Source organism: Drosophila virilis, chromosome 5 (genome assembly GCF_030788295.1).
Source record: "Drosophila virilis strain 15010-1051.87 chromosome 5, Dvir_AGI_RSII-ME, whole genome shotgun sequence".
Taxonomy (NCBI): domain Eukaryota; kingdom Metazoa; phylum Arthropoda; class Insecta; order Diptera; family Drosophilidae; genus Drosophila; species Drosophila virilis.
Window position 1 is genome coordinate 3,395,644 of NC_091547.1, and position 269,475 is coordinate 3,665,118.

At 41.3% G+C, this 269,475-nt stretch overlaps 52 protein-coding genes, 2 long non-coding RNA genes and 2 other non-coding genes across 85 annotated transcripts in view; 34 read left to right on the forward strand and 22 right to left on the reverse strand.

The window, feature by feature from the left end:
- Nucleotides 1-5,426, reverse strand: part of scb (scab) — a 12,768-nt gene extending 7,342 nt beyond the window's left edge. Inside the window, exon 1 of the mRNA XM_002059885.4 lies at nt 4,552-5,426. Coding sequence (XP_002059921.1) covers nt 4,552-4,733 — 182 coding nt within the window. The 5' untranslated portion in view covers nt 4,734-5,426. The remainder of the gene's footprint in view (nt 1-4,551) is intronic.
- Nucleotides 5,427-13,789: 8,363 nt separating this feature from the next.
- Fs (Follistatin) lies at nt 13,790-36,235 on the forward strand. The gene is made up of 8 exons (XM_002059886.4): nt 13,790-14,361; nt 21,409-22,189; nt 23,580-23,765; nt 23,864-25,038; nt 25,134-25,266; nt 26,495-26,770; nt 35,711-35,835; nt 35,906-36,235. The coding sequence occupies exons 2-8, from the start codon at nt 21,457-21,459 to the stop codon at nt 36,026-36,028; spliced, it is 2,751 nt and encodes a 916-aa protein (XP_002059922.2). The 5' UTR covers nt 13,790-14,361; nt 21,409-21,456; the 3' UTR covers nt 36,029-36,235.
- An 86-nt stretch (nt 36,236-36,321) lies between these two features.
- LOC6636474 (angiogenic factor with G patch and FHA domains 1) lies at nt 36,322-42,090 on the reverse strand. 3 transcript variants are annotated; one of them, XM_015168377.3, is made up of 9 exons: nt 41,714-42,090; nt 41,555-41,651; nt 38,909-39,045; nt 38,639-38,734; nt 38,464-38,554; nt 37,336-37,833; nt 37,167-37,284; nt 37,006-37,105; nt 36,322-36,948 (listed from the first exon to the last, which is right to left on the reverse strand). In XM_015168377.3, exons 1-9 carry the CDS (start codon nt 41,909-41,911, stop codon nt 36,781-36,783), a joined length of 1,503 nt encoding a protein of 500 aa, XP_015023863.1. In that variant the 5' UTR covers nt 41,912-42,090; the 3' UTR covers nt 36,322-36,780. The 3 variants fall into 3 exon arrangements, with proteins under 3 accessions (XP_015023863.1, XP_002059923.1, XP_015023864.1); XM_002059887.4 differs by lacking the exon at nt 38,464-38,554 and adding an exon at nt 37,940-38,399 and having other exon boundaries at nt 41,714-42,088; XM_015168378.3 differs by lacking the exons at nt 38,464-38,554; nt 41,555-41,651; nt 41,714-42,090 and adding exons at nt 37,940-38,399; nt 39,146-39,184.
- On the forward strand, nt 40,048-41,553 carry Hex-C (Hexokinase C). Its single transcript, XM_002059888.4, has one exon. The coding sequence runs from the start codon at nt 40,103-40,105 to the stop codon at nt 41,465-41,467; it is 1,365 nt and encodes a 454-aa protein (XP_002059924.1). The 5' UTR covers nt 40,048-40,102; the 3' UTR covers nt 41,468-41,553.
- A 323-nt stretch (nt 42,091-42,413) lies between the features above and the next one.
- Nucleotides 42,414-45,177, forward strand: tkv (serine/threonine receptor kinase thickveins). Its single transcript, XM_002059889.4, has one exon. The coding sequence runs from the start codon at nt 42,493-42,495 to the stop codon at nt 44,146-44,148; it is 1,656 nt and encodes a 551-aa protein (XP_002059925.1). The 5' UTR covers nt 42,414-42,492; the 3' UTR covers nt 44,149-45,177.
- On the reverse strand, nt 44,523-46,194 carry LOC6636327 (tRNA methyltransferase 10 homolog A). The gene has a single exon (XM_002059890.4). It carries the CDS (start codon nt 46,101-46,103, stop codon nt 45,183-45,185), a length of 921 nt encoding a protein of 306 aa, XP_002059926.1. The 5' UTR covers nt 46,104-46,194; the 3' UTR covers nt 44,523-45,182.
- Nucleotides 46,195-46,264: 70 nt separating this feature from the next.
- On the forward strand, nt 46,265-50,453 carry drosha (ribonuclease 3 drosha). Its single transcript, XM_002059891.4, has 3 exons — nt 46,265-47,814; nt 47,877-50,195; nt 50,260-50,453. Exons 1-3 carry the CDS (start codon nt 46,347-46,349, stop codon nt 50,391-50,393), a joined length of 3,921 nt encoding a protein of 1,306 aa, XP_002059927.1. The 5' UTR covers nt 46,265-46,346; the 3' UTR covers nt 50,394-50,453.
- Nucleotides 47,877-52,811, reverse strand: LOC6636329 (mitochondrial-processing peptidase subunit alpha). Its single transcript, XM_002059892.4, has 6 exons — nt 52,626-52,811; nt 52,170-52,551; nt 51,683-52,099; nt 51,477-51,617; nt 50,914-51,418; nt 47,877-50,853 (listed from the first exon to the last, which is right to left on the reverse strand). The coding sequence occupies exons 1-6, from the start codon at nt 52,676-52,678 to the stop codon at nt 50,684-50,686; spliced, it is 1,668 nt and encodes a 555-aa protein (XP_002059928.3). The 5' UTR covers nt 52,679-52,811; the 3' UTR covers nt 47,877-50,683.
- A 97-nt stretch (nt 52,812-52,908) lies between these two features.
- Nucleotides 52,909-53,410, reverse strand: LOC6636330 (uncharacterized). Its single transcript, XM_002059893.4, has one exon. It carries the CDS (start codon nt 53,270-53,272, stop codon nt 52,970-52,972), a length of 303 nt encoding a protein of 100 aa, XP_002059929.2. The 5' UTR covers nt 53,273-53,410; the 3' UTR covers nt 52,909-52,969.
- Nucleotides 53,411-53,821: 411 nt separating this feature from the next.
- LOC6636331 (protein lifeguard 1) lies at nt 53,822-56,153 on the forward strand. Its single transcript, XM_002059894.4, has 3 exons — nt 53,822-53,987; nt 54,347-54,621; nt 54,684-56,153. The coding sequence occupies exons 1-3, from the start codon at nt 53,939-53,941 to the stop codon at nt 55,281-55,283; spliced, it is 924 nt and encodes a 307-aa protein (XP_002059930.2). The 5' UTR covers nt 53,822-53,938; the 3' UTR covers nt 55,284-56,153.
- Nucleotides 55,627-68,203, reverse strand: LOC6636332 (uncharacterized). 2 transcript variants are annotated; one of them, XM_032436128.2, is made up of 3 exons: nt 66,887-68,203; nt 58,338-59,208; nt 55,627-56,602 (listed from the first exon to the last, which is right to left on the reverse strand). In XM_032436128.2, exons 1-3 carry the CDS (start codon nt 67,028-67,030, stop codon nt 56,349-56,351), a joined length of 1,269 nt encoding a protein of 422 aa, XP_032292019.1. In that variant the 5' UTR covers nt 67,031-68,203; the 3' UTR covers nt 55,627-56,348. The 2 variants fall into 2 exon arrangements, with proteins under 2 accessions (XP_032292019.1, XP_002059931.1); XM_002059895.4 differs by having other exon boundaries at nt 58,338-59,211; nt 66,887-68,202.
- On the forward strand, nt 56,600-58,112 carry LOC6636333 (protein lifeguard 4). Its single transcript, XM_002059896.4, has 4 exons — nt 56,600-56,812; nt 56,870-57,006; nt 57,068-57,307; nt 57,365-58,112. Exons 1-4 carry the CDS (start codon nt 56,782-56,784, stop codon nt 57,761-57,763), a joined length of 807 nt encoding a protein of 268 aa, XP_002059932.2. The 5' UTR covers nt 56,600-56,781; the 3' UTR covers nt 57,764-58,112.
- azot (ahuizotl) lies at nt 60,436-61,377 on the forward strand. Its single transcript, XM_070209752.1, has one exon. It carries the CDS (start codon nt 60,578-60,580, stop codon nt 61,031-61,033), a length of 456 nt encoding a protein of 151 aa, XP_070065853.1. The 5' UTR covers nt 60,436-60,577; the 3' UTR covers nt 61,034-61,377.
- Nucleotides 61,345-61,878, forward strand: LOC6636335 (uncharacterized). The gene has a single exon (XM_002059898.4). It carries the CDS (start codon nt 61,345-61,347, stop codon nt 61,801-61,803), a length of 459 nt encoding a protein of 152 aa, XP_002059934.1. The 3' UTR covers nt 61,804-61,878.
- Nucleotides 68,204-68,661: 458 nt separating the features above from the next.
- alc (5'-AMP-activated protein kinase subunit beta-1) lies at nt 68,662-70,450 on the forward strand. Its single transcript, XM_002059899.4, has 3 exons — nt 68,662-69,638; nt 69,944-70,174; nt 70,239-70,450. The coding sequence occupies exons 1-3, from the start codon at nt 69,012-69,014 to the stop codon at nt 70,383-70,385; spliced, it is 1,005 nt and encodes a 334-aa protein (XP_002059935.1). The 5' UTR covers nt 68,662-69,011; the 3' UTR covers nt 70,386-70,450.
- On the reverse strand, nt 70,365-74,844 carry Hydr1 (phospholipase Hydr1). Of its 6 annotated transcripts, XM_070209743.1 has the most exons (8): nt 74,640-74,843; nt 74,461-74,545; nt 73,821-74,210; nt 72,989-73,166; nt 72,748-72,917; nt 71,856-72,193; nt 71,567-71,799; nt 70,365-71,501 (listed from the first exon to the last, which is right to left on the reverse strand). In XM_070209743.1, exons 3-8 carry the CDS (start codon nt 74,033-74,035, stop codon nt 71,016-71,018), a joined length of 1,620 nt encoding a protein of 539 aa, XP_070065844.1. In that variant the 5' UTR covers nt 74,036-74,210; nt 74,461-74,545; nt 74,640-74,843; the 3' UTR covers nt 70,365-71,015. The 6 variants fall into 6 exon arrangements, with proteins under 6 accessions (XP_070065844.1, XP_070065845.1, XP_032292017.1 ...); XM_070209744.1 differs by lacking the exon at nt 73,821-74,210 and having other exon boundaries at nt 74,640-74,844; XM_032436126.2 differs by having other exon boundaries at nt 74,461-74,843.
- A 462-nt stretch (nt 74,845-75,306) lies between these two features.
- On the forward strand, nt 75,307-83,452 carry LOC6636338 (DENN domain-containing protein 1A). Of its 5 annotated transcripts, XM_015168468.3 has the most exons (10): nt 75,308-75,800; nt 75,987-76,187; nt 78,284-78,554; nt 78,623-78,676; nt 78,747-79,007; nt 79,068-79,529; nt 80,846-80,878; nt 80,968-81,468; nt 81,804-82,361; nt 82,629-83,452. In XM_015168468.3, exons 1-10 carry the CDS (start codon nt 75,784-75,786, stop codon nt 83,154-83,156), a joined length of 2,886 nt encoding a protein of 961 aa, XP_015023954.1. In that variant the 5' UTR covers nt 75,308-75,783; the 3' UTR covers nt 83,157-83,452. The 5 variants fall into 5 exon arrangements, with proteins under 5 accessions (XP_015023953.1, XP_015023954.1, XP_015023952.1 ...); XM_015168467.3 differs by lacking the exon at nt 80,846-80,878 and having other exon boundaries at nt 75,307-75,800; XM_015168466.3 differs by lacking the exon at nt 81,804-82,361 and having other exon boundaries at nt 75,309-75,800.
- Nucleotides 83,453-84,462: 1,010 nt separating this feature from the next.
- Nucleotides 84,463-85,450, reverse strand: GstE13 (Glutathione S transferase E13). Its single transcript, XM_002059903.4, has 4 exons — nt 85,282-85,450; nt 85,173-85,221; nt 85,021-85,082; nt 84,463-84,958 (listed from the first exon to the last, which is right to left on the reverse strand). The coding sequence occupies exons 1-4, from the start codon at nt 85,377-85,379 to the stop codon at nt 84,487-84,489; spliced, it is 681 nt and encodes a 226-aa protein (XP_002059939.3). The 5' UTR covers nt 85,380-85,450; the 3' UTR covers nt 84,463-84,486.
- A 188-nt stretch (nt 85,451-85,638) lies between these two features.
- On the reverse strand, nt 85,639-92,440 carry Su(var)2-10 (E3 SUMO-protein ligase Su(var)2-10). 7 transcript variants are annotated; one of them, XM_032436124.2, is made up of 9 exons: nt 92,176-92,438; nt 90,732-91,436; nt 90,189-90,429; nt 89,893-90,127; nt 89,661-89,827; nt 89,493-89,578; nt 89,254-89,422; nt 88,553-88,622; nt 88,246-88,487 (listed from the first exon to the last, which is right to left on the reverse strand). In XM_032436124.2, the coding sequence occupies exons 1-9, from the start codon at nt 92,278-92,280 to the stop codon at nt 88,460-88,462; spliced, it is 1,806 nt and encodes a 601-aa protein (XP_032292015.1). In that variant the 5' UTR covers nt 92,281-92,438; the 3' UTR covers nt 88,246-88,459. The 7 variants fall into 7 exon arrangements, with proteins under 7 accessions (XP_015023858.1, XP_002059940.2, XP_032292016.1 ...); XM_015168372.3 differs by lacking the exons at nt 88,246-88,487; nt 88,553-88,622 and adding an exon at nt 85,639-85,891 and having other exon boundaries at nt 92,176-92,437; XM_002059904.4 differs by lacking the exons at nt 88,246-88,487; nt 88,553-88,622 and adding an exon at nt 86,110-86,401.
- A 20-nt stretch (nt 92,441-92,460) lies between these two features.
- LOC138911333 (uncharacterized) lies at nt 92,461-93,132 on the forward strand. The gene is made up of 2 exons (XR_011416870.1): nt 92,461-92,578; nt 92,648-93,132. It is a non-coding gene; the product is annotated as an uncharacterized lncRNA (long non-coding RNA).
- Nucleotides 92,766-117,659, reverse strand: vimar (visceral mesodermal armadillo-repeats). 2 transcript variants are annotated; one of them, XM_070209742.1, is made up of 4 exons: nt 117,540-117,659; nt 94,975-95,883; nt 94,527-94,913; nt 92,766-94,459 (listed from the first exon to the last, which is right to left on the reverse strand). In XM_070209742.1, exons 2-4 carry the CDS (start codon nt 95,876-95,878, stop codon nt 93,855-93,857), a joined length of 1,896 nt encoding a protein of 631 aa, XP_070065843.1. In that variant the 5' UTR covers nt 95,879-95,883; nt 117,540-117,659; the 3' UTR covers nt 92,766-93,854. The 2 variants fall into 2 exon arrangements, with proteins under 2 accessions (XP_070065843.1, XP_002059941.2); XM_002059905.4 differs by lacking the exon at nt 117,540-117,659 and adding an exon at nt 108,988-109,339.
- LOC6636343 (dnaJ homolog subfamily B member 12) lies at nt 99,545-102,264 on the reverse strand. Its single transcript, XM_002059906.4, has 3 exons — nt 100,414-102,264; nt 99,933-100,099; nt 99,545-99,869 (listed from the first exon to the last, which is right to left on the reverse strand). The coding sequence occupies exons 1-3, from the start codon at nt 101,256-101,258 to the stop codon at nt 99,703-99,705; spliced, it is 1,179 nt and encodes a 392-aa protein (XP_002059942.2). The 5' UTR covers nt 101,259-102,264; the 3' UTR covers nt 99,545-99,702.
- Nucleotides 101,634-107,235, reverse strand: LOC138911328 (uncharacterized). Of its 2 annotated transcripts, none has more exons than XM_070209745.1 (2): nt 105,723-107,235; nt 101,634-105,645 (listed from the first exon to the last, which is right to left on the reverse strand). In XM_070209745.1, exons 1-2 carry the CDS (start codon nt 106,973-106,975, stop codon nt 105,540-105,542), a joined length of 1,359 nt encoding a protein of 452 aa, XP_070065846.1. In that variant the 5' UTR covers nt 106,976-107,235; the 3' UTR covers nt 101,634-105,539. The 2 variants fall into 2 exon arrangements, with proteins under 2 accessions (XP_070065846.1, XP_070065847.1); XM_070209746.1 differs by having other exon boundaries at nt 105,701-107,232.
- On the forward strand, nt 109,491-111,792 carry LOC6636344 (G protein pathway suppressor 2). 4 transcript variants are annotated; one of them, XM_070209747.1, is made up of 6 exons: nt 109,491-109,965; nt 110,023-110,354; nt 110,415-110,535; nt 110,740-110,790; nt 110,918-111,423; nt 111,485-111,792. In XM_070209747.1, exons 1-6 carry the CDS (start codon nt 109,839-109,841, stop codon nt 111,653-111,655), a joined length of 1,308 nt encoding a protein of 435 aa, XP_070065848.1. In that variant the 5' UTR covers nt 109,491-109,838; the 3' UTR covers nt 111,656-111,792. The 4 variants fall into 4 exon arrangements, with proteins under 4 accessions (XP_070065848.1, XP_070065849.1, XP_002059943.2 ...); XM_070209748.1 differs by having other exon boundaries at nt 109,493-109,965; nt 110,418-110,535; XM_002059907.4 differs by lacking the exon at nt 110,740-110,790 and having other exon boundaries at nt 109,495-109,965.
- Nucleotides 113,251-115,042, forward strand: LOC6636345 (uncharacterized). Of its 2 annotated transcripts, none has more exons than XM_015168469.3 (2): nt 113,251-113,388; nt 113,904-115,042. In XM_015168469.3, the coding sequence occupies exon 2, from the start codon at nt 113,941-113,943 to the stop codon at nt 114,658-114,660; it is 720 nt and encodes a 239-aa protein (XP_015023955.1). In that variant the 5' UTR covers nt 113,251-113,388; nt 113,904-113,940; the 3' UTR covers nt 114,661-115,042. The 2 variants fall into 2 exon arrangements, with proteins under 2 accessions (XP_015023955.1, XP_002059944.1); XM_002059908.4 differs by lacking the exon at nt 113,251-113,388 and adding an exon at nt 113,436-113,826.
- On the forward strand, nt 113,252-118,721 carry Tsp42Ea (Tetraspanin 42Ea). Of its 2 annotated transcripts, none has more exons than XM_015168470.3 (6): nt 113,252-113,388; nt 115,094-115,197; nt 117,580-117,771; nt 117,831-117,992; nt 118,053-118,247; nt 118,307-118,721. In XM_015168470.3, exons 2-6 carry the CDS (start codon nt 115,138-115,140, stop codon nt 118,376-118,378), a joined length of 681 nt encoding a protein of 226 aa, XP_015023956.1. In that variant the 5' UTR covers nt 113,252-113,388; nt 115,094-115,137; the 3' UTR covers nt 118,379-118,721. The 2 variants fall into 2 exon arrangements, with proteins under 2 accessions (XP_015023956.1, XP_002059945.1); XM_002059909.4 differs by having other exon boundaries at nt 113,257-113,394.
- A 1,183-nt stretch (nt 118,722-119,904) lies between these two features.
- On the forward strand, nt 119,905-121,000 carry Tsp42Eb (Tetraspanin 42Eb). The gene is made up of 4 exons (XM_002059910.4): nt 119,905-120,058; nt 120,192-120,383; nt 120,440-120,604; nt 120,675-121,000. The coding sequence occupies exons 1-4, from the start codon at nt 119,999-120,001 to the stop codon at nt 120,924-120,926; spliced, it is 669 nt and encodes a 222-aa protein (XP_002059946.1). The 5' UTR covers nt 119,905-119,998; the 3' UTR covers nt 120,927-121,000.
- A 1,092-nt stretch (nt 121,001-122,092) lies between these two features.
- Tsp42Ec (Tetraspanin 42Ec) lies at nt 122,093-124,052 on the forward strand. The gene is made up of 3 exons (XM_002059911.4): nt 122,093-122,278; nt 123,267-123,458; nt 123,526-124,052. The coding sequence occupies exons 1-3, from the start codon at nt 122,219-122,221 to the stop codon at nt 123,967-123,969; spliced, it is 696 nt and encodes a 231-aa protein (XP_002059947.1). The 5' UTR covers nt 122,093-122,218; the 3' UTR covers nt 123,970-124,052.
- Nucleotides 124,053-124,603: 551 nt separating this feature from the next.
- On the forward strand, nt 124,604-126,408 carry Tsp42Ed (Tetraspanin 42Ed). Its single transcript, XM_002059912.4, has 5 exons — nt 124,604-124,747; nt 125,191-125,382; nt 125,449-125,610; nt 125,678-125,875; nt 125,944-126,408. The coding sequence occupies exons 1-5, from the start codon at nt 124,688-124,690 to the stop codon at nt 126,013-126,015; spliced, it is 684 nt and encodes a 227-aa protein (XP_002059948.1). The 5' UTR covers nt 124,604-124,687; the 3' UTR covers nt 126,016-126,408.
- Nucleotides 126,409-127,319: 911 nt separating this feature from the next.
- Tsp42Ee (Tetraspanin 42Ee) lies at nt 127,320-136,508 on the forward strand. The gene is made up of 5 exons (XM_002059913.4): nt 127,320-127,461; nt 128,787-128,866; nt 134,921-135,283; nt 135,347-135,544; nt 135,611-136,508. Exons 2-5 carry the CDS (start codon nt 128,807-128,809, stop codon nt 135,680-135,682), a joined length of 693 nt encoding a protein of 230 aa, XP_002059949.1. The 5' UTR covers nt 127,320-127,461; nt 128,787-128,806; the 3' UTR covers nt 135,683-136,508.
- A 66-nt stretch (nt 136,509-136,574) lies between these two features.
- Nucleotides 136,575-138,375, forward strand: LOC138911331 (uncharacterized). Its single transcript, XM_070209753.1, has 4 exons — nt 136,575-137,463; nt 137,523-137,617; nt 137,676-137,782; nt 137,840-138,375. Exons 1-4 carry the CDS (start codon nt 137,337-137,339, stop codon nt 137,871-137,873), a joined length of 363 nt encoding a protein of 120 aa, XP_070065854.1. The 5' UTR covers nt 136,575-137,336; the 3' UTR covers nt 137,874-138,375.
- Nucleotides 138,376-138,421: 46 nt separating this feature from the next.
- Nucleotides 138,422-139,865, forward strand: LOC138911334 (uncharacterized). The gene is made up of 4 exons (XR_011416871.1): nt 138,422-139,240; nt 139,314-139,417; nt 139,481-139,607; nt 139,677-139,865. It is a non-coding gene; the product is annotated as an uncharacterized lncRNA (long non-coding RNA).
- A 1,005-nt stretch (nt 139,866-140,870) lies between these two features.
- Tsp42Ef (Tetraspanin 42Ef) lies at nt 140,871-148,365 on the forward strand. The gene is made up of 5 exons (XM_002059915.4): nt 140,871-141,414; nt 143,415-143,588; nt 143,666-143,827; nt 147,585-147,782; nt 147,857-148,365. Exons 1-5 carry the CDS (start codon nt 141,358-141,360, stop codon nt 147,926-147,928), a joined length of 663 nt encoding a protein of 220 aa, XP_002059951.1. The 5' UTR covers nt 140,871-141,357; the 3' UTR covers nt 147,929-148,365.
- Nucleotides 144,130-145,791, reverse strand: LOC138911332 (coiled-coil domain-containing protein 8-like). Its single transcript, XM_070209754.1, has 2 exons — nt 144,284-145,791; nt 144,130-144,208 (listed from the first exon to the last, which is right to left on the reverse strand). The coding sequence occupies exon 1, from the start codon at nt 145,789-145,791 to the stop codon at nt 145,435-145,437; it is 357 nt and encodes a 118-aa protein (XP_070065855.1). The 3' UTR covers nt 144,130-144,208; nt 144,284-145,434.
- Nucleotides 148,366-148,874: 509 nt separating the features above from the next.
- On the forward strand, nt 148,875-155,957 carry Tsp42Eg (Tetraspanin 42Eg). The gene is made up of 5 exons (XM_002059920.4): nt 148,875-149,185; nt 154,699-154,863; nt 154,924-155,100; nt 155,153-155,326; nt 155,409-155,957. The coding sequence occupies exons 1-5, from the start codon at nt 149,126-149,128 to the stop codon at nt 155,487-155,489; spliced, it is 657 nt and encodes a 218-aa protein (XP_002059956.1). The 5' UTR covers nt 148,875-149,125; the 3' UTR covers nt 155,490-155,957.
- Nucleotides 155,958-157,094: 1,137 nt separating this feature from the next.
- Nucleotides 157,095-159,536, forward strand: Tsp42Eh (Tetraspanin 42Eh). Its single transcript, XM_070209750.1, has 5 exons — nt 157,095-157,413; nt 158,195-158,383; nt 158,445-158,609; nt 158,672-158,869; nt 159,209-159,536. The coding sequence occupies exons 1-5, from the start codon at nt 157,354-157,356 to the stop codon at nt 159,284-159,286; spliced, it is 690 nt and encodes a 229-aa protein (XP_070065851.1). The 5' UTR covers nt 157,095-157,353; the 3' UTR covers nt 159,287-159,536.
- A 433-nt stretch (nt 159,537-159,969) lies between these two features.
- Nucleotides 159,970-161,950, forward strand: Tsp42Ei (Tetraspanin 42Ei). Its single transcript, XM_002059922.4, has 5 exons — nt 159,970-160,344; nt 160,421-160,461; nt 161,145-161,280; nt 161,341-161,703; nt 161,760-161,950. Exons 1-5 carry the CDS (start codon nt 160,285-160,287, stop codon nt 161,838-161,840), a joined length of 681 nt encoding a protein of 226 aa, XP_002059958.1. The 5' UTR covers nt 159,970-160,284; the 3' UTR covers nt 161,841-161,950.
- On the reverse strand, nt 161,145-162,798 carry LOC138911329 (uncharacterized). The gene is made up of 4 exons (XM_070209751.1): nt 162,613-162,798; nt 162,407-162,559; nt 162,187-162,348; nt 161,145-162,123 (listed from the first exon to the last, which is right to left on the reverse strand). The coding sequence occupies exons 1-4, from the start codon at nt 162,685-162,687 to the stop codon at nt 161,959-161,961; spliced, it is 555 nt and encodes a 184-aa protein (XP_070065852.1). The 5' UTR covers nt 162,688-162,798; the 3' UTR covers nt 161,145-161,958.
- A 447-nt stretch (nt 162,799-163,245) lies between these two features.
- Nucleotides 163,246-184,080, reverse strand: Tsp42Ep (Tetraspanin 42Ep). Of its 2 annotated transcripts, XM_002059931.4 has the most exons (8): nt 183,867-184,080; nt 183,632-183,805; nt 183,227-183,580; nt 180,841-183,152; nt 180,306-180,400; nt 175,038-175,652; nt 169,009-169,168; nt 168,170-168,923 (listed from the first exon to the last, which is right to left on the reverse strand). In XM_002059931.4, exons 1-4 carry the CDS (start codon nt 183,924-183,926, stop codon nt 182,997-182,999), a joined length of 744 nt encoding a protein of 247 aa, XP_002059967.1. In that variant the 5' UTR covers nt 183,927-184,080; the 3' UTR covers nt 168,170-168,923; nt 169,009-169,168; nt 175,038-175,652; nt 180,306-180,400; nt 180,841-182,996. The 2 variants fall into 2 exon arrangements, with proteins under 2 accessions (XP_070065850.1, XP_002059967.1); XM_070209749.1 differs by lacking the exons at nt 180,306-180,400; nt 180,841-183,152; nt 183,227-183,580; nt 183,632-183,805; nt 183,867-184,080 and adding exons at nt 163,246-163,382; nt 163,441-163,597; nt 163,668-163,820; nt 163,880-163,975 and having other exon boundaries at nt 168,582-168,923; nt 175,038-175,177.
- Tsp42Ej (Tetraspanin 42Ej) lies at nt 164,158-166,124 on the forward strand. The gene is made up of 5 exons (XM_002059924.4): nt 164,158-164,340; nt 164,411-164,496; nt 165,271-165,432; nt 165,496-165,858; nt 165,916-166,124. Exons 2-5 carry the CDS (start codon nt 164,431-164,433, stop codon nt 166,003-166,005), a joined length of 681 nt encoding a protein of 226 aa, XP_002059960.1. The 5' UTR covers nt 164,158-164,340; nt 164,411-164,430; the 3' UTR covers nt 166,006-166,124.
- Tsp42Ek (Tetraspanin 42Ek) lies at nt 166,239-168,533 on the forward strand. The gene is made up of 5 exons (XM_002059925.4): nt 166,239-166,404; nt 167,270-167,428; nt 167,513-167,674; nt 167,742-167,936; nt 168,001-168,533. Exons 1-5 carry the CDS (start codon nt 166,345-166,347, stop codon nt 168,076-168,078), a joined length of 654 nt encoding a protein of 217 aa, XP_002059961.1. The 5' UTR covers nt 166,239-166,344; the 3' UTR covers nt 168,079-168,533.
- Tsp42El (Tetraspanin 42El) lies at nt 169,167-171,420 on the forward strand. The gene is made up of 5 exons (XM_002059926.4): nt 169,167-169,380; nt 170,472-170,630; nt 170,696-170,851; nt 170,908-171,114; nt 171,183-171,420. The coding sequence occupies exons 1-5, from the start codon at nt 169,321-169,323 to the stop codon at nt 171,252-171,254; spliced, it is 654 nt and encodes a 217-aa protein (XP_002059962.1). The 5' UTR covers nt 169,167-169,320; the 3' UTR covers nt 171,255-171,420.
- lbm (late bloomer) lies at nt 173,119-175,937 on the forward strand. The gene is made up of 5 exons (XM_002059927.4): nt 173,119-173,232; nt 173,471-173,553; nt 175,079-175,237; nt 175,306-175,641; nt 175,713-175,937. Exons 2-5 carry the CDS (start codon nt 173,494-173,496, stop codon nt 175,782-175,784), a joined length of 627 nt encoding a protein of 208 aa, XP_002059963.1. The 5' UTR covers nt 173,119-173,232; nt 173,471-173,493; the 3' UTR covers nt 175,785-175,937.
- Nucleotides 177,048-178,019, reverse strand: LOC6636395 (ATPase H(+)-transporting accessory protein 2). The gene has a single exon (XM_002059928.1). The coding sequence runs from the start codon at nt 178,017-178,019 to the stop codon at nt 177,048-177,050; it is 972 nt and encodes a 323-aa protein (XP_002059964.1).
- On the forward strand, nt 178,732-180,847 carry Tsp42En (Tetraspanin 42En). Its single transcript, XM_002059929.4, has 5 exons — nt 178,732-178,999; nt 179,076-179,249; nt 179,570-179,725; nt 179,780-179,974; nt 180,633-180,847. Exons 1-5 carry the CDS (start codon nt 178,940-178,942, stop codon nt 180,702-180,704), a joined length of 657 nt encoding a protein of 218 aa, XP_002059965.1. The 5' UTR covers nt 178,732-178,939; the 3' UTR covers nt 180,705-180,847.
- Tsp42Eo (Tetraspanin 42Eo) lies at nt 181,303-182,987 on the forward strand. The gene is made up of 5 exons (XM_002059930.4): nt 181,303-181,439; nt 182,134-182,316; nt 182,376-182,531; nt 182,585-182,782; nt 182,852-182,987. Exons 1-5 carry the CDS (start codon nt 181,380-181,382, stop codon nt 182,921-182,923), a joined length of 669 nt encoding a protein of 222 aa, XP_002059966.1. The 5' UTR covers nt 181,303-181,379; the 3' UTR covers nt 182,924-182,987.
- Nucleotides 184,081-184,145: 65 nt separating the features above from the next.
- Pgant3 (Polypeptide N-Acetylgalactosaminyltransferase 3) lies at nt 184,146-187,801 on the reverse strand. 2 transcript variants are annotated; one of them, XM_002059932.4, is made up of 6 exons: nt 187,295-187,801; nt 186,561-186,661; nt 186,299-186,479; nt 186,064-186,230; nt 184,747-186,002; nt 184,146-184,683 (listed from the first exon to the last, which is right to left on the reverse strand). In XM_002059932.4, exons 1-6 carry the CDS (start codon nt 187,426-187,428, stop codon nt 184,522-184,524), a joined length of 2,001 nt encoding a protein of 666 aa, XP_002059968.1. In that variant the 5' UTR covers nt 187,429-187,801; the 3' UTR covers nt 184,146-184,521. The 2 variants fall into 2 exon arrangements, with proteins under 2 accessions (XP_002059968.1, XP_070065841.1); XM_070209740.1 differs by lacking the exon at nt 186,561-186,661.
- Nucleotides 187,802-188,156: 355 nt separating this feature from the next.
- On the reverse strand, nt 188,157-189,419 carry Tsp42Eq (Tetraspanin 42Eq). Its single transcript, XM_002059933.4, has 5 exons — nt 189,061-189,419; nt 188,832-189,005; nt 188,612-188,764; nt 188,362-188,559; nt 188,157-188,300 (listed from the first exon to the last, which is right to left on the reverse strand). Exons 1-5 carry the CDS (start codon nt 189,118-189,120, stop codon nt 188,226-188,228), a joined length of 660 nt encoding a protein of 219 aa, XP_002059969.1. The 5' UTR covers nt 189,121-189,419; the 3' UTR covers nt 188,157-188,225.
- Nucleotides 189,420-190,614: 1,195 nt separating this feature from the next.
- Nucleotides 190,615-192,093, forward strand: Tsp42Er (Tetraspanin 42Er). Its single transcript, XM_002059934.4, has 5 exons — nt 190,615-190,780; nt 191,154-191,321; nt 191,397-191,555; nt 191,616-191,819; nt 191,917-192,093. Exons 1-5 carry the CDS (start codon nt 190,721-190,723, stop codon nt 191,986-191,988), a joined length of 663 nt encoding a protein of 220 aa, XP_002059970.1. The 5' UTR covers nt 190,615-190,720; the 3' UTR covers nt 191,989-192,093.
- Nucleotides 192,094-193,315: 1,222 nt separating this feature from the next.
- On the forward strand, nt 193,316-196,109 carry LOC6636418 (dynein light chain Tctex-type protein 2B). Of its 2 annotated transcripts, none has more exons than XM_032436263.2 (3): nt 193,316-193,456; nt 195,362-195,703; nt 195,783-196,109. In XM_032436263.2, the coding sequence occupies exons 1-3, from the start codon at nt 193,440-193,442 to the stop codon at nt 195,946-195,948; spliced, it is 525 nt and encodes a 174-aa protein (XP_032292154.1). In that variant the 5' UTR covers nt 193,316-193,439; the 3' UTR covers nt 195,949-196,109. The 2 variants fall into 2 exon arrangements, with proteins under 2 accessions (XP_032292154.1, XP_070066184.1); XM_070210083.1 differs by lacking the exon at nt 193,316-193,456 and adding an exon at nt 195,109-195,296.
- A 25-nt stretch (nt 196,110-196,134) lies between these two features.
- Nucleotides 196,135-196,208, reverse strand: TRNAT-AGU (transfer RNA threonine (anticodon AGU)). The gene has a single exon. It is a non-coding gene; the product is annotated as a tRNA-Thr (tRNA).
- A 1,064-nt stretch (nt 196,209-197,272) lies between these two features.
- On the reverse strand, nt 197,273-197,346 carry TRNAT-AGU (transfer RNA threonine (anticodon AGU)). Its single transcript has one exon. It is a non-coding gene; the product is annotated as a tRNA-Thr (tRNA).
- Nucleotides 197,347-199,777: 2,431 nt separating this feature from the next.
- On the reverse strand, nt 199,778-201,034 carry LOC6636421 (uncharacterized). The gene is made up of 2 exons (XM_002059936.4): nt 200,275-201,034; nt 199,778-199,892 (listed from the first exon to the last, which is right to left on the reverse strand). The coding sequence occupies exons 1-2, from the start codon at nt 200,988-200,990 to the stop codon at nt 199,817-199,819; spliced, it is 792 nt and encodes a 263-aa protein (XP_002059972.2). The 5' UTR covers nt 200,991-201,034; the 3' UTR covers nt 199,778-199,816.
- Nucleotides 201,035-205,033: 3,999 nt separating this feature from the next.
- LOC6636422 (uncharacterized) lies at nt 205,034-205,953 on the forward strand. Of its 2 annotated transcripts, none has more exons than XM_002059937.4 (2): nt 205,034-205,152; nt 205,234-205,953. In XM_002059937.4, exon 2 carries the CDS (start codon nt 205,237-205,239, stop codon nt 205,774-205,776), a length of 540 nt encoding a protein of 179 aa, XP_002059973.1. In that variant the 5' UTR covers nt 205,034-205,152; nt 205,234-205,236; the 3' UTR covers nt 205,777-205,953. The 2 variants fall into 2 exon arrangements, with proteins under 2 accessions (XP_002059973.1, XP_015023959.1); XM_015168473.2 differs by having other exon boundaries at nt 205,047-205,152; nt 205,226-205,953.
- A 31,100-nt stretch (nt 205,954-237,053) lies between these two features.
- Nucleotides 237,054-238,083, reverse strand: LOC6636425 (uncharacterized). The gene is made up of 3 exons (XM_002059940.4): nt 237,697-238,083; nt 237,460-237,630; nt 237,054-237,408 (listed from the first exon to the last, which is right to left on the reverse strand). The coding sequence occupies exons 1-3, from the start codon at nt 237,895-237,897 to the stop codon at nt 237,262-237,264; spliced, it is 519 nt and encodes a 172-aa protein (XP_002059976.2). The 5' UTR covers nt 237,898-238,083; the 3' UTR covers nt 237,054-237,261.
- Nucleotides 238,084-242,500: 4,417 nt separating this feature from the next.
- Nucleotides 242,501-269,475, forward strand: part of esn (espinas) — a 28,324-nt gene continuing 1,349 nt past the window's right edge. The window contains exons 1-6 of the mRNA XM_070209667.1: nt 242,501-243,960; nt 257,888-258,467; nt 259,361-259,474; nt 260,569-260,697; nt 266,773-266,976; nt 267,214-269,475. The exon at nt 267,214-269,475 is cut by the window's right edge and continues 1,349 nt beyond it. Of these exons, the coding sequence (XP_070065768.1) occupies nt 242,882-243,960; nt 257,888-258,467; nt 259,361-259,474; nt 260,569-260,697; nt 266,773-266,976; nt 267,214-268,689 (3,582 nt within the window). The 5' untranslated portion in view covers nt 242,501-242,881 and the 3' untranslated portion in view covers nt 268,690-269,475. The remainder of the gene's footprint in view (nt 243,961-257,887; nt 258,468-259,360; nt 259,475-260,568; nt 260,698-266,772; nt 266,977-267,213) is intronic.

Here is a 269,475-nt window from a genome sequence, read left to right on the forward strand (position 1 = left end):
AGTATTTACACATTTATGCAAAAACAATCAACAAATATTTGTTGTTACTTAAGCGACAAGCATGAAAACAACAGCATTAAAAGCAGCAGCGCACACACATGCACAAGCGTGTGTGTAAGTACTCATTCATTCACTCGTAACTGCGACCGTCTTTACACCAACGCCAAGTTTTGAGTATTTCCCAAAAAAAAAAAAAAATGCTTATGAGTCACTCGCTCAAGAGCCGTGTAATGTGTCACCCAGTTATGCACACAAACATTCAGACACGAAGGCATCCGCACACGCTCTCATCCGTTTGTGTAGGATCAGCGGAGGTTTTGCTTGAGACGGAGTTAAGTATATACATTTTTCTTTAGCATTTTTAAGTATATGTATATAATATTATTATAGTCCAGTTATTACTAGGCGTTTTCCGGCATTTTTGAATAGATACATCAAGCTTTTTTAGTGCTCAAAAGATACTGTGAATAATTGCCTCTATTTTAGTGTTGCGAAGTGTACTGAATATTTTTATCATGTAAACTGTGCTGAGTGCAGCTAAATAATTTGTCTGAACTGTGGGTAAGGGGGGAGATAGTAACCCCCCCTCTCTCTCTCTCTCTCTATAAATATAAACGTCAAATCTGAGCGCGGAGCTATGTCGTCATAAGACGCCATATCTCTGCACGGTAATCTATTGTTGCCACTACGGCGGCGCTATGTCGTCTCTTAACGCCAATTCGATATGAAGTCGCCTTAAAGTGAACTTGGCTTGCGAATTAATTTGCATCATTTAATTTTCGTAATACCAAATATTTTCATTTCGCTTGGATAGAAAATGCGGATCAAAGGATGCTTAAATGAAAGTTTCTTTAACAAATTCTCAGGCACAAAGTGAGCGGAACCCGCTCGCACTTTCCAATATTTTCAAATATCTATGTAAGTGTAGTTTACATTTTACCTAAAATAATACCAAATTTTGGTTCTTCAAAAAAGTACGGAAACTGGATGATGAATGGATTTGCCAGGGGCTATATATATATATATATATATATATAAATATATCGATTTCTGTTTGCGTGTGTGCATATAATAAGAATAAGGCATGTCGTGGACCACACAAATCTTCTTTCTTTCGCGCCGTGATTTTTCCCATCTCCATCAACAACAACGTCAACAATAGAAACAACAAAAGCAGCAAAAGCAACAACAAGTTGCGGTCAAGAAATGTTTAAGAACAACAGCAGCCGCTGCAGCAAGAGTTGCTGCAGTTTTGTGTTGTTGTTGCTGCTGCTGCTCGTTTTGGAATTGGGTTTAATGACCAAGAGAAAAGCAGCTAAAAATATTTGTGCGGTGTTAACTTTGTGGCTGAGTGGCATCTCCGGCGTCGCGGGGGCGCCGTGCCATACTGACGTACTGGCGCCGTGGCAGCAGACAGCACTTTATGCATTACAATATGCAGCTGCTGCAGGCAGATCCAACCCCGGCAATTGTCGCCAAGCCAATCATGTGCCTTTTGCCTGTTGCCTGTTGCCTGTTCCAGCGAGTATTCATGTGTTGCGCAATTCATTTGCTGTTCACTTTACACACGTTTGATACTCGTTCAGGCGAAATGAATCATAATATTTCTTTCTTTCACAACGAACCAAAAGAAAAATGTCGTCGCGACGCTCATTTGCCCTGTGAAAATGTCAGCCGCGAATATTTGTTTAGCTCTGGTCGCAGTTCTTGAAGTTTATCTAAGTAAACTCTGTTTAATATTGTCAATTTTGTTCAATTATCGATAAAGTCAGTCAGTAGATGTCTTATTATATAATCCAATCAGCACACTTATCGATACAAAATTGTCATTAATCCTTATAGAAAGTGAATATTTACACAAACAAGTTTCTAGTTAAATTTTTCTTTTAAGAACCTTGGAACCTTTCAATTAGCTTCTCTCACTTTTAGTTAAAGGGTATTTCTATTCTCATTGTACAGCTCTATTTCTACTTGCGTATGCTGCTTATTCTTGTTTGAATTTTGTTTCTAACAACTTGAATTGATGTGAAATAAATTACACGTTGTCGTGATTTTACGCGTAATTTCCGTAAATAATTAGGCGCACTCGCAGCTAATTGCAGGGCGCAGTTGGCTAATCACAATAAAAACAAATTTGTGGCCCATTGCATTACAATTTTAAAGTGCGAGTCACAAAAAAAAAATAAATGGGCAGAGGAAGTAACCCAATTAGTTGTACGAGTGTCCATCCAAAAAAAAAAAAGCACTCAAATGCGAAACTCGTTATAAACACGTACTACTCATAGTCATGCATAAAAACAAGATTGTCAATTTGCCCCCTCCCAAAAAACAAATGCCACAAGCTATAAACTGAGAACAAAATTATTACTACTAACTGCACGCAAAATAAAAAAGAAAAAGGAATTAACAATAAAAAACAGTATGAAATTTGATGCTTTGTCATCTGAATCTGTGGCCCAAATTTGGCGACTCTTTCCTATGCCCTTCCCGAAAAAGAGACACTTCAAGTGCGTGAATCAGCTTGCCAAAATCAAGTGTAAGTTATTTTTTAAATAAGTTGGCATTAGAGTGGATAAGCGTGGCATAAATTGTCTCAGTAAGATTACAAATGCACATTTCAATAAATATTTTGCTAATTGAACGAATAAAAAGAAAAGAAAATCTTACTTACTCAAATAAAGATAACTTTTCTATATATGTATATATTCTTTAATTCACAGACTTGCAATATATAACACAATATCACCAAAACGTCTTTCCGACATGTTTTGACTACTTGATTCATTGTTGCAGTGAATCATTGCTACAAGGGGGCGGCTGGGGGCTTGGAAATATCATATTAAGCCCAGCATTGATAATGTGTATTGTGTTCAACTGAAATGTGCTGCATTTACTTTGTACTCCTTATCCCATTGTCAGGCACTACTTTGGGTAAGTTGTATAAGCCATAGATATATAGAACTGACTCATCTGCTGTGCAATATATATTCATATGAAACAAATCTGAATCAGAAATGCGCATTCACTTTGACATGGATTCTTATCAGAATATGCTGATTGAGGATAGGCTTACAGCATAAACTAAACTTTAATCAAGCTAAACTAAGATTTTGCATAATGATTTCAAGCTAATGATCAAATTGTAGCATGCCTATTAGATTGCATTATTCACTAAATGCAAATGTTGCTGTTCAATGTAGTTTTATTGTTATCTTCGGGTATTTTCGCAAACCAACTTTTTGTATATATTGTTTACTGCAAAAAAGAACCCAACAAAGTCGAAGCTAATGAATTGTAGCAATATCTAAGCCTAATACATTGTAACGAATGACTATCTTAGAGTATTTCCCTTGAGACTTCGCATACTCAACAGTTGATCTCCAATGTCTTGGGTTTGTTTGAATTTTAAAGCTTGATTTGATTTGTTGTGCAGCTTTTTTTTTTTTTGGTGTGATGTCATTGCCGGTGCCCGCGTATTCTAAACAAATGTGGACGCCATCAGGTCTACGTACAAGTATCTACCCGGAGCTATAACTACTTATATACTATATCCATAGCGTATGTGGGTCGCGGCGGCCAAGAAGTGAGAGTTTGTCAATTGTCGAGAGATCTCAGCGCTGCGATCTGTGGCAATTGGAATTGATGGCAATTGTAGTTGAAGTTTGTTATTTTTAGAAAATTCTGTTTGCTAAGTGTTTTTATTTTTTTTACTTTTCTACTTTTCGAGTGGTTTCCGTGCTGCGCGTTTTTTTAACTATTATTTTTGTTGGCTTTTGGCGTTGTTTTAGTTTTTATTTATGCAGCTGCCAAGTCGAAAATTTACGTCTGAGAACGAGTTTTTTCTGCCGAACTATCGCCATTATTTGACTACATTTAATTATGGGCCACATAAATGTAGTCAACGGTGTTAAATGCCGCCCAAAGTGCTAATTGATGCTAATAAATTTACTGTGTAACATACCCTGTAACAACTGAGAATTGCCATCTGTCAGAGAAGATAAAAACCATAGATAATAACAATTTCGAATACCCTACAGGGCATCTATTAGTCTGTCCCTTTCAGCTAATATCCTGATAAAAGAAGATAACAAACAATTTGAATGCATTACAGGGCATCTGTTAGTCTGTCAGTTTCAGCTAAAACTCTGGTAAAAGAGGGTAATGGCAATTTCGTATACATTACAGGGCATCTGTTAGTCAGTCACTTTCAGACTTGTTGACTGTTTGCGGTTCGAGTACAAAAAGAAGCTTCTCTGATTGCTCAATTTTGGGCGAGCGCTGAAATATTTTCGAGCATTTGTCATAAAAATTGAGCCACAGCTGCAAATTATTGACAAAGGTGTTTGCCGAACAGTAGTTCAATTGCAAACGGGGGGAGGGAAGGGAGGTGGTGGTGTGACGGGTGGGCAAGACTTAAAGGCGTTGCTTGTCTGGCGTCATGTCAAATATAAACTGAGTTTCTCACATTGTTTGCAAAAGGCGCATAGCAGCCCGGCTTGTTCGCACTCGTATTCATATTCATATTCAAACACTCACTCGACACTCACTCACCTGGTGGGGCGCATGACCAGTGTGTAGCCAAAGTAGCTGCTGCGCGCTTGGGGCAAATAGAATTTGAGGTCTTGGGGCGCGCGTATCACAAAATTGGCGCGGGGCGCGTAGTTGAAGGCGTTTGCCACGCCTCCGGGACGCAACAGCGCCAGCAGCAGACACACAAAAAGGCGGCACATCATTTTTGTAGTTGTTGTTGTTGTTGTTGGGCAGTTAAAATTCAATTTGAATTGAAAGACATCAAATTAAATTTGCGCATGCGTAATTTTTGCTTGCCTTTGAATTGAATTTTATTAACAATGCACAGCCATATACATATATTTGTATATATCACATATGGCTTAATTTAAGCTCATAAATCACAATTAAAACGAGCTCGAGGATTATATTTATGATTTATTGAATTTAATTGATGATTTAACACGCATCCACAATTTGGTTAATTTATTTTTATTGCATTTCAGCGACACGAGTTTTCCGTTTGTAAGTTTTAATCCTAAGCCGAAACTCGAATTTGTTGTCGATGTTGTACGCGACCCGCTTCACAACTGTTTCGCTTGAATTACACTTATACGAAGTAAACAGAAAAAAAAACTCTTGAAATTCACGTAATTCGCGTATGTTGCAAGCGCCTTTGCCGCAGCCTCAACTGCTGCTGATCTTTTATATAGAGATCATGCGTACGATGAATCCACGTCTTCAGCCTCCGCTCTTTATGTGCTCCGTGTTCACTCGACGAGCGCTTCGAATAAAATGAAGCAGCTCAATTGCCGCTGTGTGTTCTCTGGCCGCTTGTTTGGGTCTCTGGACTGTGCTTTGATTTCGATAGCATGTGTGTATGTATGCGTGCTTGAATGTGTGGTACAGGCGACATGTTTGTCGCAAGCTAAAACTCAAATGAGCGGCATTTCATGTCTTTCATGTGAAAGGGAAATTATTGTTCCCATTGAGTATTTTCCTTTTCATTCTTTTAATTTTTTGTCGGCTGGCATGCACTGAATTCTCTTTTAACAGTGCATGCAACCACCCGCGCTCGCAGCACACACTCCCGCATGCATTTTTACACCCTCTCTCGCACGCACACACACACACACGGACAAGCAGCGAAGAGCGTTGCGTTCATTATTGTCACCATTGAGCGAGTGGAATGCGTGTGAGTGGACTTGGTTGTTTCCTTTAATGAGGAATAACTCCGTTTGGAGCCCAGCCGGGCTATTTGTCAGCTTTTATTTTTCAAGATGCGCATTAATACTTATTTGCTTATAATTAAGAATAACATTAAGCATTCAAAATGTCCGTTCAGTTTGGACATGCAAATGAAGAGCACATGTCGGCCATAAAAAGCCAACAAAGGATGACGATTTATATAAGCACATCTATATATACATATATACTTATGTATAAGTATATGCATGTATATTAGTTGTGCATGCAAGTTCTTGCGGGCATGTGCTTTATATAGCCGAAATGCTCAGCTCAGTATGCTGTTGCAGTCATTGAACTTGTGGGCAAAGTAAATACCGGGAGCAGCGCTAAATAACGCATTGTTTATACACAATAAAATAAGCTTATCAGCTACACAGTGCGATACGAAAAGTAGCCCAATAATTTGTTAGGGTAGGTTATGTGCAGCGAGCGCAGTTTATGTGTCCGTGACATGAATGGTAGCCAAATATGCGTTGCCAGGCAGTTTGACATGCGGCTCAATTAGAAAGCACTTAGTTACGCCAGAGAATCAACAAATGAGAGAGGGAGAGTGGGAGCGCGAGAGAGAGGGAGCGAGTGTGCCAGCGAGAGCTCGGGGTCTAGCACAGACAGGGCCCTGATAAGACGCACGTCTTTCCATTTACTGCACTTGTCTCTGGCTCCCTTCTGTGTTTGTGTAATTGAATTAGTTTGCCGTTTATCAGCCACAATTGTAAAACAATAAAAACCTAAGAAAGTTCAAGCGCTGATAAGCCAATTGAATCGCCCCATAAATGTCAATTCACAGCTTGTGTTACGAGCTACGAAATACCAATTAAATTTACAATTTCAATTTACAATTTACAATTTCAATTTAGTATTCCAACTTCAAACTCGAATTTGAATTCGAGGCACATGCCTTATGCATAAATAAAATTCCTGTTAAAAGCCATAAATACGTAATACTATAGTTCGAGGTCTTAAACATCTGTGTTTATTTTGTTTTGGGGTTGGCGCGGTGAAAATACCAAACAACATTGTGCCCTAATACCCTGTAATAGTGCTTAGTACTAAAGAAAGTGTTTCTTTTCTTTAATAAAATAAAAACTATTTCCTAATTCTTTTGATTGAGCAAAAACCAAGAATCTTTCTTTATTCTAATTCGAACTTGGGATTAATATTCTTTTGGTATAGATCACCACCAGACAACAGTGTGCTCTAATACCCTGTAATAGGCTAATTAAAAACGATTGCCTCTTTTGTTTATTTCAGTGAAAACAAGAAGTTAATCTATATTCTGATTCAAATACCTTGCTGCTATATATCATCACATATTATACAAGTTATCTTTACGCTTTATTATTATACAGGGTATCTAACAGTTAGGCAATCGCTAGCAAGGAGCTTGTATATATTTTCTTTTTGAAGCTGGCACAATAATTTAAAAAGCTCCAAAGTAAACATTCGATGCAACTAGAAATGCGGCATTGATGGAATTGTTTTTTTTGGAGCACGCATAAAGTGTCGGCTGTGTCTGTGCCACGCCCACAGACACAAGTTAAAAATCATAATGCAATAGGCATAATTATGCGCTCGCCAGCTGATTTAACAGCAATTATGGCAGTGGCAAAGCCAGCACGAACTGCAGTTGGAGTCGAGCAGGGGCAAACGTGGCAACTGCGGGGGCAGCAACACATATTGTTGCATATAATTGAAGTTCATGCCCCAGCAGTCGCCCTCGCACGCGTCTGCCCTTTGGTGCGCCGCTCCCCTTCAATGCTGCTGCTGTTGCTGTTGCACTTGAAATGGCTGCAACATGTGCTTGTGGCAGCAACAAAAATACAAACGAACAAAGGGGCTATCTTCGGCACGCCGAAGTTTTAATACCCTTGCAGACGCAACCTTTTCATTATGCTCAGTGTTTTGATAAATAACAATGTTTTCGTACAAAAAACTGATAGATAGTAGTCCGATCCAACCGTGTCCGACATAAAAACTTCGTGCAACAGTAAAAGTCACTTTTACAAAGTTTCATGACAATAGCTTTATAACAGAGACTAGTTCGCACAGAAACAGACAGACGGACATGGCTATATCGACTCGGCTGCTGATACGGATCAAGAATATTATATACCTGATGGTGTCGCAGATGTCTTCTTCTATGCGTTACACACTGTCGGATAGAGTATAGAGAGTATAAAAACGCTCACAAATTGAACTGTTCAAAATGAGTTTCGCCTTCAAATGGGGTTCGTTTACTAGAGGCTGCCCTTGAGCTGATCTTTACTCCAATTCATTTTGAATGATGCAGTTGCTGCTGTTGCTGCTGCTGCTGTTGCAGTTGCAGTTGCCTTTTATCAGCACCCCCCCATTGAATTTAGCTCGTACTCATAATTATCTGTCGCCATACTTGACGGAAGTTTCATGCACTTTTCCACATTTACAACTTAACGAATGCTTCGCGCTTCTAGATGCATTTATCAATTTATCAGCACAGGCAAACAGGCCCCATAGCATATATGTATGTACTTGTATATACATGCTATATCTCCCCATTTACTGCATACGTACATATGTATGTCGTTGCAGTCGTATCAACAATAACTAAATAACTATAGCTACCTCTGCCCCTCCTCTGCTGTTGCCTTTTGTTGCAGCTGTGAAAATATTGTGAGCCGGCGCCTTATTTGGTCAACGCGTGGGGCGTGTACGGGCACGGGGCGGTGAGGTGGAGGGGAAGTGGCTTGCTGTTGCCACAGTCGAGCTGACAAAAGGAAGTGCTGTCTGCCATTTTAAAGGTGAATTCAATGCAGGTGTGCTGGCCTCTGACGTCAGCGACATTGATTTGTAACTGTTAAAAAAGTGAATTAAAAATCAAATTACAGTTGGCTTTCTTCTTTTTTTTTTTAAATAAACAATATTCACTTTACCTTGCAGTCCATTTTATTTAAATTATAATATTAATATATAATATTCTGATCATTATTGATTCTTAACAATATTGTCATCCGATATGGATTAGATTTCCTTGGTTCGGTTCACTTAACTGCCTGACTTAAAATTGAGTAGTTCGTTTAAGTGGATTTCCACATTAAATTACTTTTATTTTAGTGCTGAACAATTTATGAATCAATCTAAATATGAATCGTGTTCGTTCTAGGCTTAAGTTTTTAATACTCCCAAGCACTTTAGTTTATGCCCCGGCTTAACTGGCTCAATATTTTGCTTGGGTTGCGTTGTTTTTGCATCAGTTAGCCCGTAAAAACATTGTGTTTGCATTTCATAAATGAACCACGGCAATTTTGAGGAAACTGAATGGAAACTGAATGCCAATCAATGTCAAACAGTCTCAAACCCTTGCCATAAAAACCAAATGGCCAACCCCTTTGCGAGCCAGGCGCCGTCTGGCAGGTAAATACACTACATGCATATGGGTAAATATGTTATAAAAAAAAAAAGGAGCACAAATTGCTGTCGCTCGACTAATTGAAACAAAAAGTGTAGCAGTTGCAGGTGCGTGGTTGCGATCGCTTAATGTTGGGCAAATGAATAACTCAAGGCGAGGCCAAACTCTCGACGCCTACTTAATGTCACCTTTCAATGGAAATAATTGTAAAAAAAAAAAAAACAAAAGTTTTGATAGAAACAAATAAGAGACAGCGAGAGAGAGAGAGAGAGAGGAAGATATTGAGGGGGAGATCTCTTCGAAACACTTTCGCTGTCTGCCAGCAAAAAACAAACAAAAAAAAAACGCCGAAAATTGAATACCCTTGCAGACACAGCAAAAAAGTTGTTCATACAAAAACCTACTTTTTGACCGATCGTTTCTATGGCAGCTATATGATATGGAGGTCCGGCTATATCGACTCGGCTGTTGATACTGATCAAGAATATATACTTGATGCGATGTCTCCTTCTATGCGTTACATATAAGGCGACAAAATTATAAGAACCCCTGCCAGGGTATGATAAAAATAAAACCCAATATCTTATATAAAATTCAGGCGGCGCTTTCCGGTCCGCCCGCAACTGTGTCAAAGCCATAATCGGACGCGTAATCCGAGACGAGCAGCAAATCGAATCTCGGGCAGTTTTGTCACAATTCAAGCGCTTTTGGGACTATGCAAAAATACAATATTTGACTCGAGGTCGTGAATTGATCGTGTAACAAATTGAATTGAATATATAGCCAAGCGATAAGTACAACTAGCCCAATGTCAGAGTAGATCTTTTGTCAGCCCAACTTCTCGTCTTTTGTCACATTCGGTTCATCAGCTCGAATTGTAATTTCAGCATTATTTTATTGTCAACTCGAGGCACTCGTCCATTGCGTTTGGCACGTTGTCGTCATAAAATCATCAAACTATATGTTAAATGCTCTCTACACATCACATAAAAGTGTTCCTCGGCGTAATTAAAATTCAAATCAGGCGACCGGGCGGCAGATGGGCGTGGCTTGGCTCTTGCAGCTGCAGTCGCTTCGGGTTTTTGTTATAAATATAAAAAAAAGGGAATATAATCTTCATAAATAGTTATCGGCTTTATTGGCATGTGAGGTGCATAAAGAATGGCATTCTTTTAGCTCAGGAGATCTTATATATAGTCAGCAGTTAGTCTGTGCCAGCCACACTTGTTTAATGCCTAGTTTAAGTGCCACTTAGCCATAAATTTTATATTATATTATATCTAAAAGTCGAATTGCTTCCGGTTTTAAATTGAACGCAACCAATTGAATTTTGCTGGAATTGCCAACTACATCCATTTAGCAAAGACGCGCACCATCTGTTGCACATTAATGGCTAAGCAGCGCAGTAGTCCAGCCGCAAGCAGTCGTAACTGCTTTGCCAGCTGCTGTGCAAGTATACCAAATTTACTGCATACTTTTGTGCGCGGGCAGATAAATTCAAATTCTTGGCTTTCAAACGTAACGCACTTTGAGGACAATTTTTGAAACCATAAAACATGTTTGGGAATAAATTCCATACTTTCTAATAAATTTATTTAATTCTTTTCTGCTATATATTTCAATAAATAGGTAAAGCAGTCACACTATTCGGAACAAGCTCTTAAAATATAGCAATGGGTAAGCATGTAGACAAAGCAGTGCAAGCAGAACTCGAACGAGAATCAACTTTTTAAATTTGATAATAACTTTCAATATTATCAAAAGCAGCTAATGAAATATAAATCTGTTTAAATCTGGTTTGTTTTTTTGTAGCACTTCTTTATGTTTTCATCAAATTTCGATATAAATTGAAATGTACAAAACCTTTATGCAACATTTCACATAATTAATACGCATGGCACATTTACACACACACACACACGCACAAAGTCTTACCTGAATAATTTAAGTTGAAAATAGGCGCATCCATTAATTTATGCACATGCACACGAACATGCCGCACACATACAACTATGTTGCACATAGTCAAACACACAAACACACACACACACTCACACATGTGCGCTGTCCAACTGCAAACCGACTAACGAGGATTATAATGACGCTGTCTAGCCAATTGCAATGGCTTTTGCTTTGATGTAAAGTGCCGACAGCAGAACAAGCCTAAGCGGACTAATACACACACACACACACGCACACACATATGCATAAGCACACACGCACACACACTTTACACACAGAGAAATCAGTCTAGACGAGACAACGGGCAGACAGCTTAACACAAGGCAATTTCTTTTTGTCATCGAATATCCTTGAGGCAACGCAAATTGCCGCCACTTAAGCTGCCCCCACCCACGCCCCTCTCTTTACCTTTTACTAAATAAACCTGCCCTGCACTAATTAGCGTGAGAAACGTGTGCATTCAAATTGATAAATGCCGCATACGTGCATTGTGCCATAAAAATCTCGCTCTCCATCTAAAGAGGTTTTACTGCAGTTGACTTTGATGTTTGCCCAATAACCATTTCAACCATTTCATTTGATATATGATATGGTCAACGTGCCCGTCACGCCCACAACCGCCCCTTAAGCGCTTCCTGTTTGCGCATACCATAACGCATTTTGCTGTGGCAGGACCAAATATTACGCATACGCAGCGCATGACCCAAAGAGCAGGCTGCATAATTTATATGGGCATATTTTTGTTGCCATAAACTTATTTATTGTCATTGATCGAAAACTGATTCATTTCCTGTGCCCATGCTCAAACATTGCACTTTGATCTGCGACGTGGCATTTTGCAATTTTTGCATTTAATTTCGACAGCCGGAAATCTGCATTTACAATTAAAAATTTCGGAACTAATATATAAATAAAGAAAAATTGTTTCCATGAAATTGGCAGACAGCGCTATAAACATATATCTGAGCATTTAATGCACATATCAAATGTGGCACACAAATTGCAGGGCCAGCTGATTGCGCATACGTCATGTGGTACGCGCTTTATTTTATTTTAATTATATTTTGTTTTTTTTTGTATCAAAATGCCAGCACACGCAGAGCAGACTCCGGAGCCAAATGTGGCAGCCACATGCATTGCCGTTGTCCATGTCATTAGTTCGAGCAAAAAGATGCACGAGAGTGGGAGTGGACGGGGCAGCGAGCAGGCATGGAGCAAGTGCAGCTGAGCCCTAATGCACGCGCGGCACGCCATCGCCCTATAAAAGGGGGCCAAGAGCAGCTCATCGGCGTCTCCTTCTCCATCTCGCTTTCCTACTCCGTCTGTTTCTCGCTCGCCGTCTCTGTCCGTTGCACATCAAAATTTCTTAATTTTGAGGCAGAGTATCCAGCGCAAGACGAGTGCACGACGACGACGTGCAGTTTGCTTTAACAAATATCTGGCAATTAGATCTAAATTATGACGCTGTTTGCGCCATAAAGAAATCGCTTTTCTCGCTTGCCAGCTGCCAGTTAGCAGTTGCCCAGTTAGCAGTAAGCTTGTTACTGCTGCTGCAGTTGCTGCTGCTGTTGCAAACAATAGACAGTTAAGGCCAGGCAGATATTTTTATGTTTATGTTTATGCTGATGTTTACTATATGGCCGCAGCATGGCACTTGCTGCATTTAATGAGCCAAGCAGCTTGGCAACAACAACCCACACACACACACACATCTGTTCATAGCCGGAAATGCACACAGACACACATACACACAAATATTAAATGAAAAGAAAAAGTTGCGGCAGTCGCTGACTTGAAAATACCCTATAACGTCACACAAAATATTAATTAACTCTGTATCAAGATATATTATCAGTTTAACATGTTCAATATAACCGAAATTTATGCCTCGTGAGGATCGCCGCACAACCCAAGCCTCAAGGCCTAAAACAAGTCGAGCTACAGCTCCTCCCCAAGACGGCAAATACCAAAAGTCAAGGTCTATCTTAAAAAAGTTAATCCAATTGGTTTCCTCTCAGTCTGATCGTCTGCGGAGTAAACAACGAATTGGACAGCTCTAGTCTCTGGTATTGTGGCTGATCAATAACTTTTATACTTCTTAGAATGGCAACTGCCTGCAAAACTTTTGTGCTGCTATTATTCTAGGCATTTTTGATTGCTACAGGGTATTACAGACGCCAACTTAAGAGCCAAGAGCCACATCAGCTGTTCAGCAAGTCACAAACAACAACTGCAACTGCAGCAGCAGCAGCAGCAGCAACAGCAGCAGCAGCAGAAACTGCAGCAGGTTCCGCCAAATACTAACACAGACTCGCCCTCTCTCTCTCTATCTCTGTCTCTCTCGCTCCCTCTCTGTTTCTTATGCGCTTGCAGTTAACTTATTAAAATGAAATTTAAATTTTCAACGGCACACTTTAAAAATAAAAAAAAAAAACACTCGCAAATGGTTTTAGGCCCAAAAGCGAAGTAGTCCTTAAACACGAAGCAACAAGTCAACAGAAATAGCAACAACAGGAAATTCTCAAAACGTTTGCAAAGTTCTCGCTCTCGCACTCTCTCTTTCTCACTGTCTACCTAGCTGTCTCTCTTTTGCTCTCTCTCTCTCTCTCTCTCTCTCCCATCTCTCTCTGGCTGTTGGCTACCCAAACGAGAACTTTGGTTTTCAAAATTCAGTCGGCATTCGACCATCAGTTGGGGCGCACGTATTTCAATCCGCCCAAAAAGTCGAAACAGAAAGTTTTCTGTCGCGAAAAGTTGTTAATTCAAATGAAAACAAAACCAAACTCTTTGTGTAACAAATTATTTAAACAAATTGTCATCAATAAGTTCGTTTAACATTTAAATTTTATACAATTTTAATTTGTGCAAAGTTGGCAAAAGACGCGCTTAAATAAAAAACATAAACTTAATGCCCAGCTAGGCAGTTTGTAATTTATATATACATATATATACATATATATGCATAATTAAGTTCTTATATAAATATTTAATTTGACTGATAATAAAAGTTGAGCAACGTTTTATTAACTGAAAAGCGTGCGGCCAAAAAGCTCGCAAAACAACGCAAATTGACTGCAATAACAAATTATAATAATAATACTACGAAAAAAATAAATAAACTATATCAGCTATTTGCGTATGCTCTGTTATTTTCTTGGGAAAATTGAGCCATAAGAAATATTCATTTAAATTCATAAAAGTTGTCATAAAGCTGTATTTCAAAATTGCCTAACAACAATTTCTGCTAAAAATAAAAGGTGAGAGAAATTAAAGCCATATTTAAATGTTATTGTAACTGAAATAATCAAATTATAAATTAAATAAAATTGATAACAGAACTAAAACAGTTTTCAACTTTATAGTTTGAACTTTTTGCCTCGGCCCGCCAAGATCTGTAGACCTTTTGGAAATATTTAAAGATTATGGGAAACCTAAGTTGAAACATGAAAATCTTATTAAAACTTGATTTATATAGAAAGAAGTTAGAATCTTATCAAAACTTAATTGTTTTTTAAATGGAACTTTGTGTTGTTTTAATTTTGTAAGACTGTTTATTTGGCTTTGCCAGCATTTGATTGCCCGATCTTCAAGCAACACTTCAAGCTAACAAAAGACCAGATCTATGGGCAAAACCGTTTGTTAACACCTTTATGCTGTTTGCCAACAAGGTGTTAAGGTTGGGTTGTGTTGTGTTGTGTTTTGTTTTGTTTGCTTTTGCGGAAAACTGTCTGCAAATTGTTTCGATTTGTGCAGCTGCAACAGTTCCACCAATTGAGGAATGCAGTTGCAATAATGAAAACATCACAAGAACAATAATAAAAAATTCAAAAAAAAAAAAAATAATAATAATAATAATGAAAATAATTCCACGTACTATTGCGACTCTCAGACAATAACAAAATTCTTGCATAGTTGTCAACAGCATTATCGAAAGACTCAATAACAGATCCAATTTCAATGTGCGACGATATTTATTTTCATTCGCTCCGACAACGACGACGACGACGACGACTACGATATTAGATGGTTTATTTCTTTTATGTATTATGCTCCAAAGTTTTGACTGCTCTTCCGATAGAAGACGAAAACAACGGCAATTGTAAAACACACAGCACAGTGCGGGGGAGGGCGAGAGGGCGTAGAGTATAAGCAAACAACAATTTCACGCAACTAAGATGGCAAATAAACAACAACAACAACAACAACAACTAGAAAAATAAACTATCTGCAACACACCGAAAGTTAAATACGCTTGTTAGCATCTGCCTTAGTTTTTTGCAGATAATTGTTGACCTTGCTGGAAATGTTTTAAAAAATAGCCAACGGAACAATTAAACATGTTGACCAGCTCTAAGGAATGAGATTTCGGTAATATTAAATATATTGCCAGTTTTGTTTCAGATATCTTAAAAGCAACAGCTTTTTAGATAGGAATTTAATCTTTAAACGAGGCAGATCTATCAGAAAAAATCTTCAGCTCATAATTATGCACCTTGTATAGAATATTTTCTATGATAATAGAAAATGTTGACCAGCTCACGATTGAGATTATAATCGAATGCCAGTTTTGTTTAAGATATCTTTGATCGATGCCAATTTTGATATATGCATGCATATAACACTATGGCAAAAAATAGCTGAAACTGAGAGACTTGTTTGCATAAAAAAAGACGACCACGGCTATATCGACTCGCCGATTTGAACCGATCAAATTATATTCGAAGACTTTACACATTTCATGACAAAACTATGATACCCTCTATAAAGCTGTAGAAATTTTGAGCGCGCGCTTTTCTAAAACTTTGGCAGCGGCAATTGAAAATGCTGCTGATTTCCTGTTTACCAAAGCTGCGACTCGAGTCGCGAGTCTCGAGCTGGCGTTAATGAGGCGTTCCTCTTCTTCTTCTTGCTGTTGTTGTTCTCGTCTATGTGCATTAGATCACAGCAACAACAACAACAATTGGCAAATATGTGCCCAGCACTTTGCAAGTGTCGGGTTTTCGGCCAACGTTGCGTATGTGCAATGCAAACGAACGCGTGACGTTCGAGCGCAAAGAAAATAAACAAAACTCAACGTCCCAATGGATCACATGATGCGGCGGCTGTTTCTCTAGGCTGTGGGAGGCTCGACTCGCACGCACACAACCGCACACCCGCACACACACACACACACACACACACACAGAGCCGGCAGCGGGCAGCGTCAGTTTGGCTGCTTGATTGACCGTCGTCGTGTGGCTCGCTGCGTCGTTTTGATTTGATTTGTTTGTTGGTTTATGTATATTTATTGAAAATTTACTGCTTGCATAACAAACGACGACAGACCCTATCACTCGAACCCCTCCAACCCACCTCCCCAACGACCCCCACCCCGCAGCAGCTGCTGTCATATGCAAATTTTGCGTATGCGTAAGTGGGCGGCATTGCTTGACAGCCTGGGGGGGTGGGGTGTGCGAGTGTGTGTGTGCGTGTGTGTGCTTTGCCCAAAATGTCATTAATCTCGCAGCAGAAACTGTGCAACTTTACGCTTTTCGACAGCAGCGTTTACTTTAGCTTGATGAGTTTGCTGAAAGGAATTTCCTGTCATGCTAAAAAAACACAAAAAAAAAAAAGAAAATCCCAAAAAAATATATATATTTCCTAAGAAGCGATTTTGTTCGTTATTCATGAAACCATAAACGCGCTTGACCCTTTTTTCTCGTTAAGCATGAACCTACGCCTGATACACAGTTATGCCAGCGCGTAAGATACAGATACACATAGATGCAGATACAGATACAGATACAGATACAGCGACTGAGAGAGAGCCAGACCCAGACCCAGACCCGGGGCCAGACTCAGTTGGAGACCTGCAAAAGTGCGACGTGCGCTAAAAATAACTCAGGTCGGCGTCGGCGTTGGCGACGGCAACGGCGCGTCCTCAGTTATTGCGCAATCGCGGCGGCAACTTTGTTGCCCCACACCAGAAGCAGGAAGCGGCACAAATGGTCACAGACCCTGGCTTGTCAGCTTGTCGCGGAATGCCAAATAAAAATTGGTAGGTAAACGGATTACCTGCAGATAAGCTATCATCAAAACGAAAAACAGACTACAAATATTTGTGGGTGTGTGTGGGAATGCAGCATATATATATATAATAATATCTAAAGAATAAATTATATTTATATTATTGTGGATCTTGGATCGAAACTTAGGCTCGGGGTAGACATATTGTATTGATTTGGAATGTTAATTTTAATTGTATTCATATTAGGTATACTTTCTCATCTCCTTCATAAATTCATAGAAGGCTTAAGGTATTATTTTATATATATAAAAAGCTGAAAATGTGTGAAAATCTCTTTCAAATCAGATGCATCCATAAAAATGGATCTTGAATCGAAACGTAGGCTCAAAGTAAACATTTTGCTTTGGATCGGAATGCAAAGTTTAAATTGATTAATTTTATTATTTAACTTTTAAGTAGACTTTCTCATCTGATCTCCTTCACCCATTCATAGAATGCTTAAGTTATTTATTTATTCTATTTTTATAGCTGTTTGTTGCCTACTTAAGAGATCACATTACTAAGCGTAAAATCGATGCGTTTATTTACTTGTATATTTGATTAAACTCTTCACACTGCGTGTCTAATAGATCTGTTTACCTGTAGCACATGCTAATGAGCTTGACCTGGCCAAAAGCAAGCCGAAGACCTTGATAAGCATAGAACATGTTCAATGGGAAACTGAATATGTGATGCATATATCTAACGTGCAACTGCGACTTAATGCGATACACTGTGCATCTTCGGGTTACATGTATCTCTCATGTATATATATTCATAAACATGAACTGCAGTGAAATTTAGCACCGCATTCGAAGTGCAGCTTAATTTTCGCTCTCGGATAAAGTTTGAAATTCTTTAGTTTTGCTCTTCTTTTGAATATAATGCACTTGTTGCTGAAGTGCAGCAGCTACAACAACAACAACAACAACAGACGCCAGCGGATGCAATTCAATACAAACAAAAAAAATGGTTTTGCGAAAATCCAGAATAAATGCCCAAAAAACATGAAAACAGGTCTTTAAAGCCGACGGTCAAACTGCATCAAGAAAAAGGCGAGCTATATAAGAACATAGCAATGCATATATATATATATATATATACAGATATATATATATATATATTTATATATGTTTATATACACATATATACTATGTGTGTGTATGTGTGTGTGTATTATTGGGGTTTGGCAATGCAGTTGCTAAGCTTTTGCTTGCTGCGGTGAATGCATTTTATGCGGTTGCTGTTGTTGTTGCTGCTCCTTGCATTTTTATACTCTTGCTAAGGGCAGTATAATAATGTCATGTTATGTGTAACACAAACCTTAGACATTAGGTATATATATTCTTGATCAATATCAACAGCCAAGGCGATAAAGCCTAGTCTAGGTAGGCGGAACAGGCTGGATCTGACTATTTGAGAAATAAATTATATATATATCTCCTTGCCTCATTGTCATATCATATAATTTTTATACTTTTAACTTTACATTCTTTTCTTATTTATTCGCTTGGAAGAGATCAGAAGGCACTGCTCGATTCCAGCGCAAACTAAAACATATTTAATTAAAAAAAGAAAAAGTTATATAAGTTTCAGTTAAGGTTTAGAATAAACAGTGTACTACATCATATTGCTGATATAGGAACTATAATGTTTAGTTTTCAATAATGCCAATTTGCGTCCAAGTCTTTGGTAAGGATATTAAAGCTTCGGTTTGGAGTTGATAGTTGTTTTTCTTGTTGTTGTCGCTCTTGTCGTTTGCTTTGCTCCTTCAAACCCAATTTTGCTGCTGATGTTGTTGTTATTGTTGTTGTTGCTTTGTAAACACTGTGGAATTTCAAGCATTTGCGCGCGCAAAAACTTTTAGTACAGTAAACACTCGAAATTTGTGAAACTACGCAGACTACTCAGCCATATGATGCGGAAAAACTAAATCAATAATAACAGACGAGACAATAACAAAAACAAAAACAACGTGGAAAGCAGTCAGAATAACTAGCAGCAACTACAACAATAACAACAACAAAAACAACAGCTAGTATTTAAATTATATAAAAGAAACAAGAAAAATCGTTTAACTTTGGCACGCCGAAGAATAAATACAGTTTAATGAGAATATCACGAAAAGTAGAAGAGTTTACCAAACAAACAAATCTATATATTGGTCCAGACAGCTAGAAAAACAAAATAGATTTTCATATCATTCATGATTGAGAAAGACGAACCTGGTCAAAGTATCCTGCAATAGCTTTAGAAATAAAAAACAATCGCACTTGACCATATCGATTCGGCTATTGATCAAGAATATACTCTATGAAACTGGGAACGTCTTTTTCAATGCGTTACACATTTGTCGACAAATATTATAATACCCTCTGCAAGGGTATGAAAAAACCCACTGACTGCGCCAGATCTAAAAATAGCCAAGCTTCTTGCGTCTTGCACGAGGCACGACAGGAATGCAGCTCCAATGCAAGTGCGTGTGCTGCACTTGGACGTGGTCCGCGGCGGCTACGTCTGCCAATCTGTGTGTGTATGTGTGTGTGTGCAGACAGCGTCTGGCTGGCCGGGTTAACCTGGAAAGCCACTGGCCAGGCAACCGAGCGGCCAACAGGCCAAGCCGCGCAACCGTCATATAAAATGTCGCAACGCATGTTAACGCAATAATTTTTTTTATGCCCTGAACCCATTGCAAACGGGCAACAAGGGTATTATGGTTATGCGCAAATATATGTAACAGACAGTTGGAGGCATCTCCGTACTTGATTAATCAAAATAGGAACTTAGCTTCTAATGTCCAAGTAGTTCAAGTTAGTATCAAGTCAATATAATTTGCCGCGCTTGCACGAAATATACATAAGCTGACTATACACATATAATATAAAATGGCGGGTATTCCCCGGCATTGTCCGTGCTAAGTATAAAATAAAGAAACAAAAATCCAATTGGGAGTGCGAAATGTTGACCTATGTCTATATAGGATATTTGAGGGAACCATTTTTATATGAATTTTGACCAAGAATAATGTTGCCAGATTTAGAAGGTACCTTGTAGTCGGACACACCCGATTAGAGAACTCTTGTTTTATTTTTGTTGCATCGCTGGCCACCTCCCACCTCCCACCAAGCGTTGCCTGCTGGCTGCTGGCTGCTGGCTGCTCCTCGCGATGGTGAACATGAACCATGACGCAGTAGGTCATTAATTGTTTACGTAGAAATGTACAATGTCTGGCGCGGCACAGGTAAAACGCACAGCTAGTGCGCGCTGAAGCAGGCTAATTTAGGGCTAGGGTTAGCAGCCTGAAGGCAGCAGCACTTTAGCTGGTTGCAAAGGCATTGACAATTTGTGGTTTTTGGATGGGAAGTGGAGAGGGCAAAGGGGAGTGGGGGTGCGCCTCAAGGACGTTGCCAAGTTGAGCAAATTAGGATGCTTGAGTTAAGCTAACAGCCGCCACATGCACAAGTCACACTCCAGTCACGTTTCGCTACGTTTGCGCCTACTCAATGCAATTGTTGCATGTCTGGCCGGCCGGCTGTCAGTCTGTCGGTCTGTCTGTCTGTCTGTCTGTCAGTCTGTGCGGCCCGTCTGCATATGTTGGCTTGAGCACGTCCTTAATGTCATGACGATGACGGCAGCAGCCAAAATAAAACAAATGCCAAACTAGCGCGCCAAACAAACTGCAAGTCACAAGGCAGAAACAGGCAGAGCCAGGCAGGCTGAAAAACAGACAAACAGACAGAGAGACAGACAGAGAGACAGACAGACAGATGGACAGACGGGCCGCAGCTGAAGACAAACGCGACTGCATTATGCAGCAAACCTACCTAAAGCTCGCGCACCTGCCTCTGCAACGGCCGCAGTGGCAGTAACATTGCAGACAACGACAGCGATGACAGGACAGCAGCAGCAACAACAACAACATCAACAGCCACAGCAGCAACAGGTTCTTTATTTTTAGTAGTCGCATTTTGAAAACCGCCTGCTCAATGTCAACTCAACGTTTGAGACTTAATTGTTGCCTCTTTGCAGTATTTTTTTAACAAAACATTCTTTGTGCCTGACTGGCGGCTGTTGTTGTTGTTGTTGCTATTACTGCTGTTGCTGCCGTTGTGGTTGCATCATGTGGCTTGAAGCATGTGCTTCATTGAAGTGCATACATTCGAGGCTGCTAACAATGATTCTTCTAAAATACTTAACTTGCCCAGCAGTTATTTGTGCGTTATTTAATTGAAAAATTTGTTCGTTTATATATTTGCAGCATTCATCAATTGTTGTCGCGCTTGTTGCTGTTGTTGCTTGCCTTGTCATGCAGCAGCATCAAACAAACAGTCAGAACAATTTGACATTTCTAAAATCAAATTACAAATACAAGCGCAGAAACATGCTGGCAATGCGCGCACTTCCGTTCGCAGCGCGTAAGCCAAACCAATTAGCGGCAACATTGTCAAAGACGTCAGCAACAGCAGCGGCAACAGCAGCGGCAACAGCAGCAACAGCAACACCAGCAGCAGCAGCAACAGGGGCAGCAACAACTGTCCGCAAATGTAGCACAATTCTAAGTTTATTTATAGTAATCATATGGAAAGCTTTGCAGCCAATGGCCAATTGCCTGCTCTATGCTGCCCGCATAATTGCCAATGACAATGATGATGATGTTGCTGATGATGATGTTGCTGATGATGATGATGATGATGATGAGGGGAATGCGTATGTGAGTGCTGGCCATGACCATGACGTCAATACACAAATACAAACACATTTACGCAATACGCAAGCCGGCAACAAGCACGACAACATTGACGCTAATGACGAGGTGTCAACGGCACGTGAACGACAACAACAACAACAGCAGCCACATTTATCTAGTTCTAGTCCACAAAAGAGCAGCCGCTGCACGACAACAGCAGCAGCTACAACAACAACAGCATCTACAACAACAACAACAACAATGCGAGCCATGTTGCCGGCAGCAACCGCGTCTGGACTGCCATTGATGACTTTGTTAATTGCATTGCTGCTGAGCATGCGCCTCGCATCGGGTAAGTCGCATCCGTCAGATACATTTCACACAGTCTTCGATTCCATTCAGCATGACCCAAAATTAAAATTATTGCCCCACTCACACGCAAGCCAAGAATATTTAAGTGGCGCCAGTTCGTTGAAACGAGTAGCATTTTATGCCCTTTTATAGAGAGAATATTTTATTTTATCGCAAAGCACATTCCCCAAACGTATATATACATATACATATGAAACCGAGTCAATATAGACGAGTCTCTCAACTATAAAGTCCTTGCAGAAATAATTATTGCAAACATATTAATAATATCTGGTTATCTCTTGATATCTTGAATAAATCCTTACCTCTATCGTACTACAATATCATTTGGCCCTATATTAAAAGTCAATCGAAAATTAGTTTCACTTGACCGGAAATAAAGCTTTCGTACCTCCACGTCAACAAGGGTATTGTATCTTCGGCAGTTTGAAGATTCCCGTTTTTTTTCTTGTTAGCATACATTTCGGAATCTCCGTATCTTTGCATATATATTTGCTTGTTGTGCGTTCATTCGCCTCGACATGTACGATAAATGTGACACATTATACCCAAATATGACGCAATTTTTCAGCACATTCTTATTTGTTTATCCCATGTGCTAAATCAATCAAAGGAAAACAAAAAGAGAAATATGGTTTCAACTGCAAAAAAATAAATGTAATAAATTGCAAAACAAATTTTCGGCTTCGCCTGCCATTTATTAGCAGCCTTTTTAGTTCCTATTTACTTAATTTTTTTTTTGTAGTTTGATCAGAGGAACGCAAATATTAAAAACGAATCGCAGATATTTCAGGCCGTGTGCTTGAGTGTCTTTCTGCCCGCGTTTGCAAAAAATATTTGATCAATTTATCAGAGCAAAAAATGCGGACTGAGAGTTTTTGCGAGCAGCTAATAGAGTTGTTTAGCAAAAATTCCTTGTATACAAATAACAAATGCGTTGCCATACAACTATGCAAAGACATTAACATGTAAAGGCCATAATAAATCTTACAAAATAAATAATTGCTGCTTTAAGCAAATGCATATCAACATTAGTTAATATGTATATAACTCAAGCTCAACTCACAAGCTGTTAACAGAAGTTTTCAAGTTCAGATTGTTTATGAAAGAAAACAACTTTGAGAGTAGTAGAATTCGTAGTAAAGAATTTAACAATTATAGTATTAAATCCACTTTTACCCTAGCTAGACGAAAGTCAATTTAACTTGAACGAAACGTTTTTCGACTGCCGTTCTATGCGATTCTCGTGAATTCAAGTAACGTAAAATAAACAGTTTCTCACTCTCGCTTACAAGTTTTAATACCTTTTCTAATGATATTCAAGAATAGTGATATTTTACAACGTTTTGTTCTTGTTCGTTTCGTTGCAGCTGGCACTTGCTGGCAGACACATCTGGACAGTGGGAAATGCAATCAAATATTTTCAACAAACATCACAAAATCGGATTGCTGTGGCGCCAGTCAGACCTTCTCGTACACGGATCGCGAGCTGAGCAGCGTTGAGCATTTCTTTGCAACAGCTATCGGAAATGGAGTTGAGTGTGCGCCTTGCCTAGGTGAGTGTCGCAAACATTGAAAAACATACGAAATGTCTGATGCCTGAAATGGCAGCAGATGCTATAAACTTGTTCAAACATTATTGCGAACTTTGCAGAGACCTGCAAGGGATTTAAATGTGGGCCAAACAAAAAGTGTGTGAAGCGCAAGGGCAGGCCCAAATGTGTCTGCGCACCCGATTGTGGAGCAACGTTACGCCGAAAGCAGCAGCAGCAGCAGCAGCAGCAGCAGCAACAGCAGCAGCAGAAGCAGCAGCAGCAGCAACAGCAGCAACATCGCAATGCACCAGAGCAACAGCAGCAACAACAACAGTGGGCGTCGTCGTTGTTGTTGTTGTCGCCGCGCGGTTCACGTAGTCTAAGTAGCGAAATTACAAACAGCAATTTAGGTTTAGATGGCGCTAAACGCCAGCATAAACATAGCGACAATAACAACAGCAACCGCGCTGATAACCAAAGAAAACAACAGCAGCAACAGCAACAAAGCCAAGAGAAGAGCATGCCAAAGCGAGCAAGTCATAGAACAGGAATGAGGCAGGGCGAAACGAGGCACAGAAGACTTTTGATTATAGACAGCAGCAATTTGCAAGAGCAGCCCACAACCAGACGACTGCACATGGAGGACAGCAGCAGCAGCAGCGGCAGCAGCGACGGCGGCGGCGGCGGCAGCGGCAGCGGCAAAGTGCAAATGCAGATGAAGGTAGAAATGGAGAGAATGACGCCGCCGTGGGGCAGCGAGCGGCGCAGACATAGAAAAAATAACAGCAGCAGCAACAACAATGGCAAACACTTAACAAGATCAATGACGACGGCAACAGCAACAGCAACAGGAGCCAATGACTCGTCCACGACGCCTGCGCAGACGACGGCTCAGTCTAGACACAAGTTGGCAAATGCTAATGAACCCGCCAACGACATTAATAGACAGTCGCGGCAAGACAATGCGCCAGCACGAGGCAGACACCAACATCAACAGCAGCAGCAGCAGCAGCAGCAGCAGCAACATGCTCCAAATCACGAGCAACAACAATACGACAATGGAACGCAGCAGCGCAGGCGTAAGCACAAGCACAACCACAAGGATCAGCGGCGCACAAATACCACAATGTCTGGCTCTGGCTCTGGCTTGGGCTCTGGCTCGGGCGGACGTCGTCGTTTGTATCTGGCTGAACACGGAAGTGAAACGGCTGCGTCATCGGGCAACAGTCACGGCCACTTGGCTAATGTCGATGATTTAGCATTTCTGACTGGAATTTATGAAGCAGCGCCAGTGGTAAGTTCTCTGTGTAAAACTATTGCATACTCTTTGGGTGCATCTCTCTCTCTCCCTCTCTCTATCTCTCTCTCTCTCTCTGTGTCTGCAATCAGTTACAGCAGCAACACACGAATCCGGTTTGCGGCAACGATGGACGCACCTACAACACCGAATGCCAGCTGCGCAAACGCGCCTGCCGCACAAACAACGCCCAACTAGAGGTCGCCTATCGCGGCCACTGCAAGAGTGAGTACTATGAGTATTATTGAAAGTACTATGAGTATTAGTGTGAGTACTATGAGAATTAGTGTGAGTACTATGAGTATTAGTGTGCCTGTGTGAGTGTGTGCTCGCGTGCCAAAACGCAGCAGCGTCACAATTAGATTAGATGACAAATTATTGCACATTTCAATTACGGCCAACAACTTGTCGCCAGTGGGGAAATCAACCGAGGCCCAATGGCCAGACAGACGAGGCAAGCGACCGAACGGACAGACGAATCGATCGAGCGGAGCCGCTCGCTTCTGTAATAATTTAATGATACAGGAAGCACTCGCAAACATGCTCAAATGATCAATAAAAACGTACAAGAACGATGGAGGACCCAACTGTATTGCGAGGCCACAAGAACTTGTTGGATTAGCCGCAAGCGGCAAGCGCGGCCTGTCGCCTCTTGTTGCCGTGGCAAGACATAAAACGGCAGTGGCAGCAGCAGCACCAGCACCAGCAGCAGCATCTAACGTTGGCGCGTGCCGACATTGCAGCTCCAATTCCAACTTCAGCTTTTGTGGAATGTGCAATCGGGCAATCTGAAGATCTGGCCATGCAGATCTCTCGCTCTCGCCTTTCTCCCTCCTTCCTCCTCCCTCTCTCTCCAACTCGCAATACTCACTCGTAATTTTGTGCAGAAAAATGAATGCAATTTTTAGCAAGTGTCACAGTTGGCGCCAAGGCGTTTCAACGGCCCATGCGCAAAATGATAAATTTGACAGTTTATAGCCAGCCATATAGAGTATATATATATATATGTGTGTGTGTGTGTGTGTGTGAGTGCGTGTGTATGTATATGTGTGCGCGCTTTTGGCGCTAATCATAGAAATTGGCAAACAGTTTATTTATAGCATAATCAGCATATAAACGCATATGTAGCCACATATATTACAAAGTTGCATAGGCAAGGTAATTGCTAAATGTCTTCCTATATAACCAATGAATTTTCAGGTATTTATATATATACAAATTTAACAAGTTTGGCAGATTCATATACGCATGTAGCTGCTGCCAAGAAGCTGCCAATTGGCTACCTTTGGCATACTCTGAAGGCCAATCGGCTGCAGATCGTAATTGCTTCTCATGATCGCAGTCGGGATAGATTTAGATTTAAGGATTTCGATTACGATACTTTTGTAATATGCTACACAGTATTTTGACTCCATATTATGAGAAACCTCATTTCATTTGAAATCCCCCACAGCGAGCTGCAATGGTGTTCAATGTCTGAACGGACTGACCTGTGTGGAGGATCAGTATATGATGCCGCATTGTATAACATGCAAAATCGAATGTCCCTGGGATGATATGGCATACGATCTGAATGACGATGGGCAGCCGGATGAGGCGGCAACAATTGCTGAGGAGCGTGCGGTTTGCGGCATCGATGGCAACACATACAGGAGCACTTGTGATATAAATCGTATGATTTGCAAAATTGGACGATCAATTGCAGTGGCATATCCGGGACCGTGTCGTGGTATGTACAACTACAACTACAACTACAACTCATGCGTATAATTTTTATACTTTTTCATGATTGATAAGCTTTAAAACTCAATCAAATTAATTGAAAGTCGCAGCCAAGTGCAGGCACGCAAATTATTGCTAGCAATTGCAGTGGTTGCTGTTGTTGTTGGGATGCTATTGCTGTTGCTGTTTCAGTTGCAGTTGCTCTTGCTGTTGCTGTTGTCGGCAACTATGGCGGCTGTGCAAATTTAACAACAATCAACGCAGAACCGCAATTTTGCATTTGATTGACTTGACTTGGCTGAGGTTTCAAGTCGACTCACAACCGCAAGTGGTTGTTGCTGTTGCTGTTGTTGCTGTTGTTGCTGTTGTTGCTGCTGTTGCTGCTGTCGTGTTGTCGTCTGCAACTGCCGTGCCATATCAAGTTGCGCTCGGTGTTTGTTGGCTGAAATTGCTACATTTGCTTATACGGCTCCATGATTGCCAGCAATTTGATTAGCCAGTTGCTGTTGCCGTTGCAGTTGTTGTTGTTGTTGTTGTTGTTGTTGCTGTCAGCATTGCTCTACTTTGACTGTCGCGCATCCACAACGACATCTCTCTCGCTCGGCATAATTCATGCTTATTAATTTTGTGGTTACATTTGCGATTGATCGACTCCGATTTCCAATTAATTACATGCAAACAGCTGCCGCTGAACGCCTACAATGGGATGTTTCTGCTGCTGAGATGCAGCAAAAAAAGCAACAACAACAACAACAACAACAACAGCAGCAGCAGCAGTCGCCTTTGCCGCCTTAGTGTCAGTCGCCGCACCAATTAAAGGCGTGGCGGGTGTTGCATTCTCGCGCGCCATATCTGAACAACAGACAGACAGACGGACAGACTGCCCAAACTGGTTTAGTGTGTCAGAGGCGGCTGGCCGGCTGCAATTGCGTGCTAATTGCAGTGTTTTGTTGCAAATTACAGCGTGTAATTAATGTTGAAGAAAATACAAATTATAACTACAACTAAAACAAAAGGCAAACCAACTAAAATCACAAGTCCACGTCCGAGCAGCTGCTCACGAAAAAGCCTCGACAATTATAAATCATTTAATTTTTTGATTTGATTTATAATTTTAAATGAAAACTAGATACAATTTTCTTCATGTTATTTCATTAATTTACCATTTCTTACTTTCTAAGCACAGCACAGTCTAAGACCGATATGCTGGAAGAAAAGTAAATATCGTTTTTACTGATTTTGGTGTATATAATTAAAAAAACAACGCATTAAAGAAAAAACTTACTTTCAACATATTCTTCCTATATCTTTCTTACTATTTGGGTTTAGGGCATAATTGTTTCTCGAATTTATAAATTTACTATACTAGCAGGTTCATGAAAATGAGTTTGAAACCGATCAGCGGTTGACCAATTAACCATTTAGAAAGCCAAGCCTCATAAAAATCTGATGAGAATTTACCGAGTTATGGGAGTGGGAAATTTCGACCTATGGGTATATACGAATATAAGGGGTAAGATTTTGATATAAATTTCGACCAAAAATGATGTATTCAGATTTGAATGCCAGATTAATCTGGAGGGAAAACTATTCATAAAAAGCCAAGCCCCATGAAAATCTGATGAGTTTTGACCGGGTTATGGGGGTGGGAAGTTACGCCCTATGTCCATATACGAATATAAGAGGCAATAGTTTAACATGAATTTTGACCAAAAATTATGTATTCAGATTTGGATGCCAGATTAATCTAGAGGGAAAACTTTTCATAAAAAGCCAAGCCCCATGAAAATCGGAAGAGTTTTGACCGGGTTATGGGGGTAGGAAACTTCGAAACATGTCTATATAGGAATATAAGGGGTAAGATTTTGACATGAATTTCGACCAAAAATTATGTATTCAGATTTGGATGCCAGATTTATCTAGAGGGAAAACTATTAATAAAAAGCCAAGCCCCATGAAAATCTGATGAGTTTTGACCGGGTTATGGGGGTGGGAAGTTACACCCTATGTCCATATACGAATATAAAGGGCAACATTTTGACATGAATTTCGACCGAAAATTATGTATTCAGATTTGGATGCCAGATTAATCTAGAGGGAAAACTATTCATAAAAAGCCAAGCCCCATGAAAATCTGATGAGTTTTGACCGGGTTATGGGGGTGGGAAGTTACGCCCTATGTCCATATACGAATATAAGAGGCAATAGTTTAACATGAATTTCGACCAAAAATTATGTATTCAGATTTGGATGCCAGATTAATCTAGAGGGAAAACTTTTCATAAAAAGCCAAGCCCCATGAAAATCTGATGCGTTTTGACCGGGTTATGGGGGTAGGAAACTTCGAAAAATGTCTATATACGAATATAAGGGGTAAGATTTTGGCATGAATTTCGACCAAAAATTATGTATGCAGATTTGGATGCTAGATTAATCTAGAGGGAAAACTCTTCATAAAAAGCCAAGCCCCATGAAAATCTGATGAGTTTTGACCGGGTTATTGGGGTAGGAAACTTCGAAACATGTCTATATACGAATATAAGGGGTAAGATTTTGGCATGAATTTCGATCAAAAATTATGTATTCAGATTTGGATGCCAGATTAATCTAGAAGGAAAACTATTCATAAAAAACCAAGCCCCATGAAAATCTGATGAGTTTTGACCGGGTTATGGGGGTGGGAAGTTACGCCCCATGTCTATATACGAATATAAGGGGTAAGATTTTGACATGAATTTCGACCAAAAATTATGTATTCAGATTTGGATGCCAGATTTATCTAGAGGGAAAACTATTCATAAAAAGCCAAGCCCCATGAAAATCGGATGAGTTTTGACCGGGTTATGGGGGTGGGAAGTTACGCCCTATGTCCATATACGAATATAAGGGGCACCATTTTGACATGAATTTCGACCAAAAATTATGTATTCAGATTTGGATGCTAGATTAATCTAGAGGGAAAACTATTTATAAAAAGCCAAGGCCCATGAAAATCTGATGAGTTTTGACCGGGTTATGGGGGTGGGAAATTTTGCCCCATGTCTATATACGAATATAAGGGGTAAGATTTTGACATGAATTTCGACCAAAAATTATGTATTCAGATTTGGATGCCAGATTAATCTAGAGGGAAAACTATTCATAAAAAGCCAAGCCCCATGAAAATCTGATGAGTTTTGACCGGGTTATGGGGGTGGGAAGTTACGCCCTATGTCCATATACGAATATAAGAGGCAATATTTTAACATGAATTTCGACCAAAAATTATGTATTCAGATTTGGATGCCAGATTAATCTAGAGGGAAAACTTTTCATAAAAAGCCAAGCCCCATGAAAATCTGATGAGTTTTGACCGGGTTATGGGGGTAGGAAACTTCGAAAAATGTCTATATACGAATATAAGGGGTAAGATTTTGGCATGAATTTCGACCAAAAATTATGTATTCAGATTTGGATGCTAGATTAATCTAGAGGGAAAACTCTTCATAAAAAGCCAAGCCCCATGAAAATCTGATGAGTTTTGACCGGGTTATTGGGGTAGGAAACTTCGAAACATGTCTATATACGAATATAAGGGGTAAGATTTTGGCATGAATTTCGATCAAAAATTATGTATTCAGATTTGGATGCCAGATTAATCTAGAAGGAAAACTATTCATAAAAAACCAAGCCCCATGAAAATCGGATGAGTTTTGACCGGGTTATGGGGGTGGGAAGTTACGCCCTATGTCCATATACGAATATAAGGGGCAACATTTTGACATGAATTTCGACCAACAATTATGTATTCAGATTTGGATGCTAGATTAATCTAGAGGGAAAACTATTCATAAAAAGCCAAGCCCCATGAAAATCTGATGAGTTTTGACCGGGTTATGGGGGTGGGAAATTTTGCCCCATGTCTATATACGAATATAAGGGGTAAGATTTTGACATGAATTTCGACCAAAAATTATGTATTCAGATTTGGATGCCAGATTTCTCTAGAGGGAAAACTATTCATAAAAAGCCAAGCCCCATGAAAATCGGATGAGTTTTGACCGGGTTATGGGGGTGGGAAGTTACGCCCTATGTCCATATACGAATATAAGGGGCACCATTTTGACATGAATTTCGACCAAAAATTATGTATTCATATTTGGATGCTAGATTAATCTAGAGGGAAAACTATTTATAAAAAGCCAAGGCCCATGAAAATCTGATGAGTTTTGACCGGGTTATGGGGGTGGGAAATTTTGCCCCATGTCTATATACGAATATAAGGGGTAAGATTTTGACATGAATTTCGACCAAAAATTATGTATTCAGATTTGGATGCCAGATTTATCTAGAGGGAAAACTATTCATAAAAAGCCAAGCCCCATGAAAATCGGATGAGTTTTGACCGGGTTATGGGGGTGGGAAGTTACGCCCTATGTCCATATACGAATATAAGGGGCACCATTTTGACATGAACTTCGACCAAAAATTATGTATTCAGATTTGGATGCCAGATTTATCTAGAGGGAAAACTATTCATAAAAAGCCAAGCCCCATGAAAATCGGATGAGTTTTGACCGGGTTATGGGGGTGGGAAATTTTGCCCCATGTCTATATACGAATATAAGGGGTAAGATTTTGACATGAATTTCGACCAAAAATTATGTATTCAGATTTGAATGCCAGATTAATCTAGAGGGAAAACTATTCATAAAAAGCCAAGCCCCATGAAAATCTGATAAGTTTTGACCGGGTTATGGGGGTGGGAAATTTTGCCCCATGTCTATATACGAATATAAGGGGTAAGATTTTGACATGAATTTCGACCAAAAATTATGTATTCAGATTTGGATGCCAGATTTATCTAGAGGGAAAACTATTCATAAAAAGCCAAGCCCCATGAAAATCGGATGAGTTTTGACCGGGTTATGGGGGTGGGAAGTTACGCCCTATGTCCATATACGAATATAAGGGGCACCATTTTGACATGAATTTCGACCAAAAATTATGTATTCAGATTTGGATGCTAGATTAATCTAGAGGGAAAACTATTTATAAAAAGCCAAGGCCCATGAAAATCTGATAAGTTTTGACCGGGTTATGGGGGTGGGAAATTTTGCCCCATGTCTATATACGAATATAAGGGGTAAGATTTTGACATGAATTTCGACCAAAAATTATGTATTCAGATTTGGATGCCAGATTTATCTAGAGGGAAAACTATTCATAAAAAGCCAAGCCCCATGAAAATCGGATGAGTTTTGACCGGGTTATGGGGGTGGGAAATTTTGCCCCATGTCTATATACGAATATAAGGGGTAAGATTTTGACATGAATTTCGACCAAAAATTATGTATTCAGATTTGAATGCCAGATTAATCTAGAGGGAAAACTATTCATAAAAAGCCAAGCCCCATGAAAATCTGATGAGTTTTGATCGGGTTATGGAGGTGGGAAGTTACGCCCTATGTCCATATACGAATATAAGGGGCACCATTTTGACATGAATTTCGACCAAAAATTATGTATTCAGATTTGGATGCTAGATTAATCTAGAGGGAAAACTATTTATAAAAAGCCAAGGCCCATGAAAATCTGATGAGTTTTGACCGGGTTATGGGGGTAGGAAACTTCGAAAAATGTCTATATACGAATATAAGGGGCACCATTTTGACATGAATTTCGACCAAAAATTATGTATTCAGATTTGGATGCTAGATTAATCTAGAGGGAAAACTATTTATAAAAAGCCAAGGCCCATGAAAATCTGATGAGTTTTGACCGGGTTAAGGGGGTAGGAAACTTCGAAACATATCTATATACGAATATAAGGGGTAAGATTTTGGCATGAATTTCGATCAAAAATTATGTATTCAGATTTGGATGCCAGATTAATCTAGAAGGAAAACTATTCATAAAAAACCAAGCCCCATGAAAATCTGATGAGTTTTGACCGGGTTATGGCGGTAGGAAACTTCGAAAAATGTCTATATACGAATATAAGGGGTAATATTTTGACATGAATTTCGAGCTAAAATTATGTATTCAGATTTCGTTGCCAGATTAATCTAGAAGGAAAACTATTTATAAAAAGCCAAGCCCCATGAAGATCGGATGAGTTTTGACCGGGTTACGGGGGCGGGAAATTTCGAACTATGTCCATGTGAGATAATTGAGGGTACCATTTTCAAATGAATTTTGACTAACAATACTGTTGCCTGATTTAGATGTTCGATTGATCGAGAGTTCAAACAATTTACAAAAACCAAACCTCATGAAAATCTGATGTGTTTTGACCTATGTCGATATGGGACATTTCACATGAATTTTGCCCAACAATAATGTTGCAATATTTAGTCTTAAGTCAATTTAAATAACTCTATTCATTTGGCAGCTGCCTGACTTACTCATAGCCCAGCCGTTATGCATTCATGTATTCATTCATACTTTAAGACGACTTTTCAAGGCTGTTGCCCCAACTACGCCATTAGTTTGCCTGTCTGCGCTAAAAGAAACTCATAAATTTTGCACACCTTTTGGTGCAACCTGCCACCCTGCTCAAGTTGTTGCACGGTAGCCGGATATTAAAATAAATTAACATCATTAACAATTATTCACTTTTGCTTTTAGCACAAAGGTTTGCGTGTGTGCGTGCGTGTGTGCGTGCAGTTTGTTTGTTTGTTGCCTGCTGATGATCTTGGCATGCAGAGGCTTCAGTTGCTGCTCCTGCTCCTCCATTGCAGCCAGCTCCTGCTCCTCCTTGCCAGCCAGCTTCTGTTCCTGCTGCCGCCGTCTGTTGCGCTGTCCTCGACTTCATGTTGATCATCAGACGATAAAATAATACATATATATACACACACGCGCGCACACACACACACACACACTCAAAAGGTCTCAGTTTGTGTTTTGTGCGTTTTTGAGCATTTTATCTTTATGGTTAGTAAGTTTATGGTTTTCGTGTGCTTGTGTGCTTTCACATAAATATTTTCCTGTGCCCCGATCAAGAGCCCATAAGAGCCCCCAAAAACGAGCACAACCACAGACGCAGCCTGGGCAAGTTTGCCCCTAAGAAATATGACTACACGTACAAGCCATTAAAAACGCCATTTTCGCGATGACGGGGCGATGGGAGACGGCAGACAGGGAGTTGGGAGACGGCAGACGGGTGTACGGAGATGGGGGCGACGCAGGTTCTGTGATTGCAACTGCTCGTCCGGTTCGGTTCAGTTCGGTTGAGTCTCGCTTGTGTCCCTAGTCCCCACAACACCCCCCTCCATCGACCGCTGTTCGCGACGTCACTTTTGTCTGGCTCAGCGTCTGCTGGCTGCGTCTGGGCCGGCTGAAGTTTACGATCGTATTAAAATCACCTTAAACAACACGCAATGCCAAAATGGCCAGACAGCTGAGCCCAGTCCAGTCAAGTCCAGTCCAGTCCACATTGTGTATGTGACCCATACGACCACAACGAATCTCTGGCCATGCCACACAATGTTGCAATAAGTTCCGCCAGCCAACAGCAGCAGCAGCAGCAGCAGCAGCGGCGTTGACTTAGACGCGTCTGTAAAAACCGGATGGACGCAGGCTGCCGCTGGCGTTGATTAAACCACGTCGACATAACAAATTACAGTTGGCTTGCATTGTGACGGCATTATCAGCCGGCGCAGCCATGCCGCCCAGCACCAACAACATACATATCCATCACAATCAACAAGTACAAGTGCGTTGGGGCGTGGCCGCGTGCAGCGGGCCAAAGGACGTTGCCAGACTACAGCGAAAATTGGCACTTGAAATTAATAAACTTTAACTGTTTCGAATTGCGAGGCGGTCAACCTTTCACGCAACGTCGCCAGAGCCATGGCCAGAGCCAGGAGCTATGCTGAGTATATCTGCAGCTGCCCCGCTGACTCAACTGCCCCCCCCCCTCCCCTTCCATCGTCCTTAACCAATAAGCAATTGCGCACATTTGCCGCGGGGCAACATTTTGCAACATTGTTGCTAAGTTTCAATATGTGCATGTGTGTGTTTGGTGCGGCTGCGCAGCTTGGCTGCCTTGCCTTGCCTTGCCTTGCGTTGACTTGACTTGGCTTGGCTACCGTCTTGCGCATGTCAGGAATGGGGCGGGCTCTTCCATACATTATATGTACGTGTACACATGGCCATTGCCTGTGGTGTGAATAATGTGGCAGCGTTGAAAATTGCAGTGTGCCACAATAACAACAACAAAAACAACGAAAACAACACCCAATTTAAAAAGCCAAAATAGCTGTAAGCGTTGTTTAAGAATCGTTCGGCAACATGCATAGATAAGTCATAAAAGCACTCACCCTTAAAATACTCTGTAAACTGGACATTTTATAATAAGCACTGTTTTAAGCCATTGTTTTAAGCTTCACATATCTTTTTATTAAACATAATTCTCAACGAAATTAGCGAAATTTAACACTTCCAAATCCGAATCACACTTTATTATATAATAACTATGTTGCCACCTTGTCTAAAACAATGCAATGTAAAGCATATGTAAAGTACATAGGCAATTAATCATAGCCTCCTGAACATAATTAGGCGTTGCCAGCATATTTTAACATTTCTAATGATATTAAAATATCAGGAAATGTAAGCATGTTGTTTACTTATGTTAATAATATAAATATGTGTACCTACATATGTATGTATGTGTATACATATATGCATGCACAAGACTTGTTTACTATGTCAGGGTATAAAATCATGCACACGCACACACGAATTTCGTGGCTTTACCAGCTGCCAGTCGCCATCAAGAAATCTGGAAACAACACCTGCCAAAGTTCACATGATTTTTGGCCAGGATATGCGCGAGGGGCCATTAAACGAGCAACTGAAATTGCCAGACATAAAAAGTCAGGGAATGCAAAAACTAAAAAAAAAAAACAAACTTGAGTGGAGCTGCTTTAAATGTATGACTCGTAAAATTTATTTTTTGCAGCGGACCGCCTCACCTGTGCGGACATCAAGTGCGGCCCAAAGGATACTTGCCTTGTGGACCTGCAGACGCACATGCCGCGTTGCGTCTCTTGCCGCTACAAGTGCGCACGCAAGCAACAGCGAACGGTAAGCTGGTCACAAAAATAAAGGGAAATAACTTAATATCGGGAAATAATTCTTATACCTACCCACTTAGCAATACCGGGCGGATAAAATCTGTGGCTACAACAATCACACTTATAATTCATGGTGCGAGATGCGCAAGGATTCGTGTGCCACGGGCTATTTCATAGGCGTTCGAGCGACGGGCGTATGTTAGATCAAATTAGCGAAATATTATCAAAAACAAACAACACATTAGCATATATACTAACATATATATAGAGCGTATATATAGCGCATCTCTGTGTAGTTCCAACATCCAAAGATTCTCGTTGTGCGTTTTGTTTAGTGTTGTAAACCGATGCAAGGGCCTTAGGCTGCTGCCAGCATTCAATACAAGCATAGAGTAACTCCATATACACACACACACACACACACATATGCACTTGGCTAAGTATTAGCGCATTTATCAACACAATCGACAACCAGAACAACAAAAAAAACAACACGTTTAATATATTAAAACAATTCTTATGCAACATCCATGGTAAGAGAAAACCACATATCTTAAGAGGCTTTTGTATTAAACATATAAACATAACCATAAAACTAATTCATAATTAATTTATATACAAATTGGTTGGCACACGCATTTCGTTTACGTTTATAGTTTAGCTTTTACCACAATCTAAACAAAATGTATTTTATTTATTTTAGTTTTTAAACATATTTTTTCCACGTTTTTTTTTTTTTGTAACTATTGTGTGTTTGAGCGAAGCTAAATTAATTAATTGACTGATAGCTTAACCTTATATAGCAAGATTTTCGAATTACAGAATATGATATGCACACCCTTGTATACTTTATATATAGATATATCTTATATATATATTGTATACCTATGAGTACACATATTTTATGAGTAATTGTTAATTAAATGTGTTTCAAAACTTAAATCAAACTGCGTTTTTAATCGCTCTCATCGGACTCCACAAATATGTCATTCGCGCGCTGATATCGCGCCTGTGTTATCTTCAAATTGGCCAATTTTCGCTTATCCATGGACCGCGGGGCATTCTTCGCCAGCGGCTCGCTGCTGCCCAGGCCGGTGGTGCCCTCGTTGGCCACCACATTGATCTGTTGGAAAAAAAAAACATAAATAATGGATAACATTTTGATTGGCATTCGACTTACAGGCGTTAAGAGGCCCTGATTGCTTTTGCCCAGCGTCTCGCCCTTTTGCCAGCCCAGTTGGCTGAGCATTTTGAAGCCCTTGTTGGAACTGGCTATCTCACTGTAATCGAACAAACGAATTAAACTCATCCCACACAGCAGGTATATACGCCTCAGCTTACGTGTGCACACACGCCACCTCCGTTTTCTCCTTGTCCGTGCTGCTGCCCACTTTGATGCGTCGCTGGGCACTGCGATCATTATAATTTGGATTCGGATTGACGCTCACCTCCACGAATTCTAAAGAGAATATTTAAGTAAGGCCCGTTTACACTCACTAAACACACTCACTTTCATTCTCTAAGCCGTATTTCTTTTGCAGCTTCTTCAGCTGCTCCTTGTGTGTTAATACATTAACGCTGGCTGTCGCGGTTGCTGCTGCCGGCGCTGGCGTCTCAATGAGCAAGCCGGGCTCACATAACCCGCACGTGCTGTTGCCCTCGTGCACGTGACACAATAGCTTTGTCTGGCCAATGCCCAAGACACTACCATGCATGAGATCCAGCGTCTCACTGGCGGCCTTCGATTCCGACATGCGCACGCCGTTCAAGACGGTGCCGTTACGCGAACCCAGATCCCGACATTTGTAGATGGCCTGCTTGGTATCGTAGTGAAAGTTCAGATGGCACTTGCTGACATTCACATCCGGTATGATGACATCGTGTGCGCCCTCACGGCCCAGCGTGCCGCCTTTATAGGTAATCAAATGAAGGCTGCCCACCGTCAATTCCGGCACATTGGTCTCCTGCACAATGATGCGTAGCGAGGGCGGATACTTCTTGGCAATGTCTGTGCAAATGGGGAGGGGTAGTTAGGCAAACATTAGTATCAATCCAATTGATAGTCAACAATATAAAATGATCAGTAAAAAGAAAACGCGAATTTCTTTAAACACCTTGAAAGCGACTGTTGGCTTTGAACAACGGGACGCCGCTGCTGTCACAGTCGCTGTTGCTGCTGGTTTTGTCCTCGACGCTGGAATCGGAGTTGGAGCTGCTCGTCGATTGCGACAGTTCACCGTCTTCAACATCAAGAGATTTTCGGGCACGATTGCGACTGGCCTTCTTATCAACGGAGTCATCATCATCATCATTATCATCATGGCTGTTGCGTTCTTTGTGTCGCTTTTTGGACTTGTGACGATGCTCCTTCTGCTTTTTCTTATGCTTCCGTTTGGCCTTGCGTTTGCTACGCGCCGCACGCTCGCGCAGCTTTTGCTTTTCCGCTTTGATTTGCTGCAGTGTCGCCTTGTCTGTGATAACGCCACCAAATTCATCAAACTCGACATCATCGTCCGCGTTGTCATCCTCCAGCTGCTCGCCGCCTGTTTCGTCCTTTGCCGCAGTACTGTTCGCCTGAAACCAGTGAAAAGAAAAGAAATCCGCGTTTTTATCGAACATTCTGATGCTCAGCTCTTACCTAATGCATTGCTACGCATTCGGTCTATGCTTAGTTTGCGAAAACGTGCTAACAGGCTACTATTATCGAGGCGCTCGCCCGGCGCCACACACTTGCATTAACGGAGGAAGGAGGAAGAGAAATGTCATCAATTTAATCAGTCAGGTCTCACATCTAGCTTCTCATACACACTCACCTGCACCTGAGCCTGCGAGTGAAACTCGTACGAATCTTTTGCCTGATCGTAGCTATAATAACAGCCCGTATTGCCGTCATAGTAAAGCCCGTATTCCTGTTACATAGAGAGTATTATTTAGTTTGTCATTGCTTTAGCAGGGGCGTGGTTGTAGGTCCATCATTCGCGATAACCTCTAAAAGTCACCAAGCGCTAGGCACATACAACTGCACGGCCCGGCACGGCAAGGCACAGCACGTCATAAAGATTACGTTGTTGTAAATTACTTACCGCATTGTAGTAGTAGCCCGTCTTGGGATCGTAGTACATGCCCGATGTCGGTTCATAGACAAAATTATTCAAGTTCTCTGCATGCTTGGCCGCCTGACGCATCTCATCCACAAAACTGAAGGCATCTGTTGGAGAAACTGCAAATTGTATGCTTGAATATTATTTTTTTTTTTTTATGTCTTTACGTAAAATTTACAATCACTATTTAAGTCCAAAGCCAACTTATCGCCTATTTACCATCTGCCTGTCCCTAATGTCAACCTGTTTACATCATGTTGTGCCCCTCAACTGAAACCGGGAACTGGCGCTAATCTCCCAAGCATTAGTTCGAGGCACCACAATTGACGCGCACTTGGCGCCTATTTATATATATATGTTTTTTTTTTTTTTTAATTTTTTGCAATAGCTCAAATAATAAAATAATTAAGATTAAAACGCAACGGATGTAGCGATCAATCTTGTAAACGAAGGTGTTCGTGTGTAAAAGTTGATACCATCCAATAAAGTCAAATGAACCCAAGCTATTTTTTTTAAATAGCTCTTATCTATACCTAAATATATACTATTTGTATGATTTTATGAGTTTTGTTAGGTCATCGGGTTGTCTAAATTCTGAATAGTGTATAAATTGTAATTACTGAATTGGACAACGAGAATGAAAAGTTTGGGATAGATTATAAACCAAAACAGTGGAGACTGAGAGATTAGAACGAAATGAAAATAAAATAATACTTAAATATTCTTTTGTGATTAATATTTTTCATGGCCTATAATTTTCAGTTGAAGTCATCTGAAGAACTCGACATTTTTTAAAATATTTTTCATATTCTATAGAGCTTTCTCTAAAACGAAAGAACTATAAAATGTACTACAATTAAATATGCTGGCAGGCACAACTTATAATTTTGTTCTGATTAGCTGATGTTAAGCACAAGTTTCGTATTTCTATTAGGTTTCAGCAGATTTAGTTGGGTGTTTTCATTTCATATATTTCCTATTGATGCGGAGGGAGATAGCTCAGTTGTTACTACGACTGGGCGAATGCAATGCGAATTTTGTGCTAACTCTTATCAGGTGCGGCGCAAGCTGACGATGGCGTCGCCATTGGCAGGTGATGGTTAGTCTGGTTAGTCGTTACACATTATTCGAGCCAGGCGGTTGGAACAAAAGAAGCAACAGCTAATCAGAGCAAAAATGGTCGATGTGGAAATACGTGAACTTATGCAACCCTTTGTGCTGAGCGATTATCAGGTGCAAGAAGTGTACAGTCGTTTCTGTCTCGAGATCGCCAAGGGTTTGCGGCGCACCACACATGAGCAGGCCAGCACAAAATGCTTTCCCACATATGTGCAGGATTTGCCAACGGGCGATGAGATGGGCAAGTATCTGGCTCTTGATTTGGGCGGTACCAATTTCCGGGTGCTGCTCGTTACGCTCAAAGGTCATCACGAGGCGACGGTCGAGTCACAGATTTATGCTGTGCCCAAGGATCTTATGGTCGGGCCGGGCGTGGAGCTCTTCGATCACATAGCCGAATGTCTGGCCAAGTTTGTGGCAAAGCACGACATGCACAATGCCTATCTGCCGCTCGGTTTCACGTTTTCGTTCCCCTGCATACAGATGGGTCTCAGGGAGGCCAAACTGACGCGCTGGACCAAGGGCTTTAACTGTCCCGGCGTCGAGGGTGAGGATGTGGGTTTGATGTTGCACGATGCCATTCAAAGACGCGGCGATGCGGAAATTGCAGTCGTTGCCTTACTTAATGACACCACCGGCACGCTTATGTCCTGCGCCCATCGCAATCCCGATTGCCGTGTGGGCGTGATTGTGGGCACTGGCTGCAATGCCTGCTATGTGGAGCATGTGGATAATGTGGACCTGCTAGATACGGAGTTTAAGCGCATCCAGAAACAGGTCATTGTTAATGTGGAGTGGGGCGCCTTTGGTGATCATGGACAGCTGGAATTTGTACGCACCGACTACGATCGTGAGGTGGACAGAAAATCAATTAACCGATCCGAACAGCTGTTCGAGAAAATGACATCGGGCATGTATTTGGGTGAACTGGTGCGTCTTGTATTGTTGCGCGCGCTCGAGCGGAATAAAATTTTCAAGCTGAACACAAAACGCGCAGCGTTCGTTGCTGTGCTACAAAAGAATGTGGATATCTTTGAAACCAAATACATATCCGAAGTCGAAGCCGACTCGTTTCCAGAGTTTCCCAACACAAGACGCATCGTGAAGCAGCTGTTCGGAGTGGAAAAGGCCACCGTTGAGGATTGCCAGAAGCTCAAATACATTTGCGAGTGTGTGACCAAGCGCGCTGCCACCTTCGTGGCCATTGGCATAAGTGGCCTCATCAATAAGATCATTGATCGCAGAGTGGTGGTAGGCATAGATGGCTCTGTGTATCGCTATCATCCAAAATTCGATGGTTACATCAGGGAAATGATGCAGAAACTGGTCAAGCCAGGCAAGGAGTTCGATATTATGCTGTCAGAGGATGGGTCGGGACGTGGCGCAGCGCTTGTTGCCGCCGTGGCCAGCAAAACAAAGTGAACGGCAGCCAAAGTTAGCAAATCGGTCAACAAATATGTTATTGTAGAATTTAATAGCATTAATAAATTGTTCTCTTTTTACACTCACGTTCCTTTACGGCCTGGGCCTCCTCTCCATTTGCATCGGAATGGCCATTGGCCGCTTGAGTGTTTTTTTCACCGCAACTTATTGATTCCTTGTTCATCTGCAATTGGGTTTGGTTTATATTTTAGTTCGTTAAAAACTAGCTCGATTACTGAGACTCACGAATTGTTTTAGCTTTTGTTTATATGATGCGATCTTGGTGTCGTATTTCCTAATAATGCTATGCAACTTTTCTATGTACGCGTAAAGCTGTTTTTGCTCCAGGGCCTCCACATCCTCCATAGATTTCAGCTCTATGTAATCGTGAGCCGAAGCCTCCTCGGCGGATGCTTGGGCGGCATCTGGAGCCGTTGCTGACATTGTTTATACCTTATTTCGCAGCTTTCGCTTGTTAACGTCTTTTACTTTAATGACTTGTTTTATTTTCATTGTCTAAGCAACTTTTTTACAAGCTGTTCACTTGGGCAGCGTCTTTTTTTCCGCAAGGAACTTTTCCACCGGTTGGTTGGCAATGTTTTTTCTTCTGCAGTGCTGGCTAATGTTCTGTTTTTGGTTTTAGCGATGGGCGATATTTCTCGAATCAGAGCTGCCAGAAAATATCGGTCAATATATTCGAACACAGGAAATCCCAAATTTATACAGAGCGATATATAGTCTTATATATAATTTAGCATATTAATATTCTCAATATTTCATATGCCTGGCAAAACTCAATAAAATTATGAGCATATCAAGGTAGTTGCGTGCCAAGCACAAACGATATTTACCCAAACCGTTACAAGTACAAGTATTCAAAAGTAGTTGTTTACTAGTTTCAAAAGTTAAAGCGACATAAGAATACGATAGATCGATGCTCCGATGTTTTTTTCTCACGTCTCTAGAAAGAAGCTAATAAACTAAAATAAAAAATCTGTTTTTCTGTACAAGTTATATCATTAAGAATGTGGAACAGAAGTGTTTCGTCAATTTATATTGTTTTTGTGTTGCTTGTGCTAATTCAAAATGGTGATTTTCGGGCCTACGAAGACGTTGCAGTTATTGAAACTGCTGCTGCAGCCGTGCTAAACGGTGCAGCAATCACAGCCCATCACGAAAAGCGTAGAAATAATGCACGCTCAATGATTTGCTACTGCGATGGCAGCTGCCCGAATAATGTAAGTAACGGCACCTGCGAGACTCGGCCGGGTGGCAGTTGCTTCAGTGCCGTTGAGGAGGTATACGATGAGATAACTGGCACCTACGAGGAGGAGCGCACTTTTGGCTGCATGCCGCCCGAGGAGAACGGTGGCTTATTGATGTGTAAAGTGGCGGTTGTGCCGCACATTCATGGCAAGAATATTGCCTGCTGCGAAGATAAAGATTTCTGCAATCGTGAGCTGCAGCCCGAATTCATGCCGAAGATGACCACAGCTGCGCCCGAATTGCCCGTAAGCAGTGAATCTGTGCACACTCTGGCCCTGTTCGCCTCCATCATTGTGAGCATGTCCGTTTTTATTGTGGTGCTCTTTATACTTTGTCTGGTCTATAAGCGCCGCGAGAAGCTGCGCAAACAGCCCGGCCTCATAAACTCCATGTGCAACTCGCAAATCTCACAGCTGGTGGAACAAAGTTCTGGATCAGGATCCGGTTTACCGCTGCTGGTGCAGCGTACAATTGCCAAGCAGATTCAGATGGTGCGTCTGGTGGGCAAGGGTCGCTACGGCGAGGTGTGGCTGGCAAAATGGCGCGACGAGCGTGTTGCCGTGAAGACCTTCTTTACCACTGAGGAAGCATCCTGGTTTCGTGAAACGGAAATATACCAAACGGTCCTTATGCGACACGAGAATATTTTGGGCTTCATTGCCGCCGATATAAAGGGTAACGGAAGCTGGACACAAATGCTCTTGATCACCGACTACCATGAGATGGGCAGCCTGCACGACTACTTGTCCACATCGGTGATCAATCCACAGAAACTACAGCTGCTGGCCTTTTCGCTTGCCTCCGGCTTGGCCCATCTGCACGACGAGATCTTTGGTACGCCGGGCAAGCCGGCCATTGCGCACAGGGACGTTAAGAGCAAGAATATACTAGTGAAGCGCAACGGACAGTGCGCCATTGCTGACTTTGGACTAGCCGTTAAATATATCTCGGAGCTGGATGAGATACACATTGCACAGAATACGCGTGTGGGCACCCGCCGCTATATGGCACCGGAGGTGCTCAGCCAGACACTCAATCCGCAACAATTCGAAGAATTTAAACGCGCCGACATGTACTCCGTGGGCCTGGTACTATGGGAGATTGCCAGACGTTGCTATACGCCAATTTCGGGCACCAAGACGACCACCTGCGAGGACTACGCGTTGCCCTATCATGATGTGGTGCCCTCCGATCCCACCTTTGATGATATGCATGCCGTTGTGTGCGCCAAGGGCTACCGACCGCCGATACCGCTGCGCTGGCAGGAGGATGATGTGCTTGCCACCGTCTCTAAAATTATGCAGGAGTGCTGGCATCCGAATCCAACGGTGCGTCTCACCGCGTTGCGTGTAAAGAAAACGCTAGGTCGTCTCGAAGCGGACTGCCTCATCGATGTGCCCATGAAGATTGTCTAGATCTTTTGTCTAGCCACTGGCGCACCTTTATTCTTATTCAATAGTTTGTTAGTTCGCTGTAGTCCCTACAGGTTTGACCTAAGTTGCATTTATATAATCACCAACTTGTTTCCGTTTAAATCGTTTCTTTTTTTGTCCATTCGCGTGTAAGAAAATTGGTTCACTTTATAGCATCCAATTTGGTTTGGTTTTTCGATATAGAATTTGTGCCTACTTGTAATCACATTAAGAGCCGTACTGATTGTATGTTAGACTAAGTTCATTTGTTGTTAGTTTATCGATAAGGCCGTAGATAATCATTGGTTTGAAAATGCTTTAACTATTTGAGAAATCTTTTTGATACAATACTATATTCACGTTCAATCTGTCCACACAATCGATGATGGGCCCAAACGAAATGTATGTGTAGATTTTTTTTTTTCTGTGCCAGCTTGTGTATACTTTTGGGGTATAACTATAAAATTAACTAGGCTAAGTTGACAAGCATCTAACCTAATGAATGGTTTTTGTGAATTTGTAGTGCGAGTAAACGTGGCAAGTTCCAAAATATTTGTAAACAAGTTATAAGTCCTTGCCCACAGTGCAAGGTAATGCTGCCTTATGTAAAATGTAGACTAGCGTAAATACATTTAGTATGTAGAAAGAAATGCCGGCAAACAATTTGTCCAGCGTAGTTTTTAGCGGCTGCTTCAATTAGAATAGATACCATATACATACATACATATAGGGAATATACATTTAGATCTAAGTTATATGTTTGACTTGTGGAAAGATATTTGAAGGTGCAACATTTAAAAACGTTTCAATTATATTAACCTTTAACTCTTTGTTTATGTATGCTTAGTGTCCAACTATGGCGTACACACGTTCTTGAAGTTATATTTTGGCATTAACAACTTAGCTTTAAGAGCAACTTTATGGATTTTACTTGATTTGTTTTCGTTGTACGCAACCGAAGTTGTATCTTCAATCAATTTAATTACGATTTTTATTTACAAATAATTATAATAAACAATAATTTCCTTCAAATGGGGTCAACTTTCTGCCTTTAGCTGATTTTTTGGTTCGTCTTCCAGCGGCTCACGTGCTTTCTCTGCCTTCAGTTCCGCATTTGTGCTTGGGCTAATCTTGGCTTTGGCACCCTTACGCTGTGGAATAGTTTCGAGAATCGCTTGCGTCCAATCCTGCCCAGCTGCGACACGTGTTAGCAGCTCGAATACATGGAAAGTGCTGAGCACGGAACGTGTCTTCATATCCACGTGTTCGCTGAGTGGCAGGCGTGCCGTCCTAAGTCCAGCACTTGTGGCGCGTTGATGACACAGACCCTTCAAATGGTTGTGATCGACAAGGCCGCCAATCACATACGTATGCCCGGGCTGTGGATGCTCCAGAACCGTATCCGATTCGCAGGTTAAGTAGACCAGCTGCTTCTGGTCGAATAGTTCTGTGTGCGTGCGATCAAAGTGGTAGTCCACGTGCCAGTTCTCCCAGCCGTCATTCTTCTTAAAGCATTCGTGAATGTGTCCCTCGCGCTTAATGCCCGTAAAGTGCAAACGTAGCGGCTGTGCTGCACGTCGATTGATCGTATAGATCCGCAGACATTGCTTCACACACTTGGCAATATCTCGCTCCTGCATCAGGTCATCGTAGTCCAAATCGATTGCCACGCTGATCGCATCGGCAGAGCTCTGACTACTGGTTGCCGATAGCTGACGCCGTTTCAGCTCCTTGCGTGAGGGTCCCGCACTAAGCGGCAGCCCATTGGCCTTGGCCACAGCCTTTTTCTCCTTTCGGCGCTCGCGCTCTTTCTGGCGACGCAACTTTCGCAGTTCCAGCATTTCGGCCAGCTTCCGTTGCTTCTTCAACTGGTTCTTGCTAAGAGGTGTGCAAGGCGTGGTGCCGGGGCAGCTATCTAGTGTAATCTCCGCAGGCTGCTCTGGCCCGTTAATATCCATCTTTATTATTTTTTTAATTAAAACTAAATATCAACATATGCGATTGCTCGCCAGAGCATGTTTCAACCGATTTGGTTCATTGAACCAGACTGATTTCGGAACTAGTTTCGCAACACTCACTGATAAGTTCATCTTGGCTATTCAGCCCTGATATAAACAAACTTTAAGGGCTACCGAAAGTATGGCCATTATGGTCACTTTCGGCGAAAAAGTCTAGCTCAAGAAACATATTGTTAAAACATAATGTATCAGCCACCTTTGCCGCCTCCACAGGAGTTTCCCACGCAACCTCCGCCACCGCCTCCCCCACCACCAGCTAAAACAAAGGACCTGTTGCCGCCCGGCTTGAAAACCGAAGCCCCACCTGGCACTAATGATCCGACTGTGTCACCTCCGGGCACCTTTGACTACGTGCAGCAATTTTCGAGTGTGAATAATCCCTACCACACTCAAAGTTCTTCCACAAATTACTTTAAATACGCTGGACCGGCTTATGCGCCATACGCTGCAGGACCACCGCCACCGTACGCAGCCCCATATTCATATGACAGCTTCTCATACAAGGAGGGTTACGGACATACAAACTACCATCAGCCGGCTGGCTCATATGACTATGAGGCATACGGAAAGAGTTCCTACTCATACAAGTATCAGGAACGATATGACTACACCCCAAACTATCGACCGCCCAATCAAAGATACGCGAACTACAACAATGCCAGCTACCAGGGGAACTACGGTGGCTACAATTACGGCAATCGCTACGAACCACGCTACTATAATCCACGACAAATGCGTGCTGGCTTCCCTCCTGCGCCCGGGCGCACCAATTTTAAGGGCGTGTCCATGCGCGATTGGAGCGAATCGGCGTCGAATCCGCCAAAGCTGGAAACGGAACGTGATCGCCTTTTGCGTCAATGGTGCTCCAACTATTGTGAAAAGCCAGAGGATTATATTAAGAAAATGAACGCATTAAGCGAGGCAGAAGTGCCAGCCGAGTCCTGGGTACGTTCTTCGCCCGCTGAGCTCTACTACGAACGCACCAAGACCGAGCATGAGGTTAAGGCCAAGACACGTCTGCATAAATTGTGCGCTCTGTTCGATGATGAGCTCCTTCAACGCGCTGACCGTGTGCGCCAGACCTTGCCCGTTTATGTACCGCCTGCGAGGAAATCGCGACGACGTGCATGCAAGCACAAGCACAAGTCGGAGGCGTGCTCCTCCAGTTCTGATTCCGACTCGGATGAGGATGCGTTCAAAATTGAGCAGGACTGCTGCATGGAAGAGTTGTCGTGCAAGGTGCAGCATCCGCAGCGGGTACATCCCGATCTATGGCACAACGACGCCGGCGAGATGAACGATGGTCCGCTGTGCCGCTGCTCGGCCAAGTCGCGACGCATTGGCATACGGCACGGCATCTATCCCGGTGAAAAGGGCTATCCGTTGTGCGATAAGGATACAAATAATGCGGCTAGCCTCTACCATTATCGCATTACCATATCGCCGCCCACAAACTTTCTGACAAAGACACCGACTATTATCAAGCACGATGAGCATGAGTTCCTTTTCGAGGGCTTCTCTTTACTCTCCCATGTGCGGCTTACCGATCTACCTGTCTGTAAGGTGATACGCTTTAACATTGAGTACACTATTGAGTACGACGAGGAGAAGATGCCGGAGAACTTTACCATACGCGAATTGGATTTGTTTTGTGAGTGTGCTTCTTATAACTTTAGTTATCTCGGAGTTTGATAGTTGACTTTTATGTTTCAGTTAAATATCTTTTCCATGAGCTGCTGGAGCTGGTTGACTTCAATCTGATACCAAACGGCGCCATAAATGGCGAAGAATCCTGTCCAGCCTTTCATTTCTTGCCGCGCTTTGTGCGCGAGCTTCCCGACAACGGCAAAGAAGTGCTTGCCATGTGCGAGGTGCTCAAGTATCTACTGGATAATTCAGCCGAGCTGGTGGAGCGTCAACAATTGCTGCACCTAAATCAAATCAGTCAGCATGAGTGGCAAAAATACGTGGACTTCATCAAGGGCATGCTGGTGACCAAGCCTGGGTATAAGCCTTGTTCGCTGCGCGTCGATCAACTGGATCGCAACAATTCAGATTTGCCAGAGTGCTTGGATCGGGAGACAGGCATCTCGCATCCGGCGATTGTACACTTTGGCATTCGGCCACCGCAACTAAGTTATGCGGGCAATCCTGAGTATCAAAAGGCATGGCGTGAATATGTTAAATTTCGTCATCTAATGGCCAACATGTCGAAGCCATCGTTCAAAGACAAACGCAAGCTGGAGGACAAGGAGCAGCGACTGCAGGAGATGCGCACGCAAGGACGCATGAAGCGTAACATTACCGTGGCCATCAGCTCCGAGGGCTTCTATCGCACGGGCATTATGTGCGACATTGTGCAGCATGCGATGCTCATACCGGTGCTCACTGGCCATTTGCGGTTTCACAAGTCTCTGGATTTGCTGGAGGAGAGCATTGGCTATAAGTTCAAGAATCGTTATTTGCTTCAACTGGCATTGACACATCCATCCTACAAGGAGAACTATGGCACTAATCCGGATCATGCACGCAATTCGCTTACGAATTGCGGAATACGACAGCCGGAATACGGCGATCGAAAGATACACTATATGAACACACGCAAGCGTGGCATTAATACGCTGGTCAGCATAATGTCACGGTTTGGCAAGGATCACGAGACCGTTTCGAATATTACGCATAACGAACGCCTGGAATTTCTTGGCGATGCTGTTGTCGAGTTTCTGAGCTCCATACATTTGTTTTTCATGTTTCCGGAGTTGGAGGAGGGCGGCCTGGCCACTTACCGCGCGGCTATTGTTCAGAATCAGCACCTGGCTTTGCTGGCAAAAAAATTACAGCTCGAGGAATTCATGCTGTATGCTCACGGCTCCGATCTGTGTCATGAGCTCGAGCTACGTCATGCCATGGCCAATTGTTTTGAGGCCCTAATGGGCGCTCTACTCCTAGATGGTGGCATCAAAGTGGCCGATGAAGTGTTTACCGATGCGCTGTTTCGGCAGGACGAGAAGCTGTTGAAAATATGGAAAAATCTGCCGGAGCATCCACTGCAGGAACAGGAACCGCTCGGCGATCGTAGCTGCATTGATTCGTATCGTGTCCTCAAGGATCTGACCAAATTTGAAGATTCCATTGGCATTAAGTTTAAGCATATTCGTTTGCTGGCACGTGCCTTTACCGATCGCTCAATTGGCTTTACCCACTTGACGCTTGGTTCCAATCAACGACTAGAGTTTCTCGGCGATACTGTGTTGCAATTGATTTGCTCGGAATATTTATACCGTCATTTTCCGGAGCATCATGAGGGTCATTTATCCCTGCTTCGCTCCTCACTCGTCAACAATCGCACTCAGGCCGTTGTCTGCGATGATTTGGGAATGCCTAAGTACGCCGTCTATGCCAATCCTAAGGCCGACTTGAAGACCAAAGATCGTGCTGATCTGCTGGAAGCCTTCTTGGGCGCTTTGTATGTCGACAAGGGACTGCTCTATTGCGAACAGTTCTGCCATGTCTGCCTCTTCCCACGCCTGCAGCTGTTCATTATGAATCAGGACTGGAACGATCCCAAGTCAAAGCTGCAACAGTGCTGTCTCACATTGCGCACTATGGATGGCGGCGAGCCTGATATACCCTACTACAAGGTGGTCGAGGCTAGCGGACCCACAAATACGCGCGTGTACAAAGTGGCTGTTTATTTCCGCTCCAAGCGTTTGGCCACAGCCAGCGGCTCATCCATTCAACAGGCAGAGATGAATGCGGCTAAGCAAGCGCTGGAAAACTCGCGGGATTTGTTTCCTCAGCTGGACCATCAAAAGCGTGTCATTGCCAAGAGCATTAAGAAACAGACAGGCAGCGAAATGGATACCGATGCCGATAAGCCCCAAGACGATAAGGCCAAGAAGCCTAAATATGCGCCGCCACTTGAGGATGAGTCACACTTGCCCAAACAATATCGCATGCATGAGAATATATCCAGCGACGAGTTGCCTGAAGATGATGACGATGACAATGTTGCTACTAATAGACCCACTTGTAAGTACAATATCGATGACATAGTAGTGTATCTTTAGTTAAATTCGATCCTTTCCAATTTAAGCGCCAGTTCAAATTTCAAGGAGAGCAAGTAGCAGCAGCAGCAATAGTGATACCGACAGCTCCAGTACACCGCCAAAGCGACGGCCTCGACTACAGGAAGCTTCGATTTCTCCAGTATCCTCGTCATCTTTATAATTGTAAATTTGTTAGCTTGTAACTAGTCCATTTATGATAAATATAGCAAAAGCGATCTTAGCACAGTGTCCTTCGAGTTGTGGTAAGTTTGATTGCACTAAGTTCAATTTTATTGAACGATTGCATTTGCAAATCACGCGCGATAACTAAATCGAAAATAACAAAAGTAAAAAAAAATGAAGTAATTGTTGGGGAAGATTGTAAATTTTAACAAAATCAAATAGATTTGAATGGCTATGGTACAAAATGCAATACGAATTCAACAACGTATTAATTCGGGTAGCTTAGCTTTACTTAAAGAGCGATAAACGGCGACCAAGCGAGCGCCCGCTGCTATTGAGTGCGCTTGTTATGTCTGTCATCTCAGGCAAATTCTGAATGTCTCCGCGCGCAGCTACTGACGGTACTGAGCCGAGCAGTCTTTGTGCCACGCGTTGAATGTCGGCAGCTGTTACTTTTTCTGAAATATTTATGACATTTATATATTTATAGCAATTGATGTGTGTATATATTTGCATACCAATCTCCTTTATGAAGTGTTCGGGGCGCTTGCGATAACCCGTGACCAGCACTTGGCGGCCCACATCTTCGAACACAACTGGCCTGGACTCCAGATTCATCAACAGCATAGACTGCAGTTGGATTTTGGAACGCATTAATTCTTCGTTGCCGGGCTCGGCGCTCATGTTCATAAGTTCACGCGTGAGCACCTCGACCATGTCGCGCATGTGCTGTGGTGGCGCACTGCCGTGTATACAGAAAAGTCCAGTGTCCACATAGGCATGATTATACGCTGTGGCACTGTACATCCAATGGTAACGGTTTAAGACTTTCGTGTATAGACGTGAGTACATGCCCTTGCCAGGGCCACCGGCGGAGAATGAACCACCGCCGCCCATCATAATGTTGAGCACGCACAATGGCACAAAGTCCGAATCTTGATGGGAACAGCCCTCAAAGCCGAGTACAACGTGCGCCAGTTCAGGCAGCCCAGCTGCCGCATAAATGGGAATTTCGCAATGCTCCTATTCAAGTTTACAAGATTAATTGTGCAATTCCCCATGTTAAGGTATCATTGCTTACTTTAACTATGCCGCCCGTGTACTGTGCTACTGACGTGTCCACTTGATTGGGAGCCACGTTTGTCAATTCTTCATTCATCCAAATTGCTTCATTTTCGACAAAGTATTTTCTTACGTGCTCCACCAGCTCTTCGTGATCCACCTATAGAAAAGCAAAAAGGTATGCAATAGCATTCTTATAATTGATGCCCTCGCGGCTAAACTTACGCCAACACCAGCAATGACCATGCGATCCGGAGAGTGATGATATTTTAAATAGTTCATTAAGACGTTGCGATCAATGCTGTCTAGATTCTGTGGCGGGCATAGTTTTGGTAATCCTAGTGTATTGTCTCTGTAAGCGGCAGCGTGAATCATGTCCATGAGTATTGGTTCCTGCTCGGGTCGCATTCCGAGCGTCTCCAACTCAAAGCTGACAGCACGACGCGCTAAGTTGACTTCTTGTTCGCTTAGCGTGGGCCGCAAAGTTACATCAGCCAGCAAACGTGTAACGGACTCAAGAGCACGGCTGTCAATGCTGGCCGCATATATAAGGGTATCTCGGGAACTTTGGCAATCACAAATACCGCCGTTCTTTTCCAACTCTTTGAGTATTGCATCCTTGTTAGGAAAGTTAACTGTTGACTGTGAATTGACGAGGAGTATAATTCAATAAGTACAAAGATATAAAACTATTTGGGGGGGATACACTTACATTGAACGCAAGCTTCTCAAGAAAATGTGATACGCCACTAGGGTACGCTACTTCGTAGCGTGGTCCAGAGTCCAGCACCAGACCCACAGTACAGAATTGTCCATAACGCGGCTCCGAGGCAATGCGCAGACCATTAATTAATGTTGTAACCTTTGTGGAGGCGCTCTCAACCAACGGGTTTGCATAAATGGCCTCCGGCAAGTTTGGCAGCGGTTCGGTTAGTGGCGGCAGATGCGTAACAATTTCTTTGGATGGCTTATTTACCTTGTGCGGGCCACCGTCTTTGCTTCGCACGCGCCCGGTGATTTGACCAATTCCGGTACCACTGCCAATTTCATCACCACCGACAGTGGTTACTTTTGTGGCGAAGCGCCGTGGAAATCTAATTGAATAATTATGAAATGCATTATTTTTACCGGGTTTTTGTACAACCATGCTAACACACACGATTCTTACGTGCGCCAAGAATTTTTTAGCATTTGCAGCATACTGAAGCTTCTCACGTTCATGATTTGCAGGTGATTTGGGTCTGGCCTTGAGCGTTTTCAACTATATTTACAATTTCAAATGTTGAATTTTGCTGCGTTCAAGAAATCTGTTTCAAAGACATACTTTTGAAGAAAAAATATATTCTTCTTCTTTCCTACTGTCAATCCTAAATGTCATATGGAACTCAGAGCTCATGGTTGTATTTTCATATATATCGATATATTAATCGTAAAAATTTAAAAACAATATGCATATTGAAATTTTTTTTTATTTTCTTGAATTTGCATTTGAACATTTGCAATGGTTAAAAACTAATCAAAATTGAAGCGCCGCTTCCCATCAAATCGGTAGCCATAGGCAGCTGCATTTTTTGTATCCACCAATGCAGGATTTCGATGCTTGAAGAAGCTGCCATGCCCGTGAGCGGGCCGAGATGCACTGTTTGGTATGCCCTCCACTTCACGCGGATAGAAGGCCTCAAACATGCCAGCGGGTGGCAGGCAACACTCAACGATTTTGGTATCATTTGGATCATATGCGTTTATTTTGATCAGTTCATGTTGTGCGCACAAAAAAATCACCAATATATTGAAAAGTTTCGCAATTAAAGTCATTGCTAGTTATACACACGCGGATCTGCCTTTTACTTTTTGTACACAGTAGCTCGTTGTCTTGGTCGCTAAACTTGTTTTCCGTTGCTCGCTCGATTTAAACGTGTTTCAATTGCTGTGCCACAAATTATACTGACTATCCCATAATCCGTTGCTCTGCTGCTGCACTAGGCTGAAGTTTGTTGGATTTTGCACGCTTGCATGTGATTAACAAAAGCTTTTTCATTTTCAAATTTGGCGCTTACTCTTTGAAACGGATGGGTAACGCCAACATGGTGTTGCTACAAGTGGCAACCCCAGAACGACCAGAGATATGCAGGAGTTTTATAGCACGGTAACAATGCACAATGTAAAGCTTTCAGCACGAAAAATAAATAATATATATTTGCATGCTTAAATAGATGGTTAATTTGAGTTATTTTAAATAACCAGAGTCTAGGAAAATAATATAAAATATAGCATATGTTGCAATCAGAACTTAACGTATGCAGTTTGTTTAATTCGTGCCTGTTTAAATTAAAATCACGGATCGCGCTCATCTCTTTCAGCTTGAACAGCAGTGCCAATTTGCCCATTCAGAACGAAACTAATACCCAGAGAGATAAGAAGTGTTTGTATATTTTTAAGTCGACCTTATATCGATAAGCGCTTTAAACAGCTATCAAAATTATGTCGTATAACCGTATGAAAACGCCAAAAGATTTAACAACTGTCACAAGTAAGTTGCTATGGCAAAATATTATAAACATGCATTCTTGGAAAATAGATAATCTGCGTAAATATCCGTATTTCCATATGTATACACATTGCCATTAGTATGATTTTCAACATTCATTTAAATTGTGCACTTTTCATTTGCCAGAAAACATTCAAAATGCATTTAACATTTGAAATCAGAGTTCTGCCAGTGTACATGCAAATGTAAATAATATGTATGTATCCAATATGTGTTTTTCCCGGCGCGAATGACGCAGTGCTTATTTCATTTTCCTTGAATTCCGAGATACACATAAACAACAATTAGGCATGGGAAATTTTCTAAATCAAGCTGCTAATGTGATTACTTGTTTATCGCAGAGCCCCTCAACAATGATGAGCGTTATCCACCGATACCATTGCCAGCGCCACCGCCAGCCGGGCCAGAAACGATGCACGCGGAAAACGTGAACAATCCGAATGCAGTCGCCAGGGAAACTATGAATCCGGCACCATTTTTGGAGAGCGGACAAATTATAATGCACAACAGTCCTGGATTTTCTGGTGCAGATGATAGCTTGGAGGCAAAGAATATCATTTTCAATGATCAAACCATACGCAAGGGCTTCATACGTAAAGTGTACTTTATTCTCTTGGTAAGCCTGAAGTTGAACAAATTTTTAAGTATTTTCTGTAATCATCCATTTCGCACTTGTAGACACAATTGCTCTTCACTCTTGGTGTCATATCCATATTTGTGTATCACGAGCCCACAAAACAGTTTGTCCGGGAAAAACCGATGGTCGTGGGCGTCGCCATGATTGTCAACATTGTGGTGCTGATCTCGATGGCCTGCTGTGAAACTGCTCGGCGCAACTTTCCGATTAATTTCATCTGCCTGGGCCTATTCACGGCTACCATGTCCCTACTCCTGGGCGCCGTGGCCAGTACTCTAGACGCAAATGTGGTGCTCTTGGCTGTGGGCATAACTGCGCTGTTGGTTGTGGCTTTGTCCATATTCGCCATACAAACCAAATATGATTTCACAGCCTGGGGCGGCGTCCTAATCTCGGTTGTTATCTGTTTGTTGATCCTTGCCTTTGCGGGTGCATTTTTACGCGGAACCTTCGGTGAGACGGCGGTCTCATGCCTTGGTGCTCTACTGGCCAGTTTTCTGCTAATCTATGATACACAATTGATAATTGGCGGCACGCACAAGTATCAGTTTAATCCGGAGGATTATATTTTCGCTGCATTAACTTTGTATTTAGATGTGGTGCGCATCTTCTTGTATGTATTACGTCTAGCCAGAAGGTAAATGATTTTTGCTTGATACTCAGAAATATTGCATAATGCTTACATTATGAATCGAATTACACAACCGCGTGTATGTCTATGTGAATTTATTATTAATTGTATACAGGTTTTCTTAAAAGTTTACTTACAAAATCGAATTCCAAAATATTTTAGATAACATCAGCAATAAGACTCCCATAATTGTAAAAAAAAAAAAAAGAAACAAAACAACAATCCTTTAATTTAAGCAAAACATAAAGGCCATCAAATGGCAAGCCAAAACGCACATTCAGATGAAAAATAAATATATTTAGCCGATATTGAATGGTTTATAACCAACGCTTAATCAGACTCTTGGCCTAATCTTAACATTGTTTGAGATTCGCAAACGACTTTAAAGTAAAGTAATCTGTTTTTTTTTTTATATAGTATATTAGGCAATTCAAATCACAAACAGACACTGGTTGCATTATTTTTGTTGTACTTTGTCCTTTATTAAGCTAACGTTTTTGGCTCATTTTCTATAGTACACATTTAATATATGTTATTATATTTAGTTATTTGTATTGATTATGTATGAATCTGTGTGTAACTATCAAATACAATCACAAAACGTATGTAATTCCTTTTAATTATTTACATAAATAATCGTATTTAAGATAGGGAGAGTATCATTATAAAACAAATATTCAGTATAAACACAAATAAGTAACTAAGGCGTATTTACTGGACAGAAGCTGCTCCGGCTGCTGTTCCAGCTGCTGTTCTGCTCATGAATCGCCTATACAGAGTATAGAACGTTCATTAGTACACATTTATGTATAAATTTGATCTATGTATGATGTAACTACTCTATGCTGAAATCACTGTAAATACAACGAACTTCTCTTGATATTCTCAAACGTTTCACATAATATGGCGCAGATGACCGTAAGTATGCAGGTGTGTAAATGTAATGTTTGTTGTCTTCGTTTAAATAATAAAGGCTATTAATTATACGCAGTTTGATCCAGCGGCTCCTGAGTGTGTATATACAAATAAGGAATATGTTAGATGTATATCAAAGACAACTGCCGCTGCAAATTGTTCAGTCCTCCGTGAATGGATGATCCGATGTGTCGCTGCTGTTGCGTCTACGACTCTCCAATATTTTGGTCGCCTGCTCCAGCGTTTCCTTGTAGAACATGTTCTCCCTCGCGTCGCTGGGCAACGAGTATTTCGTGTCGTCCAGATGCCATGTCAGTCCCAAAACAATATTGAAAGCAGATGCATCATAGCCATGACAGCCGGAATAACGATAAAGTGGTTTTTTGTTAAATTTGCAGCCATTCGATTGGGCACCTAACAGTTAGATAGGATAACAAATAGCAATTAGATAACCGATTAGCCTATTATCAAATCAGATACAAATATCAAATAATTTGTACTGATTTTGTATCAAAACAAATTGTTCTCGGCTCTTGGTTAAGCCTTTTTATTATGCATAATTTAGTTATCAATCGAACGAAACTAATATAGCAATGTCTCGTGAAGACTGGAATCTCAAAGCAGGTATTGGCTAACTGAATACATGAATTCGCTTGCAATATAATATATACATGTATCTAGATACCCTAGCTATAACGACAGCACAAGATGTCAGCATACAGTGTGAGCTTATGTTGGATGGACGCAGCTACGCATTCGATATACCCGACATAAGGCCAAGGCGTCGGTTGGTGCGTCGTTTTTATTATTTGCTAATGGTAGGTCGTTCAGTTGAAACTATTTAATATATATATGATTATTATTATACAATATCCACAGCTGGAGATTGCATTGGCCGTGCCCTGCTCGGAGATTATGTTTATCCTTACGATTTCCTGTAATCAGCTAGTTTTACGTGTGGCCACAATTGTGGTGCTGTTAATATTTTACACGTTCCTCTATCTATGGCCAAATTGGCGACGATATCCTCCCTACAATTACTGCGTATTCCTGTTGACATCGCTCTCAACCGCCATCAGCATGAGTATCTATTTAATACAGTTCGGTCAAACACGTTGGGTGCGTATTCTATGAATCTATGTTGTGATCGACATCTAACATGCTTGTCCTTTGCAGCTGCATGCATATCCACTGATTGTTATTACCGAGCTGTTAGCTGTAGCTTTGTACACTAAACAGGACAGACTAAAATGTTCGCATGGTGTGGGCGTACTTATAATATTCTTGGTTTTTGGATTGTTTCTGGTGTTGGCATACTTTTTGGGCATGTTTGCCCAGATGCTTGGCCTGTTCGGGTGTACGCTGGAGGCCTGGTATATTATCTACGATACACATCTGATGCTCTGCGGTCACCATGGCTACAATGTTAAGCCCGAGGAGTATGTGTTTGCCGCTGTCAATATACACGCTGATGTGCCCAAGTTTTTGTGGATTTTAATTAGGCACTTAGTGCTTGGACCATTTGTGATGTTCCTCGAGCTAATACGAAATTGCCGCACAAGTGGAATATGCTAAGTGCTAAGTAGCCGCGAAATAGAGTATGTGTAGAGTAACAAAATGTAACACATAGATAGAATATAATGCATATATAAAATATAATATCATATTTTATATTCTACACTCTGTTTTCAAAACGTAATCGCAATATTTTCCCTATATATCCTACTTCCTGTCGCAATTTGCTTATTCGAAAATAAATAAAGCAATCCATTGTGCAAGATAAATGTAAATCTTCAAACATAGCCTCTGATTCAATCGATTTTTCGTTCCCTAATTGCCGTTTTCCATTAACGGTTTGCCCAGAGAAGGCCCATTATATGTTTGGTGGATTGCAAGGAACCCAATTATGTGTACATGTATGACACGTTTGCTATCATCGGCTAAATGCACTGTAAATGATGGTCATTAGCGCTGTGGGCCCCACAGTCGCCGCTCGGTTAGCTGTTGGACGGCAGCGCGGGCTATGAATGTGACTTTGATTGACCGGGTGGGCGGTGACCGGTGGGGTTCAGGAAACTGTAGAGCACTAATGACATCACATATACGCAAAAAAAAAAAAAAAAATAAAAAACAGAAGCCGAACACTTACCAATTGGATCGATGCATTCCATGGTAAGGGCGCATTTTAGCCACGGCAGCATAATCTTGTCCGTGACAAAGAGCGTATCGGCAAAGAAGACCGCATCGAGATCAACCATACGCAAAAATATAAAATCCTCCGCATCTGATTCAAAGTAATCGAACATCTTTGGATGTGTCCGTGATGAGACAGCTGTCGGTGTATTCCAGCCCAAAACGCCGGCAACCAATGCTCGACTCTGCAGATCCTGCAGCTCCCGATAGCCGCCGCGTATGCGCATATTGTTTTCGGTAAACAGCACCGATTTGGCTCGCATCAGGGCATCCTTTATCACAATGGGGCGATATGCGTGCGTACGCTGATCGTTGACGAACGAGGGAAACTCCGTCAGATCGTAGGTGATGACAGCGCACCGGCTGTTATTGCAGTAGGCGTTCAGGGAACGCAACTGCTCCTCGGACACGCCCAGATCATAGATGAGCAAATACTCGCTGGGCAGCTTGGCCGCAATGTTTTGGGCCAACAATATGGCCGATGACACCTGTCCCTCCTGCACATAGGTGACTATGGTAAAGTTGGCCTTGGTGCCGTTATACGGCGTCGTAATGCGTTTCCGCTGACTCTTCTGCTGCTGCTGCTGCTGCTCCTGTCCCTGGGGATGTGATGCTACCGCTGACATTTGCCTGGTGCCATCTCGTGTACCCAGCTGCCGCTGCAACTCGCCGATCTCCTGTGCCGCCCTCTGCGCCGTGACGGGCGTGTCTGTTTGCGGCTGCTGAGAGGCATCATCCTTTGTGTTAAGCGGCGACGTGAATCCCAATAGCACCAAATATTTTGGCTCTAGCTCGAGTTTCTTGCGCTCCAGGCCAACGCGTAAGTTCTCCTGAAATCAAAGTACAAATCAACTAAAGTTTTGTAAATTTGCAAATAACAAGAACCAGAATTGATATAGCTTAGCTTGAATGCCCCATAGAGTGAGGTCTTTGAATAGTTGAAAGACGGTTAATCAATATTTTAGTTCAACACCTAAACAAATATGCTCGAAATTATCCAAATTCTAGGACAATGCTCATATGCGAGAATCTGTCTAGCGGCTGCTCCGCGGGTAAACAGTGCTCAAGGATAATGGCACACAATTTGTTTCCCGATCATTGTGGAGCAACCAAATTGGTCCCAATGGGCGCAGTCCCAACTGCTGTTTACAGTGGAATATTTTTTCGTGGTTTTTCCCACCCATCTCATACCTCCAAGCTCTTACGGGCGTGTCATGTGCCAGTAAAGAATTTGTTTTCTCCAAATCGAAACTGATTGTGCTGGTGGCACCGCCCAAAAGCTAAATAAGCCAACATTTTATGATTGTTGTCGCCGCAAATCGCATGACAGCCTGACATCCTCCATCCGACCTCGGCCTCTACCTGCCGGCCACATCGTGCGCCAAGGCTGGCGACTACTCAACCGCAATCATTGGACCCAAGTCGATTGAAACTGGTAAAAGCACCAAATGCAAAATAATTTCTTAAATCAATGACCATTTCACTGAAACCAATAAAGATTTGACTTGAGTATTAAATGCGGGCTGTGAACGTCGCAATCTGAGTCAAGAATTCAAAAGAAAACAAACACATGAAAAAATTAACCCACGATAAGAAGTTTTCACAAACATGTAAAGGAATTATATTTTCAGCCGACGTCATACATATGTATATATATATTCGTAAACAGCCGATATCTATTTCTCTGGCTGCAAACAATTTCAATTATATGCAACAATTCAATTATAAGAAACAGGTCACATTTTCCACCTTCTTCTGCCCAGTTTCCTTTAAATGCATGTGCACGAGCAGCTCGCTTATTGATTTTCTAGAAAATTGCCTTATGCACATTGTTTTTTTTGTTTTGTTTTCTCGTGATTGATTGAACATTTTCGCAGAAACAAGATGGTTATTCGAGTAATCATTCGAATACACCCAAGAGTAGCACAGGCTTTAAATTTCAGGAGCACAAATTGTGCTCAAATATGAAGACTGACAAATGTTATTATTACACTTTATTCTCAAAAGAAAACAACAAACTCAAAAAAAAAAAAAAACTACACAAACATAAAATAAACAAAAATACATAAAAAAAAACTATGCTATAAATAAAAAATAAAAAAAATAAATAAACAAAAAAAATTTAAAAAAAAAAAAAAAACATTTAAAAAAAATTAATTAAAAACTAAAAAACAAAAATAAAAAAAACACACGAGAATGGAGGAATTGACAAAGAACCAATTGGCCGTTTTTCAAGAGTTGTTCAACATAATTGACGTTGAACAGGATGGCAGCGTTACCTACAAGGAGCTGAGTGTTGTCCTGCGCGCATTGGGCGGCAACCTGCCCGATGGGGTTATCCATGACATGATCAATGAGTCGGACGAGGATGGCAACGGTTCTCTGGACTTTAGCGAATTCACTAAGATTCTGTTACGCAAAATGTCCGATACGGATCGACCCGAGGATCTGCGCGAGACATTTAGGTTGTACGACAAGGACAATAATGGCTTCATCTCGGCAGCTGAATTGCGCACAATTTTTACATCAATTGGCATGAAAGTGTCCGATGAGGAGATTGAGGACATGATTCGCGATGCGGACCTAGACGGCGATGGGGTTTTATTGTATGACGAATTCGCCAACATGATGACCTCATTGGACGAGAATTGACATAACAATATTCATATTTGGAGCGCAGTGCAAAATTAATATTGTTATATTACATTTAGTTAGGGTCGTATTCTCAATATTTTTTTATTCATGCATCATCGTTACGATCCATCATAGTTGAATATTGAGAGTTCGGCCTTAAGAATACATGAATTTTATCCGACTACAAAGTAGCCCAAATTTGTTTTCAAGATGAATCTAGTTTACTTATTCAAAACGAAACAAAAACTCCAAATATATAGCACACAAAATTATATTTAGCTGATTTCAAAAAAAAAAAAATTCCAAAAAATCTTCGAATATAACGAACAATGGAGGCTGTTGGAGGCATCGCATTGACCGAGGACCAATTAAATGAAATACGCGATGCTTTTAGGGTTTTCGATCAAAATAACACGGGCAAAATTACGGGAAAGCAAATGGGTGTTGCGATGCGCTCGCTTGGCTACTGTCCCACAGAGGCGGAGCTGTATGATCTGATCGATGAGATTGATCTCGATGGTGATGGTGAGATAGACTTTTTGGAGTTTCAACAAATGATAGCGAAACGCATGGATGGCCTCTCCAAGGAGGAGAATCTAATGGCAATATTCAAGCTGTTCGATCGCGATGAGGATGGCATCATAGCGCCCATCGAGATGCGTAATGTTATGTTCAATCTAGGCGAACGATGCACTGACGAGGAGTTCAATGATATGATGAAGGAAATCGATGCCGACAACGATGGCAAAATCACCTTTCAAGATTTTGTTAATGGCGTTAAGAACTAACAGCAAACATATGCAATTGCTCAGCCTATTAATCAGTTCTCAGCAATATAGTTAAATACACAACTGAACCCTTAACACACTTTAATTGCACACATGGCGAGCCCACTTAACATTTCTAAAGCATTTCATTTGTGTAGCTGCCCCCCAACAAAGCCAGGCCAGGCCGTGACACGCAGCTCCTGCAGGTCGGCAATATAATCTCTTCTATACCCTTTCACAGGGTATTACAACAAGTTGTTAGAGTTCCGCCTGTCGTTGTCCATGCAAATCAGTTCCTAGAGATGCGGACTTGGCGCAAAAATTCGCATTGGATTTGTAGCCGGATCGGACAACTCAATATCATATATATACCATATATTTATGTTTTCCAAGGTATCTTCGATAGGAAAAATTGCTTTACATTTCGTTTTTTTCCAGGGGAACACGTAGTAATGTTCGCCATGCTGAACAGTGTACTATCCATATTTATTTAATTTCTTTTTTTTTTTTTGCCATCCTGTGCTGCACGTGAACAACAAATTCAATGTGGAATTTCGTTTGGTTTGGTCGCGCGTGACTCGAAATGTCCGCATGTGCCTAATGGCGCCCTCGGAGCAGGGGCAAGGCGCCATTACACACAAGCACACGCACGAGACCAACTTTATGCAGCAATTGTACATTCCTGATTACGATCATAAATTTAATATTTGAAACAAAGAACAAGAGCTTGGTGCTGCGCATTGTTTTAAAAACGCAGCTCAGGTCATCTAAGGCTCAAGGCGAATGCAAAAACTAGCAGGTCTTTAATATACTCTACTCGGTGACTGCGACTGGCAGCCATACTATACTCAGAGGCTCCACTTGGTAATAGTTGGCACAGTCATTTCTACCCTCACAAATGCAAAGTACTGAATACAGGGCATCTACTAGTCGGGCATTTTTGTTGTCAGAGAAACTCTTTTGTCTTCTGCTTAGTTTGTCACCTTGAAACTTTCGTATGCACTTTGAAGCTAGGCCAGTCGGCTGTGTGGCTCGTCTAGGTCATCGAATGCTCATTTGTGCTATATTATATTCAATTATTAAACAATATCGAGCGTGCTATATGAAAAAGGTCGTGTCGCGGGCGAGCTGTGCTGTATATGTAAACTAAGTAGACGGCACATTTCACTGCGAACCCTGCAATTAATTGATGTCAGCGGTTCAGGAGTCAGAGGTCAGTTGATGGACTACGCCTCTCGTTAGACGTTAGACGATGGGACACTAAGTGGCCAAATGACTTTGATGTCAATTAAAGTAGATTAGGGCATGGAAATTTCTATAAAATTTATAATTAACAATTGATTTGAATACTGCCACATTAAGATTAAAGATAACACGAATCACATTTGTAGCGTCTCATATTATATTTCTCTGCCAGGCACAACAACTTTTAGGCTTGTTCTTTGAATGTTTACAGCTCGATAAAGCTGGGCTTAATTTGTCGTTTTAAAAAGGAAAATAAAGTATGATTTATGATGAGGCACCAATCTTGCAACCCTTGGCTACATAGACGCATAGACAAATATATATATACACCTGTGTGGTTCCCATTCGAAAGCTGGAGAACTTTAATTGGGCACGCTTGCATCAGCACATTTATATAAACTCGTAGTTAGCTAAAAAAAGAAACAGACGTTATTTTTTGTAGTTTTAATACCCTTACACAAACAGCTATATTTCTTTACTTGACCGTGTTGGGCTGTGAAATACAAACTAGGATTTATTTCTAAGTTAAAAAACAAATCATTGAAGCCGGCTATTAATTAATACTGAATCCAGAATAATTGTTTATTCTAAACATTTAATGCATAAAATTATAAAAATTGAATGCCAAAAACCTTAATTTAAATACACAATTTTCTAATTAGCATCAGCGACGCATTGAAGGTGTTTTATTTGCCGGACCGATGCTTGTTAGCAAAGAAACTAATAATAATAATTTCAATTTTCTATATTGTTGAAGTAAATGCAACAAATTGGAAAACAATCAAGAATAGTTGATTAATAAAATACATACAGTACATATAGACTGTTAAGTAGATAGGATAAAAAGACTGCGATGGGAAATCAAAAAATGTATAGCCTGTACGTACATACTCATAGCTGGGAATGGTTCCCGAAGGTATCCCGAAGGTATTCCGAAAGCAACGATTTTATTAGCGGGTGAAAAAGTTCGTTCGGCGAAAAGATGAAAGGTGAACACAGACAACACCTCGGAAGATTAAGATGAAGAAGCACGCTGGAGAAGGATGGGGTCTCGATTCAATAGATATGCTATGCAATTGTGTTGATAATATTCGAATACCCCACTGAAAAGGGTATAAATAAGTGGCGACATTGTGAGAACTGAAATATGTCGGTACATACTATAGGTTTATTTGTGTGTACTGTGAATTGTTTTCAGAAAGCGGGCAACCCGCGGCTTTTGGCACTTGACGTCAGTTTAAACGACACTGCATCGGACGACGATGATCATTGCAATTTATTATTCGTCATCATCGTGCTGGATGCGTGAGTAGCTTGCGGATACTTGACAGTTTTTGAAGCACCTTTTTACGTGTGAAACAACAAACCCAATGCGTCTTACGCAACTGGAGGCGGTGCCATTTGGGGGGTTGTGCTGCTAAAATTTGGTTCAGCAGGCAGTATTGAATATGGATGAGCTCTCTCTATATATGCACACCTGCAACAGTATTTGTGATAATAGATATCATGTGCAACGGTAACACGACCTAACGTAAGTAAGTGCGGCTTGGCAAACCAGTTAATGGATAGACAGCTAGCTGCCACAATCAAAATAAATAGAGACTAATGAAATACAATGAGCTCTGTGTTGTCTGTTGTCTCTGACTATTGGTTGTAGATGGTGAGAACAAGTTTAGCAACTGAAAGGCATCAGGCACATGTATACCAATTATGCACCCATATACGCAAACATCAAGTCGATATGTTTTCTCTGTTCAAAATATATATACATATATATATATATATACATATTAAGTAAACAAACAAACAGCGAAGCTGTTCAGCAAAAGAAAACCAACAGCAGCAACAAGAGTGCTCTAGTCGGGAGGGCCCGACTAGCAAATACCCTGAACTCAGCGAGCTGCCAAGACATATATATATTTACTTCTAACAATATATATTAATTAAAACACGACTCGGTTATTGATGCTGAGCAATAATATATATCTTACCCCAGTTAATGCTTCTTGCAGCCTGTTTCATTAAAACTCAGAATGCTTCATGCTCCTCTCTGCGATTCTCATGATTTGAAGTAAGACACGCATGTTTTCATGCTTCAATTGTTATTGCTGTAATAACATGTTGTGTTGGCAGGCTAATAAACTTTTGACTTCAAGAGTATTAAACGTATATCTATATTTATGCAAAATGCTGGAAAACTAAAACTTAAATGAATTGTTGAACTGTTAGTCACACACAGAAAACTATGCACGATTTAAGTAAGAACAAATATTATTTAATTTTTTTTTTATATTTTTATGTTTTTGTAGGGCTTTTATGGGGCTTCAAGTGATTAGATTCAGATAAGCAGTCGATGCAGCACATTTTACTCAAACAGCAGATAACACAAACTGTTGTTGGCGATCTCGCCTTGCGATATTACGTATCCAATATCTACTGGAACAAATATGATATGCGGCAGCATATTATGACAAATAGATATTTCCCCATTTATTGGCGGCACGAATTTCTATTTCATTTGCGTGTTACTTTATGTAATTCAAAACTAAGTTAGGCTAAAAAGTTACTCAAAGTAAAACCGTTGAAAACATGATATTTAATATGCACGCCGGTGCCGGGGCTTGGGTTGGGGCTGGTGCTGGGGGCTGGGATACGAAAAGTGGCTGCCGCAATCTAATTAAAGTAAACAATAAACGTTCTGGCCACACAAAATTAAGGCAAACAAAACTCGAGTCAAGGAAGCCGCTTGCTCAATCATTATATATGTAAGTTTATATGTGAACTTTCATATATGTGAAAACATATGTTATGTATGTTTGAAATGTGAGAATGAAAGTTTCGTTTGGAATTTGCATGTAAACAAACAGCTGGAATAGTTAAAGACCACGCTTAACTAATGCCCGGAACTTGAGGAATGCCTCAGCCACACCGGCAAATGATGATAGACGGACATTGGACATTGGCAGGCATGCCAGCCAAATGATTATATCTTTTGGGTCATTTACTTGTTTGCCTTGCCTTGGCCAGTCGACTGTTCGACTGTCCGACTGCCTGGCTGCCCGGTTATTCTTGCCAGCACTCTTCAAGCGGAGACGTGTTCCAATTTAGCTAAAAGCCCTCCTGCATAAAGGACAAGAGAACGACTATACAATACCCTCTAGATATCTCCGAGTTATCTCGTGTATATTACAAGCTGCCTATAACATTTGCATAAACCCGTTATACCCTCCTCTTCCACCCCTTTGTACAGGGTGTAAGGGTAAGCAACAAAAGCTTGACAATCCACAGTTCGAACAGTTCATTTGCAGACCCTCTGCCCATATCTGACTCTTTATGCCAGCTGGCAGCTAGTTTGTATTATCATTTGCCAAAAAAAAATATACAAAAAAAAGAAATACAAAAATGTCGCACTTGACATTGGTTTATAGTTGACAACCATTGAGCTATGCTAAACAGATAATATTTGGCAATCCCTTGCAATGAGTCATGCGAGGAGAATCCAAATTGAAATTGATGAAATTTATGAATTTAATAAATTGAATTCTTGACATTATTTAATGTATGTTAATATTATATGTTTAAGTGCTTAAGAGCGGCTGATAAGCGCAAAATGTTGCTCAATGAAAACGGAAAAATCTGCTCGACCTAGAAGAAGAAAGCTGTCACGTACTTGCACTGATAACAGCCATGTTATCACAACAACAACAACAACAACAGCAGCAGCAGCAGCAGCAGCAACAACAGTTACAATAACAGTTACGCCCCTCAACTGTTTGGGTGCGTGTAAACAAATTTGTGTTTGGCAGACAGAGATAGAAAGAGAGAGGGAGAGCGAGAGATGTGAAGACAAAGGACTCACCTGAAACTCTTTGAACTGCTGATGCGTCTGCACGACAATGTGCTTGAAGGAATCGTTCGGTTCGCCAGCGGGTCCAAACACAATAAATACGAGCGTTGCGATTATCACTCCGATTAGTATCAATATTAAATGTTTAGTTCGCATGGCCGCTAGAGTAGATTTTGATTTCGATTTCGATTTATAGGCAATTTTGCGGGCAAAAATGCGCTTCAGTGTGAGCGAGGCCTCCAGTCTGCCGTTATAGACGTTCTCTGCTCGCAAAGTTAACGGCAGAGTTCAATGGATTGAAATAACGGTAAACGCGCGAAAACCATTTTACAGTTTGACGGATAGTTTTTTGTTAGCATTACAAAATTTTCAATTATTTATTTATCTTGGGCTTCTTCGCATTGTTGCCAAACATTTAATCAAAGCAAAATCAATTAAATTAAATAAAACAAATATTGTTTCATGAAGGTCAAACAAAATTAATATTCTTTGCAGTCAATAAAATGCACTTTTAATTCATTTATAGTTTGTTGGTGTTGTTCTTGTTGTTGTTCAATCAAATATATGCAATGCATGCACTGAACTATAAAAAACAACATTAAATGCGGCTAACCAAATGCAGTGTTTTATTGAACAGTCGCTGCAAGCAGTCAGCGGCTGCACAGCGCAATATTGGTATATTTTTGTATGGTTTGTATTGCATTTGTGTATGTATTATATAATCGGTGAACAGTTAACATGTTGATAGTTTTCAGATATTGCCAAAGTAAGTACACTTTTCGGTTGTGTTCGCTAACTTTCGCACATCAGTGTATGTACTCACACAGCAGAATGGTATGCATATGTGTGTGCCTTCACCTTTGTGGGCTGGTTTTATGGCGCACAGCCAAAGCAGCCGCAAGGCGAGCGTTTAATGAATAGACAACCTATTCCTTTGGTGTGTAAGGGGAATGATATTGTTTTCAACTGATTGTGCTCGATTGTTTCAACATACGATCTAATTGGCGCTTAGCAATAGGCGCCCACAATTTTCAATTTAAAGCGTTGCCGCCGGATTCGCTTTGGCGCTTTTGTTGTTGGTATTAATTCTTTAGGTGCAGCTGCATTGCCGGTGCAGCCTCCATAAAACGGGAACCCTCGAAACACACGTAATTTCACACTCACTTATTTGTGCATGCAAACTGTTATATTGCGCTTTTTACATAATTTGTAGTTGTTCTTTTAACTTTCACTTTCTTGAAGCGGCCAGTAAGCAGGGCTGTACGCATCCAACACTTTACCGACGACCGAGCACTACTTTTCGAGTATAAACAAATGAAACTACTCGTTAGCTTGTGATGTGTGCGAAACGATAGTTTTGCCAGCTAATACGCATTTCAGTTTGTACAATCGGTTGTATAAATCAATTATCGATTAGTAACGATAAGTTGAGTAACTCAAAATTTAGGTTTAGTAATTTTAACCTGTTTCTATTGCTTGAATTTGAATATGATAGTTAATAAAAATATTTGGCCATTGGTGAAATTATAATATCAAATTACCAGCTGTTAAATTCGATTTCAAAATTACACCATTATTGTTCTGTAATGTTAAAAAGCGCCAAAAATAATCGTCTTCACTGTTAATAACAGTTCCTTAAAAATGATATGTACATATTGTTGCAGTTCAATCAGCAATTGTGCCCTCACTGACTCTGCCGCCCTGGTCGATTTACGGCTCATGCAACTCTGCTAATGTTCTCACCTTATGAATCAAATCCAATTGGAACTGCGAATATATACTACGTACTTACATACATATTGTGCATACAGATGCACACACATACATGTAGTTGTAATTATTATTAGCCATTTTACGACGAAAACAAACTATTAAATAATAAAAGTTAAGAAAAATAAATGCCAAACATATACAAAAACGAGAACAAGTACTGAAAAAACATATATATACAACGATAAACGCGGAAGCGAAACAACGGGTAAAACAAAACCAAAAAAAAACCTCAAGGAAAACAAAGTGCCAAAACAATCATCGTCCAACAATTTCAAATGCTTTAAGTAACCTCCAAAAAAAAAAAAAAATTAAGATACATTAGAGAACAAGCAAGAGAGAGAGAGAGAGAGGTGAACATTGCAATATGGGCAACGCGGGCAGCTCGTCTGTGCATATGCATCGTGAGCGGCACAAGTCGACGGACCTCTCCACGCCAAGTTCTCCCGCACACTTTCGTGACAGTTTGGGGGCTGGAGCGGCTGGCGGGGGCGGCGGCGCGGGCGCATCAGCTCTGGGCGGCATTGGAGCGGGCGGTGGCGGCGGCGGCGGCAGCCACGGCCAAGCTTTCTCGTTCGATAAAAAACATACGGCAGTCTTAAACGAAGGTTCGTCGCAAGAAGACGACGACGAGTATTACACGAGAGCGGCGGCTAAGCGCACAACAGCTGTTGATAACGATTCAGCCGCAGCAGCAGCAGCAGCTGACAGAGAGAACACCATGGAGGAGAACAACGATGATGAACAGGAACAGGCAACAGGATCAATGCCAACGGGCGGCGATGATTCGGAACAAATGAAAACGGCGCTGCCCACAGTCCTGCGCTGGGATTACGGTGGCAAAAATGTAACCATATCGGGCACCTTCTCCAAATGGAAGCCCATACCGATGGTGCGCAGTCACGGCAATTTTGTGACCATCATTGATCTGCCCGAGGGCGACCATCAATACAAATTCTGTGTGGATGGCGAATGGAAGCACGATCCCAAGCTGGTAAGCTCAACCCGTCTGCGTGTGTGTGTGTGTGTGCCCGTACAGTGGGGTAAAATCGATACGTGATGTTTACACTTGCTGACGACGCACTCGATTTTTCACTAATGCGTTGTGTAATCAGCTCTGGACTGGCTGTAAACAAAGCGGCGCAGCGGCTGTGGATTTGGCGCCGAGAGCTGCTCAGCCGCTGCCGCTGCCGCTGCTCTGAATAATCATAATAATAATAAATGGAAGAAAAGAAAAAAAATCTAATCATGTGCGCAGCGTTCTAATTGCAAAATTGTTTGTCTCGTTCTGACTTGTAGAAAAGCGTGGAAACCGATGACGGCGATAAGAATAATCTGGTGTCGGTGCGACCCTCAGATTTTGAGGTGTTCCAAGCGCTGGCCAAGGATAGCGAGAATGTGCCCAACTATGCGGAAAAGGAGTACTCACAGGAGGTGCCGCAGGTGAAGCCCTGGGAGAAGGTATCCGGACCGCCCGTATTGCCGCCACATCTGCTGCAGGTTATACTCAACAAGGATACACCGCTATCGGTAATATTTTTTATAAATGTTTTATATGTTTTAAAATAATTAAACAATTCCGTTTGTATTCTAGTGCGAGCCCACACTGTTGCCGGAGCCGAATCATGTCATGTTGAACCATTTGTATGCGCTCTCCATCAAGGACGGCGTCATGGTGCTCAGCGCCACGCATCGCTACTGCAAGAAGTATGTGACAACGTTGCTGTACAAGCCGATTTAGGCCAATCCAAATAATACAAAACTCTTAACAATAATCATAAATTAAAAGTAAGCGTTTTTTTTTAAGCTGTAAACTGTTTTCAATTGCTCGCTTTATACAATTTGTGGGTGAAGAGCCCAAGTACATGCGCATATTCTTGTTAAGCGTTGTATTCCTTTTTTTATTAGTTTAAATATATACGGAATTAAAAAATATATATATATATATAGTTTGAATAAGATTATTGTTCTGTGTCAAATAGTTCTTTAGTTTTGTATATAGTATTTGTTTCTTTTGTTTTTCAATTGCGAATTTGCATTTTGTACTCACTAAATTATGAATTATTTTGTAAAGCTTTTCACTGTTCCAATTTGATATGTGACTAAAACGTGTTCTACAATTAATTTGTATAGTTTCTAACAGCTGTCGTCGTATTGTTTGACCAAATATTTTAATTAATTGTTTAGTTAATAACACTTTGGATTTTGTTCAATTTTATATCACAAGTCTTCAGCCGGCGTCCGTTACTGGCAATTGGTCTACACACGCTGTACTTTTTTTTCTTTCTATATATATGTATATAAATATATTTGGGCATATGGGGTCTGTCTAGTAGGTATAGGTTGACGCCCGGTTTTTGCTCGAACTCATCTACATTAGCTTTAGTTTGTGTGGCTCCTGCTGCTCCGCCGCAGGCTTCTCGAGCAGCAGCACACCTCGGGGCACATTGAGACGGGCGGTTAGCTCCACGGTTTGCTTGGCCAAAAAACGTTCATGCATTTTATCCGAGGCACGCTCAAATTCACCATCCTCGTCGTAGAGCGCCTTGCTAAAATACTCGGTAAATATGCGACACATATACTGATCCTTGGTCGATGGCCACCAGCCCTCGAGGAAACCAATGTGGCCGCCACGTGCGGTTATAACAATTGCCACATGTGTACACTGATTGGCCGCCTTAATGGGTATGGCGTCCAGTGGCTGAAATGGATCATCCGCTGCGCTCAGACAAAGCAACGGTACACTAATGTGATCCAATTTATTATGCAGCGTAGCATCCGTATAATAATCATTCACATGGGCATAGCCAAACTGCTTGGCCGTAAACAGCTCGTCGAACTCCTTGATGGTCTTGCACTGGCAATTGATAAAGTTGAGTTGAGTTGAGTTAGTCTTAGTCTAAGGCAAGTCTAATTACTTACACGCAGTATGCGCTGTATGTCAATTTCGGAATCCTGATAGATATCCCTGTAGACCTCCAAATGATTGCGCAGCGTGCGGCACAGGCTGCCGGCCAGATGACGTCCTAACAGATTGTTAATGACGGGCTTCTCGATGCTGGCGCTGCCCTTGTGCACATCCCAAGGCACAGAGATAATCTTGGCCGCCGACAGGTGATCACGCGCCTCATCGCTCTTCCTTGCCAAATAGTTGCCTACACAAAAAGTTAATTAGACCACATCAAATAATTATATGTACTGTCACGCATACCCAGTATCAGGCCACCCATGGATATGCCCGTGGCGCCCAGTTTGCAGTGGGCGGGCAGCGTGCGGCGCACATGTTTCACCACCTCGCACAAATCTTCACAGTTGGCGGCACAATAGAGTCGCGGCGTTTTCAGCTCAATGCCGCCAAGACCTCGATTATTAAAGACAACCACACGCATGCCCGCCTGCTGGGCGGCAAAGACCAGACACTTAATGTATTCCGCCTGCGATTCGCCAGTCAGACCTGGCAATATAAGCACACACGGAGCACGCTCATCGCAGCCCTCCTCCATCCAGTCCAGTGCCACCTCGCCGCCATCCTTCAGGCTGAGTATTTCGCTATGCGGTGCAAGTAGACAAATAAATATCGCCAATTGAATCATATGAATGCATGCATATACATATATGTAAATTTGTTCGCTAATCTAATTGAAAGTATACAGTATAATCAATTGGAGCTGGAAATTGGATTGTACTATGCTTCAGGTCTGTGAACTTGAGATTAATATTAATTAACGCCAGCCTAAAGCTTAGCTTGAGCTCAGAAGGTTTTCATAAACGAGAGATATGCGCTTAAGTAATTAGATATATAGATTACTAAAGTACAGCAGAAGCTGAAATATTTGCTATCCTTATAAAAGATATATCCATATATATATTGAGTTCCAAAGCTGCCTCAGCGCATACATTTGCCATGAGCGCAGGGCATGCAAATCAGTTGATGATTTTCATTTATTATTATGCTAATTATTTGAAGTAATTTGTAGCTATTTGTTTCGTGCCGCTCCAAGACCTTTCGACTTCTGGGTTAACTAAAGGCTATGCAACTTAGAATTTCCATTATATTTTTTGTATTACGAGCTGAAGAAGAACGAATCGCAGCTGCCACTTACCGGCGATAATTGACGCGGGGCAGACTCTTGGAGCGCAGCAGGCTCGCAAGTACGGTCTGAGCACGACTCTCCACGCACCAGAAGGTTGGCCAATACTTGTTCTCCAGCGTGGGCATCGTCTTGATCAGATATTGCTTGAACGGACCATCAGCGCAGGCGATGATCGGCCGCTAAAAACAAATAGAAAACCAAACCAAAATTATTATTGTTTAGTGCAATTACGTAAGAGCAGCCCACTCACCTTCACCACCTGAATGAGGTAGTAGATGACATACGCAAATATGGCCATGCCCAGGGCGTGCAGGCGCGGCAAGTGCGACAGATACGCGTACATGGAGTAGAACATGGTGACTGACGCTGGATCCGTGTGTATTCCGCGCAAAGTCGTTTTGCTACTTTGATCCCAAGCGGGACGGCGACTGCAATTGGATATAACCCGTACAAAATTACAATTTATGACAATAGGCCGCAAAACATATGTATATATATGTACGGAATCGTTGAATGGAACTACACAGTCTTTGTCTGGCACTACTCAGGCTGATACGAGCATGATATATATATATACATACATACGTATGTGCTTATACTATGACTATGAGGCGTATCTTATCGTTGTTATACCCTCGCAACGGGTATGATAATGATGTATACATCTTTGAATCCATATCGTGATCAGTGTCGAACTTTGTTCATCTTATATCCGACATCGGAATTAGGTCTAAAATAGCTTAAGCAATCTCTACAATACGAACGGATCACCATTTCATATCGAGCGATATTTAATTGGTAATATGAAAGTCATGGCCAATGCGTAAGGCTAAGGGTAAGGGTATTTGAAGCTTCGGCTTCGAATAGCCGTTTAGCTTGGAGTATGGGTATTAAGGTGCTTTTGTATGGGTTTTAATTGATAAAGCGGGACATAACTGCTGGCACACGGGCGGACACTCGAACCCAAGCCTTGCGGTGCTAAATGTTATCAAGCCCAGATTGGAGATGACAACGCAGATAATACATATTTTTTTTTTTTGGGGGTTTTTTTCTTTTATATAGGGCTTATCTCTCGCACTCACAGCAGTTCCTGTAGATGTCTTCGTTGTTGTTGTTGTTGTTGCTGCTGCTGCTGGTTGCGAGACAGCTGTTGGGTTAATGCTGTGCTCGCGCTTCTGCTATTGTGACTAATCATAAGCGCGAATCGGCCAATGCTTAGCAATTCATTATTCAGTTTTTGTTTTTGTGACGTCATCGCCGCCGCCTTGAGCGGCAGCTGAACGTACGCGCCAAGCATAATTTCACAACGGTGCAAAAAGAACTTAACTAATGTTTATCACTAGCCAGAGCAACGAGCAACTTTATAAATTCTTTGGTATATATCGTCTACTACTAGATAAAGTATATTGTACACGTTTATTGCCGCCGCGCATAATATAAGGTTCCAATGAAATGAGGGCTTGTGCGCTTACCTTGAAGAAATATACAAAAAGAATAACGAAATTTCAAATATAATTTGGATAATTTTATGTAGGTGTGACACACCCAATTTAAATAAAAATATGATTTGTAAATTTGATTAATTTCCAATGGCTTTTAAAACAACAATGAGCCATGGTTTGTGGTTGCAACCTGGCCGGCGGGTCGCATTCGAAATCAAAAATGGCCGTTGCACACACATACGCGCGCACACACACACACACACATACAACCAATACTTACATATGTATTGAGTATTTGTCTTGGCATCACGTGCAACAACAAAATCAATAGCCACGGCCAAGGGTATGGGATGTGAACCTTTGTGCTATTTATGGTGACAGTGAAGGTGGGTGGTGGTGGTAATTATAGTGCCAATTATGACGCACGCATCTTTGAAATTCATATATTATTTAACTTGCCTTGACAAGTTGTAAAGCAACCGACGCCTTAATTGCTGTTTTCTATCGGAAGCGATTTGTTTTTCTAGTTTATTCGAAATGAACTTTAGTTTCTGCTGTGACAACAATTGAATAAAACAAAAATTACATAATAACAGAATCGATAACAGACATTTTATGAACTTTTTTTACATATAGACTTTGGACAGGATTTAATTGTAGCAAGCTCCAAATGTAAACAATAACAAATGCTGCACATGTAAAAGTAACTGACGTTGTTCAAATGAACTAGATGGTTCGTTCATTTTGCCTAACATCGCTGTGCTGTTGTTAACAGCAGACATAACTTGCTTCTAGAAAAAATCGGTTGATCTATTGCATTTTCAAGAAATACTAAGTAAAATTCAAAGCTCATCTATGAAATTATTAATTTTTAACTAAGGGATGTTTAACCGGCAGTTAGTCAAAGACAATGCCAGGTAGTTAGTGTGCAATTTGAATTTAACAGCTAACTATGCAATCGGATAACAGAAGCACTACAGCACTACAACAGACCATCGCTGTTAACGAACGATAAAACTATATTGTTTTACGTTGCTATGTGAATGCCATCTTTTTCGATAGGCAAATACCAAATTTAAAAACAACACAGCTGACTTAACGTGTATCGAGTATTGAGCATCGGCATCGAGTATAAGTGCAACTGCTGTCGGGGTCGGTTCGTTTGCGTCGCTGCGTTTTATTTTGTTGGTGTTTTTGTCGTTAAAAGTGTTTTTTGATTCGACTTCTTTGCATAAGAATAAGTGTGCCAATCGTATCAATAGAGATTGGGGCCAATTTAGACGCCCAGAATCACAGTTGCAGTGTTCTTTAAATAGTTGAAAAAATCGCAAACGCAATAGCCATTGAAAAACAATGAATATGATTCAATGACGTCGCGAAACCAAATCGTGAATCGTCAAAGCGAAAGAGCAAGCAGAGAAGGGAAAAGTCAAAGTGAACAGCCGCCTGTATATGTTTATGCGGGCTGCTGCTGCTGACACTATATCTCAAATCAAAAGTTAACATATATAAATAACCGAATAGTATCACATTTAAACAAATCCAACATATTAAATTGATTGAAACATGTGCTAAAAACTAATATAAAAAACAAATTCTCCAGATGGGTTCACGTATCAAGTGAGTATTTTGTTCGCTGTCGGAGATTTCCATCTGGGAAAAAATGAAAAAAAATATATAAATATGCAGTGGGCGTAACGCTTGGCTGATCAGAGCGCAACAACTACAGTGAAATTTTTCATCTGCTTCATATTTTTCATATATACTAATAATACATATGTATATTAAATGTTGTCATTTTGACAGAAGCGACGTAAAGAAACTCTTTGAGTTTTGGTGCGAAGTGAAGCCCACACGCGGCATCGATCGTGGCACCGTTAGCCGCAATGGTGGAGCTGCCGCTAAACCCGATGGTATTATTATCGAGAGCTTCCCGGAGGGCTTTCGCGATAAGGAGATGCTCAACACTGGCATCCCATCGTTTGCGTTTCCCTGCGAACTCGAAAGGTGCGTCTGACTGCAATTTGTTACACATTCTTATTACGCATGCCATGTTTCCGGTTATTTGGCATTAGTCATATTCGTACATATAAACAACAGGTAATAGACACAAACGCAACAACAACAACAACATATAGAACCAACGACCGTTTGATGTTCGGCCTGATATTTGCTTTCTGACTGGGTGAATGGTCGCTGACGGCGCTGATGACCAGTGTTGCCAATTTCGGAGCAACGAAAAAAAAAAGGAAGCTGAAAAAAGCTTGGCAAATACAGTGAAAGTTCTAATAACGGCCAGCTTAGTTAAGCAAACATCTTCATTTGTCGCAGTTAAAGTATAGCTAAAGTGAAATTGGAAAATTGTATTAACAGCAAACGGAATTTTAGCCGTAATCTCCCTTAAAAAAAAACCACGATTTGGCAACACTGCCGGATCATGAGTCATGAGCAGCGGCAGCGGCTGCGTCCACTTCATGTTTGTCCATGAATTGTATAACCTGTTGTATAGTTTTGTGTTTGTTTACATATGCGCGCCAGTTTGTAGGGGCAATGGTGAATTATTTCATTCGGATTACGTTGAACGCAATTTATTTTTTCGCACTTTACGCTTGTTGTTTTTTTATAGCAAGTATTTCCTCACTCGGTATCGGTTACATGCATACATACATACGTCAATTGTCTTCAGTTAGTCACGCCGTAAACATTTCTGGTTTTATCTGTGCAGCTGCCTTAAGACTGGGCAACAAGTTGTCTTTAGTGTACCCGCACCCCTCTACCCGTCCCCTAGTTGCAATTGTTATCGCATGGCAAAATACACTGATAAACACAATTTGGGAAATTGAACAAATGCTAGCCTAATGAATCTGATGTTGAAATTCGTTCAAAGTGAAACTAATAATGATTATAAATATTGGCCCAACGCAAAGATCACCAAATAAAAAAAAAAATGGCACATGCATACGCCAAGCACCGTTACGACACACACACACAGCGAAATAACAGCAAAGGCAGCCTCCAGCGCACTCTCTTCATTCATTGACTTTGATTTTTTCATGCACGCTCTCCCGCTCCTCCTCTTCCCTCTTCAGCTGGCTATCATTATTGTAATTAACAGTTATCGGTAAAGTCAATGCACCGACATGTACAGCTGTTGTGAGAGCGAGAGCGCACATCAACTTCCTTGCTTATTTTTGCTGCTGCGATTTTGTCGCTTGCGCCTGTTTAGCATATTTTATTAAATAATGCGCGCATCTAACGACTTTACGTAATCCGACGCCCACAATAAAGCAACAACACGAAATGGGCCGCGAAATGCGAAAGAGCTGCAAAAGAAAAAAAAAAACGGAGGCCAAGCGACGTCGCATTGAAAACGGAGCTCAGTGCGAATAACTGTTGTTGTTGTACATTTTGCTTTTATTCACACATAATCATCAACGCGCACAAATTGTCACACAAAGACACAAAGAAAATGGCAACAAAAGGAAACACCGCTTATCAAATGCTCATATGTACATTTATTCTAAATGTTTGGATGCTAAAAACTCAATGCAGCAGCACATATAATTTTTTTAATTTGTTTTTTTTTTTTTTTTTGTGATTTTATGATTGTTTGGTCCGTCTGCCAAAAGCTTATAATTTGGGTTAAGAGGCAAACGCATAAGAAGAAGCGAAACTTGATCATCAACTTTCCGCGCCAACGGACAAGCGTTAGTCATTCATAAAGCCCCGCTGCGAGTGCGTTCACAATTTGCTGTCTCGCTCTTGCAATGTACAGAAACATACATACATAAAAATATGTACATATACATGCGGCGAAGCGTTTCTTGGGAAACACAACTGTTGCTTGCTGCTGTCAAGGTCATTGGGTTTATGGCATCGCCGAGCGGATGTGCTATAATAATAATGCTATAATTATATCTTTTACACACAACTGCCCAATCCTAAACGCAAACGGACCAACTCAAATATTTAAGTTGCCTCAAGTTCTGCCCGTCTGCTGTCTGCAAGGGGTATTTAATTTTCGGCAAGCCGAAGATAAGTTTCCTTTGGATTTAATTGGTTGGCCGTTTATTTTTATATATGCATATTTCTACTCTATACAGGGGCTCCGTGCAATCCTATTCATTTGTGCACACCACCGGCGATTCCAAGTGGCGTTTCGGCTTCTGTCGACATGATCCCAAGACGGAAACGGCCATGGTGCTGATCACCTATCTGCCGTGGCACGATACCTTCCTCAAGCTGTTGATTGTGCTGGCGGAGTTGAGGCGCACCGATCGGAATGGGTTTCGCACTTTCCTATCGGAGGCCTACAACAGAGGCGTGCCCGATTCGGGTGGCAGTCTAACGGTATTCTATAACAGCGGCCAAAGCGTGAGTACTGAATGCTCAAATATTTACAATTAAATCTGAATAATAAATTTTATTAATTTTCCCTTTAGCATTTTACTTTCGAGCGGCCGTTGCAATTTCAGCTGCCTAGCATACCAGAAAATGTGAGTTTCAACTGATTTTCATTGAATTAAATACTTGAATTGAAAATTATTCTCAATACCTTGCTTGCAGCACAATCTAAATCTGTATTATAACTTTGTGGATCCCAAGGAGATGATCAGCGTATTTGCTGCCATGCTGGCCGAGCGTCGCATTATATTTACATCGAGTCACCTGGATCGTCTATCCTCATGCATACAGGCAGCCAATGCATTCCTATATCCCATGGTCTGGCAGCATATATTTATACCGATCTTGCCCTGGGCGTTTAAGGATTACCTGGGCGCACCCATGCCATATCTAATTGGTGTGCCCAAGCCTGTGCTCGAAACTGTAAATAACACATAATATTTAATATTTTACCATATAAATGATCTGTCTGTTGGGTTTCAGGTTTCCGCCGATGAGCTCGGCGAAGTTGTGATCTTAAACTGTGATACGAAAGTGTTCGAGAGTCCGTTTGATGATGTGCGCGCCCTGCCGCCAGAGATTGTGTCACAGATGAAGAAATACCTGAGTCACACACAGGATCACATTGGAGATCGTGTTTCTAAAATATTTCTGGGCGCATTGGTGCAACTGATTGGCGGCTATCGGGACGCTGTTGAGTTTCACGATACCTGCAAAACGTTCAATCACGACAAATTCATTGAATCTCGGCCCGCACACTTGCGTCCATTTCTAACCAAAATGATGGAGCTACAAATCTTTGCGCAGTTCGTTGACGACAGACTCAAAATGCTTAACAGCGGCCTGGGTTTCTCGGATGAATTTGAACTGGAAACTGTGCGCTATGCGGAGAAGATGAAAAAGCGCGGACGCAACTATGTCTTCCTCAAGCATGTCAAGGACAAGGTGAGCTGCTCAGAGGATGCACCTTTTTCCCACCTTTTTCCTAAGCTCCATAGATGTTAGCTCAATTGCCTTAACCATCCCCTAATCATAGTGCAATTTTTCACATCCAACCATTCCCATCTTTTCTTGGGTTCTATGTGTAATTGTGTATTTATTTATTTTACCTTGGCTTGGAGTGAATACAAGGATTGAGCCCTCTACAGATTTCCGACTACATTTTGTGTGCTGTAATTTTTAAGATATTTTTTGATTTTTTTTTTCGTTATGCTCAACAATATTTTCTTTAATTTAATTTAATCTATTTCGCAGTATAATTTGGGAAAGCGCAATGTTTCGCGAGTGTTTGCCAAGACTTATTAGACTGATTGCCACCGCCCATCACCAAAAAAAAAAAACGAGTAGAATTTCCAAACACACACAAAAACACAAAACACCTTTTTCACAAAATACAAATGTTAGTTTACTTGATTTAATATCCTCTCTCTACTCTCTCTCTCTCTTAACCAACAATTGCACTTAATCCTTGTTTTACGGCAAAACTAAACACTTTTTGATTTTGTAACGAAATAGTGTTATTTAACAAGTTTTTTTTTATTTTTGATGTAGTTTTATGTTTTTGATAGAGATTTTTCGTTTGTGTAATCCCGGACACATTATATATATATGTCCAATGGTTAAAATGTCAAAGCTATGCTGTTCATATTTTAAATAACAGCGCGCTGTAAACTCAGAGCAGCATAGCAGAGGCAAAACATGTTAGTTACCGCGCGTTATTTATTAACAACTGCTTAGCAGAGCCAACAAATGTTAGTAACAGCGCGCCGGAGCTTGACTTTAAAGCGTTAAATGCCATAGACATCTATGTACATAATTAACAAATCCAATTTTTATCTAAGGGAACTCACAAATCCAACAAAAAAAAAAAAAAAAACATACCCTAAATGCACACTTTACTAATACATCGGCATATCTTAACAACCATAAATTGAAATCGTTATTAAAAACAAAAACAACATTTTCAAGCCTCATTGCATTAAAGCCCACATTTATCATCATTGCCATCTTAACAATTAGTATTTAATAGTAGTTTGATTGTAATTTTGTGCTGCTATCCATATTCACATTAAATATGTATATTCATATATATCTCATTTAATATTTGTGCGTTGCGTCTCGCGATCGTGTCTCTCTTTCATGTATCCTGCTTGGAACTCACGTTTGTGCTTCTGTGCTTAATGCTCGTTCTCTGGGTACTTGATCCGATCCTATATACATTTATATACCGTATTATCACCAAATGCGCCTCACTATTGCAGACTAATCCAGCTGTTAAGTCTGCTGTTAAATCGGTGAGTGGTAGCTTTAACTGACTCTTTTAATCAGATTTGGGACTGCTGTGTGGAAGATTGATTTTAATTGCGAATTCCGACTTCCACAGGTCAAGGAGAGCTCGCGTGGCGTTAAGACCGCCTACAAGAAGTGGCGCGACAACGGCAGCCATAACCACAATCCCAACAATCACTTCCATTTCGGGCTGAGCTCGCCGCAACACTCGGATCGTCCGGACGGCAGCAGTACGCTTTACGGCCGTAAGGTGACACATCGTTCGGCGCCCAGTTCGCCGGTGTGCAGCAAGCGCGAGTTGAACTTGAATGGCCAGCAGCAGCAGCCGATGGAGCAGCACATGCTGCAGCTGCCCCCCGGGCAACAGCACCAGCAGCAGCGACGAGCGCCTGTGCCGCTGGCCATGTCCAGCTCGAGCAGCCAGATACCGGCAAATGGTTATGCGTTGGGTGCGCCGCTTAATGCTAATTTTGATCATATTGTGGGTGCGTCTCCTGCTGTTAGCTCGGCAAGCTCGATCTGTTCATCGGAGATGAATCTGTCGCAGGAGCTGCAGAATCATCCGCTCTTTAAAATGCCCGCCGTCGATCGCAGCGTAAGTAGTCTAGTGCGTGAATATGAGAGGCGGCTGCAGCTGCTCTAGCGTCGTGTCGCTTGCCGCTTAATGTTGCAAACTCTCATTATTGTCGCCGATGTTGTTGTCGTTGTTGTTGTTGTTGTTACGTCTGCAAGCAGATATTTATGTTACGTTCATTCTTTTCATTACCTTTTTCATGTTTTTCTTGTGTTGTGTCTCGTCTCGTCTCGCCTCGTTCCGTCTGTCTGTCTGTTTGTTGTCGCCTTGTGTTTGTCTCATCTTCTCGCAACTTGCACCAACACCAACACATCACAAACTTGCAACTGCCACCGCCATCGCCATTTGACACGCAGCTGAAGCCAAACGCTGAGCATCACAGCACGCGCTCACGCAACGGCGCACCGCCGGCACGCCCACCGCCGCCCGTCACGCTGCCGCAACAACCCGCCTCCTACTACAATCATCCGTATGCGCCGAACTGCAACAGCGCTATCGTCAGCAGCTCCATGCATCCGTTAGTTGATTCAAAGCCGCCGAGGCACACGTCAACGCCCACCAAGCCACGGCCGCTTGCCAGCACAGACTCGAGCTTTGATAGTCCACCGGACGTGCAATCGCCGCCCATACCGCCCAGACGTCAGTGCAGCGCCAATGCTGTGGTGGCAGCCACAGCGGCTGCTGTTAGCGCTGGCATCAATCGACTGGAGCGCAATTGCTGGCAGGATGAGTCAAACGATTCGAATATCTCGTCATCAGGATCAGGATCGGCGTCGTCAACGTCATCGTCCAGCTCGTCCTGTTCGTCGGCCGCTTCGTTTGTTACGGCCGCCTCCAGATTCTCGCAGCTGAATGTATCATCGCCGCTCAGCTCCGACTCGGCGCCAATACCAACGCCGCGGGCCAAGAGAGAGGTACAACAACAAGCTGCGCTGTCTAGTTAACTAAGAAATATCCTGGTTGCGGTTCCACATCTCACATACTAATACATCCAGCTGCCACACACACACCTCCCCCCGAACAGCCCTTTCTCTCAACTAACCATGGACCCAGTAGCCTTGCGACTAATCCGCTTGCATTTGCCTGCCATTGTAGTTGACTAATCCAAGCGTAGATTTTGTAGCCTACAGAGAGTTATTTGCTTAACTAATCTATCCTATTTGTGTCTACTCCCTGCACAGTCACCGCGCAGCAGCAATAGCAGCAGCAATGCCCAACCACGCCCGGAGGACAGCATGAACGATCTGATATCGCTGGACGATAGCAACAATACCAGCTTTGATCTGGAGGATTTCGATCCGTTAAATCAGAATGCACGCCCGCTGCCGCCGCTGGGCAGAAACTTCAACAGCAACCACAAGTCCAAGTCGAGCACTCTGCCAGTCGGCGTCAACAGCAGCAGCGTGCTCAGCCAGGCCAACAATAGTGTCAACAATCCGCTCTATCCCTACTTTGCGCCCAAGCACATGGCCACCGTTGCGGCTGTTACGAGTCGCGTGGCGCCGACGCAAATCCAACGAAGCAGCGGCGGCGGGGGACTCGCAGCCAAGCCGCCAGATGATGACTTTGAGCTGTTGCGCAAATACGGATTGGATCAGTTCTCGCTGAATGGGGCCACGGCAACAGCTGGAGGCGCCAATGCAAAGTCAGCACTGACCGCGGGCGCAGGCGCTGGCAAGGGCATGAACAACTGGACGACCTTTGATTAGAGTGAGGCGCCAACAGCTAGCTGGAAAATATACCAAAATAAGTGTGATTAGGTTTAGGATTCGTATTGTATATAGCTAGACGTAGGCACGATATGTTACCAGACAAAACCTTAAATATTATTATTATGCTAGTTATAGTGCGAGAACAACAACAAAACAGCTTGTGTTAACTATTAGCGGCTTGGCTTATCAAAAAAACAAAAAACACAAAAGAAATGTATAAGCAACAAATTTACGAGCAACTATTTAAAGAAGATATAAGCAAATACAAATACGTTTGACTTCCAAATCAAAAAGACACAAAGCATTAGCATAGTGAGAATTTAATCCAATTAGCTTAACAAATCAATTATAAATTCTATTTAAAAAATATACATATATATAAAAACAGAAAAAACTTTGATGTCGATCAGTTCTATGGACCTCCACGAGTTCAACGCCCTCAAAATTTCCGGGATCGGGCTTTATTTGACCGAGATATAGGCATTTACAAATTTAACAAAAAAAAAATTTTAATTCATCTACCTGCTGGGCATTTCTGTTCGCCTGGTACTTCAGCCGAATTTTCGGTGAAATCTGGGCACTCAGCTGCTCGTCAGCACGCCCCGTGTGGGTATGCAATGAAATTTTGTTTTCACAAAAATTTTAGTTCGTCTACCTGCTGGGCATTTCTGTTCGCCTGGTACTTTTGCCAAATTTGCGTCCAAGCCTGACGCCCCCCCAGCTTAGCGGCAGCTGTTAACAGTGGTATGTTAACTAACAGATGATTAACAGCAACATGTTAACTAACAGCTGTGCTGCTGTTAACGAACAGTGGACTGTTAAGGAACTTGCAAGTCATCAATTCTGCACCTTGTGGGTATGCAACGAAATTTTTTTTTAAAATAAAATTTTCTGTGCATCTACCTGCTGGCCATTGCTGTTCGCCTGGTATTTCAGCTGAATTTTGATATGAAAAATGTGAACCCAACGGCCGGGGCACAGTGCCAAGGCATTTTGCGAACGTTAATTTTTAAACCCAAATTTAATTGTGGATAAAGCTTTCAAGCGAATTTTGCTGGAATTTGGAACTGTAGGTTCACTAGGACTATATCAATGGTATGGTATAACCAAGGATTTGTGGGTCAACTAGGAACCATACAGGTAGAAGGAGAAGGCTAAAAGAAACGCACGCATATTCATATTTCTGAACCAATACCGAGAACATTTTTCATTATGATAACACCAAGGATATGTGCGTCAACTAGGAACCATCGGTTTCTTGTCCAAATTAAGTCCGATCCCGGGCAGATTGGGCGTGTGGAGGTTAAGATTTTTGAATTTTGGAATTTTATTTTGCAGATCTGTTCTCGGCCATGCGGTTTTCTATGCGCTGCTGCAGAGCCTGAGCCCCCTTCAGGTTAATCTCCTCGTAGTCGGGCAGCAGCTGCTGCATGCGCTGCAGCCAGTTGGCAATTTTGGGATAACGCTCTCGATCCACGGGCAGCATCAGATCCAATGTGATCAGTGTGGTATTTATGGAAATATCCGCCACGCTCAGCTCATTGCCCACAACAAAGCTGCCCTGCTCCAGGAAGTGCTCCAGCGTAGCGTAAGCATTCTGGCACAATTGCACAGAGCATGCATTGTACTCCAATTCGCCACCGTATAGATTGCGCGCCACAATGTCCTTGATCACCGGAAAGAGCACGCCATTCTCGTAGTACAGGCGATGATCAATGTGAGCGCGACGCTTCAGATCCTTCGCGTAGAGCTGATCGGTCTTGGCATATTTGGCAACCATGAAGCAAACGATGGCATGACTGAAAAATAAATATATATGCATCAAAAGCGATTTGGAAAGCGGTTTTAAGGGTACACAAACCTGTCCACATACACCTCACCATCGGTGTCCACGAAAACGGGTATCTGATGCTCCGGATTTAGCTGCAAAGGCAATTATTTGAGACGATATATTAGCTATAGCTAGATGCCGTGTACGATGTGCCGGGAGCATCCCACAAATTATGTACAAACTTTAATAAACTCGTCGCTCAAATGCTCCCTTTTCGAAAAGTCAACGGCCCTGTGAGAAGGAAAATATGTCAAGTGAAAGGCATGGAAATGTGATTGATCTTGCACTCACCTAAGCTCCACATCCAGGCCAATTAATGTGGCTGTCAGAATGCAGGCCCTTGCTGGGGGGCTGAAGAGTGCGTAATATAATATAGGCTTTTGAGACATAATGAAGAGAATTGGCAAAAGCGCAGCTTTTGTTAAATGATAAAGGCAAACGAACTGAGCACACTAAAAAAAATGCAAAAAAAAAAAAAAGTTATTTAATTTGCGCTGGTCACACTGCATAACGAACTGCCAACTGCTTGCAAATAAAAATCGAAATGAGTGGCAGCACTCGCACAACCCAGCTGTGTTTAGCCGGTATTTTTGTAACGGAAAATAACGTTTTTTTTTTTTTTTTGCATTTTGAACTTCACAATTGTAATACATTTAAATATGTATTGTTTATTTTCAATTTACTTTGCACTTAACTTAAGTTTTTAAACAACGAACAGTACATAAATTACTTTTGCGGATGTCAAGTTGTTGGGCCCAAAATGATATATTAAGAATTAGATTGAAGTGGATTGCATAAGAATCTTTGGAGATTTGTCGCCTGTTGAATGTGTACGCTTACGGCGAGTCTGAAAGTTCAATGACAGAAGATTCTTTCTTTTCCATGTCAGCTTCATCTTCATCTGCAAAATAGAAAACAATTTTCGTATATAAAACAATTCAAAATCGAAATCGAAAAATAATAACTCTCAAAATGTGCAAAAGAACTCAAATGTTAATATTAAAACGAGAAAGTCATAGACTATGGAATATTAAACGGTTGTTGACAATAAATAAAACACACATGGCTTGTTTGAAAATATTGTTTAGCTTTAATTTGCAGATTATATTTGACTTATACATGATGTATTCATATTCCCCGCATGCAATAAATGGTTCAATGCGATTTATTGTTTCAAACAAAAATCGTTTTAGCGCGTGTCTTATTCAGTTTTCCTATATGGGCTATAAAGGTAAAAGTCGATCAAATTGCTTTTGGTCATTCGCAGAGACATAAATATCGTTTTGTACATGTGTCTGTGTGTGTGTGTGTGTGCGTGTGTTTATTCAAATTGTGCGATTTTGAATGGATATAACATATGTGGTCCTATAAAATCAGCTTTGAACCGCCTTAAAATAGTAATCCAGAGTGCCTAAATAAATAATTACAAAGATGAAGCGATTTAATATACGATATTTATTATTGAGTGAAGTTTATATCTTATTTGTTTTCCAGTTTTTGCATCACTTTTTTCATTCTTTTCCAAAAATCAAAAAGAGATGATATAAATACATACATATAATATACGTAAAGTAATAAAATAAACTGAAATTGGGTATTGTTGAATGTTTCCCTTTGTGTGTGTGTGTGTGTTTCTTTTTTATTAAGCAAACGATTTAAAACTCGAGCCGAATGCCAACAAAAATGGGAAAAACTTTTGATAACTTAACTGCTAAAATATGCACGAAATATAACTTAAAATCGATGCGATTCTTGTTCCACTCCGTTTGCTTTTCTATATGAATTAGGAATAATTGTAAAGAGACTTAAACATTAACATTTGATTTATGTTTATTATTACGCTATTGTTTAATGTATAGTTCTATTTGTTTCTGTGTATTTTCTTCTTTTCTTTTTTTAACTAAAAATACATATTACGAAGTGTTGGTTGACGCCAAAAAAAAATAAACAACCCAATAAATAAATTAATTATGTGTTGCAAAACGTAGTTTGTTGTGTTTACTATGTGTGTGTGCGCGTGTGTGTGTGGGTGGGTGGGTGGAGGTATGTTTGTGTGTATTAATTAATCGAGGCAAGCACAACACACAGTTAAATTAAGAAGAGAAGAATAACATATATAAACGGAAGCGATAACAAATATAATATTAAGTGTAGAGGCCTGAAATAAATTGAATACGAAGGGTAATCAAAACAATATAAATAATAGAATTATAGAAAATTAGAAACAGCAACAAACAGGCAGCAACTATTTTGAGCGGTTTTCGAACGAGACACAAAAATATGTTATTCGCTTTTGAAACTTTATCGAACCCTACATCGAGTTGCAAGTATTCTGATAAAGATTGTGTGTTATAATCGGTGCGATTTATCGTAAAAAAATAGTTGAGAAATGCCGCCGGAAGAGAGAGAGATTCTCCAGCACCAAGGAGAAAGAGCACACGGCAAAAATGCTTTTAAAATGTATGTGAACATGAAAATGTCAGTTAAATAGCCTCTGATACTCGGCATATACATGTATATAGATGGGTGTGTGTGTGTGTGTGTGTGTGTGTGTGGGATTAAATGCCAGCAAAGGAAACGAGCGAAAGTGGGCAACAAAACGAAAGCAAAGCCAACGAAAACAAAACCAAAGCATAACATGTAAAAAGCACAATCTTGTGTGTGTGTGTGTGTGAAACTGTTTACAATTGTTACATATATGTGCGAGTGTGTGTCTGTGTGTGTGTGTCTATGGAGCTGTATTTGGATTCTGCGCTGAGGCAGACGCCGTGGCAGCAGCAGCGGCCGCCACTGCAGCCAGATCCAAGAGTTGAAAATGCTTTTGATCCGCTACTGCAGCGGCGAGAGACTCCAATAGACTGGCATGCATTGCAGCCGTTGGCTGATCCCCAACCAAAAGATGTTGTTGTAGCGTTTCAGGCGACGGCATCGCTTGCTGTGTTTGCTGCTCGGGGGAATCTTTCGTAGAGTCGATGGTCGAAAAAAATGCAGAGAAGAGAAGAGAATAGAATATACATATATTTACAAATATATATATAAAGAGAGCGTGTGAGAGAGGAGAGAGAAAATAGAAACAGAGAGATGGAGAGAGAGTTGCACAAGTTACTACAAAACTTTAAATTGTATATATTCATATATATGTTTATATATATATAAATATGTTTATGTAAAAGTTATTTTCTGTGTGGCCACAGTTTTGGATTTGGGCAACAATAAGAAAACTTAATTATATTTCAAAGAGAGTACACTTGTATGTTTGCTGACAATAAAATAAATATAATTAAATCGGAAACGCATAAAATTTAAACAAATCTATGTAAACACAGTTAGACAATGGGACGAACAGTTAACTGTTGCACAAAAACAAATAATCGAAAACATTTGAAGTTAACATTGAATTCATGTATATATATATATATAAATGTGTTCGAAGTGTTCAATCGGGTGAGTTTGTATAGATTGTGTGACGTCACGGTTGCGCCTTGTTAACTGCCTTACTGTAAGATATGCACATAGATAAAACGAATTCTATGTTGAATAACGGTACTACGATATAACCTACCGTGACCGCAGACATACGCGTATACCAACGTGCTCATAAATTTGCGCACGCTTGGCTTTTTTTAATATATCTATAAGAAAATTGCATTTATGTACAAATTGTGATTACAGCAAATATATAAAGTCCTGACTACAGAAACTGACGGCTATTATTGAGCATCGGCATCGGGCCGGATGGCGTAGCCATGTCTAGAACGGACCATAGTCTGATGGCTTTAGTCAACTGGCGCCTGGTATATCCATAGATTTACAGAATGGAGATAGATCAATGGCTGAGACCACTTCCATTCAATTCTCAAACTCTACACAATCCCCAATAGATTAGATTCGAATTTCAATCTAATTCCGATTCATATTAAATTGCTTAAATAGCTGTTAATAGCTATAGTTTTCGAAAAGCTTGTGAAAAGTGCGCAAAACACCAGAAGTGAAGGGGGTAATTTTCATAGCAAGTTAAAAAGGCAACTCGAGTTGAAGAGCTTTTGTGGGGCTGGTGTATGGTGTGCGTGTGTGCGTATGATGATGGTGTGTGTATGTGGTGTGTGTGTGTGTGTGTACGAATATTGCCTTATGTGTATATGTTACCCTAACGTTTTATAAATATTTGTTTGAAATCTGTTTTTGCTATACAAAGTGTGTTCAACAAATCGATTGTTGCCTGTTGCTTTGCTTCATCTTATTACAAAAATGGATCCAACGTACCAGTTTTTGCCGGTTGCTGCTGCTGCTGCTGTTGCTGCTGTGACGAGGCATAGGCACGTTGAGCGGCGCCCGTACCGTTCGATGTGGACGTAGCAGCCGCCTGTTTGGCTGGCGGTCGCCGCTTGGCCAGCGGCATATCATCATCCGAATCACTTAAGGTTAGATCCACCTACGGCACAAGATATAAACATTTATAACATGATTTGTTGAGGAAAGTTAGGAAAGTTGGTTGCACTTACGGTTTCACTGTTGGACGTGGACGTTGGCTGCTCCTCGGGCGCTGGAGACAGATCAGACTTCATCGGTTTTGTGTCATCAATCAGTTCTGCACAAATTGAACAATATACAAATTAATATTCCACGATTATAAACCACAATCCATCCAATGATCATCATTTACTACGCACCGACATCATCCGATATGACCTCCACTTTAGAAACAGGCTTTGACGGCGTGTCCAGTATTTGTGTCTCGCTGCGCAGTCCCGGAGTGCTCCAGGAGCCATCCTGATGCAGCTGAATCTCAGTGTCGTCGCTTTTCAGCAGCGACGAGCCTAATACCTCTTGAAAATAGCTGCAGGAAAAGATAAACTACATAAATATATTGTATTGGCAAAATATAGACTGAATAAACCGTACCCATCGATTACTAAATGATCATAAATGGCCGGCCTGTCGCAGACTGGACAATTCCAGGTGGGCTTGCGCTCGTTCATTTGCAGGTAGAGACTGGCATCAAAGCACTGCAAGTGGGAGCATGTTGATGCTCGGCACGGCAGCGACATTTTCATTTTGCCCAACGGGCAATTAAGCGACACCTTCAGCATGGTCGTGGCTATCTCGCAGTCAGCGTCCTCGGTAAGCTTCTCCTTAACTGAAATTCAAGCGAATCGTTAATATTCGAATCAATTGGAAATTCTCAACTTGTAACCTACTCAAAGCACGCGTGTAATCCGCGGGTTTGACGCCCTTGGTCTTCATGCGGTGCAACAGCTGTGCGGATGTTAGTTTCTTTACCAAATAGACGGCGAGGCAGTAGCTGCGCGTGTAGTCCGGACACCATTGAACCGTTATTGTGTTGGTCACAGTCGGCGACAGTTTGACGTTTGAGGTCACATTCACCGGCCGTGGTGGACGTTTCGGTTCCACGTTTGGGCGATTTGTAGGAATGACATTCTGTGGAGCAGCAAAGGAGAATTAGTAAAAGGTACAAAAGGCTATTTTCATTAAATCGAACAGGAACGCGTGCCAATAAAATTAATATATAAACAACTTTTTGAGCCGAAATTTGAACCGTTCTTCAAATAAACTTGGACGCCAACTTTCCACCTTTTCCGAAAAGTGTGAATCACTTCTATAATCGAAAGCAATTTCTTACGTTTCCACATTTTCAGCTTCCTAGATCTCACGATTTGGATTGTGCGCTTGGGTAACTAACATTTAAATGTATGGATAGATAAATTGTAGTTAATACTTACAGGCAGCTGACACAATTTGTTGTTCACTTTGACATTGACACTGGGTGGAAAGCAATCCTCCTGGTCGCACGATGTCTCCACGAGACAGAAGCGCAGCTGCACCTGTATGGCGTGCTCCACCTTTGAACTGTTGCGTATATCGCGATTTGTGGCGATCTCTGTAGCCTGCTGTGGCGTCAGCGTAAAATAGAAAGGCACCTCTTGCACTCGTTGTGTGTTGCGCGGCACCAGAGTCGATGGTTTGATGAGTGTGCCAAGGACATCGTAGAATGCAAGCTTTTTCAGACGCACATCGGGATGTATGGGCATTTGGCTGTTCATGGTGTGCGAGTGCAGGTAGGGTATCATATTGCCGGGCGCACCGCCAGCACCGACAGGCATCTGGGCGGGATTGCCGGCGCCCACTTGTGGCACCTGGGTCGGTGCACCGCCCACAAGACTCGCATTATTTGGCTGCACAGTGGGCAGCTGCATGTGCGAGTACATCCTGGTTGGGTCTATGTACTGCAGCGTGGCGCTTTGTTCTTGCACGGATTGAGCGTAAACTTCTTGTACCTTGGGTGCGAGCAGCTCCAGGTTAGTACGCAGGAACGATAGGATGCGACTTTGCAGATCGGTTTTTCGTCCAGCGAAGGAAATGTTCAGAAACGATAAGATTTTTTGCAGCTCTACGACGCGTAGCATCTGCACCATTTGCTCACATTCCTGCAAGCAGAAGATGTGAGTGGAGGAGAAGGCTAATAAAATAACAGTAACAGACTAAAAGGCACGACGACGCTGCACACACACACACACGCGCGCACACAGCTAATGGCATTTGGGTATGTATTGCATGTGTGCGTGAATGTGTGTGTCTCAACCGAAATGTACATAAGATATTTGTCCCATGTGCATATGCATATAGGCATAAAAAGTATATGCTTTTGGCCAGTCAATTACAACATTTAAGCGCTAGATAAACGCCGGCTCACTTTTGCTTATTCTTTGCAAAAAAAAAAAGCTACACACAGACCGCACAGTGGATACAAAATCGCATGTCCCAAATTGTACATTACCTTGAACGACACGGGCGAAAATGGCGTTCGACGGCATAGCCATGATTTTCATCACAATTACCGCTTTTATATTGCTAATGTATTTGTTTGTAACTAATATAAACATTTACTGATATTCAACACATTTATTATTTAATGTCCCCCCGCATTTATCTTTTTAATCGCACAAATTTGTTTTGTCGGAGGAAATATGGCGGATGATAGTGTTGTAAAGTAATCGTTTGTCTAGCAGCAAGCGTTTGCGTATGTTGCACCAGGGGGCGCTGAAAATGAGGCTTGCCTGCGGTCACATTGTTTTTACTTATCAATTGTTTTTTTTTTTCTTATTAAAATACACTGTTTTTTGAATGCTTAAGTGCATTAAATGAAACATTGAAAGATAAAGTTACCTTGAATTTAGCCGCATCAAATGTGTTTACTGCTGTTGGTGCTGATTGCTGCGGTGTGGTTGAAGCGGCATTTTCCGCCTGAGTTTGCGAGCGGGTCTTTCGCATCACAATTGTTTGTTTTATTGTTAATGCAGCACAAAATATGCGATATTATTGGCGTTTAAGTGGAGCTTGCAAAGCACTTGAATAAAAACACTTTCTCAGCATGTTAAAACAAAATAAAATGACAAAAACTTTCCGTAGCGTTAGCGTCTGACTTTTATTAGAGATCAGTGTGACCGTTCTACGCAAGCGCGAAAATAACCAAAACAAATTAATTGAATTCGACGTTAAACGAAAAAGGCTGTGGCGTTCTGCTTACGTTTTTCTCGGCAATACGGAGCTATCAAATCGAAAAATATCGGTAAGTATTTAAAATTAATATTAAAAAAAAAAAAATATATTCATAACTTCAAGTATTTATACGACACAGCTTGCCGAGTTTTTCAAGGAAAGTCCTCGCATAGCAAACCGAATCAAAGCTACTCACAAACGGTTTTAAATGGTTTTCATTAAATTGTCGAAAAGCAGTCCGCAACCGTTACTGGAAATTTTCTTTGGTTTTGTCTCTCATTTTATTTTCTCATGCATTTCAAATTGTATTTGAACTATTTAAATGTACATTATTGTGTTTCGAATTTATAAATATTTGTGTGTTTCAACGCGTTATATAAATATTTTCTTAAATTGTGCTTAAACTTGCCTTACGTGTTAGGTTTAAGAAATTTTCTGTTTGTTGTTGTTGTTGTTTGGTGACCACAAATTGAGTACAATACTTAATGTTAAAATGTTTAATATATATATATATATATATACTCTAGCACTACGCTTTGTAAAATTTGCATATTTCATTCGAGTTTAAGCTATTTTCGCTGATTGTTATAAGGTTACAATTTTTCTTTTGTGTTCTGCTATAAATTGTTTAAAAAATGTTAATTTCAACTGTGTGTATGTGTGTGTGTGTGAGAGAGAGAGAGAATTTCGGTGAGTTTTACGGTACTAATATTAATTATAAATTTTGAAAAGTGCAACAATTAAAATGCTTAATACAAATCGCATGCAAAATTGTGCTTGAAATTGTTTTTTCTTTTTGGTTTTTGATGTGTGCCAACAAATGTTTTTTTTTTTTTTTTTTGTAAATCGTTCAAATACAAATTATAAGTACAATACGTAAAATACATTTATTTAATATATTTAGCGATATCACCTCGTTTTGTTGTTATTGTGCTCTTAAAAATCATGTAACAGAAATGTTTTTATATGCCTTATTTAATACATACGTATATATATATATTTTACGTGTATATATATGTGTGTATATATATATATATAGTATGTAGTATATTTAATTAATTATGTTTTATGTGGTAAATGCAGTAAAAATACGCTTGCGTCTAAAAAATACATTCCCGTATCATCTGTTCTGTTCACGTCTGTTCTGTTTCAGGTTAATGAAACTATATATAATCAAGTCTAAGATCTGAATCGTTGCTCTAAGGTGGAAACTACAATTGGGGCCAACTTGTGGAGTGTGTCTGTCTGAGTGTGGGCTGAAATAGGCAACTGGCGGTGCTTGGACAGCGAGGGTAGATTTCTCTCGTATAAATGCAAATGTGCCTGATTTCCGCTGCCTATAATCCTTACAAGGTGCAGTATTCGGTTAGAATGGGTATGGATTTGAGCAGCTCGTTTATGTTGTGCTGCTCGAGATGTGCGACCAGTTTATCGGCTGTCTTCAGCAGATTAATGCAATTCTCCAGATTCTCGACAATCTCCTTGGTCATGCTGTCCGATGATTTGGTAATGAGCTCCGCCAGTTTGGCGCCCACATTGCATTTGATGAGCTCATCCTGCAAACGTTGCGCCTGCTCCGCCTCGGTGGGCTTCGATAGATACACCACAGAGAGTATGCATAGGGCAATCAGTGCCTCGTTCTGCATGACCAGATGCTGTGCTGTCAGCATGCTGACCATGGCCTCGATGGTGCCCTCATTGGCCAGAAATTCACTGAGACTGCTGCGATCATAGTCTTGGGCCAAGGGTATCTTGTCCGCAATCTGTTCGGCCGGGGCATCACCTTTGCGGGGCAGCGCATAGGCAATCTTATTGAGATACGCGTGCTTAATCAGCCAGGCCATCAGACGCAGCGATTCGCCAGTGACGCCCGCATAGTCGGACGATTTGCTCCAGTGCACCAGCTGCTCGATCAGCGTCTTATTCTTCAGCAGCTCCAGTGCCAGTTTCTCTGTAAATGCGTGTAGTCAAGTGTTAAGCGAAGCTGTTTGCAATCATGTTGCACATGTTGGACTCACCCTGACCATCTACGGTCATGCGCAGCGTGCCGAGCAGCTTGAACACAACCGGCGGCTGATGGATTTCCAGCATGGGCAATATGGTCTGTACGAGGCCCGCCTGAATGACCGCATTCTTGTTCGGCTTGGGTATGACCAGGTTGCGTAGTGCACTGAGCAGTGCGTGCTGCAGACGCACATCGTCCTTGACGCCATTATTTTTGGCCAACACCTGTAGCAGCTTCTTCATGGTCTGCTGCTCCACAAAGTAAATGCAATGGCTGTCGGTGCGCGCGAAATTGCCCAGGGCCAAGACGCCCGTGGTCAATAGATCAATATCCGTCGAGTCCAGCCAGTCGACCATGTTCTTTAGCAGCGGCGTGGTGTACAAATAGTGCATGGATTCATCTGCCAGAGGAGAGTATTAGAGAGGGAACGAGAGTAGAACTAGAAGTAGTCCGGCACTTACCGCCCGTCAGGATGAGCACAATCAGTTCACAGGCCAGTTTCATGAGCGCACGCGCCTCGCTGGTGCTGGCCAGCGTCTTGTATTTCTCCAGCAGATTGTAGATGGTCTCGCAGAGGCCATCCTTGGCCAGCAGCAGCTTGACCTCGTCGCTTTCCGCCTGATAGTGCAGCAGCTCGAGGCACATTTCGGCCAGATCGGGATTTGTGGAGGCGGCCAAAATGCGTGATAATTTGATATTCAGCTGCGATTCAAAGTTCAAATCGGCCACATTCTCGGTGAGTATGCTAAGCAGCGGCAACGTGTTGAGCAGCAGATCCTCGTGCTTTTCGACATTGTCAGCGCCCGTGTCCACAATGCGCTGCAGCTGCTGCATTATGCCCAGCTCCATGGCACGCTTGGCCAGACCCTCGCCGCCCAACAGATAATTGGAGAGCAAGCCGCCGCGCACTTTGATGAACTGCGGCGCATTGGCCACATCCTCGATCTCGGCTATGTCGAGCAGGCGCAATAGCACCGCATCGCCCTGCAGCTCCAAAATGAGATCACGCGCCTCATCGTTCAGATAACAAATGTTGCCCAGCGCCCGGCATATCTGTATGGGCAGCTCCATGCTGCCATCCGCGGCGGGCACATGGCGCAGGCACTCGAGGAAGGCAGCGATGATGTCGCGTTTGGTGAACTTCTTTCGTTGCACCTCCGATTTGGTTATCTCGGCAATGCATTTGGCCGCCTCCTTGCGCACGGTTGTGTCCTCGCACTGTGTCAGACGCAGAAAACAATCGGCCAGCTCGTGCTTGTCAAACAATTTGGGATCCTTTGTGGCCGAAATCTCGCAGAGCAGCGTCGTCGTCGTATTGTCCAGGCTGACGCTTGTCGTTTTCAGCTGCTCGATGAGCTCGTCCATTTCGGCTAAAAGGAGGAAGGGGCAGGCACACAAAACCATTTCGTTAAACTAAATATGTTGTAAATATTAAGGGCACTTTTATCTATTTTGTTTTTATATTTATTTATTTGTGGCACGCGAGGCATGCCACAGCGCAGCGTATCCCGCTCATTGTTGGCCTGGCAAATTTATTGCTCACAATTCCGGCGGTTATTGGCCACAAAAAAAAAGGAGCAGAAAATGTAATATCATTTGTTTGCGAATTGTCAGCCCAGCGCAATTTAGTTCACCAGAAAATTATGTGCAAATGCTTAAAGCGTGTCTCCCATTAAATGCTCATTTGCTGGCCAGAAAGCGGGAGAGAGAGAGAGAGAGAGAGAGAGATAGCGAGAGAGCCAGAGAAATCCTTCGGGCAACAGACAAACAGTCAATTTGCATAAATTCTCCAACAGCGCAGCTGGCAACAGAAAAAGCGAAGGCAACAAAAAATAAAGCCAGCAAAAAGGTAAGAAACGAAAGGATAAGCCGTGCAGCGAATATTAAATACCCTTACAAGTCAAGTCTATTAGAAATGATGTTAATGTTAAAAAGAGAGGGCGAGGCATAGTTGACGCCTTGCACAGCAAATATAAACTGGTTGTCTCGCTTTGCTTAGTTCTCGTAGCTAGACGCTTATAATTCCCAACTAGTTAAAGCTACCTAAGGGTTAATATACGTTTGCAAGGCCAGAATCGATGCACAGCATATATATAGAGATATCTATCTGCGAGTGAAATAAATAGTTGGCAGCCTTTTCAATGCTGTTTTGAAATCCTTAATCCTTACTTATCCCAACTTAATTTAAGCCAAATACAGTTGCACTTTAGACATAAAGCTGTTAAAAAAAATATATGTCAATATTAAACAAGCAGGAAGAAGTTCCTATAACACACATTTCAACTATTTGTTCTTGTGCTTTCAATTCCACTTCCCTGCTTTTTCCACCTCATACAACCAGCATATTGACTGGGACGAAAGTAAATACCCCTAAAAGGAATCAAAAGTAGTCCAATGTTGAGCTGAGCACAGGCTGCTCTCAACAAGTGATTATCCCTTAGCACGGGCTAGGGCATAAAAAACAAACACATGGCCCGAAACCCTGCCTAATGCTATTCTGATAAGCTTTTTCCCTCCGTCTCAGCAAAAGCCAAGCGAAGGGCAAGGGCCAGACTCGAACCGAACCGAAGCCAAGTTGAAAAGTGGCAACAACAACAGCAACAACTATACGAGAGTGGGCGACAACAACAACAACAACAACAAACTCTACTTTGCATTGGCGCACAGAAAGGGCATTCAGGCAGCTTTGTGGAGCATAAATAATGAATAAAAGTTGAACAAAACAGTGAATGTGGACCCAAAACAAAAAACAAAAATGGACCGAGTGTTGCTGAGGCAAGAGCGTGTGACTACGAGACACCCTGTACACAGGGTGTACTTATCGATAAACCCAAAAATATATAAGATTTCTAGATATATAGTTCTATAGTTCTGCTAAACTCTAAGAAATAAAATCGATATTTATCGATTTTCGGGCATACAGCAAAATTATCAAAAAACTACTAGAACCATTTCAAAGTTTATAGTCAAAAAATTTCTTAAATATTGAATCGATATTTATCGATTTTCAGTGAATAAGAGAAAAAAAACCTGTATATGTATATGCAATAGTAGTAAAACCACATATAAAATTTGTTGATCATATTTTTAAGGAATGCTTAAAAAAGTTGGCTTGGCAATCGATTTTTATCGATTTCTGTAGCAACTACGAGAGTTATCAAGCAAATGATATCAACTGAGTCCAAGTGGGCTTTAAAAGCAGTCCCATACCCAATTTAAGGTCTCTAGCTCTTATAGTTGCCGAGTTCACTGAGGAAAGCGAAGGTTCATAGGTAGTTTTAATGCTCGATCGGGGTTCAGAGTTGCCAACAGCTGCCAGTTGCAAGCATTTGCAGCACTAGCAGACCCTTTTGGGCTCTCTAATGAATACAGGTCATTAGAAAAGCACGGTTCAAGCATTTGGCATAGAAACGCAGCAGCTGTAAGGGCAACCCTGCACACGGCGCCGCACAACCCTGCCCGGCACATAGAACAAATGTGTTACCCTTATGCCGTTCCAATAACTGAATGCATTGCATTTCGAGTGAAATTGTTGCATTTGTTGTTGTTGCTGGAAATTGCAGTTGCATTTGAACAGTTGCCGTGTGTTGCCAACACACACATTTGTGTGGCAGACGTGGCAGGTGCAACGTGCGACTTCCGCTCGCGCCCCTGCCCCCGCCGCTCGCGCGACTTCTTTTATGTGAGTGGAACGCATCAACATCAAAGTTGTTGTTCGTCTGGCTCCGTTTGCGTGCCTGGTTATTTGTATTTGGGATTTTGCTGTAACTGGCACCCGCCGGTATTCAACTATTCGCTATTCAACTATTCAGTATTCACTATTCAGCACTCAGTATTCACCAATTCGTGTTCAGTATTCAGGCTATGTCCCCAAGTTCGTTAGCTTCTCGGGCTGCGCTTGGCAGCAATTGTGGGCCAATTGCTTTGGGGGGCGGCGGAGGCAAGCCCATCTCATTTTTTTTTTTTTTTTTGGCTATTTATTTATTTTTCGCCCCGTGTGCACTTTTGGCCAAAACAAAACTGGGTTAGAAGAGGACAGGACAATAAACGAGCGACATGGCAACCGCATCGTTACATTACAATCCGTTTTTTTTTTTACAAACATTTTTTTAGCTCATAAGTTGCTCAAAAAAGCAATAACGATTAGGCTCAAAACATGACAGCTGCGCCCTTTTCTCTTGAATAACTTTTATATTTATCGTTCAATAGCTTTGAAATTTTTAGAATAATAAGTTGACAGGCAAGTACATACATAAATAAAAGCTTTAGCTGAACTGGTAAGAAAACATATTTCTATGTTCAGACGGATAGACGGCAAATAGATAGAAAGACAGATAGATAGATTGAAAGACAGACGGATAGATAGATAGATTGAAAGACAGATAGATAGATAGAAAGACAGACAGATAGATAGATTGAAAGACAGATAGATAGATAGACAGAAAGACAGACATATAGATATATGAATAAATCGCTTAGTGCTTATCAAAAACATATAATTATATATACTTAATTGGATACAGAGCTGTATCCACAAGAAATTGTGCAAGACATTCACAAGAAAGTTGGCTTAGAAATAGATTTTCATCGATTTTTGTTGCAACTGCGAGAAATTATTAAAGCTTATAAAGGAAAAAATATTTCTAAGTTGCTATTCTAGAAATCTCTTCAACGTAAAATCGATATTTATCGATTATTGGGAAAAGAGTGAAATTATAAAAAGAGAATGTTAATCTGGATTCACAACTCTATTCAAAATTTGCTGATCATAGTCCTAATTTATGCGCAAATAAGTTGGCGTGGATATCGATTTTTATCGATTTTTGTAGCAACTGCAACATTTGGTATACAACTAGAACCACGCCCAGTTTAAGATCTCTAGCTCTTTTAGTTGCCGAGTTCTCTGAGAAGGAGCGTAGAGTAGGGTAGTTCATGGGTAGTTTTTATGCTCTATCGTGCTTCATTAATTGTCCATTTGGCTCACAGAGATAACTCTTCAGATACATTTTTTCATATAAATAACTTATGCAATTGTTTTAAAATAAGTAAGATTTCTCTTTTTATAAACAATACCCAATACATGTACAGCATATATGTTAATTTTGTAAAAGTCTGAAGTACATTAAGATTTCGTCTGATTTAAGATTTGGTCCGAGTTCAGTTTGTTTATTCGGTTTTTGTTTCGATTTTTAATCCCATGAGTCATTCTTATCCGAAATATTGTCCAATAGCAGCGGCTGGCTCTTGAACTGATCCAGCTTGATGAGGGCGTGGCAGGCGGGCGTTGGCATCTTCAGCGCGTGATCAAGCAAATTGTGATTGTTCGTGTTGCGAGCGCGTTGCAACAGTTTGTCGCCTACAAAGGATTTAGAGTTGAAACTATGATGGTATCGCAGAGGAAAGTCCGCCCCAAACTCACGCAGCTTGCGCTCCTGCTTGCAGTTGTGCTTGATTTCCGTCAGATAGATCTCCTCGATCTCCAACTCCATGCGCTCCAGCTGCTTGGGCGTTTGGCTGGCCGCCAGTTTGGGCGTCACAAAGTAGGGCACACGCCAGAGCCGGCTCACCAGGCGCACGCTGTGGCTGCTGCAAGGTAAACGACGAAAGTTTTCAGCTGCAGTTGATGGCAACTAGAGCCCTGCATCGAGCGAAGCGAAAGTTCTTTTTGCTCGAGCTGTTCGCATTGCAAACGAACATTCAGTTTCTTACAAGCAAAAATAGGCTCGAGTTCGCTTCAAACTCTTGACTATTTTGGTTGCGTTCGAACATAGCTCGAACATGTTGCAGAGTCGAGCAGATCGAACAACGAGTTGGACTCGGTTTATTCGATTGAGTACTCGTGTTTGCTGCAACTTAATTAACCGATGCAGAACTCTAATTGAGACACACTTCCGATTTACCTGGTGGGCGTAAAACTATAGTTGGGCGCTGTGGACAAATAGTGGACCGTGATGATAATGAACACCAGGGCGGCCACAAGTCCAATGACTAGCTGTTCGGTCTGGTAGAGCGTTTGTCGCTGCGGCACACGCTGATTGGCCGGCTGATAGTTGCGTCGTGGTTGATCTCCCTGCTGCTCCTCGTCCTGCTGCTGCTCTGTGTGCGGCTCATATTGTACGCCTGCCGTCTTCACATCCTTGCCATAGAGACTGGCCTTGCCGCCAAAGCAATCGCCAACGGCAGTTAACAAATTATACTCGATGCGCTTCTGATTGTCCGTCAGCGTGTCGGCCGCCTCGTTGATGCGCCGAAAGGCGATATCGGCGCCGGGCGCACGATTCTTGTCCGGATGCAGGCGCAACGCCAGACGCTTATAGGCACGCTTCACCTCCGAGTAGGTGGCATGATGCGAAATGCGCAGCACCTCGTAATGATTGCGGCAACGCAGCACCTTCTGCACAACGTCGAGCATCTCCACGGTGAAGCTATACGGCAGCGCTGCGGACTTGCAGGTCGGTCCGATTAGCTGGCCGGGCGTTTCGCATTTGAGCCGCAAACGCACCACAATGTTCTTCAGCTCGAGCAAGGCCATGATCTCATTGTGATTGCCATGGCTGCGTGCCATGCCCTCATTGATCAGGCCCATGGCCAGCGTGTAATTGCCCACGCTCAGCTCGTTGACGGCCAATCTCAGGCAGCCGCTGGCCAGCCGCTGGTCCGGGTCCATGGCTTGGGCGCCGGCTGCTGCACTGCTCCAGCGTCCTGCGGCAGCTTGCGTAAGCAAAAATTTTGACTTGATATACATGTATGTCTGTGTATGTATCTATCTATGTGTACTTGTGTGAACTGCGGTAGCTAGCTTCAAACATTTAATTTTGAATAAAGTCGCAGCGAATTGAAACACAGCTCAATTCACAATCCACATCGAAACAAATTCAATTAACCTGTTTGCTTACGAATTTATTTGACACGAAACACACGACCATTTGAATGCTTTATTTGAGCACAATTTGTAAGCAAAAGTAGCTCCCACACAAAACTTGATAATTGTAAATTTGCCAGATTATCACATTTCACTTATTTTCCGCCGGTTGGTGTGAATTTTGCGAATTTTTCATGTTTTGCATGATATTAAAAAAAAAAGAACCATGTTGTAATATTACAAAATCAGTTTCATGCATCAATTTGTCACAAATCGAATAGTTATTGTTAATTCTCGAATGAATTTCGAATGTCGAAAAGTTTTTCACTTATTTTTCACTCTTGTGAGTGAAATACTTAAAGCATCGCCTTAGTTTCTAAAATTAACTTAAGTTTGATAAATATATGTAGGTAAATTATGAATAAAGAATATTAGCTTGGTCGAAATGAAAAGCAACCATAATGGAAGCATATTGTAATAGTATGATTTTCTTCGTTGATTTAACTTATGTTCGGGTTGCCTTTTTATTTTTAACAACACGTCTTCTTACTGCTAGTACTGTAGAGAGACTGCCTTCCACTTCTTCTCTGCAGCCGCTTTTCTTTATCGATATTTACTTATCGTACTGTTATAATTAACATAGATAGTGACACTATAATACCCTGGCTAGGGTTACCAATGATGCTCTTATCCTATTACAACTCGGCCATCCTGACAAAGAGAGCTCCCGATCTCTGTCTTTTATATGTGTATCTATCTTTATAACTAATGCTTATTGCCTATTTTCGCATCCAATGCTTAAAGTTTTGGCTATTCCAGATACCAACGTACGGGTTGCGAGATAATTGAAAGCCTTCTACATCCTTTAACAAGTATCTATCATTTTTTAAAATCTTTTCTATACTATAAGGCCCTTTATATCTTGGTATTAACTTTTTTGAAACTCCTGGTGTGCTATCAAAATTTTTTACCATGACATAGTCACCTATTTTATATTCTACTGATACTTTCTTCTTTTTATTAATCCGCTCTTCATTTCTGATTTGAGCTTCTTTTTGATATATTTCTCCACTCTTTCTTATATTTTCTAAATTTCTTTTATCACACGTGTTCACCTGTGTAAACTCTTCTAATTTTTCTTTTAATTCATCAACAACTTTTCCTTTCTGTTGTAATCCGAATAACATTTCGCTTGGAAATTTCTTTATGCTTTTGTGTTGTGTGTTGTTTATTGCATATTCAACATTTTCTATAATAACATCCCAATGTAAACCATTTTCTGGCTCCGCCATTTTTGCCATCATCGGACCCAAGTCTCTATTCAACCTTTCCACCTGACCATTTGCTTGCGGACAACCCGTTGCTATTTTAATATGCGTTACTCCCTCATTTTTTAAAAATTCATCAAACTCTTTTGCAGTAAAACAACTCCCTCTGTCCGATACAATGAACTTAGGTCTACTATACGCTCTGAAATAATCTTTTAATGCCTTAATCGCTTCTTTCGTACTTGTTGTCTTTGCTGTATATAGTCTAACAAATTTTGAAAATCCGTCAACCACCGCCAATATATATTTATTAGCCCTTCCTGCATTAATTGGTCCATAATGGTCTATATGGATCATCTCCCACGGTTTGTTTCCTTTCGGTATGCTATGTAATAGTCCTTCACTCTTACCCGTCTTGGGGGCGAAGGCAATGCATTTTAAACAATTCCCTATATGCTTTATTGCTTTTTCCTTAATATATGGGAACCAGTAACTCTTTCCAATGGCATCGATCATCTTATCTCTCCCAGCATGTCCCAACTCATCATGATATTTGTAAAGTACATGTTCTTCCATATCCTTTGGTACATAAAAAACTAATCTGCCATCATTTGTTTTTCTGTAAATGACCCCATTTCTCATTTCGAATAGCTTGTGCTCTTCTTTTTCTAACATCTTTCTAATATCTACCAGTTTGTCATCTTTGCTTTGGCAAATAACTAAATTGTCCTCAAAACTATTGGATTCAATAACTAAAATGTCCTCATAACATCTGCTTAACGCATCCACATGTTGCATTTGCTTGCCCGATCTATGCACTAACTCAAAATCGTAATTTTGTAGTTCTAACGCCCATCTAGCAATTCTCGGATTTAAATCTATTTTGTTAAGCGTTAAAGTTAAAGAGTTGCAATCTGTCATTATTTTAAATCGTTTTCCCTGCAGATATATACGAAATCTGCGTAATGCGTAAATGATGGCTAGCGTTTCTAACTCAAAACTATGATATTTAGACTCTACTTCGGTTGTTCTTTTAGAAAAATAAAAAATCGGGTGTAATTTCCTATCTTCTTTTTTTTGAAATAACACAGCCCCAAATCCCACTGCGCTGGCATCACAATGTAGTTCTATTTCTTCTTTGTAATTATATATTGATAGTACTGGCGCCTCTAACAATTTATCTTTTAACATATTAAAACACTTAAACTCCTCTTCTCCAAACTTGAATTTCTTATCTTTTTTCAATAAATCATATAAGGGTTTAGCTAATATAGAAAAGTTTAAAATGAACCTCCTGAAGTAGGAGCATAACCCTAGGAAACTTTGTACTCCCTGAATTTTGTTTGGTATTGGAAAGGATTTAACCGCTTCTAACCCTTTTTCATCAGCCCTAACGCCTTTACTATCCACCACAAATCCTAAATATTTAACGCTGCTTTTAAAAAATTCACACTTATCTAATTTCAACTCTAATTTGTTTTGCACCAGTCTTATAAACACTTCCTTTAAGGTCTCCATGTGTTCCTTTATGTTTGTACTTGCTATCATAATATCATCCATGTAAACAATTACCTTATTATCTTTTATCATATCACAAAATATGTTATTAACAAATCTTTGAAATACATGTGGCGCAGTTTTTAAACCCATGGGCATCCTAAGAAATTCATATTGTCCTAAAGGGGTAACAAATGAAGTGTATTTAATAGATTGCTCATTAACAAAAACATGAAAATACCCGTTTTTTAGATCCAACTTTGAAAATACTGTTTTTCCGCATAGTCTGTCTAATAAATCGTCGATCAATGGTAGCGGGTAGTTGTCTCTACATATAATTTTGTTCAGTCTTCTAAAATCAATACATAACCTCATGTCTCCAGTTTTTTTCTTCACTAGTACTATAGGTGATGCATACTCTGAACAACTTGGCCTAATGATTCCATCTTTTAAATAGTCGTCTAATAATTCTTGCAACTTTTCTTTTTCCATATAAGATAACCGCCTAGGTGTACAATTAAATACTTTGTCGTTTTCTAATCTTATGCTTAACTCATGTCTTAATTTTGGCTGATTTGGCCTTTTCGCTTTTACATAAGTATTTTCAAATAAATTTTCAAATTCACACTTTGTGCTGTAATCAATATCTTCACTTAAAATATATATATTTTCTCTTTTGTTAGAATCTTCCCAACTTATTGTTAAGATATCCTTCTCAAAATTCTCTTCTAACACTCCCATGATTTCGCTATTCACTGGCGCTTCATTAACATGATTATTAATTTTAACTGCACTGTTTCCTATATCTTCTATAATCACTTTTTCAATCCCGGTTTGATTATAGATAATTTCATCACTAACAACTTCTTCACTATCAGGTTCGAGCTTAAGCTCTCCATAACTAACTATCTCATCACTAACAGTTTCGATCCCAATCACTTCATTTCTAACTATTTCACCACTAATTATTTTATTTCTAACTATCTTATCACTACCAACTTTATCACCAAGCGTTTCCGGACTAACAATTTTCTCACTAACTAATTCATCACTACCAGTTTCATTACTGACTATTTCCTTATTAACGATTTTATCATTTAACAATATAGTTTCATTTTGCTCGTGTTTGATATCTTCATCGTCCACTTTTTTTTGTTTTTCTTTGTAGCTTGTAGCTATGATATCATTTTTACCATTATTCTGGTGATCAACTTTATGCCCGTTCACAATTTTTAATGTTCTTAAATCAATATTTAAACCAAAAGAATCCATAAAATCTCTACCAAGCACAGCGTCATACCTCATAGACTCATTTGCCACAATTATAACATTAAAATAAACATTTATTAACTTTTTCTTCATAAAACATAAAATTTTTCCAAAATTTTTCAATTTACTTTCATTTAAACCTACATACGAATTTGCATCTGGCATACGCTTTACTTTTAATGGCACAAACTTTTCCTTTAAAAATGAAATAGGGCTGCCAGAGTCTATAAGGCATTCTGCAATTATTGATTTGTTAAATGAGTTACTAAAATGAATTCTTAAGTATCTTACATATTTGTTTTCCATATCATACTTTTTATTTGGACATCCTGCTATTAAATGATCCTTTGAGCCGCACGCATAGCAAGATCCTGCCTCCCGTTTGGGCTTTAAACAATCTTTGGCCCAATGGCCCTTAACATTGCAATTGTAGCAACGTTGTTGTTTGTCCGCCTGTGCTTCCTGTGCAGTTTGTTTCACTACATGGTTTCGTACCCGTTTAATTGGCAACTTTATAGCTGCAAACGCACGTAAAATTTGAGCCGGATTGGTAAAGCAATGCATACTAGCTTGAGTGCGCAAGTTTTCGCAAGGTATGCCTCGAATAATACCCTCCATTAACTCCTCTACATCAATGTTGATGTCCTGTGCCAATATGCTTTTTTCGCTAAAATATGTGGCGAACACCTCATCTGGTTTCCAAACCCGATCCTCGAACTTCTGTCGTAGTTCCGACTTCGAAAATCCTCCCCCGAAGGCCAAAACCAATTGATTTAGCATCTCGTCAATCGGAGCAATGATGCGCATAGGGTCTGCATGCAACCACTTCAAAGCACCGCCTTTCAATTTGCTTATACAAAGCAAGTGCTGTTGCATATCATTTAGTCTGTAGATCTTGGCCACATTGAAGAATTGCATTACCCATTTACGCACCTCACTTTCTCCAGTAAATTCTAATAAAATTTCCTTGGCTAACATCATCGCTCCAGTTTGGATGCAATTATTTAAGTTGCCTCCGACAGCGTTGCCACTTTCGTCGATCCTTCCAGCTGCCCCAGCGTTGCCCGCTGCACCAGCGTGATCAGCTGCACCAGCGTTGCCATCCGTTCCAGTGTAATCAGCTGCACCAGCGTTGCCATCCGTCGACCGTGGTCTTTCTTCAGTGTGACCATCCTCTAGCTGCAATAAATCGCCGACTTCACTTTCTTGCTCTCCCCCGTCGCTCCCGCCGATGTGCGAGTTGCGGTTCACCGTTACTTGAAATTCTTCTAGGAATTTTCGAGACGCTTCAATTTCGAGACGCATCAATTTCAGCATCTCGGCGCCATTTGCTATTTCGTCACGCTGTTGTTGCATTATGTTTTGCAACTCATTTTGAGCCTCAATTGTCTGTTCCTTGTTACGTTGAACTTCAAGTTCCTTTGCAGCATCGTCTCGGATATCCACTGGTACCTTATTTAATCTCGCCATCAGCTCAGTTTTGGTACCCTCTGTTGGCAAATTTAGTAATGCCAACCAACTTTTCAATGTCGCTATTGACACGTCATTTATATTTATATTTTCCATTTTGTTGTGTTTTTTTTTTTTTTTTTTCTGAGTCAATCCCACTTCTGATATTGTAATAGTATGATTTTCTTCGTTGATTTAACTTATGTTCGGGTTGCCTTTTTATTTTTAACAACACGTCTTCTTACTGCTAGTACTGTAGAGAGACTGCCTTCCACTTCTTCTCTGCAGCCGCTTTTCTTTATCGATATTTACTTATCGTACTGTTATAATTAACATAGATAGTGACACTATAATACCCTGGCTAGGGTTACCAATGATGCTCTTATCCTATTACAATATCTTAAAGCTAACATGACCTTTAACCTCTTGTCAAACATAACCTTTTCTAGCAGCTCTGCGCACTGTTGTCAACTGCCTGATATGTGGCGCATTTTGCCCTAAATAAAACAAAAGCTGTCTGATTGCGAATTGGCCAACTAACTGACAAGCTGACAGCGCTTCAGTCCCAAAAGCATGCTTCAAACTTTTCGTTGGCAGAAACGCGTGTCCTTCGTCTGTAGCTCAAAACTCGAGTTAATTGAAATTAATTTCTATGCCAATTTGAATGGGGACCAAACTCAATTAAAATTGCGCACATTCCGGGCGCACATCCACGCCCCGCCCCGCCCCCTGCGCAACCATAGTCAAGGCCATTAAGCGCAGACCAAAAATCTTATTAGCAGTTAAGAAAGAAGGAGGAGAGGCAGAAGAAGAAAAATCACAAGTCCACAACTAGGAAAACACACACACAGCTAATCTCGACTAAAGCTGCGTGAAACGAATGAAAAGCCCGAAAATAATAATAATAACAATAAAGAATCAAGAAAAGCAAAGGCAGGACCCAAACCGAATGCAAAATTTGAGCGCAGGGTGTTTCTGGCAAACGATATGCCTTATCAGTGTGGCCAGGCGCTGCGATGGTGGGTGGTGCGAGACACAAAGGACCAATTAAAATCTAAAGTGAGTAAAAGGGGGGGAATGGGACGCAGCTGCAGCAGTTACCCAACTGAGGGGGGTGGCGTTAAATGTGCGCCGGCACGTACAATTTGTGTGCGTGCGTGTGTGTGTGTGTGTTTGTGCGTTTGTTGTTATGCCCCAGGGGGGTTGCATGTTGTTGGTATTGCCGGTAAAGCTGGCACCTCACAGGGGCATATTCATTTATTAATGGAAGTCGTCGTCGGGTGAGTGTTTGCTGCTGAAAGGTGGTTGACAGTTAAATGGAGTGAAATTCTGATTGGATTGCGTAGAAGAGTTAAACACGTAACGACGATCGCCAAGTGTGACCAGCAAAGGTGAACATGAATTGCTCATTCAACAGCGTATCCCACATACGTCGTGATTCATATTTTATTGCAAATATGGCTTGCTAATGCTTACTCCACAATTAACAATTATTATGACAAATTGATTGGGTTTCAACATATTAGGGCGATCACTAACTTAAGCGTGAACTGTGTTAGTTCAGACTTTAATGTAAGCACTGATTGGATTCCGTTTAAGAGTGTAACAAGCCGATCGCCAAGTGTGACCAGGTTGGGCTTAAGCATTTATGCGTGCAAAGTGCAGAGCAAAACAACAATAACAACGGTATGGCGCGTAAATATTGATTTTTCACACATGACTCCCCCGAGGAAAAGGCGGCAGCAGCGGCGGTGAAGGCAGGCTGCCGCAACCTATCCCCCCACCACACCCCCACCCGTCCCACAACACACTTGCCACAACTTTTCTTGCCGGCAGACAGACAGACACTTGAAGCACCTGGTCTCTGGCAGCGGGGCGTATGTACTCGAATCTGTTGTGCATTCAGCGGCAGTTCGTAAAATATAAAGGCACACATAAAATGTAGACATTGCCACACACACACAAATACGCACATACACACACAATGACACGCATGAGCTGCATTTGTTTATCCTAAGAACTGAATTAAGCGTGCAGCCTGAAATGGTTTTAGGAGCTGCTACGCAAACTGTGCGCATAAAATTCAAGCATAATTTTATTTCTATTTGTAACTTGCTATTATTACTCACAGGCCATAGTTGTGATGTTGGAGTTTTTGTTGCTTGCTGCGCTGGTTCCTCTTATTTTAGCCGCCTTTTTTTCTTGTTTATTTCGACGCTATAAAAATCTTATTGGCAGGCACAAAGTAAAGTGGGTTAATCAAAGAACTGAACACACATTTCACAGCATTTGTATTGAATAACCTGCCACAAGCGTTAGGCCCGCGTATTTAAGCACAAATCACAGTGGCGATAACTGCGGTTGCACTTTATATCACTAATATATATATTATTAAGCACTTTTTGTTGTATAAAAGCGAATTCTTAGCAATTTTCTACCGCGCAGTGACAAGACGCAAAGAAAACTCGACTGCAACTGAGCCAAGTCTCTAGATTCACTACTATCGATGAGTTGCTCGCTATCGATAGTTGTGCAGCTTTAAGTGTGACCAGATGCTAATAAAAAAAACTCTACGCAACCAGCTGTTCTCAACATAAGTGCATAAGAGACAACTATAGTGTGCCACAAGCAGAGTTGCCAGCCCGCGTGCGCTGCAAACAACAAATTGTTTATTATTTAGTTAAAGGCCAGAATTAAAAACTAATAAGGAGCATATAAAGCGAAATGTTATTAAGCAAGTTGCGACAAATATTTTACTTCTAATTCGACCTGCTTTGCTCTGAAATAAACAAAAAATATTACGCGCGCAGACGTGACAACACCGCGCCATTTGGACATTAAATAAATCAGTTTCAGTTTAGCCAACTGCTGTGGCGTTTTGGCCTGTTTTTTTGGGTTTGGTTTAACACAATTTTGCGCGCTGCGTGGCTGTCCCATAAAAGCTTATAAAATTGGCAAAATAACTAAGCAGAACACAAAGATGCCGCCAGCGTCTGCGGTGAACAATAACAATGCGGCTGTGCAAGCCGCAGCTGCAGAGCGTGCAGAAAAATTGCGAGGGTCACTTAAAGGCTTTATTCTAGCCGACCGAAAGCGCAGACAGGAGGGTAACTGCAATTAAATATGTTTAACGAACAATAATGCCCATTATATTATACGTACAGAGTATGAAAGACAATGCGAGGAGCTGCGCCTGCGGCGCGAGCGAGAAGCACGTGAACGCGAAAATAATTTGTCGCTAGCGGATACACGTGGTGAGATCAGCCGACTGGACGAGCAGCTGGCCGATTTGCACCACAAGAAGCACCAGCTGGTGGTGCAACTGAAGAAGGTGCTAAACGACGACGAAACGCGCAAAAAACAGGCGAAAGAGAACGAACTGTTTGCCCTGCAGCAGGTGCAGGCCATGCAGCAGGCGGCGGCGGCCAGCGCAGCCACAGCTCAGGTATTTTTGACTTCCGGTCGTATACACCATCAGCTGCCTATACTGCAAAAGGTAAATAATGTGCAGTATATCTTCGAATAAACCTTATTTAATTTGTTTAAATTGCATTAGCAGCCGCCTGCGCCGGGCACTCAGGCAGCGTCTGTAAAACGCGGACGCAGCCCCTCGCCGCCCAGCAAACAGCATCAGGCGTACTACAAGAGCCCCGCCAACTATGCACAACAGCAAACGAGTAAGCCAGGCCCCAAACATTGGCCAGCACAGGCCCTGTCACTATTTTGCCTCCCTCACCCTACTAACATATACGATATGCATGTGTTTATATCGATTTGGCTGAGCCATAGTCACACATTTGAATAGCGCGCACTAATTTCTAAACTGCACATACACTTATTTTACTTTTGATTTCGTTATTTGTTTGTAATTCGTTTCGCAGAACACGATGACTACCGTCGTGCCGCTGACTATGCTAAAATGTCATGGAACAGTAAGAATATTAATCGATACTCTTTAAGTAGTTCACCTAAAGCGACTCAGTTGAACTCTAACAAAGCAATTGGCCCTGACATGACCGCACGCTTTACTCATTTTCTTTTTCTGTATTGCGCTTACAGAGTCCACGGCGCAGTATCCGAGCACGGGTACCCTATTCTATCAGACGACTGCGGCGCCACCGACCACACAGCATCAGGCAGAGGCACGTCTACAGTCCATATACAACAACTACGGCCTGCCACTGCGGCCCGGATACCATGTGGAGCTACAGACTGGGCCCAGTGCAACTGTTAGCAAGGCGCCCGGCTCACAATCACCATCACCCAAAGCCCAGCCCATGCAGGTGCTGCACATCAATTTGGATCAACCGCCCATATCGCAGGCTGACCTGGTGCAGGTGCAGACTGCCGCCAGTAGCCTAACCGTGCAAACGTCCAAGCCGCAAGTGACCATGGAGAAGCTGCCGGATCGCTATCACATTGAGGTGAAGCATGAGGGCTCGACACAGAGCCATGTACCGCCGCCGCCGCATTTACTGTCCGAAGGCGGTGTCATATATAAGCCCATGCAGAGCGAGCTATCGCTGCATCCCAATGTACTGCAAATCAGCACCAGTGCGGCGCAGGTGAATACTGTTCAATCCACCATCTAATGCAGATTTATAATTTGTGTCTATTTGAATCCAGAATCCCAAGGCAACGGGCAGCATAACGCAAGGCTATGCGCCGGGACGCGCCGCCAGTAACTATGATCAGCAATTAACCAGGCAACAACTGTCCATGCAGCCGGCCGCTGGCTCTAGCGCCGGGCAGACCTCACATGGCCAGCAGATACAGTACACGCGACGCTTGTATTAATATTAATATTATATTTGCTAAGCTCACTCATAATTTAACGATTTTAACTGGAAATAATTTCGATTTTTGACTACGCTGCTTTGCAGCCGCAGCACAGAATAAAGCACACAACTATGGCGTCCCTATTTTCCAAATAATCTTGATTAATTATCTAATCTGTCAAATGCCTGCACAGTGAAACATGCTTGTCGGATAAATGGAACCGGTTTTACGTTTAGAAGGTGTTGAGGCTTGTTGAAATACGATTGACCTCGGAAACCCACAAGTTCCACGTTGCGAGCGATCACTGTAGCTGGTGATTAACCGTAGCCAAATAAGTTTTTTTGTATGAAAGCTGTACTTTTGCAGTATTTCTGCCCCACATGTGTATCCCACAAAAATCAAAGCTCGTTTAAATAATATGGATTTGCTGGAAGTTGTAGAGAATCGTGCATATTGGCATTTTGTTTATACTCAAAAGTTGTTTGCGCAGCTGTAGAATTTGTGCGGAATTTAATTTATGTGCCTGCGAACGTCTCTTGGCACAGGCGGGGCCAATTTGTGGCTAAGCAATTTGCCCATTAAGCGCGGCGAAATTATTTTCATTTAAGACTGCGAAAACAGAACTTAACTGCTGGGAAATTGCATCAAGCCTGACGTTTGTTTCTATTTCAAATTACAAGCGTATTCTATTATTGCAGGTACCGTCAAAGTAACCGCGAATGATTCATGTAAATACATTTTGTTGTTAATAATTGTGTTTGTGTCTACGCATGGAAATACATTTACATATGGCCGAGGTTAATTGTACAGTGCGCACTCGTTAATTAGATTTTGTGAGTGTGACCGCGTCGCAGACGAAAATGAGGCACAGTCATAGTTCTGTGTCAACACACATGCATACACATGCTTTTTGTCAAGGTATTTGTGTATTTACCACGACATACATATATATTTCGTACAAAACAACTGGGCTTTCCAAGCCACGTTTATCCGAATCGATTACGCAAGTTACAGTAGCACGTAAACCAGTTTTGTTGTTGCAGTCGCCATTGTTGTTGTTGTTGTTGTTGCAGCCGCCATTGTTTTTGTTGTTGATGTCAAGCAAAAGTAAAAAGTTTAGAATTCGAAACAAGTTCGAGATTGTTATTAAACGCGGAAGCTGAGCTAAGTAATTTAAGCCCTGCAATGTAATAAAAACCTTAGTGCAAGGCATTGGTAAACAAAACATATGCCAATGAAAACCCCAAGTCCAAAACACGTTTTGGCGCGCAACCACAACAAAAAAAAAAAAAAAACGAAAAGAGAATCACGTTCAAAGCCACAACGCATTTGCATAAATAAACAAACAAAGGGCAAGTCAGCGCAACTAAATAACAAATTAAATTTACTATGAGCGAGCTAAATAAAAGTTGATGCATTTATATACAGTACACCCCCAATGATGGCAAACGTCATTCAAATAGTTCGCGGGGTAGAGGCGGGAAAACATGAACAGAAATACTACGCGCCAATCAAACGGTACACAATCAATTGGAAGCCAAGTGCCAAAAACGCCAACGTGCCCCGCGCTGCTGGCGTTAATGTGTGCGTGTGCGTCTGTGAGAGCGACCCCAAGCGAACGGCATGAAGCAACAGGCGGTTGTTGTCGCCGTCGATCTCAGTCTGTAACGACAACGGCAACAGTTCATAACGTAGCGCGCGCAAAACCAAATACACAACTCGAAAATAAAACGGAAAATTATACGCTCAAGGTGTGTGTGAGTATTTTGAATTCCGTTTGCCTGTGTAGGTGCGTTTGTGTGTGTGTGTGTGCGCGCGTATATGTATTTGATCAGAGAGTGTTGCAAGACGTTAAGCTTTAAGTGTTGGAAAGCAAGTTGAGATCGTTTAGCACTCACATGCTAGCTCGCTTGCACTTAGGCGTCGCCGGCATGCGTAAATGTCAGAAAGTGTGTCCGTCTGACGTGAAAGTTGCGGGTTGCTTCGTCTTTCGACGCAAAGCAAAACATAAAGAAGACCTACGAATGACAACAAAAACCGACAAAAAAAATAAAATAAAATTAGCCACTGCGTTGCCAAACATATGTACACACAGTGCATATATACAAAAGTAGTGCATATACATATATAAGAAAACGAAGCTATTAGAAGACGTTTGCGTTGTTTGTCGCCGCAGCCAGTTTGTCAAAGTAAAAAATGATGTCATTGAAATAATTGCATAAAATACTCAAACAAATTCCCAAACCCTTCCCTCGCACAATTTTAGGCGCTAGTGTACTTAATAATCATATCAATAACCCACAATGGACTCCACGAAAAGCTATCTTTTGGATAAATACCAAGGATTATGTAATTATTTGGAGCGCGACACAGTCGGCAGCGAACTGGCCATCTATGGCACATCGACGCTGATGCTGCTGGTCGCCTACATGAAGCGCAAACCGGCCTATTTGGTGCGCCAGTTCAAGCAGCCGTCGCACATACCCGAACGCATCATCAACGAAAGGATCATGCACACCGGCCAGATACGCGGCATACAGCAGCGCGATCAGGATACGCTGCTGCTGATCAAGCATCGCCCGCTGATACCCATCTTTACCAGTCGCGACCGCCTGCTGCCTGTCAAGCTGCCCGGTGTGCGCGTCAATGCCAATGGCTACGCCTGGCTGCAGCAGTGTCTGGTTGGACGCGAGGCCACCTTTATACCGCTGAACAAGAGCCAGTCGCAGGACTATGTGCTGTGCCAGCTGTGCCTGGTGCATCCGCCCAAGGGCAACAGGCTGCTGGATGTATCCGAGACGTTGCTCAAGCTGCGCTTTGCCAAGTTCGCACAGGATGTGGCAGCAGCTGTTAAAAGGAATGGCAAATATTACAAGCATCTGCGTCAGGTGGAGACCAGCACGGCCACCAAGGAGGCGTGGCTGGCCTGGGCGGCGCGCTATCCGTTCATCTGGCAGCGTTTCAATCAACTGCGCGCCTCGCTGCTCCCCAAACAGAAACTCTTGCCGGAGCTGGTGCGCTGATTGCTGCAGCCCCGCCCCCTACTCAACGCCCCCCCTCTATTCATATTCATAGTTCTCTCTTGTTTAAGCGCGCTGCAAACGAAACGTTGAACGTTTTAATTTGTTATTTTAATTCTAAGTTGCACGAAAAAAAAAAACAAATCCAACGGAAATCCCAAACTATGCAAAAAGCAAAAGCAGAACGTGTTTTGCTGCTAATGAAATGAAACTGAAACGAACGAAGGAATTTGGTTTTAGTTATAAACAAATGATATTGTTGTTATTCAGTTCGCATCATATATATGTTCGTGTGTGTGTGTGTATGTATGAACGTATGTATGTGCGTGCATTTGGCTTTATATGCTTCTGAATAAAAATGATATAATAATATATTTATAACGTATACTTGATATTTTTAATTTCGTGCCGCGACAACAAACAACAACAAAAACAGTTGCAGTTCTTCAGCCGTCCCAACGAATCTCAAACTCAATCAAAATGAGCTGCGGAATCTCTATGGTCAAATATATACTATTTATATTCAATTTGCTGTGCTCGGTGAGTGAACTGAACATTTTTCTACATTTTAATTGCACTTTACTTTAATACACATTTTCATTTGATGAGCCAAACTTAATTTGTTGGCATGATATCATAAGCAGCTCGAGGCTTTCAATTCACATTAAAACTGGTTTTCTCAGGCACACACATCCGTCTATACAGTAGAAACTGTCGGAGACTAACACAAGTCGCTAATAGATTGAGAATTTTATTTGAATCTTCAATTTCTCAGCAACTGTTGCTAAGAATAGAATAAATTTATTAAATATTTAAGTGGGCGAGAAAGCCCATTCAAAAATCTCAAGACCGTTGTTTTTAGACAGTCTCCACTGTACACTGTTGGGGTGGGAGGCCTACAAACCGGTTGACCCGAAAAAATGCGACAAGTCACAGCTTTTGAGATCATCTGGAATGCGAAACTTGTTACTAAATCGGGGCTAACTTCAACGACTGTTGTGTGCCTGACTTAGTATAGAGTATGGAGTATGTATAGAGTAGTATATCTATTGTTGTCTTTTATTTTGATTCTTGATTCTTGTTTCTATAAACACTTGGCACGACCAGCTGCCGAGGTTAACCAGTCGCCAACGGCAACTGGTTTCTCGCAATGCCATTTTCATTTGTTTTGTAATTGCTTAAAGCCAACTTCTAAAAACTCTAATTACAAAAAAAAACGAGAAGAGAAAAAACTGTACCCAGAGAACAGTTTTCGAGCGACTGTTATTTTCATATGCCCATTAAAAAAAGAAGAAAAAAAACTGTACCTAGAGAACAGTTTTCGAGTGAATGTTAAACAATGTTTGTATTTTCGTGGTATTTTTTATAAATTGAATAATAACTCCCATTAAAGAAAAGAGACGAGAAAAAACTGTACCCACAGAACGGTTTTCGAGCGAGCGTTAAACAATATTTATATTTTTATGGCATGCATAATGGGCTTGGGAAATTCTCAACACCGATTGTAATATAGAAAAAGTTCGTATAGTTTGTAGTTTAGTCACGCAAAGGCAAAAAAAAAAAAAAAAAAAATCAACCCACCCAGCCAAAAATTGTGCAATGCCAAATGGAAAATTGCGCAATTACATAGAGCGACGACAGGGCGCGAGGGTGTCCACGCCTAAAATAGCTATCTTAATTATATATGAACTTGGCGCACAGCTCCTCAGCCAGACAGCCAGTCAGTCAGTTAGTCAGTCAGTCAGTCAGTCAGTCAGTCAGTCGGTTAGTCATTCAAAACTGGGTCCGAAAAAAAAGGCCCCCATTGCATTTACACACGCACACTTTAACGTACTGTGGGGAAATTTTTGTAATGGAAATTGGGCGGCGACGTTGACAGCACACTTGAACTCATTTGGCTTGACTTATGGGTTATATAGTAAGCGAGTACACACACACACACACATTCACGAGTACTCATAGTACTCATTCATAAAAGTGCTCATCTATGTCTGATCTTCTGCTCGTTGACTTTTGTGCATAAATTAGATTATTTCCCGTTCTTTAAAATAGGTCAAATATGCGAGTTCAAGCTCTCTCGTTAATTGCCACGGAAGTTTCTTAATATTTGTGGGCTTATCTCAACTGAATATTTATACTTTAAAATGAAGTAAGAGGTTATATTCATATTTATGCATTGCAAAAACAATTTGCTGACGTATTTCACACACACACACACGCGAAATCAATGCAAACAGTTGCTTTTAGCATATTTATTTGTTATGGTTATCATTTAATCTAAATTGCTTAATTGGATTGCTTCTATCGATTAGATAGAACCGATGATAAGCCTTGGTAACACCATCAATTGGCGGTATCGTAAATACAGGGCCTAAAACTAAGCCCAAAATAGAAGAAATTTCATCGAAACTATATATGTACATATATATATAATCGATTTAAGTATTTGAAAAATTGTGGCTTATTGTATTAATATGTTCTTTTACTTTCTTTATGTAATGTAAAATTGTCTGAGACTCCCTAAGACTACCAGACCTTTTGTCTAGTGAAGAAGAATTTCAATACTCAAGAATATTTGAAAAAGAGAATAAACAAAATATTTATAAAACTGTTTTTGTCAACGCCTTAACAGCTGCACGCAGCTTTAACTCGTTGTGAATTACAGCAGCAAAGCGCGTTAGGCCGAAGTTTTAATGTTGTTTTTATAATCTATGCTGTCTCTAGTGGTAGATATACTATTAATAGATATATCCCATAATTGAGTACCAGCACAAGTAACTTTTTTATTGAACTGTTAGAGAAAATTCGAGTTTCAGCTATTTGAATTGGGCGCTTTTCATATCAGCCAAAGCTTTTTATGCTGAGCTTTCCATTCAACTTACCCAATAAACATTTTATGTTGTTATTATGTCCCTTCGTCAGATATGCGGCATCTTGTTGATTGTATTTGGCGCCCTGCTGTTCAGCAACATCCACAACATCGATGACTTCGCCGAGGCGCTGCGCACCCAACAGGTGCCCATTACGATGATTGTCCTCGGCACGGTGATATTGCTGATCTCCTGGTTTGGCTGCTGTGGCGCCATACGCGAATCCTACTGCATGTCCATGACGGTGAGTATTTTACCCTCTTGGATATTCAACAGAATGAGTTTAATGCGGCGCATTTGTAGTACTCCATTTTGCTGTTTGTGCTGATGATTGGCCAGCTGGCGCTGGTCGTCTATATGTGGCTGCAAAAGGACAAGTATCTGGTGATTATGGGCGATGTCGTTGAGAAGGCCTGGGAGCGTCGCACACGCCGTGCCGACTACATGGATGCCATACAGATAAGCGTAGGTCTAGCTCACAGAGGGTATAAACAGTTTGTTCTGACATTCTATTCAATGTTTTAGATGGAGTGCTGCGGACGCAGCAGCTTTGCGGACTATGCGTTCCAGGGCTATTTCCCGCCCTCGTGCTGCAAGGACACCAACAATTGCCGTCAGGAGACCGTCTATCGTCGCGGCTGCAAGCAGGCCTTTGTCGAGTTCTGGGACAGAAACAGCGACATTATCAAATACACTGGCCTGGTCATTGCCGCCATTGAGGTAAGACCCCATAATCTTTGTCCAGTTCGTTGGCTAATGCAACAAAATTCCCTTTACAGTTTGTGGGCTTTGTGTTTGCCTGCTGTTTGGCGAACAGCATTCGAAACTATCGACGCCGAGCGGACTATTAATGGGCTCCACCTGGGATAACTGGCCAGCATAGGGCTTTGAGGCCTTACTAATTTTAATGCAAACCGAAAGTACGAATTATGTTGCCCAATTTTATACAAATCATGCACCTACTTATTAGTTGATATGATTCAGTTGGCCATTTCAGTAAGGATATCGAGTCTCACATATTTTTTGTTGTTCTTTTAATTACGCACCTTGACAATATCTATTGAAAATTATATTCATAATCTTTGCACTGTTTTCCATATGCTTGTGCTAACTTTTTTTACTGTACAAACTAAATGTATTTGTAACGATTTTTATTATTTATACGAAATGCAATAAATTTATAAATAAATTGTATGTCTTTTGGTGTGAACGGAATTTTTTCATCAAATAATATTAAGTATAATTGAAAGATAACGTAATATTTGGTTTAAAAGAATACTTTTGATTTTTTCATATATTCGACACTTCAAATTTGTTATCTATATTTTGAAAAAGCACTTGGGTTATTTTGGTTTGTCACACAGAAGAGCTGATAGGCCACATATATGCTCTGTAAATTAGGGCTCGAAAATAATCGTTGCTGATAAAATTGAAAGCGTAAATATTTCCACATTTTGTATACAAATTTCTTATGTTTTGCTTTGCTAAGAATTGAAGAGAAATTTATTTAATTAAAGTCTAAAAACAAAAGCTTTTATTTTTTTAAATAATGCACGTGTATGATATCTGGATACTCTATGATAATATCTTTTTAATTTTCGATTGGATATAAAAAAAAAGACAAATAGAACTGATATCTATTAAGACTTTTAGTTATCTGGTCTATTTTTATGCATGTATTCTATTTCTTTTTTCTGAATAGCTTTTTTTTATAATAAAAATATAATTGATTTAATTTCTTGCTTAGTAGCTTTTGCTAACTGACAATAAAGTAATTAAATAAGCTTAATGTTGCATATTGAAACCGTCTTTGACCAAATCGATCAACATTTTGATTATCATTTCAAGCTGGTTATTAATAAATCAGTTAGGAAATGTTGGGGGACTCCCGTAGCGTTGGCTTTTTGTGCACTTGATAAGACGATTTTGACTCATGTGCTACTTAGATTAGTTAATTAGCTAAAGCTATATATATTCCATATAATATACAGAATATAGACCTAGATATCGATGAATCAGCAACAGCCTCATAGGATTTAGCAATGGGACACCCTGAAGATTAGAGTACAAAGTTCTCAAAGTTCTCTCATGTTAATGACTCAGATGAACTTCTATTTGTCTGCCTTCGACTAGTTAATAATAATAATAATAATAATAGTATAGGTGGCCATATACGGTTGACAGTATCATCCGCAACCGGCGCATTCCGTTTTGGGTACAATCCGATAAGGGTCCATTGATAAGGTTCCACAAGTCCGCCGCGAATTGTTGTTATGTGAATGGGTTTTGTTGTTGTCAGATAACCGGGAAGATAAGCTGGGGCCCCAGCCCGGTTAGCTGGGTCGACAATTTCATTATTAAGGCCCAGATCTTGGCTATGGTATTTAATTTAGACGCGAGCTGTCGCAACGAACGGACTTAATTTGGAATCGATCGAAAATCAACGGAAACGAAATAACGAATCTAACAAAATGAATTGCTTATCCAAGATGTTCAAGTACTTACTGTACTTACTCAATCTCGTCTTTTTGGTAAGTGCTTGGAATGCGAACAATGTGGAAAGGTATCCGCTGCCGTAATAGTTTTGATCGGCAGACCCTCCTGGATATGGACGCCCCCAACTTGACTTGGATCTAATTGGATTTTATTATTATTTGCTTACAGGCTGGTGGCATTTTGCTGATCGTGGTCGGCTCCATCATACTGTCCAGCCTGGGCACCCTGGGTTCCTTCAGTGACACGTTCAATGCCCGGACCATACCCATATGCATCATTGTCATCGGCTGTGTCATATTTGTGATCTCCTTCTTTGGCTGCTGCGGCACTATACGCGAAAATGCCTGCTGCACGACAATTGTGAGTCGAACCCATGTAACTTTGTTCGAAACTTATCTAACCTTCTCGCTTTGCAGTATGCGATTTTCATGTTTATACTGTTTGGTCTGCAATTGGCGCTTTCCATTTGGATCTTTGTGCAGAATGATTATTTCGTGGGCAAAATGGGCGAACTGGTGGATGCCGCCGGCAAACAAAATGATGCTGCCAATGGCTATCCCATGGATGCACTGCAGATATCTGTAAGCGATCATTAGCATATCTTGGACGAATGTGAGATCTAACTTTTCATTTGATTTTCCTGCAATTTAGTTCAAATGTTGCGGCGTAAACAGCTTTACGGATTATACAGTTGTGCCCTCTTCCTGCTGTGGCTATACGGATAGGAACAGGGTATGCGATGCTGCCATTTACTCAGTGCGTGCCGGCTGCCGTAGCACGTTCACCGATTTCTGGAAATCCTATACGGATCTCATTAGCTGGAGCAGCTTGATTGTGGCGCTCTTCGAGCTGGGCATCTTTGTGATAGCCTGCTGCTTGGCCAACGCCATGAGGAAGCGTTAAATTAACTCCTAGTCTATATTTTACATCCTACATTCGTTCATCACAGTCATAAATAAACAAATTAGCTTTAGATACTTACAACGTGAATTTATTGTGGGCTGTCGATTTTATGATCTATCAGAAATGCATGCATGTGTGTGTAAATGGCAAAATATCTTATCGTTTTTGTAGATAACTATACCATACAAAATTATTAAGAGGGGTTGCCTTGTATCTTCTAACGATCTAGCCATGACTATCAGTTCGTCTGTCTTTTCGTCGATGGGAATTCCGAAACATATTACGAATAGTTCAGCTATTGGCCACCATATCCCCCAGATGTGATAGAACCTTGCACCTTGGTATATATGCACTACTTTATACTATATTTAAGCTCTGACAATTGCATTACGATCGGACTATAAACACCGAAGTTATTAAGGACTAGACTAGACTAGACCAGGGTTGCGACAAGAAGAATTGTTGGAATTGTATAGAGAGAAGATAGCATATTTGTAGCAGCCGGCTGGTTCCAGAGTATTCTGGTAGTCGGGCCAGTTGTATATAACTATAAATAAGGCAACAATATTTTTGGCTAAAGTTCTTGTTACCGTGAAATATTCTATATAGACATAGGTTGAAATTTCCCAACCCCATAACTCGGTCAAATCTCTCCTGATTTCTATGAGGTTAAGCTCTTTGTTCATGGCTGGGCCTCTAGATCAATTTGGCATCTAAGTCTGGCAAAATTTTTCTTCGTCAAAGTTCATATAAAACTGGTTCCCCCAAATATCCTATATAGACATATGTCAAAATTCCCACCCCCATAACTCGCTTAGAATAAAACTTTTGGCAAAGTTCGCAGAACTCGTTATCAGATGGACTCTTGGGTATTTATAATTTTTTGTGAAATTGATATAGTCGCAAGACTCTCAGTGCGTATTAGGTCATAACAACTTGTAGCTGATTCATGGCTTATCAATGTATCAATTCTGGCCATAACATGTACCCAAAATATTTACTTTTTGGCTATTTTTCGTGGTTTCTTTTTTTATTTTTGCGAAGACCCAGCGCAACGATTGCGTATATTCGTGTTATCTCGGGCTGATAAGATACACAAATGGGGAGTCTATCTAGATATGACAACGACTCGGTTAGTTTATAACGGCCGGAACAGCTTGAGGACAGTCGAATCGAACGACAGTAATCGACGCGTACACAAAGCGCGATAAAATATCAAAACTAACAAAAATTTGCCAAAAATAATAGAAGTGAATTTAACTAAATAAACGATCCTTGAAAACGGCTTCAAAATGGGTTGCATATCGGGAATACTTAATATCCTTATATATATCATAAATGTTGTGTTTCTGGTGAGTTAATTACAACGTACTATAATTAACTATTTACGGAATCAAGTGAAATGTGCGAGATAACTCAACGATATATCACGAAGTGCCTGTTAATAATATTTGACAAATACAAATCCTTTTTCAAATAATACATAGCTTATTATTGGACCTTAAACGAATTATATATAATACAAAAGTATTTCATTCGACAATCGAATAGTTTATGCTTTAATTATCAAAGACATATATCTTTAATCTTCAATATTTCGAGTTTCTTTTAATTAAGCACATATTTCTTTGTTAGCCGAAATATTTCGCAGTTAACAATGCTCAAATATTTGTATCTGGCATATATCTATATATATATCGATAGACAATTGTTGCTCATGTGCTGAGGCTCATAGGATTATTATTTGCAATTTTATATATATAGCTAGCTTTATCAGACATTATCATTTTCAGCGTCTGAGTCACTTAAATGTACACTGATTGCATTGGTACTCTCATTAAGATACAAGTTGAGTGACATGCACAAGTGTGTGCGGCGTTATCAATGATGGATTATGTCCGCTTTGTAATAATGATAACGATAAAGACAGCATTAATCATCCTGTAACATAGTTTTTTTATATCTGTTTGATATTAGCAAGTCAACTATATCAAATTATTTCATACAGAAATACAAATTTTTCTGTACACCAAACAAGAAATCTATTCAAATAAGTTTCCTAGATAGCAAATTAAACAATTTTATGCCAAACATGAAACCTTTTGACGCTTAGTACAATTTATGAGAATTGCATAGAAGGGCATATATTATTATATTAAATGTTTTAGGATAAGCAGAAATAAAGTTTCTTAGATGGCAAATTACGCAATTTGAAGGCAAATATGAAAGCTTCTGACGCTTAGTAGCATTCATGAGTTTAATATTTAAATAAACAACTGCAAGCATCTAAGATATTGTCTATAAATCATATTATATTAAATTTAAAATATATTTTAATAGGTGGTTGGCATATTGCTGATTGTGTTGGGCTCCATAATGCTATCCAACTTTAACCGCCTAACCGAGCTGGAGCAGCTGAGCAGCGCCAATACCATACCCGTCTGTGTGACCGTACTGGGTGTGTTGATTTTCATAGTCTCCTTCTTCGGCTGCTGCGGTATCTGGCGCCAGAGCGCCTGCCTGACAAGCACGGTGGGTTCTTTCCCGGTCTCTAATGCATGCTCATATTTGATTGATTTTGGTTTTAATATATTTTTAGTATGCTACCCTGATGTTTTTACTTTTTGTGCTGCAACTGGTGCTCACCTGCTGGATCGCTGTGAATGGGCAACAATTTTTGCAGGATATGAGCAAGCTGGTGACCACAATTTGGAATGAGAACAATGCGGCGAATGGCTATCCAATGGGCGCATTGGAGCTAACTTTCGACTGCTGCGGCAACCAGGGCTTCGAGGACTATAACGGTAATGTGCCCGGCACCTGTTGCGGCTACTCGAATCGCCAGCAGACCTGCCCGGCCAGCATTTACGAGACCCGCCAGGGCTGCAATCAGAAATTCTACGATTTCTGGAGCAACAACAACGACATCGTTCTATGGTCCGGACTGGGCATATGCATATACGAGCTGATTGTCTTTGTCGTAGCCGGCATGCTGGCCAACTGCATGCGTAAAGCGAATGCGGGTAGACAAGTCTACGGTTAAGTTATTTCTTAGTTAAAAAATCTTTTCGGCTTACTGAAAATCAGAAATAAAATCTTCCACTCGAGTGTTTCTTTAAGTTTAAACGGCAAAAAAACTGATTTTCTTTGTCGCTTACTTGTAAAATTATCATATAATAAAATATATATAGATCAATAATTGATTTTCGGAGTTTGTAAGGAATAAGAAAATAAGTTTAAGTATTGTTCGGTTTATAGCTACTACTCGAGAATCTATGGAGATCAATCGGTGGACAACGGTCGAAGCTAGATTTGAGTTAAATTATGTGAGCGTTTTCTTCTACAAAAGTATTTAGTATTTGGTATTTTCTATGTGTCGCCCGAAAGTATGATTTATAATATGTGAGGTTTATATCTCTATATCCCCGTCATTACTTTTGTCTACATAAGTATTTAGTAGTTAGTATTTTATCTTTGAGACGCCCGAAAGTATGATCCATAATACGTGAGCTCTATATCCCTATAAAGGTTATCAAGGTACTTGGTATTTAGTATTTTTCCTATGTGTCGCCCGAATGTATGCAAAGCTTTTTAATGCTCGCGCTCTGTTTGAAAAAGCTTACCGCATTTAAAGATAAGAAAAAGCTCTTAGTTAGAACATTTTGCAATTGTTAAAATAATACTCAGTTGAATGTCGAAACCGAAGCGAATCGGATCGTAGTTAAAGCTAACCGCGAGTAATACGAAAACAGTTATTCAATATGGATTGCGGTGGGGTTTTTGTTAAATATGTGCTCTTCATATTTAATATATTATTTGTGGTAAGTTTTAGCACTCTACCCCTAGAGCGGGAGTTCGATACAATTTCACTTGAAATGACTAAAATCGACTCATACAAACGGCTGGCTTATCTTATCTCAAGGAATAAGTAAAATAAACTCATGATGTTCGAATACGAGCAAAAAGAAGGCTCTTACGTGCGCGAATTATATGTTATATCTGCCCTATCTTATCTTATGTGGAGAAAAATGTGAACTCATATCGAGAAATGGTTAGGAATGTCGTGATTTTCACACATTACATGCCAATGCTGACCGTAATTATAGTAAATGAGCTGCGGAAGATGTTTCGAAACAATCGACAATTGAGCGATAACGAGAAATGAGTAATACTTGTTGTTATGACTGTTCCGATGCTATTTTCAATGCGCGCTCCGCAGAAATACTTTAAATGCTTACATTATTTGTGATTGATTTGTTTTTAGATTTGCGGCATTTTGCTGATCATATTTGGTTCTCTTATGGTCTCGGAAATCAAGGACTTTTCGAGCGTTGACCAAACCTTCACTGCAAATAGTGTGGCTATAATAATACTTATTTTGGGTTGTGTCATCTTTCTGGTCTCCTTTCTGGGATGCTGCGGTGCCATTCGCGAGAATGCCTGTGGCCTAACAACGGTAAATTGGAGCCGGGAATTATTGTGATCAAAACAATACTAATGAAATGGATTTTCATAAATTTAGTACTCGATCATCATGTTGGGTTTGTTCTTTTGCCAAATCGCCCTGATCATCTATGTGTGGATAAATCATGTGCAAATACGTGAATCTCTGGACAAGGTTGTGCAAACAATTTGGGAACAGCGAAAAACCGATGGCCTCTTGATGGATACTCTGCAGAAATCCGTAAGCATTCGAATAGCAATTACTATTGCATTATTTCCCTCAAAATCCCACATCTTAAAAATTTCAGTTGAAATGCTGTGGCCTGCACAAGTTTTCCGATTATGGCGTTACCTATCCTGCATCCTGCTGTGACACGCCCACAAATGGCACCTGTAGCTTAACGTCCGTCATGTTTAAGCCGGGCTGTAAGTCTGCCGTTGACTCTCTATGGGACACAAATGCCAATATTATCAAATATGCTGGTTTGGGCGTAACTGCGGTTGAGGTAATTTACGAACATTTGTTTTTTTTTTTAGAATTTCGTTCCTCAGTGCAAAATTACTCTGCTTACAGTTGGTCGCTTTCATATTTGCATGCTGTTTGGCGAATCAGACCCGCAACAATCAGAGACGTCAAAATTTTTAATCTTTTAACTTGAGGCTAACCCTGCGATTACGAAATTTATCTCCATATTATTACGCTCTTGTAGACGGTATTATAATTTTCTCATGAATTATGTAATGCATAGAAGGATACATATCCAACCCTATAGAGTATATGTATAGCGGATCAGCTCTATAGGCACATTATTTCGAATGAGTTTTAGTATTGCATATCTGCAAAGCCGTAAGGCTAATGTCTACAAGGGTATTAACTCTTCGGTCTGCCGAAGATAGTCGTACTTTCTCGTTATTATAATATTAGTACACATGCATTTCATAATAATATAGTATTTGCTGTACTATAAACTTTATGGAAATCGTGTACTTTTAAATAAAAACTGCAAATGCGGTAAGGGCAATTTATGCCCATCAACAATGATATGTGTTTTATCTTATTTAAATAAAAATATTCTTAAAAGAGAGAAAGCTAAATATGAACAATTTGTTTTATTAATATATCACTTTTGGTTAAGTACGCTTCATGGAATATATAAAAACAAGTAAGAGGTTCTAGCCGGGAGCTCCCGACTAGGGGATACCCTAAGACCTCTTCTTCCAACATCAAATGCATATATATTATATTTTAGAAGCTATATGTCAAGTTTGGTGACTCTAGCTCTTATTATTTACCAAAATTGCCCAAGAAAAAGAATATCGATATTGATTATCGATTGCTTGGAAACGGAGTAAGTTATCGATTATCGATTATCGGCGCTGGCACTAGGAGCCCCTACATCTAAAATTTCAAGTCTCTAGCTCTTATAGGTTCTGAGATCCTTGCGTTCATACATACGCACGGACGGACGGACGGACGGACAGACGGACAGAAGGCCAGACGAACTGACAGACAGACGGACATGGCTAGATCGACTCGGCTATTGATGCTGATCAAGTATATATATTCTTTATGGGGTCGGAGATGCTTCCTTCTGCCTGTTACATACATTTGGATTTTGCACAAATACAATATACCCTTATACCCATTTTTAATGGGATAGGGTATAGAAACGAATCTTTCACCTCACGATTTTTGATCGGGGTTTCCCAAGTTCTTGTCGCCAATAAGACAGGGTCGCAAAAACGACAGGTTGTCGCCACACATCCGTCATTCTCAGATATGCCAAATAATAATATTTTTTGGTATTATTATTACTTTTACTAGGCATGTATTTTGAAAATGAATGTATACGATTAATTATATATTATTTTTATAGGAAAGCAGTATTTTTTTTGCATTTCCCCACACCAGAATTAAAATATCGACAGCAGATTTTCATTTTTACCACAGTTTGGTCACACTGTAAACCAGTTTTGCGTCGTTGCTTTTGTGTTAGTCAAGTCAAATCAAAAACAGTTTTTCGCCGAGTCGGACGTGCCGTGCGCGTGTTACTTGAATAAAAATATAATATAAAATAAAAAATCAAAAAAGGTAATGTTATTAAGTATGAAATGCCAATGTGCACTTAAGCGAATAAGTGAATGCGCTGTGTACATATACACACACACATATGTATTTGCTTCTGCCTCACTTGCCTGAGATGCTGCAGCGGCAGCTGCTCGAAACAAGATGCATGTGAAAGTGGTTGAAAACGGAAAGTGCGAAAGCACATTCAAAATAAAGACGACGCACTTACAAACTCAGCTACTCAGTGAAGATAAATATATGAAAGATGAAAATTAAATGATAATGTATGGTAATTATTATTGTTACTGACTGCTTTATTATCCGTGTGAGCGAGTGCAGTGAACTTTTCCTTTTGGGTTTTCCTGTGAATAGGAGGTGAGGTTTTCCACTATTGAAACTGTTGTTGTTGTTGTTGTTGTGGTTGCTAAGGCAACCCATAAGAATGACGAAGAATGGGAAGTACGGCGTAAACACGTCTCAAGGCGCAAAAGTTTAACTTCAATATTTAATTAGCAAGCATTGTTTTTAATTGCTGCTAACCATGACACTTTTATAGATTATTAAAAGAATAAAGCACCGAAACATGAGTTCAAATGTCCGATTTAAAAAAAAATTGAATCGACTTGCTAACACGTTTGCCTTTTTTGTTCAGAAACATTTGTTTTTTTTTTTCTTACGATAGCCGAACCGGTTTTTAGGGGTTAAGTATGAACATTAAATGTGTGACCATTAAGGAAAAATAAAGTTAAGAAGAAGAACGCATGTTACAAATATCGCAATTGCTATCGTATAATCAGTGTGGCCAATTGAGCAGTTTTTTTGCTAGATCTGACTATTTTCAAAATATTGTCTACCAGAAACCGTTGAAATTGTCTGGCGTCTGCAATTTTGGCTAAATAGTCATTTAGCTATTTTTAGCTATTTTTAACATTGGATTCAGCTGTTTATTAGCTTGGAATTAATTATATTTGGTATTTCGTAAATGGGCAGAAATATAAAACGAAATAGCTGAGGCGCATACAAAAAGGGGGAAAGCACACATAATACGATATCAAGATATCGTTTTCTGCAACTAAAAAGCAAAACAAATCAAATAAATTTGTGCTATATATAAAAGCAATAAATAAATACAAAACAAGTTTATATTTGTAGCTCAACTTTCCATTAAATAAACCCTCGGCTGCATAAAATTAATTAACTGTATCGCATACAAATACAAATCATTTTAATCGTATTCATATTGCGTAATGGCATCCATTTTCGATATGCATTTGCATTATTTGAACTTGTTTCTTTTAATGTTTAAATAAATAACAACTACTAAATGACTTTTCTTTCATGCATTTCAGAAAGCAATAACTACAATAAAATGGATTGTGGAACGTCTATGGTTAAATATATACTCTTCGTATTCAATACCATTGTGTCGGTAAGTAAATGATATAAATGATAGAGAGACGAAATCGAAATTCCCCTTTTTAAGCTTAGTTCAATGGAAATATAGATGTAGATTTCATAAGAGTACTTGTCAATTGCCAATTGCTCTATTCGTAGAATCGCAAGTGTTTTGAACTGTGAATCCCAGGCGGATGGCAGTTGCAAACTCGCGAAGCTAAGTAGCCTGTATACCCTGGAAATTGATTAGGACTGAGTATAATGGATTTATGGAGATGTAAACAGAAAGGAAAAAGGATCGCAGATACAGCGTTATCTTCTATTCGGCCACTTTTTGATGGAAGCACTCTTGTTTTTTTAGCTCGTTTTATGTCAGCCTCGTTTTTGGCATGGCTTGTTTTGTGGCTATGACATCATCTTTTTTATATAATATGTACGCAATTATGTGTGTGTATTCAGCTTCCCAGCAGAGGCGCACACGCACAAGCATACGCGGACATTTGTGTCTGAATCTGTATCTGTAGCCGTATCTGAATGTGGCGAGTCGAGCTGCTGCTGCTGCTGAGAGATGTAGGCATAGCTTAATCAATTTCAGTTTTTATGAGAATTTCTTGGCTTTTGCTTTGTTTGCTTATTTTCATAAGCTACTATATACAGCAGAGCCGCAGATTTGTTTAGATCTGAGCTTTTATATTTATTTAAAATCCAGCGTTTAATTTAATTTGCCCAGAATTCGACGATGCATGATGTCATATGTTTATTCGCAAATGAATCAGTTTCCAGGCAATGCAGCTCTGTCTCATCAGCTTTGTGATAAGATGAACTACACACGTTCAATAATTGACAGCAATAACAGGGCAACTGACGTGCTTCTACGATCAGCAGATGCATGAGTCAACTACACCAGAGACCTTATACAAAAGTATCTAGCTACGCATTTGAAATACTAATAAGTATGGCAAATATTTGTGCGCATACAAATGGTAATAAAACACACCCTAAAACCAAATAATCGCTCAACTCAAATATAGTTATGCATAATGTAAATATATATATATTTACTTCAAGTATTACCCATCGTTGACCAGATCTTCGAACGTGTTGATCATGTACCGAACGGGGGAAGCGGCAGCGAGCAGATGTCTGTTAGGCGAATGCATTTTCTGAAAACTGTGAAACACCTTTCCGATGCGCTTTCTAACTATATCAATTTGATAGAATGCAAAACAACAAACGCATTCTATTCATTCCGAAAGATTATATCACAATAGATAACTTTTGTGAAAAGCCCGGCTTGCTAGCCCTCATGGCTTGGTCAGTGCGTTGATCATCAATCAGTCAGTTCGTCAGTCAGTCAGTCGATAACAGCAAATATATGTGGATATTCGCACGTATATTTCTGTTAGCAATTTAAAAAGCTCGCTAAATTGACGCCCTGTGAATCAGAAGAAAAAAACCAGAAAAAAAGAAACATGAATACGTCGACAAGCTCAACAAGTTAATAAATAAATAAGTCAGCAAAAAGAAAAAAAAAAAAAACAAAAATTTAAAAAACTTGTTGCATTGCCCAGCAACTGGTGGAAAGAACAAGCACACGTTATTTACATAGTTCACATTTACACGTGCAGCACAGCGGCTCAGGTATACACACACACACACATGCACACAAACATAAATGTGTATATACACACAGATACACATCTGAATCAGACGTCGCGTTTGTACCCAAGTGTGTATGTGTGCATCTGTGTGTGCGTTTGTGTATGTGTGTGTGTGTACATAACATACTTGACAGTTAAGGCAAACAAATTAACAGGCCACAGCAAAAAGCCGCCTTTGAGCGTCGCTCGGCCAGACAAAAAACAAAAAAAAAAATAAAAATCAAGCTCAGTTTGTTTGTTTAAGCCGAAGTTTTAACACACTTGTCTGCCAAAAATGATTAATAATTAATCAAAAAATTAAATACAAATCTAATCTAATTTTGAAGCTATAATTATTATATATCCAAATAAACTGCCCATATATTTTGCATACTCGAAAATATCTCTTAAAATTTTTGCCCCAATATATCTGTTTAATGTTATAGAACCCAATTCGCATAGTTCTAAAAATGCATCAAGCTGCAAAAATGTTGAGAGCTAAGTTCAAATACTTCTAGATACATTCATCAATAACATTGTAGCTAATGGCATTTCCGACATTTTTGACCTCAATTAATGCGCTTCACACTGCCTGACAAAGTGACAATACCCTTTGTTAGTGTATGAAAGACAAAAAACAACGCAACGCTCGAGAAAGCAACAAAACATTGTGCAATTCGCTTGGTTAAATACAAAAGGGAAACAACAGATACAGATACAGCTACAGGTACGTGTTCATGTATAGATACATGTGCATGTATTGGTACATACACACACACACGCACAGTCAGTGTCTATATGTTGGCGTGTATTTTACCCCGATTCATGCAATCATTGGGAGTTTTTATTTTTTTGTTTTTGTGTATTCTCGACACGTCTGACTTTTGAGAATCAAATGCGAGTTAGAATGTTGGCTGCAGCCAACTAATGACAAACTCGTCTTGGCTTTAGATGTTCTATATAGACATACATGTCAGATAAAAAAGATAATATGTGAGAAAAAAAATGTTGAAATCTTAAAGCAAAGAAATCGAAGCTTATTAAAGTAAATACAAAGTGTTCTATGCTTTGTATTAAAGATGTATAGATACATAGATGGATATATAGAGCGATAGATGACTCTATAGATAGATCGGATGTATAGAGGAATAGATAGATGTATAGAGAGATCGGACATATAGAGAAATAGATAGATTTGTAGATAGATAGATATATGATGGATGGATAGATAGATATATGATGGATAGATAGATAGATATATAGATAGATATACATATATATACATTGATTAAAGTAATATATTGATACAAATCTCAGAGTAGTTTTTTACTTTTTATAATTTAAGATTAATTTCAAATAATTTAGTTAATTACAGGGCAAAAGCGGGATTTAAAATTGCTTCGTTTATCTAGTGCAACCGCATTACAAATGCAATAAATAATTATATAGACTGCCTGACAAAAGTGAAAAGAACAACTGAATGTCAATGTTAATGTTATCTATAACAAATGCAGCTAGAAATAGTTTAAACATTGAGTTAATTAGCCGGCGCAAATGACAACTAATTAATGTATAATTAACTATTTTTTGAATACAGTTTCCTTCCAATAATCAACCAAACATATATTACTGGAGCTGTAAATTAAGTTTTGCCCAAAAGCAGCTACCAAGAATATTCTATTCACATTTCATATTTTTCCTGAAAAAAAAAAGAAGACAAACAAACATTCTGCATTCCTGAATCTCAGCTTTTTGCACAAACAATCCGACTTGGCAACTCGGAATCAACACAGAAGCCTTGGCAAAAAAAAAACCTTAAACAAAAATTTGCTGTGTAATTTACTTCTTCAGCTTTTATTTTATTGCTACGTTTGCCATTTCTTGTTGTTCTGTGTCGCGTTGTGTTTTTCAACTATAAATACGTGTTGGGTGTAATTATTTTTTCAAAATTGCGATACGCTTTCAATCAAAATGTCGCATGTTTTTTTTTTCTATTTGAAGGGGGGCGGCTGGGTAGCCACATCACGCATACGTCCTGTTGCACAAGCGCTGACAGCAGCTTCTACATGTCTACGACTTTATCTCGCTGCTCACTTGTTGTTCGACTGTGATAACTGCCAGTTACAAGCGATAGACAGACAGACAGACAGACAGACAGACAGACAGACTGACTACAAATACGGCGCCGCATGGTCGGGCAGCAATTTTGGGTGTGGTTCCTTGCATAGAGAGAGAGCATTGAATTTCTTTTCTCTCTCTCTGCGTGCGTATTTATTTATTGCAATTGATGGGCACCCAAATAACTTTAAATATATGCTTCGAGGGTTGTTGCACGAAGTGCCACCGAAATTAATAAAGTGAGCTCAGAGTTTCAGTTCATTCGTGTATACCCTGTAGTCAGGCAAATGAGCAGAAGTGGGCTATTATGAAGCTGTGTACTGAGCAGAAGAGGGCTAAAATGAGATTACAAACTCTTTGTATTGATAAGAGTTAAACTCCATAACAGTCTTATAGTTAGAGTATCCCCCAGTCGGATACAATTCCTGTTGTTTGCCCCGGGGTTGACAATAAACAGCGTATGACCCTTGTCTCTGGTGTCTCAACATATTTGCATTTGAGTTATTTTTGGGAGACTCATGACGTCATGAGGCCACAAAAAAAAATTCAACTTTCAATTGAGGAAATTCTTTACGAGCAGAGATTCAAATTATACACACAGATAATATATATATATATATATATATACATAACAGATACCTATACTATATTTGTGCATTCGAGGTATTCGTCATCTGGCTAAGCTATTTGCACGTGATGTTTACATTAGGGGCAACGCTTTTGTTTTCTGTAAAAGTGGAACAATTAACGTCTTGAATAGCCGAATGCTGTTCTTGTACCGACTATTTGGGTCAATTATATGCCGCGTTTGGACACAAGTTCTTAGCTTATGACAATGCTTCAAATCCGTTCAGAAATTGGATTAAGTCTAACGAGAGACGCCCACAAAGTGCCAAATGAAGCAGCCCACACGGAGACAGCTACAAGCGAAAGTGCTCCAGACGCAATTAGTCACAGGCTATGAAAAATTCATGCCGAAATAACTTTTTATTGTGAGGCCATAAATCCGGCATTCAAGTGCATTAACAAAAATGATGAGTTAAAATATTCTCGATATTTGTGGCGCTTTCTTTAGCTTCTACTTATTGGATTTGCATACGCTCATTCAGCTTTGCGTGTTCTTTGAGCTACAGGGTATACGAGACAGAGAGCTAAAAATACATAATAAAACATGGCAAACGTGTGCATAATGAAATCAAGTAAATTCAATTAATTGGCGAACAATTGTTGCGGCTTGCACTTGTTGCGATGCCCGGACGTATACAAAAATTGGCGAGCAAAAAGCATTTTCTGCAGGGAAGGGCAATATAAGTTTCACAATTTGCATAAACTTGACGTAAATTGTTTTGCACCTTGAACTTTAGGGCGTGTTTTCCAGCTGTACATATATATTATATATATACATAAGATGAGGCTTATCTAATCAGCGGGGCTTAGCCTTGTAGCACGGTGCGTATGCTTGATGCGATTTGCTTAGCCAAACAAAACTGGGCTAGCTTACGAGACGCCGCCTGCCCAAATATTTGCAGATAGCAAAGTATATGTATATATATATATATATATGAGTGTGTACTATTTAATTAGATCTGTTTTAATTCCGCTAGTTAGCTGGCTTGCATTACGTAAGCGGCGTTGCGCCTGTTAATTTTAATAGCCATTAGCCACGTACTTTGGCCCTATCCCTAAGGTCAGCGCTGCTTTGGGGCAACCGCAGTTGTAATTAAGAATTTGTATAATTTATCTTTGGCATGCCAAATGTCGGCTATACCGCTCGCTCCACACTCTCATTTGCTCTCCTTCAATTAAGCATAATTAGCTCTATGTAATTTTCAACTATCAACTGTCAACAGTCAACTGCAACTGCAATTGCAACCGTCGACTGTCGACTGCCGAGTGTCGAGTGTTGACTTTTATTGCAACTTTTGACTTACGCAATGGCCTGCGGCTGACTGTTCCACTTATGGCACCTACCATATAAAGTTGAACCAACTCTACTGACGATATCTTTTATAACTCATTGAAGTGATTCACTCGCGACACTTTTTTGTGTGCAACCGGATGTTTAGCACCGGAAGCAAACCCGCAAATTTGTTATCAACAGCATGAAATATGGCATATATAAATATATGACAGATTAGACTGCAGTCTAACTTGAATAATGCACCAAATAGACCCTGGCTTTGTTTAAGTGTACTTAATAAATCTGTAAAATGATTAAGCCCTAACCATGACGAAGTTTCAATACCTTGGCACACGTATTAAGTCCCTGCTTCAATTATGCATAACCATCATTGAATACTTATTGATTTGCTGCTCTTGTTCCTTTTCAGATTATTGGCATTTTGGGCATTGTCTATGGCGTGCTCATACTCCAGAGCATTGGCACCATCGAGGTCAATGGCCAGGTTGGCTTCCCGCCGCAGGCAGCACTGCCGATCATCATGATCACCCTCGGTTCGATTGTGGTGTTCATCTCGTTCCTGGGCTGTTGCGGCGCAATACGCGAATCTGTGTGCATGACCATGAGCTATGCCGTTTGCCTGTTGGTTCTGCTCATACTCCAGTTGACAGTCGTTGTGCTCCTGTTTACCAACAAGGATAAGTTCGATAATGCCATGGGTGAGGTGATCGACAAGGTCTGGGAAAACCGCGAGACACGCGAAGGTGGTGTCTTCGATGCCATACAGAAATCGGTATGTACCAATTACTTGCAAAGTCCACTCGAGTCAACTGTTTTAACATATGCTCCTTTTCAGCTGCACTGCTGCGGTCGCGTAGGCCCCCAGGACTATGTAGGAAGCGTGCTAACCTCGGGCTTGCCGTCCAGCTGCTGTGACGGCAGCTGCGTTAACCCATTGAACATTTATGGCGGTTGCCGCGAGAAGTTCGTTGATTTGATGTCTGGCAGCTCCGAAAAGGCCAAGTATGTTGGCATCGGTCTGATTGTGGTCGAGGTGAGTTGTTGTCTCTTCTTAATATCTGAGACATTTTGATTATAAATACGTACTTATTTATTGCAGCTGGTTGGCTTCATCTTCGCCTGCTGCCTGGCCAATAATGTGCGCAACTACAAGCGCCGCAATGGCTACTAAAGCGAACAGCACACTACATAAATACACACACGCACACCATACACACCAACGCACACACAAACATTCGCATTAACTCTTTAATATGTATTGTCGTAGAACGCACACGAACTAAAACAACTTTGGAAAATGTTCGGTATATATTTGAAGTAAACCATTTGGTTGCACAAATATTTAAGTTATTTGTTTAAAATACGGAACAGAAGAAAATACTTTTCAAAAACGAAGAAAGCGAATAAAAATGTATACCTAGTGTAAGACGCTTAAATGTTGTTTAATCATCGCTTTCGTATTTAATTGCTCTTTGAAAAAAAAAAAAAACAAGAAAACAAAACAAAACAAACAAACGAATCCAAAGTCGTTGTACAAATAATAAACAAAAAGCTGCTAAACAGCAAATTCACACAAATACAACGAAGAGCAAATCTCTCAATGTTACAATTACAAATTATTGTTTTCATTTTTATAAATTTATACGTACATATATACTTTGTAGTGTTAAAGCCTTATGCTATACTTGTACCAGTTGGCTAAAACAAGTGTCCAAATGAATATATATATATATCTAAATATATATATATATATATATAATATAAATATATGTATACATTCAAAGCTGTTCATCATATTACATGTACATTTGAATCTCTTGAAGTTTTAATAACATTTGAATTAAATACGCTAAACCACAACAAAGAAAACAAAACAAAAAAAAACTGCAGAAAAACTCGAATTGCAAACAACGTGAATGAATTAAAGCATTTAAAACGTATTTATATACATATATATATATACAAAAATAATAATAAAAAAAAAAAACCGAAACACATATTAACCGTGTTTGTATTTTTAATTATATGGAAGCCTTGTGGATACCCTTACACATGCCACGCACTGTACCCAATTGCCATGCAAATTGTTCTCGAACTGCAGCGGCTGCTTTTGTTGTGCCCCCAGCCGTTGACATGGCAGCAACAGTTTTGACCTTCCGTTGCTTAAACATTGTGTTTACCAAGCAATTGACATATATATCTAGCTTTGCGATAAGTTTATTGTGTATTCATTTCGGGTAGCAGCCTTTGGGGGTCGTGCACATATGTGCATATACATATTTCTGGGCTTTTTCCGCTCGCAATTACTTGCTCAAAACTGAAACGATTTCTATAAGGAACAATAATTTGTTCAAGGTTTGAGCGCTATCTTAATTTTGGATTAAAATATCTGTCTCTTTTAAAGAAACTTTAGTCAGTGGGCTGAGCGTTGCCTTACAGCTTGGGGATCGAATCCCTGGCAAGTTGGCAGACGAAACAATTGTAAGTCAAATTGTTCGATAATATGAGAAATTTTAGTTATTGACAGACTTAAATCGCCAATGATCAGGGATTGAACTGCCGTGAACTCGAAAGATATTTATATATTTATATGAGGATGTTCGATATTCTGTATGATTTGATCTACAGACATAAATAAATGAAGGTAGGGTATTTTATACCTTCAAAAGAATATCTGTTATCGAAATGTTCTAATTTTCTGATAACGACACATTTTGATCTCTAACAATTATTATAATGCTTATAATCCATCAAGTGGGTAAGGCATATTCTATCTCGAAGCATTTGCTGCTCTTGAGTATTATTTGATTAGTGCTGAGCATACAATGGGTGCAGCACGAGTTTGTATTCTATTCACGGCTCTGGCTGTGGCTGTGGGCACAAGTTTTTTGCAGAGCTTCTTTATGTTTTCAACCGTAGATTGTCTGCTTGGACTCAGAGGGAATATATATGGTGGGTATATATTAAATATAAAATTATAGAAAATAATCTCAACTTCTGCTGTTTGCCAGATGAAAAGATGATGATACTACTTATTATGGTCATCAACTGTATACTGCTAATGCACGGCTGGGCTGGACTGCTCTTGGCTGGCAAAAAATGCCAGGTTGCCATTTGAAAAGTCAATTATATACTCTATAATCTCAATATCAATTTGGTTGCAGCTACAGTGTGTAATCAGCACTTGGCTGGTATTTTCCATGTGCTTCATATACGGCTATATATTTTGCTACGGCAACGGTTACGAAGGCGCTCACAATCTTGATATTGAGTATGTTAATTAATTAATTAAGTTGTTAATTAATTTCCTAATTTCTTGTTTGTTTAGCTATATTTCTGCGCGCCTTCAAAACAGTTTATGACTACGAGAAAGAGTTTCTCAATGGCAATGAATGCAACAAATTGGACTGCAGTCAAATGGACGAGTCTGTAGTTGGAGTTATATCAAATTGATGATGATATCATTTGTTAACCTAATGTTCAGTTATTAATATAATGCGCTATATATATGTCTAGCAGCTGTCCTTTCAGTTAGCTTTGTTTGTCGGCATTCGAGTTTTTGACGCAAAGTACGCCAAATATGTGCACGGGTTGGAAATTTGTGGGCGTGGCAGCTCTTACATTTTCCCTATTCTATAATTTTATAGTGCTTTTTATAGCTGTCACATTCGTGCTGCGCTGCTACGACGACTGCAATGGCCGTCAGACAGGTAAATAAGAAATTGATAAATTGGCTTTTAATAATAATGGCCGCCGTTTAAGGCGCATATCCCGAGGACTGCTACAGCACCTTTGCCATATATACCCTGTACCTGCCGACGGTGTTTTCTGCACCGTTTATTGTACTCACAGATCGCAGCGTAAGTCATGCATATATATTCTATATTATATCTAGATATAGTTCGTGTAACTTTCCCATTTAGAGCATCTACTACCTGCAATGGTGGCTTCTACTGCACGCGTCTCTCACCTGTTGCAGCTACTTAATCTATATATGCTACAGTCCATTTTATTCAGCTGTCGATAGCGATATGAATATTGCGGGCATTGGTATGCTTTTCTATTGTCAAGACTGCAAGCCGGTTCGAATCCGCATTCGTTGCTCGCCTTGCATCGAACCCTAAACCAATTGAGTTGCCAAAAAACTAAGCCGAAACAAAGACCCTGCCAAAGATACAAATCAAATTTGTATCTTGTATAGAATCGCCAGGCGGGTTGCTGGTTCGAATCACAAAATCGTTAAGGCTTGCAGCCTTGATATGTGTTATATATTTTTTAAAATTTTAATATGTTATGTTTTATTGCAGCTTCGCTAGTCTTTATGTTTGCATTTGTTGCATATCATCTTTTTCGTAGATTACGCGCTCCTGCAGCCAACGCCAATTCCCAATTCCCGGCGGAATCAACTGCCTAATGTTGCCAACTCAAATCATCATTATCATTACCGTAATAACAATAATTATAGCTAATGCATTACGGGTGAAAGGGTTTCATCGACTAACTACCTTTAATATATAAGTAGATATCTCGTTTTTCTTTCGTTTTTAGCCAAAGTGTCGCGTGTTTTCCTCAAAGTTGGCCGTACTCCTCGTGGATCCACACGGAATTATGCATCAAATGCGTTTTATATTAACATGTTTTGCTTTTGTCATCATGTCGTCATATGCAATTATTTATGTATTCACGTTCGCCTGCGTTCTGCCAATTTATTACAGGCCAGCATCAATTGGTAATTGTGAAGAGATATACTTTACATATAATATATATATATTTTATTTAAAATTCCGTATTCCTTTCTCCAGCATCTGAAAGTAAGACCACTGTAAACGGTTTATTGGCCTTTATTCAGGTCGCAGCGCTCATGCATTGTCTGATTGGCTTGACCTTTGGCCATTTCCATCTAAAGGTAGGTTTTTTTTTTCACCATAATATCTGTTGCTATTATATATTTATTTAATATATTTTACAGAACAAATTTATGCGACATTTCTTTCTGGGCTCTTCGATATTGTTGATTTTGTGCTTTGTTCAAGTACTTTTTTTATTCTGGTCGTTTATTTACTTGGTCTCCGCCGTGATCACAGTTTTCGAAATGGGTATTCCTCTAATTATTATTAATATAATTATGAAATAATAGTTTATATCTTGCATTAATATCTTTATAGTTATGCTGTTTTTCATCTCCCTGGCCGTCTATAGGGATTCTGTCTCCCTGGATGCCGAGGCTAATGCAAATTGAGCATTAAGAGCTTATTATTATATACTATTCCATATTATTCGATTATTTTATTGGACCATTTTGTAATATCTTTAGTAAGCTGCTCAATGAATAAAAATGAACATTCTCCATAATTATTGACCATATTAATAATTATGGTCATAATCCCTCCATTCGTATATATTTTGCTGCAGTGGCAGATATGGGAACATTTGAAAGTTGGCTGGACTCAGCTGAGGATGTGTCGCGATTTTATGATAGTGCTGTTTATGGGCTTTATATCTTATAACATATATCTTGCCTATATATGCATAAAGGAGCTTGTGTCTATAAATGACAATATTTTCGAAGAAGATCCAGGTAGAACTACTTGTACTTCCCATTTAAAACATATCACATATATTTAACTTAATAGATTCTGCGGCTTCCATGTTCGTAATACAGGCCATAACCGAATTTCTGAATGCCCTTTGCGGCTTGATATTCGTCTGCTCTAAAGTTCAGGTTGAAAAGTTGTATACAAATTTGCTTTTGCATTTATTTTAAATGAATTTCTTGTGTTTAGATGAAAAGCGTGCTATTCGCATGGATTTCCATAACTGTATTCATGATGTGCATTTCCTTTAGCTGGGAAATCTGGTTTGTGTCGCGCGAAAACTACAAATTTGATGCATATACTTTTAACACCTGCGTTTTTGTCAAAGGTAAGATGCATTTTTTTTCAAGTTTGTTTAAACTTATATTACTTGGTTTTATTTCAAAATAGCCGTTGGTTTTGGCTGCCTGTTTGTCGTGTACAACTACATTCGTGAATTTGTTGTTATTTCAAATAAAAATGCAGTTGTATAAAATATAAACGAAGGCGTTCTTATATTTATGCGCAGTTGTGTAGCTAACGGCGCAGAGCTTATTTTTTGAATTGCATTGAATGAAAGCTTTGATGAGCATACAAAAGTAAGGTGAACTTACCAAGCAGCTGTATGTGACTGCCATGGCCAGCTCTAGCGCTCTCCCTCACTGGCTGGGGCACATTTGTGACGTCATGCTGATGAGCGTTATCTGGCCATCATGTGCTGGCAGTAAAAAGCTCAGCGAAGCTCACCAACCGGCTGGGAATGCGACCGAACAGAAAGTCTCGCACGCTCAGTTATTCGACGCACGCGAACCGAAATTGTGCCAGACAGTCTCAGTAAAACAACGTCGCGTCAAGTTCTCGTTAGATCTGTTTATATATGTTTATATATATATACATAAATATCTATTCGGTATATAGACGCACCTATGCAACATGCTTATAGCCATATGCAAAGCGTTTAGTGTGGTAGCCAGTTCGAGTTTGTGATTGTCATAAAAATAGTGAGGACGTCATGTCCCATTGATTTGTGCAAAAGTTCGATAAATCATCTTGAAGATCAGACTCTGCTTCATGATCTCATAAAAACAAACGCATCATCAACATAAGCGCCGAGCACGTCTCAAGAGAGTTCCGCTAAGAGAAACAGAGCGACTCGAAAACAAGTTTTTCTTTTTTTTTTTGTGGGTTGCACTGCGCAAGTGGCTCACTTGGAATTTAAAGTATTTACGCCGGATAGGGTATAGCTGAAATTCGAAATTTGTTTGGATACAGAATGGCCTCGACATCGGGTTATAAGGTGTTTGCCTATGCCCTGCACATACTTTGTACGGTAAGTTAAATATGTAATTGGCATCAATTGTCGCATTTGTTTGTTTGTTGATTCTGGCAATTGGCGCGTTTTGTCTGACTTGCCGTAAACGAAAGTATAAACTGGCCACTTGAGCCAATTTTCTTCTACTACGACACATGTGTATACATACATATGTATCTAATTGGATACTTATCGTTGCTTAAAAAAAAAACATATAGCTTTATTAAGCAATGCGCGGCTTAACGGAATTTACATGAATAGCATAACGGTTTTGTCAGCGCTTAGCAAATCTCGGTTGAGGACTTTCAATATCATGAGCTCTCTCTCTCTCTCTCTCTCTCTATGCTATGCTCTCATTATGTGTTCTCTTTATGAGTTTCCTGGAATATTCCAAGAGCCTAACGCGGTTATGAATTATGATTGACCCCACGGCAGAATTGTCATTGTCACCAAAAATGGTGTCTGAGGTTTATTGTTATTTCCAATTCATTCCCAATTGGAGTATATCGTATTAGAATATTTAAGTGGTGTACCTAGTTGCTAGGGCAAGGGATGGGATATAGGAGTTGTGGACAGATGCTATATGAGTGTATATGCAAGTATAGTATTTGTTTTGCTTGTGATACATATGTATAAATATATGTATATCTCTGTATATATATAGTATCCAAGTCAATTATGACACATACATTATCGCAGTGCCAAGGTATTATCGCCAAAGACTTTGCCTGGCAGCCTAGAAAACACGCAATCATCAGCGTTTAATAAAATAATAGCACATATATAATAAAGATTATCTCTTTTTTTTTGGCTAGCCATAGGGCTTGCCACCTTTTCGGAAACAGAGAGCATTTCATTAACAAATAGACCCAGGGAAGCCCGTTCGAAGAGGTTCTTAAAAAGTTTTAAATAGATTCGCCTTTAAGTTTGTCATTGAACTCGCTCCAAATCAATATTGATACAATTAAATAATTCAGAGCACATGTTATTCGCTTGTTAGTTTCTTTTTACATATTTTATAACAAGCTAACGCCGAGAACAAACACATGCTATAGACAATATATAGATCCATGTATAAGTATATATATACATATATGAAATATGGTTTACATCAGCTGCGAGTCTTTCAGCGCACCCATTTGATTTGTTATTGTTATAACTTATAAGTCTTCAAAGTGGGCTTATCTGAGTGCACAAAATTCTCACATGTAGCTAGAACAAATGCCGGCTGTTCATATTAATCTAAGATAATAATATTGAATCATAGATAAATATGATTCCCTGTCATATTTAACAACAAGAATTCCTTCCCCATGTTGTTTTTGTTTTTATTTAACAAAAAGCAATTTCTAACTCTGCGCCCTTTGCATCAATATTTACTCAGCCTTGTGGCTGTATTAATTAAAGGACCTTGTCAATATGCTTATTCCTGTCGGAATTTATTGCTTATATGACAACAAATCTGACAAAATACAAACAACTAACAAAGCCAACACGCCATTGCCGCATATTTGCAAGCTAAGATACCCTGTAGCTAAAGCGCGCGACGGGCTGTAACACTATTGTCTCTCTGTTTGGCAGTACAAAAAATATATATATTCCAGGCTTTCTTCACAAAGCATCACAGTTTTGTGGCCAAGTTTTTCTATGTGTTTTTGTGTGTGTACAGGGTATTTCTTAGCCGCGCACACTCGCCTGCTGGTTATGCTAGCGGGTTGCGTGGCTCCCCTTTTGCTCCTACTGCTGTCGTATTTCCTGACGCCAGCCAGACTAGTCTGGCGGACGCCTATGTAGCCAGTAGCTGGAGCCTCCATTAATATGATAACACACACACACACACATACACACAGAGTGTCCTTAGAGTGTCGAACGACATTTCCGCTTGGCTAAGGTCAAAAACATAAAAGTGGCACAAAGTTTTGGAGTTGCCTCTTTTTCGCTGTTGATTATATATTTTCAAATTTATTACGCCCGAGTTATTGTTTATGTGTTTTATTTATTTATTTGTATGCGTACAGCTGCTGGCTCTGGTGCTAATATCCTTTGGCATCTACATACTGGTGTCCTACGATACCAATCAGATTGGCTCCCTGGCAGCCTATTCGTACATTGGCATTGGCGTTGCGGCCATTATCATCTTCCTGTGGGGCTATCTGGCCGCTTGGCGGGAGAATGTTTGCTGCACTGTGACCGTAAGTAGTTAATTCTATGGGCATGACATCAACCCCCTTAGGCAATTAATTGATGAATCAACCTTTCTGTTTCATAGTTCATCACGATTTTGTACGTTATCATAATTATACAATTGGCCCTACTCTTTTTGCTTACGAGAAGTGAAAGCACAGCGGCATCGAATTTGGCCAACTCATTGGAAACGACCTGGGAGGAGGAGCTCAACAGTCCTGGCGCCATGTCATTGTACGAGAACTGGGTGAGTATACAGCAGCGGTTTACCAATACTGCTCATCTGTACATACATACATATTAAACTGTTTGTTCTGACTGACATAGGTCGAAATATCCCAACCCTATAACTCGATCAAAAGTAAACCGATTTTCATAAGGTTTAGCTTGCTTTTTGTGCATGGTTTGGCCTCTAGGTCCTAATATGGCAACAATATTCATCTAAATTCAAGTTAAAAGGTACTTTTAAATGTTCCTTATAGATATAGGTCAAGGTTCTCGCTCTTTTTAAGCCGTATAAATATATAAATATACATTTGTAATTGGGTACTTACCTGTAAATTCCCAGGCATGATTATATCTTCGTCATCTTTTGGTCGATATAAATACATAAACAACAACAACACATCTGAAAGTAGAGAAAAAAAAAGAACTAATGAGAATCGTGACATTTAAAAGATATAGTTTTGTTTATAATACTTACATGTTCTTTCAATGGCCACATTTAAATTTGATGGCGCCTCCTCTGCTCAAGCATTTGCCGTTGTCTCCTCCAATAAAAATCGTCGACGCCTTCACTGTTAATGCCTCGGCTTCCTCTTATATTAAAGACTGCCTCAAAGTTGATGCCGCCGTTTCCTCCTTAGTCGCAATCGCCGCCTCCTCTAATTTTAAAACTTTCGCCTCATTCATGGCTAAGGCCGCCGCACCCTCCTTTCGTCAAGCTCCCGCTTCCTCTTTAGTTGAAGCCGTCTCCTCCTTTGCACAAGCCGCCGTCTCCTTCAACGTTAAAGCTGCCGCCGCTTCCTCCTTTGGTCAAGCTGCCGTCTTCTCCATAGTTGAAGCCGCCTCCTTCAACATTGAAGCGGCCGCCTCCTCCTCTTAAGGTGAAGTAATTTCTATGCGACTTACTTGAATTAATGAGAATCGAGGAGGAGGGCAGCAGTGTATAGTTATTGTATGCGTATTGCGGCCGCCGCTTCCTCCTATGGTCAAGCTGCCGCTTCCTCCTTAGCTGAAGGCGCCTCCTTCTCCAACGTTGAAGCCGCCGCCTCCTCCTGTGCACTAGCAGCCGCCTCCTCTTGTGCATGAGCCGCCGCCTCCTCCTCCTGTGCACTAGCAGCCGCCTCCTCCTGTGCACTAGCAGCCGCCTCCTCCTGTGCACTAGCAGCCGCCTCCTCCTGTGCATGAGCCGCCGTCTTCTCCATAGTTGAAGCCGCCTCCTCCTCTTAAGGTGAAGTAAATTCTATGCGACTTACTTGAATTTATGAGAATCGAGGAGGAGGGCAGCAGTGTATAGTTATTGTATGCGTATTGAGGCCGCCGCTTCCTCCTATGGTCAAGCTGCCGCTTCCTCCTTAGCTGAAGGCGCCTCCTTCTCCAACGTTGAAGCCGCCGCCTCCTCCTGTGCATGAGCCGCCGCCTCCTCCTGTGCACTAGCAGCCGCCTCCTCTTGTGCACTAGCCGCCGTCACCTCCATTGTTGAAGCCGCCTCCATCAACGTTGAAGCTGCCGCCTCCTCCTCTTAAGGTGAAGTAAATTCTATGCGACTTACTTGAATTTATGAGAATCGAGGAGGAGGGCAGCAGTGTATAGTTATCGTATGCGTATTGAGGCCGCCGCTTTCTCCTTTGGTCAAGCTGCCGCTTCCTCCTTAGCTGAAGGCGCCTCCTTCTCCAACGTTGAAGCCGCCGCCTCCTCATGTGCACTAGCAGCCGCCTCCTCTTGTGCACTAGCAGCCGCCTCCTCTTGTGCATGAGCCGCCGCCTCCTCCTGTGCACTAGCAGCCGCCTCCTCCTGTGCATGAGCCGCCGCCTCCTCCTGTGCACTAGCAGCCGCCTCCTCTTCTGCATGAGCCGCCGCCTCCTCCTGTGCATGAGCCGCCGCCTCCTCCTGTGCACTAGCAGCCGCCTCCTCCTGTGCACTAGCAGCCGCCTCCTCCTGTGCACGAGCCGCCGTCTTCTCCATAGTTGAAGCCGCCTCCTTCAACATTGAAGCGGCCGCCTCCTCCTCTTAAGGTGAAGTAATTTGCGACTATGCGACTATGCGACTTACTTGAATTAATGAGAATCGAGGAGGAGGGCAGCAGTGTATAGTTATTGTATGCGTATTGCGGCCGCCGCTTCCTCCTATGGTCAAGCTGCCGCTTCCTCCTTAGCTGTAGGCGCCTCCTTCTCCAACGTTGAAGCCGCCGCCTCCTCCTGTGCACTAGCAGCCGCCTCCTCTTGTGCATGAGCCGCCGCCTCCTCCTCCTGTGCACTAGCAGCCGCCTCCTCCTGTGCACTAGCAGCCGCCTCCTCCTGTGCACGAGCCGCCGCCTCCTCCTGTGCATGAGCCGCCGTCTTCTCCATAGTTGAAGCCGCCTCCTCCTCTTAAGGTGAAGTAAATTCTATGCGACTCACTTGAATTTATGAGAATCGAGGAGGAGGGCAGCAGTGTATAGTTATTGTATGCGTATTGAGGCCGCCGCTTCCTCCTATGGTCAAGCTGCCGCTTCCTCCTTAGCTGAAGGCGCCTCCTTCTCCAACGTTGAAGCCGCCGCCTCCCCCTGTGCATGAGCCGCCGCCTCCTCCTGTGCACTAGCCGCCTCCTTCAATATTGAAGCGGCCGCCTCCTCCTCTTAAGGTGAAGTAAATTCTATGCGACTTACTTGAATTTATGAGAATCGAGGAGGAGGGCAGCAGTGTATAGTTATTGTATGCGTATTGAGGCCGCCGCTTCCTCCTATGGTCAAGCTGCCGCTTTCTCCTTAGCTGAAGGCGCCGCCTCCTCCTGTGCACTAGCAGCCGCCTCCTCCTGTGCATGAGCCGCCGCCTCCTCCTGTGCACTAGCAGCCGCCTCCTCCTGTGCATGAGCCGCCGCCTCCTCCTGTGCACTAGCAGCCGCCTCCTTCTGTGCACTAGCCGCCGTCACCTCCATAGTTGAAGCCGCCTCCTTCAACGTTGAAGCTGCCGCCTCCTCCTCTTAAGGTGAAGTAAATTCTGTGCGACCTACTTGAATTTATGAGAATCGAGGAGGAGGGCATCAGTGAGGAATACGTTTTTTTTAAATTGCAGCGTAGCTATTGTTGTTGTATGCGTACATTTATTAACATATACTAATGCATACATAATATACATGCACACACATGCATACATACATAAATTCATACATAGATTCGTACAAACTTACATTAATAAATATAAACATTTATACGTAATGAAAACATACAAACACACTAGTATGCATATGTGCTCATGCATATACACATATATTAATACACAGAAACATATATACATGCTTCCATGTGTACGTACAATCATATATATATATTTATATACCTTATATGATTGTACACTCATATTTATGCCCAAACATACCTAGGGACATATAAACAAATACATACTCACACACATATATTTAAACATAAGCATATATACATACATACATACATACATACATACATACATAAATACATACATACATAAATACATACATACATATATGTATACATACATACATACATACATACATACATATATGTATACATACAAACATACATACATACATACATGAATACATACATACATATATGTATACATGCATACATACATACATACGTACATAAATACACACACACAGACATACATACCTACATACATACATACATACATACATACGTCCATAAATACACACACTCATACATACATATATGCAGTCATACATACACACATACACACAAACATACATATCAAATGAATTGGATTGAACTTTACCAACACTGCTAATATGTTTTCGTTTTACAGTTCCATTGCTGCGGTCGCGGTAGTCCTCAGGATTACATTGTGAATGAACGCCTGCCGCCGGCTACCTGTTTCCGGGATCACGACAGAAGCAAGGCCGACAATTTGATTCACACGGGCTGCCGTGTGGAGTTTGAAAACTATTGGCAACACCTGTTGAGTATATTCAATATTATCGGCTGGGTGCTGGTCGCCGTTGAGGTGAGTTTTTCCCCATAAATAATATACGTAAATAAAAGCTAATTGTATAATATGTATTTTTTCGCCCTCTGCAGCTGATCCTTAGCATTGTGTCCTGCGGCCTGTGCAACAGTATTCGCAACGATCATCGTCGCTCATTCTACTGAAAGGTGTTGTCCGCTGATGGAACTTGCATTTGTTGAAATTGAATGGCTTCAAATAATATTATTATATGGCGTTTAAATTATTATACTATTATGTAAAGCTGAAGAGCTTGTGGTCTTCTTTATGTACCTCACAAATGAATGCTTTAAACACAAAACTTTTTACAACAAATTGTTACCCACTTCTGAAGCATTTACACTTGCGAATTTTCTAAGAAAATGCTACAGTAAATATTGCTTTTGATGTACATACACACAAACATACTCGATATTGTAACCAAATTAATGGCCTATTATGCTTTTAATGGTGTCTAATTGCACAGAAACCGAAAACGATTTTGTATGAACATATATATAAGAATGTGAATTAATTTATTTCAATATTAATTTGTAATAAACAATTAAATAAAATACCCAAATAAAGTGTGGTTGAACTTTAATTCGTTGTTTTTTTTAGGCGAACAGCTTTTTCTTTCAACTTTTTGCTAGACTTATTTTAAGAGTTTCAGTATTAACTGCAAACATGCTGATCTAATGCAAAACCTATGAATCATCTTGTGCAAAGCTTACAACATTTGCATATATATTATGTATATATATATACAAACTAGCCCCTATTTCCCTTCCCACTTCAACCATTTCACTAAACGCTGAAAAGTATGTAAATCAACTATTATAAAAATAGCTCAGCGCTAAAGTGGTCGCTTTTGCTGTTTTTTAATTCAAATATATTTCTACACGTACTACAGAGAACGTTTACCAACACACACACACGCGCCGAGGAACGTTGGCAATGGAACTGTGAGCCCCTCTTTGCGATGCCCATGCCTGACGCGCGCGTGCTTTCTGTTTCGGTTCAGCCGCGTTCCGGCGTTCCGTTTCATTTTCGAAAAGTTGTTTTTGCTTTTCGCTAAAATGTTTTGCGCTATCAACAAATCAGTTAAGATTCGTGCGCGAACATGACGGGTTTGGTTTCCAGAGCGACCGTTATAAGTTGAAATAAATATTTCAAATTTCTAACAAGTGTTTCGCGCTTCGCGTTGCCAAGTGCCAAGTGCTTTGGTGCCCCAAGAAAAAGTGAACATCAAATACAACCCGTATCTTGTGTGGCAAACACACCCAAAAATAGTACACACAGAGAGTGCATTTTGGCAAATCCTTAAAAAAAAAAGTATTTAAAACAAAAATAAACACAACAAAATGGCTTGCTCCACAAAGCTACTCAAGTTATGCGCCCTGTTCTGGGATATAATCTATGTGGTAAGTTGGCATGGACAGCCGAGACGTTAGGCCTAAAGTTTCGTATGGAAATGTCGGCTTATGAACTTTAGAGCATTGTAAATGCCTTATAATTATAATAGCATTAAAGAGCTGTAATTACATAGAGTAGTCAGGTTTCATTAACTCGCCGAGTTGACTAACCCCCCGAACACTTGAAAGTGTCTGCGACTAACTAGTTGAAGGTCTTGTTTGTCTTGTCTTAAAGTTTGTACTTTTTCTTAATTACAGCCGCCGGCTAGAATCGGTGCTATATAATTTATATGCTTTTTTAATTATACAATTCCATTCAGACACACACACACACACATTCCTTGCTTTGATGATGTTTATCAAATATATTTGTATCGAAAACATTGGAAATTGTTTATCTAGTTGAAAAGTACGTAACATATGAGCCTTGACTTCAGCACATAAGTATTTATTGTTGTGTAATTAATGCGCCTGATAACGGTATACATATATATATATATATACTTGATACCGATTAATTTAAACATTTCAACAGCTAGCATTACAGTTTGATTGAATAGCTAAATGTTTGTATTATTTTGCATTTCAATTACATTTGAAGGTTTCCTGGTTTTGTTTTTGTTTACTATTAAATTAATAATATGCTATGTTTTGTTCTTATGTTAATTTGCCCAGACTGGGCGCAGCTCATCGAATTTCAGGCATAAAATTTAGCAACAAATGTTTAAGTTAAATTTTATGTGCATGGCACGGACAAGTTGTGGGTTTTTAAATAGAGCTGAGCGTGCAGCAGTGTCGTGACACGAGTTCAAAAAAATATATAGAATTATATAAATAATATAAATAAATAATAAATATTAATAAAAATATAGTGTAGATTGTCTAGTTAAGTGAAAGAGCGAACTTCCCCGGACAACAAAAAATGCTCGTGCGTGAAAAGTCGTGTTCGATTGTGGCTCGTGTTCGTGTTCGTTTTGCATAAATGAAACTTCGTCCATCTCCAATTATTTTAGCTTATGATTCAGTCTGATCTGGCCGCAGTTTTCGCCAAATATAAAAATACTTGTCCAAGCTTTTTTAAGTAATATTGCAAAGTGAATATTTATTTGTTTTATGATCTTTGCCTTAATTGTGGTCCGAATGCCTAAATATTGAGCCACATGTCAAAATTGCTGCATGCCGAACTCACTTAATTTATTGTTTATTTCTTTAGCAACTATATTTGTTTTAAAACACAAAGAAAATACAACGAGATTTAAGCTTATGCGCTCAGCGGCAAAAATAAAATTTGAAAAAATTATTGATATATAAAAACTTGGTCACCCACGCCACGAATCTTGGCCCTGAGCAAAAGGCGGTCAAAATATGTCTATGTGTGTGTGTCTGTGTGTCTGTGAATGTGTGTGTGTGTATGTGTATAGCATCGCGTCATTGCTCCTAGCCATATAGAATTTTGTAGTTTATTTGTTTTTTTGGTTGTGTGTTTCGGCAACTGAAAATTTGTTGATGTCATTTTCAGACGGGCTGGCATTGCAAAATTCGAAAATTCAAATATTTTTCGGCAATAACCTTAAGGAAAATATTCAAAATAAACCCAACAAATGTGCCAACCAAAGGAAATGCCAAAAGAAACAGCGCACAACGCGGCGTATGCGCAACATTTGCCGCATTGGTTCCAAGCGAGTAAACTTTGATTTACTGACGAGCAGCTCTTCTTCTTTTATTGTTGTTTTTTTTTTTGTTTCAAAAATTACTTCATTCGGTGCGGCCGCGTGTTTTTAATTAAATGCCAGCTGTGCCTATCGCCCGCCCTGCATTTGAGGTAGGGCACAACCTTTTTATGTTGCTTTTTTTTTGTTTCATGCGCATTTCTGTTGTCAAGTCTGGCGTTTTTTTGAACCCACATAAATCTCAGCAATGCTCTTCGCTCAATGACATTTGTCTAGTTATTCTAGTTTAATGTTGCCTTTTTTTTGGCATTTTCTACAGACCACATGCTGTTCGCATTCGCAACTATTAGCTAATAGGAGGGCATTTGTTGTTAGAGCTTGTTTTTATGGACCCAGCTGAGCTAAAGTCTAATCAGCTCTATGGCTTATCAGCTCTATGCAAATATACATTTGCCACTGGCCTGGCCTTGCTTACACACTTGTCTGTCTATATATGATAATTGCATTTAATTGTTTGTCTGCTTGACAAATTAGAACAAGTTATATAAGTTTATTAATGCAAATTACGATCAAATGTCGAACTCATTTACTATGGCAGAGCAAATATGAAGGAAAGAAAGATAGACCTGGTGGTGGTTCAAATTGCTTTCCTTGAATTATTATTATTTATTAGTTTATTAAGCAACAGCTAAAGCATAAAAATTGACTTTATTAATAATATTTAATGCATTTTAATGCAAACAGTATCTAAACACGTTCCCTTTTCACTTGTTTGAAAGGCAAAGCATCAGCAGGTCATGAAATTATTGCTGCTCTGAGCAGTTGTTTTTCATGTGTTCTGGCTGTGGAAAAGCGCATGAAAAACACCTGTTAAAGCAACAGTTTTTTGCATTAGACCTAGTTTTTGGACTGTCTTTAACTTTATGATGAAAATGGGGTTTCTAGCTAAAATGCTATATTAATGAATATATGTGTAGGAGTAGGTAGAATTGTAAATTCCTCCTACCCACACAAATATATCTCGGTTCTAAATATAGTTATGTCAATCTATAAAACTAACTTTATAAAAATAATCTCATTCTATTAAAAATATAGTATAGTTAGCCTATCTAACTTATCTAATAGAAAAATATAATGAATAAATAAATCACAGTATATATTTTTAATATAAGTGTCTACTTGTATAGCCTATCTGAAAATCTATATAAATGTATGCAATGTGCATATATATCGTCATCATAAATTAACTTCTGTCAGTCTATAAAGCTTATCGAATAAAAACAATCTCACTTTGTCAAAAATATGGCTTTGTCAAGCTTTATCTGATAAAAGTTATATTTTAAGTACATATTATTTGCATATCCAAAACATAATTTTATCAACCTTGCTTATCTAAAATAAATAATTTTTGAGCACGTACATCATATATTTGATGTCTTAACTTATCTAGCTTTTCTAATAATAGTGCAGACATTATACTATGTTAATTCGAATTGTTATTTTTTTTTGTATTTGTATTTGCTGTTGCTGTGCAAGACTTTTGCCTGTTATCAGTGCTAATTAGTGGAGATAACACATGTGACATTTTAGTCTGTAGTTAGCCAATGTTTGTTTATGCCTTAAATGTGAGAGTACTTAAGTAAGTTAAAAGCTGGCAGAGCACAATTGAGTTGAGGCATGCCAAAGATTGGGTCTGATTCATGTGGCAGGCATGACGTGCTCATGGATTCATTGCCATTGCCACTTTGATTCTATGGGCTGTGCTCGACTTGACGCCCATACCAGAGACGCGAGTGTTATGTCAGCACCAGCCCTTAAGAAAAATTGGGCGCCATGCGTAATAAATAACAATTAAATGGCGTTGTATCTAGACATAATGCCAGATGCCCCAAAAAAGGCTTAAAATTAAATGATGTTCTTTCTGTCGAGCTGTTATCTACGGCGTGCTGTAAACACTTTATCAGACTTTAATTTATGTCTACATCATTAGAGAAAGAGACAGAAAAAACGAGCAGACTTGTGGCATACAAATTGCTTTTACCAGTCTATTAATATTATGTGGCTATAACATTTTCTTGGCCATATTTAGTTGCGGTTTTTATTTACATGCGTTTTGTTAAGCGAAGGCAATTGAAATTGTCTGGTACTAAGCCATTTGTTAATTTGCATAATTGTTATTCATCGGAGAGGGCGCGGCGGGCAGCTAATATTGTCGAGCTATTTATTAATCATCGACCTTTATTCAATTACACTATGAAGCCTTAAAAGGCGCAGCTGTGCGCAGATAAACTTTGAATTTATGAAGACATCGCAACCAGTTATGGCTACAAATTACAGCAAATGCCAAATGTGTTTGCGCTAGACAAACCCAAAAAAAAAGAAACAAAAAAAAATATATACAAACATTAAGTCAACATGATAAATCGCACAAATCAGTCATAATTACCGCGTTGCGCTCACCAATTGTGGGCTAAGGCTTTAGAAAATCTGAAAGCCATTGGGGGGCTACTTAACGTGACATCCAAACTGGCTGTCAAGTCAAATATTTAGCGGAAGTTTGGCACTGCGCCACGTTGAGTTGGGCTCGTGTCGTGACAGAAGAAGCACGTGCACTTCAACAGAGGCTTAAAGACTTAGACTAAAACAATCGAATGCTAAACGCAGTTAGCATTATTGAAGTTCTTGAGAATCGCATAGAAGAGCGGTATTTAAGAAGGGCTAAGATACGGATGATTGAAAGTGAGAAAGTGTGAGAGTCGTTCTCGCTATTATATTTTCTCTCTCTCTCTCTCTTTCTCTTTCTATATCTGTGTCCCCCTATCCCTCGTCTGGCTTTGCCTCTTTCTTTCACTGTTTCCCCCATCCACCCACCCCCTCTCTCTGTGTCTCTGTGTTACTCGCTTTCACCTTTCTTCTCTTACTCTTATTAAGTCACCAATTTACTAAAAACATTAAAGTTAGTAAACATTACTTGAATTAATGAGAAGCGCATAGAAAGGGGCCCTTCTTTGACTTTAGACACACACGAATCATGCTGCCTATCGGCTCGTGTTCGTGTCACGCGTCCATCTCTGTTGACAGGTGTCAACAGCGACATTTGTTTGGACTTTTAACTGGTTTCTTACAATTGTAATTATTATTCGCAATTGTGTTGCCAACAGATTGTCGTTTGTAAACATTGAACAAACCATGAATGCAGGAAAAACAATGTATAAATAATTATTGCGCATTTATTAAAGTATTTTGAGTGTATGTGCCGATTGCCGATAGTGCAAATACAATACTAACAAAACACAACGTTTGCCAAGTGTGCCAAGTGCCAAATGCGAAAAGTGTTTACATTCGCGGACTAGTGTGAAATGTTCTCGAAAACGTGAATCATTGTTGAAAATTCAAAATGCAATTGCAGCAAATTTGAGCTAATTGTGCAGGCGAAAGTCAACAAAAAAATTAGTGAAAGGCTAAAGCTAAATGCAATGCGCGCGCGAATACGTTGCGTATGCGTGATGCAAGCTAAAAATGCTTGAAATCTGCTGATGCTATATTTACTGTATATATAAAGGTTAACTGGTTGCCTGTGCTCAAAACTCAGCAGCTACAAAGTGTGTTTACATGTGACTGAATACGCTGCGTATGAGTAATAAGCCGCTTAGTTGATGCATTTGCATATTAAGTATACGCCGCGTCTGACAAATTTTCATTAGTTAAAGCCTTAATATTATTAAGTTGTCAGCATAGCTCAATAAAACCGACTCATTAAATGCTAGACACATGCTGTACTCTATAAAATTGATCACACTTTGACTATAAGCCATATCTTAACTAATTTATTTAAATATTTTCGTCTTGCAGCTGTTTGGTCTGATTGTCATTGCTCTGGGCGTGCATATATTCTTCAAATTCGAGCATTTCGATACAGCCGCTTTCGTCATCTTCGTCTCTGGCATCATCATAGTGCTGGCTTCCCTCTTTGGCACCCTGGGCGCTGTACGTGAGAGCAGTCGCATGTCAAAGTCGGTGAGTCGGTTTGTCTTTTGACCGAGAGCATATATTAATCTATTATTGTTGCACTTTAAGTTTGTGGCCATTGTGGTTGTGCTGATCATTCTGCAAGTGCTAACAGTGGGCTTCTTTTGGCTGTTCCAAACATCGCTGCTGATCAATGTGGACAAGACCTTCGATCAGCTGTGGCACGATCAGCCGGTGCCTGTCAAACCCGGCAATGTCAGCCAAATCGCGAGCATCGAACGTTGGGTGTGTACTACATAAACAAACTGAAGACTTCAACTAATGTCTCTTTTGATAGCTCGACTGTTGCGGCAATGTCAGCTATAAGGACTATTTGCTGCCCCCAAATAGCTGCTACAATAGCAATACGAACAAACTGAACATGGAGGGCTGTCGCCAAAAGTTTTTGGACTACATTGCCGAACGCTGGACAGCATTCAATATATTTGCGCTGGTTCTGGTTGGCGTCGAGGTGTGTGTGTGTGTTTGTGGAAATCATAAATCTGTTGCTTTGCTCAATTTGAATTAATTTGTTGCACTCGTTTCTGTTCCAGATCATTTGCGCACTGCTCGCCTATGTGCTGGCCCACAGCATTGTGAATCGCTGGAGACGCTCCAAATATTTTCCAAAATAATTGAACATGTATTCAGCACACTTCAAAATGCGCATACTCAAGGCCAAAGAATTCTCAATACTGTGCAAATACTTACACTGTACTACACAGCACTAAACTACACATACACTAAGCAATCGAATTTCCAGTCTAAATATTGCGGCGTTTGCTAGTCTACCTCATGTTCATCCAATCAAGAAAAAGATAGAAGAAAATAAACGATTCCGTTTCAAGAGCTCAACAACAGGTGCCAAAAGCAGTGTTCAAGCCGATTTCGATGTCTATATATATATATATATCTATATTGATATACATATATATCGTAAAATATTTATATGCATGTTTTTATTTGTATAAGTTTGTCACAAATGTTTCATTCTCTTTGATTTTCACTAAAAGCGCTACACAGTGCCTACGATAAGTAATTTGTAACATTTCAAGCAATAAAATAGAATGTGTCGATTTTGTATTAATTTCAATAAATACCTACTAAATCAAAAGCAACAAAGTGTTTGTCAAAAACGAGAGACAATTATGTAAAAATGTAGAGTATAAACAACTAGCATACACCCTGTAATCACTTTATAAAACACTGCAAGTTTTTTGATTCTATGCTTATGATGTTTACAACAGGTCAAAGGTTTATCCTTAAAAATGCATAGACAAGATTTTTAATCGAATCGATATGAGCCCGGAATTCCGATTTAGATTTATTAAAACGAACTTTACTTTAAGAGCTGAACTGAAGTGTTAAAACTTTTTTTATTTTAAACGAAAAAGCTTTTTTGCCTCACAGGCATAAATAACTCGGGTCCCAACCATTGGATTTATCTAACCATATTTGGATTATCTGGCAATTTTGGGCGGAAATCAAATATAGCCCCCATTTTGTATATGAAAATACGTAGCGTATACTATATTTTCGGTACAGGGGGGCAATTGTAAATAAAAAATTGGAGAGTTTTTAAAAATGTAATCAAAATAGAACTTAAGAGTTGAGCCAAAAGCTGGTTCAAATTGTGTTCAAATTGAAATGGAACCACGAGCTGGTTCAAACTATTTGTGAGCTGCATTTTGTCGAATAGAGTCAAGTTTGTTTTCTGTTGTTTACCTGCCACAGTCCCATTTTTCCCGTCTATAGGGTATATAGAATTGTGAGATCTGCTGAGCTTAATATTTATGTGCCCGAACCTGTTGACCACCCGCTGCATTGAAGGGCAATTTCAATGCTAAAATAGTCGCAGCATTTGGTTCTTAGCTCAAATTTGGTTTGTTGACATCATTGCCTCTGGCCAAACAGTTGGGCCCCGTGCTGGCAGCCCGCAGTTTCCGTTAGTCAGTCTTCTGGCATCCGCATGCATATCTATAAATGTATCTGTATCTGTATCTGTATCTGTAGCTACAGCTAGCCGTATCTGTATCTGTGTATTCATCTTTTAGAACGTGGGCGCCTTACGCTAATTTTCATCATATGTGTTTGGCTGAGTTTTCTTTTGATATTGACTTTATGTTTATAGATATAGACGACAATTCTCTGTGGGTCTTTGTATATTTGGTTTCTTTTTGTCTATTGCATTGCCGTCTGACGACTGGCGACAAGAACTGTGGGTTAATCGTTCGACTGCCAGCGACATCGCCAGATGCGGCCAAACAAATTCAGATTATGAGTCGGCTCCGAGTATTTGCCGTGCGACCATTGCCGCTGCTCAAGGTGTGCCGCACAAAACAAAGTGTTTCGAACAATATTTTGTCTAGTTTTTTTTTTTTTTTTTTGGTTTTCTCATTTTGTTAAATTTTAGCGCGTGAAACGTTAAGCACAGCTAATTATAAGTGAGCGTTTCGCCGTGTGTGTCATGTTTTATTAGTGGCCACGTCCAAACTCAAAATGTACTGCACCACGCGCCTGCTACGTTACATACTGTGTGTCATCAATGTGATTTATGCTGTAAGTTTAACAATCAGCCCTGTTCCCAATTACCAAAAGCCAAAGCTACAAAACAAAACGACTTAAAAGCAAAATTATTTTTGGGGTTTTGCGGAATTTCAATAGGTTGACAGTGTTGACAAACGGTGTTCACAATCAAGATTTGCCTGAAACTTTGTTGTTTGCGGAACAGAAAATAGTAGACCAGTTCGTAGACATTATTCTAAGTCAAGTTTGTAACTCGGAAAAAACTAATGAGCGACATTAAAGCTTCTGTGGATTCTGATCGAAATGGCTTATAGTGTTGACAAACGGTGTTCCAAATCAAGATTTGCCTGAAATTGAGCTATGTTTTATAGCGTAAAATGAAAAAGTAAACAATTTCGTAGCCGTTCAGAATAACGATTTCGTAACTCGGAGCAGCATCTTGAGCAAACATTCAACAATATTTTTCTGCGTTGGCGAACTCGATCAAAATGATTTACAGTGTTGGCAAACGATGTTCACAGTTTTTTTTATGGAATATGAAGGAACCCGGAGCAGATACCTTAAAGAAATGCTTGCCGTTTGAGAATTGTGATGGAAAATCTTACAGTGTTGATTTGCTTGAAATTTAACTTAATATTTGCCTACACATTAGAGAATTTTCAAATTCGTTATTCGGAATATCTCGGGTTTTATGGAAAAGTGAAATGTGTTAAGCACCCAAAAATAAATCGTAGCATTTTGCAATCTGTTGATTTTGCTGTGACATTGACCAAATGTATTCCCAAGTTAATTTACATACCCATCCCTTAAATAGCTTAACGGCTGTCTGCTCATCTGGTATGGCACCTGGCTGCTGGACAGCATTGCCGAGCAACGAAATGCTGTTGATCATGGCGAGAAACTGGCTTCAATACTCTGCATTCTGTTGGGCATTGTCGTTATACTGGCCAGCATATTCGGCACTGTGGCCCTGGTCAAGGAGTGCAAAAAGATGCTGATAAGTGTGCGTAAATTTTTAAATGTGAAATGGCATTCAGTAAATGTATATATTATTTTTTGAACAGTATGCAGTCTTATTAATACTGCTGTTGGTCATACAGTTTGTCATGTTTAGCATTAGCTTTGCGGCGAGCAGAGATGCCTTGCCAAACAGTTTGAAACAGGGTTTCGACGAGCTCTGGGATGTGTATCACAGGCACAATAACACACTGAGCATCTACGAGGAGTGGGTGAGTATATGGAAATGGTTTACCCCAGACATGTTCTAATTGGTTTCTTTATTAACTAATAGCTGCATTGCTGTGGTCGCAACAGCGCCGAGGATTACATTCTGCTGGAGCGGGAACTGCCTGCCAGCTGTTGCTTTGAGCGTGACTGCACGAATCCCTTGAATCTGTTCATGGAAGGCTGTGAGATCAAGTTTAAACAATATGTCAGCAAGAAAACAGCCAATTTTCATACAATCAGCTGGTTTTTAATACTGACTGAGGTGTGTATTACGCCTAATATGCATTACAATTAACTCGAGATACTCATTTTACTCATGCTGTTTTCTATAATATTCGAAATACTCATAATGTTAATAGCATGATACTCATAATACTTAAACTGTTAGACACATGCTACTCAAAATACTCATAATCTTGTACATATGTTACTCGTCCTACCTATTGATACTTGTCTGATTGGATACGTGTCTGATTCTCATTAGATTCATAAAAAATATCCTTAACTATGCACTGAATACCTTTAATACAAAATGACAAATTATTTCTCCAACAGCAAATTAATTATTTTGTTTTTCATTTATTATCTTTTTCACCTGCAGTTTATGGGCTCGGTGGCCACCTGCTATTTGGTGGATAGCATACGAAATCATCGCGATCGCGTGCGTTTCTATAATTAAGCTTTAATTGTTGATTATTGTCGCTCTGTAACTGTATTATTATTATGCTTAGTTAGTTTTGTGCCATTGTGATTTGTAATTTAGTACAGCAAAAAAAAAAAAAAACACATATTTTACTATATTCATTGATAAAAATATCAATGCCAGCGCATCGAATCAATAAATACAATGTTTGCTGCGTTGTGAACCAACTCCCACGTCAGAAGAAAAAAATAATAAAATACTACAAAAACAATAAAAACCCATAATAAAACCTGTTGCTATTGACTAATTTCTTGTTGACTGCCAACAAAAATAAAATAAACGCAGCAAAAATACAAAAAAGAATCTGAAAATGAGTAGGATTCAACTTTGATGGAAACAGCAATAATAACAAGCCTCAACGAGCATGTCAAGAGATAAAATGGAAAAACACAGATACACACACAGACAAACTCAAACACACATACACACACAGACACACTCAAACACACATACACACACACAGAGAAGCGCCTTCGCCTTTCCCAATAAGAGCAGCCATGTGGGCGTCTCGAACGTCTCTCGATTTTCTCGCTGTTATACTTAGATCAATGGCTGAGTGAAAACATTTGTATAGAATATATACTGTACTACTCGCATTTTCAGAAAGAAACAAAAAAAAAAAACCAAAATAAAAACACACAGCAAGTTTCAGTTGTTTCACGGCACTGAAAGGCAGCGGTCAGCCAGCAGAGATTTCAGTGATTTTGTATCCGACGGATACACATACTATACGTACTATCCCAAAAAAAAAAAAAAAAACTGGCTACTGCCATATACGTAATACTCACCCAATGCATTCGGCGCGGTATCGCTGATTTAAATAGCCAACAATCGCAAGGTCCAGTCTGACTAGTCAGCCAGTCGGTTAGTCGTTTAGTCGGTTAGCCAGGGCGACAGCTGTCGCACGTCTTGTCAGCATCTTTGCTAGCTGCAACAACAACAACAACATTAACAACAACAACAACAACAGCAAGATGGGCCTGTCGGAGACTACAGTGAAGCATCTGCTGCTGCTGCTAAACTTTGTGTATGCGGTGTGTAAAAGTGGCCATTGAGAAAAAATATAATCAGTAACATCGCTGTTGCGCACCTGTTTCTATTTATTTGCAGGTGCTCGGCTTGCTGCTGATTGGTTTTGGCATTTTCTTTCTGTAAGTCATTTTATATACAACTGGCAAGTATTCAGCATACTGCAGCGCAGTTTTCCCTATCTAAAATATATATTTTATATATTTCTTTTTGCTTCTGGGCTGAATTCTCCAGAACATGTATTTAACTATTTTTCCATAATTGAAGTTCAACGTCGTTTGAATGCAATACAAAAAGGTTTTCACAGTGCATTTTCCGACAGTTGACATTGGTTTTCCAGCATGGCTGGAAGAACTGCAACCATGTTAAATTGGTGGGAAACAGATTCGTTAGAGTTTTTTTGTTTACAATACGATCGGCTTAAAACTTATTTCAAAGAGAGAATTTATTCTATAAGTGCCATGGCAAGACCAGGGTATACCCGCTATTATCCTATATAGGTCGAAATTTCCCATTTCCATAACTTGGTCAAAAGTCAACAGATTTTCATAAGGTTTGGGTTTTTGTGCATGATTTGGCCTCTAGATCAATTTGGCATTCATTCATGACAACATTATTTTTGGTCCAAATTCATGTGAAAATAGTACTCTCAAATATCCGATCTAGACATATGTCAAAATTGTCTCATTCGATTTCAACGAGGGTTTCCTCATTGCTTACTTATTTTATACAACGGACAAGGCCGGGCTATACCATACAGTTTATTTATATATAATCGAAACTTACCTGTTTTTCGTCTTTCTAGGGCATATGTAACCTCGGTGAGCATTGGCGAGAATGTGGCTGGCGGCCTAATCATTGGCCTGGGCGTCGTCATAGTCATCATTGCCGTCTTTGGCTGCCTGGCGGCAGCACACGAGTCGCCCAGGCGTCTGCTCTTTGTAGGTGCCACTGACTCCAGCCTCAAATACTTGAACTTAATCTGAATCCTCATTGTACAGTATGTCGTCTCGATTGTGGTGCTGATCCTCATACAGCTGCTATTCCTGAGCATGGTCTCGCATGGCACCAAGGATGGCATCTCGGGCAGCATTAACGAGGGCTTCGAGCAGCTGTGGGACGCCGAACGCAATGAGACCGGCGCCTTGGCCTATTACGAATCCTGGCTGCACTGTTGCGGCGTCAATGGCTCCGAGGACTATGCGGTCATAAATCATGCTGTGCCCCGGAGCTGTTGTCCCGAGCTCAAGTGTACGAATCCAAGCCAAGTATACAATGTGGGCTGCAAGTCACAGTTTGTGGAGTATCTGGATGACAGGCTGTTGATATTCAAGATCGTCTGCTGGCTGCTCATCGTGGGCGAGGTAATTAACTAATTATTGAGAACTCTAGAATTAAACTAAACTTTGAACTCTTTCAGGCAATTGGCGCCGCCTTGGGCTGGTTGCTTTTAACGGGCCTGAAGAACCAAGATCGTCGCAACAATGCCGTCTGGATGTAATCAAAGTCTAACCTTAAGCCTTAAGTATTATTTTAATTCAAAACTACACTAATATTTAATTGTTTCAATATTAAAGCCACAATTTTTACTATATATGTATATACATATAATCAACTGCCTAATCATTTGTAACCTCAATATAGATATTCGACAACGTGCGTGTCACATTCATCCATGACCATCTGGTGAAAAGCGCGTAATGCCCTTTGCTCAGGGGCAGAGCCGGCAGCCTCTTCGATATATCTGTATTCATGACCTTATCAATATAAATGTAGTTCTCATTCTGCAAAGTATTGAATGTGAATTTAATTTGAATTTGTAAGCGAACTATGCACTCTAGTCTCACATAGGGGCAGCTGTGATTCATGTTTGTGCGCCCATCCAAAAATCCCAACAGGAGCTTGGCCAGGGCATTATAGCGCGATTTCCAGAAACGACACATATCTATGTCCGATGCATAAAGATATGGCTTCCAGCCATTCCTTCTGATCATCAATCTGAAATGAAACTGCGTTTCGCGCATAAAATTTGCTTTAATTTCAATTAGTTCTTTTTGCAATACTTACGAAGAGCTGTTTTTTGATCGGCTCGAAGATATTGTAGCGCAGACTCATATAGTTTGTCAGTTGATCCACCTGCCCGATGAAGCAGTATTCCACAGTGGCCAAATTTGTATATTTGCTCTCGCAGGTAATGTTTGTGAATTTAATAAAGATTGCCTTAATTTTGTTTATAAGCAGCTTGTTTTTAAATTTATATTCGAGTTACTTACATTTGCATGGCCGACATTTAGCAGGCATATACACAAGGGTATTAGCCATAAATATTTAATGCTCGACTTGTCCATTTGATTGTTAATAGGCGAATGTTTATGCAAACAATTTGATTGGCAAGATCATATTGAAATAAGCATCAACATGTAATTATGTTCTGGCTGAATGTGCACGACCAGCCGATGCCCTGTATTTTAAAATCATAGAAAAAAAAAAACAGATTTATTTTATTTTAATTTAAGAAAATATTTTCCTCTTTGTCTTTCTATTTAAGATTATAAGCGAATATTATTGGCAATATGTCAAATTTGGTATCTAACAGCTACACTCAGAGAAATATCGCTTCGTTAGACTCAGAAAATAAGAGAATTATAATAAATATTATAAAAGAGTCGGCCCTTTGTTTTCCTATAGATAGGTTTTGCTGCTAATCAAACGCATAATTAGATTTGGGCTGCAGAATTGAATTGATTTCGCACTCTAGTTTATCATTGTCCACTTGCACTAACTACAGGGTATAATTAGCGCAAAAAATTATTTGATTTCAATTGTAATTTATTTTTAATTGTTCAATCTAAATAAGCCTAACAATATACTTAACTGGTTAGTCATTCAAGACCTCCAAGTAAATATTTGTAATGGCTCGTGTTGTATTTTTCCAGGACCAGCTGGTAAAGACCGCATAGTGTCCTTTACCCAGCGGCAAGCCGCGTATTTTCTTAGATATATCCGTGTTGAGCACTCTGTCTATAGTCACATACTTTTCCTTCTGAAAACAGGACACTAATATGTTGCAATATATACGTCACAGGATCTTTAAGTCTTACCAAGTAGGGGCAGGTGTGGTTCAGGTTGGTGTGACCCTCAATTAAGCCATACAACATTTTGGCTAAGCCATTATAGCGTGTTTTCCAGAAACGACACAAGTCTATATCGATGGCATATAGAAACGGCTGCCAGCTGTTGCGATTCCTGATCATCAACCTGAAACGGAACTTCAGCAATCGAAATGCTTAAAACAAAGTTCAGTTTGGTTTATCCGCTAGATACTTACGAAAAAGTCCTTTTGTAAAGGCTGAACCAGCTTATAGCGCACACTCATATAGTTTCTCAGACGATCCAAGTGCCCGACATAGCAATACTCTATTGAGCTCGTGCTCAGATCTTTGCTCTCGCATGTAATGTTCGTGAATCTCAGAAAACTGCCCTAAATGTGGCCTAAATAACAAACATGTTCTGAATAAATAAATCACGTTGAATACTTGCCTGCACATAGCCGAAATTTATCAGGCATATACACAATGTTATGGGCCAGACGACTGCGATGCTCAACTTGTCCATTTGATTGCTTTTGGCCAACTGCTTAATGGCAAAATGACACAGAAGCGAATTACCAAAATAGCCTAAGTTCAATTATAATATATTTTGTAATATATTTATTTCTTGCACAAACCCTACAATGTGACACCCTGTATATAAGTAGTTGAAGCGCCTGCGCCAAATGCGACGACTAAAACTGAAGCTAAAACCGTGTCAGCCGTCAGTCGACTGCCAGCGTTCGGGCCATAAATGACGCACCCGGGTCCGTACTTGGCTCAATCGGCGGCGCGTCAATAATATGCTTGCCCCCCAACGCAGCATAGACACGGGGTTCACTGTCATTGTCACAGACAACGCATAAAGGCGGAAACGGCCTCTATTCAATTGCAGCTAGTGAAAAATCGGTTGTAAGTTTTTAACATGCGTGAATACATTTGGTTGTGTCTAAAACTGTGCTAGTTTCTGTTGTCCTTATAGTTGTCTTGTTGGTGAGCATCATGGAGAAGTCGTTTTCGATAACGCCCTGGAAATATGCGCTGTTCACAACATGCATTCTAATTGCGGTAAGTTTTGACCTAGTCGTTGACCAGGCCGTTTGCACCAAATATCGACCGAAACATATTTCAGCACATGCATGAAAAAATAAAAATCGATATTATCATCAAAGCTGTCTTGATGGTAGCTATCAGAGATATAAACAGCTGCCAGCACTTGGCCATCAATTGCTATTAAATTATATCAATGTTTACTTTCGATCTCGTTTTGGCATACATGTGGTATACGTAATGCGGCAAAATGTTTGCATAATTGCCAGTTCGCGCCGAGCCCCACGGCATTTCATGCCCATAGTTATAGCTGTAATATTTTTAAACTGAACGAAATGCCGCCTGTCTTCCGACACTATTTACAAATGCACCGTGTATTCGTTTCTCATAAAAATACAAGATATTTCAATTTGTCTTGTTTGCTTCATTAACTTTTCACTGTGCTGCACAAATATGCTTTCCAAGCAAATATTCTTGCTTTTCTTCAATTCTCCTTTGTGCTCTGCATTCGTAAACGTTTTACTGCCTCTTACTGTTACTCATATGTTTCTGCACAGGGATTTGATTCAATCTCATGCCATTTTAAAATTCTTCTTTGTGCTGTATTCGTAAACGTTTTATCATATGCAGCGTCTGCTTTTATTTTTTTCAATATCAAGCGATTTTTGTATTCCTTCTTCGTGCTGTATCCGTAATGTTTTGCTGCGCTGTTGCTGTTAAACTAATTGAGATTACTTGTTGTCGTGACTTACACGATTATATTAATAACTTATATTCTTTTTCTCCTAACAGGGCTTTAATATACTCTTCTTCTCGTGCGGTGTTGTGACCTGGGGCTCTTCGGCTTCGGTCTACGGTGGCTATTCGTCTGCCCTCTGCGGCGCTCTTATTTTTGCTGTCACTTTCCTGGGACTTTATGTCGCCCTCAAGGAGTCCTATAAGTTCTCCAATTATGTGAGTGCCCATATATAGATCACATATCGTTTGCCCTTAACTCAAGTTTTATACATCTTGCAGTATATTATTTGCAGCATTTTGGCTAGCATTGTGCTGGTCATTTACTTTATCATCTTCTCAAGCATGAAAAGCCAGCTAATGTGGCGGTTCGAGGAGCGCATTAAGCGTTTGTTTGCGGAAAAAACAAATCAGAATGACACCATGCAGCCCATACACAGCCTGTTCCGCTGCTGTGGCCTGGAGGGGCCGCAGGACTATTTGGCCAAGGAGCATGGCGCCTTGCCGGCCAGCTGCTGTTATGCCTTCGATTGCACTGTGTCCAGGCATATCTATCAGGAGGGCTGCGGCACAAAGGCCATTCAGGGCTTGCAATTTCAGGCTGATGTGAATTATTACGCAGCCATTGCCATATTTGTGCTGGAGGTGAAGTTGGCTAATAAATATTTACTTAGTGCTAATTTAAACAATTATTTATTACAGCTTTTAAGCATGCTCTTCGCATTTCTCATGGGTAAGGCGCGCAAGCTCTTGAAGATCAAGGACGACGAGACACCCATTAACGAGGATTAGACCTAGCGCAGCATATTTGTAGTGCAATTTAGTTAGTTGTAACGCGCTTCGAGCCAAATTAAACAATTAAATTAGTTTAATTGCCGTTTTCCAATAAAAAAAACTACATAAACACGCGACGTACGCAGTTTGAATTTCGGCACCAATAAGAAAACAAATTCCAATTCCAGCAACTCGACAACACTGTTCAAAACGTGAAGAACAAAATATATTCAATGCCTATGTGTCTGGCATCATTCGGGCAGCTGCCGCCGATGCGATCGGTTGTGTATATTTTATATATATATACAACATACATATACGCCAATTAATTCAACATTTGGAATCTAGTTTGTCAGCATGGGCTGTACTTCCGGTTGCTTTAAGTGTTTCCTCAACATTCTCAACACGCTCTATGCGGTAAGTTAAAGAAAGAGAAAAGTTTGGCCAAAGAAATTCAATTTTCATCCGTCGAGTGACAAGATCTTGGGTATATGAATCGTATATTTCTAGCTGTGAGATAATATATAGACACCTCGAATTTTGCAATGTGTGTGCGACTTTGTATCCGAATTGTCCGAATTTATAGCCGGTTTTTGGTTAGACAGTGTACTTAATAGGCGGAAATACTCAAATGTGAGCGCTTATTTATATATGTAAGATACATGTTATAGCCAAGGGTTATAAAATGTTTATATTGTGAGATGTTTTATGTTTTTCAATAAATAAAGCTATATATATATATATAAAGCATAAGAGCTTGCAGGCTATAGTAAAGAATCTTAGGAATCCACAGCATAAAGTATATATATATATTCTTGATCAGCAATAGCTGCCGAGTGCATATAGCCATATCCGTCCCTCTGTTTTTATGTATACCCAGTGTATCTTTATATTAATTGTAAATATTTGTTGCAGTACATATGCCGAAGTTGATCGGAGGGAAAGACTATATCATAGACTTTTCATGCAATCAAATAATCTAAAACAGAGTTCTTGTCTGAAAGACTCAAAAACCCTCTACCAAAGTCTATAAACTGATTCAAATAGGGTCAATATATCATAAAGTATCTTTAGTAAATTAACTTTAATATAAGTATGAAAAAATTTCGCTAATGTATTCAATCTTGGTCATCCAGAAGCTAACTTGCGCTCGTTGTTTTTACTCTCCAAAAAAAAAAAATCCATTTTATTTCAAGTTAAGATAACCTGGATGTGCCACAAAATATGCAAATTAATCTGAACTTCTATAATTATCAATTATCTCTTTTATATAAATGTACAGCTCTTTGGCCTGTTGATAATAGGTATTGCCACGCTGAGTCTGAGCCAGGCGCCGACTGCATATATTATCTATCTGTATGTCATTGGCGGGGTTCTGTTTGCATCGTCTATTATCGGCTGCTGTGGCATCTGCCAGGAGAGTGTGTGCCTGACCACAACGGTGAGTGAACTTGATAAACAAAGTGCCAGAGGCCGTTGCCTGACTCGATATTCTATGTTAAATCCCAAACACTCAATACCCAAGTATGGATTCATCTTGTTGGCCTTGCTGATTGTGCAATTGTTTGGCTTGTTTGGGAACAGCTTCGATGAGGATTACATTAAACGCTATGCGGTCGAAGATGTCGATGTCAAATGGAAACTGGAGATGATCGAGCCCGGTGCCATGGATAAAATACAGCGTACCGTAGGTGAAACTTACTTCAAAATTCTCAAATGCCATTAATTGAGTTCTACATAATGTTGTCACACAGTACCAGTGCTGCGGACGCAATGGACCCGATGACTATGTGAGCATCGATCGTCCTACATTGCCGGACAGTTGCTATCCCGATGGCAAACGCAATATACCCTATTTTACCACGGGCTGCGTAAATGCCGCTGCCGATGAATTCTTGAGATTCTTTAATTATGCTGATAATAGTAAATGGGGCTCATTTGCAGTTACGGTGAGTTCCTTTTTAGCTATATTCAGATACTTTTATTAAATTTGATTAAACTCTACCGTTTCAGGCTCTCTTGTGCTTCTGTACTTTCTATTTGGTGCAACGTTTTCGCAAGGAACGCCAAAGATACACGTATCATTATTAAAACGAACTGATTTTCAAGCTCGTTCACAAACGCAAAAAGTGTATATTTTAACTGTCTGTCCGCCAGTCTGAATGCAAATTTTATTGCAAGCTAAGGACTTGAATTTTGTAGCCAGTCCCCACTAGGCACACTACAGACTCTATGTATCCCAACCTTTATAACATAGATCTCCTATAGAGATCTAAACATAAATCTGTATCTTCCTTGGATTAACAAAGCTTGAAGACCGATAGGAAAATCGTCAGAATCGATAACATTACAAAAATATTCTCAATTTTGGAGTGTGAACGAGCATTAAGCAGTCGGTTACAGCCGACTGCCGAATTCTTATTTGCTTATTGTGTTAAATTGTCTCAAATATTTACAACTTTTCGAATTGGAATATAATTTTTCAAAAAATTTGTCAACATTATTTTTAGACAATTACAAATAAACTGCTGATGGTAGTAAATGCACAGGGCAGTTGTATAATTATTATTAATTATCTATTAACTGATACATACCCCGGCCTGGCCTGAGCTGGCGTCATTCGGCTCATTCATCTTAACATTCCCAATCGACTCATGCTACCCATTCATGACGCAATGTGTTCGATAATCACAGCGCATTAGTTTCTAAGAGCCGTCTGATCGCCACAGCGAATCTTGCTCCCTCTCTCTTTCTCGGCTGTAACATCTGGCACATTGGAGAGCTGGCGTCGCAGCTATTTACCATAGACCCAGTTCCAGAGTGCACCACTTTGTAGCTCGTTGGCCGCTCAATCATTTAGCTCTCCGGCTGGGTCAGACCGCCCGGCTATTTGTTTATTTGTTTGTTTGTTTGTTTGGCTTCCGACATCGCTGGGGCTTTGGTATACAAACATACACACACATGTACACACATTGACATTTGATTTTGGCTTTTTTATTTTTGCTTTTCATGTTTGTTTACCGTCTTTTTGTTTGCACTGTGGTGCTCAGTGGTGCTCCGTGGTGGTGCTCCGCGTGCCACTGTGCCGTTTTGTGCTCTTTGCTCGCCAGCTTCGGGTCTCGGTTTCAGTTTCAGTTTCAGTTGTAGTTCGTACGCGACCGTCTGCGCTCACAGTTCTCGGCTGTAATTAAAAATCAAAAAAACAAAAATAGCTAAAAAACAAGTACATTGTCCAGTTGTTGTTTTCTGCTATTTTGTTCCGACAAACTGTTGCACGTGTCCACATTTGTTTATATACAAACATTATTGTAACAAATTTGATTAGTTGCAATCATGGGCTGCGCTACGGGCTCCATTAAATACTCATTATTCCTATTCAATGCATTATGGGCGGTAAGTTGTAAAAGTTTTCAAATGTTTTTCAAATGAAACATCTGGCAATGGCAAACGTGAAGCATTGCATTTGCTATGCCAAATTGGCATAAATGTTTCACATCAGGAAAAAGAAAAAAGAAGCTAACAAACCTTTTTGTAGCTCTACCTAACACCAGATGATATCATCTTGTATATGCGTGCTTAGTTCACGACTATTATTGTTAGTCTAAAAAAAAAACACATACATGCGCGTTTTCTAGCGCTCAGCGAGCGGGCGAGTGTGTGTGTATGCGTGTGTGTGTGAGTATCTGTGTCTATTGTCTGTGGCTTTTTGCATTCCTTGAGCCGCTTGGAAAGCTTCTTTGTTAACAAGCGACCAGCGACAACGATGTCATGCCTTCAGATTTAGTATAATAATTAAAAACCAAAGAAAAAAAAAATCGTAATAGAAACCGGATTAGAAAACACACGCGACACCAATGTCAACACCTGGCGATGAAAGCAGCTCCATTTGCCTCTTTTTGGTGCTCAAAACCACAAATTGGCCAGAATATTGTATTGTATGATGATATGCTCTCATATTTCATGACATCAGCTCTGATATTTCCAATTATATCATGCATCAGAAATAATGAATTCTAACATTGGCGGAAAAGCTGCAATGACTGATGGAATATATGTGAAGAGAGCCCTCTGAAAGGCTAAGAGAAGCAAATCTTTGAGGTCCTTGGTAGTTAACTTAGCCAGTCATTTGCTGCTAAAATGACGATATGCTGACATATATCATGACATCAGCTCTGGTATGTCCAATTAGATCATGCATTGGCAATGAATAAAAGTATTAACGGGAAATGTGTGAAAAGAAGCCTCTGAAATGCTATAGGAATCTAAAACTTTGAGGTCCTTGGTAGATAAATTAGCCAGTCATTAACATAGAATTATGAGAATTCAGATTCAAATCTCAATATAATAGAAACAATAATTTGTTTGCCTCTCAGTAGAAATGGGAGGGCGTTTAACCAAACGCCCACTTTTGAATGATGATTCACTATACTGAAATCTGCCATTCTATAATTTACGCTCTCCATTTGCCATATTGAACATTTCAGATACTTGGTATATTGGTCATCGTGTTTGGCGGCCTTGGCTGGGGCGCCATGCCGCAGCAATATGCCATCGGCATCATGGTACTGGGCGGCATTATACTGTTGATATCGATGTTCGGCTGCTTTGGGGCCATACGCGAATCGTCGCGCATGCTCTGGACGGTGAGTATTTCAATAGATACGAGTTTTGCAGAGTTGGGATAACACTTCTCTTCTTTGTTTTGTAGTATGTGTCGCTGCTTTTGGTGCTGCTGGTGCTGATAGCCGTCTTCATCTTCTTCAATACCCGCGACGTGTTCAAGAGGTATGCAATGCAAACGGTGGAGGATCATTGGCAACTGGAGCTGACCAAGCCGGGCAGCATGGATCTGATACAGAAGACGGTGAGTGCTGGCTAACTAAAAGTGTTTCCCAATTTAAAGTTAACTCGTTTGCATAGTACTCCTGCTGTGGACGCTATGGAGCCGGCGACTATATTGCCATTGGGCATAGAAATAATACAGTGCCCTCGAGCTGTTGCAAGGGCAACAACTGCCTGAACCCATTGAATGTCTATACAGATGGTTGTCTGAGCAAAGTGGAGGCGGCCTTTGCCGATGAGGCCAGCACATCGCGTTACTTTGAATGGGGCCTGCTGGGTTTCGATGTAAGTGCCTCCGCCGTCAGCTGCCCGAATGCCTCGCGCTCTAACATTTACAATTTGTCTGCTTTCAGCTGATAATACTCGGACTGGCGATCATACTAGCCATACACTATTCAAATCGCAGACGTCGCTATAATTATTAATTTTATATTTAGCCAGAACTAAGTCAGTCGAATTGTACTCCTAGTACCTCATCTATAAGTGTCACCAATGTACCTACTAATGCAATCTTTGAACCGCACAGAGCGCCATGTGTTCACTTGCCAAGCAATCAAATGAATTAAATATAAACTTAGCTCGAATAAACAATTGCAATCGCTTTCATTTTTCGACATCTAGCCATCGCATTTTGTTCCACAGTGCAAGCTCTTCAAATCAATTAGGCAAGCCAATCGAAACGTGGGGGTAAAAAAGCCAAAAATTATCGAACTCCCAATGACGACACGCTTGATTAAGCTCTCTTGCCCATCTGCGAGAAGGCAGCTGGCACAGCTTAGCCCCCTAAAATGATATCTACAATATTTAAGTTAACACCCATGGCCAAGGCCAGATATAAAGAGAAAGTGGGGAAGAGAAAGGGAAGAAGACCGAGAGGACTGCAACTTTATCTAGACAGCTTATAGTAACGACCACAAATGCTACAAGCTTTAAAATATATTTGAAATAAAATTAAATTTATTAAACTATGAATTTTTAGATATAGAAACATATGTAAAAATGTACTCATCCAAAACTCCACATGTACACACTCAAATATTTCCCATCTTTTAGATGGAGGGGACGGATTATTTGCAGCACAGCGAAATGTCTTCGATTGGCATAAAATGCTCGCACACACGTGCGCACATACATACATGCTTGCATGCATGTGTGCATACATACATACATGCTTACATGTACACATGCACACGTGTATGCAGGCATTTATACATGCGTACATGTGCATGCATGCGCATGTTTACATGCGTATATGCATACATGTTTACTTACGTACATACATACATACATACTTACATACATACACACTTACATACACACATGCATACATACATACAAACATACATACATGCGTACATGCATACATGTAAACATACTTACATACATACATACATACATAGATACATACACATACACACATACATATAACATACATACATAGAACAAACACGACAAAAAAAAAAACAAGACAGAAAAAAAGACACGACAAAAAAAAACATTCACACAGCCTGAAACCTGCGTCGCTTACTTGAGTTTTTGAGAATCGAGTAGAAGGGCATTAAATATAATCTCGTTTACTTTAAATTGGCAGCTTAACGGAAAGCAAACTGGCTCCGTGCTTGTTATAAAAGAACTTGTGCATATATATTTTAATATCTTGGCCATTTGTAGAACAATCTCGATGTCCTTTGGCTAATCCTGCAGATTCGACATATGCAATTAAAAGGACGAAAGTCCTTTGAACAGGACGTGTGTCCTTGAATGCTGATCGATACATTATTTTTTCGTGGTCCTAATGAAAGATGTCCTTTGAAATTTTGCAAGGATACGGTTGACTTGGAAAAATATTTCCAATAAGGACTTTCTTTCCTTTTGCCATATTTAGGTCAAAAAATTATGCTTGCGTATGCGCACAAAGACTGAAATTGCCTGATCCTCAGATGAGACTCGTATATGGCCAAATTAGCCATATTTCGCAGGCCCTACTCAATTCACATCCCCAAAAGTCTGCAGCACGAAGAAGAAGAAGCATCTATTCCGTTTCACAATATGACGTATTGAGCGATTGACAGTGACGTCACATCCGAGCAGCGCTCATCTGCGCGAGCGCATTGGCGCTCTCTCTTAAGATGTGACTGTGTTTGTGTGTGACCAATGGCCACTGCTGCGCATGTGTGTGTGTGTGTGAGAGAGAGAGAGAGTAATTGTGGGTGAGCGGGCGTGTGTGTGTGTGAGTGAGTCGTTTTGAATGTTGAAAATAACGAACTTTTTTATTTGGATTCAGTTTGCAAGCAAACGCGAAACGCGCCAGTCTCTGAAACGGATTCGAGCACATTTGAAAAAGCATTTACTTTGTTATTTCGAAAACAAACAACTGCGCTTTGTTGTTTTGGAAGTCAAAAGGTTAAGAAACTTCGTGCTGTGATATTTGAGTGTGTGTGTAAATTGAGTACAATTTCATATTCCCAGCTAATTATGCACAATTAGTAAAAATAAAAATAAACATAACTTGAAAATTTCAATTCAATCCAATTGAAAGTGATTTTAATGCATTTAATTTTGATGAACACTATTTAGTTTTGTAGTAAAATCTGATTGAATTACTATTTGTGTATATTAAAAGTTTGTTTTCAATTTTCAGCTTGCCAAAGTCAATTTTGAAAAATGGGCTGCGCCATAAAAACCGTCAAGATTAGCTCCATTGTGCTGAATGCCATTTTGGCGGTAAGTTTTGAAAAAGCAAAAAACAAAAAATGTATATATAACAAATAGAGAGAGCGAATTATGCAAATGCACACACACACATGCACAAATTGTTATTTAAATATTTCAATGACATTTATTATTTCACTGATGCATTCAATTCAAAAAAAAAAAAACAAAAACAAAAAATAAAAGGAAATAAACCACTTGCAAGCATGATGTCATATGCCCCGAGAATGAAAGCGAAAAGAAATCAGTTTTTGGGCAATCTACCGGATTTAACCATATATATTTAATAAGGCTAGACCGCAGTTCTGCAAGATGCTAGAATATTCAAAAATTCTCACATGCACATGGCCCCAATGTTATTAGCACCCCCCTTCTCTCCCGGTCCATCTCTTCAGTAGACAAACCCACGTATGGCCACTTATATTTGGCCATGTTGTATTTTTAATATTTTGTCATTTGTCAGTTTCACACACTTTAGCCACGTCGACGACAGGTCTTTGGCCAATACACACACGCATCGCAACAGCCCCTTGACTACCCCTGTCCCCGCCCCCTGAGATTTGCCCCTGTTACCATAGCTAGCATGTTTACACTTGCAGCTTTTGGTTTGTTTTGACTGGGCCGGGGAGTCCAAGTCTTGTGCTCGCAGGAAACGGACACCCTGCGCCCACAATTGCACCAGTTTCTGGCTGTCGAATGATGTCATCATGGCACACTACACTTACTTGTAGTTTGACCTATATAGCGTTATCCGAATCCAGGCATAGGCCTCAACCTCAACCCTCAATGCCAAACGGGGTGTGTTTGGCGCAAACAACACCCCCGGCCGAATGTAATCAACCAATTGACTGTCTTCAGACAAAGAACAAATATAAAGTGAAAAGCTCTCGAACATTAAATACCCTAGCACGCATAAGACAATTTATGATCATTTGACCGAATGTTCCTAGCCATGACTCAGACTGTTTTACAGATCAGAAGTAAAAATATATATATATAGACTTAATGTGGTTGTAGGTGTCTGCTTTGATGTAAGTCGTAACAAAATTTAATACCCTCTCTGCTAGTAAAAAAAGTAAAATGTAATGTTATTGTCGTGGGGTATAACAGACCAGGCTATGCTCATGCACAGTCCAATAACATATATTCCAATAAATTTACGATTTGAGCCTCAGGAGTTTATGGTTGAACTTCAAAAACGTGAGTATATTTTCCAAGATTCCAAGCGAGATATACTCTTTACAAAACCAATATACTCTTTTCACTTTGATGAACGAGTATAGAAATCATTCAAGTGACGCGCTCTGCGGTTCTGTGCCACATATATGGTATCTCTATATACCACATACTTATTTATATATATTTGTATCATTTGACAAACCTCAATTAATGTGCCACAAATTGCAAAAAGCGTTTCGATTTCGACTCAAACTCAAATTATTGCACTTGGACCTTGTTTTCGTATCCTATATAGTATATATTGTCAGATGACTCACCCGGAGAATTTCCAGTTTGATATGTTGCGTTAATCTTACAGCTCCTCGCAGTGGGTGCAATCGGTTGGATAGCCGTCAATTCGGATACGGAGAGCGAGGAGTTTGTTATCGCCGCCTATGTGGCCTGCGCGATAATTGTGCTGTTCGCCTTTCTGGGCATATTTGCGGCCATACGCGAATCGGTCTGTTTGACCGCAACGGTAGGGTTCAACTGTGCAGCTGTTGCATTTATAGCGAGTAATTACTGTACAATACTATCTTCCTTTAGAGTGCTGTGTTTCTGCTGGTGCTGGCCATACCGCAAATTGTGAGCACCTGCATGTTCTTGCATCAGTTCGAGGTGCAGAGCGCCCAGCAAACCGTGGAGCTGGCCTGGCAGGCGAACAACATGGACGGACTGCAGCAGAAGTACGAGTGCTGCGGCAAGACCAGCGCCCAGGACTATGTCCATCTACGGCAATCGATACCGCCCAGCTGTTATGCCGATCTACAGCAGAAGCCGGAGCACCTGTTTGTCGAGGGCTGCATCGAGAAGCTGCAGAGCCATTACGAGAGCGACAAGCGGCGCTTCATCATTGTCTCCTGGGTGCTGGTGGCCTTCGAGGTGGGTGTCCACTATATATTGAATATACAATTATATATTGAATACTTTAATAATCGTGTTACCAATTGCAGCTGTTGTGCTTTGTGCTGGCCGTCTTTCTGGCCATCAGTTTCCGCAACAAACAGCGGCGCATGCAATTTTAATGGCCAACTGTTGCGGCAGGTGACAAGTACAAAACGGGGGCAGGATGTTAAGTATTTGATTTGTGCTCCGCCTATTCGAGCATAAATCTTTATTATTAATCAAAAAAAAAAAAAAAACAAACCAAACAAAAATTATATGCATACAATTCATAAGCTGCAAACTTTACTTCAAATGCTACAAACATAAGCTAAGTACTTAGTTAAATTATAATTTATAATTTATTTTAACTGTTTATAAATCAAATAAAACTAAATATATATCTGTGCGTGCATTCTAATAAATAAAAGCGTTTGTTTTGGCTTTTTGGGATTAAGTGAGGCGAAATTTATCAAAAGTTCTTTTTGAAAAACTTGTTGAGAATTACAAGGAATAACTTTTGGCTAGAAGAAGTAGCTGGTTCTGTGGAGCAAAAAATAACTTATATTTCTATACGAACTATATGCTATAAAGGTGCGATGCTCATAATATTTGGTTCACGAGAGGAACACAGTCAAGCTTGCCATATAAGAATTTGACAATTTTGTTTATAACCAATTCGTATGCTTGCTATATGATAAAGTAATTCGATCTGGCCGCATGAAACGAATTCAATGCCGTCAGAGTTTAAAGCGAATTTTTATAGCCCTTATTATGGTTCTTTTGTAAAATCTCAAAATATTGCGTATACCACACGTGGTGCGAGCGCGCACTCAACTACGATTCCCGTTTTCAAAGATACAACAAAATTTGGCGTGTTTATAAATAGAGCGACGTCACATATTCAGGGCCAACAAGAAGAAAATGCGTACGAGCCGGGCAAAAATGAAAATATGCGCTGGCTGAGGCAGACAACTTGTTGCTCATCTGGCAGCCTCATACCTTAGCTACAGACACATGTAAATATGTATTTGCGTCTATTTGTCAAATTTGTTTTGCTTTTTTGGCATGCGTTTTGGCCAAAACGAGGGCTGGCTAATTGGTAAACAAGGCACATAGTTTAGGGAATGCCAAAACTGATGCGAACTATCGAGTGTTGCCGCTTTATGTGATATCTTTAACTAATTGAAATGTTTATATATAAGGAAATGGAAATTGAATTTTTTACTTTTGCATATTACTAAATAAAATATTAAGTGAGCTCTCAAGTGACGGATTATGTTTATCTTTGTCAGCGCTTAAACCGTTTGCGAATTACAAATGAAAATTTCTCTTATCGCTTGTGAACATATATTAGCCGTTTATTTAGTGCATTTGATTAGATTTAACAACACATCTATCAACTCTTAGTGCTTCTTCTTGTGTTGAAGCGTGTCTGAGCGGAAGTTTTGGGTAGAGCTCATGCGATAGATGATTGAATCCCTGCCAGGATCGATATTGACAATTACATAGCAAATGACTGCGAGCGAGAGCGCATATGCCAGACTGAACCACACAACAATGTTGCATATTATCGGATAATCAAAATTATTGAATTTTTTGAACGGATTTGGTGAGTTTTGCGATTTATTGCCATGTCGCAAGCTGCTTGCAGACATCTGCTTGTCCGTGGTCTGCACGAAAAGCAAGGTATTGCTGATATTCCTTGCAGCGGCCAGGAGATCTGCAATCGCTGCGGCGACCAGTTGCTTGGCCTCAAAGAGTATGGTGTATTTGGTCACCTTGGCAATGCGATCCAGCGATAGGCGAAACACGATCACCTGCGAGGAATTCAGCAGGCCGCTCAAGTTCCCGGTAATGGCATTCATATAGCCGACCTCCTCGAGAAAATTCTGATGGCTCAGATAGTCGCGGGGGTTTAAGAAATGTAAAGGCTCGGCCATGGGCACGTCCTGATATCCGAAATAGGACTTGTACGTTAAGACACCCAGATTATGATTAATAAAATTGAAATCGTTTACTGTGCCGGGCTCGAGCTGTGCAATGAAATTATCAATCGAATTCGCGGTGTCCGAATCGAGCAGTTCGTATACCATGTAATTGCCCGGCGTTGCCACACGATAAACTCCCTTCACGTGGACAAGAATCACCGTTGTCTGGTCCAATTGAAAGGGATCCTTGATGGTCAGGCCGGTCCATTCGGATTGGCCAGTCACACTATTGCCCAATGCAGCCAGCAGTACATCGCCCACGTAAAAACTCTCCAGTGAATCGCTGCCGGTGAATTCCATTGACATTGGACTTTGCAGCACGCTTAACTCGCCGATGCCACGCACCAGAGCAATGAATAGCGAAAACGTCAAGAAATCGGACAACATTTTCAATAGTTCGAATATTTGCTTAGCTTATTATAGAACCTTAGAGAAAGAAGTTTCTCCCCACCTACTTGGTTTCAACCAGCTGAATTTTGCCTTAAGAAAAGGTTGCTTGGTTTCCTTGTCCTTATCATATCCTTATCACAGTATCATTTACAAATGGCATTTTGCTGCGCACTTTATCAATGAACGCTCACGTACGTATACTATATAGGACAAAAGCTCCTTTTAAGGTTAAGGGGCGGGGCAAAAGCTTTGTCGACATGCTAGTGACATCATACCACCCACAAATGCTCCGCCAAGAGACTGAACATTAATAGCACAACAAGTATTATGGTCATAGGTTAAGCTGCTGAGCTCACAGATACCCTTTACTTAGGACTTTTTCAAGATATTTTAATGTGTTTCTGTTTGGCGCTCTTTTCGTGGTTGCTTTCCCACTTTTAAGCGTAAGCATGATAAAACCCTGATGAAAGTAGCAACAATTTCAGGAGCTGCCTAAACTCAGTCTAAATATCAAACATTTACAGAGTATAGCAACAAGAAGAGTCAGCAGACGAATGTTGAATTCAGTCTATCAATCTATCTAACTGCTTTGAACATTTACAGGGTATAGCAACAAGAAGAGTCAGCACTCGAACGTTGATTTCTTAGAAGAAGCCACCAATAACAAACAGCGAGCCGAATGTCAGACAGTCGGATTGCCGTGCTGTCTGTGTGGTGTTGTTGGCCTTTTTGGGGCCGCCATAATTTCAAAATAAATGCGCGTCGTTTAGTCGTAGTCCAACGTGTCTGGCAAAAGGGCTGGAGCTGGAGCGCGTTTATTATTTACACCACATATACTAGTTGTTTTTTTGTTATCATACGAACGAAAGTTACCGAAACGCAATTGGACGCACTATCGATTGGTTTGCGTTGCGAACATGGCCAGTCGTGTATCCTGCCTGAAAGCCATACTCATCGCACTGAATGTGCTGCTATCGGTGCGTATGCGTAATATTCGTATAAGTTATTTCCTGTGGCATTGCACAAGACGTTCACGGCCCGATTGATTTGCAGCTGGTTGGCGTCACATTGATTGCACTGTCCCTATACGAGCTGAACAACGTCACGCCGGGCAGCTTTCAGCATATCGCCATCGTGGTGCAGATATTTGTGGGCTCTTTTGTGGTGCTCAGCTCCTTGCTGGGCTGCTTTGCGGGCGCGCGCATTTCGCTGGGACTCATTTGGAGCGTAAGTTTGATACAAATAACCGGCGTCGCACGGTTCGTAGAAATAATGTATTATAGAAAATTTGCAAGTGTTAACAAATTTTCAATGTAACGCGCGGCAATTTCGGAGCGGCTCAAATCCGATTATATTGAAACCCAGGTTATATTTTTATGCCTTTTTAGTACTTCCTTTTAAATTTCTTAGTTTTGCTTATTTCATTTGGAATAATAGCAAAACTATATGAAATTTAAACCAGCGACCTTTGGCTTGGAGACAGAATTATCAAATTACCCACAAACTTTTAAATAGATATTACCTAACAGTCTCTCTATACCCTGTAGTTTGTCAGCTGCATGCTGATATTGATCGGCTTGCAAATCTATATAATTGCGGCTGCCCATCTCACGGACTATGTGGAGCGTGCACGTGCGGATTTCCTAGCTCTCTGGTCAGATCAGCGACGCAACGTGGAACGCATTAGCTATCTGGAGCAGAAGGTAAGCCGGCGGAGTACGCTAAACAAATGATTCACGCATTCCTTTTCGACACAGTACACTTGCTGTGGCCAAAGCGGGCCACAGGACTATATACTCCAGGGCTCCGGCTTTCCGCTCAGCTGCTATGGCCATAAGGAACGAGTGCAGAGTCAACTCTTCAGCGGCGGCTGCTTGGACGCTGTGCAGGCACATGCCACAGACAATGTCATTAACGGGCTGATCATCAAGTGGTTGCTGTTTATGCTCGAGGCAAGTTTTCAACATCGACCTTAACATCATTTCAAACAATAATTTATGGCTGGCTTAGGCGGGCCAAGAAAAGATTTTGGAAAACATTTCTTTATACCCTTGTGGACGATAGAGTATAATCATTTTGTCGCGCGATATATGCGGGGTCATAACAATATATATATATCATTTATAGAGTATATAGAGCCTAGTCGATATCCCTCTGTCTGTCTGTTTGTTTTGTTGCAGAAAGTATATATGTTAGATATCTATATTATATCACTTATTTAGTAGTTGTATATATGGATAACATAGGAACGAAAGGTAGAAAACAGTTTGAATGAAAACTCACTTTTTGTAATTAGAAGACTCCACTGAAGGACTTTTTAGCTGTGCGAAGTTCTTTATTCCAACATCCAATCGGAATCGCATATTTATATAAAACAGCTGCAATAGGAAAAATAGGTTATTTACTTTAATTCTAGAAATATTTAATTATTTATAAGTCAGTATAATATAAGGCCTCACGAAAATTGAAACCCCATAGATATATATCACACATTTTCTGCTCTTCCATAAGGGTATTTGATCTTCGGTGCACCGAAGTAAGTGATTCGCTGATTTGTGTTTTTTTTTTTTGTATTTAAACAATTTCACCTTCTGTCTTTCATCTGCACAGCTTTGCGCTCTGGGCACAGCCACCCACCTGGGCATCACCGTGCGCAATAAACTGCGGCGCGAGCGTTTCTGAAAGGTTTGCCCCTCCCCCCATTTAATCAATAGCTCGTAGTGCAATTGAAACTTAAACGTAGCATCTATAAGTGTTGGCATTTTACACAAGATAAATAAATAAATATTGTGCAAAACGTTTGCGAACAAAAACTTACTCAGTTAATATAATCCGTTTAAATGCTATAAATCTCTTCCTATTTGAATAGTTGTTGTTGTTGTTGTTGTTGGTGTTGTACATTTTCCAAACTACTTATAGCCATGGCATATCTAGTATAAGCGGCTAAGTGGATAGATATATGGGCTGCCTATAAAGATGAATATATATATATATATAGAAATACATGTGAAACGATTCGCAGTCGCGGAACGATGCGGCGTTCGGGGCGAGGGGCACAGCTGTTGGGAATTGTGTCTCTTGAGTAACGACCACAGAAAAAAAAGAAAAGAAAAATAAAAAAAGCACTCAACGCTTTTGTAAACATTTCGCAGTTTTTCTTCAAACTGAACGAGTTGAGTTCTCTTGGCAGCCGAAAAGCATTAACAGTTTGGGCCACGAGACGCGCGCGTCTTCATGCGGATTGGAGATCGTACCAGAGCGAATGCCATATAAAAAACATAAAAAAAAAGACAAAAAAAAAATAGTATATATATATATTAGCATAAATTAAAAACGATTTAGTAGCTGCGACACGCAATGCCCACACTGCAGGTGTGTCTGCAATGGACCGCGGTGGTGTTCAATACATTTACTTTGGTAAGTTTTCATAAATCCAGTTAGCCGCTTTGTTTTTTTTTTTTTGTGCATAAACATATTTCGTAAATAGGCATATGAATTAGGGCTATGCTGATATATGTACGCTCATTAGCATTTATACGATTTTACTCAAGATATTCCATTAACAAACAGCTCGCCGCTTGACTCACGGTGCGTATGAGTAATTTGCTCATTAAGCACTCGATTTAATGCTGCACACACACACATATATATATAGCCTATATATATGCTGTTAAATCTCATTAAATTTTCAATCACTTTTCACGCTTTACGTTTTAATTGTTGCTATTTATTTACATATTCTATATGGCCAATTTGGCAGCAAACAAATCTCCTGCCTCCGATGCGATGGCCAGACAAGATGTCATTTTACTTATTTTTAATTATTGCTAACATTTTTCGCACAACAATTTTAGTGTGTGTGCGTGTTTGTGTGTATGTGTGCGTGTCCGGCGGGGCATTTAAAAATAAAGCCGAAAGTAATTTCATGCGTCTGTATTTGTTTTTATTTTGGTTTCTGCTGCCTGACAAAGGCAGCCAAAATATTTGATTTTATTTTGTTTTTTATATTTTTGGCCAGGCTTTTGTTTTTTAATTTGTTTTTGTGTGACGCGTTGTTAATTCACATGATTTTTTTATTTTCCCAATTAATTTCACTTTTATGTTTGCACAGCTAATTGGCAGCCTGGCCGCCCTGGCTGGCGTCTATGAGCTGCTCTATAAACTGGACGAGGGCTCCGCGGATCACATTGATGCGGACAAGATCATGCAGTTGGCCATGGCCGGTAGCCTTATATTGGCCGCTGTCATCGGCTGCTCGGGCGCCTTTTTGGGCTCCATCAAGGTGCTGGCGGTGGTAATTAAGAAAATCCCAAATCAAAAAAGCGGCTTTTGCTAAATTATTGTGATTTACAGCACTTGGTTCTATTGGTGTTGCTGATTGGTGCACACGTCTATCGCCTGGCGCACTACAATGAGTCCAAGCATGTGGATGCCACGGAGGAGTTTGTCATGGGCGTCTGGATGAAGGAGCTGGTGCGTCCGGGCGCCATGCATCAAGTGGAGCGCAGGGTAAGTCCATGTTCGCACAAATGTTAAACATATCTGTAACTTCTGTTGTCCAGTACGAGTGCTGCGGTGACAAAGGCTTCTCGGACTACACCAGCCTGAGCATGCGTGTGCCCCAGAGCTGTTTCCATACCAAGGACGGGGTGCATGCGCTCTATCCCTATGCCGAGGGCTGCATGACAGCCGTTAAACGTGCCCATTTGAATATCTATCGCTCCGAGAGATGGGCGCACGGCGGTCTTATTGGCTATGAGGTGAATTATTAGCTGCAGCTTTTGATTTAAAAATATGCATCCTTTATGTGCGTTTGTTTATCTTTTCAGATTGTGGGCATTATTTTGGGCATAACGCTGTGTTGTCAGCTGACCACAAAAACACGCCGTTACGCGTACTAGAACTAAGATTTATACGCTGCATTTGCTAAACTACAATAAACGACTTAACTGCTATGATCCATAGAGATGCTATTCAAATATTGTCCAGCAGCTGGGCTCGCGAGCCCACATGATTGGCTCGCGGCTCACGGCGCACACCTGGCGGCACCTGTTGTCGTGCCCGTCGCTCGCGTTGACGCAGCTTGTAGAGCAGACCGCTGAGCGCGATGGTCTGGACGAGTATAAAGATCTGTGGGTATGCGCATTTGAGTTACTAGAAAGATCAGTGAACTGGCAGCTGCGGGTGCCGCGGCTGCTGCTTACCTCAAGGCCAATGATGCACCACATGAATAGCTTATCGCGCTGCTGTATGTGGTTTTGGTTGTGGTTCAATGTCGCCTGGCAGCCGCGTGTAAAGAGCTTGTCGTCGGCAGCAGCAAGCTGATAACAGCTTTTCGGTATGGGCAAATGCAAAGACTTGTAGTCGTTGGCGCCGTTGTAACCGCAGCATTGCTGCTGCTGCTCATACTGTTGCATCAGCTCCGGCTGCTTATCCAGGCCATGCCAGGCCAGCGTCAGCTCCAGCTGCTGCCAGGCGCCGCTATAGCGACTATGCGGCTGGTAGTTGTGCAGCTGCAGATACTCTACGCCCAGCACGATCAGTATGAAGCAGGTGAACTGAAATATGAGACAGATTAGCATGAATAATTCATGAATGCATAGACTCACAATTAAATTCACGCTTAGCAGATCGCAGACCAGGCCATAGCAGCCGAATATGACTATGGTGCAGATGGTGGCGCCCAGCACGAGACTCTCCACAAAGTATGTATGCTCCGGCGTGTTTGGCTGTGCCATTTGCAGGCCCAGGCCAGCTGCGACCAGCACACCTATGGCCAGTAGCTGCAAGAGATAAGATTGAGTTAATCATGTAAGCTAAGCAAATGGCAACACGCCACCTTACCATATAAAGCAGATTGGACAAGAGTCCGGTGTACTTGATGGTGTTATAGCAGCAGATCATGTTGCGAACGCGAATGCGACAATCTGCAGCAGATGCTGCAATTTTAAAGCGGCTGCAAAGCTGATAATCTACAGAGACTCAATATAGTATATATATGAACATGTATTAAAGGTGGAGATAGCACAGTGACACTTTCTACATTATTTCTCATTCTTTTTATGTAATTTATGAGCCTCTATTTAAAGCGGCAGGTCGCTGTTTTAAATGTCGCAGCTGAGCTTAATTTTTTAATATTTGTTTATTTAATTTGTTAGAAAATTAAAGTGTCATAAAATGTTAAAAGTATTAAGTAAAGTACTTGTTACTTTGCGACTTAAAATTGCCTAAAAAATTTGACTTAATAAATATGACGTAGAATTGCATAGAGTACCATTCACGTTTTTTGTGCAGGGGAGAAAAGCTCCCAGGCAAACACTCAAAACAATTCTTGTGGGCGTGTCAAGGTGTATGTGTCAGTGTGCGTGTGTGTGTGTGTGTGAGGGGGCGGGTCGTTAAACAATTTCAATAAATATCACATTGTATTAGATCGCTGGCAGGGGGGTTTTTTTTTTGTGTTATCTCGTTTTGTCGTTATCATGTTTTCGAAGTTGTGTTTTTACATGCGCCACGGTAGCGGTATGAGTCCCCATTTCTGTGTTATATCCTTGAAGTTGCACTCCATGGTAAGAACCACTTTCTCCACCTTTTGGTTGCGCGCATTTGTGGCCGATTTGAGCGTCAGACAGAGCTTTGTCTCGCGATGCGAAATCTGTTGTGTCTGTAATGGAGATTTGCATGTAATTAATCGAAAAGTCAGGCCCGACGCCCACTGATTACTCACATCCATGTCATAGGTCCACTGTTGACTTGCCTCGGTGGCGCATTGCGTCAGCATCACATTCGAAGTCGTTGCGTTCCGATTTCTGAGCAGCTTGAGCGCGCCCGCTTTGGGCGGGCGATATGTGAGGCAGACATTGTCGTTGGTCATTATCTGACCCTTGGGTGTAATGACAAACATGTCCATCGTCTGTGCGTGCGATGTGCAATCGCCGACTGTCACCGGCTGCAGCGTTGAGCGCGGCACATCGTCATGCAGCGGACGCAGGCACTTATCGCGCTCCAAATCGATCAGCGACATAAATTCCTCGGCTTTGTTGTCGATCTCCTCGAAGGCACGCTTCCAATCCCTAGACAGGGCACGTCCCGGCAGGTTCTTCATGTGCTTACTGTACGCCTGTGCGCATTCCGTTTCACCATCCAGCCAAATGATTTTGCCAAAGAAACGATCCGGTGCGGGAAAGAAGTGCTCCGGCCAAATGTTCTCCAGATACCACGAAAATGGCTTGCACTTGAGTTTCTCGCGCAGTGCCAAGCGCTCCGTCACATTCACCTTGTCCCGCGCGCTCAGCGATAGACCGGCCGTGTAGAGCATCACAAAATATTGCCAGTCGTCCATCCAGACGGTGGCAGCACGTGCCAGATTCGCGGTGAGTACCTCGCTCATGCCGCCCGGGAACGTGTACGGCGTGCTGCTGCGGAATATGTGGCCCACATGGGAGCAGGGACTAATCTCGATGCGTCCGCCGCACTGCCAAATGCGAAAGGACATTTCCACGTTCTCACCGCCCCAGATGCGCATTTCGCTATCGTAGGCGCCCATCTCGTAGAAGTACTTGCGATCGATGGCAAACAGGCCGCCAGCCATGCCCGGTGTGGCTATGGGCGCTGTGCTGTCCTTGGGCTTAACGCTGGTCTGTCGTTTGCGATCCGAGGAGAACCAGCGGAAGCTTAGCTGCCAGTTGAAGGCGCCCCAATGATTCTCAAAGGTTTTCGTGTAGCTAAAATTGTCGTCCGATATGATGTCTATCACCGGGCAAATGACCACCTCGCGCGATTCCTTGATGCGTGCCAACAATGGCTCCAGCCAGCCACGGGAGCACTCACAGTGCGCATCCAGAAAGGTGAGCACATCGCCGCGCGCATGCTGCGCGCCCATGAGACGAGCGGGCACCAGTCCGCTGCGCTCCTTCATGCGATACAAACGCGTGGGCACATTAAGCACCTTGATGTAGGCCTCCAGTTGGCGTTTCAAAAAGGCTGTGAATGCAGGCAGAGATGGTAAGAATTTAAGATTAACTAAGATTCAATAGAGACTTACAGCGATCGCTGGCATCGTCCACCAAAATGATTTCCTTGAGCAGTTGGCGTGGTGAGCGATTTATGACGCTGGTAATGGTGCGCAGCAGCACGGACCAGGCCTCGTTGTGGAAGACAATGATCACCGAGGTGCTGGGCAAGCCATGGGCATAACGTTTATCGCGACATCTGGAAATGGCAAGACGTGTACACAGACAAATTAAGAGCATATTAATAAAGCTAAACGCACGACTTACTCATTCGTTCTGTAGTCCTTGAGCGTTCTGTTGAGGGGTATGCGATCGCTGGCCAAGATATTAAAGCTGTTTAGCTTGAAGAAGCGCTGCATACGAAAACGATCGCGCGGCGGTATGACCACGGGTCGCCCATCGGCGCCCTCGCCCTGTTTAGGCTCGAACTGGTTGATGTTGTAATCATCTGCAAATGTATGGTCATTGAATGTTTTTTATTTTATTTTAATTTTTTTTGGGTTTTTTTTTTTTGTTGTGGTTTAATAACCTGCAGTCATATTGCCGAAGATGTCTCCCTTGCCAATATAGTGGGCCACAATGTTTTTGTACGGCCAGAGCGAGCGTCGTTTGGGCGGCGGTTTTGGATGACTTTGCACGTTGAGTGATCCAAAAGTGAAGAAAAAAGACAAAAACATAAAAAAAAAACACAAACATGCAAACAAACAAAAGATGACAATGGCAATAATGTTGGGCATTTAACAATAAGACAAGCAGCAGCAACAGCAGCAGCAGCAAAACAAGTAGAAATGCCGTAAAAAAATGCAAAGTAGCCAGCAAAATCGAAAGCAAGGCTGGAGATGAGAGATACCCGTCCAGCCAGCGGCCCACTCAAGTGGAAACAACCACAACGCCGGCAGCCACTTGCAACACCAACCAGCCAGTGTTGGCAATTCAGCTATTTTCTAGCTCAATTTGGCTAGCTTCAGAAGTCCTCAGCCGCTTTAGCTAACTTTGGGCAGTCAACCAAGCAGCTGCCAGCTACTTTTAGCTTTTTTTTTTTTGTATTGGCTTCTTTTTGGAAGTTGCCAACACTGCAACAACAACAACAACAACTGCTGCTGCTGCTGCTGCCTTGAAGGAAATTATGCAATGGGACGAATGCAGCGATGCGCGGTTGAAGCCAGGCTTGGTTGCAATTTCGTGGCAATTTTCAGTAAGACTTTTGGCACACACTCCATTTTCATAGATAACAATAGAGCTGATTATATTTCAATTACTCACCGCGGCTCTGCGTCAGTGTTCTGTATACTTGACACATATAAATTTATGCTAATTGCAAACATGAAGAATGCAAAAAACAACAAGAACAGGTATAGAAGCCAGAGCTTCTTTAGCTGCTGGAAGCGCAGACCCATTTTGACGAACGGCTGTTTGCTTTTTTAATTTTTTTTTTGGGACACCCGTGTTTGCGCGCACGTTGTTGTTGTCTGCTTCAGCTACGCTGTGCTAATGACCGGCAACAATTTCGAGCCCCACTCTCTTTGCGCCAAACTAAGCGTTGGCCAAGAAAATTGATCTCTTGTTTGTTGTGGCCAGCGTTGAACTTGGCCACGACCAATGCACAGTCCAGTTTAAGCACTTCGATAGCCGCGAGTGCGTCTCCTAATGTCCAACGCTACCAAATGCGTTATGAATACATGCTGTCTGCTGGAATCTCATCTTTTTAAGCGGAAAACTAGTTGAACGCGCTGCGAATTTCCTGTTTTTTTCTATTCTGCTAAAGGTTGTAAACAACATATCGATAGGCAATGCGATATATTGTGGCGGTCGCTCGATAGCTCGGGCGCGCAGATGGCAGCACTGTGTCGCAGTACGCAGATGAAACCGTGAAAGGCGCGCCAATACTTAATTAGTTTGCAATATGCATAACAATTTTACTGAATAAGGTGTTCGTAATTAGGTAATAGTTAGATTCATTTATGCATTAGATGAGATTGCCAATCACAGCATCAGCTACAACATGCCTTGCATTTAAATTGCTTCAACTGCTAATTTTAAATGAATAGTTGTCTTCATACACAACAGATGGCGCTGTTTTTAACTGAGCAACTTTTAGCTTACGCGCACATTTTAAATTGCATGATTAACAAAACAAACATTTAATATTTGTACAATTTGAAATACTGTTACAAATTAAAGCCAAAGTTCTGATCTAACGGTACAAACGTCTACGCTCCGCATTTTGTAATGTGATTGCAAGCAGGCCGGCAACCATTACAGTCAATATCTGCAAATATTTGGGAATTAGTTAATCTACTTGGAATATACATATATATATGTATATGTACCTCCAGGCCAACAACCGTCCAGTCACTGATGCGCTCGTATCTGGTGCCCATCACATAGGCGGCAGCCAGACGCTTGTTACAGCCCACTGTATATAAATCCGGGGCTATGGTCGAGTTCTGGTTCAAATAGCAGCTGGCGGGTATTCGCAGTCCGCTGGCAGCATAGTCCAGGGGTCCCGATTTGCCGCAGCAGTGGTACTACACTAGCTATTTTCATATATATCAATTAAATAATTAAATTTCAACTTACTTTGATCTCATAGTAGGACATGCTGCCATTCGAATACAGCTGCTCCTGCCAGGCATTCGAGATGGTCTCGTTGGCCAGCAGCTCAAAGTTGATGGGTTGTGCGAATATAACTGTAATTTGGGCGCATATCAAGGCCAGCAAAATGGCAGCATACTTTTGGCAAAAAAAAAAAACAAAAATAAAATGAAATTTGTAATCTCTTAGTGCCTTGGGTACTCACAATCCAGCTGAGTCGTATGCTCTCACGCAGCGCCGCAATGCAGCCAAAGATGGTGCTGCCGAAGAGCAAGATACCCAGCACGATGCCCAATATGCAGGGTATGCGTATGGCCTGGCTATGTGTGAGCACTATCAATGCGTACGAGCACGCAGCTATGGACAGTGAGGCAAAAATCTATAAATCAAAAAAATCACAATTATCAGCTCTTCATAACTAAGCAATAACTTACGCAGCAAAGAAAATCCAAAACGAATGAAGAGATTTTCAACGTTTGCGTACCGCAGCTCATTTTGTGAATATGCTTTTCTAGCGTTTTCTCCCTTTCCCTCTTTTTTCCGTGTGTGTGGTTCGACCAGGCACAGCGTTAATAACCCAACTGAGCGGCATGAATAAAAAAAAAAAAACCCTAACGCCAAAATCAAACATAACACACGAATGTCCATTTGCAGCTTAGTGCCATCGAGATAGCAGCTCTAGCTCAAGCTGATAAGGCTGCTTCACAGCCCAAAACAGCTGTGCTGAGGCATGCAAAGTTTAGAAATGCCATGGAATTTGATGAGTTGCTCTCAAATCGATTTTCAGCTGCAATGCCTCCTGCAGCCAATTAGCCAGCAAGTTTGATGTGCACTCAAGCGCAACCAGGTGCAAAAACTATAAATATACACATGCATATATATATATATATATATATATATATATATTTTAGAATTGGCTTCTTTATATACACACATTAAGAGTTGAGTTAGTGCGCATTGTCAACTAACTGATAAGTTGTGATACTGTGTGTAGTTGTGTGCTTGTGAGGTAAGCGCTGTTATCTTCAAATTAGTTTACACTACGTTCCCTTCACTGGTTCAGGGTTAAAGAGCGGCAAATGGGTATGCACGACTGTAAAATACCCTGTAGCTTTTAATGTTCCAAAGTATTGTCATTTAACCTATGATCAGTGTTTTAAAGTATTCCATCTATATTTCACTTGCATAAGTCCTATGGTTAATAATGGCTTTTGCTAATTCACTTCTATTTCACCTATATTCCACTTTTCCAGTTATTAAGTATGCTTCAAAGAATTCCACTCGCAGCTCATAACGTTTCAAGGTATTCCATCTTCAATCCATCCATATTTCACTTGCCCTATAAGACTTACTGGCGTAATCAATCAGCTTTTCAAATTTCCAAAGTTCTCCCCTTGCATTCCGCCTGTATTCCACTTTTACTGCATTTGAATTCACTTGTATTTCACTTGCATTCCACCCAACTTTATTTTAACCGCAAATGAAATCAAATATACAACTGAGCTGGGAATATTTTGCATTCCACCTAGATTCCCCTCTCGTTACTTTTCACTTGCATTTCACCTGCATTTTTAATTTTACCCCCAAATGAAACCAAATATGCACCTTAGGTGCGGGTATCTCGCCATTTAAATAACTCAGTCATATTTATGGGCGTGTTTTTGCCACAAAGTACATATGTTAAAATTTAGTTCCCATAGCTCAGACAAGTTAACGACTCACCCCCACGTAACGTTTAGTCAGCCAGATATGAGGTCTTAGACCTGCTGATAAACGGTGTCTTTGGGGCTTAGGTAGTTGCGGTACCATTGCATTTCTCGCAGTGTATGTCTGACTCGCTTATTATCGTTATTATTATTTTATTTATTTTTATTTTTTTTTTCTATTTTCAACGCCGTCAAACAAAAACTTCCCGTACAATTTTTATCGCAACTAACCGCCGGTGAAGCGACCGCCCGACGGTTGTATATTTTTTTAGTAATTCAGTCTAAAAAAAGTCGTCAGCGAGCGTGCAACGATTCAATTTTGTGTTGCAGCATTAACAATTGTTTTGGCCAAATCGGTTTATATACTTAGAAATAGAACAAAAGTGAAATGGGTTGTGCAACGGCTACGATCAAATATCTGGTATTCATATTCAATGCCCTCTGCGCGGTGAGTAACAAAATATATAAAAGAAATTGGAAAAAAAAAAAAACTTAAAACCAAAACAAAAGAAATGGAAAACTCTGCGTCGCAGTTAGTCAGCGTCAAAGTTCAGCGAAGTTGGGTTATCAACGGAATTCAAGCGTATACATCATATATAAGCTCTGCGTGTGTACACAGTACACATATGTACGGTACAGATATATATATGTATAGGTATATAGAGATAGGGCTCTGGGCGCGGCACACGGAAAAGCAAAAATACTTTTTTAAGCTGTTTACCTGTTGCTGTTCGTCATAGAGTCCCATTCATATCTAGGTGGCACAAAATGTTATTTCATAACTGAATTTTGTTTGATTTTTGCTTTTCGGTTATTTACAGATACTGGGCATTAGCGTAATTGTGGTTAATTCGATTGCACTGAAAGATGTCGCCGATGAGACACGCCCCATAATTATATTGTTTATTGTGACCGGCTCGATTGTGTTTCTGATCTCATTCTTTGGCTGCTGTGGCGCGATCAAGGAAAACATATGCCTCACCTGGATGGTGTGTTAATATATATCCATCTATAATATTTACATATATCTACTATCAATTTATATATGTATATTGTGCCCACAGTATGCCATCGTGTTGCTGATCATCTTGATCCTGAGCTGCGTGCTATGCTTTGTCTATCTGAAGCGCATCGATGAGCAGACGTTGTCGCGGGAGCAACTGAACCAGGCCTGGGACAAGCAGAAGAATGGCACCGATGCCATGTCCATCTATCAGACGAACGTAAGCTCTTGACGATTGCCGAAGAGACTTCTTCTATATACACATTCCTTTCCTTTGCAGCTGAAGTGCTGCGGCATCAATGGCCCCATCGATTATACCAAGGCCAATATCACAATCCCGCAGAGCTGTTATGTCACCAATAGCACCTCGACCACATCGACGCACACGGTTTACCCCGACGGCTGCTTAAACAAATTGATCGATTTCTATGAGCAGGCCTTGAAGTTCGTTAGGGTATTTGGCTGGATTTTGATAGCCGTTGAGGTAAGTACACTTATCTACTCTATTTGCGCACACGGCAACTAAAAAACAAAAAACAAAACTAGCTGACACTGACTCATTAACTAATTATTTTATTCAGGCCGCCGCCTTTGTGTGTGCCACCATTTTGGGCATCAACTTTAACAACGAGCAACGTCGTTCCAGATATTAGGATATATCCGAAATACAAACAACATGTACTACTACTATATGACATACTCCGAAATGTTAACGATGCTTGAGTAGATACAAAATAAAATATTAAGTTAATTATTTATTTATTGGTATTTTTCATTTTGAAAAACGGAATGATCCTCAGGTCACTTAGAAATTCATTGTTCAATCAGAAAGCTTTAGTAATCTCCATCTGGGATAATCTAATCTGGCTTATAGAAAACAATGGGAACCAGATTTGAGACAATTTCGACCATGTTTATTCCCAGCTTAAGTTGGATGTAGATTCTGAAAGTTTTACTTATCTGCATTGAAACAATGGGAATCGACCAAATTCTGACTAGAAAGTAGTAGATATATCATCTTATAGATATATTTTCAGTTTTGTGAGCTTTTAGTTTTGAGCTTACATTTTTATGCCAGGAAATAAGGGAATTGTTAATTCAATAGCTGCTCTGTAGAATGAAATATTAAGATCTGAAATATTTACAAATTTGATTCTAAAATCTTTTTACTGTTTATTAATTTATTTTAATTTTAGAACCTAAAGGTGCCCATCTAACACACACTCGAGAGTTTGGTTTTATATTTTAAAATTTTCCAAAACTTTCCCTTCTCATAGTGGTCTCATAGCTCCTTTCACAGATTCTCACCTGTGCTCAGATAACACATTTTTTATAAATACGTGTCAAATGCAACTTTGGGCCCAAAACAATTTTTGGCCAACAAAGCTAAACGGTGCGCGCATGCATATATAGTTCCGATTTTTGTGGATTTTTAAATGCAATTCTTAAGTGGACATGTTTCAACGTGAATGTGGCACGCGAACTCACACACACACACACGCACACACACACACACCTGCACTGGCTGTCGGAGTAAACGGTTTTGCATGCAGCCCTGTCGACAGTTTGTAACCCAAGTTTTTAATTGCCTCCCGGCCAGCTGTTTGTGTGTGTGTGTGGGTGTGGCATGCATCAAATAGAAACTAAATTACTCAAAATAAATAGAATTTAGACAACTCACACATACAGAGAGAGAGAGAGAGAGAGAGAGAGAGAGAGAGAACGAGAGACAGACACACATGAGCCGCTGCTGCTACCAAAAAGTCAGAGTTGTCCTTAGACATGCCACTGAAACCAAAGCGAGAAGCCATGAAGATACCAACCAGGACTGGGGCAAAGCTCTGCACCTGCCCCTGCCGCTGCTGTTGCTGCCACTGCTAACCCTTCTGGTCGTACCGTTAGAGCTGTGTGCCTCACCTTTTGTGGCCATGTGCGCTTTTATGTTTTTGGAAGCCAAATGCCAGTCACATTCGAGACGAGCTCACGTGCAGTTTTGCCCGTTTAACCAAATCGCAGTTAGCACTCGGCAGTAAACAGTCAGCAGCAAGCAGTGAGAAGTCGGCAGTCAACTCGTCTTAGTTTGTAGCATAATTCGAGGCGCCTCATGAGTCGCATGCAAGCGTAAGTTTATGCAAATATCGTATATAAAAGCCGTGTGTGTGCCCCATCACAGCTAAAGTGTTGGCATTGTGGGCACGCCCACACGCCCACACGTCCATGCAACAAAATTGGTTAATTTGTTGCCGGCGTCGGCGTCGCTGCTTAATTTTGGCACATATTCACGTGTCGTAAAGTTTTGTGCTACGGCAATTAGTAAGCCCCAGGTAGCTCGCACGCCACGCCCCCCACCCCCCACATTCTCTTCCCCCTACAGAGGTAACAGAAATTGCAGTTAAACTTCTAACTGCTTATTGCTGGGCTCGCGTCGGATTTGGTTTATGGAACTGCTCGGCCATAGTTGTCCCACAACTTTATTACTTGTGTGATAAAAGATTTATTGCCGTCCCGGCAAATACTCGATCCTGTGCATCCAATTATCGTATCTGCAGTTAAATCTTTATGCGCAGGTCAACAAAGGTAAACAGTTAAAATATTTAAAGTTTAAATGAAAATAGTAAAATATAACATTTAATAGAAAGCATTGAGAAGACATACAGACTTGAGAGAGAGAGAGAGAGAAAGAGGGAGAGAGAGAGAGAGAGAGAGAGAACAGAGTGCGAAAGAGACTGTTTATGGACCAAGTGTAAAAGAAGGAAACGATAGCAATACAAATAGATAGATAGAGCGAGAGTGAGAGTGAGAGAAAGAGAGAGGGAGAGAGAGAGAGAGAGAGAGAGAGAGAGAGATAGAGAAAGAGAGCGAGATCGAGAGAGAGGGGGAGAACGGATGAGAAAGAACTGCGAGGAATCTATCTATATATAGCGATAAAGAGATATCCTAAGCTCAAGATGGAGAAAAGGAGAGAGGATGGGAGGGAGAAAAAGAGAGCGAGAGAGAGCGAAAGAGAGAAATAGAGAAAGGCAGAAAGAAACCGAAAAGACACTGCCACAGCGAGCGGGAGGGAGCGAGGGAAAAGAGATAATATTTGATGATAGAAAGAGAGAAGACACAAAGTAAAAAAAAAGGGGGATAATCAGGCAGACTAGACAATCTAATCAAACCAATCAAAATCATGCAATTTTGCACCTGTTCTATTCGGCTGCCCGCCGCTGTTCGGCATAAGAAATGCCCTACAAATGCATTCCATGGACTATCCCAACACACAATTAGAGCCCGAAGAAAATTGTTACGACGCACGTGACTCTGCGGCAATATCTAATTTAATAACTTCATAAATTTTTGCTATATAACTATCAGTTAGCGATGGCACGAACTTTGAGTAAGGAATAGATGAAAGTTCCAAGTGTCGTAAATGCAATCAAAGTACTTGAACTGTGGCCGTAAACCGCACAATGGCCGCGATTTGGTGCCGCCGGAAAAGGTGTCCCAAACAAACCGATCAAAACTCATCAAGGCTCGAAAGGCTTCGCGTGCCGTTCATGCAGGCTTCAATAGAGTAGGGTGGAGAGAGAGGGAGGGCGTGAAAGGGGTTGTGAGGCGTCCATATGGCAACACTTTTGATTGTGCTCCGTCTGGCGATGACACCCACGTCGTCGTTTGCTGCAATTGGAGCACCTACCTTTGGGCTTATGATAGGCGGCACGCGAGCCGGAAGAGTTTGGCAAAAACCAACAAAGTTCCGATCCCAGGGGGGGTCTGGCAGGCTGATAGACCTGCTCGTCGTGTCAGCATGTCAGAGTGCCGACATCGTCATTGTTGTTGACGTCGCTGCGCTGTCAGTGTGCAGATAGCAGCGCATGGAATTTGTTATCCTTGTTGAATATATCGAATCCCGACTATACTAAGTATATACCATGTCGGGCGCTACGGCCGCGTCCAGCTGGAGCACAATGAAGACGCGGTATGTGCGCCCCGGCCATGGCTGAGATCTTAATTAACCTGTTCCGATTACTATATCATCTGCAGCATTACCGCCTCGGTGCGAACAACCAATCGCATGAATGCACTATTGTCGGAGTCCATGCTGAGCCGGCGGCGCGCGCTCCAGTGTGCTGTGGGCGAGGGCGAGGCTGGCGGCGTGGGCGGCGAGCTGGGCGGCGAGCGTAAGGAGAAGCCGAAAAATGATTGGAAATTCTTTCACACCAATTTCAATATGGAACGTGCCCATAAAATCATCGAAGATTGCATTGAGGAGCGTCTGCTGTGGGATCGTTTCAGTCGCAATTATGACTCTTGGCGCGCGCTGCAGCTGGCCGAGAGTCTGGCCGCGGAGATACGAGACCGGGTCAAGAAGCTAAACCACAGGCGGTGAGTGTTGCAAATCATAATCCTATGCGATGCCAACCACAAAGCCAACCAAATGACCTCATTATCAACATATCCACAGGCATCGCATTGTCTGCCTGCTGTCGATTGCCGAGAAGCAAAACCAGGGCATTTATCAGCGGATGTGCCATCTGATGGACGAGAAGCGGGATAATTTTACTCAACTGGTTTTTGAGCGACCCACGTACTTCATGATTGTTGTCTTGTATTTGGTCTATCAGGACTAGTTGCGAGTGAAAGTTGTGAAAGCTTTCGATAAAGCTTGTCAAAAGCTGGGCAAGCCACTGCACAAACCAGTTGGAAATTATAATAGGCTAAGGACTGTTTCAGAGTTTTAGCGTTTAGCAAGTTGTCAAAAATGTAGCCAAATAAAAAGAATATAAAATGAAAGAGAACACGTACTCTTCAATTGCAGGCCCCGGCGAGATTCGAACTCACGATCTCCTGTTTACTAGACAGGCGCTTTAACCAACTAAGCCACGGCGCCCTCGTGATTTCCTCGGTAAAAATAGTCAACTTGAGAGAACTTGTTTGTAGAGTTCTCTTGTTTTCTGACAGCTGTGTACTTCAGAAGTCCATTGTTTAAATTAATATTTGTTCAAATGTTTTTGGTACAGATATGGAAAACAATGCAGATAATAATATTGATGTGACAGTGGGTTGCTTTGTTTCTAGTATCTGAGAAGTAGAATGTTTTATTACTAGACTTCTTAAGTATAATACATAAATAGTGGGAGGCATTTTATATGGTATATTTATAGGGTACAAGATGGCAAAAAGTTAAAGTACAAGTAGATAAGCAAATATACAATTTTGTTAAACATATGTTTAAAACTTGGTTAAAGTTCTCATACCCTATAAAAATGGCTTATTATCCAACACATCATTTAGAAATTGGACCTACAGGCAAGTCTATAAGTACTTAAAATGTGCAGTAAAAAGATTTTCCTCCAAGAAAAAATTATAATTTATTTTTTTATATATATTCTACAATCATTATCCTTCAACAAATTAACTAATAAATATATTTATAAATATTAATAAATACCCTGCTTTTTACAGGGTATGTGCGCCACAAGCACACCTGTCTACATTATCTTTTGCCTCGTTTATGTACTAATAAATAGAATTTGTTTTAAATATAGTTGGGCTTATCAGCTGTCGCTCTGATAGCCAAAGTACCTGTCTGAAAAAAGCTAAAATAGGCAAAGCTTTTTTTCTGCTGAAGCTTTTTTTCTGGCACTGAAAACTTGAGTTCATGGCAGGGCGCAATTTTCACCGATTTTAACGATAATGGAAACAATTATTGTGGCAATTGAAGTCATGTTAATGGGCGAGTGCGTCAGCTGGCATGCAACAAGCAGCAACAACAATAGGAAAGAAAATAAATGAAAATAATAACAGTAAAGGCAACATGGAGCGGAAAAGGAAACAACAATAAGTGGCCAATGTCAAATATGGCTGACTCGAATTTGCTAATTTCCAATTGAAAAATATTAAATGAAAAATAAATTTAAAAAAAAGTCAACCAACTTGTTGCCCGTAGTGCAAAGGCCCCGGCGAGATTCGAACTCACGATCTCCTGTTTACTAGACAGGCGCTTTAACCAACTAAGCCACGGCGCCCTGACAGCCGGGTCGGACAGATGTGCTACACGAATGCCGCAGACGCCGTGTGGAGTACGAGAAAAATCATAAATAACTGTGCGCAGGAAAAGCGTCTAGGAAAATAGAGAAACGCTTAAATTGAAGGAGAGCGAGTGTGTGTGAGGGAGGAGAGATGGGAGAGTAGGAAAACTTTTTATTGTTCGGCTGCAAGAACTAGTTATGTAATCTATGCCATATTTATCTACAACTTGTGTGCCAGTCCACAAAGTTTTTATAAGTAGACATATCTCTCGCTCTCACTTCCTCACGCCCTCGCCTTCTCTCTCGCTATACAAATACTCGGAACGTTACAGCTGGCAGTAGGCATGTTTGTCTATTTGTTGCTGCTGAGCAGAGCTGAAGATAAATGCAAATGTTGGCGCTGCCTTTGGCCAAATGGAAATTATTTGTACTCTTGCGGCTGGGCAGCAACTTAAGCACTTGAAATGTATCTTTGAGATTGCTGCTAAACAGCTGAAGAACAGCCCAAAGGCAAATGTGCAGAGTTCCACAACTCCCACTCGCTGCCACCGTTTTCACTGTCACAGAGCGTTTGGCTAGAGGCTTTCCAATTTTTACCAAATGGGCATTGCCACGACTTGCTTGTCCCCCTGAGCCATATAAGTATCTACTTCCAAAGAATACCTTTAAAGCTTCTAGTTTTACTTAGCACATAAATCACCGAAACTTGAAACAGTTGCCAAACACATTAACACTAAATGCGTTGCCTCAACCAGTTCCAGCTGCCATAACAGTTGCCATTCATTGACTGGAGCAACAGTTTAGCAGCCGGAAAACACGAACGACAACTCCAATTCCAGCCTCCGACTACGAATCGACCAAACTAATTGCTCGAAGTTAGTTGCTCATCAAATTGCCGCATCATTTTACGCAGATTTTTATCGCAACAGCCAACAGCAGCCGCCGCAATGGCCAGAACCGTCCAAGCTCGGCCCAGTCGGCACACAGCCTGCCCAGTTAGTCCAGGAGTATGTACCGAAAAGTATCTAATGCGTTTCCTGTGTATCAGCCATGTAGTCTGATGTGTTATGTTGCCTGTATCTCGATGTGTCTATCTATGTTTGTATACCCTACATTACGACGATGGAGTTTAAGGTGATTTTCTGATTGCGCTTGGCACTCATATTAGATGTGCATATGGAATTGATTTCAAATAAAATTAAAATGGATAATTGGAACAAGAGTTGTGGTTCAAACCAAGAAACAAATGAATTAAAAAAATATGAACGAGGATTCTGGTTCAAATCGAGAAGCAAATGAAATTTGAACAAGTATTCTGGTTCAACCTCTATATAAGTATGAAATGTATTTGTAGAATCGATCAATAAAGAAAGCGAAAAAACTTTGGTAATATAGTCGGTGTAGACTTCATATTAAGTCCAGATATTCCCAATGCAACTCTGAGTGATGAAATCAGCGGAGGATAAGTAGGCTACATGTAAAGTCTAGATATTCTAAATGCTCTATATATAGTCTAGTTATGTTGGTATACTTTATAAAAAACACGCCCAGCTCTGTTATAGGGCATTCGCCCTTCGTTTAGCTGCGGTTAATCGCTTTTTCGCCCATGTAACATTGTAATTTGGCATGGAATTGAAGCGAACGCTTATCAGGACATGACTCCAATAAATTCGCTTTTGCCGTTTGGCGCTATCTCTCACTCAGCACAGCAGCAGAAGGCGAAGGACTGAGGCGTATTTAACCCAATGTAGCCTTGGCCCCGGGCATTGTCAGCAAGGGAACCTGAAACGAGACCCGATCACGATGCATAGTTTGTGTCCGCGTGCTCCTTGTCTGCCAATGCGCAGCAATTGAGTTTTTACGCAGTTCGACAAGGCACCACAAGGATGTGGAGCCCAGTGTCAATGCCAATGTGTTGGGCTGCCTTTCGGCTTAGCTGCGGGCTGTCAGGGGCTCTGGTTTGTTTTTTTTTTTTTTTTGAGGGGTTTTCAGGGTATTTTTCTGTGTCTGAGACACAAATCTGCTTTGTTTTTATCTGATGCCATTTCGCATTTAGCTGCAGCTTCTTATCCTGGTGGGAATGCGTACATTTGTGTGGCGTTTCAAGCCGGATTAGAATGTGGTAACGGGGACGAGAACGGGATGGTAGGGTGGTTTCCTGCTATGATATTGTTACTTTAACTTTAACGCCTTCAAATAAAAGCGCACGCCATTAATCTGAGGCAATTTCAGATGCGCCAAGCTAAAATTTTATAATTATTACGAGTGCGCCGCAGGACCGAGCGGGCTCATCCACAAGAGTGCCATAAAAGCCGCCAAGCGCCAATAATCTTAATTGAGCGACATTTCAAAAGCAATTAGAACGATGCCAAAAACTTTGGAGCCAAAAAACGCAGCCAATAAAACGCCGAATGAAAAACACAACACATTTTGGAAACAATTAATGACCGAAACTTGGGTCAACATTTTAATCACGCCAGGGCCAGATCGGGGGGAAGTCCGTGGGAGGCAGCATCCGAAGTCTAACGCCGCGGCAATTCTTTCTGTAAATAAATAGACAATCCTAACATATAGTAGTATATTTTGTAGTAGATAGTAGTATATAATCTAGTAGTAAATAGCAGCAGAAGTGGTATTATATAGTATTATATAGTATTAGTATAAAGTAGAGTAGGGTAAAAGTAGTAGATAGTAGTAGATAGTAATATATAGTAGTAGATAGTAGTAGATAGTTGTAGATAGTAGTAGATGGTAGTAGACAGTAGTTAATTGTAGTAGATAGTAGTAGATAATAGTAGATAGTAGTAGATAGTTGTGGATAGTAGTAGACAGTAGTAAATTGTAGTAGATAGTAGTAGATATTAATAGATAAAAGTAGTAAATAGTAGTAGATAGTAGTAGATAGTAGTAGATTACAGTACTCACTTGAGACGGCGAATGCAGAACTTCCAGTCCTCGACCATGTTGCCGAAGAGCGCATGCAGGAAGATGCGCGTGAGTATCAAGTCCAGGCTAAGATCGTATCGGAGCTGATTGTGGCAGCGCAGGGGCGCCATGAGGCGCATATGGTTTGTGTAATGGATGTTGAGCTTACTTAGCTGCGTCAGGAAATTCTGTTTATCGATTTTGGTCGCCTTGATCTGCTCGTTGCGCTCGATACAGAGGCCCGCCTGGTGCTGGGCGGAGCGCTTAAACTGCTCGAACTCGTCCAGCTGGGCGCTCATCTGGCGCAGCCTGTTGCCCAGCTGGCAGCGCATGTCCTCCAGCAGCCGCAAATGTTTGCGGGAGCTCTGCAGATGCTGCGCCTGTAGTCGCAGCTGGCAGCGCAGCTTAGAGTTGCTGCGTCGCAGCTGCTGGAGCATCACCTGATTGTCTGTGAGACTGCCGTTGTCCTCGGACGCGGTGCGGCTGGTGCCTGTCAGCTCGCAGGGATCGGCGGGCGGGTAGATCAAGTTGGCTTGCAGCTGCTTGAGACGCCGCTTAATGGCCTCCAGTTGATCGTAGGCCAAATCCAGATCGGGCTCCTCCTCGCCAAACTCAACTTTGTCGCTGGCGCTCAGAATTTCGCTCTCCACCGGGCTGAGCAGGCCCGGCGCACGGCACTCGCCGGCCACGTACCAATTGCCTAGAATTTTATTCATCTCTTGAGGTTCCAACTAAAAACTGTGCTTAAATCAAACTGAAACTATTTGACAGCAACTGGCTGGAACGTAAAATCAATGCACAGCCCCCTTCGACCCACTGCGGCCCCCTGTTTAATTGAGTTAAGCAAATCTGTTGTCGCTCGTTTCACTTTCAATTAAATAAACAACTTTTTGGGCACCGACTCGTGCCCCCTCCCATCCCCGACACGCCTCGCATTTTAACCCCTAATTTATTAATGACTGCCGGCATTCGTCAGCAGCAGCAACAACAATAACAACAACAACAACAGCTCAAAAAGTTCATATTTCAAAAATGGTTTCTAACAAGCTGAAACTGCGGCAACAGCTAACAAGTGCGGCTGCTTTAGTCGGGCGTGCGCCACGGCCAGATACCCTGTACTCAGCTACCACAGGCCTAGCTTGCGGTAAAGTTATTCTTCAATAACTCTGCGATCGCTTTGCAATTTTGTAGACTTCAATAATGCATTTTATTTATTTCAACAATTTTGGATGCATTTCTGAGGAAGGACGCAAAGATAGACAGGCGGACAGGCAGACGGACTTCACCCTCTAAGGCTTAATACAGGGTATCGAAAAAGGACTGCTGCGGCAGGCGGGCCAGCCGGCTGAAAGGGTTGGCAGCCGCTGACGCGCTCCGGCAAAGTTATTGGGCGCCATTTGATTAATGACACTAACAGCTTAAAGGGACAGAGACCGGAAGATTCCAGTTGGGAGTTCGCTTTAAGTGCGAGCTGTTTGCCTGAAAAATATTTGCACAGAAAGTTTCACTTTTCGTTGAGTCTTGTCACGTGCAGCGTTTGTGTGCAGCCTGGCCAAAACTAGCATGTCTCCCCCATAGCCATATCCATATCCATGTCAATAACAGAATGGGTAGGGTTGGGGTGGCAAAAATTCTGCATACCGTTGCGCATTGTGACATGGCAGATGAATTTGTTGAAACATGTGTTCCGCCAGCTGTGCCGGCAGCCGCTTCTGTGCCTGCTGTCAACTGGCATTCAGCTCCAGTCGTCAGCCGGGGCAAGTGGAACTGATACAGATAAATTAAATTTTCGTTGTAGATGTACATTGAACCTGGCCTCGGATGCCAGCACGCATCTTGATTCCTGCTGCAGACCTGGCATGTATTAGTTTCTGTTTATTGACGATTCCCCCGGCTGGAATGGGTCGGGTTATTGACATTATAAACACGTAGCCAAAATGAGAGCATAGCGTTTGGCATATTACTTTAATAACAACGTACAAAATGCGTTTATTTGTGGTCTTAACGGGTGCTGTGATATTGGTGGGTGTGTGTGTGTGGGTGTGTGTGTGTGTGTGTTTATCCCTGGGTTCAAATAGATATTTAATTTTGCATAGTTTCAATATCTTTACTATTACATATTTTTCAAAATATTTTGAGCTATATTCAACTTTATTCAAATTGCGTAAAGAGAAGTTGCTGGTTCGAATCTGAGTCCAAATATAATTAACAGTTTAATTGATATAATTTAAATAATAATTCAGAATTTCTGTGGAAACGTTTTCTGTTTTAGCTTAAAAACTTTCAGTATTCAATTTCAGCTTAAAAATTCGATGTGGCTGAAAAAATAAAAAAAACCAAACCCCCGACTTTACTAATATGCAATCAGGAATATCGCCCACATAAATCACAGTACAGCAATTTGTTTATATATATATATATGTGTGTGTGTTACACATATATATTTTTCCAATTCGCATCGACATCGCGGCATAAATCTGAATATCTTATACAGGCGCATCTAAGCCCCGGCCAAACGTGACTCAATTATATGGCCAGCAGAGCAGCAGGCAACTTTTTATGCCCGCCCCCCACCCGCACACACACACACATGCACATGTGTGTGCGAGTGTATCAGATTTCATAGGGGTTTCCTTTTATAATACCCTGCTAGCGGCTATTATAATTTTGACATGAAATTTGTAACGCATAGCAGAAGTGTATGCACGGATCATCGCACTGCCAGAGAGCGCATTTATCTGGAGAGCGAACATAGATGGATGAGCGTGGGAGATAACTTTGTCGGCCATTCTGTACACATTATTTGCTCTCATGCTTTTGATCCCGTTATATGCTCGAATTGTTGCCGAACACTGTGCATGGCATGACCGGGAGAAGTCATTGCGTATTAATTACTTATAGCTCAATCACTGGGGAGAAGTCGTGCAATGTCCACCATTGGTCGCGACACTTTTGATCCCGTTACCTCGGTTCAGCTGAGAGCGCGAGCGAGCTCTGTGAGATCTGTGCTCTTGGCTGCGCTTGTATTAGTGCATATGCCGGCTAAGCGTAGGCGCGTCCTTAATGAGAACATTTAGTAAGTGCGCGTTCCTCCCTTTGATCGGTTGTTTCTGTTGTGCGTGTGTGAAAAATAGTTTGCAAAAACCATTTGCAATAAATATGTTGTGTTAAATGCGTTTAATATGTGCCGATTGGGTGTTTTAACAGTTTTTAATAATGGTAGTCACCTTTCATCAGTTCGCCACCCTTCTGGCAATATTTAACCATCGGTAGAATGTGCGTTGCGTAATTTTTGATGCAGAGCTTTTTCGCTGAAGATAAATTGGCTGCAACGCTTTTGATCCCGTTACCTTAGTTGCGTATCTAGCGTAGAGCTGGAGAGCTGCTCTTAGCTGTGCTTGTATTAGTGCATATGTCGGCTTAGCGTAGGCACGGACATTGAGATAATTTAGACAGTGCGTGTCTCTTGCCTTGATCGTTTGTTTCCGTTGTGCGTGTGTGAAAAATAGTGCCGAGTGAGCTGTTTTTTTTTTAAATATTTTTTAATGTGATATTCAATATTTAACCATTCGCTATCCTTGTGCGGATTTTGAATTATCGGTAGAATGTGCGGTGCGTAATTTTTAAAGCAGAGCTTTTTCACTGAAGATAAATTGCCGTCAATTAAACGTAATCCATGTGCAGAGAGAGAGAGAGAGAGAGAGAGAGAGAAAGCTTTTCCTAGGAAGGTAAGCGTGCTCCTTTATATATTATTAGAATGCATAAGTATATATGTATATGTATTTATTTTTACTTTAAAGACGAAACTGGCATACAGTTATATTTTTCTTGTACTCCTTTTTATACGCTTGAAGTGGGTTTTTTTTTCTATCTATATAAAAGGGTATTTAATGGTATGCGTGCCGAAGAAAGCTTTTGTTTTTGGTTGTTTCCTTTTGCCATTCCAATGAAAAACAATGCATAATTCTGCCGTATGGCAAACCGAAAAATTTATGTGCAAAACAATAAAATTAAATTGTTTTCGCATTCGACATTCAACTTGCTACACTTAACATTCCGCATGCAACATGCTGCAAAATAATGAACTCATCTAGATGGGAATAATAAATTTTTGAGCAATGTGGCAGTCGAGAGCGGAAACGCTACGCCATTTTATAGCCCAGCCGCACCCTCTGGCCACACTTGAGCTTGGCAAGAGTAGCAAAAAGAGCTGAAGCCCAGGTCGTAAACCACAAGTGCGCGCATTGCCAGCGACTTTGTCACATTCCAACTTCCAGCAGAAAGGAGCTGCTCTAGCTGTAACTGTACTGGAGTGTTTAACTCATGAACGCCCACTTTGATTTCCATTTGAATTGGGCGCACAGACGGCAGCCACTTGTAATGTCGCCCATATGTGGCTCGATTTATGGGCCTGAAGCCGTATGCGAAGGCAGTCGCGCTTGTCATCATCAAGCGGTATGGCAACGTCAACTTAAAGGCACGTTTTCAACTTTAACAAATTAGGGTATATGAAAAAAGGAAAGGTGAATGCTAACAAAATGGAGAACTAAAATGCTCAATTAGGGGCTTGGGCAATTTTTGGCATAAAGAGAGAGGAGAGCTTAACAGCAGCTTAGCAGAGAGCGCTATCGAATGAATGAAGAGAGAGAGATGAAAGCTTATCAAATTAATGAATGGAGAGAGGAAAGCTTAACAGCAGCTTAGCAGACCGCCCTGCCGAGCTGAGCTTATTTTGAAATATGTGACTGGCAAACAAAGCTTTACAATTCAAAAATAAAAAAAAAACGTAAAAAAAATGAACAAAATTTTTAAAAATATGTAAACAAACAAAAACAACAAACACACTCACTCCACAATTCACCCTACACGCCCCACGAGGTAAGCACATGATAAAAGAGAATCCACAATTCTGAAAGCCAGTTGTATATTTTTATTGAGCACGGCTGCTTAGCTTTGCAGGCTATGTCCTTTTCACACACACTAACACCACTGCAGCGCAAAGTGGCCAACGGCATTGTCACATCCATTTGTCGCGGCAGCTATGGCCCAGCCCTGGACACGCTGAACAGCTCGAGCGGCACCCTGCCGCCCGGGCAGGAGCAGTCCTTGCGCCAGCTGCTGAAACGTTTGCAGGGCATGCGAAAAATGGACACGTTGATCGCCTGCGAAGCGCTAATCGATGAGCTGCAGCTGCCCGAATTGGACGCCAGTGTAATTACCAGCATGGACACATATATACCGAGCACAGTGTTGGCACAGATTTATGAGCAGATGCTCACGTTGAGCTTCGGCGAGTTTTATAAACAGCTGGAGCACATGCAGTGGGTGGAGCACACGATAATACGGCACACGCTGATACTCTACGAGCACTGCACCAAATTGAAGGCGGCGCAGCGAACGCTCGACCGGCTGCAGTCCATGTCTGGCCTCAAAATGGAGCTGTATATCCTATATGCGCTGCTGCTGTCCATCGGCGTTTATTTGGCATCGTTTTTCTTTTGAGTGAAGAAACACTTTCACCTGCTGCCTTCTTGCCATGGCTGCAAGCCTTGTGCCGCTCAGACGTTTCAATTAAATGCGCACAACGTTTACCAATTTCCACGCACACATGTGACCCGCCCCCGCCCATTCGTCTGTCCGGAGTTGGCATTTTGAAAAATAGATTTCTAAAACGTTTAAGCTGCTGCATGTGTCTTGAATTTTAAACTTGGGGCTTCATATTAAAATTTGCGGCAAGGTGAATGCAACCTAGACGCTGCCCCCCCTGCCTAGCCACCCTCCCCTGACAATGGAGCCAACCCCCATTGTAGCATATGCCTGCGCCGCCAAATAGCACAAACGTGACCAAAAGTTTTTGTGACTCTTCTTTGTGCATTGTTGGGCAGGCGATCATTTATCTTAAATGCCAAGTCCTGGAGCTGGGGCTGGCTCCATTTCTTTGTATGCTGCTGCTGCTGCTGCGTCCTAACGTCTTCTTTTGGGGCACCTTTAGATTATATTTTGCAGGGTTGGGGATGTTGGTCATATGCTAGGCAACACACCGTCCTGCGTTGCCAGGGGGCAACGGCAGCAGCTCGCGCGGGTTGTTTAATAAGCGGATGGTCTAGCGGAAGTGGACGCTGCCGAAATTCATGAACCTAAGCGGCTTTAAAACTCGGGACAACGCCCGGCTGAGTTATTAGTTCGAGTCCGAGCTGGCGAAAGCGTGACCAACGAGCTTAGTAGGGTAAGAATGATTTAGGGGAAAAGCAAGTTTAAGTTAATTCACAATGAAAATCGAAAATTTGGAAATGTTCTCAAGAGGAACTAATGAGAGATATAAAGCCAAGGGCAACAACTGTTTTGAAATGTAGGAAAATTGAGGAATTTCGTTTAAATTGCGAGTTCAATAAAAACGGGCTAGAAACATCTCTAAGGTTCCTTAATTGTAGTAAAAAATGTAATTGACAAAAATGTAATTTGACTCGGATACCTTTTTGAACTACTTCGATTAAGGAGTAAATATTGATACAATTTTTATTGGTATGTTTAATTTGAATTCCTTAAACGGAACTTGATAGAATCTCAGTTTATTTCTTGCAAAGGGCAATGGAAATTTTTTATGCCGGAGTTTTGCTATAAACACAGCTGCTTATAAAACTTTTCGAAAAACAATTACAGTGCAAACACAGACCCAAAAGAAAGGGAAGAGAGTTGCGTCCCGCACTCATAACTTTTAAATTTTGTTGTTTGCTCTCAGACTTTGTCTTCCTGTGCGTGTGTGCGTGTGTGCGCGTGTGTGCGTCGTCCTGCCCAGCTACACCTTCCTTTGTTTGTGTTGTCGTATTAAAATTGCAAAAATTTTAATCTTTCTGAAAAGTATTTTACATATTCTATAGATTTCTCTAGTAGGACTCGTGCTCGTAATGTCCCTATTGGGTTTTCACAGCGGCCCAGACTAGAGCTCAGAATTTATGTATGTATTCAGGCATCACAATTTCCCATGCTCGCAGAGCAATAAAAGCCATATCCTGTATAACGTTTTTCCACCTAACCCCACGCCCCCCCGACTCCCCTCCCCTGGCCCTGGCCACAGCACAACTTGAACATTGGCTGTTGCCTTTGGCAGACCTGGCAAAAGTTTTTGTCCTTGCCAACGACGTAAAATTTTTATAGACACACGTAGATGTGTGCTTGTGTTTGTGTGTGTGTGTGCGTGAGTGTGTTGGTGTGTGTGCTTAAATCCCAGTTTACTACTTTAGGTGTTTACCACACAAAGGCCAAAGCCGCCGCCGCTTCTCGCTGCAATCGTCGAATTATGCAGAAATCATGGCTTGCCATGGACGGGGGACGGGGTGCTTGGTGGTGGAAGAGGAGCCGAAACTGAGGCGGAGACGGCAACTGAGATTGTTTCTGGCGCTTGATGAAAGATTTTTATCATGCAAATAGTTGGATAGACCTGGGCGCCGGAATTGCTGCCACTTTTTATGGTAGCTACTAAATTGGATTTATATCGGCATCTGTTGGATTTTCGCTGCTGCCTGCTGTGCTTTAAGCCAGGCCGAGGCATAGAAAAACTTTGAACATTTATCAACTCGCCTCGCAATATGTTTTAATCATATTTATCACAGGCAACTTTCTCTCTCTCTCTCTCTCTTTCTCTGTGCGACTTGTTTTTGTTGTCTTGCCAGTCACACACAGGCTGGCGGCCATTTAACGTGACCATGCCCACTTAACCTATTGACATTTGACTTGGGCCCCCAAAATCCACACCAAACCGAAAATGGCTTTCGTATATTTAACGAACCAGCAAAATCTTCTGCTTCAATACAAAAGAAATACGAGTATATGGATTTCCATTTGGCCTGAGGGCGCGTTGTCCTTTTTGCGTTAGCCATTGTTGTTGCTGCCGTTGCTGTTATACCCTGCACCCCTTGAGTGTAATGTGGGTATAGTGAGCCGAGTGAGCCGAGTTATGTGCCAGGCAGAAGTCTGGTCTTCAGCTCGCTGCATCATTGGAACTCCTTGAGTATAAACAGATCCGGAATATTTAATCTTCCTAGATGACACCTTGGAAATGTTTAAGAATATACATATCCTGACTGTTTCTTTATCGTAGATGCCGTCGCTTCATTGTCCTCGCTGCCTCGTCTCGTTCTATAAAGTCTAAACAAAGTCTCAATGTTTCAATGCGCTTTGCTGTGGTCTCTTTACATTTGTGTATGCCTTGTGCATGGTATCTGCTAGTCGCTCACTTCCGACTAGAGCATTCTTGATTGTTATTGTTGTTGCTGTAGCTTTGTCCTGTTGTACGCTATAATTTCGTGCGCGTGCTGAGCGGCTCGCGGCTCGCGGCGTTGTCCTGTGCGTTGTTCTGCGTTGTTGCCTTTTGCCTTTATCTAATTTATTTCCCTTTTCTTGGCCCCAAGCCTCAGCTACGGCTGCGGCTTATTTGCATTTGCTTGTTAATTTAAAGCATCTTCCATCATTTGTTGTTGCCACTGGCTGGCTCCCACCCCCCGCAAGATAGCTTCAATTTCCCCATTGTCGATACTTTTGGATTGAGTTGCCGTTTTCCGTTGCTTGTTTGGCATTGATGATGGCATTATTATTATTATTATTTTTATATGTTGGCGCCTTCTACATTTCTTTGTGCTGTTGCTGCTGCTGGTGCTGCTTTTTTTCCCTGTTTGTCGTCTTCTTATTTGGCATTACTTCCGCTTCCGTTGGCTGCCACCAGTCGCCATTATCATCATCAGCTTCTGCAGCTCCTTCAGCTGCTATTTGCATGTTGCCATTGTTGCCGGCACAAAAGAAGCAGAAAGAGTGGAGTGGAAAACTTTTTCGTTTTTCACATTTCGTTGTGCGCTTTTCTTTTGACATTTTCATTAAAAATTGTGCGTAAAGTGAATTATGTCGCGCTGTTCAAATTAAATGTACCAAAATTTATGTTCGCCTCTATTGAATTTTAATGATAGGATTTTGATTTCATTAATTATGGCTACGGGTTCATGGGACAGCAGCAAATTCGGCAGCTAAATGATAAATGGCTAAAACGTGCTGCGAAAATTAACAAGAGCTGTTTTTAATTTCAGAAATTAGAAGCCTATTTGAAGAGAAATTAATTAAATTTTGAAAATTCAGCTGAAATCGTATAAAAAAAGGAATTAAATAAAAATTCCCTATTAAATTAATATTTTTAGTAAAATACGAAATATTCTGCAAAAATCGGAATTATTAGGAAAAATAATGATTGGGTTTAGTCGGAAAAGTTTTGTTGTTAATTAAATCTAGTTTCTATTTCAATTTAAACATTTTGTGTGTTTAAATAAAATTTAATTATAATTAAATACGTACATATTTATATAAAATTAAGCACTAAACCTAATTAATTAGCACTCTTTAATCAGACTAAAGTGCATTTTTTTTAGTCATGTGGTTGGTTAAGCAATCAGAAAAAAAGGAGACTTTGACGTTTGTGCAATTAAGAGCTTACAATAAATACGCGCAATTAATGTGCAAATATTTATTCAGTTGTAAAATGTTTGTGGTTCATTATTGGTCACATTGCATTTAAATGCATTTCAGGACAAACGCGCAAAATGTTATTTTACGGCTAATTGAAATTCAATATGATGGAAACAACCAACAAAAAAATGAACATTGTCAGGCACTTTAAGCCTTAAAGTTGTCGCTAACCGCAAAGCACCTGCCGCCGCACGTGTTAATGACTGTGCCCGTTATGTTAAAGGGGATGGTGCAGAGGTGGGTGGGGGTTGTGATTGTGTGCGTCCGCAAATGCGGCCGTGAGCAGTCGCACATAATCCTTAATGCAAACATGCAGGATACAGCTGGACACAGGACGCACAGGTAGACAGTGCTGCCAATTTGACCACGGGCCACTGCCAAATTTATGCACTACACACACACTCGCACACACACACACTCGCACACACACACACACCCGCCCACATTGGCCATTGCACAAACTAACTGCGCGTTTTGGGTTTTGGTTTAGGCAAATGGAATATTTAATTAAAACAAGCGCAGACAAAACTCAACTAGAGCTGAGCGCGTGACACGGCAGCTTGCCTTAAATGCGTGTGCTAGCACGAGTTGAAGAAAGAGTCAAATAATTCAGAGCGGTGCATAGGAGAGTCCTAATGTTGTGAGAGCACGCGGTTAAAAAAATTGCTGAAGTATTGTAGATCTGTGCATTCGAGAAGCTGCACAACAAATAAAATATCTCTAGCTTTAATGCACCATGAGATATGTTTAAGCAATCTAATTCGACCGGTTTGGTACAAAAGGCGAAAAATATCGATAAGCTATAGATGAACTTGATTTGGGCCGGCAATAAGAAGATGCACGTTCTAAATTTTAAGTATTTAGCATCTTAAGTTCCCGAAATTGACATATTCAGACTATTATTTAATGGTCATAAATGTTGTCGAAGGAAGAATATGGATATTCTATTGTAGATTTGAGAACGCTTATTTAACTTTTTTATCAAGCTAAATTAAAGATGGATCTGGTTCAGGTAGAGATAATATAAATACTATATTGTTTTTATATGTTTTAAGAATAGGAATTCTGGATATAAATTGATTTGATTCCTAAGCCGATTTGCAGTCTTGGATGATGCAATGCCTCATATTCGTAGGCCAGCACGTGCTCATCTCTGGCCAAGCTCAAGCTCCATGCACACACGCACACACATTCACAAACTCGAGCTGCATACGGAGCACGGCATCCGGCAGCTGCTGCCAGCGGCACCTGTAACCAGGTGCTGCCAGGGAGCTGTTGAGCATATATATGTATGTATAGAAATTTGCGGTCAGAGCTGGCATTTAATAAAACTGCGGCCGCACTTGAAAGTCAACGCCATATGCACATGATATTTTAATGGCAATTTTAGCTAGTCAAAAATGAAAAGAAAAACAGATTATTTGTTATATCATTTATGGTTGTTCGTGTGAGCACATAACATTTAAATGTTATGCAGCGCTGGCTTTCAACGCCTACCCTCGGATAATGATGATGACGATGACGATGACGATGATGATGGTGTTGTCCGACCCCCTCGGAGAAGCTCAAAGCTCAAGACACTTTGCCACAATAAAAGTGTGGCCATAAAATTATATTGTCCACGCAGTGCTCTGTGCTGTCCGGCAATATTCCAAGCCCAAATCGCTCCCGGCTAAGCCCTCATCATGCGAGAGTGTCTAAGTGTGTGTGTGTGTGTGGAATGTGTGCTTGTATTTTTATTATGCTAATAATACGCACTGGAATGGTCTAACCAATGGGGCTTTAACAGTTAACGTGGAGTATTATGGCAGCTGCAAGAGAGGAACAGCGAGAGGAGGGGTTGGCCTCATATATATGTGCGCCTAGAAGCAGGCACTGATTTTGTGATTTTGTGACTGTGCCGCTTTTATTACAGTTTAATAACCTAAATCCGCATTGCAAATTTATGGGCATTTAAATATACATACTTTTATTTGTATATTATTTATAACAGCTGCTTGAGGTATTTATGTTCGGCCAACAAAAATATGAAAGGCCTCTTAAATATTTACAAGCTTTTCGTGTGGGGCATTTTTTTATGTTCGCCTTGATTTTTGCTCCTTCTTTTGGTTTTGCTGTAGAATAAAGTGGATTTTGGCTTGAGCGGAGCTGATCTTTGCCTTGGCCAAGAGCCTCTAAGCTTTTGGCAAGCCTTGTGAATGGTTTTTGGGCAAGACTTAAAATGCATTCACAGCTTTTTATAATAAACAAGTTAAGTCCCCTTGATCATAAAGTTCGGTGTACGAGCTCCAGTTCAATCGGCAACTGCGCTTTTTATTGGACGTGTGCTCCGAGTCCCCTTCATGTCCTCTCTAAATATATTCAATAGTCACCTTCCTTCGGTTAGTTGATTTCTTGTTAGTCAAATGCAAATTCCTTGATTTCCTGATTTAAAATTCAATTCAATTTGGTTGCCCGTCCTGGTTGTTGTGCAATTAAATCAAGCGTGGCGCTGTCTTTGTATTAACAGTTCATTTTAATAATGGCTCGGCTTACACAGCAACAACACACAGGAGCGCGCACAGGAGCAAGTCCTTGTAATGAAGCCCTAATGCCGTCGCCTGGCTTTCATGTTTGCCTTAACACGTGTACAAGACATTTCGGAAGGCAGGCGGAGACGGTGTCGGAGTCGGAGTCGGAGCTGGGGGCAGCCTCCTGCTCATTGTTTAGAGGGGGTTGCTCGCTGCTCGAGTGCGTGCCAAAAGCATGTCAAGATTTATGTCTCAGCTCATTAGGAAGCTAATTTGTCATGTGTTTTGTGTGTATGTGTTTTTTTGTTTGTGCACGCGCGACTTTAAATTTTCAACACTTTAATTGAAAAATGCCGCAAGAGTAGAGTGCAAAAAAAAGCACTCGAAATTACCAAAACTTTTGTTGTTAGCAATGCGGGGATTAACTGTGTTTAAGTGCCACTCTTAGAGAGAGAGAGAGAGTGCAGGACATTCCGCGCGTAGCTAATTTATGGCCAACCCCTTTCACTTTCGCCGCCAAGGAAACGGCGAAAAGAAAACGCAATGGAAAGCGCCTTTGCAGTGCATAAATCTTAAACCGCAAGGAATGAGCGCCGGAAAAGCGGATTACTTGCCGTGCATTGAAACAATTTATTTTATTAGGTTTTCCTTCTATTTTTTTTTTATTTTTTGTCAACGCAGGATTTGTGCCTGCGCCTTGTTTTTTTTTCTTCCTATTTTTTTGTGCACGGCGCACCCCTTTGTAGGCGTTGCGAACGTTTCGCGTTGACAGTTTTAAAACAAAACTTGTCTACTTTGCAGTTCGTAAAATATGCAGACACTGCAGACATTTCCATATTGAGATTGGAATACATTTAGTTATCTCCAGAGGAGCCACAGGAGCCGCAGGATGTTGGCTGCTTGCAGAAGTTGTGAACTTTTGTTTAACCCAACCAAATGCGGTTTTAATTGTTTTATTGCTTCTGCTGCTTTTCAGTTGCAAATGAAAAAAAAAGGTAACTAACAGAGAGAAAGCAGTTTAAAAAGTGAGAAAATTACAAATGCGAAAAAGTCAGCACTGAGAATTGATGATGATTGATAATAATACTGTACCATTGATGATTGATGATGATTGATAATAATTTTGGGCCTTACTCAATGTAATTGAATTTAAACGCCTAATAAAACTGGTATTTCCTAAGGTATACAGTTTAGCTTAGGCCTGCTCATGAGGCTTTGAAGCTTGTAATGAACATTTGCATTGCATTTAAAAAGGTCGCTGGTTCAAATTGCTCTCATTCTATAGATTCCATCGAATGGTATTGGTAGCTGGGGAGTATAGTTGACTATAGTTGACATACACATTCTTGTTGAAGAGCCTTTTCTGGATAGGAATTATTTGACTTCTAATAAGGAATATGAATATTGGCCCAGTTATTGACTTCTGAACCTGCTTACCGTAAATAATCGTATTTTAATTTCTTTTTTTTTGCTCAGAAATACAATAAAACCCTCAATAATATTGTCTTAGACAATTGCTTCACAAATATTTAGCGACAAAAAGTAAGAGACAAAATAAAACGAACTGCTTTGAAAATAGTTTTATTTATAAAGTAATTTCTTGTGTCTGCCTGTCATTAATACGCACACAACGTCTTGTAGAATCCTTTCAAATACATATGTATGTGCACAATCGGCTTTATGGAATTATAACCAAAGCAGCTGTCGATTTATGCGGAAGGCTTGGCCCGCGGCTTGGACTGTGTTGTGGACAGGGCTGGACTTGAGCTGGGGCTTGACTTATAACAACAATGCACGCACACGCTGAAATGGTGATATCTTTTGGGCAAACGACGTGTCGACAGGGCACGGCGATAAGATACGCGCTGTCTAGTTAGTCAAAACGCGTATAACGAACCGGGCGTTCGGTCTGGGCCTGAGCCTGAGCCTGGGCCTGGGCCTGGGCCTTCAGGTGGCAAGCGCTAATCTGCGGGCCGTAGCAGGCGCAAGAAGCAGCCGCAACAGCAATTCATTAGCATTAGCTGCAACTGCAACTGCAACTGCAACAGGCGACATGTGTTGTGACTGCGGACAATGCAAAAAGCGTATATATATATATATATTTTGGCCAAGGGAGGCAGCGTTTGAGCAACGCGCATAATTGCCAGAGAATTTACGATAATGTTTTAAATTAAAAAGGATGTTCGCGGCGAACGCAACTCTGTCCAAAGTTGCTTTCATTTTTATAGCCGCAAAACGCGCTGCGGACGGGGCCGCATTAAAACATCTTGACGCAATTTTTGCGATAAGTCGACAGCCGCAACCAGAGCCACAGACCAGGATGAGGATGAGACTGAGACTGAGACTGAGACGGGCAATGGGCCAGGGCACGGACACGGATGAGGCGTCGAGGTAGAGCAGAAATAATGGCTGGATTATGTACGAATCATGTCGACTTCGTCGTCGTCGTCGTCGTTGTCGTCTTTGTTGTTGTTAGCGATGGTCAGCGCATGTCTACCAGCAAAGATCATGTACGCCAGGGCAGGGATAAATCAACGGCGGTGCCAAACGAGGCCTGAAAAGCAGACCAACACATGCTTGTAAGCTTAAAAGGTGTTAAAACTATTTTTGTAAATTTAATGTGCGATAAAAGAAATGAAAATACCTGCAAGCAAACTCCGCAAGCCGCCACCAACATCATCTCGTCTGTCCCAGGCCACGTTCCTTGAGCTCGTCAGCAGCAATAACAACAAAAAAAAAAAAAACAACAAAAACGTGACGAATGCGCAGACTTTTCAGGTGCTCCGGCAGGTGAGCTGGGAACCAAATTAAACAGGCTGAGAGAATTCGGTGAGCTGTAATTCTCGCTAAGTGAAATTCAGTGCATCTTTTTAATGTTCAAGCTGCGAAGGGAATTTTCTTTTTAAATACCCATATCTTTATTTTATGTTAATTAGAGCTGCTGCTATATACAGAAAAACTGTTAGTCATGTTTGGAGCTCTGCTATTTCTAAGGATTTCTGATGTTTCTAATATACATTTTCACAGAAATACCTATGTTCAAATGAAAAGCTTAAAAGTAGTATGAAAAACAGTTAAATGTTAATTGTAGCTCTTGTAAACAGAAATAATGTGAGTCCTGTTGGGACTTCTGTTAACAAAATTAAACTAAATTTGCCAAGCAACTGTTCAAAATCTTTGGAGATACTGTAACATAAAAATTGTATGTTAATTAGAGCTCCTGTAAATAGAAATACTGTTAGAGGTATTGGGACTTCTGTTAACTAAAAGTATTTATCAAGGAATATTTCTAACATAAATTCGCACAGCCAAGACACTGTTAAAAAGCCTATTAGTATGCTTAATTGGAGTGAAAATCTTGAAAATGCTCAAAACATTGCCTGGCCATTAGCCGGAAGTGTGCAAAGGCCAAATTGGAAGTCGCGGGCAATTTGTAATAGCGCGTTTGCTCAGCTGCCGTTGCACCTGCAAATTGCCAGCTATGCCACCAAAGAAGTCGCCAATAGAACCAACGAAGAACAGAACATTGGCCATTAAAATTGCGGCTAGATGGCAGCAGGAGGGGCGTGGGGTTCACGGAGAATTTCAGCCTAATGAGCAGCGGGCCATAAATGGCCAAACATTGTGCAACAGGCTGCAGCTTGTAAAATTAGAAAGCAATTTAAATTGATGCCCAGCATTTGCCGGAGGTGCAGAGGATAGAGAAGAGGAGATCAGGAGAAGAGGGCTCTCCTGTGGAGTGGAAGGCGGGGCATATGTTGGGCTCTTTATGTTTATGAAATGTTATGGTTATGGGCAAACATTTATGCTAATTATTGTTATATGCAATTGGAATTCGCGACTAAAACTGGGCGTGGGTTGCACCTGCCCAGAAGGTAAAGAGGAAGACGAAGAAGGAGAATTAGTTACTGGCTGTAAATTTATTTGGCCGGAACCAGTCAATGGTGTTGCATTTTTCAAACTCACAGGCTGCACATCATTATCGAAAGCGGAGCCAAGTCGTAGTCGTGGTCGTCGTCGTGGTCGTGGTCTCAGTCGTTGTCGCCAAAGATCTGTGACGAGGACGTAGACGGATGGCCACAGGCAACTGGTTGGCAGTTGGGACCGTTAACAGAGCTGGCCAATGCGGCAGCCTGCTCCAGTTTGTTAGCACAGCCTACGGCATTTAGTATGTTAATTTAAATGAGAAAACAACGGCATTTTACGATTATGGCTTAATTACTTACATCATAAAATACAAGACTATGATTATGATGATCTGTGCGAGCCAAATGGCATTAACATTTTTATGGCTCTACCCAAGCCGATCTGAACCAGGGCTGTCGATGATTAACACTATCATTTATCTAATAGCATAAATGCTGCTGCGTGCTGTTCGCTGTACGTTCAAATCGAGTCACAGCTCGCACTGAAAGGTGCTTGAAAATCAATTAAATTATATAGCATAAAAGCTTGTAATTTTAATGAGGCGCATTTCGCTCTCGGCCAGGGCTCAGCCCATCACAGACCAACGGCCATTAGTGTCGCTATCCATGCTCAAAGGAGTTGTCTGCTTGCATTTTCTGAACTCAAAATTGCATATGAAATATGATGCGTCAAGGCGCACAGCGTTCATCAGATAGCCGCAAAGTGGTTGGGCCAATAAAGTATGGCCCAAGTCGGGGCCGGGTTTTCTTTTGCTAAGCTGGCAGGCGCCTTACCGGTTCGAGCTCTGTTAACTAAGCTTAAGCCAGGCATATTATTATCATTGTTCAGCTCGAAAATGCGTTCAGTTTGCACAGTTTGCATTAAATGCCGCTAACAGCTTGATAAGAAACTCTTAAACAAAACAAACATTAATATTTACTATTCGCAGCTTTCCGGCAGTATTTTGTCATATGGCAACGCCAAACGCTCCCTATATTTTTAATGCCCTCCCCACTTTTATGCGCTTTGCTGCTCTCGCATTCCCCAAGTTCAATTTCAACCTGATGGAAGGCAGAAAAAAAGTTTATGTATATATATATATATATAAAACCTGTGCGGCGAGTAAAAGAACTTGCGCATTTCCAATGCACCAGCAGCGGCAGCTCCCATCCTCCATTCCCATTCCCATTCCCGAAAACTCGTTGCTGTGCGCTGCGACGTCAACGGCGACTGCAGCAGTAGCAGTGACTGCGACTGCGACTGCGCGAATGCCGACAATGTTGCCAGTGCGAAAACAAAGCTCAACGCGTGCAGAACTAAAGCGCGGCTGCAGTGTTGTAAAATATCAAAATGTGAATGATCTCCTGCTGCTGCAGCTAAGATCTCTAATCTAACTGCAACTACTTACCACGGCGCATATATTAAAAAACAAAGAAGAAGAACGCATAAAAACGCTACCAGTGCGAAGCCGACAAAACTGCAATAAATTAAAGCCAAAATTGCCGCGAGGCCAAATGAAATTTGTGAACGGCAAACGCAGCCGGAGCAGCAGCAGCAGTTGCCAGTTGCACGGTTGCAGTTTCGCGCGGCTACGTTTAGTTTAGTTTTTTTTTTTTGTTGTCTTTAGTTTTTAATTTTGGGAAAGGTAGCTCCGCCCGCGGCCAGGAAGAGCAGCAGAAGCAGACAGAGAGACCAGTCGTTGCCCCTGTTGCCACGCGCATGCGTGAATGCCGCGTTTCTCTATGCAAGTCCAAGTTGTTGGAACTATTATTAGTCGGTTGTTGTAGCCTGCCGGTTGCGCTGCAACTGGATAATTAAAGCGTGAAAATCACTGTTTAAATTCTCATAAATTTGTGCATTTAACGCAATTGCGATGCATTCCATGCGACTCCATTACCCCTTCATCAATGTGCGTGCGTGTGTGTGCGTCTTCTAATTGCCGACAACGACTTGCTTATGGATCATTAGTTATGTGAATTCAATTATAGACTAGCTGCAACATTGGATTACCGACTACACAGCAACGGGTGAGCACTCTGTATGTATATGCACTCTGTATATGTTTAAATGTGTGTTTGTGTAGGCAGGCTGATTGTTAATTGCAGGGCGTGTCCAGCAATTGCAAACAGCATTATGTTGCAGTTTAAATAAGGCTCTAGCATGTATTAGTTTACATAGCTTTAATGCCTCAATGACACTAGCCTATTTCGCCTATAATATTAATCCTGATTATAAGTCTGCTTTCGATTAATTTAAGTCAGGCTATATTCAGCAATATAGTTGTTTATTCAAGACGAAAGATTTTGTCTAAGTGTCTCTAAATAAAAGTTTTCAAAGCTCATTGAAGTTCATTAAAGCTCATACACAATTAATTAATTGAAAGCTCCAAGCTTAACTCGTTTTATCCATTGCTAATTGACAATGCCAGAACTAAAGATTACCAGCATTTAAGCTTAAAACTACAGAAAAGCTTTAGATCTTTCAAAGCACATGAAAGCTCGATTACGATTAATTGTAAAAAATAAACTATGTTGGGTTGTTTTGTTAAAACTCTCACTTTCTCTCTCTCTCTCTCTCTCTCTCTCTCTCTCTCTCTCTCTCTCTCTCTCTCTCTCTCTCTCTCTCTCTCTCTCTCTCTCTCTCTCTCTCTCTCTCTCTCTCTCTCTCTCTCTCTCTCTGTGTGTCCCTTCACTTCCCTTGCGACTCTTTTGTTGTACTCTTCTGCTTCGTGTTTTAAATAAGACATGTCCAGCCATCAATTTAAGCTAGTATCATTGGGCGCACCTAATCGCCTGGCTTTATGGCTTATATATGGTTGTGGTAGATTGATTTAAATATGCGCTTTTGTGGCTAGCTTTAAATTGCCAATTATAAGCGGCATGCAGTTAGATGCCGATAAAGCCGCTAAAACCAAATGAAATCAAAAATAAAACCAAAGCAAACTAAAATTAAAGCACAAAAATCGTTTGGCTTTTGGCTGCATTGTAAATCAGCGAGTAATTGGCCACAGTGAAACAACGCAAACAAGGACGAGGGGATTGTGATTAAATCACAACTGGTCAATAGCAAAAGCCCCAAACGCCAACACTTTGGCAGACAGCAAAAACCCAGCTCGCTGCGCCCCAAACTGGAGGCGACTCCGCAGCACTTGTGCTCATTAAAAACAGAAAGAGTGCACCGCACTGACCCCAAAGAGCTTAAATAAAACACACACACACACACATATACACAGGGGAGCTGTGTGAGCACAACCAAAAGACAACAATACAAAGTAAAACAAAAATTTAAAATAAATTGCAAAAAAAGGGGAAAAAATACCAAATAAAAAAATAAATAAAAGAGCAAAAAGTCGCGGCATCCAGCGTTGAGTTAACAACTTAATTGGATTTGCATGTAATTTTACTGTCCAGATTGAAAAAATCGACAGTTGTTGCATCTGAGATAAGCGGCAACAGCAACAGCAACATGCGGAGGCATCTGCTGGTTGCGTATGCCGAAAAAACGCGTACAAAACGCGCGCAAAACGCGCCGCAATTGCGCACTGTCAAATTTAGTTGCTTTTTGAGTCTTATCAAATGTTTATGTTTATGCGACGTTGCAGTGGCAGTTGCAGTAACTGCCTGAAGTGTGTTATAAATTCACACCCACCCCAGGTAAACCACCTTCCCTCCCCTCGCCCACCTTATCCAACCAAATCAACATTTGCAAAACACGCAATTGACGTCGTTTATTGGCCACATGCAACGCCTGCTGCAACTGCCGCTGTCATTTGTGCCAAACTTTACTGCTTGCCAACGAAAATGTCTTTGCATATCGCAAGCACTTTAAACTCCTTTCGCTTTCAATTACGCAGCCGCTTTGCAATGTATTGCTGCAGCAACCTTAAAAGTCAATCCGCATGATAAACGAATTCCTCGGATAATTTCCACTCAAGCTTGGCGGCAGGAAGCTACCGTTAAGTAACGACAGCAATCAGCATTTGTCTGCCATTAATGTGCTCCAGGTCGGTTCTGGGTGGTACAGCAGGTAGCCACATGGATAACACTTTACATTTTCGGACAGGTGCTGTGAAATCAACAACGTGGGTTAATTCAAAGATTTTAAAACTTTAAAAAATCTATTTGAAATATATTCTTTAGTACAAAGCATGAGAAGTTCCTATGAAAATCTAGGACAATTTAAATGTCATGTTAAAAATTAAATGTAAAAAATGTACTCAATTATTATTTTGACATATGCTCATAAATATTGATACATTTTCAGCTCTATGGCCCTACTATGGCCTTATAAAAGGGGTTTTAAAACTGTTTTATATAAGACATTTTAGTTTCTTATATTCCAAGCTATCTGCACAGCCCTCAGCAATTAATAGCTTGACTCTTCTGCTCACAGCTATTGTCATCTACCGCATACTTTGCAAGCGCACCTCGTTTGCATAATAAACTTCGCTTTGACAGCGGCGAATTTCTTATCGAACACGCCCGAAAATTAAACATGTCAGCGCATTTAGCGACTGCTGATAAGTCCAGAGAGTCCTTTTGGCCAGACACGAGGCGATTGCATTGCCCCACCTTTTTGTCTTTTGGCCGGGCATTTCTGTCGGGGCCCGGCCATGTTCTGGCTGCCATAAATTTGACTGCCTTTCTGATTATTTCTATAAAAATAAATACTCATAAGCAGTTCATAAGTTTTGCGTTTCTGGCTTTTGTTTTTATTTTTGGCTTGACTCCGGCTTCAGCTCCTTGGGGCTGGCTGCATTTTGGGCTTGTTAGGCTTGGCGAGTAATGCATGCCAATGCCATAAATTAACGTCAATTGGCGGCCCAGTCCAGATCACGGCGGACTGCGAACTGCGAACTGCGGACTGCGGACTGCGCATGCGCACATAAATCTCGATCTCTGCTGCGACGGCGGTCAACAAAGTTCATGTATTCATTTCTGACATGCCTAGATAGTCTCTGGCCCATATGCCCCCTTTGGTGTGTGTGTGAGTGTATGTGTGTGGGGCATTTAAATTGTGAAATAAAAGTAGAAATTGCTAGTTTAATAAACAAAGAATCGTCACAGGAAACATAAAAAGCCAGCGGCCAATTTAGCGGCATTCGCTTTTTGTTCACAAGTGTGTGTGTGTGTGTGTGCGAGTGTGTGTGTGCCTCATTTTGATTGAATTCAAATCGCAGTCGCATAACATGCCACAGCAGACAGCAAAAAATAAGAAGCAGACAAGAGCCGAAAATAGCAGCAGCACAACGAATATCAAATACCCTTAGTATAAGTCAGCCAAGAAGTTTTTAAAAACTTTGGGCATGGATTGGAAAACTTTGAACCCGTAACTTCGTGCTCTGTGTGCTATTTGATATATCTACTATATCTACGCTCTCAAGTACGATTGTGTAAATGCCAAATTCTCCGAACAGTATGTCTTCATAAAATTGTCAAAGACAAATTCGGACAGAGCATGAAATATATTTCCTTAGAACTTTTAATTTCATGTCCATTTACACAGATTTTAGATAAGCATCAACAAAGACAATATAAAGACATTGACTTTTTTTTATAACCATGATGGGTTCCTTTAAAATTGTTCTATATCTATAATAAAATGTTCCAGCTGCAGCGCGATCACCAAGAAAAATGCAAGCTAACATAAAAAAAAAAACATATTTATTGGCTGACATTTTATTTCTATATCAAAAGCTTATTTATGTAGTTATCGAATTGCATGACAAATTCAAAATGAAAGTTTTTGGGCTCTATTTGTTGGTTTTGGCAAGGGTATATTTTGAGCATAAGAAACGCTTTGCGGCTAAAGAATGTCAAAGTCATTTAGACCGGCCGGGGAGTGGTAAAAAAGACAACAGCGACAGATGCATTTGGAGATGGAGATGGCGACTGGTGGCTGGGCCTGGCCTGGTCTGGACTGGACTGGGCTGGGATGGCAGCTACCGTTTGTTTGCCCACGCCTTGGCCAACAAGTGCAAGGCAAAGACCGGGGCCTGAATTGTTCATCAAATGAACGCTAAATGCAGTCAGCGGCTAACAGAGTCAGAGTCAGTGCCAGAGCCAGAGCCCAGCACACACACGCACACACAGACACTGCAACTTCACAATGCAACATTTAAGCAAACAAACAACAGCAACAGCAACAACAACAATAAGAGAAAATACAGAAAACGGGGAGCCCAATTTAAGTTTGTGAGCCTTTTGTCTCTCACACGCGGCTGCCCATGCAGAGCCGGTTCCGACTGACCGTTTTTTATTTTTTGCTTCTTCTGCTTTTGTTGTTGTTGCTGTTGTGGACATCTTCAATTTTTCACATGCTCTGCGGATACATCATTGTCAACCGGCGGCTGCCTAATGAAAGTAACGAGCGACAATGGCCAACAACTCGATCTTGTCAGCTTTTATACGCGTAGAGCCCATCAAATTACATAGAGTGCTTGCTGCATGGCACTCTTCTAGCCGCTGGAAGCAGAGCTCTTGTTGTTGACATCCTTGGAACGCATTTAGCAGCTTGTGTTGGTGCACAATCGAACACTTTGCTGGCAGCATACAAGAGCTCTGGATTGATGTCCTCTTTAAATCCAAATACATTCCAGGAATATGCTAATCGCTGGTAAAGCGAGCTCTGTTTTAGATTTTGTCTCATCACAGCAGCTTCAGCTTTTACACTGAAATTAATTGTGAGTTAACTTGGGGTTTGGTTCAGATGCACCTGTTGCAGGATTATCTTTGAGAGTAGTGTCTGGGTGAGAGCTGCTTGACAAGAGCTCATGACTTACTTATTCGACTATAGACACATAATATACACTATATTTGTATCGTTTGCCTGTTATATTACATGTGAACAACCTTATCTTATTTGCTTGCAACACAGTCTTAGTGATTAAAGCGCATAAATATGCTAAATACTTTTGAAGCATTTATCAAAATATAAATGAACAGATATTTAATGCATCGGGCTGCATAAAAAGCACTTATTTGCATGCCAAACGAATGCACTAATTCCCATAAAAACACCGTAAATTGTAAATTAAAATGTTAAGCAACACTGTCAAATTAGCATAAACAAACGCTGCTTATCACTGCCAGCCAGTTGCCAGTGTTGTCAACGAAATGAATATGCAACAAAATGTTTGGTTATCCCTGCCTAATTTTGTTGATTTTAATGTCAAATTTTATGGCATATTTTAAGCAAATTTTAATAAAGCTATTGCAACTCATTTGTGCAACACATGCCACAAACAAACGCACACACTGTGGCAAGCCAAGAGGATTATCTGACAATGCCAAAAAGTGAGCAGAGAAAAAAAGTGAAAAGTTTTTGCTGTAGCGCAAAATTTACAAAATTTATACGCAAGTTCATAAACAAAGCACTAAAAGGATTTAAGTTTTGGCAACGGGAGCAACAATAGCGCACAATGATGCCATAAACAATAAACAGGCAAGTTGGGAAGCCTGTAAATTGTTTTGGCCAAAGCTGGCGCAAGCCACAAAACACACAAAACTATGCCGCAACTCAAGCTGGGTAAAGGCTTGGGTATGGAGCAAAAGTTTTGCCCATGAAGAAGACTCGGATTTGCTGCAGCCAAAAAGTTCAAGTGTCTGTGTGAAATTAATTGTTGCCCGTCCATGTCGACGTCTCCGTATCCGTATCCGCACCCCACCCGCTCTCCGCGACCAGCTGCAGCCATATTTAAGCCAAAACAAAGCTATCGCTTACACACGCAGCGTGTGGAGCTGGAGCAAGGATTAGTCCGAGGAGCGCCTCATGCGAAATTCAATTAGGCGTCCATGACGTGCCACATTGCGCATCAAGGCGAAAAGAGTTGCTGCTGCTGCTGTTGCTGTTGTTGTCCGGGCAATAAAACACAATGCAGATAATTTGGCGCCTTTTTTTTTCAATTTTTTGGAAGCCAAGTCGCTGTAATTTGCCACATAAGTCACAGGAGTCAACCCAACGTAAGAGTCAGGCTGCCAGGCGCAGGCTAAACCAACAGCTCAATTTTTGTTGTATGCCCTAACTAGAGGGTATGCAGCATTTGTCATGAAATGCCAACCCGAGTAAGAATCGAAAGGAAAGAAAATGTATGAACAAGACGGAACCGGAACCAACGATTATATATCTTAACAGAATTTGTTATGATTTGAACTCGCAAGAACCGAATTCGTAGTCGGAACCGGAATCAACGAAAATATTTCCTTGCTTTTCATTCATTTTAGCTGCACTTAGACCAAAAAAATAATTCCTATGATATAGGAAATACAAGCAAAAAGTATAATTACCTCTAAAAATGAACTGGAGCTTTGATTTTCTGCTTAAGGCAATATACGACTTAAGGCTCATATACTTTATACCGAACTATTTCCCACATATGCAGCTGCCATTATTTGTGTGCATGTCTGTCTGGAAGGGCATTAAAGCTTCGACAACTTAAACATGACATGCCTTCTCTTTCTTTCTTTTTTTGATTTTTTTTTGGCTGGCCATTGCAGACTGACCTCAGCTGTGTGGACGTGCTTGTTTTGGGGCGTGGTCGCTGGCCGTGTTTGGGCGTGCCACACCCACATCCTCTCGCGCAGACACGCAACGCATTGTCCAGGGCCCAGTTGCCAGTTCCCAATCGCAGCTGCACACTCACACTTTCAGCCTTGGTTGACTCGGCAGCGTATTAAACTAACAAGATTAAAGTTGAAATTGTAAATTGCTTCTTAGTCTAATTACGCGATGCTGTTGTTGTTGCTGTTGTTGTTGTTGATCACCATGATCATCAGCGAGACTCCCTTGGAGCCAGCTCCTCAGTTCTGCAGAAATTTTCCTTTTTAATCGCATACTCCAGTGTGTCTGTGTTTGCGTGTGTGTGTTTGTTGTACCTTGTTGCAACCGTCCATTTTCGTACTTTAATTACGACAACTAACACAAACGAGCTGCATAAACAAGAGGACGGCCCGTGCAACCTGAGCGAGCGTCTCTATAGGCAATTACAAAGGCCCAGCAACAAGTTAAGATCTGTTTTACTTTTTCTTTTTCTGCCACTTATTATGTTGCAACCGTTGTAGCTGCCGTTGCGCAGCAGTTGCTTTATTAAATTTCTAATCACATCTCTAGATTTACATGCAGATATCTGCGCTGAATTTCATTTCAGCTCAAACATAATCTGCCCTCTAGGCATTGTATATGGATTGTGCAAGTTACATTTTGAATTGATTTTTTGCTGTTGAATTTTGTAGTCGAAAATCAAGTTAAGAATTGGTGTCGACTTAAAACATAAATAAAACTCATCCGAGCTTCATGGGGAAAGCCTGTTCAAGCGGCATTCCTGAGTTGATTTCGACTTAAAATTTGAGTATTTAATACGTTTTCAAAATGCATGCAAGAAATGTACTTGATTGTATGACAATAGCATAAGTATGGATGCGGGCTCGAATCCCAGGCTAGTGTAGGAATCTCTTTTTATCTGACCCAAGCCACAAAGTCTATTAAGGTGCATAGTTTATATCTCTATTCAGTTTCTTGAGTTATGCTAGTAGAACTTTGCCAAAACGGCACCGATTTTTATGATGTCTAACTTCTTGCTTAGGGTATTCTTCTCCAGTTCGATTTGCGTGCACATCTCCAAAATCTATAAAGAATTTAAAACCAACTTAGCTTTCCACATATTTTAGTCAAAAATGCAGTCCTCTGCTTTTTCTTTTTCCACTTTATGGCATATTACATGACAAAGATATGAGAGACTGAGCTCTGACTGTGCTGCTGTTGCCCATTGTATGGGCATGGATATATAATATGCATGCATTACGAAGCGAACGTCTAACCGCTGCTCATTTTCCAAGTTATGAGTATGCCACCGAACCCTAATCGAGTCCATACAACGGTAATTGCACTAGCAGATAAATATCACTGTTAGAAAACCCACATGACTGCAATTGCGATGGGTTCTACGCTGGGTTCGGATAGGGGGACGAAGGGGTGGGATGGCGGGGCAACTTTCTGGCCAAGTTGACGTTGTTTGTGCGCACTCCCTGGAAAAAGTGGTCAACAGCAAATGGTAAGACGAGCCATAGATTGGAAACGTCTTCGTTTCGCCAACTCCAAACGTCTCACACCCCGGACCCCTTCCCGTATTCACTGTCTAGAACCTGGCCTGTAGAGGCGAAAGCAAAACGAACGAGCCAAAGCAAAGATGCTTTATTAATTTTAACCGTTTGCTGCGTGCCGGCTGAATCCGAGCTGGTCTTGGACTTGGACTGGCAATCGAGGCAGTTGTCGTGAGACAAGTTTATTTGGCTCAGTGCCGTGTTGACGTTTAATAAATTTACGAATTGTGGCCGTGCGCGGCATGTGGCCAAACGCAATGCCATTGCCAATGGCCATTGGTTCGCTTGGCTCAACCATTGGCAGTTAGACAAAGTACGTGCACTTTGGGCAGCTGCTGCTTCTGCTGCTGCGGCTGCTGTTGCTGCAGCAGTCTGTTGGCTCCTGCTGCGGTTGCCACCGATAAGCTCCGGCAACGAACGACTGCCGTGCGGCATCATCAATCTTGCGGCCTTACGGATCGCCAGTTGCCGGCGATTTTAATGTGCCATATCAATCGTTGCATTAAGCCAGCCCGTCGATGACGTGGTCTCAGCGCAAACTCTTAATTTCTTTTAAATAACAAATAGAATCAAGTGCGAGGGGGCAGGCTGTGCACTCAAAGTCTGTGCTGCAGTTTTGAGTGCACTTTGTAAATGCAGACAAACATTTTCTGCAGTAATTAAAAATCTTTGACTGAAAAAGGCGTCATCCTTGTCGACGTCTTCCGTTTGTGACTTTGTTTCGCTTGCTTCGAGTGGTTGCCCAATGGAACAGCAACAGCAACAGCAACAGAAGCAGAAGCAACAATCAAAAGATAAACTGCCGCCAGACGCAGGTTGCAAGTCGCCAGTTGCTGCAGCAGCATTCATTGAAGTCCATTTAGACTGCAATTAAAAAACTCACAACTTATGCAGCAGCTCGGCATGTGGTGGGAAGGGGGATAGGTATACCGCGCAGATAAGGGCAAATGCAGAGCCAGTAGCCGTGGCCAAGACACTGGCAAAAGGCTTCAAGTTCACTTAACTTTGGCATAAATGTGAAGCTTCCAGCGAAGGAATGTGCGGCTGCTATCTAGACTGCATACATATATACACATCTGCGCGTGTGTGTGTGTATTGGGTGTACCACCTTGACAACCTGTTCTCTCAACTGGCCAAGACTCGAACTGACAGCACACAAAAAGTGAATTAAGTGAATAAGAAGAACATGTTTGTGAAAATTGTGCGAATGCTTCAAATAATTAAGTAGGTGGACGCGAGACGTGGTAAATGGCTGCCCCAAGCGAAATTGGTAAATGAGTTAAAAGGGCAACGCTAAATGTCTGCGCATAGCTACAATGCTCTGGGGTTAACCATATGTAATTTCACTGGCTAATGAGAATCGCATAGAAAGGTCTACATAGCACAAATGCTAGCGTATTGTGGGTAAAACTCTTGCCGATGATTGGAATTTTAATGAGCAGCTGTGGGCTTAAGCAACATATCCGAGTAAGCGTATGAGAAGCGCAGTGAAGGGCACGGTCTCTAAGTGCGTAATATATATTTTCGATATATCAACAGTATTATACGCAATCCTCTGTCTTTATATTGCCCTGCAACGCTGGTCAGATCAGATACAATTTGTGATAAGCGCAATTCTTATTCCGATATGGCAACGCTCTTGCTGTAACAGCTAGTTAAACAGAGTTCTGTCAATTGTGAGAAGCGTATAGAAAGGCGCTGCTGACAACCATCACATGAGATATGGCAACGCAATTGTGTCTGCTCTGACAGCTGCAACTTGTGAGAAGCTAATAGAAAGGCGCAGCTGAAAATACCTAAGCACATAAACTATATTAGATATGGCAACGCTGTTGCTGTCGTCGTTGCCATCGCTGTCGCCGTCGCAGCTTGTTTTGTGCCCATTCGATCGATCACTGACTGCGATCTGCAATCTGAACGCGAATCACCCTGCACTCACAGCACTCACAACACACTCAACACACGTTGTCAGCACTCGAAACGTATCCCCGATTCCTGAGAAGACAAATGGCCAACGCTTCTGCTGCTGACAGCGCGCGACGCATAGCCGTCGCATCCTGGCCAGCCGTTCAACTGCAGCTCCATTCACTGGCCAACTCAAATGCCAATAAACCAAAAATAAATAAAAATAAAAATGTTAAGAAAAAGAGTATTTTTATTTAACAGCTCTTGGCCCCGAAAAACTTTTGGCTTCATAAGGTCGTTTGTCGCACATGTTTACTTGCACTTGCAGTGCCATAAATTAGATTGAAAACGAAGCTGTAATGCCTGACAAAGGGGCGCCAAAGGGGGAGATGGAGGCGGAGTGTGGTTCGGGGGCGGGTTGGACAGGCAACTGAAATCGACAACAAATCAATTTTTGTGCCATTGCAGCAGAAAATGTTGCCACCCGGCAATCCAGCAAAGTTTTGCCTTTTCCCTATGCTCTTTTCCCTATTCCCTTTCATAGTTTTCAATTTGCCCATCAATGAAGCTGGGGCTGTGCCCGCACAGCTGGAGCTGGGCACAATCTGGGCGCTGTTTAGATGGCCAGTAAAAATGCCATTTCCGCTTGTTGCCGTAAAAACTTTTTGGCCAAAAGTATTTCGCTCGTAAAATTGCGACTGACACATGCGAACAAAGTGTTGACTACTGTGCGACCCACTTTAGTTGTTGTTGTTGCTGGCACTGAAATCTGGCAATCGTTATTACTATTTAATAGAACATGGCTTTTATGGCCAACTGTGCCCATTTTGCTGTCGCTGTGCGCCTTTTCACACATTCATTTTCAGTGGCAGCATTAGATGAGCGCGCACAGTGTGGCCAAAGCTATTGGCATAAAAATGGCCAAATGCTAAGTAATTTCAATTTCAGATTTGAAAAGCAACCCCAGCCGACCCCCCCAAAAAAAAGGCAAAGAAATAAATATACGTAGTTGCCAAGTCGAATCAGCAGCGGTAAATGCAGCTTGAATTGCCTTTTGGGGACGCACCTTGCCGGTGCCCCGGTGTCCTCAACATTGGGCAACATCATCAGCCATTCATTGGCCTCCACCCCGGCAATTGTTCAACCTTGCGTAACGCATGCACATTTATAAGAATTGCGCATAACTTTAAGCAAAGCTGTCGAGGCACACGACCCAGCTCAAGCACAAGTGCTCCCTGCTCCCAACTCCAACCGCCCAGTTGCCGCGAAACTGTGCTGGCCACAAGTCGCCACCCCATACACCTCTTGCCAGGCCGTTGCCAGGACACTTGGCCACTTCACCACCCTCTCATGCCTAGCAGCATCGTCATCAACATCCGTGGCGTAGCCGCAAGGACAACGATGCCGTTGCCGCCGCCGCTGCCGCTGCCTCTCGTAAATGCCAAATCTCAAGGGTGGCATAAATGTTGTCCTTCAACTTGGCTCGTCTTTCTCGCCGCTCCAGCTAGTTCCTCTTGTCGCTGTTTTGGCTGATAGCTTAAGTGGCTGCATTATTGTCGGGGCTTAACTAACACTAAAACTGATTGATTTTAATTCTCATGCATTTACATTCATTACGTTTCATTGACCAAGAACTGACTGTCCCTTTGCGCTGGCTACTTGATGAATTGCTTTCGATTTTTATTGAAATTATAATTAATATGCATTCAAAACTAATTCAATTTTAAATAAAATCAATATTAAAAGTGGAAAAAGCACGCTTTCCTATTCATAATAACAAAATTATAATGATCAATTAATCATTTTTTTAAAATATCCAATTGTCCTCAACTCAACTTCACATTACAACGGATCCCAGTAATTTTTATTGTAATTGCCAAGTTGTTCAATTATAAATATTTAAAAATTCCCACAAAAAATAGCCATAAAACTAAATGCAATCTATTACAAATTATATTTTAAAATGTCTTTAATATAATTTAATTTTTAAAAACTCGAACTGCTACTAAGTTTTACTTGTAAAATTATTCATAGTACAATGCATCCCATACAAGCTTCATTTTATTTAATATTTAAAAAAAAATCACAAATATTTCTATTGGCTTTAGACTCATTATCATCATCAAGTTACTCTTATAATAGAATAAAATTCGCAACAATTAAAAACGCAAAATAAATATGAAAGAGAGCGGCAAATACAAGATGTTCTCTTAGACAAATCGCACGCAACGCAAGCGAAGAGTAAATTTCCAAGTGCGCCTGTGCGTATGCAACGCGGTTTGAAGCCGGTTGCAAGCCAAACCAAAACAAAGTGTTCAGACACCCACGCCAAGACCCACACACGCACACACACACACACACGCGCGCGTTGTTCGATGCCAGACTTGGCGTCTCCAGGCATGTTGCCACTGGCAGACAGCGTGTCCTTGTCTCCGGCTTCTGGCAGCGGCAAATCAGTTGCGGTTTTCAGACGCGGCACAACACAACGTGCAAGCGGATATCGCCACAATTTGGGGCGCATTCCCGTGAACGTAAAAGTATCGCCTTGCTTTCTAACTGAGTTCGCGTGCTATTTATTATTGTTTTGGACAATCGAGCCCTGACATACAAAAAAAATTTGTTTGTACTTTGCAACAGGACGCGACAAATTTCCGCATCGTTGCATTTTGTATTTTGGCTTTGTGCTAAATTTGTTCAAGTTCAGTGCATCGCCGGGCCAAAGGGTTAAAGTGGACTCGAACTGTCGTCTCGCATATCATTACGCGTGCTGATTTTCTAATGACGTTGACGTTGAGTGTGTGCGAGTGTGTGTACGTGTGTGCGTGTGTTCGCATTTATGCATAATTGAATAACGAAGGTGAAAATTGAAATGTTAACAAATTGAATTTGCACTCTTAACCGTACACCCCAACTGTCAGCGGGTCGCTGTCAATTGAAATTGCCCAAGAAACTGGTCTTAGGACCCGCGCTTCTTGTCAAGTAAATTGCTTAACGAGCCGCAGTCTCAGTCACAGTCGTAGAGACAACTACGTGCTGCTAGTAAATTTTCTAATTGGATTAGAAGTCATCAACCCGCCAGCAAGGTAAGCGTCATGAACTTCCAAACGACCAATTGGGCTGCCTTTCACCAGCTGACAGTCAAGTGGACCGTGTTGCATGAACAAAAGCTTGGCCAAGGTTGAACGGCGGCTAATTGCGCCAGGGCGCTGCGGGGTGCTTAAATGAGTCGGGCAGGTGTCATGTGATATGAATGCCTAATTTTGCCAGGCTCCGATTTCTAAAGCCATAACACTCGATAGGTCTTTACTAAGTGTAGTTTCCGGTAATGATTCAGCGAAGAATTCAGCAGAAATCGTTTTGAGTTTCACGAGCAATGAAAGTAGCTTCTCTTTTACGTTCGTAACATGCATGTTAAGAATATAATGTTAATGTTAAATTTCCCAAACGGTTTCAGGCTTGAAAAAATTTCTTAAGGCATTTGATTTTGTAACTTTTCTGTGTTTTATAGCATTCTGAGGTACTGAAATGTATAGGGCAGGTGTTTTATGATATGAACGCCTAATTTAGCCAGGCTTCAAATTCTATGGACCTGCTAGACTTACGATAAATGTAGTTTCCGCAAATGATTCAGCGAGGACTTGAACAAAATTAATTTTATGTCTTACGAGCGATGAAAGAAACTTCTCATTTTCATTGCTTACATGTTTGTTAAGAAAATAACATTAATGTTAAATTTCTCCAACGATTGCAGGCTTCAATAAAAGTCCTCAGGAATTAGATTTTGTTGTATTAAGCTGTTTTGATCCTAACATGCATGTTAAATAAATAACATTAATGTAAAATTCTCGAAGCTCGAAACTTGAATTAAAATTATAATGTCATTAGTATTAGTAGCTATTACCTGCATGCTTATCTATACGATATGCTCCCTAGACAATTGCAACACGCAATTATTCCAAACTAGGATAAAAAGTCATAAATTCCCAGTTGAACATTAACACTTACCAGCTACAAGTATGGCCATTAAAATGACAATGTTTGGCGTCATTTATATTAATTTACTCACTCTGCTTGCAACTGCCACGCCCACTTGACAGGCAAGAAAGAGAGATAAGCGAAGCATTATGCAAATTGCAATGGAAAAACCACAAGGCCCCGAAGCGACACCTAATAATGAATACTAATTCGCTCATTAACGCTCTGACACGTTGCGAGAAAACATTTATTCTACTTTTAGTTGTTGGCTTTAAAGCCAAAAAGTCTTCACGTGTGAGTTTGTGACGTATGAATTATTAAAATTAATTAAATGAGATTTTGTTTTTGGTTTATTTTTTGTGTTGTTTTTGGGCAAAGTGCAAATGAAGTTGAATGTGGCTAATCAGGTGCCTTCAGGCTGAAACAAGAGTTTACGACTGAGTGTGTGGCATGAGATAATTAAGAATTTAATTATTTAGACACAAACACAGGAACAACGAACAGGCACATACATTTATTAGCCTAGACACAAAACACAACACACGCTTGTTTAGAGGGTCTTTAGAACTGATTTGATGTCAACTCTGTAAAGAAGTTGGGAGAAGTTTCTTAGAGCATGGCAGGCCGCATGCAATATTCATAATTCCTCATGCACATAAAACCTGTGGGCGGAGCAGGCAGGCTATGCGTTGCAGTTGTCGAGTCCAGCTACAACTGTGTTTGCCTTGGGGCTTAAACGTACGTTCGGAGTTTGGTGCCCATTTTATTTGTTTGCTGTCATCGTTTGCTTAATTGAGGGTGTTGCCTTGCTGTGTGTTTGGCTGTTTATTGAACCGGGCAGGGAAAGACTCACAGTCACATTCAGTCACACGTCTCTCGATCTGCCACATGCAGCACCATTTAATTATGTACACAAGAGCTTGGCCAGCATTTGGCTCAGGTTTTGTTGTGTTTCTGATTTTAGTGTTGCTGCCTTTTGCTTTCACTTGTGGCAGCAACTAAAAATGCTTTAACTGCCTGTCAACAAGTTGCTGACAAATGAGCCAGCCCAAGCTGTTACTCACGGTCAAGAGGCTCTTAAATAAAAATAAAACTCAGTTTAATGATGGTACATTTTTTGTAAGTTTACGAACTTATAGAGTTTAATCTTGCCCAAGTATGCTGGCAGAATGCCAGAATATGTAAACAAGGCACTGACAAGCAAGAGTTTTATTATATCTTTGAAAAAATCAAACTTTTCTTTGATGTCCTTTTCAAATGGAAATTTTTAAGTATTTGCTTGAGAACTACCTCTAGCTGTTGTTCCTTTGACAGATTATTAAGAAAATTCTGAAATATTTCAAATAGTTGAACATTGTAACCAAAATATTTGCTCCATTTAAAGAAAAGAACGAATTTTTCTTTACGTTTATCATTTGTGCTCTTATTGCATTTTGTTGCTATACAAGCCATCTGCAAATTAAGTAATATATATTTTTTTGTACTCATCCGGAAATCATAAAGATTAGGTGTGTAATAGCACGCGGTTTGTTGTACGTGTGCCAATGCGTTGTGATCACGTATTCGCCCGTGCCAATGGGCACCGGCAGGTTAAAGGTCTTATCGAGGCGCAAGCGATCGACTATCACATCGTGCTAGATAGCAAAAGCTTTAGTATTATAAATTTATTGGCCATATATTCTCGAACTACTCACATTGTAGGGACATGAATGATTCAGGTTCGAATGGAATTCGAGCCGCAGGAACTTGTAGACGGCATCGGCAATGGGATTGCGCCTGTTGCTCTGCATGAAAATGCAGCCATCTATGTTGTAGCTGTAAAATGGTAGCTTGAAGCGACGCCTGATATCACCGCGTATCTGCAGATCGAAAAGATATAGATATATAAATACTGTCTATATGGACAGATATATAAGCACCTACTGTTACATTTGTCACGGGCAATTGCAGCAATTTGACAGCTACCGATACCTCCTTGACGTCGCGATTGTACGCCTTTATAATGCAGTTCTGAAAAACAAGATAGCTCGGATCGACGATGAGGCATTCCAAGCCCGTCAATTTTATGAACGCCGCCAAAGTGGGCGTGGCAAGCAGTGAGAATGCCACGCACAATATCTGCATTGAACAAGTGAACCGCATTTCACGAAAAGGTTGACTGATCATCTCCACACCCAACTGCCACCTAGTTTACATCCGCTTTTCGCTATTGTTGCTATTTATTTGTTTTGAATTATATTCAACCGGCTGATTAAAAGTTTCGATAAAGTGCCCATTAAAATGTTTAAATAAATAGGCAATTAAATTGCTTTTAATTTTGCAGAATGTATGACAGGCACAGAAGAAGATAACTTCGACAGTGGACACTCCTGTTAGGCGGACATTCCACACATTTTGTTTCTTAACATCATAACTCAGGCTGCTTTCACTCTGTACTAGGCGGACTCTCCGCCCAAGAGAGTGCTCACAGCATAGATAGGATTAAAGTTAGTGAAAAGGGTATTTAATATTCAGCACGCTCCATAAATAGCTAATAGGAAAGATATTGTTAATACTTTCATTTTAACCCATTTTCTTTTCCGACATTTTGGTTTTAAATATTTCAAAGAATCTCTAGGCCTGCATGGAGAGAAAAAGTCGAGAAACTTGTACTTAAATACCCGTAAGACTCATTAAAAAAAAATTAACTCAACTTTATCTTTATCTTCGACTTATTATAAAAGAAAAGACGTCGTAGGTTGAGCCCAAGCAGCTCTGGAAAACAAACCCCATTTGAAATTAGGGCCAGTTATTTTTAAGTCAAAATTTAAGCCCATATTGAACTTGAAAGATATAAATAATTGAGTTCCATCACATGCTAAATTGTGAGCAATTTTTCCAGGATCTCATTTGGACCATTTACAACGCGCACTAAATCCAGAATATATTTTAAAGCGCAGTATACGTCCAAATTTCCAATTGACTAAGCGGCCAACTCATTATTATTATTATTCCATATATATATAAAAATATTAAATACTATGTAAATGAAGCCCAATCAAGTAAAATCAAGTAAATCGATCAAAATGTATTCCCTAATAACCAAAACATATTATAATCGGGCATATATTTTGTTACGCATGACTTCCATCAATTTGTATTTTGTCAAATGAACTATCATAACAGTTATATTTGCCGATTTGTATACTTGGTATATATATCTATATATAGCTGAAATCCTTGTTGCCTTATATTATCTCAATGTTAACATTGACTTTGGCACGCAGGACATTGTACGCAAGCCAATAGGATTTGATCGTGAATTCGCCCAGGCCGATGGGCAGCGGCAAATAGAAGGTCTCGTCTAGTCGCATGTGATCCAAAATAATATCGTGCTGTAATAAATAGGACCTATAGCATTAATTTAAGTTAATTTAGTTGGGCTCACGCACATCGAAGGGACACGTATGATTCATGTTCGAATACATGTCAAAGCGCAGGAACTTGTAGAGAGCATTGGCAACGGGATTGCGATTTTCAGACTCCAAAAAGCGGCAGGCATCCACATTGAAGGTGTATAACGGCGGCTTGAAGAAGCCGCGTCGCATGATTTCTGCACGAATCTGCCGTGGAATATGGTTGTATATAGATATATATATAAAAATATAGATTTATATGAGATGCACCTACCGTTATGTTAGTCACCGGTGTTTGCAGCAATTTAATAACTACGGAAACATCCTTGACATCACGACCTATCGGCTTCATAATGCAGCTCTGGACGACAACAAATGCCGGATCCTCGGCCAGACAGTCAAGTGCCTTAAACCTAATGTGTGAACTCCGTGTGGGTGTGGCAAGCACAGCAACAAGAAGCAAAACTATAAACATTGTTTCCATAAGGAAATCAGGGCTCGATTCACCAACCAACTGGACGGCAGCTCTACCAACTAAACAATAGACTAAAGTACCTCATTAGCTTGTTGCTAAATAACAGTTGATGCTAGTTTTTTCAACAATCAAATTGAAATTATAAATTAAGGTTAATTGTGGCAAAATAATTATTTATTTCTAATTGTGCACAGTTTTGCGAGAGCGAGTTCTGCTGCTCAGAAAGAATTCTGTTCGAATTGGGCATATAACATAATATGCAGGCTTCATTAAACAGTTGTAAGCTTGCGAATGTGAGCCTTATTCAATTTGCAAATTCCAGCTGACAATGGCGCGCAGAATATTGTAGGCTTTACAATGGAGCGTAATCACATATTCACCCACTGCGATGGGCAGGTTTAGATTGAGATTCTCGTCGACTCGCAGGTGATCCACAATTAAATCCGTCTAAAAACTAATAATTATTATACCCATTCACTCAATTACGAAAGAACTCACATTGTAGGGACACGAGTGATTGATATTGGTGAAGACGTCCAGGCGCAAGGACTTGTATATGCTGCTGGCAATAGGATTGCGGCGTTTACCTAGCCAAAATCGGCAGCCATCGATATCGCCAGCGTATAACATGTGCTTTATATAGCCACGGCGCGTCACTTCAAAGTGTATCTGCAGAAACATTAATAGGCTGCTGGGCTCTACTTGAATCGTAACCTACCGATACATTATTCACCGGCAGCTGCAGCAATATGATCTTTCCGTTGATTTCCTTGATGCCTCGACTCACTGGTTTTATTATGCAATTCTCGAAGGCACAAAACTTCGGATCCACCACTTGACATTCAAGTCCTGTTAACTTGAAGCGCACGCTGTCCGTGGGCGTGGCAGCCAGAAAAAGCAGCAGCAATATTTTAAACATGCTCTTAGTCGAGACTTGAAGTTAGCTTTTTTACTACAGAACTGGGACTAAAGCTTGGATATTGTTTGAATTTGAATTTAATGGAAGCCAGACTGATATTGTGGATATTTATTTACTGGAAAATAATGAGAGTTGCGCCTAAAAACGATCTAGATAAAATTAAATACACCAAATTAAAAGCAAATGCGTTTTAATGGCTGTTCAATACCAAAATATACACAAGCGAGAGGCGCTAATCGGGAAATGCCGACTAGGGAATACCCTGAACCCTTTTCTTCCAACACCGACACTCTAAGCCTTATTCGATTTGAAAATTCCAGCTAATAATTGCGCGCAGAACATTATGGACCTTCCAATGGAGCTTAATCACATATTCACCCACAGCGATGGGCAGGTTTAGATTGAGATTCTCGTCGAGTCGCAGGTGATTCACAATTAAATCGTGCTGAAAACCCATTATTATTATACCCATTCACTCAATTACGAAAGAACTCACATTGTAGGGACACGAGTGATTGATATTGGTAAAGACGTCCAGGCGCAAGGACTTGTAAATGCTGCTGGCAAAAGGATTGCGGCGTTTACCTATCCAAAACCGGCAGCCATCGATATCGACGGCGTATAACATGTGCTTTATATAGCCGCGGCGCGTCAGTTGAAGGCGTATCTGCGGAGAGCTCTCCCCCGCTGTACATAAATAGCCTGCTAGGTTTTTACTAGAATGTATACATACCGATATATTATTCACCGGCACCTGCAGCAATATGATCTTTCCGTTGATTTCCTTGATGCCTCGACTCACTGGTTTTATTATACAATTCTCGAAGGCACAAAACTTCGGATCCACCACTTGACATTCAAGTCCTGTTAACGTAAAGCGCACGCTGTCCGTGGGCGTGGCAGCCAGAAAAAGCAGCAGAAATATTTTAAACATGCTCGTAGCCGAACCCCGAAGTTGGCTTTTGCAGTACAGAACTGAGACTAAAGCTTGGATATTGCTTTTATTAGAATATAATCTGGACTTTTAAGCGATATTGTGGATGTTTATTAATTGAAATTTAATGAGAGCTGCCCCCAAAAACGATGTAGATAAAATTAAATAATACAAATTAAAAGCAAATAGTTATGCTTGTTCAAAACTACTCAATGCCCCAAATATTAATATATGCTATGAAAGCACAATTCTGTTTAAATGTATATAGAAAAAATCATTAAGTTGACATACAAATAATTAAACAAAATGAAACAATATAAGAAGCTGTTGGTAAATGTTTATTGAATGATATCACGCAGCTAATAATTTTAAAGCTGAGTTTGTTAAAATATTCTTAAGAACAGAATATAAGATCCTACTATTCTACGATTGGCTAAGATATCTTGGTAACAAACAAGTTTTTTTATCAAAGCACCGATTGTTCCTATGGCTGCTGCATTATATAATGACCGGGTCCGGCCGGTTCCAGCCTATGTTTCGCCAGCAACAGAAAGATAAACCTATGCAAAGTTTCAAGACAATATCTCGACAATGGAGACAGACATACGGACAGACGTAGGAACAGACGAACAGTCGCACAAGGCCATATAGAATATAGGCTTGATCATGGCTATAGCATATATATATATACTTGGTTAGGATCCAAGATGTTTCCTTGTATGCGTTATCTAGTATATTAATACTAAATATCTTGTATATTTATTTGTTTATATGTATTTATCTCATATTACGAGGGTTTTCCTTTGGTTACTTAAACTCTCTTTCCCCCTCTCTCTGTCTCGCTCTCTCTCTCTCTCTTACCATTTCTTCTCGCTATAACTTGTTGCCAAAAATTGGTTCAACTGCTGCTGACAGACGTGGCTGACATTATTGTTATTGCCCAGCGTCAAAGTCAAAATTAAAAACGCGAATGACAAAAACAAACTTGTGCCGCCGTCCTCCGTCCTCCCCCCTGACAGACGCGCCCCTTCACAATTTGGGCGCGTGAAAAAACGCGCAACGCATCAGCAGGGACGACGGCAACAACAACAATAACAACAACAACAGCAGCAGCAACAGGAACAATGCTGCCATAAATAACAAAGGCAAATGTTGCGACACACTCGTGAAGGGGCGGCTGCTAGGCAGGGACGGACAGGTGCGGCCAGGCGGGGGGTGACTTGTGCTAGCTTGTGGCACTGTCACTGCAGGCTGGGTGAATGTGCCGTTAGAAGCGCAGCAACAGCAACATGACAACAGCAAACACACACCGTAAAAAGGGGGCGCGCCTGGCCAGGGGGACGCCCCTGTCAGGCAAGAAAATATTTACAATCAAGTCGATTAACAAAAGGAAACCTTCTGACGCGCACTTTGAGCTCTGCTTTTTATGGCGCTCTTCTAGCTCTGCTTCTTGTTGCTTTTTTAATTAAAAATCAGTAAGCCCACGCAGCCAAGCGCCCCTCTAGACTGGCTGCCTTCGCCCCGACTGGCGCCCAAAGACGACTGTCATCAGCGCCATTTTGCAAATCAACGCAATGATTGCGCCTCCTTGTTTTGTCATCACATTTCATACAACAACAAGAAAATATATTTTTCATAAATATAACGGGACTTTGGGCTGGCAGGCGGCACTTGAGACTTTCGCCACATTTCCCCAGCAGCAGCAACAACAACAACAAAAACAATTCAGAAGCAGCCGCAGCGGCGGCAGCAACAGCAGCGGGAGAACATCATCATTAGGGCCGCCCACGCAGGAAACTCGAAAAAACTGAGCGACAGGCGCTGCCTCTTTGAGCTGGTTGCAATTGTTACGGCTCCCCGTTGCTATTGCCACAGCTCCAACTCCCACTCCACTCCACCTCTCACTCAAACTCCAGCTCCTCTGTTAACGCTCGCTGCTTATTGTCTTAAGAGGAAGTCGCTTTCATATAGCTGGGGATTGGTTGAGGGCTTCGCATATGGCACATTGTGGCATGGCTGTCGAGCGGATATAACGGTAGAGAGATTCAAAATAAATAACTGTGAATGACGCACCATGGTGTCAAATGCAGCTAACAATTGCAAATAGAACTCTTGGAAATAATAAAAAACACACTTTTGAGGTACATAGATTTGAGAGTTGCCTTGAACTAAGCTCTTCTGCTTCTGGTATACATGAGCTACTGCGGAAGTCTGTTAAATTGACAATAAATATAAATATTGACAAGCTGGCTAAGCTACTGTCGGCTCTTTTATAACTTGAATTGTATCTTCGTGCCCAATTACATTCCTAAATTCAATTTAAGAATTTTGCATATTTTTTCAATCACAGTTTTTGCTTAGATTTACTCCACAGTGCCTGCCATTCAGCGCTTAACAATTGCTGCAGCTTTATTCTGCCAGCCTGGCACCCGCCACCCGCCACCCTCTCGCCCACTTGCACTTCAATTTCCCATTCTTATTATATTTTTATACAATTTTTCACTTTATGACTTTCGCGTTGTTTATGCAAATAAGCGCCAAATGCTATTTGAATTTAGCGAAAAAAGAATTATGGTAACGCGATTGTCAACGTCCCGTTTCGCCCAGCCGCCATTTCGTAATACTGAGCTGCGAGCACCGTTATGATTATGACAGTTAGAACGAACGCATGGCAGGAGCTGCTGACGCCATGTTGTGCAGTTGCCAGCAGCAAGAACACAACACAAAACAAAACAAAAAATGTAAATAACACATCGAGTGCGAGCGGCTGCACATAACGAAAGTAAGTGCCCTGTTACAGACGCTGTCTCGCTCGCACTTGCCTGCTAGGCGCGCACACGTGCAGGCAACAACAAGCCACACAACGGTTGTTGCTGCTGCGCTGCTGCTGCTGCTGCTGCTGCTGTTGTTTTTACAAAGTGTAAATTGTTTTAATACTTTTTAGTGCTTTATGACGCCATCTTGGCAGCGATACGCGCCGCGCTGCCTGGCATCAGCTGCGCCCAAGTGCGCCGCATCTGACTCCTGACACCGACTCTCACTCTCTCTTTTGTACTCTCCCACACACACACACACACACACACTCGTGCACTCTGAGTGCAGAGTACACGTGTAGAGCGCACGTTAAAATCTCAACTTTTACGACCTTTGCAGCGGCGTCGCAGTCGCTGGGGACATTCGCCGTGTCGTTTGTTTTACAAGTTTTATTTTTTTCTGTGTTTTTTTTTTTTTTTTTTTGGAATGTTTCATGTGACGTTGACTCTTACCTGTTGCCCTGCCCGCTTGCTGCACTTAGCACAAATGGCAATTGTCAGAGATTCTGCACGTAATCCCTCCCCCGCCGGCCCAGGCCCCTTTCATATAACTGCCAACTACATTTGGCTGACATTCCAACTGCCAACTTCCAACTGCCAACTGGCAACTGCGTGTCGCAGTTTTAATCAAAATTGTTTCGTTTTGCGCATTTCACTTCATGAATTGTTCAGTTGTAACTGTCAAATAAAGTTTTGACGCACTTTTCTTCTTCTTGCTGTTGCTGTTGGGGGCGTGTTTTTGACACTGCAATGCTGGTAATTAAAATACTTTTGCATGAGCTTTTGTTTATTTTGTTGTTTCCATTTTGTTCGCAATTAGTTGCACATTTTTGTATCATTAACCCTCCGCAAGCCGCAACCCGCTCTTTTGGCTACGCCTCTGTGCATATATTTAACTTTGAACAGCGCATTCTAATTTATTTGCTTTTTGGCATATTTTGTTCTCGTTACAGTCTGGCAAACAATTTGTGAAACATTTACAGTGCTGGCCAGCAAAATGGAGACCCCTATTGGCGAATTCTAAATGTAAGTTGAAAAAGTTAATAAACAAAATTGGTGAAAATATTTTTGGGCGCATTAATTCAACTGATTTAACATGATGCGCTGCATGTTTAGAAAGTCGGAAAAACATTTGCAGCAAATTTCACTCGTCAGCATTTTAAGCTGTCAATCAAGAGTGAAATTCGAGCTTTGATTTTCTTTAGCCACCCGAAATGCAACCCTTCCGGCTTAGCCACATACTAATGCCGGCGACTGTGGCGCGCCGCTAATGCGTCAACAATAATAACAACAAAGGCTCGCGGGCTTTAGCTCAAACTCGAGCTCAGTCATAATCGTTAAGTGCTCAGTTCCGCTGCCGCTGCTCTGCTCTGAAATGGGTCAGTCACTAAAGTGCTTGAAATGTGTCAAATGGCCTGCGGCCAATCAGGCAACCAGTAGCGCCTGGCTCTGACTGCAGCTCACACCAGTAGCTTGTTAATAAGCGCACAGAATGCGGCCACAAATCACAAAGTCACTCAAAAAAGAAAAACCGCTCAAAATGCGGCAAACCATGCCTGCTACCCTCCACTCACACTCACACTCGCTTAACAGCGGCAGCCGGCACCTGTTATGCGCAATGCTGCACTTGCTCAGCGTATAAGAGAGAGCGCGGAGCGAGCGCTGATCGTGTGGTGAGTTCACGCCGGCGTTCAGCAGCTGTGTTGAGTTTGACCTGCATCAACCTCGCTCTCTCTCTGCTCTGTTGAACTCTCTGCTGCTGCTCGTTCAGCTCAAATAACTTTCTACGCACGCGCAGCCGCTTCAGTTGTGAACGCGACTTCAAGGCGCACGGTTCGCATGACGCTTGATACAATTGAGCGCGGTTTTTGTTGTGGTTTTTGCAAATCGCGCGCGTGTCTTTGCCCATAGTCGGGAATTGATATATTGAGCGAAATCTCATTGATTTTACGCACGTAATTAGAACAAACGGATTGGCCGTTAATTGCAGTGGACAGTAATTGCTGTGCAGCCTGCATACCAGTCCAACGGTGTCTCGTTAATGTGTCAATTGGCGATTTGTGATTGACGCGTCACGGCGAGCAGGTGTGCGTGTACCTGGGTGTGTGTGTGTGTGTGTGTGCGTGTGTGTGACATGTGCTAATTGGCAACAGCTCCAATTTTGCCCAAACATGTCGAAGCTGCTCGCAAAGAAGCGCTGGTGGAAAATCTGCCTGCCACACACGCAAAACGATGCCACAAAAAACTATCGCGAGATTATAATGCACAGCGAATGCGGCTCGGTGCTGGCCATCACCGACACCAGCAGCAGCAACAGCAGCAGCACCAGCGCCAGCAGCGGCTCGCCCAGCGACAGCGTCTCGAAGAACTCCCAGCCGGATGCGGGCAAGTTGTTTCCACGCAATATGCCCAGCATAAGGCGCAGCCGGCGACGCTCCGCCGAACGCCGACCGGAACCAGCTGCAGCGCCAACGCCAGCTCCAGCTCTAGCTGCAGCGGCCACTCTGTCTGTGCCCGCCCAGCAGCCGCAGCGCAGCGCCCATCAGTCGCGCCAATCGACAGTGGCCAAATTGACGCCGCGCAAGCTGAAGACGAACTGCTCCAAGCAGCGCGCGCTGCCCAGCGCCGGCTACCCGATCAAGGCTGCCGTCAAGACCAAAACTAAGCCCAAGCAGCTGACGCTGGCGCCCTATGACATAGCGCTGGAGCTGCCGGCGCCCAGCTGCCCGCTGACCGAGGGCACGCCCAGCCTGGCGCGGGCGCTGCACTCGCAGCAGTCGAGTCTGATAAGCAGCGATTTGTCCGGCGACAATGTGCCCGTCAAGCTGCAGGAGGAGCACTTTCATTCCTCGGGCATATCCTGCAATGGCGAGACGGATGACGATGTCGAGGTGGCCATGCTCACGGGTAGCCTCAGTCCAGCGCAGCTGCAGCGCCTGCAGCAGCAGCAGAAGCGAACCATGCCCACTTTGCCCACTCTGCCGCGACATTTGCCCCTCAACGAGCTACGCAATTTGAATGTTTGTCGGAATCGGAGCACCGTTTGGCTGCACAATGCGGACACGGAGCAGCTGCTGGGCGGTGGGCGTGGCAGCAGCAGCAGCAGCAGCAGAGGGCAGTCCAATACCGAAGCGGGCTGCTACTTAAATGCGGCCATTGCCGATGATATGCAATTAAGCGATATTGAAGAACAATTGGCCAAGTTTGATGGCCAGCAACAACAGCAACAACATGGCAAAGCTGCCAAAACGTGAGTTCAAGTTTTCGAGAGCACTTAGAAAGCATCCGCGCCTATCGCAATGCCCATAATTCTACCCAAGAAAACCCAGACCCAAAATCAGACAGGTGGTTGCGAGGGGCAGGGGGAGCATCACCTAATTGGAGCGGCAACAGCCAAAAACTAATTCGAAATGCGTTTGACGCGTTTTACATTCCCAATTTGATGGGCGACCTGTGGGAATAGCAAATGGAATTAATGAGCAAGAGGAGAGACAAAGACAGATAGAGAGAGACCCCGTCTAATGGGCCAGTTCATATGGAGCATTTTATGGGCTAGTTTAATGGTTGTTTAATAGCTTTATATGGACGCCGCTCTGAATGCTCGTTAAGCGCTTCAACCAAACGCCGAAGTGTTGAGAGTTTTGTGCCACAATCCAACCGTGCTCTAATGTCCGGAAAGTTGTGGGCTCAAGGAATGCGTACGTTTTTATAGACATTTGAAAGTTTATTGATGCCTAATTTGGAGTCATAATTTTATATCTTTCGAATTACTCAATTCCCAAACAATGAAAACTAATTGATACCAGCTATTTTGCATGGCTGTAAAAGGCAGTTTTTGCTGTCAAACTTAAAGAAAACCCGGTCCTGGAACTTGTTTAAATTATTCTGTATTAAGACATATAAAATACCTCTAAGTATGCAACTTAAAATTGAACACTTTGTGCCTACTTTGGTTTGAATTCACACACAAATGAAGTTCACATTTTGATTGCTTAAAATTCTCAAATGGTTCAAGCGCGCGCTGCTTAACTACTCCCTAATAAGTCCTGCTCATGTTAGCAAAGCTTCTCGTTTTGCTCTCTAAATTTTTTTTATGTATTTTTGATATTTGTTTTCGTTATTTTATCTCGGTTTTATTTCATAATTGTGTGCTTGTTTTATTTTATAAACTGAATTTTTCGTCAGGAGCCATTGGCGAATCGTTTCCACGAAAGCATTTCCAATTTCCCCTTTGTTCCACTGCAAAGCGCGGATTTAAACTTGGAAATATTTCTGTTTGTATGAACTGATGCCAGAGGAGACGACGGTTCGAACTTGATCGCCAGTTAAATAATGTGTTTAAAATCTCGTTATTTGAATGTATTTTGCCTTTTCATTTTCGTTATGGTTGTTATAATAGGATTTTTTATTGGACTTAAATACATATTGGGAATGTGACAATATTTTGCTTATCCTGCAACCAAAAAGACTCCATTTGCATCTATTGTTAAATTGGAATATTTTTTGGGCAAACTATAAATTTCTTAATTTATTGAACATTACTCGAGAATTTAAATCCCTCACCTACCAGAGCTTCGGACTCGTTCATTTGGGTTCCTCTTAACTATATTGGGTTTATCGTATTTCGTTTTGATCTTTAAGATCAGTCCGCCAACTAAAGGATCGTGGATTATTTAATTATATCGGAGATTTAACTTCTGGACTTTTGTGTAAGGCATTAACCGTGCTGAAGGCTAACCTATACGCCGTCCAGTCCGATGGGAATATGTGTCGTGAGACGAACACATTTCCAGTTCAAATGAACTGCTAAGAAAATATTAAATTACTGCTTGCTGCTGCTTTCCAGTTGAATCAGTCAAACATAATATTGACTGCGGCTACTTAAAACGTAGCTAAAAACGGGGGAAGGCACGGCTGGCAGATACGGCACAGCCTTTTGCCAAACTCGAATGCCAAATGTATTAAAATAACAAAGTTAAACAAAGTAGAAACGGGCACAGCTTTAATTTTTGTTATTTATAACAAGTAGCGCTTGTTTTTGCAAGCTTTGACAAGTCGATTTTTATGTTGTAAAAGTATTTCTTTCATATATATAATCGGTTTTATGTGTTTTATATATTACTATCATGCAAATTATATAAAATATATATTTCTATATCTATTCGCTTAATTGAACGACGTGTGACCCTCGACGTGTCTTATCGATTAACAAATAAATCGAACATTAATTTTGAAGTATGCGAAATTTCTATAGAGAAAAGTATTTGCTGCTTCGAATTGTTAAACGGGAGAGCTCTAAAAAATGTCTATATATAAAATAAATAAATGCTTCACACTTCTTTATATGATTATTTGGTTATTCATATTCAACTCTAAATTAGTGTGCCAAGGGATCTGGCGAATTTCCATCAGCCCAAAAGTAGCCAATATTCAAATTCAAATATCTCTTCCCTTTGAAAAATATACACAATATATGTACCATGTCTTAATTTTGGATACGGAAAACAGTTGATGGCAATTAGAAAGCGGAGCTCAGCTTCACATTGCCCGGGTGGTCCCGGCTAGGCTTATCGTTTCACAATTTGCTTGGATTTAAAGGAGAAAAATAAATGGAGGCAAGCATTTGATTTTAATTGCATTCGATGTGAGCGCCAAAAGCTCTGCCATGATATATAGCCATTTAATTGAAGTGGCAATGGCCAGAGAGACGCAAGAGGGTGGATGGGGGGAAAGGCAAGAGGCAAGAGGCGTTGCCAAGTCTTGATTTTGCAGTCGTATCAAATGGCCGGCCCCTGAAAAAAGAAGCGTAACGCAAATAGTTTTTTGTAATTAATTTTTTCATTCATTTATTTTCTCCTCTTCAAACGGGAGGCGTTTTATGCAATTTCTTCAAATGTCCAAACGGCAATGGGCGTGGCCCTTGCCAACTGTCTTCCCATTTATCAGAGGTGATTGGCGGCTCTTCAGCAGGAGCAGGCGCAGGCACAACAAGAAATTAATTACGCGTATTTCATAATAAAGCTAAAACAGAAAAGCCAAAGCTGAACCCGCGAATTGGGCTCAACGTCTAATGTGATTGTCATTGCTGTTGTTATTTTGGGCCAGGTGTTGTGTGTGTGTGTGTGTGTGTGTTGAGGAGAACCCGTAAGATACATTAGCTAAACAAAGTTTTGATTGATTTTGTTGGCTGCGAGAAAATTGAATTTGAAAAACGCGCAAATCAAATTCACTCGAGCAGCAACAAACAATAATTGGCCAAAAGAATATTACAATAAAATGTGTTGATAAAATCAAAGCGGAAAAACCACAAATAAAATTAGCGTAAAACCAAAATCCAAGACGGGGCCAAGACGGAGCCAAGAGCGGGCTTTATTGACGTGTATTTTTCTTCTATTTCTTCATTTATTTCGTCATCTTTTTTGTTACCTCATATAGACGTGATTTTTGTATTGACGTATGTTTTCTGTTCTTTGATTGTTGTAAATTTATAAAACCACCATGTTCAGCCATTTCGTTGCCTCGACTGGCGATGGATGGGGTCAGTCGTGGGTCGTGGCCCATCTGAAAGTATCTACAACTGTGCGTTAAAGTATCTCTATCTGTACACTTTATATTTGCTGCGGTCTTTTGTAAGTTTCTGCTTAAACCAATTCAATCTTTTCTGCTGTATGTGTTTTGTGTATTTCTTATTTAATTGAAATTTAAGCTGAAGCTTGAAAGGCGCAAATTAATTAATTTAATGGCCATCATTTTGTAATACAAAAGCCAAAGGCGGCGGAGTGTGGGCTATTGAATGACCTTAAATGTGTATATTGTGAATACCCTGTATATGTATACCCTGTGTATTTGGCAATTAAACTTTTATTTTGAGTATTTACCGATGTCCTTTTACGTTTATATTTGATAATTTATTTTATGAACTCGCAACAAAGATTTCTTGCTGAAACTGAAATCAACTTTCCCATTTTATTTTATTTGAATTTGTTTTAAATTTCTAGTTTTTCAAAAACTGTTTCACTTTAGTTATAGACGAGACATACAAAATTTGAGGCTTTACAAGGAATGCTTTACCTTCAAAAAAATTAATGTTTCTGGTTTTTACATTTGAGCAACATTTTGTCTTGTATTAATTCAAGCACACCTAATCATTCAAATCTCTTGCATTACTTTAATTCTGTTTATAAGGATTATAAGGGTTGTATAGCCTTATAGATGGAAAAATTCATACAATATTTAACTTTGCTAATTTGTAATTTTTATTGCCTTTATTTATTCCAAGAAACTTAAAAATATTGTCCAAATCATTCTTCAACTATTTAATTGTTCGCAATTCATGTCTGGTTTTGTATGGCTTCTGAATTTAAGAATTTACACAATATTTAATTTTGCTAATTTATAAATTCTGGAATGGTAGCTGCTGTAGTTCTGCAAGAGGAGTGCTGCCTGGGCGCCGTCCGATGGTGAAGATGGACCCTAGATGTAACTAGATGCTTGAAAGGCAAGATTTGGGACCAAGTGCTTGGAACGCAAGGTAACTGAGGAAATTACAAATGAGCACGAGCAACTAGGGGTCAAGGTGCGGGATGAACAACGTATAGTTGGAGTAAGGATTGTTTCGAAATGATGAAATTTTTCGCAGAGCTAAAATTAAGAAAACCCCTATTCAATAAAATATTTTGACTAAGCTACAAAACGTTAGGACAACGTTTATTTTCTTAAAGAAATAAAATTAAACAAAGTTAGGGTATATTAAAATGCTGTGTGCCCACACTTAGGAGGCGCCCGCTGCCCACGTAAATTGTTGTCTAAATTCAAAGTGTTTCTGGGCTTTGTTGCCCAAATTCAACTTACGGCCAAAAAATTGCCGGCTACAATTGTGGCAATAATTACAACAATTAACTGAAAATAATTGCAGACGGTAAATTGTTTTGCCCGCGAGCCACAAATTGATTTGTCATTGCTTTTAAAACTCCACTCGAACCGCATGGATCTATGAATTTATGAAACTATGAAAGTAGCTCGTTTAGAAATTCATGCTAATTCTGCGACTCTCACCGAAAAATCGAGCACAAATTTCTGATAAACTAATTTAAAGCGTATTTTATTCTTATATTTGTGTGTGTTTTTTTTTTTTTGTGAAAGTGTCCAAGCGAAACCCGCCGCCCGCACAGCTTTGGCAGCTACTTCGTCTCGTGTTTGGTAGCCAAAGAGATCTTGAGTTGAAAATCGTGATTTTCTTGAAATATTTCTGCCACTTGGCGCTGACTGAGACTGAGCTGTGTGTTTGACTTGGCCAAGATTCGCGCAAATTATTAACAGCCAGCTGCACACAAGTGTCTTCTCAAACAGCACTCGCGCCGCGCCTCACCGCGCCGTGCCACGCCTCGCCTCGCCTCGTCTCGCTGCCTGCTCCTTCTCCAAAGTGCAACCTAATGCACCGCTGGAGCTGTGGTTGTGACTGTGGCATTTGTTATTCATGTCCGTGCCTGCTTGTGCCTCACAATTAAGTTGAAAAAACATGTGTAGCTACAATTTTGGGGCGTGAGTGGCATGCCCAAAAGCCAGGTCAACAGCGTGTTTAGCTCTTTTTTACCTGCCCCGGGGTCGCCCACGCGGCAAGCGTTCCAAGTGGCAAGTGGCGCGTTAATGAGCCGCCAGTTGCCTTAACAATTGCATTTTGATAAATTGCTCGCCCAGTGTTATGAACCAACACACATACTTCGACGCCCGATCGTGGAACTGGGCGAGGAAGTTGCCACAACTAACGGCTCTTTCAACGCTAACAAGATCCTGTTCACTAATCCCAATTCAGAAACTGCTCGAGTTGCGCTTCAAGCTTCATTAGCCAAACAGTTGCCCAGTTCCCAGTTCCCAGTAAAAGCCTACTCCACTTGCTCAGCTGTGTGGGTTAAGGCTCTTCAGGTAAATGTGCTTGAACTTCGGATGCCCTGTTGGGTGGGCCTTAAGTGCTAGATTTTTGTTCCTGAAATAAGTCATTTTTATTTGAACTCGTATATAATTTACAATCTGTCATGGGACAATAAACAAATTGCGTAATTTCTAGAATAATTTTCTTGTTTAGCCCACCAAGTTACGCAACTGAAATTCACTACAAATCGTATCTCTGATGGATCTCATTAAATATCTTGTACTATAAAAGAAATATATATATCTTTTGTATATATCTTTTGCACACATCTTAATATGTGGTTAGCAAATGTTCTTAGCTAACTGTTACATGAATTTGCTCAGCATAACAATACCCAATTCCAAACTATTTTCTATACAGGGTATTAATAGTAAAAGTTAAGTTCTGACTAGTTGGCCGGCTGGCTGGCTGGCTGGCTTCCTGGTTGCCTGACCAAGTGTGCATTTGGCTAATGCACTTGGCGTCTGATGCTTGCAACCAAGACGCTTGCAACGCATATGATGACTTAATTGCGCATTTTAGCAGCGGGCACATAAATGCAGCGGGGGGAGAAAAAGCCTTGCAGCTACAGATACAAATGCAGATACAGATACAGATACAGATACATTTTGAAGATACAAACGCCTGTCTGAGCGGTGATTTGTCCAACGAGAACTTTGTTGTGACAGGCGGCGATTAGACGACGTGTTCCCCTCTCTTGCTCTCTCCCTCTCTTTCTCTCCCTCTCTTTCTCTCCCTCTCGTCAGCTGCCTTTTGGCTAATTGAAATGTTGCTGTCCGTTTGCTTGAGGTTTGTTTGTACGTTTGTCAGTTTGCTTGCGTCGAGTGCAGCTTGTTGCACATTAACAGTTAACAGGGAAGTGGCTGCAACAAGCGGCATATCAAAGTCTGGCCTCCTGTCTGTCTCTGGTCTGTGCCACATGCAAAGTTAATCCTTTTACGGCTCAATGCACACGCACATTTCCAATTTCCAACTGGCCAATTGCCATGTGTGTGAGAAAATATTGTTTATAGATGGACGGATTGTACGACTGATGCGTGATGATTCACATGCCACAATTAATTATATGCCACACTTCCGGTTTGTTGGCCTTGTTGCACTCTGCTGCCTGTTGCCTCTGCTGTGCATCCCATTCGGTCATAGCTGGCTGCCCCCGCTGCCGCTTCATGGTCAGCTGACTCGCTTGCAACGTGCAACTTGCCACCGCAACAGGGTTGCTTCAGGCGAGATTCTGGCTGGCCTGCTACGTATTTTGGTAATTGTCGCTGCAACTAGTTTCCCACGTTTCAACAGTTCCATCCACCTGTTTGAACGCCCAGCCCAGCCCAGTCCAGTTGCAGACACATTCATCAGCCATGTTACATGCTTCGTTGATTTCATTTCTTTTTGTCATACGCGACCAGACAATCAAATTTAATGGACATTTTGTTGTGCGACTCTCTGCTTCTGCTTCTTTCTTGTCTGCTTTATTCTACGAAAATTTCTTATTTACCCGCGCCCTGTGTCAATTATTTTTCGGTTTATTTTTTTCTGTCTTTGTGTCATTCATAAACAATGTTTCTATTTCTTAGATATATTTCTTTCTGCTTCGGTTCTCTTAATTTAATCAACTTATGGCGCTTTTTTATTTCGTCGTCTTAAAACGTAATCTTTTTGATGTGTGTTCACTGTTGCCTTAATTTGATGTGAAGCCAACGCAATTACATTTATCATCAGCTATAACATCTTGAACATCAGCATCAGCAGCAACAACATCATCATCATCCGCCTGCTCATGATCTTCATAACTGAGCGGCTCCTCGAAATTAAAGTTTGAATAGAGAAAAAAAATGTAATTTATGTCTAAGAACTGTGGGAGTTTTTCCAGTTAGCTCACTCGCATATCATCGGCACCCAATCTGCAGCAATTACATTCCAAGCTAAGCGGCTGCCAGTAGAAGTCTCTACCAATTGTTTTCAGTGTTTGGGAATGGGAGCAACTGGCAACTGGCAACAGGCAACTGTTGACTGTACCTACCCCATTAGCTTAATAAGACCTAAAAGCCACTTTGCAGACAAAAGAAATAGAGAGAAAAAAAAACTAAATCAAATTGGCAACTAATTGGCCAACTAATTCACAGCTGTGGCCAAGTATTTCCGATTAAATATCCAAATACTTACTTGATTTTCAAATTTATGTGCTTTAAAGAGTCGCCATTCTCTGTGCCATGTTAAAAGCCTGTTTATTTTGTTTTATTATGCAGTTAACAAAACAACAAAACAAAATTACCAAATCAATAAACTTGGCCAACAACTTGGCCTAATGAAGGCAGAATGTGAACTTGAAAGCAACAATTTTCGTGATGAAAAAGTCCAAAACGAGCAAGAGCTGAGGGGAGAGTCTAAGAGGCGGTGTGGCGGGGTATTGCATAACAGTAGAACAACAGCATTTTGCATAAATTAAAGCTGTGCTGCATGCAACAAGGCAACGCGCTGACAAGGGCAGAGACACGGTGACAGTGACAGTGGCTGGGGCAGTGGCTGGGGCAGTGGCAGTGGCAGGGGCAGCTGCTGTTGCAAACATCTGGAAATGCATTTGCATTGCCGGTTAGCATAAAATTATTCAAAAGCTGTTAATGATGGAACGCGAAAATCAGCTCAAGCGCAAAACAAACTCAACAGGCGAAACGACTCAATGGGGGGAAAATGCTATATGCCACATGTGGCATGCCACACAGCATTAGCAGCAAACAAAAAATATAGAGAGAAAGAAAAAAAGACGCTCAACACGGGCCAGCAAGTTCGATTAATTATGCATTTGAGACCATGTTGTTGACTATGCTGATGCGCTGGCATCTGATGTGGCTAATTCTGCTTCTTCTGCTGCTGCTGCTGCTTGCAACAACTGCAGCTTATCAGTGGCAGCAGCAGCGGCAGCAACTAGCAACAGTTTTAGCCTTGCCTGTCTAACGGCACTATTGCACTAAATCACTCGCGGTACTTAAAGAGGCGTTGCACACCGCTGCAAAACTTGTGCAACGGGCCTAACCGGCGCTGCCACAGGTTGCGCCCATGAAGCACTCAAAAGAAATGGCTGCAAAGGCGCGCAGACGGCCAACAAACAACACACATTATTGTCGTGTGTGTCTGTGTGTGTATATTTGTTGTGCATGCTCATAAAAAATGCATAAAGTTTTGAGCGACATCAACACGTGTTGTGCACACACAAACACACACATACACGCGACATGATACACACACGGTACATGCTTGGTGTCTGCTTCGAATACCCTAGCAGTGGGTATTATAACTTTGTCATGACTTGAAAGAATCAGATGTCTGCTGCCCCATAAAGTATATATGTAAATATATATTCTTGATCAGTATCAAAAATCGCTGCCTGTCTCTATGACCTATCTTCTTACAGGCTTACAAATGTCTTGCATATAGGATCAGGGCGAACATTTCCTTTTACATAACACTTGTGTTTATTCAAGATATCTTCAACAAATTCAAATACAAGCTCTTCCATTCGACTCAGCTGTCTGGTAGAGTATTTAAGCTTCGGTTTGCCTTGCTTTCTTCTTTTATGGCCTGTTGCTGCTTTTGGCCTTTGTCTCGTGTGACGCAAACTCGTGTCAAATGCAGCCGTTTGGCCTGAACCAAGAAAAAAAAAGAGAGAAAAAATAATAAAGTATTTATAAACAATATAATATGCTCGCTTTTGAGCTGCGTCTATTTCCGCCCCTTTTGGACCAGGCCAAGACAATAAAACGCTGAAAGCACGCAACAAGGTCAGGGCAAACGTTGAGGCTGAGCCAAAAGATTTCGTAATGGACTGGGAACTGGCAAACACAAGAGTCGGAGAGTGTGTGTATGTATGTATGTGGGGGCCTTGAGACTGTGTGACACGCCCAACAATGGGCAACATTTTAATTTAATCGCATTCGATTCTGGAGCAGCAGCCCCCACACTTTGTGCGATCCGCTTAAATGGCAGGCTACGCGAATTTATAGATCCAGAGATCGTGTCCAGATAATTCAAGGCATTCGGCCAAGTGATCGAGAGTCTGCTCTCTGATGTTTTATCTTTTGACCAATTGTGAAAGTAATTTAATGCGGATTCGGTTCAGCATCCAGTGCTTCTGCTTCTTCTTCTTCTACATTTTTCAATTACCAAGAATTGCATGTTTCGTTTTAATTTCCACGTAGTTCAATTGCCCGCCCGAGCCGAATGTCGGCGTGTCGTAGTGCACTTCTTCTGGGAAACTGGTTGGGATACAACAACTCAACTACAACAAAAGCAACAACTATATAAACTGGTGTGTGTGTGTGTGTGTGTCTCGGTGTGTGCCTAAATGCTTTTGAACCAGTTCTGTGGAAACTGCGTGTCTAAAAATTTAATGAAATCGCAGACATACAGCTTCTATAGGAAAGAAAGCAACATTGAAATGCATTCGTTATACAGCACTGCACTCTGCGGAGTGCCCCTGCCAATCAGCTTTGGTGGTGCGGATAATTGAGATATTATTAGCCAAGTGGCACGGCATTGGCATTTGAATTAAACGTGCCGCAATTGCTGAAATGTTGCCTAATGAGCTGTATATTGCATTGCCTAACACAAAAGAGATACGAATCAAGCAGCCAAGCCAATTTCGAGTGCAATCGGTATCATGTAGCGCTTGCGGATAAGTAATTTAGTCTTGCGGATAAATCGGATACTATATCAATTGGGGTAAATAGAGTGGAAATGGGCATATAACTAATGCTTTAATAGAAAGGGGTGGAGAATAATGCAAAATGTTGTGTTCAATTGGTAAGAAAGTTATTTTGAATTTTTGGATAAATTCGGATAAAGTCGGATAAGTCTGGATAAGTCGGATAAATCTGAAAATTTGTAAAAAGTGGCCAGAACATCAAAATTGACATTAATTTGTAACCTAGTTTATCTCCGCGCTGTGCTAATAACTTGTCTTGCCATTCCAATTTACTATTTCCATTTGGAATATGTGTCAAGCACTTTATTTTTAATTATGCTCATATGTGCGCGAGTACTCGTCTGGGCAGTTGTGACATACACACATCAAGGAAATGACAAACATCAAACCAAATAAACTCAAACTCGAAGCTCAAATCTTCTTAACCCAAATTTATGCATGTGTCAGAGATCGCACCATAGTTGGTCAGATGCACGTCAATTCCCATGCAACATTTTAAGCGCTGGCAGTTTGCGTATGGCAAATAAAATTGCATGCCGCTTAGAAAAATCAAAGATCCAACTGGTTTGCAATACCCTGTAAAATTTGAAAGGGATACGATGTAGCAGAATTCGAAGTTGAAGAAATATGCCTAAGGTTTAATTTTGCATGCAAAACGATGTCCGAAATTATTCAATGAAATAAATACTAAAGACACTATGCAAAGTTTTGTTGTCAAAACACTTGAGCTGCATACAGAGCATGTCTTAGTCAGAGACTCTTACCAAGAGCCTGCCTTGGCCGAAAAGAGAAAACCGCCCCAGCCTGGCCAAGAGTTGAGAGTTGCCGGACAGCTGCGAGTATGTCAACAGTCTTGGCCATATATGGCAAACTGTTTTTTTTTTTTTTTTTTTATATATATTTTCGATTTTGGCTAGATTTGAATTGGGCTGACGCTGGTGTTGGCTATCAAAGTCAATCAACAGGCGCACAATTCATTTGTGACAGATTATGCCTTGACTTTGTTTGGGCAACAGTTGACAATCGCAATGAATGGATCGACTGCCGATCAGAGATCAGCGTTCGTTTCGGTTTAGAAAGCACAGCTCAAAGCTCTAGAGCTCCCCCTTTGATTGATCGCACGCAGATTTGTCCACAAAATATGTTGTTGTTTTTGGCACTGTCCAACAAAACAAATGGAATTTGCATTGGTAAACCATAAAACGTAGCACATAAAACTTTCACTGGCTGCCGCTTGTATCGTATATTTTCTTTCTTTAACGATCTGTCTAATGTTATCGCCGCCGATCTTCAGCCTGAACTAAAACATGGTGTTAATGCTAATAGCAATGCCCATCAGTTACATGCAACATGCTGCCCGCTGCCTGCTGCCGACTGCCTGCCTCAACTGGCGAGACATTCACTTTTGCATGCAACCAAGTAATGGCGCGAGTGTTGGGGGCCCATTAATTTGCTTTAGCGAAAGGGTTTTTAGCCAGGCTTTATCTGTGGGCGCTGCTAAATAGCCGCAGAAATTTGTGCGTTTGTTAGCGGAAGGTTAACTTGTCTTGACTCTGGACCTGGACTTGGTCAAGTTGTTATCGTTCATTTGCATAAATTTACAAGTTATTCAGATAAATCGCTTGGCGTGCTGGCAAATTGCTTTCAGCTGCCGCTCATGGCGCTCATCTTCTCACATTGATTAGGCTCCCAACGTGGGACAGCTGGTTTCTGTTTGTCAGTGTGTGTGTGTTTGTGTGTGTGTGTGTGTGTGTGTGTGCCATTCATGCTCCAAATGTTGTGCAATTTGATACAAATCGAAAATGCTTATGAATGAGAATGTAAAAGCAGGCAGCATGACACGCAACTGCAGCGCGTCGCTTAATTTCCGAAAGCTAAACGCATAAAGCACTTGGCGTTAAGTCACACAAATGACTTTAATTACAAAAATTAAAGAAACATAAAAACAAAACAAAAATACCAAAACAAAATTATAGCCAGCGGGCAAGCTAAGATTACCAGAGAAAACATGTAAGAATGCGTGAAGGCAGTCGGCTCGACTATACAGATGCCCTGTAGATCGCAGTCTAGAGTAAACAAAGTAAGGAAATAGTTTGCTGAAAACTGTGCGGGCTAAATAAAGGCAATATGCCAATATATGCTCATACAATAATCAAACTTAAGCTGTCAACAGATAATTTGCTTCTCAGTTAACTGGTTAGAAGTTATAGTTATTAGAAATTGGATGAATACTGTATCTTCTCCTGATTTACGAGTACCTACATAACGAGGTTAATGTCTTTAGCGTATACAGTTCTTGAGTTATTCGAGCACCGTTCAAGAAACCTAATATATACCATGTTTGGCATAGGTCTGCTGCCAGCTGTTGTAGACGCCCGCCTTGAAGCATTTCAATTGTGCACGGGGTATTTAAAAGCAAATTAAAACTGAAACATGACCAGGCTGGGTGCCATATGAACACAAGTTTAAAGCTGCCGCTGGAATTTCTAAAGCAATATCAAATTGTTGTTTCTACTGCTGCTGCTGCTGCTGATGCTGCCGCTTGGCTGCATAATCGGCGAGTGTGCCACAGTGTGTCGAGTGAAAGTACACAGAAAGCGGCAGAAAGAAGCGTCAGATTCCACAACGCGAGCTGCCTTAGCTGGTCAGTCCGGGCCCAAAAGTTTATGACTCTGGCCATGGTGATGGCCACATGCTGATGGCTCGACATGCGCTGGCAATTTCGAAATTTCATAAATTGGACAACAACACGCATGCGCCAGCAGCTGCAACTGCAACTGCAGCAGCAGCAACAGCAGCAACATCAGCAACATCAGCAGCTGCAGCTCGGCCGCAATTGCAGTCAGAACAGATTAGAAATGTCCGGCGCGTTGAATTTAAATGAGTTTTGTTATATCTCAGCTGGCTAATTGCAAATTGGGGTTGTCAGCATTCATCATGTGCATATGTGAATATATGAATATTCATATCTGAATATGAATATGAGTATCGTTCAGTAAATGGTGCAACATTACGTATGAGCAATTTTCATGTTCAACGTCTCAAAAAACGCATGCCAACAAATTAACATGCAACAGGATTTGCGGCAAATCTTGTAAATCTCTGTCTCCCTCCACTGGGGCAGTGCGTTAAAAATGCGACTTTAACTCAACGCAGGTTGTAATTTTGTGGTATTATTAATAATAGTACAGCTTTTTATGCAACATTGGGTGGGTTTAAATTGCGAAAAGTTCAATGATTTATGATAAGATAATTAAGAAATCGTATGTTAAGGCTTACTTTGGTTACAGCAGATCTTTCAGTGTTGAAATTTTTTGTGTGAAGATGGAAGTCGACGGTTTTAATTATTTTAAATGATTTATTATAGTTAAAAGACTTCAAATATTACACAAGCTATACAAATTGTTTAATCAAATATTATAAAGCATTCTTCTTTAAAGTTGATATATAATCTTTGGAAGGAAATCCTTATTCACAGCTTATTCCATTAGCTGCAGGCTCATGTTTGGCAACGTTAAACTAATCCTAGTTTCCACATCTTTGTGCTTGCAGCAACCAGTCGAACCACAAATACAAGCCCACGCCCGCACCGCGCACCAGCAGCTCCGCATTCGCCACGAGACGCAGCAGCCACAAGATGCAGCAGCCCGGCAGCAGCTACTACACGCAAACGGAGAGCGAATTGCTGCAGCTGGAGGCTGGCGGTGGTGCGCCCTTTCCGCCGCATCGCGGCAACACAGCCCAGCAGCAGCCGCAACAGCCGCAGCAGCAGCCGCAGCAGCAGCAGCTGCAGGCAGCGAGTGGCAGCAGCAGCCATTCAACTTTGACGGGCACATGCAACAACAACAATTTGGATGCCCCATCGACGGCCGGCAGCAGCAGCGGGACGCCGTCGCACTTTGTGTCGCCGCTGCAGAGACGCCACTGCCAGCCGCCTAACCATCTGCCACTGAACTCGGTGGTGGCCACGCCGCTGCGCACCGCCAGCTACAAGACGGCGGCCACGGCCAGTGTCTATCATCATAGCCACCATCAGCAGCTCGATTTTCAGCGCAACTCACAGTCGGACGATGACAGCGGCTGTGCGCTCGAGGAGTACACCTGGGTGCCGCCGGGTCTGCGGCCAGATCAGGTAAGCGGGCGTAGCCCAACACATACACCAATTTGTCGCAGCTAATTAGGTGAAATCACAAAAGCAGCCAGCGGGCAATTTTTCGCTGGCAATTCGCTGGTCGATTTCCATGTGGTTTTTGATTTTATTTTTGTTTGTGGTTTCTGGCCACCTGCTGTGGGGCTTTGGACTTTTGCTTTCGTTTGCCCAAAATCAAATCGAGTGCCAGTCGCAGCCTCAGCTCCAGCTCCAGTTCAATGTCTAACGGCACGTTTAAGGAAATGCGGCGAGCACTTTAATTGCCGCTGAGCGGCTTTTCTTTCTTTTTTTGGTTGGTGGAAAATTATCGCTCAATCGACTGGCAATCGATAAAAAGCGAAAGCGTTTTGTAATTAAATTCGTTTGCCCGCATTTGGCTGCAATTAGAGAGCCCGGTCAAGAGCTGGGGCCAAATCTGGCCCAAATGCTTACATAACTGGCGGCGGAAAAAAAAAAAACTAAAAGAAAAACCAACTGCGAGAGTTGGCAGCTTTTCTGCCATTCATTCTGCTGGCGTCATGACTTTTTCGCGACATTTTCCACTTTCGCACGTTTCACATCAGTTTTTGTTGTTTTCGTTGCTTTTACTCTTTGTTGTTCAATTTTTTGCCGATATTCGTGTGGCTAAAAAGAGCTGTGGGCGTGCATTGTTGTTATTTGTGCTTTTGGCCAAGTTGGTGAAAGCGATTTGTCACTGGACTTTGATTAATTCGTTATGACTGGTCCTTAATGAATTGCTTCCCACGAAATTAGTCGCCCAGCCAGTTGTCCAATCGTTAAGCCAAAGTTTATGGCTTATACATAAATGCAGTGCTTAAGTTTTTCTTACTTTACATCTGATGTTCTCTCTCTTTCTTCTAACTGCTCGTTAACAGGTTCGCTTGTACTTTAGCCAACTGCCGGACGACAAAGTGCCCTACGTCAACAGTCCCGGGGAAAAGTATCGCGTGAAACAATTGCTGCACCAGCTGCCGCCCCAAGATAACGAAGTGAGTATTAGCCAAAGCAGCCAAAGGAGCCAAAAGGAGCAGAAGCAATGAAAGCACAGCTCATCAGACAGACTGCCAGCACAAGGAAGCACTCAATGGCCCTGGCGACAACAAAAAAAAAATATATAAAAATAAAAAAAGAAGATCTCAAGCATCATAAAAATGCAGTTAATGCCAGCTACAGCATTGCCAACTTTTGAGAATTTCGAAAAGCAACAACCAAAATGACAGTAAATGAAAACAGAAGCGAATATTCAGCCAAGCATTGCCGAAGACTTAATACCCTTACTGTTGTCTAAGGCTCATAGTAAGCTAGGTTTAGCCTAACTGAAGCTTAGGAATCGTAGCCTCAAAACAAATGCTTCGACTTACTGAAAACTGCGCTGCGAACCCTCAAACTATGAAAAAACGTTTTGATGACAAATTGTTAAAAAGGAGAGCGCAGATATGACAGCTTTATATATGGCATAGATAGTGATCCGATTTTGATTATATATGTCCCACTTGTGTACGACATTAGTGTAAACTGCTTGAAATTACCTAAAGTATTAATATTTTTCTCATATGAAAATATTGCAAATAGATTCCATTATTTAATTTAGGCAGAACATTTGCAAGCTCCAATTGTTTTTCCAATCAACATTTAACTTTTTCTCGACAATATCTATGTCAGCTCCATGATATAGCACTTCGATTCAATGGGCTTCGGTAAATCTGTTGCCTGCAACAGAAGCAAGGATCCATCCCAGCTCAAAGTTCAGTTCAGATGGACAGACAAACAGATCAGCACTAGATATGCCTTTTAGCGGCAAGTTTGCCAGTAGAGTTTCAGCATCCTTTGCAAGGGTATTTCAAAAGGAAAAGGCAAATAAATTTGTATAAAAATCAAGGCCACGCCCCCCATAGTCAGTGCGAGATTAAAAAAGTTGGCATTGCCTTTTTTGAGCTGCGCCCATAAGAGAGGGAGATTTTAATTAATATTTACAATGCAAGAAACTGGCTGGCTTCTCGCTGGCTTGGCTACCAATACCAATACCATCACAATTTCCATTGCCATTAACCATTAACCATGTTCATGGCCATGTCCATTCCAGGTGCGCTATTGCCACTCGCTGAGCGACGAGGAGCGCAAGGAGCTGCGCATCTTTTCGGCGCAGCGCAAGCGGGAGGCGCTCGGACGTGGCGCGGTGCGGCTGCTGTCCGACGAAAGGCCCTGCAAGGGGGTAAGTACTATCCTGCACTGCCCCACGACCCTTGCTCAGCTTAATTGTGAGCCAAGAAATTTGCATTTTATTATGAGCCCGAAGAAAAGGCGAGTTTCGATTTCATTTTTTTGCCATGGCCGGGCAAAGTTTGTGCGCAAAACTTTGACAGGACTCGCCCGGCTCCCAAGGACTGCTTATGAATAATGGCCGGGTGTGGGTGGCTGGGGCTTGCGAAAAAAAATTGACAATGGCGCCTGCCAGAAACAATAAGCGAGGGACAACAAGGGCTGCTGCGGGGCGAGGCGGGCGAACACGGTTAACTTTCAAACGTCGCGACGTCGCAACTTGGCAGCATCTCAAATAAAAGATGACAAAAAGATTTCATTAAGTACACTTTTAGCAAACGGCAAAGTGCTGCAACAACGGGCGAAAAACTGCAAATGAAAAACGTTGTTGCAAAAACAATTGCAGCAACTGCCATTGCAACAGCAATACAAAAGGGCCACAGCCAGCTCCAAGCGCCGGACAACGGACTATGGAACTCTGCTGTGAACTAACCGAGTGCTGCAAGTTGATTTTTGTACCCTGTAAAGGGTGAACGGAGTTGTTTTGGGGTAGGGCTAAAATATGTGCAATAAGCGGAAGATATCTTTGATTCTTTGAGATTCTTTGTGCTAAGAAAACTCGAGGACTATAAGCTCTACAAGCTGATACCTTGGTATGCAGGCTCTTATATGGCAAACCTAGCTTAAACTAAAAAAAAGCTGTTTAAGAACTGGCTAAGCTCCTCAGTTATTAAGTGAAAACGAGCTGCAAGCATATATTTAAATAAAAAAGTTTTTATTTCTGGACTGTTTGCTTTAGGATGTTTGTATCTGTATAAACATTAGCAGTGATTTATAATTTAATTAACAAGGCATCTGGCTGTCGAGCATTTTGGATTTTAGCCCATTTGCCTTTGCTTTTTTGTGGAAAAGTGAGTGTGCATATATAGAGAAGCTGCGCAACGCAGTGAAATGGCACTAAAGCACAATGCTAGTAGCATAAAATAGTCGCAGTAGCAGTAGCAGTAGCAGTCGCAGTAGCAGTAGCAGTTGCAGCAGCAACAGCAGTAGCAAGGAGTTGTAGGTCACATCCTGCCCCCGTACCTTAAACAAAAATTTGCATTGTTATTAGCTGGCAGTCTATGGAGTTGGAGTTCGAGCTCGAGTCTGTGCGTGGCGCTGGCTAACCGACTGGCAAGTGGAGCTTCTATAGCTTCAACTTGGCCTGTCTGTACAGCTACAATCCATATACCCGATCCATGGCTACCCACTGTCTGCCTGCCGCAGATAGTTTGGAGCTTGATTTTATTGTGTTCACATTCGCCACTCGTAAAACTTATTAAAAAGTTTATGCCGCATGCTGCCACGCAGCGCTGCGTGTCTTGTCTGGGCAACCGGTCGAGTTTGGACGACATGGACATGCATTCAACAGCATCCAGCATCCAGCATTTGTGCGCTGCACTGGCTTCAGCCCCACTTCGCCGATTCACAGTGCCTCTCGCCCGTCTGCTACGTGCGTGGGCGTTGCGGCTCGTCGGAGGTGTTGCCCTGGCATTAAAGTTGTGCCCAAGTTTTCTCAGTGATTTTCTTTGGTTTTGGGTTTTTTGCGGAGAGACGACCAAATTGGCAGCCAAGTTGCATTTATTACGCCTCACCACAACGACTTATAAGGCAGCAGGGGCAGCGCTCTGGCCAGGCCAGAGCCAGACCAAGACCAAGACCAGGTCCAGGTCCAGGTTCAGAGTTCATTAGAGACAGGCGCGCAAACAGCGTGCGAAGTTTTCAATAAGTTTGTCCTCTCATGTTTAATGCCAAAGTGCAGTTACATATTTGATTTCATATGTTTTGATCAATGATGCCAAGGGCTTACCTCATATGATACTTCAGTTATTTATGATGCCACTCGCAAAGACTTTCAAAACTCTGCACATTATATTGCTCAAAGTTAGCTTCAGTTGGCGTGGGGCACGATGCCAGCAGCTCGTTTGTTATTTACAAGTTAAAGTAGATGTTTAACTATACGAAAAATAAGCACTGTTTAAATTTATAGCAAGAATTTTCTGTAGTTATAGAATAGATTATCTTTCTAAATACGTTATTTTTGTCTGTGTTAAGCAATGGAAGAAATAGATAGAATGAAAACTCATATATGTAGAAATTTGTTACGCTAAGCCACAGGCAGGCGGCTGTGGTTAATCTTAAGCCAGCAGCATATTTTGTAAAAAAGAGCATTACTCGAGTAAATAACGTTCGATTATTAAATGATGTAACTTATTAGAATACTAATGTTATCAGTTGCAAGAGTTGGCAAATTTTTGTTCAAATTGTCAAAGGATAACAATACAATTTGTATAAAACTGGGTTAGAATCGAGAATCAAAGGCTATTAAGCATTTCGTACTGTTCTTGAACTTAAAGCGAATAAAGATTCTAACATACTTCAGATGAGTTTCCATGTTTTAATGTATTTTAAAAAATTTTTTATTCTAACAATTTGAGTTAGTCCTTCTCTGGAATAGTATTTAACCAAGTCGAAGCAGCTGAGCAGCATTCAATTGCCCGATCAAGTTCAACTGGTTATTAATGAAATCTGATAAGTCAAGTCAGATTTGATGTTCACGAGCAAAACTGACGAGGCAGAGCCCACTCCTCAGTCTGACCCTCGTGCTACTTAAAATTCACAAACCATAACTGAGACCTGCTAAACGAAGGTTAAAATGCGAACAAAGCAAATGCCGCCCACTGAATCAGCTTTGTGGGGGCAGGGCAGTGCAGGAGGAGGAAGCGTGAACAGCCAAGCAGAAATTATACTTAAAGGAAATTTATGAAAACGCTCAATGAGCCTGAATGATGCCCGGTTCTCCTTTGCTGCTGCTGCTGCTGCCAAAAAGCACTCAAATTCAGTCAAGCGTAAATGAGTCGCATGGCCAGAGGAACGTGCGTCAAAGTCAGAGTTAGTCGGAGTCAGAGACAGATCCACATCTCGTAATGATTTGGCCAGCTCAGATTTTCCACACGAACAACAATGGAGTCAGCTGAACTGACAGTTGGCGTTGGTACTGGGGCTGAGCGGATGTGACAGCAGAACTTGACAAGGATGTGACACTAAAGGTCGTCCTGGCAACGATGGAATACAAAATAATTATTAAGTAAAGCCAGGGCATATACTTTTGCACAAAACTGCGGAGGGGTGAAGGCAGCAAAAAGTTGGCGCAACATAAAAAAAAAAAAGGGAAGGTAGCTGAAAATCCTGCTGCCTGCTGCCTGCAGCCTGTTAAGCAAAAAGTTTATGTACTGAAAAGGGCACGATAACGAGCGTCATTAATAATTTGAAGGCACTGTGCAGTGAGCGAAAGAACAAGAGAGAAAGAGAGAGATATATGTATAGAGAGGAAAAGAGAGAGGGAGAGCGATGGGCTTAGGTATTGGGGGTTGGGCCACGACTGGGCAGGAAATTGTCTTGCTTGTCTGCTGGCAAGTTTGTCGGGCGCAGCGCCAAATTTGGATTAGGGCGGACGACACGAAATGGGTTAGCCAGGTCAGGTGGCGCCTCCGCGTGGCAGCCAGCGTCAATTTGTCAATAGCATAATTGTCTGCACTGCAGCAGAGCCCGGCTGCGAGTCAGCGACTGCATGCGACTGGGATTAATTGGATTGATAAGATAAATGAACAGCGATTGCTGTTAAACACATGACATTTGCCAAAATCACCAGCAGCAACAGCAGCACCAGGCGAAGTGCTGAAAAATGTCCTTTTAAGTGGACTCCAAGCAATGAAAAAAAAAAAACTTTTATACTTTTGCAATTTGGTCACCACAGAAACTACTTAGAGCTTTTCCGGCACAACTTCTAGTCTGAACCACAACAAAGTGCTGGCCAAAAAAAAAGGAAGTAAGAAGCAGAAAGTCCTGACCGCAACAGGATGCGCAGCAGCTACAAAAATACATCATTAGCGCCTGACAAAGTCTCTCTTGCTCTGCAGAGCCTAATTAAAGTGCGTGGTGGTTGCTTCTTTTTTTTTTTTTAGAAGTTGGTAACAATTAACGACGCATGCAGCGGGCCAAACTGGTAGCTACTTAAGCCTGACTATGGAAATTATCAGCCCTGTAAAGGAGCGTGGGTTCTAGGTACTGGCTGTCAATGTTTAATGGCTTGCAAAAGTAAATGTTGATTGCGGGGGGACATTGCAGAGCGGCCCACTGAGGTTTAATAGCCTGGAAAGTTAAGAAGCTGCAGGAAGCGAGGTCCTTGCAACGTCTTGTGGCTTTTGTGGCGCTGCCGGGTAATTTGCGTGCGCGAAACGAAGACACGGTAGCTGGGCTGGGAGGGAAGCGGCAACAGGAAATGCTGAAAGCTGAAACGAAAATGGCGCAAATTGGCGTCGGCTTTGTCAGGACTAAGAGACTGAGGGCTGATAGAAACGTGTTGGAGGGGGCATGAGGTCATAGGGCTGCCCACAAATGGCAGCGCTTTTTGCGTCGCATGTGCTCTCAACTTTTTGGGTGCCCCCAAAAATGGCATTCATAAATCAAAGCAATTGCGTTAATTGCTTTGCATGCACATTAAATGTTGCAAAGTTGTCTTTTCCTAGGCAAGGTTATAGGAAATGGGTAAAAATAGATTTCCTAAAAAAGTTAGAAAAGCTTGAGCAGAGTATAGACCCTATTAGAACTTTTGCTATATACAAACAAAGTTATAATAGATTGTCTACGTGATATGTATGTCATATATTAATATGTTCTAAATACCACAGGAATTGCAAAGTTTTTTAGGATAAACAGTTGATGTACTACAGCTACCTATATTAGAGGTTATACGTTAGATTTCCTAACACATGCCATATTCAGGATGTGGTTCAGCTATATTAAAGAGTCTTGACTATAAAAGAAGACAGAACTTTCTTCCGGTGCGTCAAACCGCCCTTGTACCCAGGTGGAGCATACTATAGGTCATAGATATTTTGGTATAATTTTTAATTACTTAAGGAACTCAGAAGTTTCTTTTAGAATGTGCTGGATTCAATGTCAGAAAACATTCAGGACCATCTTCCAATAGGGACTGGAGTAGATACAAAGCCAATGGGAGGTCTACGAAGAATTTAATCAGCTTAACGCGGGCTCAGCTTTTATTGACATTCAGGCAACCTACTCGCAGACGTACCTTTTAATGGATGAGCTTCATCTAAACTCCCTGCTATGCTCTGTATCTACTCCAGGCACTGTCTGCGAGTCTGTCAATGCAGGTCTTAAGTATCCTTCTAGAAAACATCCATCTTTTTGTCTCCGCAACTCCATGTTAGCTGCTCCTGACTGCCTTGAAGCATATGTTCTTCCTGAATTTCTTCGCCACCTAGCAACTGTTTTAACCACATAACCGGCTTGAGTTCCTCAGGCAAACCAAACACAAAGACATTAGCTCGCCTGACCCTATTTAGGTGCCTCGCTCTACGTAAATAAGTTCATTATGCGAATGGCTACAGCATTAACGAGTTGAGGTTGAGTCATTAAAAGCTGCGCTTCCGTGCGGGCTCCGTGACAACCAGCTTCGACTCCAACTATGACTACAACACCGACTCCGACTCCTACTCCTCCTTCGAATGCGACTACGACACCGACACCAGCATTTTCCTTGCGGCCTTTTCTCGTGTTTCGCGTTTCGTGTTTTGCCAACAGTTTAAAGTCTCCCAGTTTTTCCGCTCGCTCTCTGGGGAGCACTTGGGCGCTGAGGCCGCGCACATGGCCGGCAGCTATTTTTGCATGATTTCCGTTGAGAAAAAAACGAAAACCGCAAAGTTAGGAGCTGAGCGGAGGGTTCTCGTTCTCGTTCTCGTTCTAGTTCTGTTCTCGTGCCGGTTGTAGCCCTGTTGTCCTCGCTCGGGGGGGCTTAAGCGTTTTATTACCGTTATTTAGCATTTATAGTCGCTTAAATATTTTCGCCCAGCCGAAAGCAGACGCTGCAGATTTCTATCGCCTCGCTGTCTCCCCAGCATATTTCTGTTATTTATACACGGTTTACCTAATGCCCCCTTTCTCTTCTTTTACTTTTGTACAGTGCGAGGAGCAGCTCTCCGGCGGTGACATTGTGGTCTTTGCCCAGCGCCTGGGCGCCCAGTTGTGTTGGCATCCCGGCTGCTTTGTGTGCAGCGTATGCAAGGAGCTGCTCATGGACTTGATATACTTTCAGCGCGATGGAAATCTCTACTGTGGCCGCCATCATGCCGAGACCCAGAAACCGCGCTGCTCCGCTTGCGATGAGGTGAGTACGAGAAGAGCTGATTAATAGAACTAGTTCAGTTTGAAATTTAATTAGTTAACTGTTTGAGGAGATGAATTAATCATTGTTTTAGTTAAACGCAAGGAATATTCTATATATTTAAAATATTAATAATTGCAATCAGTTGGTTCCGAGCAGAATACATAGAGAGAAGAGATTTAAATTTATCGCTTCACAACTTAACAAACCGCAATCTTTCTTACCCTCTCACCTCTGCAGATCATCTTCTCGGATGAGTGCACGGAGGCCGAAGGTCGCACCTGGCACATGAAACACTTCGCCTGCCAGGAGTGCGAGCATCAGCTGGGCGGCCAGCGATATATTATGCGTGAGGGCAAGCCGTATTGCCTGGGCTGCTTTGACACCATGTTCGCCGAGTACTGTGATTACTGCGGCGAGGTCATTGGCGTCGACCAGGGCCAGATGAGCCACGACGGGCAGCACTGGCATGCAACGGATCAGTGCTTCTCGTGCTGCACCTGCCGCTGCTCGCTGCTGGGACGTCCGTTTCTGCCGCGTCGCGGCACCATCTACTGCTCCATTGCGTGCAGCAAGGGTGAGCCGCCAACGCCGTCGGACACGAGCTCTGGCCCACAGTTGCGGCCCACACATCGCGCCTCCACTTCCAGTCAAATAGCGCGCTCGCCGCGGCGCACGGCCGAGTCGACGGGGCGTGGCAAGAGCAGCAGCAGCGGGGGCGGCACTCATGGACATGCGGGCAAGAGCGCGGGCAGCGCTGGTGATTTGCTGGAGCGGCAGGAGCGCAAGCGCATGGAGGCAGCAGGCGTGGCCGATTTGCTGCTGGGCGGCTGTGTGCCCGGCATGCCACGACCCGCCCATCCGCCGCCCATAGACCTGACCGAGCTGGGCATAAGCCTAGACAACATCTGTGCCGGCGATAAGTCCATTTTTGGCGACACGCAGTTGACCTCCTCCATGCCGGACATGCTGCTGTCCAAGGCGGAGGATTCGCACAGCTATCAGAGCATAGACAAGATCAATCTGAACTCTCCTAGCAACTCGGACATGACGCAGAGCACCCAGGAGCTGGGCAACGATCTGGAGCTGGACAATGAGTCTGTGCGCGAGCTGGAGCTGCCACACGACGGCTACGAGCAGCTCTTTGCCGCCAAGCAGCGCAGCAATCTGGACGAGAAGGAGGAGCAGCAGCAGCTGCAGCAGCAGCATCATCAATTGGACAATCGACCGCCGCTGAAGGAGGTGCGCTTTCACAGCGTGCAGGACACCATGTCGCGCTCCAAGAGCTACACGGATAACTCGAATGCGCGACGTCGTCGCCGGCGGCGCAATCAATCGCGCAGCTCCTCCGAGATGCAGATCAATCAGACGAATCTGCGACTGCACAATGCCCAGACGCAGGCGGGCGGCGGCGCACTGAATCTGCTAAACAATCTGGACAATTGCGATGTGGCCAGCATCTGTTCCACATGCTCCTCCAGCTCCTCCAGCGACATGGACGACTATGTTTACAGGCTGCCAGCGCGCAAGCACTACGGCGGCGTGCGTGTCGCCTATGTGCCCAATGATGCACTCGCCTACGAGCGCAAGAAGAAGCTGGCTCAGGCGGGCGATGCCAACGCTCTGGGCGGCTCCTCCGCGGGCAGCTGCTTGGGTGGCGCCCAGTCTAGCTTGCCGGCGATCATGCACGAGAGCAAGAATTGCACGATATCATGACCACCTCCGATGCTGCCGCCGCCGCCGCTGAATCTCAGCAGCTATTACATACTGGACACCATACTCGAGGAGCAGAGCCTCAGTCTGTTGCCCGAAAAGAAACCCGGCTGCTTGAGGCGTGTCTGGAACTTCTTTGGCCTGGGCAAGCCACGTCCGGGCAATGCACAGCGTCTATATAGCGTTTAAAACTGGATATCGGGGCTTTTGTAAATGGACATATCGATAAATACTATATTATATGCAAAACTAATACAACATATATTAACTAAGGATTGGTGGACATTTAGATTAGCTGTAAATTGAGCTGGTAAGAAAAAACACACACATATTTTCTTTTCTTTTCATTTTCCTTCTTGTATATTACATTTATCCATGCTGTCCGCATACAACACGTATTATTTCACATACTTTAGCTCACAAAGTATTCCAAACTACATACATATAGATATATACATATAGGGTATACAATGGAGATGATGAGAGACTCCCTTCCCCTCTCTCTCGGTCACTCTGTTTTTTATCTACAACTTTGTACAAAGCTAAAAAGTATATCAAGCATTTACACACATATTATAGGTATATACGCACATATATTATAGCATATAGTATATAGTATAGATAAGTCGATGCTAAGAATCTGCCAGAAACAAAGGATAGTAAAATAAAACGCAATCAACGAACAATAAACTGTTAAATAAAGCAACTGCCAACAAAAGAATTTTTTAATAAAATAATTAATTATGAAAGAAAAAAAAAAATAAAAACAAAACAACGAAAGAAGAGCGA

Bases quoted from the DNA above. Each gene is read 5' to 3' on its own strand.
- LOC138911332 (XM_070209754.1), bottom strand. From the start codon at position 145,791: ATGTTGAAGGAGGCGGCTTCAACTATGGAGAAGACGGCGGCTCGTGCA.
- LOC138911331 (XM_070209753.1), top strand. From the start codon at position 137,337: ATGGGTGCAGCACGAGTTTGTATTCTATTCACGGCTCTGGCTGTGGCT. The intron at 137,464-137,522 runs GTGGGTATATAT...GCTGTTTGCCAG, and splicing joins ACTCAGAGGGAATATATATG to ATGAAAAGATGATGATACTA. The intron at 137,783-137,839 runs GTATGTTAATTA...TTGTTTGTTTAG, and splicing joins GCTCACAATCTTGATATTGA to CTATATTTCTGCGCGCCTTC.
- Tsp42Ed (XM_002059912.4), top strand. From the start codon at position 124,688: ATGGATTGCGGTGGGGTTTTTGTTAAATATGTGCTCTTCATATTTAAT. The intron at 124,748-125,190 runs GTAAGTTTTAGC...ATTTGTTTTTAG, and splicing joins TATTTAATATATTATTTGTG to ATTTGCGGCATTTTGCTGAT. The intron at 125,876-125,943 runs GTAATTTACGAA...CTCTGCTTACAG, and splicing joins TGGGCGTAACTGCGGTTGAG to TTGGTCGCTTTCATATTTGC.
- Tsp42El (XM_002059926.4), top strand. From the start codon at position 169,321: ATGGGCTGCGCTACGGGCTCCATTAAATACTCATTATTCCTATTCAAT. The intron at 169,381-170,471 runs GTAAGTTGTAAA...TGAACATTTCAG, and splicing joins TATTCAATGCATTATGGGCG to ATACTTGGTATATTGGTCAT. The intron at 170,852-170,907 runs GTGAGTGCTGGC...TCGTTTGCATAG, and splicing joins TGGATCTGATACAGAAGACG to TACTCCTGCTGTGGACGCTA.
- Hydr1 (XM_070209743.1), bottom strand. From the start codon at position 74,035: ATGCTTGGCGCGTACGTTCAGCTGCCGCTCAAGGCGGCGGCGATGACG. The intron at 72,918-72,988 runs GTGAGTGGGCTG...ATTTGTTTTTAG, and splicing joins ACCTCATTCAGGTGGTGAAG to CGGCCGATCATCGCCTGCGC. The intron at 71,502-71,566 runs GTAAGTAATTAG...ATCAATTGCCAG, and splicing joins ACATACAGCGCATACTGCGT to TGCAAGACCATCAAGGAGTT.
- Tsp42En (XM_002059929.4), top strand. From the start codon at position 178,940: ATGGCCAGTCGTGTATCCTGCCTGAAAGCCATACTCATCGCACTGAAT. The intron at 179,000-179,075 runs GTGCGTATGCGT...ATTGATTTGCAG, and splicing joins CACTGAATGTGCTGCTATCG to CTGGTTGGCGTCACATTGAT. The intron at 179,975-180,632 runs GCAAGTTTTCAA...TCATCTGCACAG, and splicing joins GGTTGCTGTTTATGCTCGAG to CTTTGCGCTCTGGGCACAGC.
- alc (XM_002059899.4), top strand. From the start codon at position 69,012: ATGGGCAACGCGGGCAGCTCGTCTGTGCATATGCATCGTGAGCGGCAC. The intron at 69,639-69,943 runs GTAAGCTCAACC...TCTGACTTGTAG, and splicing joins GGAAGCACGATCCCAAGCTG to AAAAGCGTGGAAACCGATGA. The intron at 70,175-70,238 runs GTAATATTTTTT...TTTGTATTCTAG, and splicing joins ACAAGGATACACCGCTATCG to TGCGAGCCCACACTGTTGCC.
- tkv (XM_002059889.4), top strand. From the start codon at position 42,493: ATGTGGAACAGAAGTGTTTCGTCAATTTATATTGTTTTTGTGTTGCTT.
- LOC6636330 (XM_002059893.4), bottom strand. From the start codon at position 53,272: ATGACTTTAATTGCGAAACTTTTCAATATATTGGTGATTTTTTTGTGC.
- LOC6636422 (XM_002059937.4), top strand. From the start codon at position 205,237: ATGTCCTTTTCACACACACTAACACCACTGCAGCGCAAAGTGGCCAAC.
- LOC6636421 (XM_002059936.4), bottom strand. From the start codon at position 200,990: ATGAATAAAATTCTAGGCAATTGGTACGTGGCCGGCGAGTGCCGTGCG. The intron at 199,893-200,274 runs GTGAGTACTGTA...ATTTATTTACAG, and splicing joins TTCTGCATTCGCCGTCTCAA to AAAGAATTGCCGCGGCGTTA.
- LOC6636418 (XM_070210083.1), top strand. From the start codon at position 195,250: ATGTCGGGCGCTACGGCCGCGTCCAGCTGGAGCACAATGAAGACGCG. The intron at 195,297-195,361 runs GTATGTGCGCCC...TATCATCTGCAG, and splicing joins TGGAGCACAATGAAGACGCG to CATTACCGCCTCGGTGCGAA. The intron at 195,704-195,782 runs GTGAGTGTTGCA...ACATATCCACAG, and splicing joins AAGAAGCTAAACCACAGGCG to GCATCGCATTGTCTGCCTGC.
- Pgant3 (XM_002059932.4), bottom strand. From the start codon at position 187,428: ATGGGTCTGCGCTTCCAGCAGCTAAAGAAGCTCTGGCTTCTATACCTG. The intron at 186,480-186,560 runs GTTATTAAACCA...ATACATTTGCAG, and splicing joins CTTCGGCAATATGACTGCAG to ATGATTACAACATCAACCAG. The intron at 186,003-186,063 runs GTAAGTCTCTAT...CTGCATTCACAG, and splicing joins GGACGATGCCAGCGATCGCT to CCTTTTTGAAACGCCAACTG.
- Fs (XM_002059886.4), top strand. From the start codon at position 21,457: ATGCAGCAGCATCAAACAAACAGTCAGAACAATTTGACATTTCTAAAA. The intron at 23,766-23,863 runs GTGAGTGTCGCA...CGAACTTTGCAG, and splicing joins TGAGTGTGCGCCTTGCCTAG to AGACCTGCAAGGGATTTAAA. The intron at 25,267-26,494 runs GTGAGTACTATG...AATCCCCCACAG, and splicing joins CTATCGCGGCCACTGCAAGA to CGAGCTGCAATGGTGTTCAA.
- GstE13 (XM_002059903.4), bottom strand. From the start codon at position 85,379: ATGTCTCAAAAGCCTATATTATATTACGCACTCTTCAGCCCCCCAGCA. The intron at 85,222-85,281 runs GTGAGTGCAAGA...TCCTTCTCACAG, and splicing joins GGCCTGGATGTGGAGCTTAG to GGCCGTTGACTTTTCGAAAA. The intron at 85,083-85,172 runs GTTTGTACATAA...TTGCCTTTGCAG, and splicing joins TGAGCGACGAGTTTATTAAA to CTAAATCCGGAGCATCAGAT.
- Tsp42Ec (XM_002059911.4), top strand. From the start codon at position 122,219: ATGGGTTGCATATCGGGAATACTTAATATCCTTATATATATCATAAAT. The intron at 122,279-123,266 runs GTGAGTTAATTA...ATATTTTAATAG, and splicing joins TCATAAATGTTGTGTTTCTG to GTGGTTGGCATATTGCTGAT. The intron at 123,459-123,525 runs GTGGGTTCTTTC...ATATATTTTTAG, and splicing joins GCGCCTGCCTGACAAGCACG to TATGCTACCCTGATGTTTTT.
- LOC6636329 (XM_002059892.4), bottom strand. From the start codon at position 52,678: ATGAACGTGAGAAGCTTCAGTATGCTGCAAATGCTAAAAAATTCTTGG. The intron at 52,552-52,625 runs GTAAGAATCGTG...TTATTCAATTAG, and splicing joins CTAAAAAATTCTTGGCGCAC to ATTTCCACGGCGCTTCGCCA. The intron at 51,618-51,682 runs GTAAGTTTAGCC...GCTTTTCTATAG, and splicing joins TGGTCATTGCTGGTGTTGGC to GTGGATCACGAAGAGCTGGT.
- LOC138911328 (XM_070209745.1), bottom strand. From the start codon at position 106,975: ATGGAAAATATAAATATAAATGACGTGTCAATAGCGACATTGAAAAGT. The intron at 105,646-105,722 runs GTATGATATGGA...CAATAATTGCAG, and splicing joins GCAGGATGTCCAAATAAAAA to AATGCCTTATAGACTCTGGC.
- LOC6636332 (XM_002059895.4), bottom strand. From the start codon at position 67,030: ATGCGAACTAAACATTTAATATTGATACTAATCGGAGTGATAATCGCA. The intron at 59,212-66,886 runs GTGAGTCCTTTG...CTTTGATTTCAG, and splicing joins AGCAGTTCAAAGAGTTTCAG to GAGAACTTACGCGTTGGCCT. The intron at 56,603-58,337 runs GTAAGTGTTCGG...TCTAACTGTTAG, and splicing joins GGAATGCATCGATCCAATTG to GTGCCCAATCGAATGGCTGC.
- Tsp42Ea (XM_015168470.3), top strand. From the start codon at position 115,138: ATGAGCTGCGGAATCTCTATGGTCAAATATATACTATTTATATTCAAT. The intron at 117,772-117,830 runs GTGAGTATTTTA...GCGCATTTGTAG, and splicing joins CCTACTGCATGTCCATGACG to TACTCCATTTTGCTGTTTGT. The intron at 117,993-118,052 runs GTAGGTCTAGCT...TCAATGTTTTAG, and splicing joins TGGATGCCATACAGATAAGC to ATGGAGTGCTGCGGACGCAG.
- Tsp42Ei (XM_002059922.4), top strand. From the start codon at position 160,285: ATGGGCCTGTCGGAGACTACAGTGAAGCATCTGCTGCTGCTGCTAAAC. The intron at 160,345-160,420 runs GTGTGTAAAAGT...ATTTATTTGCAG, and splicing joins TGCTAAACTTTGTGTATGCG to GTGCTCGGCTTGCTGCTGAT. The intron at 160,462-161,144 runs GTAAGTCATTTT...TCGTCTTTCTAG, and splicing joins GGTTTTGGCATTTTCTTTCT to GGCATATGTAACCTCGGTGA.
- azot (XM_070209752.1), top strand. From the start codon at position 60,578: ATGGAGGAATTGACAAAGAACCAATTGGCCGTTTTTCAAGAGTTGTTC.
- LOC6636335 (XM_002059898.4), top strand. From the start codon at position 61,345: ATGGAGGCTGTTGGAGGCATCGCATTGACCGAGGACCAATTAAATGAA.
- LOC6636327 (XM_002059890.4), bottom strand. From the start codon at position 46,103: ATGGATATTAACGGGCCAGAGCAGCCTGCGGAGATTACACTAGATAGC.
- LOC6636425 (XM_002059940.4), bottom strand. From the start codon at position 237,897: ATGTTTAAAATATTTCTGCTGCTTTTTCTGGCTGCCACGCCCACGGAC. The intron at 237,631-237,696 runs GTATGTATACAT...AGCTCTCCGCAG, and splicing joins TGCCGGTGAATAATATATCG to ATACGCCTTCAACTGACGCG. The intron at 237,409-237,459 runs GTGAGTTCTTTC...ATGGGTTTTCAG, and splicing joins ATCACTCGTGTCCCTACAAT to CACGATTTAATTGTGAATCA.
- Tsp42Eh (XM_070209750.1), top strand. From the start codon at position 157,354: ATGTACTGCACCACGCGCCTGCTACGTTACATACTGTGTGTCATCAAT. The intron at 157,414-158,194 runs GTAAGTTTAACA...TCCCTTAAATAG, and splicing joins TCATCAATGTGATTTATGCT to CTTAACGGCTGTCTGCTCAT. The intron at 158,610-158,671 runs GTGAGTATATGG...ATTAACTAATAG, and splicing joins TGAGCATCTACGAGGAGTGG to CTGCATTGCTGTGGTCGCAA.
- LOC6636338 (XM_015168468.3), top strand. The intron at 78,555-78,622 runs GTGAGTACTGAA...TTTTCCCTTTAG, and splicing joins TCTATAACAGCGGCCAAAGC to CATTTTACTTTCGAGCGGCC. The intron at 82,362-82,628 runs GTACAACAACAA...CTCCCTGCACAG, and splicing joins CGCCGCGGGCCAAGAGAGAG to TCACCGCGCAGCAGCAATAG.
- Tsp42Ef (XM_002059915.4), top strand. From the start codon at position 141,358: ATGGCCTCGACATCGGGTTATAAGGTGTTTGCCTATGCCCTGCACATA. The intron at 141,415-143,414 runs GTAAGTTAAATA...GTATGCGTACAG, and splicing joins CCCTGCACATACTTTGTACG to CTGCTGGCTCTGGTGCTAAT. The intron at 147,783-147,856 runs GTGAGTTTTTCC...CGCCCTCTGCAG, and splicing joins GGGTGCTGGTCGCCGTTGAG to CTGATCCTTAGCATTGTGTC.
- LOC6636345 (XM_015168469.3), top strand. From the start codon at position 113,941: ATGGACTCCACGAAAAGCTATCTTTTGGATAAATACCAAGGATTATGT.
- Tsp42Er (XM_002059934.4), top strand. From the start codon at position 190,721: ATGGGTTGTGCAACGGCTACGATCAAATATCTGGTATTCATATTCAAT. The intron at 191,322-191,396 runs GTGTGTTAATAT...TTGTGCCCACAG, and splicing joins ACATATGCCTCACCTGGATG to TATGCCATCGTGTTGCTGAT. The intron at 191,820-191,916 runs GTAAGTACACTT...TATTTTATTCAG, and splicing joins GGATTTTGATAGCCGTTGAG to GCCGCCGCCTTTGTGTGTGC.
- Tsp42Eq (XM_002059933.4), bottom strand. From the start codon at position 189,120: ATGAGCTGCGGTACGCAAACGTTGAAAATCTCTTCATTCGTTTTGGAT. The intron at 189,006-189,060 runs GTAAGTTATTGC...TTTGATTTATAG, and splicing joins TTTTGGATTTTCTTTGCTGC to ATTTTTGCCTCACTGTCCAT. The intron at 188,560-188,611 runs GTAAGTTGAAAT...TAGCTAGTGTAG, and splicing joins TGTCCTACTATGAGATCAAA to TACCACTGCTGCGGCAAATC.
- LOC6636331 (XM_002059894.4), top strand. From the start codon at position 53,939: ATGTCGTATAACCGTATGAAAACGCCAAAAGATTTAACAACTGTCACA. The intron at 53,988-54,346 runs GTAAGTTGCTAT...TGTTTATCGCAG, and splicing joins AGATTTAACAACTGTCACAA to AGCCCCTCAACAATGATGAG. The intron at 54,622-54,683 runs GTAAGCCTGAAG...TCGCACTTGTAG, and splicing joins AAGTGTACTTTATTCTCTTG to ACACAATTGCTCTTCACTCT.
- LOC138911329 (XM_070209751.1), bottom strand. From the start codon at position 162,687: ATGGACAAGTCGAGCATTAAATATTTATGGCTAATACCCTTGTGTATA. The intron at 162,349-162,406 runs GTAAGTATTGCA...CGCGAAACGCAG, and splicing joins CGATCAAAAAACAGCTCTTC to TTTCATTTCAGATTGATGAT. The intron at 162,124-162,186 runs GTGAGACTAGAG...AATACTTTGCAG, and splicing joins TGAATCACAGCTGCCCCTAT to AATGAGAACTACATTTATAT.
- lbm (XM_002059927.4), top strand. From the start codon at position 173,494: ATGGGCTGCGCCATAAAAACCGTCAAGATTAGCTCCATTGTGCTGAAT. The intron at 175,238-175,305 runs GTAGGGTTCAAC...ATCTTCCTTTAG, and splicing joins CGGTCTGTTTGACCGCAACG to AGTGCTGTGTTTCTGCTGGT. The intron at 175,642-175,712 runs GTGGGTGTCCAC...TACCAATTGCAG, and splicing joins GGGTGCTGGTGGCCTTCGAG to CTGTTGTGCTTTGTGCTGGC.
- vimar (XM_002059905.4), bottom strand. The intron at 94,914-94,974 runs GTAAGTGCCGGA...CTCCTCTGGCAG, and splicing joins TGTGCTCATCCTGACGGGCG to ATGAATCCATGCACTATTTG. The intron at 94,460-94,526 runs GTGAGTCCAACA...ACGCATTTACAG, and splicing joins CATGACCGTAGATGGTCAGG to AGAAACTGGCACTGGAGCTG.
- Tsp42Eg (XM_002059920.4), top strand. From the start codon at position 149,126: ATGGCTTGCTCCACAAAGCTACTCAAGTTATGCGCCCTGTTCTGGGAT. The intron at 149,186-154,698 runs GTAAGTTGGCAT...TTCGTCTTGCAG, and splicing joins TCTGGGATATAATCTATGTG to CTGTTTGGTCTGATTGTCAT. The intron at 155,101-155,152 runs GTGTGTACTACA...CTCTTTTGATAG, and splicing joins TCGCGAGCATCGAACGTTGG to CTCGACTGTTGCGGCAATGT.
- Tsp42Eb (XM_002059910.4), top strand. From the start codon at position 119,999: ATGAATTGCTTATCCAAGATGTTCAAGTACTTACTGTACTTACTCAAT. The intron at 120,059-120,191 runs GTAAGTGCTTGG...ATTTGCTTACAG, and splicing joins TACTCAATCTCGTCTTTTTG to GCTGGTGGCATTTTGCTGAT. The intron at 120,384-120,439 runs GTGAGTCGAACC...CTCGCTTTGCAG, and splicing joins ATGCCTGCTGCACGACAATT to TATGCGATTTTCATGTTTAT.
- LOC6636333 (XM_002059896.4), top strand. From the start codon at position 56,782: ATGTCTCGTGAAGACTGGAATCTCAAAGCAG. The intron at 56,813-56,869 runs GTATTGGCTAAC...ACATGTATCTAG, and splicing joins AGACTGGAATCTCAAAGCAG to ATACCCTAGCTATAACGACA. The intron at 57,007-57,067 runs GTAGGTCGTTCA...CAATATCCACAG, and splicing joins GTTTTTATTATTTGCTAATG to CTGGAGATTGCATTGGCCGT.
- Tsp42Ej (XM_002059924.4), top strand. From the start codon at position 164,431: ATGGAGAAGTCGTTTTCGATAACGCCCTGGAAATATGCGCTGTTCACA. The intron at 165,433-165,495 runs GTGAGTGCCCAT...TACATCTTGCAG, and splicing joins CCTATAAGTTCTCCAATTAT to TATATTATTTGCAGCATTTT. The intron at 165,859-165,915 runs GTGAAGTTGGCT...TATTTATTACAG, and splicing joins TTGCCATATTTGTGCTGGAG to CTTTTAAGCATGCTCTTCGC.
- Tsp42Ep (XM_002059931.4), bottom strand. From the start codon at position 183,926: ATGATCTGCTGCTATAACACCATCAAGTACACCGGACTCTTGTCCAAT. The intron at 183,581-183,631 runs GTGAGTCTATGC...CTCATATTTCAG, and splicing joins TGCTAAGCGTGAATTTAATT to TTCACCTGCTTCATACTGAT. The intron at 183,153-183,226 runs GTAAGCAGCAGC...GCATACCCACAG, and splicing joins GGTGCATCATTGGCCTTGAG to ATCTTTATACTCGTCCAGAC.
- Tsp42Eo (XM_002059930.4), top strand. From the start codon at position 181,380: ATGCCCACACTGCAGGTGTGTCTGCAATGGACCGCGGTGGTGTTCAAT. The intron at 181,440-182,133 runs GTAAGTTTTCAT...ATGTTTGCACAG, and splicing joins TGTTCAATACATTTACTTTG to CTAATTGGCAGCCTGGCCGC. The intron at 182,532-182,584 runs GTAAGTCCATGT...TCTGTTGTCCAG, and splicing joins TGCATCAAGTGGAGCGCAGG to TACGAGTGCTGCGGTGACAA.
- LOC6636343 (XM_002059906.4), bottom strand. From the start codon at position 101,258: ATGTATATCAAGTCAAAATTTTTGCTTACGCAAGCTGCCGCAGGACGC. The intron at 100,100-100,413 runs GTAAATCGGAAG...TTTACCTTGCAG, and splicing joins TATAGTTTTACGCCCACCAG to CAGCCACAGCGTGCGCCTGG. The intron at 99,870-99,932 runs GTGAGTTTGGGG...AATCCTTTGTAG, and splicing joins CAAGCAGGAGCGCAAGCTGC to GCGACAAACTGTTGCAACGC.
- Hex-C (XM_002059888.4), top strand. From the start codon at position 40,103: ATGGTCGATGTGGAAATACGTGAACTTATGCAACCCTTTGTGCTGAGC.
- LOC6636395 (XM_002059928.1), bottom strand. From the start codon at position 178,019: ATGTTGTCCGATTTCTTGACGTTTTCGCTATTCATTGCTCTGGTGCGT.
- LOC6636344 (XM_070209747.1), top strand. From the start codon at position 109,839: ATGCCGCCAGCGTCTGCGGTGAACAATAACAATGCGGCTGTGCAAGCC. The intron at 110,355-110,414 runs GTAAATAATGTG...AAATTGCATTAG, and splicing joins AGCTGCCTATACTGCAAAAG to CAGCCGCCTGCGCCGGGCAC. The intron at 111,424-111,484 runs GTGAATACTGTT...ATTTGAATCCAG, and splicing joins TCAGCACCAGTGCGGCGCAG to AATCCCAAGGCAACGGGCAG.
- Tsp42Ee (XM_002059913.4), top strand. From the start codon at position 128,807: ATGGATTGTGGAACGTCTATGGTTAAATATATACTCTTCGTATTCAAT. The intron at 128,867-134,920 runs GTAAGTAAATGA...GTTCCTTTTCAG, and splicing joins TATTCAATACCATTGTGTCG to ATTATTGGCATTTTGGGCAT. The intron at 135,545-135,610 runs GTGAGTTGTTGT...TATTTATTGCAG, and splicing joins TCGGTCTGATTGTGGTCGAG to CTGGTTGGCTTCATCTTCGC.
- Tsp42Ek (XM_002059925.4), top strand. From the start codon at position 166,345: ATGGGCTGTACTTCCGGTTGCTTTAAGTGTTTCCTCAACATTCTCAAC. The intron at 166,405-167,269 runs GTAAGTTAAAGA...ATAAATGTACAG, and splicing joins TTCTCAACACGCTCTATGCG to CTCTTTGGCCTGTTGATAAT. The intron at 167,429-167,512 runs GTGAGTGAACTT...TCAATACCCAAG, and splicing joins GTGTGTGCCTGACCACAACG to TATGGATTCATCTTGTTGGC.
- drosha (XM_002059891.4), top strand. From the start codon at position 46,347: ATGTATCAGCCACCTTTGCCGCCTCCACAGGAGTTTCCCACGCAACCT. The intron at 47,815-47,876 runs GTGAGTGTGCTT...TTTATGTTTCAG, and splicing joins ACGCGAATTGGATTTGTTTT to TTAAATATCTTTTCCATGAG. The intron at 50,196-50,259 runs GTAAGTACAATA...TTCCAATTTAAG, and splicing joins TGCTACTAATAGACCCACTT to CGCCAGTTCAAATTTCAAGG.
- LOC6636474 (XM_002059887.4), bottom strand. From the start codon at position 41,911: ATGTCAGCAACGGCTCCAGATGCCGCCCAAGCATCCGCCGAGGAGGCT. The intron at 37,834-37,939 runs GTGTTTAAAGAA...CCATTTGCACAG, and splicing joins AGCCAACAGTCGCTTTCAAG to ACATTGCCAAGAAGTATCCG. The intron at 36,949-37,005 runs GTAAGTCGAATG...TTTTTCCAACAG, and splicing joins ATCAGGGCCTCTTAACGCCT to ATCAATGTGGTGGCCAACGA.